Below are 281206 nucleotides of genomic sequence, written 5' to 3'. Positions count from 1 at the left end.
CAAATTACCCCTAAAGACCTCTGCCATTTTTAACACTAACTCTAAAGACAGAGGAGTTTTTGGAATCAGTTATGTAGCTTTTCCACCTCTGCCTACAAATTCTCTCAATTAGCATTGCTTTCTGCCCACTAAGGTAGCTAAAGTGATACCAAGAAAGAAATAAAAGCATAAGCCTTAGCACAGAAAGTGAAAAAGATTCCAAACACCACCAAATGCAAAAAAACAATGAGTTCTTCAAGAATTAAACTATGGCCTATTGTTTTAAAAGCAACTACACCCACCAGCATAACACCAATGCCAACCCTGACATTGCTTTCGTATTGGAGACTAACCCTACAAAGTATTTAATCAACAACTGAAAAGCAGAAGATCAGTTAGATGAGACAGTTGAAAAAAATCTAAGAAATATTCTCTTCAATTTTTTTCTCATTTTCGTGGTTGCTAAACTCTAAGAAAAAAGAAGAGCATGAGCCTTAACACGAAAAATTAAAACAGACTAAAAGCATCACCAAATGTGAAAAACAATTCATGCGTTGGCCAGGAATCGAACCCGGGTCAACAGCTTGGAAGGCAGCTATGCTCACCACTATAACACCAGCACTTACAGAAGCCATGTTTTTTTCTTACATTTTCTGCACTAACAATACGAAATTATTAGTAAAAAGTAAGACGTGCCAGGAAAAAAAAAACCCACGTAAGTATTGCATTGACCAGGAATCAATTGCAGGTCAACTGCTTGGAAGGCAGGTTTGCTCACCACTATACCAAAAATGCTTATGGTACCCAGCATTTTTTTCACATTTTCTGCACGAACCCTACATAATTGTTAGTAAAAATTATGACGTGCCTGAAAAAAAAACACACCCATGTTTTGCATTGGCCGGGAATCGAACTCGGGTCAACTGCTTGGAAGGCAGCTATGCTCACCACTATACCACCAATGCTTACAGGATCAGCTTTTTTTTTTACATTTTCTGCACTAACATTACAAAATAGTTTGTAAAATGTATGATATGCCAGAAATAAAACTACTTAAGTATTGCATTGGCCGGGAATCAAACCCAAGTCAACTGGTTAAGAAGCAGCTATGCTCACCACTATACCACCAATGCATGAACCCACTTGACTGGTTTGGGATTTTGGCTGTTAAATCTGCTAAAGTTTTACTTAAAAAAGGAGGACTGAATATGTCTTGAAAGAGCCAATTACTAAAAAGTTTAAAAACAAGGCAAAGCATTGTCCAAAACTCAAAGATGAATTCTTGTGAATCAGCTATGGAGCTTTTCCACCAATTCTTACATTTCTCTCAATTATTTTCACTTTTTTGCCAATAAGGTAACTAAACTCTTACCAAGAAAGAAAGTACACTATGAGCCTTAGCTCAAACAAATTACAAAGAGTCCACAGCAGCACCAAATTCCCCCTAAAGACCTCTGCCATTTTTGGCATTTTTAACACTAACTCTAAAGACAGAGGAGTTTTTGGAATCAGTTATGTAGCTTTTCCACCTCTGCCTACAAATTCTCTCAATTAGCTTTGCTTTCTGCCCACTAAGGTAGCTAAAGTGTTACCAAGAAAGAAATAAAAGCATAAGCCTTAGCACAGAAAGTGAAAAAGATTCCAAACACCACCAAATGGAAAAAAACAATGAGTTCTTCAAGAATTAAACTATGGCCTATTGTTTTAAAAGCAACTACACCCACCAGCATAACACCAATGCCAACCCTGACATTGCTTTCGTATTGGAGACTAACCCTACAAAGTATTTAATCAACAACTGAAGAGCAGAAGATCAGTTAGATGAGACAGTTGAAAAAAATCTAAGAAATATTCTCTTCAATTTTTTTCTCATTTTCGTGGTTGCTAAACTCTAAGAAGAAAGAAGAGCATGAGCCTTAACACGAAAAATTAAAACAGACTAAAAGCATCACCAAATGTGAAAAACAATTCATGCATTGGCCAGTAATAGAACCCGGGTCAACAGCTTGGAAGGCAGCTATGCTCACCACTATACCACCAACACTTACAGAAGCCATGTTTTTTTCTTACATTTTCTGCACTAACAATACAAAATTATTAGTAAAAAGTAAGACGTGCCAGGACAAAAAAACCCACATAAGTATTGCATTAACCAGGAATCAATCGCAGGTCAACTGCTTGGAAGGCAGGTTTGCTCACCACTATACCAAAAATGCTTAAGGTACCCAGCATTTTTTTCACATTTTCTGCACTAACCCTGCAAAATTGTTAGTAAAAATTATGACGTGCCTGAAAAAAAAACACACCTATGTTTTGCATTGGCCAGGAATCGAACCCGGTTCAACTGCTTGGAAGGCAGCTATGCTCACCACTATACCACCAATGCTTACAGGATCAGCTTTTTTTTTTACATTTTCTGCACTAACATTACAAAATAGTTTGTAAAATGTATGATATGCCAGAAATAAAACTACATAAGTATTGCATTGGCCGGGAATCGAACCCGGGTCAACTGCTTGGGAAGCAGCTATGCTCACCACTATACCACCAATGCATGAACCAACTTGACTGGTTTGGGATTATGGCCGTTAAATCTGCTAAAGTTTTACTTAGAAAAAGGAGGACTGAATATGTCTTGAAAGAGCCAATTACTAAAAAGTTTAAAAACAAGGCAAAGCATTGTCCAAAACTCAGAGATGAATTCTTGTGAATCAGCTATGGAGCTTTTCCACCAATTCTTACAATTCTCTCAATTAGTTTCACTTTTTTGACAATAAGGTAACTAAACTCTTACCAAGAAAGAAAGTACACTATGAGCCTTAGCTCAAACAGATTACAAAGAGTCAGCACCAGCACCAAATTCCCCCTAAAGAACTCTGCCATTTTTGGCATTTTTAACACTAACTCTAAAGACAGAGGAGTTTTTGGAATCAGTTATGTAGCTTTTCCACCTATGCCTACAAATTCTCTCAATTAGCTTTGCTTTTTGCCAACTAAGGTAGCTAAAGTGTTACCAAGAAAGAAATAAAAGCATAAGCCTTAGCACAAAAAGTGAAAAAGAGTCCAAACACCACCAAATGCAAAAAAACAATGAGTTCTTCAAGAATTAAACTATGGCCTATTGTTTTAAAAGCAACTACACCCACCAGCATAACACCAATGCCAACCCTGACATTGCTTTCATATTGGAGACTAACCCTACAAAGTGTTTAATCAACAACTGAAGAACAGAAGATCAGTTAGATGAGACAGTTGAAAAAAATCTAAGAAATATTCTCTTCAATTTTTTTCTCATTTTCGTGGTTGCTAAACTCAAAGAAGAAAGAAGAGCCTGAGACTTAACACGAATAATTAAAACAGACTAAAAGCATCACCAAATGTGAAAAACAATTCATGCGTTGGCCGGGAATCAAACGTGGGTTAACTACTTGGAAGGCAGCAATTCTCACCACTATACCACCAACACTTACAGAAGCCATGTTTTTTTCTTACATTTTCTGCACTAACAATGCGAAATTATTAGTAAAAAGTAAGACGTGCCAGGAAAAAAAAAAACACATAAGTATTGCATTGACCAGGAATCAATCGCAGGTCAACTGCTTGGAAGGCAGGTTTGCTCACCACTATACCAAAAATGCTTAAGGTACCGAGCATTTTTTTCACATTTTCTGCACTAACCCTACAAAATTGTTAGTAAAAAGTTTGACGTGCCTGAAAAAAAAAAAACACCGATGTTTTGTATTGGCCGGGAATTGAACCCGGGTCAACTGCTTGGAAGGCAGCTATGCTCACCACTATACCACCAATGCTTACAGGGTCAGCTTTTTTTTTTTACATTTTCTGCACTAACATTACAAAATAGTTTGTAAAATGTATGATATGCCAGAAATAAAACTACATAAGTATTGCATTGGCCGGGAATCAAACCCAGGTCAACTGGTTAGGAAGCAGCTATGCTCACCACTATACCACCAATGCATGAACCCACTTGACTGGTTTGGGATTTTGGCTGTTAAATCTGAGAAGTTTTACTTAAAAAAGGAGGACTGAATATGTCTTGAAAGAGCCAATTACTAAGAAGTTTAAAAACAAGGCAAAGCATTGTCCAAAACTCAAAGATGAATTCTTGTGAATCAGCTATGGAGCTTTTCCACCAATTCTTACATTTCTCTCAATTATTTTCACTTTTTTGCCAATAAGGTAACTAAGCTCTTACCAAGAAAGAAAGTACACTATGAGCCTTAGCTCAAACAAATTACAAAGAGTCAACAGCAGCACCAAATTCCCCCTAAAGACCTCTGCCATTTTTGGCATTTTTAACACTAACTCTAAAGACAGAGGAGTTTTTGGAATCAGTTATGTAGCTTTTCCACCTCTGCCTACAAATTCTCTCAATTAGCTTTGCTTTCTGCCCACTAAGGTAGCTAAAGTGTTACCAAGAAAGAAATAAAAGCATAAGCCTTAGCACAGAAAGTGAAAAAGATTCCAAACACCACCAAATGGAAAAAAACAATGAGTTCTTCAAGAATTAAACTATGGCCTATTGTTTTAAAAGCAACTACATCCACCAGCATAACACCAATGCCAACCCTGACATTGCTTTCGTATTGGAGACTAACCCTACAAAGTATTTAATCAACAACTGAAGAGCAGAAGATCAGTTAGATGAGACAGTTGAAAAAAATCTAAGAAATATTCTCTTCAATTTTTTTCTCATTTTCGTGGTTGCTAAACTCTAAGAAGAAAGAAGAGCATGAGCCTTAACACGAAAAATTAAAACAGACTAAAAGCATCACCAAATGTGAAAAACAATACATGCATTGGCCAGTAATCGAACCCGGGTCAACAGCTTGGGAGGCAGCTATGCTCACCACTATACCACCAACACTTACAGAAGCCATGTTTTTTTCTTACATTTTCTGCACTAACAATACAAAATTATTAGTAAAAAGTAAGACGTGCCAGGACAAAAAAACCCACATAAGTATTGCATTAACCAGGAATCAATCGCAGGTCAACTGCTTGGAAGGCAGGTTTGCTCACCACTATACCAAAAATGCTTAAGGTACCCAGCATTTTTTTCACATTTTCTGCACTAACCCTGCAAAATTGTTAGTAAAAATTATGACGTGCCTGAAAAAAAAAACACACCTATGTTTTGCATTGGCCAGGAATCGAACCCGGTTCAACTGCTTGGAAGGCAGCTATGCTCACCACTATACCACCAATGCTTACAGGATCAGCTTTTTTTTTTACATTTTCTGCACTAACATTACAAAATAGTTTGTAAAATGTATGATATGCCAGAAATAAAACTACATAAGTATTGCATTGGCCGGGAATCGAACCCGGGTCAACTGCTTGGGAAGCAGCTATGCTCACCACTATACCACCAATGCAGGAACCAACTTGACTGGTTTGGGATTATGGCCGTTAAATCTGCTAAAGTTTTACTTAGAAAAAGGAGGACTGAATATGTCTTGAAAGAGCCAATTACTAAAAAGTTTAAAAACAAGGCAAAGCATTGTCCAAAACTCAGAGATGAATTCTTGTGAATCAGCTATGGAGCTTTTCCACCAATTCTTACAATTCTCTCAATTAGTTTCACTTTTTTGACAATAAGGTAACTAAACTCTTACCAAGAAAGAAAGTACACTATGAGCCTTAGCTCAAACAGATTACAAAGAGTCAGCACCAGCACCAAATTCCCCCTAAAGAACTCTGCCATTTTTGGCATTTTTAACACTAACTCTAAAGACAGAGGAGTTTTTGGAATCAGTTATGTAGCTTTTCCACCTATGCCTACAAATTCTCTCAATTAGCTTTGCTTTTTGCCAACTAAGGTAGCTAAAGTGTTACCAAGAAAGAAATAAAAGCATAAGCCTTAGCACAAAAAGTGAAAAAGAGTCCAAACACCACCAAATGCAAAAAAACAATGAGTTCTTCAAGAATTAAACTATGGCCTATTGTTTTAAAAGCAACTACACCCACCAGCATAACACCAATGCCAACCCTGACATTGCTTTCATATTGGAGACTAACCCTACAAAGTATTTAATCAACAACTGAAGAACAGAAGATCAGTTAGATGAGACAGTTGAAAAAAATCTAAGAAATATTCTCTTCAATTTTTTTCTCATTTTCGTGGTTGCTAAACTCAAAGAAGAAAGAAGAGCCTGAGACTTAACACGAAAAATTAAAACAGACTAAAAGCATCACCAAATGTGAAAAACAATTCATGCGTTGGCCGGGAATCAAACGCGGGTCAACTACTTGGAAGGCAGCAATTCTCACCACTATACCACCAACACTTACAGAAGCCATGTTTTTTTCTTACATTTTCTGCACTAACAATGCGAAATTATTAGTAAAAAGTAAGACGTGCCAGGAAAAAAAAAAACACATAAGTATTGCATTGACCAGGAATCAATCGCAGGTCAACTGCTTGGAAGGCAGGTTTGCTCACCACTATACCAAAAATGCTTAAGGTACCGAGCATTTTTTTCACATTTTCTGCACTAACCCTACAAAATTGTTAGTAAAAAGTTTGACGTGCCTGAAAAAAAAAAAACACCGATGTTTTGTATTGGCCGGGAATTGAACCCGGGTCAACTGCTTGGAAGGCAGCTATGCTCACCACTATACCACCAATGCTTACAGGGTCAGCTTTTTTTTTTTACATTTTCTGCACTAACATTACAAAATAGTTTGTAAAATGTATGATATGCCAGAAATAAAACTACATAAGTATTGCATTGGCCGGGAATCAAACCCAGGTCAACTGGTTAGGAAGCAGTTATGCTCACCACTATACCACCAATGCATGAACCCACTTGACTGGTTTGGGATTTTGGCTGTTAAATCTGCTAAAGTTTTACTTAAAAAAGGAGGACTGAATATGTCTTGAAAGAGCCAATTACTAAAAAGTTTAAAAACAAGGCAAAGCATTGTCCAAAACTCAAAGATGAATTCTTGTGAATCAGCTATGGAGCTTTTCCACCAATTCTTACATTTCTCTCAATTATTTTCACTTTTTTGCCAATAAGGTAACTAAACTCTTACCAAGAAAGAAAGTACACTATGAGCCTTAGCTCAAACAGATTACAAAGAGTCAACAGCAGCACCAAATTCCCCCTAAAGACCTCTGCCATTTTTGGCATTTTTAACACTAACTCTAAAGACAGAGGAGTTTTTGGAATCAGTTATGTAGCTTTTCCACCTCTGCCTACAAATTCTCTCAATTAGCTTTGCTTTCTGCCCACTAAGGTAGCTAAAGTGTTACCAAGAAAGAAATAAAAGCATAAGCCTTAGCACAGAAAGTGAAAAAGATTCCAAACACCACCAAATGGAAAAAAACAATGAGTTCTTCAAGAATTAAACTATGGCCTATTGTTTTAAAAGCAACTACACCCACCAGCATAACACCAATGCCAACCCTGACATTGCTTTCGTATTGGAGACTAACCCTACAAAGTATTTAATCAACAACTGAAGAGCAGAAGATCAGTTAGATGAGACAGTTGAAAAAAATCTAAGAAATATTCTCTTCAATTTTTTTCTCATTTTCGTGGTTGCTAAACTCTAAGAAGAAAGAAGAGCATGAGCCTTAACACGAAAAATTAAAACAGACTAAAAGCATCACCAAATGTGAAAAACAATTCATGCATTGGCCAGGAATCGAACCCGGGTCAACAGCTTGGAAGGCAGCTATGCTCACCACTATACCACCAACACTTACAGAAGCCATGATTTTTTCTTACATTTTCTGCACTAACAATACAAAATTATTAGTAAAAAGTAAGACGTGCCAGGACAAAAAAACCCACATAAGTATTGCATTGACCAGGAATCAATCGCAGGTCAACTGCTTGGAAGGCAGGTTTGCTCACCACTATACCAAAAATGCTTAAGGTACCCAGCATTTTTTTCACATTTTCTGCACTAACCCTACAAAATTGTTAGTAAAAATTATGACGTGCCTGAAAAAAAAACACACCCATGTTTTGCATTGGCCGAGAATCGAACCCGGGTCAACTGCTTGGAAGGCAGCTATGCTCCCTACTATACCACCAATGCTTACAGGATCAGCTTTTTTTTTTACATTTTCTGCACTAACATTACAAAATAGTTTGTAAAATGTATGATATGCCAGAAATAAAACTACATAAGTATTGCATTGGCCGGGAATCGAACCCAGGTCAACTGCTTGGGAAGCAGCTATGCTCACCACTATACCACCAATGCAGGAACCAACGTGACTGGTTTGGGATTATGGCCGTTAAATCTGCTAAAGTTTTACTTAGAAAAAGGAGGACTAAATATGTCTTGAAAGAGCCAATTACTAAAAAGTTTAAAAACAAGGCAAAGCATTGTCCAAAACTCAAAGATGAATTCTTGTGAATCATCTATGGAGCTTTTCCACCAATTCTTACAATTCTCTCAATTAGTTTCACTTTTTTGACAATAAGGTAACTAAACTCTTACCAAGAAAGAAAGTACACTATGAGCCTTAGCTCAAACAGATTACAAAGAGTGAACAGCAGCACCAAATTCCCCCTAAAGACCTCTGCCATTTTTGGCATTTTTAACACTAACTCTAAAGACAGAGGAGTTTTTGGAATCAGTTATGTAGCTTTTCCACCTCTGCCTACAAATTCTCTCAATTAGCTTTGCTTTCTGCCCACTAAGGTAGCTAAAGTGTTACCAAGAAAGAAATAAAAGCATAAGCCTTAGCACAGAAAGTGAAAAAGATTCCAAACACCACCAAATGGAAAAAAATAATGAGTTCTTCAAGAATTAAACTATGGCCTATTGTTTTAAAAGCAACTACACCCACCAGCATAACACCAATGCCAACCCTGACATTGCTTTCGTATTGGAGACTAACCCTACAAAGTATTTAATCAACAACTGAAAAGCAGAAGATCAGTTAGATGAGACAGTTGAAAAAAATCTAAGAAATATTCTCTTCAATTTTTTTCTCATTTTCGTGGTTGCTAAACTCTAAGAAGAAAGAAGAGCATGAGCCTTAACACGAAAAATTAAAACAGACTAAAAGCATCACCAAATGTGAAAAACAATTCAGGCGTTGGCCAGGAATCGAACCCGGGCCAACAGCTTGGAAGGCAGCTATGCTCACCACTATACCACCAACACTTACAGAAGCCATGTTTTTTTCTTACATTTTCTGCACTAACAATACAAAATTATTAGTAAAAAGTAAGACATGCCAGGAAAAAAAAAACCCACATAAGTATTGCATTGACCAGGAATCAATTGCAGGTCAACTGCTTGGAAGGCAGGTTTGCTCACCACTATACCAAAAATGCTTAAGGTACCCAGCATTTTTTTCACATTTTCTGCACTAACCCTACAAAATTGTTAGTAAAAATTATGACGTGCCTGAAAAAAAAACACACCCATGTTTTGCATTGGCTGGGAATCGAACCCGGGTCAACTGCTTGGAAGGCAGCTATGCTCACCACTATACCACCAATGCTTACAGGATCAGCTTTTTTTTTTACATTTTCTGCACTATCATTACAAAATAGTTTGTAAAATGTATGATATGCCAGAAATAAAACTACATAAGTATTGCATTGGCCGGGAATAGAACCCGGGTCAACTGCTTGAGAAGCAGCTATGCTCACCACTATACCACCAATGCATCAACCAACTTGACTGGTTTGGGATTATGGCCGTTAAATCTGCTAAAGTTTTACTTAGAAAAAGGAGGACTGAATATGTCTTGAAAGAGCCAATTACTAAAAAGTTTAAAAACAAGGCAAAGCATTGTCCAAAACTCAAAGATGAATTCTTGTGAATCAGCTATGTAGCTTTTCCACCAATTCTTACAATTCTCTCAATTATTTTCACTTTTTTGCAATAAGGTAACTAAACTCTTACCAAGAAAGAAAGTACACTATGAGCCTTAGCTCAAACAGATTACAAAGAGTCAAAAGCAGCACCAAATTCCCCCTAAAGACCTCTGCCATTTTTGGCATTTTTAACACTAACTCTAAAGACAGAGGAGTTTTTGGAATCAGTTATGTAGCTTTTCCACCTCTGCCTACAAATTCTCTCAATTAGCTTTGCTTTCTGCCCACTAAGGTAGCTAAAGTGTTACCAAGAAAGAAATAAAAGCATAAGCCTTAGCACAGAAAGTGAAAAAGATTCCAAACACCACCAAATGCAAAAAAACAATGAGTTCTTCAAGAATTAAACTATGGCCTATTGTTTTAAAAGCAACTACACCCACCAGCATAACACCAATGCCAACCCTCACATTGCTTTCGTATTGGAGACTAACCCTACAAAGTATTTAATCAACAACTGAAGAGCAGAAGATCAGTTAGATGAGACAGTTGAAAAAAATCTAAGAAATATTCTCTTCAATTTTTTTCTCATTTTCGTGGTTTCTAAACTCTAAGAAGAAAGAAAAGCATGAGCCTTAACACGAAAAATTAAAACAGACTAAAAGCATCACCAAATGTGAAAAACAATTCATGCGTTGGCCAGGAATTGAACCCGGGTCAACTGTTTGGAAGGCAGCTATGCTCACCACTATACCAACAACACTTACAGAAGCCATGTTTTTTTCTTACATTTTCTGCACTAACAATACAAAATTATTAGTAAAAAGTAAGACGTGCCAGGAAAAAAAAAACCCACATAAGTATTGCATTGACCAGGAATCAATCGCAGGTCAACTGCTTGGAAGGCAGGTTTGCTCACCACTATACCAAAAATGCTTAAGGTACCCAGCATTTTTTTCACATTTTCTGCACTAAGCCTACAAAATTGTTAGTAAAAATTATGACGTGCCTGAAAAAAAAACACACCCATGTTTTGCATTGGCCGGGAATCGAACCCAGGTCAACTGCTTGGAAGGCAGCTATGCTCACCACTATACCACCAATGCTTACAGGATCAGCTTTTTTTTTTACATTTTCTGCACTAACATTACAAAATAGTTTGTAAAATGTATGATATGCCAGAAATAAAACTACATAAGTATTGCATTGGCCGGGAATCGAACCCGGGTCAAATGCTTGGGAAGCAGCTATGCTCACCACTATACCACCAATGCATGAACTAACTTGACTGGTTTGGGATTATGGCCGTTAAATCTGCTAAAGTTTTACTTAGAAAAAGGAGGACTGAATATGTCTTGAAAGAGCCAATTACTAAAAAGTTTAAAAACAAGGCAAAGCATTGTCCAAAACTCAAAGATGAATTCTTGTGAATCAGCTATGGAGCTTTTCCACCAATTCTTACAATTCTCTCAATTAGTTTCACTTTTTTGACAATAAGGTAACTAACCTCTTACCAAGAAAGAAAGTACACTATGAGCCTTAGCTCAAACAGATTACAAAGAGTCAACAGCAGCACCAAATTCCCCCTAAAGACCTCTGCCATTTTTGGCATTTTTAACACTAACTCTAAAGACAGAGGAGTTTTTGGAATCAGTTATGTAGCTTTTCCACCTCTGCCTACAAATTCTCTCAATTAGCTTTGCTTTCTGCCCACTAAGGTAGCTAAAGTGTTACCAAGAAAGAAATAAAAGCATAAGCCTTAGCACAGAAAGTGAAAAAGATTCCAAACACCACCAAATGCAAAAAAACAATGAGTTCTTCAAGAATTAAACTATAGCCTATTGTTTTAAAAGCAACTACACCCACCAGCATAACACCAATGCCCACCCTGACATTGCTTTCGTATTGGAGACTAACCCTACAAAGTATTTAATCAACAACTGAAGAGCAGAAGATCAGTTAGATGAGACAGTTGAAAAAAATCTAAGAAATATTCTCTTCAATTTTTTTCTCATTTTCGTGCTTGCTAAACTCTAAGAAGAAAGAAGAGCATGAGCCTTAACACGAAAAATTAAAACAGACTAAAAGCATCACCAAATGTGAAAAACAATTCATGCGTTGGCCAGGAATCGAACCTGGGTCAACAGCTTGGAAGGCAGCTATGCTCACCACTATACCACCAGCACTTACAGAAGCCATGTTTTTTTCTTACATTTTCTGCACTAACAATACAAAATTATTAGTAAAAAGTAAGACGTGCCAGGAAAAAAAAAACCCACATAAGTATTGCATTGACCAGGAATCAATCGCAGGTCAACTGCTTGGAAGGCAGGTTTGCTCACCACTATACCAAAAATGCTTAAGGTACCCAGCATTTTTTTCAAATTTTCTGCACTAACCCTACAAAATTGTTAGTAAAAATTATGACGTGCCTGAAAAAAAAACACACCCATGTTTTGCATTGGCCGGGAATCGAACCCGGGTCAACTGCTTGGAAGGCAGCTATGCTCACCACTATACCACCAATGCTTACAGGATCAGCTTTTTTTTTTACATTTTCTGCACTAACATTACAAAATAGTTTGTAAAATGTATGATATGCCAGAAATAAAACTACATAAGTATTGCATTGGCCGGGAATCGAACCTGGGTCAACTGCTTGGGAAGCAGCTATGCTCACCACTATACCACCAATGCATGAACCAACTTGAGTGGTTTGGGATTATGGCTGTTAAATCTGCTAAAGTTTTACTTAGAAAAAGGAGGACTGAATATGTCTTGAAAGAGCCAATTACTAAAAAGTTTAAAAACAAGGCAAAGCATTGTCCAAAACTCAAAGATGAATTCTTGTGAATCAGCTATGGAGCTTTTCCACCAATTCTTACAATTCTCTTAATTAGTTTCACTTTTTTGCAATAAGGTAACTAAACTCTTACCAAGAAAGAAAGTACACTATGAGCCTTAGCTCAAACAGATTACAAAGAGTCAACAGCAGCACCAAATTCCCCCTAAAGACCTCTGCCATTTTTGGCATTTTTAACACTAACTCTAAAGACAGAGGAGTTTTTGGAATCAGTTATGTAGCTTTTCCACCTCTGCCTACAAATTCTCTCAATTAGCTTTGCTTTCTGCCCACTAAGGTAGCTAAAGTGTTACCAAGAAAGAAATAAAAGCATAAGCCTTAGCACAAAAAGTGAAAAAGATTCCAAACACCACCAAATGGAAAAAAACAATGAGTTCTTCAAGAATTAAACTATGGCCTATTGTTTTAAAAGCAACTACACCCACCAGCATAACACCAATGCCAACCCTGACATTGCTTTCGTATTGGAGACTAACCCTACAAAGTATTTAATCAACAACTGAAGAGCAGAAGATCAGTTAGATGAGACAGTTGAAAAAAATCTAAGAAATATTCTCTTCAATATTTTTCTCATTTTCGTGGTTGCTAAACTCTAAGAAGAAAGAAGAGCATGAGCCTTAACACGAAAAATTAAAACAGACTAAAAGCATCACCAAATGTGAAAAACAATTCATGCGTTGGCCAGGAATTGAACTCGGGTCAACTGCTTGGAAGGCAGCTATGCTCACCACTATACCACCAACACTTACAGAAGCCATATTTTATTCTTACATTTTCTGCACTAACAATACAAAATTATTAGTAAAAAGTAAGACGTGCCAGGAAAAAATAAAAACTACATAAGTTTTGCATTGGCCGGGAATCGAACCTGGGTCAACTGCTTGGGAAGCAGCTATGCTCACCACTATACCACCAATGCATGAACCAACTTGACTGGTTTGGGATTATGGCCGTTAAATCTGCTAAAGTTTTACTTAGAAAAAGGAGGACTGAATATGTCTTGAAAGAGCCAATTACTAAAAAGTTTAAAAACAAGGCAAAGCATTGTCCAAAACTCAAAGATGAATTCTTGTGAATCAGCTATGGAGCTTTTCCACCAATTCTTACAATTCTCTCAATTAGTTTCACTTTTTTGACAATAAGGTAACTAAACTCTTACCAAGAAAGAAAGTACACTATGAGCCTTAGCTCAAACAGATTACAAAGAGTCAACAGCAGCACCAAATTCCCCCTAAAGACCTCTGCCATTTTTGGCATTTTTAACACTAACTCTAAAGACTGAGGAGTTTTTGGAATCAGTTATGTAGCTTTTCCACCTCTGCCTACAAATTCTCTCAATTAGCTTTGCTTTCTGCCCACTAAGGTAGCTAAAGTGTTACCAAGAAAGAAATAAAAGCATAAGCCTTAGCACAGAAAGTGAAAAAGATTCCAAACACCACCAAATGCAAAAAAACAATGAGTTCTTCAAGAATTAAACTATGGCCTATTGTTTTAAAAGCAACTACACCCACCAGCATAACACCAATGCCAACCCTGACATTGCTTTCGTATTGGAGACTAACCCTACAAAGTATTTAATCAACAACTGAAGAGCAGAAGATCAGTTAGATGAGACAGTTGAAAAAAATCTAAGAAATATTCTCTTCAATTTTTTTCTCATTTTCGTGGTTGCTAAACTCTAAGAAGAAAGAAGAGCATGAGCCTTAACACGAAAAATTAAAACAGACTAAAAGCATCACCAAATGTGAAAAACAATTCATGCATTGGCCGGGAATCAAACCCGGGTCAACAGCTTGGAAGGCAGCTATTCTCACCACTATACCACCAACACTTACAGAAGCCATGTTTTCTTCTTACATTTTCTGCACTAACAATGCAAAATTATTAGTAAAAAGTAAGACGTGCCAGGAAAAAAAAACCCACATAAGTATTGCATTGACCAGGAATCAATCGCAGGTCAACTGCTTGGAAGGCAGGTTTGCTCACCACTATACCAAAAATGCTTAAGGTACCCAGCATTTTTTTCACATTTTCTGCACTAACCCTACAAAATTGTTAGTAAAAATTATGACGTGCCTGAAAAAAAAACACACCCATGTTTTGCATTGGACGGGAATCGAACCCAGGTCAACTGCTTGGAAGGCAGCTATGCTCACCACTATACCACCAATGCTTACAGGATCAGCTTTTTTTTTACATTTTCTGCACTAACATTACAAAATAGTTTGTAAAATGTATGATATGCCAGAAATAAAACTACATAAGTATTGCATTGGCCGGGAATCAAACCGTGGTCAACTGCTTGGGAAGCAGCTATGCTCACCACTATACCACCAATGCATGAACCAACTTGACTGGTTTGGGATTATGGCCGTTAAATCTGCTAAAGTTTTACTTAGAAAAAGGAGGACTGAATATGTCTTGAAAGAGCCAATTACTAAAAAGTTTAAAAACAAGGCAAAGCATTGTCCAAAACTCAAAGATGAATTCTTGTGAATCAGCTATGGAGCTTTTCCACCAATTCTTACAATTCTCTCAATTATTTTCACTTTTTTGACAATAAGGTAACTAAACTCTTACCAAGAAAGAAAGTACACTATGAGCCTTAGCTCAAAATATTACAAAGAGTCAGCACCAGCACCAAATTCCCCCTAAAGACCTCTGCCATTTTTGGCATTTTTAACACTAACTCTAAAGACAGAGGAGTTTTTGGAATCAGTTATGTAGCTTTTCCACCTCTGCCTACAAATTCTCTCAATTAGCTTTGCTTTCTGCCCAGTAAGGTAGCTAAAGTGTTACCAAGAAAGAAATAAAAGCATAAGCCTTAGCACAGAAAGTGAAAAAGATTCCAAACACCACCAAATGGAAAAAAACAATGAGTTCTTCAAGAATCAAACTATGGCCTATTGTTTTAAAAGCAACTACACCCACCAGCATAACACCAATGCCAACCCTGACATTGCTTTCGTATTGGAGACTAACCCTACAAAGTATTTCATCAACAACTGAAGAGCAGAAGATCAGTTAGATGAGACAGTTGAAAAAAATCTAAGAAATATTCTCTTCAATTTTTTTCTCATTTTCGTGGTTGCTAAACTCTAAGAAGAAAGAAGAGCATGAGCCTTAACACGATAAATTAAAACAGACTAAAAGCATCACCAAATGTGAAAAACAATTCATGCATTGGCCGGGAATCAAACCCGGGTGAACAGCTTGGAAGGCAGCTATTCTAACCACTATACCACCAACACTTACAGAAGCCATATTTTCTTCTTACATTTTCTGCACTAACAATACAAAATTATTAGTAAAAAGTAAGACGTGCCAGGAAAAAAAAAACCCACATAAGTATTGCATTGACCAGGAATCAATCGCAGGTCAACTGCTTGGAAGGCAGGTTTGCTCACCACTATACCAAAAATGCTTAAGGTACCCAGCATTTCTTTCACATTTTCTGCACTAACCCTACAAAATTGTTAGTAAAAATTATGACGTGCCTGAAAAAAAAACACACTCATGTTTTGCATTGGCCAGGAATCGAACCCGGGTCAAGTGCTTGGAAGGCAGCTATGCTCAACACTATACCACCAATGATTACAGGATCAGCTTTTTTTTTGACATTTTCTGCACTAACATTACAAAATAGTTTGTAAAATGTATGATATGCCAGAAATAAAACTACATAGGTATTGCATTGGCCGGGAATCGAACCCAGGTCAACTGCTTGGGAAGCAGCTATGCTCACCACTATACCACCAATGCATGAACCAACTTGACTGGTTTGGGATTATGGCTGTTAAACTGCTAAAGTTTTACTTAAAAAAAGGAGGACTGAATATGTCTTGAAAGAGCCAATTACTAAAAAGTTTAAAAACAAGGCAAAGCATTGTCCAAAACTCAAAGATGAATTCTTGTGAATCAGCTATGGAGCTTTTCCACCAATTCTTACAATTCTCTCAATCATTTTCACTTTTTTGACAATAAGGTAACTAAACTCTTACCAAGAAAGAAAGTACACTATGAGCCTTAGCTCAAAAAGATTACAAAGAGTCAGCACCAGCACCAAATTACCCCTAAAGACCTCTGCCATTTTTGGCATTTTTAACACTAACTCTAAAGACAGAGGAGTTTTTGGAATCAGTTATGTAGCTTTTCCACCTCTGCCTACAAATTCTCTCAATTAGCTTTGCTTTTTGCCAACTAAGGTAGCTAAAGTGTTACCAAGAAAGAAATAAAAGCATAAGCCTTAGCACAGAAAGTGAAAAAGAGTCCAAACACCACCAAATGCAAAAAAACAATGAGTTCTTCAAGAATTAAACTATGGCCTATTGTTTTAAAAGCAACTACACCCACCAGCATAACACCAATGCCAACCCTGACATTGCTTTCTTATTGGAGACTAACCCTACAAAGTGTTTAATCAACAACTGAAGAGCAGAAGATCAGTTAGATGAGACAGTTGAAAAAAAGCTAAGAAATATTCTCTTCAATTTTTTTCTCATTTTCGTGGTTGCTAAACTCTAAGAATAAAGAAGAGCATGAGCCTTAACACAAAAAATTAAAACAGACTAAAAGCATCACCAAATGTGAAAAACAATTCATGCGTTGGCAGGGAATCGAACCCGGGTCAACTGCTTGGAAGGCAGCTATGCTCACCACTATACCACCAACACTTACAGAAGCCATGTTTTTTTCTTACATTTTCTGCACTAACAATACGAAATTATTAGTAAAAAGTAAGACGTGCCAGGAAAAAAACCCCCACATAAGTATTGCATTGACCAGGAATCAATCGCAGGTCAACTGCTTGGAAGGCAGGTTTGCTCACCACTATACCAAAAATGCTTAAGGTACCCAGCATTTTTTTCACATTTTCTGCACTAACCCTACAAAATTGTTAGTAAAAAGTATGACGTGCCTGAAAAAAAAACACACCCATGTTTTGCATTGGCCAGGAATCGAACCTGTGTCAACTGCTTGGAAGGCAGCTATGCTCACCTCTATACCACCAATGCTTACAGGATCAGAGTTTTTTTTTTAAATTTTCTGCACTAACATTACAAAATAGTTTGTAAAATGTATGATATGCCAGAAATAAAACTACATAAGTATTGCATTGGCTGGGAATCGAACCCGGGTCAATTGCTTGGGAAGCAGCTATGCTCACCACTATACCACCAATGCATGAACCAACTTGACTGGTTTGGGATTATGGCCGTTAAATCTGCTAAAGTTTTACTTAAAAAAAGGAGGACTGAATATGTCTTGAAAGAGCCAATTACTAAAAAGTTTAAAAACAAGGCAAAGCATTGTCCAAAACTCAGAGATGAATTCTTGTGAATCAGCTATGGAGCTTTTCCACCAATTCTTACAATTCTCTCAATTAGTTTCACTTTTTTGACAATAAGGTAACTAAACTCTTACCAAGAAAGAAAGTACACTATGAGCCTTAGCTCAAACAGATTACAAAGAGTCAGCACCAGCACCAAATTCCCCCTAAAGAACTCTGCCATTTTTGGCATTTTTAACACTAACTCTAAAGACAGAGGAGTTTTTGGAATCAGTTATGTAGCTTTTCCACCTATGCCTACAAATTCTCTCAATTAGCTTTGCTTTTTGCCAACTAAGGTAGCTAAAGTGTTACCAAGAAAGAAATAAAAGCATAAGCCTTAGCACAAAAAGTGAAAAAGAGTCCAAAAACCACCAAATGCAAAAAAACAATGAGTTCTTCAAGAATTAAACTATGGCCTATTGTTTTAAAAGCAACTACACCCACCAGCATAACACCAATGCCAACCCTGACATTGCTTTCATATTGGAGACTAACCCTACAAAGTGTTTAATCAACAACTGAAGAACAGAAGATCAGTTAGATGAGACAGTTGAAAAAAATCTAAGAAATATTCTCTTCAATTTTTTTCTCATTTTCGTGGTTGCTAAACTCAAAGAAGAAAGAAGAGCCTGAGACTTAACACGAAAAATTAAAACAGACTAAAAGCATCACCAAATGTGAAAAACAATTCATGCGTTGGCCGGGAATCAAACGCGGGTCAACTACTTGGAAGGCAGCAATTCTCACCACTATACCACCAACACTTACAGAAGCCATGTTTTTTTCTTACATTTTCTGCACTAACAATGCGAAATTATTAGTAAAAAGTAAGACGTGCCAGGAAAAAAAAAAACACATAAGTATTGCATTGACCAGGAATCAATCGCAGGTCAACTGCTTGGAAGGCAGGTTTGCTCACCACTAAACCAAAAATGCTTAAGGTACCGAGCATTTTTTTCACATTTTCTGCACTAACCCTACAAAATTGTTAGTAAAAAGTTTGACGTGCCTGAAAAAAAAAAAACACCGATGTTTTGTATTGGCCGGGAATTGAACCCGGGTCAACTGCTTGGAAGGCAGCTATGCTCACCACTATACCACCAATGCTTACAGGATCAGCTTTTTTTTTTTTACATTTTCTGCACTAACATTACAAAATAGTTTGTAAAATGTATGATATGCCAGAAATAAAACTACATAAGTATTGCATTGGCCGGGAATCAAACCCAGGTCAACTGGTTAGGAAGCAGTTATGCTCACCACTATACCACCAATGCATGAACCCACTTGACTGGTTTGGGATTTTGGCTGTTAAATCTGCTAAAGTTTTACTTAAAAAAGGAGGACTGAATATGTCTTGAAAGAGCCAATTACTAAAAAGTTTAAAAACAAGGCAAAGCATTGTCCAAAACTCAAAGATGAATTCTTGTGAATCAGCTATGGAGCTTTTCCACCAATTCTTACATTTCTCTCAATTATTTTCACTTTTTTGCCAATAAGGTAACTAAACTCTTACCAAGAAAGAAAGTACACTATGAGCCTTAGCTCAAACAGATTACAAAGAGTCAACAGCAGCACCAAATTCCCCCTAAAGACCTCTGCCATTTTTGGCATTTTTAACACTAACTCTAAAGACAGAGGAGTTTTTGGAATCAGTTATGTAGCTTTTCCACCTCTGCCTACAAATTCTCTCAATTAGCTTTGCTTTCTGCCCACTAAGGTAGCTAAAGTGTTACCAAGAAAGAAATAAAAGCATAAGCCTTAGCACAGAAAGTGAAAAAGATTCCAAACACCACCAAATGGAAAAAAACAATGAGTTCTTCAAGAATTAAACTATGGCCTATTGTTTTAAAAGCAACTACACCCACCAGCATAACACCAATGCCAACCCTGACATTGCTTTCGTATTGGAGACTAACCCTGCAAAGTATTTAATCAACAACTGAAAAGCAGAAGATCAGTTAGATGAGACAGTTGAAAAAAATCTAAGAAATATTCTCTTCAATTTTTTTCTCATTTTCGTGGTTACTAAACTCTAAGAAGAAAGAAGAGCATGAGCCTTAACACGAAAAATTAAAACAGACTAAAAGCATCACCAAATGTGAAAAACAATTCAGGCGTTGGCCAGGAATCGAACCCGGGCCAACAGCTTGGAAGGCAGCTATGCTCACCACTATACCACCAACACTTACAGAAGCCATGTTTTTTTCTTACATTTTCTGCACTAACAATACAAAATTATTAGTAAAAAGTAAGACATGCCAGGAAAAAAAAAACCCACATAAGTATTGCATTGACCAGGAATCAATTGCAGGTCAACTGCTTGGAAGGCAGGTTTGCTCACCACTATACCAAAAATGCTTAAGGTACCCAGCATTTTTTTCACATTTTCTGCACTAACCCTACAAAATTGTTAGTAAAAATTATGACGTGCCTGAAAAAAAAACACACCCATGTTTTGCATTGGCCGGGAATCGAACCCGGGTCAACTGCTTGGAAGGCAGCTATGCTCACCACTATACCACCAATGCTTACAGGATCAGCTTTTTTTTTTACATTTTCTGCACTATCATTACAAAATAGTTTGTAAAATGTATGATATGCCAGAAATAAAACTACATAAGTATTGCATTGGCCGGGAATAGAACCCGGGTCAACTGCTTGGGAAGCAGCTATGCTCACCACTATACCACCAATGCATGAACCAACTTGACTGGTTTGGGATTATGGCCGTTAAATCTGCTAAAGTTTTACTTAGAAAAAGGAGGACTGAATATGTCTTGAAAGAGCCAATTACTAAAAAGTTTAAAAACAAGGCAAAGCATTGTCCAAAACTCAAAGATGAATTCTTGTGAATCAGCTATGTAGCTTTTCCACCAATTCTTACAATTCTCTCAATTATTTTCACTTTTTTGCAATAAGGTAACTAAACTCTTACCAAGAAAGAAAGTACACTATGAGCCTTAGCTCAAACAGATTACAAAGAGTCAAAAGCAGCACCAAATTCCCCCTAAAGACCTCTGCCATTTTTGGCATTTTTAACACTAACTCTAAAGACAGAGGAGTTTTTGGAATCAGTTATGTAGCTTTTCCACCTCTGCCTGCAAATTCTCTCAATTAGCTTTGCTTTCTGCCCACTAAGGTAGCTAAAGTGTTACCAAGAAAGAAATAAAAGCATAAGCCTTAGCACAGAAAGTGAAAAAGATTCCAAACACCACCAAATGCAAAAAAACAATGAGTTCTTCAAGAATTAAACTATAGCCTATTGTTTTAAAAGCAACTACACCCACCAGCATAACACCAATGCCCACCCTGACATTGCTTTCGTATTGGAGACTAACCCTACAAAGTATTTAATCAACAACTGAAGAGCAGAAGATCAGTTAGATGAGACAGTTGAAAAAAATCTAAGAAATATTCTCTTCAATTTTTTTCTCATTTTCGTGCTTGCTAAACTCTAAGAAGAAAGAAGAGCATGAGCCTTAACACGAAAAATTAAAACAGACTAAAAGCATCACCAAATGTGAAAAACAATTCATGCGTTGGCCAGGAATCGAACCTGGGTCAACAGCTTGGAAGGCAGCTATGCTCACCACTATACCACCAGCACTTACAGAAGCCATGTTTTTTTCTTACATTTTCTGCACTAACAATACAAAATTATTAGTAAAAAGTAAGACGTGCCAGGAAAAAAAAAACCCACATAAGTATTGCATTGACCAGGAATCAATCGCAGGTCAACTGCTTGGAAGGCAGGTTTGCTCACCACTATACCAAAAATGCTTAAGGTACCCAGCATTTTTTTCACATTTTCTGCACTAACCCTACAAAATTGTTAGTAAAAATTATGACGTGCCTGAAAAAAAAACACACCCATGTTTTGCATTGGCCGGGAATCGAACCCGGGTCAACTGCTTGGAAGGCAGCTATGCTCACCACTATACCACCAACGCTTACAGGATCAACTTTTTTTTTTACATTTTCTGCACTAACATTACAAAATAGTTTGTAAAATGTATGATATGCCAGAAATAAAACTACATAAGTATTGCATTGGCCGGGAATCGAACCTGGGTCAACTGCTTGGGAAGCAGCTACGCTCACCACTATACCACCAATGCATGAACCAACTTGACTGGTTTGGGATTATGGCCGTTAAATCTGCTAAAGTTTTACTTAGAAAAAGGAGGACTGAATATGTCTTGAAAGAGCCAATTACTAAAAAGTTTAAAAACAAGGCAAAGCATTGTCCAAAACTCAAAGATGAATTCTTGTGAATCAGCTATGGAGCTTTTCCACCAATTCTTACAATTCTCTTAATTAGTTTCACTTTTTTGCAATAAGGTAACTAAACTCTTACCAAGAAAGAAAGTACACTATGAGCCTTAGCTCAAACAGATTACAAAGAGTCAACAGCAGCACCAAATTCCCCCTAAAGACCTCTGCCATTTTTGGCATTTTTAACACTAACTCTAAAGACAGAGGAGTTTTTGGAATCAGTTATGTAGCTTTTCCACCTCTGCCTACAAATTCTCTCAATTAGCTTTGCTTTCTGCCCACTAAGGTACCTAAAGTGTTACCAAGAAAGAAATAAAAGCATAAGCCTTAGCACAGAAAGTGAAAAAGATTCCAAACACCACCAAATGCAAAAAAACAATGAGTTCTTCAAGAATTAAACTATGGCCTATTGTTTTAAAAGCAACTACACCCACCAGCATAACACCAATGCCAACCCTCACATTGCTTTCGTATTGGAGACTAACCCTACAAAGTATTTAATCAACAACTGAAGAGCAGAAGATCAGTTAGATGAGACAGTTGAAAAAAATCTAAGAAATATTCTCTTCAATTTTTTTCTCATTTTCGTGGTTGCTAAACTCTAAGAAGAAAGAAGAGCATGAGCCTTAACACGAAAAATTAAAACAGACTAAAAGCATCACCAAATGTGAAAAACAATTCATGCGTTGGCCAGGAATTGAACCTGGGTCAACAGCTTGTAAGGCAGCTATGCTCACCACTATACCACCAACACTTACAGAAGCCATGTTTTTTTCTTACATTTTCTGCACTAACAATACAAAATTATTAGTAAAAAGTAAGACGTGCCAGGAAAAAAAAAACCCACATAAGTATTGCATTGACCAGGAATCAATCGCAGGTCAACTGCTTGGAAGGCAGGTTTGCTCACCACTATACCAAAAATGCTTAAGGTACCCAGCATTTTTTTCACATTTTCTGCACTAACCCTACAAAATTGTTAGTAAAAATAATGACGTGCCTGAAAAAAAAACACACCCATGTTTTGCATTGGCCGGCAATCGAACCCGGGTCAACTGCTTGGAAGGCAGCTATGCTCACCACTATACCACCAATGCTTACAGGATCAGCTTTTTTTTTTACATTTTCTGCACTAACATTACAAAATAGTTTGTAAAATGTATGATATGCCAGAAATAAAACTACATAAGTATTGCATTGGCCGGGAATCGAACCCGGGTCAACTGCTTGGGAAGCAGCTATGCTCTCCACTATACCACCAATGCATGAACCAACTTGAGTGATTTGGGATTATGGCTGTTAAATCTGCTAAAGTTTTACTTAGAAAAAGGAGGACTGAATATGTCTTGAAAGAGCCAATTACTAAAAAGTTTAAAAACAAGGAAAAGTTTTGTCCAAAACTCAAAGATGAATTCTTGTGAATCAGCTATGGAGCTTTTCCACCAATTCTTACAATTCTCTCAATTATTTTCACTTTTTTGCAATAAGGTAACTAAACTCTTACCAAGAAAGAAAGTACACTATGAGCCTTAGCTCAAACAGATTACAAAGAGTCAAAAGCAGCACCAAATTCCCCCTCAAGACCTCTGCCATATTTGGCATTTTTAACACGAACTCTAAAGACAGGGGAGTTTTTGGAATCAGTTATGTAGCTTTTCCACCTCTGCCTACAAATTCTCTCAATTAGCTTTGCTTTTTGCCAACTAAGGTAGCTAAAGTGTTACCAAGAAAGAAATAAAAGCATAAGCCTTAGCACAGAAAGTGAAAAAGAGTCCAAACACCACCAAATGCAAAAAAACAATGAGTTCTTCAAGAATTAAACTATGGCCTATTGTTTTAAAAGCAACTACACCCACCAGCATAACACCAATGCCAACCCTGACATTGCTTTCGTATTGGAGACTAACCCTACAAAGTATTTAATCAACAACTGAAGAGCAGAAGATCAGTTAGATGAGACAGTTGAAAAAAGGCGAAGAAATATTCTCTTCATTTCTTTTCTCATTTTCGTGGTTGCTAAACTCTAAGAAGAAAGAAGAGCCTGAGACTTAACACGAAAAATTAAAACAGACTAAAAGCATCACCAAATGTGAAAAACAATTCATACATTGGCTGAGAATCAAACTCAGGTCAACTACTTGGAAGGCAACGATTCTCACCACTATACCACCAACACTTACAGAAGCCATGTTTTTTTCTTACATTTTCTGCACTATCAATACGAAATTATTAGTAAAAAGTAAGACGTGCCAAGAAAAAACCCCCCACATAAGCATTGCATTGACCAGGAATCAATCGCAGGTCAACTGCTTGGAAGGCAGGTTTGCTCACCACTATACCAAAAATGCTTAAGGTACCCAGCGTTTTTTTCACATTTTCTGCACTAACCCTACAAAATTGTTAGTAAAAAGTATGACGTGCCTGAAAAAAAAAAACCCACATAAGTATTGCATTGACCAGGAATCAATCGCAGGTCAACTGCTTGGAAGGCAGGTTTGCTCACCACTATACCAAAAATGCTTAAGGTACCCAGCATTTTTTTCACATTTTCTGCACTAACCCTACAAAATTGTTAGTAAAAAGTATGACGTGCCTGAAAAAAAAAACACCAATGTTTAGTATTAGCCGGGAATTGAACCCAGGTCAACTGCTTGGAAGGCAGCTATGCTCACCACTATACCACCAATGCTTATAGGGTCAGCTTATTTTTTTACTTTTTCTGCATTAACATTACAAAATAGTTTGTAAAATGTATGATATGCCAGAAATAAAGCAACATAAGTATTGCATTGGCTGGAAATCAAACCCAGGTCAACTGCTTGGGAAGCAGCTTTGCTCACCACAATACCACCAAAGCATGAACCAACTTGACTGGTTTGGGATTATGGCTGTTAAATCTGCTAAAGTTTTACTTAAAAAAAGGAGGACTGAATATGTCTTGAAAGAGCCAATTACTGAAAAGTTTAAAAACAAGGCAAAGCATTGTCCAAAACTCAAAGATGAATTCTTGTGAATCAGCTATGGAGCTTTTCCACCAATTCTTGCAATTCTCTCAATTATTTTCACTTTTTTGCCAATAAGGTAACTAAACTCTTACCAAGAAAGAAAGTACACTATGAGCCTTAGCTCAAAAAGATTACAAAGAGTCAGAACCAGCACCAAATTACCCCTAAAGACCTCTGCCATTTTTGGCATTTTTAACACTAACTCTAAAGACAGAGGAGTTTTTGGAATCAGTTATGTAGCTTTTCCACCTCTGCCTACAAATTCTCTCAATTAGCTTTGCTTTTTGCCAACTAAGGTAGTTAAAGTGTTACCAAGAAAGAAATAAAAGCATAAGCCTTAGCACAGAAAGTGAAAAAGAGTCCAAACACCACCAAATGCAAAAAAACATTGAGTTCTTCAAGAATTAAACTATGGCCTATTGTTTTAAAAGCAACTACACCCACCAGCATAACACCAATGCCAACCCTGACATTGATTTCGTATTGGAGACTAACCCTACAAAGTGTTTAATCAACAACTGAAGAGCAGAAGATCAGTTAGATGAGACAGTTGAAAAAAATCTAAGAAATATTCTCTTCAATTTTTTCTCATTTTCGTGGTTGCTAAACTCCAAGAAGAAAGAAGAGCATGAGCCATAACACGAAAAATTAAAACAGACTAAAAGCATCACCAAATGTGAAAAACAATTCATACGTTGGCCGGGAATTGAACCCGGGTCAACTGCTTGGAAGGCAGCTATGCTCACCACTATACCACCAACACTTACAGAAGCCATGTTTTTTTCTTACATTTTCTGCACTAACAATACAAAATTATTAGTAAAAAGTAAGACGTGCCAGGAAAAAAAAACCCACATAAGTATTGCATTGACAAGGAATCAATCGCAGGTCAACTGCTTGGAAGGCAGGTTTGCTCACCACTATACCAAAAATGCTTAAGGTACCCAGCATTTTTTTCACATTTTCTGCACTAACCCTACAAAATTGTTAGTAAAAATTATGACGTGCCTGAAAAAAAAACACACCTATGTTTTGCATTGGCCAGGAATCGAACCTGGGTCAACTGCTTGGAAGGCAGCTATGCTCACCACTATACCACCAATACTTACAGGATCAGCTTTTTTTTTTACATTTTCTGCACTAACATTACAAAATAGTTTGTAAAATGTATGATATGCCAGAAATAAAACTACATAAGTATTCCATTGGCCGGGAATCGAACCCGGGTCAACTGCTTGGGAAGCAACTATGCTCACCACTATACCACCAATGCATGAACCAGCTTGACTGGTTTGGGATTATGGCTGTTAAATCTGCTAAAGTTTTACTTAAAAAAAGGAGGACTGAATATGTCTTGAAAGAGCCAATTACTAAAAAGTTTAAAAACAAGGCAAACCATTGTACAAAACTCAAAGATGAATTCTTGTGAATCAGCTATGGAGCTTTTCCACCAATTCTTACAATTCTCTCAATTATTTTCACTTTTTTGCCAATAAGGTAACTAAACTCTTACCAAGGAAGAAAGTACACTATGAGCCTTAGCTCAAAAAGATTACAAAGAGTCAGCACCAGCATCAAATTACCCCTAAAGACCTCAGCCATTTTTGGCATTTTTAACACTAACTCTAAAGACAGAGGAGTTTTTGGAATCAGTTATGTAGCTTTTCCATCTCTGCCTACAAATTCTCTCAATTAGCTTTGCTTTTTGCTAACTAAGGTAGCTAAAGTGTTACCAAGAAAGAAATAAAAGCATAAGCCTTAGCACAGAAAGTGAAAAAGAGTCCAAACACCACCAAATGCAAAAAAACAATGAGTTCTTCAAGAATTAAACTATGGCCTATTGTTTTAAAAGCAACTACACCCACCAACATAACACCAATGCCAACCCTGACATTGCTTTCATATTGGAGACTAACCCTACAAAGTATTTAATCAACAACTGAAGAGCAGAAGATCAGTTAGATGAGACAGTTGAAAATAATCTAAGAAATATTCTCTTCAATTTTTTTCTCATTTTCGTGGTTGCTAAACTCTAAGAAGAAAGAAGAGCATGAGCCTTAACACGAAAAATTAAAACAGACTAAAAGCATCAGCAAATGTGAAAAACAATTCATGCATTGGCTGAGAACTGAACCAGGGTCAACTGCTTGGAAGGCAGCTATGCTCACCACTATACCACCATCACTTACAGAAGCCATGTTTTTTTCTTACATTTTCTGCACTAACAATACAAAATTATTAGTAAAAATTATGACGTGCCTGAAAAAAAAACACACCCATGTTTTGCATTGACCAGGAATCGAACCCGGGTCAACTGCTTTGAAGGCAGCTATGCTCACCACTATACCACCAATGCTTACAGGATCAGCTTTTTTTTTTACATTTTCTGCACTAACATTACAAAATAGTTTGTAAAATGTATGATATGCCAGAAATAAAACTACATAAGTATTGCATTGGCCGGGAATCGAACACGGGTCAACTGCTTGTGAAGCAGCTATGCTCACCACTATACCACCAATGCATGAACCAAAATGACTGGTTTGGAATTATGGCAGTTAAATCTGCTAAAGTTTTACTTAAAAAAGGAGGACTGAATATGTCTTGAAAGAGCCAATTACTAAAAAGTTTAAAAACAAGGCAAAGCATTGTCCAAAACTCAAAGATGAATTCTTGTGAATCAGCTATGGAGCTTTTCCACCAATTCTTACAATTCTCTCAATTATTTTCACTTTTTTGCCAATATGGTAACTAAACTCTTACCAAGAAAGAAAGTACACTATGAGCCTTAGCTCAAAAAGATTACAAAGAGTCAGCACCAGCACCAAATTACCCATAAAGACCTCTGCCATTTTTCGCATTTTTAACACTAACTCTAAAGACAGAGGAGTTTTTGGAATCAGTTATGTAGCGTTTCCACCTCTGCCTACAAATTCTCTCAATTAGCTTTGCTTTCTGCCCACTAAGGTAGCTAAAGTGTTACCAAGAAAGAAATAAAAGCATAATCCTTAGCACAGAAAGTGAAAAAGATTCCAAACACCACCAAATGCAAAAAAACAATGAGTTCTTCAAGAATTAAACTATGGCCTATTGTTTTAAAAGCAACTACACCCACCAGCATAACACCAATGCCAACCCTGACATTGCTTTCGTATTGGAGACTAACCCTACAAAGTATTTAATCAACAACTGAAGAGCAGAAGATCAGTTAGATGAGACAGTTGAAAAAAATCTAAGAAATATTCTCTTCAATTTTTTTCTCATTTTCGTGGTTGCTAAACTCTAAGAAGAAAGAAGAGCATGTGCCTTAACACGAAAAATTAAAACAGACTAAAAGCATCACCAAATGTGAAAGACAATTCATGCGTTGGCTGAGAATCAAACTCGGGTCAACTACTTGAAAGGCAGCTATGCTCACCACTATACCACCAACACTTACAGAAGCCATGTGTTTTTCTTACATTTTCTGCACTAACAATACGAAATTATTAGTAAAAAGTAAGACGTGCCAGGAAAAAAACCCCCACATAAGTATTGCATTGACCAGGAATCAATCGCAGGTCAACTGCTTGGAAGGCAGGTTTGCTCACCACTATACCAAAAATGCTTAAGGTACCCAGCATTTTTTTCACATTTTCTGCACTAACCCTACAAAATTGTTAGTAAAAAGTATGACGTGCCTGAAAAAAAAAACCACCGATGTTTCGTATTGGCTGGGAATTGAACCCGGGTCAACTGCTTGGAAGGCAGCTATGCTCACCACTATACCACCAATGCTTACAGGATCAGCTTTTTTTTTACATTTTCTGCACTAACATTACAAAATAGTTTGTAAAATGTATGTTATGCCAGAAATAAAACTACATAAGTATTGCATTGGCCGGGAATCGAACCCGGGTCAACTGCTTGGGAAGCAGCTATGCTCACCACTATACCACCAATGCATGAACCAACTTGACTGGTTTGGGATTATGGCTGTTAAATCTGCTAAAGTTTTACTTAAAAAAAGGAGGACTGAATATGTCTTGAAAGAGCCAATTACTAAAAAGTTTAAAAACAAGGCAAAGCATTTTCCAAAACTCAAAGATGAATTCTTGTGAATCAGCTATGGAGCTTTTCCACCAATTCTTACAATTCTCTCAATTATTTTCACTTTTTTGCCAATAAGGTAACTAAACTCTTACCAAGAAAGAAAGTACACTATGAGCCTTAGCTCAAAAAGATTACAAAGAGTCAGCACCAGCACCAAATTACCCCTAAAGACCTCTGCCATTTTTGGCATTTTTAACACTAACTCTAAAGACAGAGGAGTTTTTGGAATCAGTTATGTAGCTTTTCCACCTCTGCCTACAAATTCTCTCAATTAGCTTTGCTTTCTGCCCACTAAGTTAGCTACAGTGTTACCAAGAAAGAAATCAAAGCATAAGCCTTAGCACAGAAAGTGAAAAAGATTCCAAACACCACCAAATGCAAAAAAACAATGAGTTCTTCAAGAATTAAACTATGGCCTATTGTTTTAAAAGCAACTACACCCACCAGCATAACACCAATGCCAACCCTGACATTGCTTTTATATTGGAGACTAACCTTACAAAGTATTTAATCAACAACTGAAGAGCAGAAGATCAGTTAGATGAGACAGTTGAAAAAAAGCTAAGAAATATTCTCTTCAATTTTTTTCTCATTTTCGTGGTTGCTAAACTCTAAGAAGAAAGAAGAGCCTGAGACTTAACACGAAAAATTAAAACAGACTAAAAGCATCACCAAATGTGAAAAACAATTCATGCATTGGCTGAGAATCAAACTTGGATCAACTACTTGGAAAGCAGCGATTCTCACCACTATACCACCAACACTTACAGAAGCCATGTTTTTTTCTTACATTTTCTGCACTAGCAATACGAAATTATTAGTAAAAAGTAAGACGTGCCAGGAAAAAAACCCCCACATAAGTATTGCATTGACCAGGAGTCAATCGCAGGTCAACTGCTTGGAGGGCAGGTTTGCTCACCACTATACCAAAAATGCTTAAGGTACCCAGCATTTTTTTCACATTTTCTGCACTAACCCTACAAAATTGTTAGTAAAAAGTATGACGTGCCTGAAAAAAAGAAACACAGATGTTTTGTATTGGCAGGGAATTGAACCCGGGTCAACTGCTTGGAAGGCAGCTATGCTCACCACTATACCACCAATGCTTACAAGACCAGCTTTTTTTTTTACATTTTCTGCACTAACATTACAAAATAGTTTGTAAAATGTATGATATGCCAGAAATAAATCTACATAAGTATTGCAATGGCCGGGAATCAAACCCGGGTCAATTGGTTAGGAAGCAGCTATGCTCACCACTATACCACCAATGCATGAATCCACTTGACTGGTTTGGGATTTTGGCTGTTAAATCTGCTAAAGTTTTACTTAAAAAAGGAGGACTGAATATGTCTTGAAAGAGCCAATTACTAAAAAGTTTAAAAACAAGGCAAAGCATTGTCCAAAACTCAAAGATGAATTCTTGTGAATCAGCTATGGAGCTTTTCCACCAATTCTTACATTTCTCTCAATTATTTTCACTTTTTTGCCAATAAGATAACTAAACTCTTACCAAGAAAGAAAGTACACTATGAGCCTTAGCTCAAACAGATTACAAAGAGTCAACAGCAGCACCAAATCCCCCCTAAAGACCTCTGCCATTTTTGGCATTTTTAACACTAACTCTAAAGACAGAGGAGTTTTTGGAATCAGTTATGTAGCTTTTCCACCTCTGCCTACAAATTCTCTCAATTAGCTTTGCTTTCTGCCCACTAAGGTAGCTAAAGTGTTACCAAGAAAGAAATTAAAGCATAAGCCTTAGCACAGAAAGTGAAAAAGATTCCAAACACCACCAAATGCAAAAAACAATGAGTTCTTCAAGAATTAAACTATGGCCTATTGTTTAAAAAGCAACTACTCCCACCAGCATAACACCAATGCCAACCCTGACATTGCTTTCGTATTGGAGACTAACCCTACAAAGTAATTAATCAACAACTGAAGAGCAGAAGATCAGTTAGATGAGACAGTTGAAAAAAATCTAAGAAATATTCTCTTCAATTTTTTTCTCATTTTCGTGGTTGCTAAACTCTAAGAAGAAAGAGGAGCATGAGCCTTAACACGAAAAATTAAAACAGACTAAAAGCATCACCAAATGTGAAAAACAATTCATGCGTTCGCAGGGAATTGAACCCGGGTCAAATGCTTGGAAAGCAGATATGCTGACCACTATACCACCAACACTTTCAGAAGTCATGTTTTTTTCTTACATTTTCTGCACTAACAATACAAAATTATTAGTAAAAAGTAAGACGTGCCAGGAAAAAAAAACCCACATAAGTATTGCATTGACCAGGAATCAATCGCAGGTCAACTGCTTGGAAGGCAGGTTTGCTCACCACTATACCAAAAATGCTTAAGGTACCCAGCATTTTTTTCACATTTTCTGCACTAACCCTACAAAATTGTTAGTAAAAATTATGACGTGCCTGAAAAAAAAACACACCCATGTTTTGCATTGGCCAGGAATCGAACCAGGGTCAACTGCTTGGAAGGCAGCTATGCTCACCACTATACCACCAATGCTTACAGGACCAGCTTTTTTTTTTACATTTTCTGCACTAACATTACAAAATAGTTTGTAAAATGTATGATATGCCAGAAATAAAACTACATATGTATTGCATTGGCCGGTAATCGAACCCAGGTTAACTGCTTGGGAAGCAACTATGCTCTCCACTATACCACCAATGCATGAACAAACTTGAGGGATTTGGGATTATGGCTGTTAAATCTACTAAAGTTTTACTTAAAAAAAGGAGGACTGAATATGTCTTGAAAGAGCCAATTACTAAAAAGTTCAAAAACAAGGCAAAGCATTGTCCAAAACTCAAAGATGAATTCTTGTGAATCAGCTATGGAGCTTTTCCACCAATTCTTACAATTCTCTCAATTATTTTCACTTTTTTACCAATAAGGTAACTAAACTCTTACCAAGAAAGAAAGTACACTATGATCCTTAGCTCAAAAAGATTACAAAGAGTCTGCACCAGCACCAAATTACCCCTAAAGACCTCTGCCATTTTTGGCATTTTTAACACTAACTCTAAAGACAGAGGAGTTTTTGGAATCAGTTATGTAGCTTTTCCACCTCTGCCTACAAATTCTCTCAATTAGCTTTGCTTTCTGCCCACTAAGGTAGCTAAAGTGTTACCAAGAAAGAAATAAAAGTATAAGCCTTAGCACAGAAAGTGAAAAAGAGTCCAAACACCACCAAATGCAAAAAAACAATGAGTTCTTCAAGAATTAAACTATGGCCTATTGTTTTAAAAGCAACTACACCCACCAGCATAACACCAATGCCAACCCTGACATTGCTTTTATATTGGAGACTAACCTTACAAAGTGTTTAATCAACAACTGAAGAGCAGAAGATCAGTTAGATGAGACAGTTGAAAAAAAGCTAAGAAATATTCTCTTCAATTTTTTTCTCATTTTCGTGGTTGCTAAACTCTAAGAAGAAAGAAGAGCCTGAGACTTAACACGAAAAATTAAAACAGACTAAAAGCATCACCAAATGTGAAAAACAATTCAAGCGTTGGCTGAGAATCAAACTTGGATCAACTACTTGGAAAGCAGCGATTCTCACCACTATACCACCAACACTTACAGAAGCCATGTTTTTTTCTTACATTTTCTGCACTAACAATACGAAATTATTAGTAAAAAGTAAGACGTGCCAGGAAAAAAACCCCCACATAAGTATTGCATTGACCAGGAATCAATCGCAGGTCAACTGCTTGGAAGGCAGGTTTGCTCACCACTATACCAAAAATGCTTAAGGTACCCAGCATTTTTTTCACATTTTCTGCACTAACCCTACAAAATTGTTAGTAAAAATTATGACGTGCCTGAAAAAAAAACACACCCATGTTTTGCATTGGCCGGGAATCGAACCCGGGTCAACTGCTTGGAAGGCAGCTATGCTCACCACTATACCACCAATGCTTACAGGATCAGCTTTTTTTTTTACATTTTCTGCACTAACATTACAAAATAGTTTGTAAAATGTATGATATGCCAGAAATAAAACTACATAAGTATTGCATTGGCCGGGAATCGAACCCGGGTCAACTGCTTGGGAAGCAGCTATGCTCACCACTATACCACCAATGTATGAACCAACTTGACTGGTTTGGGATTATGGCCGTTAAATCTGCTAAAGTTTTACTTAGAAAAAGGAGGACTGAATATGTCTTGAAAGAGCCAATTACTAAAAAGTTTAAAAACAAGGCAAAGCATTGTCCAAAACTCAAAGATGAATTCTTGTGAATCAGCTATGGAGCTTTTCCACCAATTCTTACAATTCTCTCAATTAGTTTCACATTTTTGACAATAAGGTAACTAAACTCTTACCAAGAAAGAAAGTAAACTATGAGCCTTAGCTCAAACAGATTACAAAGAGTAAACAGCAGCACCAAATTCCCCCTAAAGACCTCTGCCATTTTTGGCATTTTTAACACTAACTCTAAAGACAGAGGAGTTTTTGGAATCAGTTATGTAGCTTTTCCACCTCTGCCTACAAATTCTCTCAATTAGCTTTGCTTTCTGCCCACTAAGGTAGCTAAAGTGTTACCAAGAAAGAAATAAAAGCATAAGCCTTAGCACAGAAAGTGAAAAAGAGTCCAAACACCACCAAATGGAAAAAAACAATGAGTTCTTCAAGAATTAAACTACGGCCTATTGTTTTAAAAGCAACTACACCCACCAGCATAACACCAATGCCAACCCTGACATTGCTTTCGTATTGGAGACTAACCCTACAAAGTATTTCATCAACAACTGAAGAGCAGAAGATCAGTTAGATGAGACAGTTGAAAAAAATCTAAGAAATATTCTCTTCAATTTTTTTCTCATTTTCGTGGTTGCTAAACTCTAAGAAGAAAGAAGAGCATGAGCCTTAACACGAAAAATTAAAACAGACTAAAAGCATCACCAAATGTGAAAAACAACTCATGCATTGGCCGGGAATCAAACTCGGGTCAACAGCTTGGAAGGCAGCTATGCTCACCACTATACCACCAACACTTACAGAAGCCATGTTTTTTTCTTACATTTTCTGCACTAACAATACAAAATTATTAGTAAAAAGTAAGACGTGCCAGGAAAAAAAATCCCACATAAATATTGCATTGACCAGGAATCAATCGCAGGTCAACTGCTTGGAAGGCAGGTTTGCTCACCACTATACCAAAAATGCTTAAGGTACCCAGCATTTTTTTCACATTTTCTGCACTAACCCTACAAAATTGTTAGTAAAAATTATGACGTGCCTGAAAAAAAAACACACCCATGTTTTGCATTGGCCGGGAATTGAACCCGGGTCAACTGCTTGGAAGGCAGCTATGCTCACCACTCTACCACCAATGCTTACAGGATCAGCTTTTTTTACATTTTCTGCACTAACATTACAAAATAGTTTGTAAAATGTATGATATGCCAGAAATAAAACTACATAAGTATTGCATTGGCCGGGAATCGAACCCGGGTCAACTGCTTGGGAAGCAGCTATGCTCACCACTATACCACCAATGCATGAACGAACTTAACTGGTTTGGGATTATGGCCGTTAAATCTGCTAAAGTTTTACTTAGAAAAAGGAGGACTGAATATGTCTTGAAAGAGCCAATTACTAAAAAGTTTAAAAACAAGGCAAAGCATTGTCCAAAACTCAAAGATGAATTCTTGTGAATCAACTATGGAGCTTTTCCACCAATTCTTACAATTCTCTCAATTAGTTTCACTTTTTTGACAATAAGGTAACTAAACTCTTACCAAGAAAGAAAGTACACTATGAGCCTTAGCTCAAACAGATTACAAAGAGTCAACAGCAGCACCAAATTCCCCCTAAAGACCTCTGCCATTTTTGGCATTTTTAACACTAACTCTAAAGACAGAGGAGTTTTTGGAATCAGTTATGTAGCTTTTCCACCTCTGCCTACAAATTCTCTCAATTAGCTTTGCTTTCTGCCCACTAAGGTAGCTAAAGTGTTACCAAGAAAGAAATAAAAGCATAAGCCTTAGCACAGAAAGTGAAAAAGATTCCAAACACCACCAAATGGAAAAAAACAATGAGTTCTTCAAGAATTAAACTATGGCCTATTGTTTTAAAAGCAACTACACCCACCAGCATAACACCAATGCCAACCCTGACATTGCTTTCGTATTGGAGACTAACCCTACAAAGTATTTAATCAACAACTGAAGAGCAGAAGATCAGTTAGATGAGACAGTTGAAAAAAATCTAAGAAATATTCTCTTCAATTTTTTTCTCATTTTCGTGGTTGCTAAACTCTAAGAAGAAAGAAGAGCATGAGCCTTAACACGAAAAATTAAAACAGACTAAAAGCATCACCAAATGTGAAAAACAATTCATGCGTTGGCCAGGAATCGAACCTGGGTCAACAGCTTGGAAGGCAGCTTTGCTCACCACTATACCACCAACACTTACAGAAGCCATGTTTTTTTCTTACATTTTCTGCACTAACAATACAAAATTATTAGTAAAAAGTAAGACGTGCCAGGAAAAAAAAAACCCACATAAGTATTGCATTGGCCAGGAATCAATCGCAAGTCAACTGCTTGGAAGGCAGGTTTGCTCACCACTATACCAAAAATGCTTAAGGTACCCAGCATTTTTTTAACATTTTCTGCACTAACCCTACAAAATTGTTAGTAAAAATTATGACGTGCCTGAAAAAAAAACACACCCATGTTTTGCATTGGCCGGGAATCGAACCCGGGTCAACTGCTTGGAAGGCAGCTATGCTCACCACTATACCACCAATGCTTACAGGGTCAGCTTGTTTTTTACATTTTCTGCACTAACATTACAAAATAGTTTGTAAAATGTATGATATGCCAGAAATAAAACTACATAAGTATTGCATTGGCTGGAAATCAAACCCGGGTCAACTGCTTGGGAAGCAGTTATGCTCAACACTATACCACAAATGCATGAACCCACTTGACTGGTTTGGGATTTTGGCTGTTAAATCTGCTAAAGTTTTACTTAAAAAAGGAGGACTGAGTATGTCTTGAAAGAGCCAATTACTAAAAAGTTTAAAAACAAGGCAAAGCATTGTCCAAAACTCAAAGATGAATTCTTGTGAATCAGCTATGGAGCTTTTCCACCAATTCTTACAATTCTCTCAATTATTTTCACTTTTTTGCCAATAAGGTAACTAAACTCTTACCAAGAAAGAAAGTACACTATGAGCCTTAGCTCAAAAAGATTACAAAGAGTCAGCACCAGCACCAAATTACCCCTAAAGACCTCTGCCATTTTTGGCATTTTTAACACTAACTCTAAAGACAGAGGAGTTTTTGGAATCAGTTATGTAGCTTTTCCACTTCTGCCTACAAATTCTCTCAATTAACTTTGCTTTCTGCCAACTAAGGTAGCTAAAGTGTTACCAAGAAAGAAATAAAAGCATAAGCCTTAGCACAGAAAGTGAAAAAGAGTCCAAACACCACCAAATGCAAAAAAACAATGAGTTCTTCAAGAATTAAACTATGGCCTATTGTTTTAAAAGCAACTACACCCACCAGTATAACACCAATGCCAACCCTGACATTGCTTTCGTATTGGAGACTAACCCTACAAAGTGTTTAATCAACAACTGAAGAGCAGAAGATCAGTTAGATGAGACAGTTGAAAAAAAGCTAAGAAATATTCTCTTCAATTTTTTTCTCATTTTCATGGTTGCTAAACTCTAAGAAGAAAGAAGAGCCTGAGACTTAACACGAAAAATTAAAACAGACTAAAAGCATCACCAAATGTGAAAAACAATTCATGCGTTAGCTGAGAATCGAACTCGGGTCAACTACTTGGAAGGCAGCGATTCCCACCACTATACCACCAACACTTACAGAAGCCATGTTTTTTTCTTACATTTTCTGCACTAACAATACGAAATTATTAGTAAAAAGTAAGACGTGCCAGGAAAAAAAAACCCACATAAGTATTGTATTGACCAGGAATCAATCGCAGGTCAACTGCTTGGAAGGCAGGTTTGCTCACCACTATACCAAAAATGCATAAGGTACCCAGCATTTTTTTCACATTTTCTGCACTAACCCTACAAAATTGTTAGTAAAAAGTATGACGTGCCTGAAAAAAAAAAACACCGGTGTTTAGTATTGGCCGGGAATCGAACCTGGGTCAACTGCTTGGAAGGCAGCTATGCTCACCACTATACCACCAATGCTTACAGGGTCAGCTTTTTTTTTTACATTTTCTGCACTAACATTACAAAATAGTTTGTAAAATGTATGATATGCCAGAAATAAAACTACATAAGTATTGCATTGGCCGCGAATCGAACCCGGGTCAACTGCTTGGGAAGCAGCTATGCTCACCACTATACCACCAATGCATGAACCAACTTGACTGGTTTGGGATTATGGCTGTTAAATCTGCTAAACTTTTACTTAAAAACGTAGGACTGAATATGTCTTGAAAGAGCCAATTACTAAAAAGTTTAAAAACAAGGCAAAGCATTGTCCAAAACTCAAAGATGAATTCTTGTGAATCAGCTATGGAGCTTTTCCACCAATTCTTACAATTCTCTCAATTATTTTCACTTTTTTGCCAATAAGGTAACTAAACTCTTACCAAGAAAAAAAGTACACTATGAGCCTTAGCTCAAAAAGATTACAAAGAGTCAGCACCAGCACCATATTCCCCCTAAAGACCTCTGCCATTTTTGGCATTTTTAACACTAACTCTAAAGACAGAGGAGTTTTTGGAATCAGTTATGTAGCTTTTCCACCTCTGCCTACAAATTCTCTCAATTAGCTTTGCTTTTTGCCAACTAAGGTAGCTAAAGTGTTACCAAGAAAGAAATAAAAGCATAAGCCTTAGCACAGAAAGTGAAAAAGAGTCCAAACACCACCAAATGCAAAAAAACAATGAGTTCTTCAAGAATTAAACTATGGCCATTTGTTTTAAAAGCAACTACACCCACCAGCATAACACCAATGCCAACCCTGACATTGCTTTCATATTGGAGACTAACCCTACAAAGTTTTTAATCAACAACTGAAGAGCAGAAGATCAGTTAGATGAGACAGTTGAATATAAGCTAAGAAATATTCTCTTCAATTTTTTTCTCATTTTCGTGGTTGCTAAACTCTAAGAAGATAGAAGAGCCTGAGACTTAACATGAAAAATTAAAACAGACTAAAAGCATCACCAAATGTGAAAAACAATTCATGTGTTGGCTGAGAATTGAACTCGGGTCACACTACTTGGAAGGCAGTCATTCTCACCACTATACCACCAACACTTACAGAAGCCATAATTTTTTCTTACATTGTCTGCACTAACAATACGAAATTATTAGTAAAAAGTAAGACGTGCCAGGAAAAAAACCCCCACATAAGTATTGCATTGACCAGGAATCAATCGCAGGTCAACTGCTTGGAAGGCAGGTTTGCTCACCACTATACCAAAAATGCTTAAGGTACCCAGCATTTTTTTCACATTTTCTGCACTAACCCTACAAAATTGTTAGTAAAAAGTATGACGTGCCTGAAAAAAAAAAAACACCGGTGTTTTGTATTGGCCGGGAATGAAACCCAGGTCAACTGCTTGGAAGGCAGCTATGCTCACCACTATACCACCAATGCTTACAGGGTCAGCTTTTTTTTTTACATTTTCTGCACTAACATTACAAAATAGTTTGTAAAATGTATGATATGCCAGAAATAAAACTACATAAGTATTGCATTGGCCGGGAATCGAACCCGGGTCAACTGCTTGGGAAGCAGCTATGCTCACCACTATACCACCAATGCATGAACCAACTTGACTGGTTTGGGATTATGGCCGTTAAATCTGCTAAAGTTTTACTTAGAAAAAGGAGGACTGAATATGTCTTGAAAGAGCCAATTACTAAAAAGTTTAAAAACAAGGCAAAGCATTGTCCAAAACTCAAAGATGAATTCTTGTGAATCAGCTATGGAGCTTTTCCACCAATTCTTACAATTCTCTCAATTAGTTTCACTTTTTTGACAATAAGGTAACTAAACTCTTACCAAGAAAGAAAGTAAACTATGAGCCTTAGCTCAAACAGATTACAAAGAGTCAACAGTAGCACAAAATTCCCCCTAAAGACCTCTGCCATTTTTGGCATTTTTAACACTAACTCTAAAGACAGAGGAATTTTTGGAATCAGTTATGTAGCTTTTCCACCTCTGCCTACAAATTCTCTCAATTAGCTTTGCTTTCTGCCCACTAAGGTAGCTAAAGTGTTACCAAGAAAGAAATAAAAGCATAAGCCTTAGCACAGAAAGTGAAAAAGAGTCCAAACACCACCAAATGGAAAAAAAACAATGAGTTCTTCAAGAATTAAACTATGGCCTATTGTTTTAAAAGCAACTACACCCACCAGCATAACACCAATGCCAACCCTGACATTGCTTTCGTATTGGAGACTAACCCTACAAAGTATTTAATCAACAACTGAAGAGCAGAAGATCAGTTAGATGAGACAGTTGAAAAAAATCTAAGAAATATTCTCTTCAATTTTTTTCTCATTTTCGTGGTTGCTAAACTCTAAGAAGAAAGAAGAGCATGAGCCTTAACACGAAAAATTAAAACAGACTAAAAGCATCACCAAATGTGAAAAACAATTCATGCATTGGCCGGGAATCGAACCCGGGTCAACTGCTTGGAAAGCAGCTATGCTCACCACTATACCACCAACACTTACAGAAGCCATTTTGTTTTCTTACATTTTCTGCACTAACAATACAAAATTATTAGTAAAAAGTAAGACGTGCCAGGAAAAAAAAAACCCACATAAGTATTGCATTGACCAGGAATCAATCGCAGGTCAACTGCTTGGAAGGCAGGTTTGCTCACCACTATACCAAAAATGCTTAAGGTACCCAGCATTTTTTTCACATTTTCTGCACTAACCCTACAAAATTGTTAGTAAAAATTATGACGTGCCTGAAAAAAAAACACACCCATGTTTTGCATTGGCCGGGAATTGAACCCAGGTCAACTGCTTGGAAGGCAGCTATTCTCACCACTCTACCACCAATGCTTACAGGATCAGCTTTTTTTACATTTTCTGCACTAACATTACAAAATAGTTTGTAAAATGTATGATATGCCAGAAATAAAACTACATAAGTATTGCATTGGCCGGGAATCGAACCCGGGTCAACTGCTTGGGAAGCAGCTATGCTCACCACTATACCACCAATGCATGAACCAACTTAACTGGTTTGGGATTATGGCCGTTAAATCTGCTAAAGTTTTACTTAGAAAAAGGAGGACTGAATATGTCTTGAAAGAGCCAATTACTAAAAAGTTTAAAAACAAGGCAAAGCATTGTCCAAAACTCAAAGATGAATTCTTGTGAATCAACTATGGAGCTTTTCCACCAATTCTTACAATTCTCTCAATTAGTTTCACTTTTTTGACAATAAGGTAACTAAACTCTTACCAAGAAAGAAAGTACACTATGAGCCTTAGCTCAAACAGATTACAAAGAGTCAACAGCAGCACCAAATTCCCCCTAAAGACCTCTGCCATTTTTGGCATTTTTAACACTAACTCTAAAGACAGAGGAGTTTTTGGAATCAGTTATGTAGCTTTTCCACCTCTGCCTACAAATTCTCTCAATTAGCTTTGCTTTCTGCCCACTAAGGTAGCTAAAGTGTTACCAAGAAAGAAATAAAAGCATAAGCCTTAGCACAGAAAGTGAAAAAGATTCCAAACACCACCAAATGGAAAAAAACAATGAGTTCTTCAAGAATTAAACTATGGCCTATTGTTTTAAAAGCAACTACACCCACCAGCATAACACCAATGCCAACCCTGACATTGCTTTCGTATTGGAGACTAACCCTACAAAGTATTTAATCAACAACTGAAGAGCAGAAGATCAGTTAGATGAGACAGTTGAAAAAAATCTAAGAAATATTCTCTTCAATTTTTTTCTCATTTTCGTGGTTGCTAAACTCTAAGAAGAAAGATGAGCATGAGCCTTAACACGAAAAATTAAAACAGACTAAAAGCATCACCAAATGTGAAAAACAATTCATGCGTTGGCCAGGAATCGAACCTGAGTCAACAGCTTGGAAGGCAGCTTTGCTCACCACTATACCACCAACACTTACAGAAGCCATGTTTTTTTCTTACATTTTCTGCACTAACAATACGAAATTATTAGTAAAAAGTAAGACGTGCCAGGAAAAAAAAACCCACATAAGTATTGTATTGACCAGGAATCAATCGCAGGTCAACTGCTTGGAAGGCAAGTTTGCTCACCACTATACCAAAAATGCATAAGGTACCCAGCATTTTTTTCACATTTTCTGCACTAACCCTACAAAATTGTTAGTAAAAAGTATGACGTGCCTGAAAAAAAAAAACACCGGTGTTTAGTATTGGCCGGGAATCGAACCTGGGTCAACTGCTAGGAAGGCAGCTATGCTCACCACTATACCACCAATGCTTACAGGGTCAGCTTTTTTTTTTACATTTTCTGCACTAACATTACAAAATAGTTTGTAAAATGTATGATATGCCAGAAATAAAACTACATAAGTATTGCATTGGCCGCGAATCGAACCCGGGTCAACTGCTTGGGAAGCAGCTATGCTCACCACTATACCACCAATGCATGAACCAACTTGACTGGTTTGGGATTATGGCTGTTAAATCTGCTAAACTTTTACTTAAAAAAGTAGGACTGAATATGTCTTGAAAGAGCCAATTACTAAAAAGTTTAAAAACAAGGCAAAGCATTGTCCAAAACTCAAAGATGAATTCTTGTGAATCAGCTATGGAGCTTTTCCACCAATTCTTACAATTCTCTCAATTATTTTCACTTTTTTGCCAATAAGGTAACTAAACTCTTACCAAGAAAGAAAGTACACTATGAGCCTTAGCTCAAAAAGATTACAAAGAGTCAGCACCAGCACCATATTCCCCCTAAAGACCTCTGCCATTTTTGGCATTTTTAACACTAACTCTAAAGACAGAGGAGTTTTTGGAATCAGTTATGTAGCTTTTCCACCTCTGCCTACAAATTCTCTCAATTAGCTTTGCTTTTTGCCAACTAAGGTAGCTAAAGTGTTACCAAGAAAGAAATAAAAGCATAAGCCTTAGCACAGAAAGTGAAAAAGAGTCCAAACACCACCAAATGCAAAAAAACAATGAGTTCTTCAAGAATTAAACTATGGCCATTTGTTTTAAAAGCAACTACACCCACCAGCATAACACCAATGCCAACCCTGACATTGCTTTCATATTGGAGACTAACCCTACAAAGTTTTTAATCAACAACTGAAGAGCAGAAGATCAGTTAGATGAGACAGTTGAATATAAGCTAAGAAATATTCTCTTCAATTTTTTTCTCATTTTCGTGGTTGCTAAACTCTAAGAAGATAGAAGAGCCTGAGACTTAACATGAAAAATTAAAACAGACTAAAAGCATCACCAAATGTGAAAAACAATTCATGCGTTGGCTGAGAATTGAACTCGGGTCACACTACTTGGAAGGCAGTCATTCTCACCACTATACCACCAACACTTACAGAAGCCATAATTTTTTCTTACATTGTCTGCACTAACAATACGAAATTATTAGTAAAAAGTAAGACGTGCCAGGAAAAAAACCCCCACATAAGTATTGCATTGACCAGGAATCAATCGCAGGTCAACTGCTTGGAAGGCAGGTTTGCTCACCACTATACCAAAAATGCTTAAGGTACCCAGCATTTTTTTCACATTTTCTGCACTAACCCTACAAAATTGTTAGTAAAAAGTATGACGTGCCTGAAAAAAAAAAACACCGGTGTTTTGTATTGGCCGGGAATGAAACCCAGGTCAACTGCTTGGAAGGCAGCTATGCTCACCACTATACCACCAATGCTTACAGGGTCAGCTTTTTTTTTTACATTTTCTGCACTAACATTACAAAATAGTTTCTAAAATGTATGATATGCCAGAAATAAAACTACATAAGTATTGCACTGGCCGGGAAACGAACCAGGGTCAACTGCTTGGGAAGCAGCTATGCTCACCACTATACCACCAATGCATGAACCAACTTGACTGGTTTGGGATTATGGCTGTTAAATCTGCTAAACTTTTACTTAAAAAAGTAGGACTGAATATGTCTTGAAAGAGCCAATTACTAAAAAGTTTAAAAACAAGGCAAAGCATTGTCCAAAACTCAAAGATGAATTCTTGTGAATCAGCTATGTAGCTTTTACACCAATTCTTACATTTCTCTCAATTATTTTCACTTTTTTGCCAATAAGGTAACTAAACTCTTACCAAGAAAGAAAGTACACTATGAGCCTTAGCTCAAACAGATTACAAAGAGTCAACAGCAGCACCAAATTCCCCCTAAAGACCTCTGCCATTTTTGGCACTTTTAACACTAACTCTAAAGACAGAGGAGTTTTTGGAATCAGTTATGTAGCTTTTCCACCTCTGCCTACAAATTCTCTCAATTAGCTTTGCTTTTTGCCCACTAAGGTAGCTAAAGTGTTACCAAGAAAGAAATAAAAGCATAAGCCTTAGCACAGAAAGTGAAAAAGATTCCAAACACCACCAAATGGAAAAAAACAATGAGTTCTTCAAGAATTAAACTATGGCCTATTGTTTTAAAAGCAACTACACCCACCAGCATAACACCAATGCCAACCCTGACATTGCTTTCGTATTGGAGACTAACCCTACAAAGTATTTAATCAACAACTGAAGAGCAGAAGATCAGTTAGATGAGACAGTTGAAAAAAATCTAAGAAATATTCTCTTCAATTTTTTTCTCATTTTCGTGGTTGCTAAACTCTAAGAAGAAAGAAGAGCATGAGCCTTAACACGAAAAATTAAAACAGACTAAACGCATCACCAAATGTGAAAAACAATTCATGCATTGGCTGGGAATCGAACCGTGGTCAACTGCTTGGAAGGCAGCTATGCTCACCACTATACCACCAACACTTACAAAAGCCATGTTTTTTTCTTACATTTTCTGCACTAACAATACAAAATTATTAGTAAAAATTAAGACGTGCCAGGAAAAAAAAACCCACATAAGTATTGCATTGACCAGGAATCAATCGCAGGTCAACTGCTTGGAAGGCAGGTTTGCTCACCACTATACCAAAAATGCTTAAGGTACCCAGCATTTTTTTCACATTTTCTGCACTAACCCTACAAAATTGTTAGTAAAAAGTATGACGTGCCTGAAAAAAAAAAACACCGATGTTTAGCATTGGCTGGGAATTGAACCCAGGTCAACTGCTTGGAAGGCAGCTATGCTCACCCCTATACCACCCATGCTTACAGGGTCAGCTTTTTTTTTTACATTTTCTGCACTAATATTACAAAATAGTTTGTAAACTGTATGGTATGCCAGAAATAAAACTACATAAGTATTGCATTGGCTGGAAATCGAACCCTGGTCAACTGCTTGGGAAGCAGCTATGCTCACCACTATACCACCAATGCATGAACCCACTTGACTCGTTTGGGATTATGGCTGTTAAATGTGCTAAAGATTTACTTAAAAAAGGAGGACTTGAAAGAGCCAATTACTAAAAAGTTTAAAAACAAGACAAAGCATTGTCCAAAACTCAAAGATGAATTCTTGTGAATCAGCTATGTAGCTTTTCCACCAATTCTTACATTTCTCTCAATTATTTTCACTTTTTTGCCAATAAGGTAACTAAACTCTTACCAAGAAAGAAAGTACACTATGAGCCTTAGCTCAAACAGATTACAAAGAGTCAACCGCAGCACCAAATTCCCTCTAAAGACCTTTGCCATTTTTGGCATTTTTAACACTAACTCTAAAGACAGAGGAGTTTTTGGAATCAGTTATGTAGCTTTTCCACCTCTGCCTACAAATTCTCTCAATTAGCTTTGCTTTCTGCCCACTAAGGTAGCTAAAGTGTTACCAAGAAAGAAATAAAAGCATAAGCCTTAGCACAGAAAGTGAAAAAGATTCCAAACACCACCAAATGCAAAAAACAATGAGTTCTTCAAGAATTAAACTATGGCCTATTGTTTTAAAAGCAACTACACCCACCAGCATAACACCATTGCCAACCCTGACATTGCTTTCGTATTGGATACTAACCCTACAAAGTATTTAATCAACAACTGAAGAGCAGAAGATCAGTTAGATGAGACAGTTGAAAAAAATCTAAGATATATTCTCTTCAATTTTTTTCTCATTTTCGTGGTTGCTATACTCTAAGAAGAAAGAAGAGCATGAGCCTTAACAAGAAAAATTAAAACAGACTAAAAGCATCACCAAATGTGAAAAACAATTCATGCTTTGGCCGGGAAGCGAACCAGGATCAACTGCTTGGAAGGCAGCTATGCTCACCATGATAACACCAACACTTACAGAAGCCATGTTTTTTTCTTACATTTTCTGCACTAACAATACAAAATTATTAGTAAAAAGTAAGACGTGCCAGGGAAAAAAAACCCACATAAGTATTGCATTGACCAGGAATCAATCGCAGGTCAACTGCTTGGAAGGCAGGTTTGCTCACCACTATACCAAAAATGCATAAGGTACCCAGCATTTTTTTCACATTTTCTGCACTAACCCTACAAAATTGTTAGTAAAAAGTATGACGTGCCTGAAAAAAAAAAACACCGGTGTTTTGTATTGGCCGGGAATGAAACCCAGGTCAACTGCTTGGAAGGCAGCTATGCTCACCACTATACCACCAATGCTTACAGGGTCAGCTTTTTTTTTTACATTTTCTGCACTAACATTACAAAATAGTTTGTAAAATGTATGATATGCCAGAAATAAAACTACATAAGTATTGCATTGGCCGGGAATCGAACCCGGGTCAACTGCTTGGGAAGCAGCTATGCTCACCACTATACCACCAATGCATGAACCAACTTGACTGGTTTGGGATTATGGCCGTTAAATCTGCTAAAGTTTTACTTAGAAAAAGGAGGACTGAATATGTCTTGAAAGAGCCAATTACTAAAAAGTTTAAAAACAAGGCAAAGCATTGTCCAAAACTCAAAGATGAATTCTTGTGAATCAGCTATGGAGCTTTTCCACCAATTCTTACAATTCTCTCAATTAGTTTCACTTTTTTGACAATAAGGTAACTAAACTCTTACCAAGAAAGAAAGTAAACTATGAGCCTTAGCTCAAACAGATTACAAAGAGTCAACAGTAGCACAAAATTCCCCCTAAAGACCTCTGCCATTTTTGGCATTTTTAACACTAACTCTAAAGACAGAGGAATTTTTCGAATCAGTTATGTAGCTTTTCCACCTCTGCCTACAAATTCTCTCAATTAGCTTTGCTTTCTGCCCACTAAGGTAGCTAAAGTGTTACCAAGAAAGAAATAAAAGCATAAGCCTTAGCACAGAAAGTGAAAAAGAGTCCAAACACCACCAAATGGAAAAAAAACAATGAGTTCTTCAAGAATTAAACTATGGCCTATTGTTTTAAAAGCAACTACACCCACCAGCATAACACCAATGCCAACCCTGACATTGCTTTCGTATTGGAGACTAACCCTACAAAGTATTTAATCAACAACTGAAGAGCAGAAGATCAGTTAGATGAGACAGTTGAAAAAAATCTAAGAAATATTCTCTTCAATTTTTTTCTCATTTTCGTGGTTGCTAAACTCTAAGAAGAAAGAAGAGCATGAGCCTTAACACGAAAAATTAAAACAGACTAAAAGCATCACCAAATGTGAAAAACAATTCATGCATTGGCCGGGAATCGAACCCGAGTCAACTGCTTGGAAAGCAGCTATGCTCACCACTATACCACCAACACTTACAGAAGCCATTTTGTTTTCTTACATTTTCTGCACTAACAATACAAAATTATTAGTAAAAAGTAAGACGTGCCAGGAAAAAAAAAACCCACATAAGTATTGCATTGACCAGGAATCAATCGCAGGTCAACTGCTTGGAAGGCAGGTTTGCTCACCACTATACCAAAAATGCTTAAGGTACCCAGCATTTTTTTCACATTTTCTGCACTAACCCTACAAAATTGTTAGTAAAAATTATGACGTGCCTGAAAAAAAAACACACCCATGTTTTGCATTGGCCGGGAATTGAACCCAGGTCAACTGCTTGGAAGGCAGCTATGCTCACCACTCTACCACCAATGCTTACAGGATCAGCTTTTTTTACATTTTCTGCACTAACATTACAAAATAGTTTGTAAAATGTATGATATGCCAGAAATAAAACTACATAAGTATTGCATTGGCCGGGAATCGAACCCGGGTCAACTGCTTGGGAAGCAGCTATGCTCACCACTATACCACCAATGCATGAACCAACTTAACTGGTTTGGGATTATGGCCGTTAAATCTGCTAAAGTTTTACTTAGAAAAAGGAGGACTGAATATGTCTTGAAAGAGCCAATTACTAAAAAGTTTAAAAACAAGGCAAAGCATTGTCCAAAACTCAAAGATGAATTCTTGTGAATCAACTATGGAGCTTTTCCACCAATTCTTACAATTCTCTCAATTAGTTTCACTTTTTTGACAATAAGGTAACTAAACTCTTACCAAGAAAGAAAGTACACTATGAGCCTTAGCTCAAACAGATTACAAAGAGTCAACAGCAGCACCAAATTCCCCCTAAAGACCTCTGCCATTTTTGGCATTTTTAACACTAACTCTAAAGACAGAGGAGTTTTTGGAATCAGTTATGTAGCTTTTCCACCTCTGCCTACAAATTCTCTCAATTAGCTTTGCTTTCTGCCCACTAAGGTAGCTAAAGTGTTACCAAGAAAGAAATAAAAGCATAAGCCTTAGCACAGAAAGTGAAAAAGATTCCAAACACCACCAAATGGAAAAAAACAATGAGTTCTTCAAGAATTAAACTATGGCCTATTGTTTTAAAAGCAACTACACCCACCAGCATAACACCAATGCCAACCCTGACATTGCTTTCGTATTGGAGACTAACCCTACAAAGTATTTAATCAACAACTGAAGAGCAGAAGATCAGTTAGATGAGACAGTTGAAAAAAATCTAAGAAATATTCTCTTCAATTTTTTTCTCATTTTCGTGGTTGCTAAACTCTAAGAAGAAAGATGAGCATGAGCCTTAACACGAAAAATTAAAACAGACTAAAAGCATCACCAAATGTGAAAAACAATTCATGCGTTGGCCAGGAATCGAACCTGAGTCAACAGCTTGGAAGGCAGCTTTGCTCACCACTATACCACCAACACTTACAGAAGCCATGTTTTTTTCTTACATTTTCTGCACTAACAATACGAAATTATTAGTAAAAAGTAAGACGTGCCAGGAAAAAAAAACCCACATAAGTATTGTATTGACCAGGAATCAATCGCAGGTCAACTGCTTGGAAGGCAAGTTTGCTCACCACTATACCAAAAATGCATAAGGTACCCAGCATTTTTTTCACATTTTCTGCACTAACCCTACAAAATTGTTAGTAAAAAGTATGACGTGCCTGAAAAAAAAAAACACCGGTGTTTAGTATTGGCCGGGAATCGAACCTGGGTCAACTGCTAGGAAGGCAGCTATGCTCACCACTATACCACCAATGCTTACAGGGTCAGCTTTTTTTTTTACATTTTCTGCACTAACATTACAAAATAGTTTGTAAAATGTATGATATGCCAGAAATAAAACTACATAAGTATTGCATTGGCCGCGAATCGAACCCGGGTCAACTGCTTGGGAAGCAGCTATGCTCACCACTATACCACCAATGCATGAACCAACTTGACTGGTTTGGGATTATGGCTGTTAAATCTGCTAAACTTTTACTTAAAAAAGTAGGACTGAATATGTCTTGAAAGAGCCAATTACTAAAAAGTTTAAAAACAAGGCAAAGCATTGTCCAAAACTCAAAGATGAATTCTTGTGAATCAGCTATGGAGCTTTTCCACCAATTCTTACAATTCTCTCAATTATTTTCACTTTTTTGCCAATAAGGTAACTAAACTCTTACCAAGAAAGAAAGTACACTATGAGCCTTAGCTCAAAAAGATTACAAAGAGTCAGCACCAGCACCATATTCCCCCTAAAGACCTCTGCCATTTTTGGCATTTTTAACACTAACTCTAAAGACAGAGGAGTTTTTGGAATCAGTTATGTAGCTTTTCCACCTCTGCCTACAAATTCTCTCAATTAGCTTTGCTTTTTGCCAACTAAGGTAGCTAAAGTGTTACCAAGAAAGAAATAAAAGCATAAGCCTTAGCACAGAAAGTGAAAAAGAGTCCAAACACCACCAAATGCAAAAAAACAATGAGTTCTTCAAGAATTAAACTATGGCCATTTGTTTTAAAAGCAACTACACCCACCAGCATAACACCAATGCCAACCCTGACATTGCTTTCATATTGGAGACTAACCCTACAAAGTTTTTAATCAACAACTGAAGAGCAGAAGATCAGTTAGATGAGACAGTTGAATATAAGCTAAGAAATATTCTCTTCAATTTTTTTCTCATTTTCGTGGTTGCTAAACTCTAAGAAGATAGAAGAGCCTGAGACTTAACATGAAAAATTAAAACAGACTAAAAGCATCACCAAATGTGAAAAACAATTCATGCGTTGGCTGAGAATTGAACTCGGGTCACACTACTTGGAAGGCAGTCATTCTCACCACTATACCACCAACACTTACAGAAGCCATAATTTTTTCTTACATTGTCTGCACTAACAATACGAAATTATTAGTAAAAAGTAAGACGTGCCAGGAAAAAAACCCCCACATAAGTATTGCATTGACCAGGAATCAATCGCAGGTCAACTGCTTGGAAGGCAGGTTTGCTCACCACTATACCAAAAATGCTTAAGGTACCCAGCATTTTTTTCACATTTTCTGCACTAACCCTACAAAATTGTTAGTAAAAAGTATGACGTGCCTGAAAAAAAAAAACACCGGTGTTTTGTATTGGCCGGGAATGAAACCCAGGTCAACTGCTTGGAAGGCAGCTATGCTCACCACTATACCACCAATGCTTACAGGGTCAGCTTTTTTTTTTACATTTTCTGCACTAACATTACAAAATAGTTTCTAAAATGTATGATATGCCAGAAATAAAACTACATAAGTATTGCACTGGCCGGGAAACGAACCAGGGTCAACTGCTTGGGAAGCAGCTATGCTCACCACTATACCACCAATGCATGAACCAACTTGACTGGTTTGGGATTATGGCTGTTAAATCTGCTAAACTTTTACTTAAAAAAGTAGGACTGAATATGTCTTGAAAGAGCCAATTACTAAAAAGTTTAAAAACAAGGCAAAGCATTGTCCAAAACTCAAAGATGAATTCTTGTGAATCAGCTATGTAGCTTTTACACCAATTCTTACATTTCTCTCAATTATTTTCACTTTTTTGCCAATAAGGTAACTAAACTCTTACCAAGAAAGAAAGTACACTATGAGCCTTAGCTCAAACAGATTACAAAGAGTCAACAGCAGCACCAAATTCCCCCTAAAGACCTCTGCCATTTTTGGCACTTTTAACACTAACTCTAAAGACAGAGGAGTTTTTGGAATCAGTTATGTAGCTTTTCCACCTCTGCCTACAAATTCTCTCAATTAGCTTTGCTTTTTGCCACTAAGGTAGCTAAAGTGTTACCAAGAAAGAAATAAAAGCATAAGCCTTAGCACAGAAAGTGAAAAAGATTCCAAACACCACCAAATGGAAAAAAACAATGAGTTCTTCAAGAATTAAACTATGGCCTATTGTTTTAAAAGCAACTACACCCACCAGCATAACACCAATGCCAACCCTGACATTGCTTTCGTATTGGAGACTAACCCTACAAAGTATTTAATCAACAACTGAAGAGCAGAAGATCAGTTAGATGAGACAGTTGAAAAAAATCTAAGAAATATTCTCTTCAATTTTTTTCTCATTTTCGTGGTTGCTAAACTCTAAGAAGAAAGAAGAGCATGAGCCTTAACACGAAAAATTAAAACAGACTAAACGCATCACCAAATGTGAAAAACAATTCATGCATTGGCTGGGAATCGAACCGTGGTCAACTGCTTGGAAGGCAGCTATGCTCACCACTATACCACCAACACTTACAAAAGCCATGTTTTTTTCTTACATTTTCTGCACTAACAATACAAAATTATTAGTAAAAATTAAGACGTGCCAGGAAAAAAAAACCCACATAAGTATTGCATTGACCAGGAATCAATCGCAGGTCAACTGCTTGGAAGGCAGGTTTGCTCACCACTATACCAAAAATGCTTAAGGTACCCAGCATTTTTTTCACATTTTCTGCACTAACCCTACAAAATTGTTAGTAAAAAGTATGACGTGCCTGAAAAAAAAAAACACCGATGTTTAGCATTGGCTGGGAATTGAACCCAGGTCAACTGCTTGGAAGGCAGCTATGCTCACCCCTATACCACCCATGCTTACAGGGTCAGCTTTTTTTTTACATTTTCTGCACTAATATTACAAAATAGTTTGTAAACTGTATGGTATGCCAGAAATAAAACTACATAAGTATTGCATTGGCTGGAAATCGAACCCTGGTCAACTGCTTGGGAAGCAGCTATGCTCACCACTATACCACCAATGCATGAACCCACTTGACTCGTTTGGGATTATGGCTGTTAAATGTGCTAAAGATTTACTTAAAAAAGGAGGACTTGAAAGAGCCAATTACTAAAAAGTTTAAAAACAAGACAAAGCATTGTCCAAAACTCAAAGATGAATTCTTGTGAATCAGCTATGTAGCTTTTCCACCAATTCTTACATTTCTCTCAATTATTTTCACTTTTTTGCCAATAAGGTAACTAAACTCTTACCAAGAAAGAAAGTACACTATGAGCCTTAGCTCAAACAGATTACAAAGAGTCAACCGCAGCACCAAATTCCCTCTAAAGACCTTTGCCATTTTTGGCATTTTTAACACTAACTCTAAAGACAGAGGAGTTTTTGGAATCAGTTATGTAGCTTTTCCACCTCTGCCTACAAATTCTCTCAATTAGCTTTGCTTTCTGCCCACTAAGGTAGCTAAAGTGTTACCAAGAAAGAAATAAAAGCATAAGCCTTAGCACAGAAAGTGAAAAAGATTCCAAACACCACCAAATGCAAAAAACAATGAGTTCTTCAAGAATTAAACTATGGCCTATTGTTTTAAAAGCAACTACACCCACCAGCATAACACCATTGCCAACCCTGACATTGCTTTCGTATTGGATACTAACCCTACAAAGTATTTAATCAACAACTGAAGAGCAGAAGATCAGTTAGATGAGACAGTTGAAAAAAATCTAAGATATATTCTCTTCAATTTTTTTCTCATTTTCGTGGTTGCTATACTCTAAGAAGAAAGAAGAGCATGAGCCTTAACAAGAAAAATTAAAACAGACTAAAAGCATCACCAAATGTGAAAAACAATTCATGCTTTGGCCGGGAAGCGAACCAGGATCAACTGCTTGGAAGGCAGCTATGCTCACCATGATAACACCAACACTTACAGAAGCCATGTTTTTTTCTTACATTTTCTGCACTAACAATACAAAATTATTAGTAAAAAGTAAGACGTGCCAGGGAAAAAAAACCCACATAAGTATTGCATTGACCAGGAATCAATCGCAGGTCAACTGCTTGGAAGGCAGGTTTGCTCACCACTATACCAAAAATGCATAAGGTACCCAGCATTTTTTTCACATTTTCTGCACTAACCCTACAAAATTGTTAGTAAAAAGTATGACGTGCCTGAAAAAAAAAAACACCGGTGTTTTGTATTGGCCGGGAATGAAACCCAGGTCAACTGCTTGGAAGGCAGCTATGCTCACCACTATACCACCAATGCTTACAGGGTCAGCTTTTTTTTTTACATTTTCTGCACTAACATTACAAAATAGTTTGTAAAATGTATGATATGCCAGAAATAAAACTACATAAGTATTGCATTGGCCGGGAATCGAACCCGGGTCAACTGCTTGGGAAGCAGCTATGCTCACCACTATACCACCAATGCATGAACCAACTTGACTGGTTTGGGATTATGGCCGTTAAATCTGCTAAAGTTTTACTTAGAAAAAGGAGGACTGAATATGTCTTGAAAGAGCCAATTACTAAAAAGTTTAAAAACAAGGCAAAGCATTGTCCAAAACTCAAAGATGAATTCTTGTGAATCAGCTATGGAGCTTTTCCACCAATTCTTACAATTCTCTCAATTAGTTTCACTTTTTTGACAATAAGGTAACTAAACTCTTACCAAGAAAGAAAGTAAACTATGAGCCTTAGCTCAAACAGATTACAAAGAGTCAACAGTAGCACAAAATTCCCCCTAAAGACCTCTGCCATTTTTGGCATTTTTAACACTAACTCTAAAGACAGAGGAATTTTTGGAATCAGTTATGTAGCTTTTCCACCTCTGCCTACAAATTCTCTCAATTAGCTTTGCTTTCTGCCCACTAAGGTAGCTAAAGTGTTACCAAGAAAGAAATAAAAGCATAAGCCTTAGCACAGAAAGTGAAAAAGAGTCCAAACACCACCAAATGGAAAAAAAACAATGAGTTCTTCAAGAATTAAACTATGGCCTATTGTTTTAAAAGCAACTACACCCACCAGCATAACACCAATGCCAACCCTGACATTGCTTTCGTATTGGAGACTAACCCTACAAAGTATTTAATCAACAACTGAAGAGCAGAAGATCAGTTAGATGAGACAGTTGAAAAAAATCTAAGAAATATTCTCTTCAATTTTTTTCTCATTTTCGTGGTTGCTAAACTCTAAGAAGAAAGAAGAGCATGAGCCTTAACACGAAAAATTAAAACAGACTAAAAGCATCACCAAATGTGAAAAACAATTCATGCATTGGCCGGGAATCGAACCCGGGTCAACTGCTTGGAAAGCAGCTATGCTCACCACTATACCACCAACACTTACAGAAGCCATTTTGTTTTCTTACATTTTCTGCACTAACAATACAAAATTATTAGTAAAAAGTAAGACGTGCCAGGGAAAAAAAACCCACATAAGTATTGCATTGACCAGGAATCAATCGCAGGTCAACTGCTTGAAAGGCAGGTTTGCTCACCACTATACCAAAAATGCTTAAGGTACCCAGCATCTTTTTCACATTTTCTGCACTAACCCTACAAAATTGTTAGTAAAAATTATGACGTGCCTGAAAAAAAAACACACCCATGTTTTGCATTGGCCAGGAATCGAACCCTGGTCAACTGCTTGGAAAGCAGCTATGCTCACCACTATACCACCAATGCTTACAGGATCTGCTTTTTTTTTTTACATTTTCTGCACTAACATTACAAAATAGTTTGTAAAATGTATGATAAGCCAGAAATAAAACTACATAAGTATTGCATTGGCCGGGAATCAAACCCGGGTCAACTGCTTGGGAAGCAGCTATGCTCACCACTATACCACCAATGCATGAACCAACTTGAATGGTTTGGGATTATAGCTGTTAAATCTGCTAAAGTTTTACTTAAAAAATGGAGGACTGAATATGTCTTGAAAGAGCCAATTACTAAAAAGTTTAAAAACAAGGCAAACCATTGTCCAAAACTCAAAGATGAATTCTTGTGAATCAGCTATGGAGCTTTACCACCAATTCTTACAATTCTCTCAATTATTTTCACTTTTTTGCCAATAAGGTAACTAAACTCTTACCAAGAAAGAAAGTACACTATGAGCCTTAGTTCAAACAGATTACAAAGAGTCAGCACCCGCAACAAATTACCCGTAAAGACCTCTGCCATTTTTAACACTAACTCTAAAGACAGAGGAGTTTTTGGAATCAGTTATGTAGCTTTTCCACCTCTGCCTACAAATTCTCTCAATTAGCTTTGCTTTTTGCCAACTAAGGTAGCTAAAGTGTTACCAAGAAAGAAATAAAAGCATAAGCCTTAGCACAGAAAGTGAAAAAGAGTCCAAACACCACCAAATGCAAAAAAACAATGAGTTCTTCAAGAATTAAACTATGGCCTATTGTTTTAAAAGCAACTACACCCACCAGCATAACACCAATGCCAACCCTGACATTGCTTTTATATTGGAGACTAACCCTACAAAGTGTTTAATCAACAACTGAAGAGCAGAAGATCAGTTAGATGAGACAGTTGAAAAAAAGCTAAGAAATATTCTCTTCAATTTTTTTCTCATTTTCGTGGTTGCTAAACTCTAAGAAGAAAGAAGAGCCTGAGACTTAACACGAAAAATTTAAACAGACTAAAAGCATCACCAAACGTGAAAAACAATTCATGCGTTGGCTGAGAATCAAACTCGGGTCAACTACTTGGAAGGCAGCGATTCTCACCACTATACCACCAACACTTACAGAAACCATGTTTTTTTCTTACATTTTCTGCACTAACAATACAAAATTATTAGTAAAAAGTAAGACGTGCCAGGGAAAAAAAACCCACATAAGTATTGCATTGACCAGGAATCAATCGCAGGTCAACTGCTTGGAAGGCAGGTTTGCTCACCACTATACCAAAGATGCTTAAGGTACCCAGCATCTTTTTCACATTTTCTGCACTAACCCTACAAAATTGTTAGTAAAAATTATGACGTGCCTGAAAAAAAAACACACTCATGTTTTGCATTGGCCAGGAATCGAACCCGGGTCAACTGCTTGGAAAGCAGCTATGCTCACCACTATACCACCAATGCTTACAGGATCAGCTTTTTTTTTTTACATTTTCTGCACTAACATTACAAAATAGTTTGTAAAATGTATGATAAGCCAGAAATAAAACTACATAAGTATTGCATTGGCCGGGAATCAAACCCGGGTCAACTGCTTGGGAAGCAGCTATGCTCACCACTATACCACCAATGCATGAACCAACTTGAATGGTTTGGGATTATAGCTGTTAAATCTGCTAAAGTTTTACTTAAAAAATGGAGGACTGAATATGTCTTGAAAGAGCCAATTACTAAAAAGTTTAAAAACAAGGCAAACCATTGTCCAAAACTCAAAGATGAATTCTTGTGAATCAGCTATGGAGCTTTACCACCAATTCTTACAATTCTCTCAATTATTTTCACTTTTTTGCCAATAAGGTAACTAAACTCTTACCAAGAAAGAAAGTACACTATGAGCCTTAGTTCAAACAGATTACAAAGAGTCAGCACCCGCAACAAATTACCCGTAAAGACCTCTGCCATTTTTGGCATTTTTAACACTAACTCTAAAGACAGAGGAGTTTTTGGAATCAGTTATGTAGCTTTTCCACCTCTGCCTACAAATTCTCTCAATTAGCTTTGCTTTTTGCCAACTAAGGTAGCTAAAGTGTTACCAAGAAAGAAATAAAAGCATAAGCCTTAGCACAGAAAGTGAAAAAGAGTCCAAACACCACCAAATGCAAAAAAACAATGAGTTCTTCAAGAATTAAACTATGGCCTATTGTTTTAAAAGCAACTACACCCACCAGCATAACACCAATGCCAACCCTGACATTGCTTTTATATTGGAGACTAACCCTACAAAGTGTTTAATCAACAACTGAAGAGCAGAAGATCAGTTAGATGAGACAGTTGAAAAAAAGCTAAGAAATATTCTCTTCAATTTTTTTCTCATTTTCGTGGTTGCTAAACTCTAAGAAGAAAGAAGAGCCTGAGACTTAACACGAAAAATTAAAACAGACTAAAAGCATCACCAAATGTGAAAAACAATTCATGCGTTGGCTGAGAATCAAACTCGGGTCAACTACTTGGAAGGCAGCGATTCTCACCACTATACCACCAACACTTACAGAAACCATGTTTTTTTCTTACATTTTCTGCACTAACAATACGAAATTATTAGTAAAAATAAGACGTGCCAGGAAAAAAAAACCCACATAAGTATTGCATTGACCAGGAATCAATCGCAGGTCAACTGCTTGGAAGGCAGGTTTGCTCACCACTATACCAAAAATGCTTAAGGTACCCAGCATTTTTTTCACATTTTCTGCACTAACCCTACAAAATTGTTAGTAAAAAGTATGACGTGCCTGAAAAAAAAAAACACCACTGTTTTGTATTGGCCGGGAATTGAACCCGGGTCAACTGCATGGAAGGAAGCTATGCTCACCCCTATACCACCAATGCTTACAGGATCAGCTTTTTTTTTTACATTTTCTGCACTAACATTACAAAATAGTTTGTAAAATGTATGATATGCCAGAAATAAAACTACATCAGTATTGCATTGGCTGGAAATCGAACCCGGGTCAACTGCTTGGGTAACAGCTATGCTCACCACTATACCACCAATGCATATACCCGCTTGACTGGTTTGGGATTTTGGCTGTTAAATCTGCTAAAGTTTTACTTAAAAAAGGAGGACTGAATATGTCTTGAAAGAGCCAATTACTAAAAAGTTTAAAAACAAGGCAAAGCATTGTCCAAAACTCAAAGATGAATTCTTGTGAATCAGCTATGGAGCTTTTCCACCAATTCTTACATTTCTCTCAATTATTTTCACTTTTTTGCCAATAAGGTAACTAAACTCTTACCAAGAAAGAAAGTACACTATGAGCCTTAGCTCAAACAGATTACAAAGAGTCAACAGCAGCACCAAACTCCCCCTAAAGACCTCTGCCATTTTTGGCATTTTCAACACTAACTCTAAAGACAGAGGAGTTTTTGGAATCAGTTATGTAGATTTTCCACCTCTGCCTACAAATTCTCTCAATTAGCTTTGCTTTCTGCCCACTAAGGTAGCTAAAGTGTTACCAAGAAAGAAATAAAAGCATAATCCTTAGCACAGAAAGTGAAAAAGATTCCAAACACCACCAAATGCAAAAAAACAATGAGTTCTTCAAGAATTAAACTATGGCCTATTGTTTTAAAAGCAACTACACTTACCAGCATAACACCAATACCAACCCTGACATTGCTTTCGTATTGGAGACTAACCCTACAAAGTATTTAATCAACAACTGAAGAGCAGAAGATCAGTTAGATGAGACAGTTGAAAAAAATCTAAGAAATATTCTCTTCAATTTTTTTCTTATTTTTGTTGTTGCTAAACTCTAAGAAGAAAGAAGAGCATGAGCCTTAACATGAAAAATTAAAACAGACTAAAAGCATCACCAAATGTGAAAAACAATTCATGTGTTGGCCGGGAATCGAACCGGGGCCAACTGCTTGGAAGGCAGCTAAGCTCACCACTATACCACCAACACTTACAGAGGCCATGTTTTTTTCTTACATTTTCTGCACTAACAATACAAAATTATTAGTAAAAAGTAAGACGTGCCAGGAAAGAATACCCACATAAGTATTGCATTGACCAAGAATCAATCGCAGGTCAACTGCTTGGAAGGCAGGTTTGCTCACCACTATACCAAAAATGCTTAAGGTACCCAGCATTTTTTTCACATTTTCTGCACTAACCCTACAAAATTGTTAGTAAAAATTATGAAGTGCCTGAAAAAAAAACACACCCATGTTTTGCATTGGCCAGGAATCAAACCCGGGTCAACTGCTTGGAAGGCAGCTATGCTCACCACTATACCACCAATGCTTACAGGATCAGCTTTTTTTTTTACATTTTCTGCACTAACATTACAAAATAGTTTGTAAAATGTATGATATGCCAGAAATAAAACTACATAAGTATTGCATTGGCCGGGAATTGAACCTGGGTCAACTGCTTGGGAAGCAGCTATGCTCACCACTATACCACCAATGCATGAACGAACCTGACTGGTTTGGGATTTTGGCTGTTAAATCTGCTAAAGTTTTACTTAAAAAAGGAGGACTGAATATGTCTTGAAAGAGCCAATTACTAAAAAGTTTAAAAACAAGGCAAAGCATTGTTCAAAACTCAAAGATGAATTCTTGTGAATCAGCTATGTAGCTTTTCCACCAATTCTTACATTTCTCTCAATTATTTTCACTTTTTTGCCAATAAGGTAACTAAACTCTTACCAAGAAGGAAAGTACACTATGAGCCTTAGCTCAAACAGATTACAAAGAGTCAACAGCAGCACCAAACTCCCCCTAAAGACCTCTGCCATTTTTGGCATTTTTAACACTAACTCTAAAGACAGAGGAGTTTTTGGAATCAGTTATGTAGCTTTTCCACCTCTGCCTACAAATTCTCTCAATTAGCTTTGCTTTCTGCCCACTAAGGTAGCTAAAGTGTTACCAAGAAAGAAATAAAAGCATAATCCTTAGCACAGAAAGTGAAAAAGATTCCAAACACCACCAAATGCAAAAAAACAATGAGTTCTTCAAGAATTAAACTATGGCCTATTGTTTTAAAAGCAACTACACTTACCAGCATAACACCAATACCAACCCTGACATTGCTTTCGTATTGGAGACTAACCCTACAAAGTATTTAATCAACAACTGAAGAGCAGAAGATCAGTTAGATGAGACAGTTGAAAAAAATCTAAGAAATATTCTCTTCAATTTTTTTCTTATTTTTGTTGTTGCTAAACTCTAAGAAGAAAGAAGAGCATGAGCCTTAACACGAAAAATTAAAACAGACTAAAAGCATCACCAAATGTGAAAAACAATTCATGTGTTGGCCGGGAATCGAACCCGCGCCAACTGCTTGGAATGCAGCTAAGCTCACCACTATACCACCAACACTTACAGAGGCCATGTTTTTTTCTTACATTTTCTGCACTAACAATACAAAATTATTAGTAAAAAGTAAGACGTGCCAGGAAAAAATACCCACATAAGTATTGCATTGACCAGGAATCAATCGCAGGTCAGCTGCTTGGAAGGCAGGTTTGCTCACCACTATACCAAAAATGCTTAAGGTACCCAGCATTTTTTTCACATTTTCTGCACTAACCCTACAAAATTGTTAGTAAAAATTATGAAGTGCCTGAAAAAAAAACACACCCATGTTTTGCATTGGCCAGGAATCGAACCCGGGTCAACTGCTTGGAAGGCAGCTATGCTCACCACTATACCACCAATGCTTACAGGATCAGCTTTTTTTTTTACATTTTCTGCACTAACATTACAAAATAGTTTGTAAAATGTATGATATGCCAGAAATAAAACTACATAAGTATTGCATTAGCCGGGAATTGAACCTGGGTCAACTGCTTGGGAAGCAGCTATGCTCACCACTATACCACCAATGCATGAACCAACCTGACTGGTTTGGGATTTTGGCTGTTAAATCTGCTAAAGTTTTACTTAAAAAAGGAGGACTGAATATGTCTTGAAAGAGCCAATTACTAAAAAGTTTAAAAACAAGGCAAAGCATTGTTCAAAACTCAAAGATGAATTCTTGTGAATCAGCTATGTAGCTTTTCCACCAATTCTTACATTTCTCTCAATTATTTTCACTTTTTTGCCAATAAGGTAACTAAACTCTTACCAAGAAGGAAAGTACACTATGAGCCTTAGCTCAAACAGATTACAAAGAGTCAACAGCAGCACCAAGTTCCCCCTAAAGACCTCTGACATTTTTGGCATTTTTAACACTAACTCTAAAGACAGAGGAGTTTTTGGAATCAGTTTTGTAGCTTTTCCACCTCTGCCTACAAATTCTCTCTATTAGCTTTGCTTTCTGCCCACTAAGGTAGCTGAAGTGTTACCAAGAAAGAAATAAAAGCATAAGCCTTAGCACAGAAAGTGAAAAAGATTCCAAACACCACCTAATGCAAAAAACAATGAGTTCTTCAAGAATTAAACTATGGCCTATTGTTTTAAAAGCAACTACACCCACCAGCATAACACCAATGCCAAACCTGACATTGCTTTCGTATTGGAGACTAACCCTACAAAGTATTTAATCAACAACTGAAGAGCAGAAGATCAGTTAGATGAGACAGTTGAAAAAAATCTAAGAAATATTCTCTTCAATTTTTTTCTCATTTTAGTTGTTGCTAAACTCTAAGAAGAAAGAAGAGCATGGGCCTTAACACGAAAAATTAAAACAGACTAAAAGCATCACTAAATATGAAAAACAATCCATGCGTTGGCTGTGATTCAAACCTGGGTCAACTGCTTGGAAGGGAGCAATTCTCACCACTATACCACCAACACTTACAGAAGCCATGTTTTTTTCTTACATTTTCTGCACTAACAATACGAAATTATTAGTAAAAAGTAAGATGTGCCAGGAAAAAAAAACCCACATAAGTATTGCATTGACCAGGAATCAATCGCAGGTCAACTGCTTGGAAGGCAGGTTTGCTCACCACTATACCAAAAATGCTTAAGGTACCCAGCATTTTTTTCACATTTTCTGCACTAACCCTACAAAATTGTTAGTAAAAAGTATGACGTGCCTGAAAAAAAAACCCACCAATGTTTTGTATTGGCCGGGAATTGAACCCGGGTCAACTGCTTGGAAGGCAGCTATGCTCACCACTATACCACCAATGCTTACAGGGTCAGCTTTTTTTTTTACATTTTCTGCACTAACATTACAAAATAGTTTTAAAATGTATGATATGCCAGAAATAAAACTACATAAGTATTGCATTGGCTGGAAATTGAACCCGGGTCAACTGCTTGGGAAGCAGCTATGCTCGCCACTATATCACCAATGCATGTAACCGCTTGACTGGTTTGGGATTTTGGCTGTTAAATCTGCTAAAGTTTTACTTAAAAAAGGAGGACTGAATATGTCTTGAAAGAGCCAATTACTAAAAAGTTTAAAAACTAGGCAAAGCATTGTCCAAAACTCAAAGATGAATTCTTGTGAATCAGCTATGTAGCTTTTCCACCAATTCTTACATTTCTCTCAATTATTTTCACTTTTTTGCCAATAAGGTAACTAAACTCTTACCAAGAAAGAAAGTACACTATGAGCCTTAGATCAAACAGATTACAAAGAGTCAACAGCAGCACCAATTTCCCCCTAAAGACCTCTGCCATTTTTGGCATTTTTAACATTAACTCTAAAGACAGAGGAGTTTTTGGAATCAGTTATGTAGCTTTTCCACCTCTGCCTACAAATTCTCTCAAATAGCTTTGCTTTCCGCCCACTAAGGTAGCTAAAGTGTTACCAAGAAAGAAATAAAAGCATAAGCCTTAGCACAGAAAGTGAAAAAGAGTCCAAACACCACCAAATGCAAAAAAACAATGAGTACTTCAAGAATTAAACTATGGCCTATTGTTTTAAAAGCAACTACACCCACCAGCATAACACCAATGCCAACCCTGAAATTACTTTCGTATTGGAGACTAACCCTACAAAGTATTTAATCAACAACTGAAGAGCAGAAGATCAGTTAGATGAGACAGTTGAAAAAAATCTAAGAAATATTCTCTTCAATTTTTTTCTCATTTTCGTGGTTGATAAACTCTAAGAAGAAAGAAGAGCATGAACCTTAACATGAAAAATTAAAACAGACTAAAAGCATCACCAAATGTGAAAAACAATTCATGCATTGGCCGGGAATCAAACCCGGGTCAACTGCTTGGAAGGCAGCTATGCTCACCACTATACCACCAACACTTACAGAAGCCATGTTTTTTTCTTACATTTTCTGCACTAACAATACAAAATTATTAGTAAAAAGTAAGACGTGCCAGGAAAAAAAACCCCACATAAGTATTGCATTGACCAGGAATCAATCGCAGGTCAACTGCTTGGAAGGCAGGTTTGCTCACCACTATACCAAAAATGATTAAGGTACCCAGCATTTTTTTCACATTTTCTGCACTAACCCTACAAAATTGTTAGTAAAAATTATGACGTGCCTGAAAAAAAAACACTCCTCTGTTTTGCATTTGCCAGGAATCGAACCCAGGTCAACTGCTTGGAAGGCAGCTATGCTCACCACCAGACCATCAATGCTTACAGGATCAGCTTTTTTTTTTTACATTTTCTGCACTAACATTACAAAATAGTTTGTAAAATGTATGATATGCCAGAAATAAAACTACATAAGTATTGCATTGGCCGGGAATCGAACCCAGGTCAACTGCTTGGCAAACAGCTATGCTCACCACTATACCACCAATGCATGAACCAACTTGACTGGTTTGGGATTATGGCTGTTAAATCTGCTAAAGTTTTACTTAAAAAAAGGAGGACTGAATATGTCTTGAAAGAGCCAATTACTAAAAAGTTTAAAAACAAGGCAATGCATTGTCCAAAACTCAAAGATGAATTCTTGTGAATCAGCTATGGAGCTTTTCCACCAATTCTTACAATTCTCTCAATTATTTTCACTTTTTTGCCAATAAGGTAACTAAACTCTTACCAAGAAGGAAAGTACACTATGAGCCTTAGCTCAAAAAGATTACAAAGAGTCAGCACCAGCACCAAATTACCCCTAAAGACCTCTGCCATTTTTGGCATTGTTAACACTAACTCTAAAGACAGAGGAGTTTTTGGAATCAGTTATGTAGCTTTTCCACCTCTGCCTACAAATTCTCTCAATTAGCTTTGCTTTTTGCCAACTAAGGTAGCTAAAGTGTTACCAAGAAAGAAATAAAAGCATAAGCCTTAGCACAGAAAGTGAAAAAGATTCCAAACACCACCAAATGCAAAAAAACAATGAGTTCTTCTAGAATTAAACTATGGCCTATTGTTTTAAAAGCAACTACACCCACCAGCATAACACCAATGCCAACCCTGACATTGCTTTCGTATTGGAGACAAACCCTACAAAGTGTTTAATCAACAACTGAAGAGCAGAAGATCAGTTAGATGAGACAGTTGAAAAAAATCTAAGAAATATTCTCTTCAATTTTTTTCTCATTTTCGTGGTTGCTAAACTCTAAGAAGAAAGAAGAGCCTGAGACTTAACACGAAAAATTAAAACAGACTAAAAGCATCACCAAATGTGAAAAACAATTCATGCGCTGGCTGAGAATCGAACTCAGGTTAACTACTTGGAATGCAGCGATTCTCACCACTATGCCACCAACACTTACAGAAGCCATGTTTTTTTCTTACATTTTCTGCACTAACAATACGAAATTATTAGTAAAAAGTAAGACATGCCAGGGAAAAAAAACCCACATAAGTATTGCATTGACCAGGAATCAATCGCAGGTCAACTGCTTGGAAGGCAGGTTTGCTCACCACTATACCAAAAATGCTTAAGGTACCCAGCATTTTTTTCACATTTTCTGCACTAACCCTACAAAATTGTTAGTAAAAAGTATGATGTGCCTGAAAAAAAAAACCACCAATGTTTTGTATTGGCCGGGAATTGTACCCGGGTCAACTGTTTGGAAAGCAGCTATGGTCACCAATGCTTACAGGGTCAGCTTTTTTTTTTACATTTTCTGCACTAACATTACAAAATAGTTTGTAAAATGTATGATATGCCAGAAATAAAACTACATAAGTTTTGCATTGGCTGGAAATCGAACCCGGGTCAACTGCTTGGGAAGCAGCTATGCTCACCACTATACCACCAATGCATGAATCCACTTAACTGGTTTGGGATTTTGGCTGTTAAATCTGCTAAAGTTTTCCTAAAAAAGGAGGACTGAATATGTCTTGAAAGAGCCAATTACTAAAAAGTTTAAAAACAAGGCAAAGCATTGTCCAAAACTCAAAGATGAATTCTTGTGAATCAGCTATGTAGCTTTTCCACCAATTCTTACATTTCTCTCAATTATTTTCACTTTTTTGCCAATAAGGTAACTAAACTCTTACCAAGAAAGAAAGTACACTATGAGCCTTAGCTCCAACAGATTTCAAAGAGTCTACAGCAGCACCAAATTCCCCCTAAAGACCTCTGCCATTTTTGGCATTTTTAACACTAACTCTAAAGACAGAGGAGTTTTTGGAATCAGTTATGTAGCTTTTCCACCTCTGCCTACAAATTCTCTCAATTACCTTTGCTTTCTGCCCACTAAGGTAGCTAAAGTGTTACCAAGAAAGAAATAAAAGCATAAGCCTTAGCACAGAAAGTGAAAAAGATTCCAAACACCACCAAATGCAAAAAAACAATGAGTTCTTCAAGAATTAAACTATGGCCTATTGTTTTAAAAGCAACTACACCCACCAGCATAACACCAATGCCAACCCTGACATTGCTTTCATATTGGAGACTAACCCTACAAAGTGTTTAATCAACAACTGAAGAGTAGTGTTGAGCCACCCCCGTAGTATTCGAGTTCGGTTCGGTTCGTCGAACACCCGTGTGTTCGCCGAACTGTTCGTCGAACACCTTCGAACACCATTAAAACCAATGGCAGGCAAACAAAAACACATAGAAACACATAGAAAACACCTTCAAAGGTGTCCAAAAGCTGACAAACTGCTCAGAAGACATAACAAACACATGGAAAAGTGACAAGTACATATAGTCATGCGAAAATACAAGAGGTGGAGGAGTAAAAGGAGGGGGAGACACAGATATAGGCATGTCATGCCCTTCTAAAATCCAAAAAGTGAGAAGCCGACACGGCCAGTCCGCTCCTGCCCGTGCCACCTCCGTGTCGCCAGGTTTGTGCCAGAGCCGCGGTGAACCCTGATGGCCAGCCCCCCTCTCCCAATACTGGTGCCTGTCTGCTGGTGGGTCGAGCGAGCCCCCCTGTGGTGGAGGCAGCTCTAAGCTTTTTAATTTAAATTGTCTCTCTAATTTGAATGAATACACTTTAAATCCATTTACCAGGATCTATTGGAGGGCAAGTCTCATGCCAGCAGCCGCGTAATTCCAGCTCCAGTAGCGTCCACTAAAGCTGCTGCAGTTAAAAAGCTTTTATAAGGATCGAGCTCGGCTGTCCACCGCAAGGCATCCTACTGCCAGTCCCAGCCCCTATGCCTTGGGGTGCCTCCTGATGCTCTTCACTGAGTATCCCATGGTCCCGAAGCATTTCCTTTGAAAAAATTAAGTGTCCAAACTACAGGTGGTGTAGCTTGCTTAACAGCCGGGATAATCCGCTGACTAGCAGACACTGCTACTAGTCACAAAGTATTTCCTGGGCTAGATGCAGTTAAAATTTGTAATTAGATACTCTCGTTGGATGCTGAGAAAGCATTCCATAGAGTCTCCTGGCACGCCATATATGATTCTCTTAAAAAGCTTGGGGTAGGGGTCTAGGGGACCCTTTTATTGCCAAAATCACGGCCCTATATCACAATACGTCACCTAGGCTGAAGATAAATGGAACTGTAGCACCCTGAGGGCTCGGTTGCTACAGAGGTATTGCACCTCACCCAGAGGTGTGATATCTCACTCTCAGGTAAGGATGGAGTGTGGATCAGGACCCGACACCTGCATGCATTACACCACATTGCCGTGGGGCAGGGCGACCAATATGCCCCTGAGATGGGCACGACAGTCCCTGTCCCTGGCTGGAGTGGGGGGAGGGAACACTGAGGAAGGGGAACCCTGTAGTGCAGGAGCAGGGAGGAAGCAGTTCCTGGGTGCATTGAGAAGGGAGTATAAAAGGTGGGCACCATCTTAGTTCAGTGCAGAGAAGTCTGAGCAGAAGTGGCAGGGAGCAGGGGCTCTGCATGAGCTCTGCTCCGGAGGCGGGCCTAGTAACAGAGGCCCAGGCCTGGAAGAGGGAGAAGGAAGGAGGAGGAGCGGAGAAGGCTCCAGGAACGAGGAATGAAGGGATCCCAGTGGTGCGGATGGGCGAGTCGCCACCGCACGCCCGAATCCACCTGCGTGGAGGGGTCAGGCCAAAGGGGGAGACCGGTCCCCGAACTAGTGGAGGCAGGAAACGACCCTCAGCTAGAAACCGGAGGCTCTGACATTTTATGTGGCGCAGCCCCTCGCTACACCCGCTAGGAAGGCACCACATAGGGTCAGGGAAACTGGCGCCAAGTTTACCAAGAGGAGGCCCGAGGCAGCCAGACAGAAGTGTTGGTAAGAAAGGCCAGACAAAGGACACACAAAGGGGGTCCTGTGAAGCGCTCCAAAGTTATCTGGGAGTTGTCTGAGCTCCTCACCTGGTGAGCACGGTACGACGTGGGCAGCCGTTACCTGCAGACGTGGTCTGGATAATAAGAACTGTGAGTAAAGGCCCTGAACTGCATCACTGACTCCGTGTCGTTACTGCTGCTGCCCTGCACCATCACCCCCATCCTCCGCATACACTGCCCTGAGGCTATACTCCTCCCGTGGGGAGTTATGCTACGCTCTGCTGCACCCACAACACCAGCCTCAGCAGTCTGCCCTGTAGCGGCAGTTCACTCTGACCGCAATCCACGGGTGGCGTAGTCGGACATTTAAACATCAAAACCACATAAATAGTTCCGCCACTGGTTTGACCACCCTGAGCCACGGAACCGGGTCGCCGCCACGAAGACTACAACCACCAGCATCCACCAAAAAGGGTCCGGCTTCGGGTGTCCCAAGGCCCAGGGGGTGCATCAGAACATTTTCATCACCTTTCACAATCACCAATGGGACAAGGCAGGGATGTCCTCTGTCCCCTCTCTTATACATCCTAGTGACGGAGCACCTGCTCTCATCAATTCGCCATAACCCCAATATTAGGTGGATTGAGGTGGGAGGCACCGAGTACAAGTGCTCTCTATTTGCTGATGATGTCCTAGCATATATCACTCAATCACATATATCCATCCATGCTGTTATGGCTGAAATAGATCACTTTGTTACATGGTCAAATTTTAAAATCAATGCAGCGAAGTCTGAGGCCCTCGATGTCTCCCTCCCCAAATCCATATAGGATTCCATCCAGTCCAACTTTCCCTTTGCATGGCCCTCACAGGGTATCAAATACTTAGGAATTCCTATTCATAGAGACCTCTCCCATCTATGTTATCTTAATTTTGGGCCCTTTATTGAACAACTCCATACAGACCACGGTTGGCAAGTTAGAACTGTAAGATTCACTACGTGAACCACTGGTGTTTTGTGGAAAAGCACATGTACACTGTGTTCCAAATTATTATGCAAAAAGTGTTTAGGAGTGATAAGGGAAGAATTTGTTTGTTTGTCAGTTAAACTCATTGATGGTGATGCGTGTCAGGGCTCTTTATATCACTGTAAGCAATTGCAGACACCTGTGCTAATTAGTTTGGCAGGTGTGTCCAATGAAAGGCAAGACTACTTAAGAAGGCTCTCTCACATTATTAAGCAGCCTACATTTTCTGCCAAAATGGGTAAGAAAAAGGATGTGTCGGCTGCTGAGAAGCAACAAATTGTGGAGTGTTTAGGTCAAGGCATGACTACAATCAACATTGTGCGATGATCAGGATGAAGTGTCTTGGCAATCAAGAAGTATGTAGCTGATTCACAGTACACACGTGTGCGTGCTGATAAGGGCAAATTGAGGACTCTTTCCTACAGGCAATTACGTCAGGTTGAAAGAGCAGCGGCAAAAAAGCCTTGTCATAGCAGCAGACAAGTTTTTGAAGCTGCTTGTGCCTCCAACGTCCCCAGAACAACAAGATGCAGGGTCCTTCAGAGGTTTGCAGCTGTGCATACGCCATCCTGTCGACCTCCTCTATCCACTTCACACAAGCAGAAACGGCTCCAGTGGGCCAAACATTACATGAAGACTGATTTCAAAACTGTTTTGTTCACGGATGAGTGCCGTGCAGCGCTCGATGGTCCAGATGGATGGAGTGGAGGATGGCTGGTTGATGGACACCCCACGCAAACACGGCTACAGCGCCAACAAGGAGGAGGTGGAGTAATGTTTTGGGCTGGAATCATGGGGAGAGAGATTGTCGGCCCCTTTAGGATCCCTGAAGGCGCTAAAGATGAACTCCATAATGTATGTGGATTTTCTCAAACAGCACTTCCTGCCATGGTTCAAGAAGAAGAACCGTGTATTTCACAGCAAGATCATTTTTCTGCATGATAATGCACCATCTCATGCTGCACATAAAACAGCTGCATCTCTGGCTGATATGGGCATAAAAGGGGACAAACTTATGGTGTGACCCCCATGCTCCCCTGACCTCTACCCCATTCAGAACCTTTGGAGCATCATTAAAAGGAGTGTCTATGATGGCGGGAGGCAGTTCACATCTAAGCAACAGCTCTGGGAGGGTATTCTGTCCTCATGCAAAACAATTGAAGCAGAAACCATCCAAAACCTGACAAATTCAATGGACGAGAGAGTTCAGAAGCTCCTTTCGAACAAGGGGTCCTATGTGAAAATGTAACATCACCTAGAATAAAGTTTTGAGTTGAAAACTGTTTGATTTCAGTTTCTAACAACCTGCTAATGCTTATAATTTCAAAAATGACCATTTTTTTGGTCTTTATTAAAATGAAAAGGTTGATCGAAAAGTTTGGGGGATCTAAGAGTGTGGCAACCCAGTAGTCATGATTACTTCGAATTCTGACAATATGAGGGTCATGCTGCAGATAGTGCAGCAAGAAGGCACTTATGTGTCTTGCGCATCTCGGAGCCCCAAAATTATTTTCCGGGCTAGATGCAGCTAAAAATTATTATTAATTTTAAATCTGGTGAAGCTTTAGTATAGATGGCCTAATAGGATCAGTGCTGCACACTGCTACAAAGCCCAAATTATTTTCCAGCCAAGATACAGATAAACATGATTAGTAATTTGAAAGCTTAAAACGGTTGGTAGGGTGATTTTAACCAATCATCAAGCTTTTACTCTCCCCAGGATGACACAGGGGTAGAAAAGTCGTTTCGGATCCATGATTTGTTCATCTTTATGAACGTGAGTCTGTCTACATTATCAGTGGAGAGCCGCGTGCGCTTATCTGTCAGCACACCACCAGCAGCGCTGAACACACGTTCAGACAGAACGCTGGCTGCGGGGCATGACAAGATCTCCAAGGCGTAAGTGGCTAGCTCCGGCCATTTATCCAGATTGGAAGCCCAAAAAGAGCCAGGGTCCAGTGACACAGTCGTGGCTTCAATGTTTACTTGGAGATACTCCTGTACCATCGTCTCTAGGCGTTGACTATGTGTCAGACTTCTTGTCTCCTGTGGCCTTGCAAAGGATGGGCTAAAAAAGTGGTGAAATGATTCCGCAAAATTGATGTTACCAGCAGATACTGTGGTTCTGTTACGGTTTGAGTGCTGAACACTTGACGGTCCCACGGTTGGCAAGTTGGAACTGTGAGATTCACTATGTGCACCACTGGTATTTTGTGGAAAAGCACATGTAAGATTCTGCAACAGTCTCTGCTGATACTCCTGCATGCGTGCATCCCTTTCTATGGCAGGAATAATTTCTGCAAATTTACTTTTGTACCGGGGATCTAACAGTGTGGCAACCCAGTAGTCAGGATTATTTCTAATTCTCACAATTCGAGGGTCATGTTGCAGGTAGTGCAGCAAGAAGGCACTCATGTGTGTTGCGCATCCAGGAGCACCAAGTCCCTGTTGTGTTGGTGGCGAGGTAACAATCATGCTTCCTTCCTCTGTCCTCTCCCCCCAACCTCGCACAACAAAAATGTGATCAAGTGTCTCCCTCATCTGATGAGTCTTCCATCAGTTCGTCCTCCACTTCTTCCTGGGCTCCTGCACCTTCCTCACTAGTTTGGCTGCTACCATGCGCCCTGGTAAAACCATCTCCCCCACCCTCACATGCCTGCCGCCTTGGTGCTGCCGACCGTCTGGACCTTGCAGATGTTAGCCCTTCCGCATACAACTCCTCCTCCTCTACTTCCTCCACCTCCTCTTGTGCCACCACCTGACTCCGAATTCTGTTTAACATGTGCTCCAGCATGTAAATCACCGGAATAGTCATGCTGATAATGGCATCGTCAGCACTAAACATCTTCGTCGCCATTTCAAAACTGTGCAGAAGGGTGCATAGGTCCCTGATCTGAGACCACTCCTCCAGCGTGATTTGCCCCACCTCTGGATCTCGTTGGCCCAGGCTATACGTCAGAACGTATTGCACCAGGGCTTGTCGGTGCTGCCACAGTCGCTGCAACATGTGCAGAGTTGAATTCCACCGGGTAGGCACATCGCATTTTAGCCGGTGAAGTGGCAGGCCCAACGACTTCTGTAGAGATGTAAGTCGCTGAGCTGCGGGCTGAGAATGGCGAAAGTGAGCACACAGCGACCGTGCCCTCTGCAGAAGGCCATCTAGTCTGGGATAGTGGGCTAAAAATTGCTGGACAACCAGGTTCAACACGTGAGCCATACAAGGCACGTGTGTGACATTGCCCAGACGAAGGGCCGCACCCAGGTTTGCAGCATTGTCGCACACGGCCTTCCCTTGTTTCAGGTCCAGTGGAGACAACCATTCATGAAATTGGTTCTCCAGAGCTGACCACAACTCCTCAGCTGTGTGACTCAAATTTCCCAGACATTTCAATGTAAAAACCGCCTGATGACGTTGAGCCCTACTGCCAGCATAGTAAGGAGGTGTGCAGGATCCCTTCTGCGCAGTTAGAAAGCTTGTGGCATGACCAGACAGGCTTTGGGTGCAGGTGGAAGACCGAGAGGAGGTTGAGGAGGCAGAAGCAGTGGAGGAACTTTGACATAAAGAGGATTGACGCACAACTCGTGGGGACGGCAAGACTTGGACAGCAGCCCCTTGTCCTGCTGTCACCATAGTTACCCAGTGCCCAGTCAGCGACATGTAACGCTCCTGTCCATGCCTACTCGTCCAAGTGTCTGTGGTGAAATGCACCCTGTCACACACAGAGTTTCTCAAAGAAGCGGTGATGTTGTGTGTGACATGCTGGTGGAGCGCAGGCACACCTTTCTTTGAGAAGTAGTGCCGACTGGGCATCTGGTACTGGGGCACTGCGACGGACATAAGGTCTCGAAAATCCTCTGTGTCCACCAGGCGGAAAGGCAGCATTTCTGTAGCCAAGAGCTTGCAGATGGTGAAATTCAACCTCTTAGCTTTCTCATGGCTAGGAGGAAATGGTCTTTTACTTGTCCACATCTGAGGGACCGAGGGCTGGCTATTGTGCTTAGACGGGGTTGATAAGGGTGTTCCCGGCAAACTGCCGGTCTGTGAGGAAGATGCAGGCGGACATGTTAGGTTGCCTTGATCCAAAGGTGGTGCTATCGATGTCGGACAGCGCTCAACACCAGCTGGTGTTACCACCTCCAAAGAAAATGATGACCTGCCAATCACGCTGGCTGTTGCGGGTAAAGAGGTGGCAGGTGTGCGCCCCAAAACAGGTGTGACTGCTGTCCCCCCAGTCACAGAGGATGAAGAGGCCGCGGATGCACAAGATATGGGAGACGGTGGTTGGCCCGGCCGGCTAGGCCGCATTGTAGCACACTGAGCTTCCCACTGCAACTTATGCTTCATGTCCATGTGCCGGTTCATGCATGAAGTACTCAAACTATGTATTTTTTGGCCTCTACTTAGCTTTTGCTGACAAATGTTACAGATAACACGAGTTGGGTCATCTTTATCGATCTGAAAAAATGCCCAGGCTATGCAAGGCTTAGCACCCATGCGACCTGAAGAGCCACCACGACTTGTGGTGAGAGGCAGAGTTGTGTTTGAGGATGTGTTATGTTCTGCTACCAAAGCTAAGGAAAGAGAGGAGATCTGTCCCTACTATAAGACTCAGCTGAATCCCTACGATGTAACAGGGAACCTGATCCTGCGATCAGACCTGCTAAAGTCCTAATCTAGTCTGTACGGAGACCTATAGATTTGGGGAGGGAATCCCTACAAGTACTAAGGACTGGGAGGAATATGGGACACCTCCTAACAGAAATAGTAGCAGACAGACGAACAAACAAAATAGATAGAACATAGAGGTCCGTAGACCAAGCAAACTAACAGAGTTAGATACAGAGCACAGGCTAGCTAGAAAGTAGATATACAATGAAGTCCAGCAAAGCCAGAAGGGCGGAGCAGGATTAAATAGGCCAACAAGGTCATGTGACCAGCAAAGGAAAAAAAACCTAACAGCAAGGTTCTAACAGTACCCCCCCTTCTAAGAGGATCCTCCGGATCCCCTAGGACCAGGCTTATCAGGAAATCTCCTGTGAAACGCTCTGATAAGTCTGGACGCGGAAACATCATCCGACCTCACCCAAGAGTTATCCTCGGGTCCGAAACCTTTCCAGGCCACAAGATACTGCAAACTACCTCTATACCGTCTAGAGTCAAGGATGCGAGAAATTTCATATTCCCCGTCCTCCACCACCGGAGGAACAGAGGCAGAGGCGTCACCATCCGACACAACAGCTTTTTTTAACAGAGAGACATGAAAGACCGGATTAATTCTCCAGGAGGTAGGAACCTCCAACCTAACAGCAGATTGGTTGACAACCTGAAGCACCTTAAAGGGCCCTACAAACTTGGGACCCAATTTCTTAGAAGGAATCCTCAACCGCAGATTCCTAGAGGACAACCAAACCATGTCACCAACAGCGAACAAAACCTCCTGTCGTTTCCTATCAAAGTAGTCTTTAGATTTTCTGTTGGCCTCCTGAAGATTACCACGCACATCCGTCCAAACTCTTTCCAAATCACCGGAAAAATTCTCCTCCTCAGGCACGGCAGATCCCAACTTGGAGAACGACCCAAACGACGGATGTCTCCCAGAACAACAAAAAAAAGGCGAACAACCAGCAGAAGAAGATGTATGATTGTTCAGAGCAAATTCGGCAAGTGGCAGAAACTCAGACCACCCCTCTTGATTGTCTGTCACAAAACAACGCAAGAACTGCTCAACATCCTGGTTTTTCCTTTCTGTCTGGCCATTAGATTCAGGATGATATCCGGACGAAAACGACAAATGAATTCCCAACCTGTCACAAAAGGCACGCCAAAAACGAGCCACGAACTGAGGACCCCTATCAGAAACAATGTCAGTAGGAACGCCATGAAGTCTGACAATTTCCTTGACAAAGGCCTTAGCGAGAGTTTTAGCGCAGGGCAGTTTGACGAAGGGAACCAAGTGACACATCTTGCTAAAACGGTCCACGACCACCCAGATGACAGTAAAACCCTCAGAGGGGGGAAGGTCAGTTATAAAGTCCATAGCCAAATGTGTCCAAGGAGCACTGGGGACCTCCAAAGGACAAAGCAACCCCGCAGCAGGAGTATGTGAGGACTTAGATCTAGCACATATAGTACATTGGCGCACCCACTTAATGACTTCCTTCTGCCATCCAGGCCACCAAAAACTGCGACCCACCAGTCTCTTGGTCTCAGAGATTCCGGGATGACCTGCCAACCGAGATTCGTGACACTCAACAAACAAATCTCTCCTAAAGGTCCCAGGCACAAACAACCTCCCATGAGGAGTGTTAGATGGGGCATTCTCCTGAGCTTTAAGAATCTCATCTTCCAAAACGGAGTCTAAAGCAGCTATCACAACACCTTCTTGTAAAATGTTTTCCTCTTTCTCAGCACCGACTATGGGAGAAAAACTGCGAGACAAGGCATCCGCCTTAACATTCTTAGTACCAGGGATGTAAGTAACGGAGAAATTAAACCGCGAGAAAAACAGTGCCCACCTAGCCTGACGGGCATTCAGGCGCTTGGCAGCGTCAAGATATATCAGATTTTTATGATCCGTAAGAACCTGAACGGGAAATTCCGCACCTTCCAAGAAGTGGCGCCAGTGTTCAAATGCGAGTTTAATAGCCAATAATTCCCGATTACCAATATCGTAATTCAATTCAGTCTCCGAAAATTTTTTTGAAAAAAATGCACAGGGATGTAATCCATCCCCGTTATCCTGAGACAATACTGCGCCAACCCCCACAGAGGAAGCATCAACCTCAACCAAAAACGGCCTAGTAACATCAGGCTGCATAAGGATGGGAGCAGAGGTGAACCTCTCCTTGAGATACACAAAAGCTTCAATGGCCTCAGAAGACCACTGAACCGCATCAGCACCTTTCCTGGTGAGATCAGTCAGAGGTTTGACAATACTAGAAAAATTTTTTATGAATTTTCTATAGTAATTGGCGAAACCCAAAAACCTCTGTATCGATTTCAAACCAATAGGCCTAGGCCATTCCTGCACAGCCTGAACCTTAACCGGATCCATCTCAAAACCTTTGCTGGAGATAATGTAGCCCAAAAAACTAATTCTCTGTACAGCGAACTCACATTTCTCCAGCTTAGCAAAAAGCGAATTGTCCATTAATAACTGTAATACCTCACGCACGCTCCGCCAATGAGACTCCAGATCTGGCGAATAAATCAAAATGTCATCCAAATACACAACCACATTTTTACCGATCAAAGGTCTAAGGATGTCATTAATCAGATTCTGAAAAAATGCAGGAGCATTAGTAAGACCAAAAGGCATAACCAGATTCTCAAAATGACCCACAGGAGTGTTAAAAGCAGTCTTCCATTCATCACCCTCCTTCATGCGCAACAGATTGTATGCCCCCTTAAGGTCAATTTTAGAGAACCACTTGGCCCCCAATAACTGGTTAAACAGATCAGGAATCAATGGCAGTGGGTAAGGATTGCGTACCGTAATTTTGTTAATCTCACGAAAATCCAGACAAGGACGTAAACCGCCGTCCTTTTTTTTTACAAAAAAAAATCCAACCGCCACAGGAGACTTAGAGGGCCTAATGTGACCGGCGGCCAAGCTTGTCTGTATGTATTCCTCCAAAGCCTTCCTCTCAGGAATAGTAAGGTTAAATAAACGACTTTTAGGAAGAGTCGCTCCAGGGACAAATTCAATAGAACAATCATAGTCTCTATGGGGAGGCAAAACCTGCGATTCTTTCTCAGAAAAAACTCTCCAAAAATCCTGAATAGGAACAGGCAATTCTCCCCTATCCAAAGCTGCAATATGCCCGTTACAACACTTGTCATAACATTTATGGCTCCAGGATTTAATTTCACTGGTAGACCAATCCAGTACAGGATTGTGAAATTTTAACCAGGGCAAACCCAATATTACTGGAGAAGGCAAGTTATTCAAAACTACCAAATCCAATTTCTCATGGTGAACACCATTAATAGTGAGAGGAAATTCACAGACCTTGAGAGTAATATCTTTCAAAGGGGAGCCATCCACAGAAACCACAGCAATGGGGAATGATAAAGGTTCAGGTTTTAAATTGAGTTTTTCCACGAATCCCCCATCAATAACATTCAGTGTAGACCCGCAATCAACAAACACCCGAAATTCCATTAACTTTTCCTGAGCAATCGTGGAAGCAGCTAAAAATATACCCTTGGAATTTAAACAGGCAATACGGGCGTGACTGACCATTTTTTTTTCTTTCTTCATACGAAGCTCACAGCCTTTAATCAAATGACCAGATTTCCCGCAATAGAAACACAAGCCTTCTGAAAAACGACGGTGTTTTTCTTGAGAGCGAGGTGCCACCGATCCAATCTCCATCGGTTCACCACTGTTAGTACACACATTATCATAACCAGAAACTGACATAGCAGAGGATTTGCTCTCATTAACCCTAGCACGCAGTCTTCTATCCACCCGTATAGCTAATTGCATAGCCTGTTGCAAATCCTCAGGTGTAGGATAAGCAATTAGCAGGTCTTTAACCTTTTCACTGAGCCCAGCAAGAAATAGACTTTTCAGAGCAGAATCGTTCCACCCTGTTTGAGTGGACCAACGACGAAAATGTGTACAATATTTTTCCATATTACCTGATCCTTGTTTTAAACGTCTCAACTCAGTCTCAGCTGATGCCACACGGTCAGGATCATCATATAATAGTCCTAAAGCAGAAAAAAAACTATCCACTGATCTGAAGCATGTATCACTAGGTTGCAAAGAAAAGGCCCACTCCTGAGGCTCTTTGCGCAAAAGTGACATAATGAACCCTACGCGCTGGGATTCATCCCCAGAGGACTTGGGTCTCAAACGAAAATACAATAAGCAAGCATTTTTAAATGAAAAAAATTCTCGATGTTCACCAAAAAATAAATCCGGCAAACATACCTTAGGCTCCAAGAAATATGCTCCAGGACAGTTACTCACGTGCTGACGGAGCTCGGCCACTTCCAGAGAGAGTCCCTGCAGGTGTTTAGCCAAATCCTGAACCGACACCATGATGGAACAAAAAAAAAAAAAATCTTTCCTTAGAGAATTTACGGGCTGGACTTACTGTTATGTTCTGCTACCAAAGCTAAGGAAAGAGAGGAGATCTGTCCCTACTATAAGACTCAGCTGAATCCCTACGATGTAACAGGGAACCTGATCCTGCGATCAGACCTGCTAAAGTCCTAATCTAGTCTGTACGGAGACCTATAGATTTGGGGAGGGAATCCCTACAAGTACTAAGGACTGGGAGGAATATGGGACACCTCCTAACAGAAATAGTAGCAGACAGACGAACAAACAAAATAGATAGAACATAGAGGTCCGTAGACCAAGCAAACTAACAGAGTTAGATACAGAGCACAGGCTAGCTAGAAAGTAGATATACAATGAAGTCCAGCAAAGCCAGAAGGGCGGAGCAGGATTAAATAGGCCAACAAGGTCATGTGACCAGCAAAGGAAAAAAAACCTAACAGCAAGGTTCTAACAGGATGCAGTTGTTGACGTGCTTCCAGTACTACGTCTCTGTCCAGGAAGGCGCAACCTGACCTCGTCGTCACTAGCATCTTCCTCCACCTCCTCTGCTGACCTCATCTCTTGGCTGACTGTGGGTTGACAGTAAGTGGGATCTCCAATCTCATCATCATCACCCTGTGCGTTATCACACCCGTCGTCCTCAGAGCCAACCTGTTCCTGCCCTGACAAAAAACTAAAGTTGTCGCTCCAATCAGGTATTTGAGTCTTATCATCGTCTTCCTCATTGTCTCCACCAACAGGAGTTACAGTTTGGGAATGAGGGTCTACATTATGGTCAGAACCTTCTGCGTCTGGTCCTGGATCCGACTCATAAAGATTCTGGGCATCAGTGCAGATCATTTCCTCGTCTGGATTCACAGAAGCGCTGGAGTCGACCTCTGATTCCCAGGCTATAGTATGAGTAAACAGCTCTGCAGACTCAACCATCTGTTCTACCTCATACTCAGACGGGCAGCTGGAGATTTGGGAGCTGTGAGGAAGCAAGTGCGATTGGGGTGACACCTTTGAGGACTGGAGTATTTGTGATGTTGAAGTTGATGTGGAGGAGAGCCCACTTAAAGGAGCACTTGATATCCGTTGAAGCACCTGCTGTTTTTGTGCCTCATCTGGAATTTGTAGCAATTGGCGTGGCCGTAAGAAAGGGATCTTATCACATTGTCCGCTAAAAGAAGTAGACATTTTAGTTTGGCTGGAAGATGGTCTTTCTTCTGCAGATGTTACTGTTGCTTTAACACCTACCCCACGGACACAACCTTTTTTCCCCTTCCCAACACGCCTATTCCCCTTTCCACCAGCAGCAGGCCTTTTTCCACTCATTTTGGTGGTTAACTAATTCACAACTCTGGAGTTGTTTGCACAAAAAAACAATGGATGGAAACCGAGCAGAGCTGAGTGGCCAAACTGTGGTATTAGGCCAAAACTATTGGCTGGGTTAGATGCAGAAAAAAAATTATATTCAATTTGCAACCTGATGGAGGTCAGTATAGATGGACTAATAGGGAAAGTCCCACACACTGCTAGAAGGCCAAATATTTTTTCAGAGCTAGATGCAGATAAAAATTATTTTTAATTTGCAACCTGATGGAGGTCAGTATAGATGGACTAATAGAGAAAGTCCCACACACAGCTAGAAGCCCAATATTTTTTCAGAGGTAGATGCAGAAAAAAATTATTTTTAATTTGCAACCTGATGGAGATCAGTAAAGATGGACTAATAGAGAAAGTCCCACACACAGCTAGAAGCCCAATATTTTTTCAGAGGTAGATGCAGAAAAAAATATATTCAGTTTGCAACCTGATGAAGGTCTGTATAGATGGATTAATAGAACAAGTCCCACACACAGCTAGAAGCCCAATATTTTTTCAGAGGTAGATGCAGAAAAAAATATATTCAGTTTGCAACCTGATGGAGGTCTGTATAGATGGATTAATAGAACAAGTCCCACACACAGCTAGAAGCCCAATATTTTTTCAGAGGTAGATGCAGAAAAAAATATATTCAGTTTGCAACCTGATGGAGGTCTGTATAGATGGATTAATAGAACAAGTCCCACACACAGCTAGAAGCCCAATATTTTTTCAGAGGTAGATGCAGAAAAAAATATATTCAGTTTGCAACCTGATGGAGGTCTGTATAGATGGATTAATAGAACAAGTCCCACACACAGCTAGAAGCCCAATATTTTTTCAGAGGTAGATGCAGAAAAAAAAATATTCAGTTTGCAACCTGATGGAGGTCTGTATAGATGGATTAATAGAACAAGTCCCACACACAGCTAGAAGCCCAATATTTTTTCAGAGGTAGATGCAGAAAAAAATATATTCAGTTTGCAACCTGACGGAGGTCTGTATAGATGGATTAATAGAACAAGTCCCACACACAGCTAGAAGCCCAATATTTTTTCAGAGGTAGATGCAGAAAAAAATATATTCAGTTTGCAACCTGATGGAGGTCAGTATAGATGGACTAATACAACAAGTCCCACACACAGCTAGAAGAACAATATTTTTTCAGAGGTAGATGCAGAAAAAAATATATTCAGTTTGCAACCTGATGGAGGTCTGTATAGATGGATTAATAGAACAAGTCCCACACACAGCTAGAAGCCCAATATTTTTTCAGAGGTAGATGCAGAAAAAAATATATTCAGTTTGCAACCTGATGGAGGTCTGTATAGATGGATTAATAGAACAAGTCCCACACACAGCTAGAAGCCCAATATTTTTTCAGAGGTAGATGCAGAAAAAAATATATTCAGTTTGCAACCTGATGGAGGTCTGTATAGATGGATTAATAGAACAAGTCCCACACACAGCTAGAAGCCCAATATTTTTTCAGAGGTAGATGCAGAAAAAAATATATTCAGTTTGCAACCTGATGGAGGTCTGTATAGATGGATTAATAGAACAAGTCCCACACACAGCTAGAAGCCCAATATTTTTTCAGAGGTAGATGCAGAAAAAAATATATTCAGTTTGCAACCTGATGGAGGTCAGTATAGATGGACTAATACAACAAGTCCCACACACAGCTAGAAGCCCAATATTTTTTCAGAGGTAGATGCAGAAAAAAATATATTCAGTTTGCAACCTGATGGAGGTCTGTATAGATGGTTTAATAGAACAAGTCCCACACACAGCTAGAAGCCCAATATTTTTTCAGAGGTAGATGCAGAAAAAAATATATTCAGTTTGCAACCTGATGGAGGTCTGTATAGATGGATTAATAGAACAAGTCCCACACACAGCTAGAAGCCCAATATTTTTTCAGAGGTAGATGCAGAAAAAAATATATTCAGTTTGCAACCTGATGGAAGTCTGTATAGATGGATTAATAGAACAAGTCCCACACACAGCTAGAAGCCCAATATTTTTTCAGAGGTAGATGCAGAAAAAAATATATTCAGTTTGCAACCTGATGGAGGTCTGTATAGATGGATTAATAGAACAAGTCCCACACACAGCTAGAAGCCCAATATTTTTTCAGAGGTAGATGCAGAAAAAATATATTCAGTTTGCAACCTGATGGAGGTCTGTATAGATGGATTAATAGAACAAGTCCCACACACAGCTAGAAGCCCAATATTTTTTCAGAGGTAGATGAAGAAAAAAATATATGCAGTTTGCAACCTGATGGAGGTCAGTATAGATGGACTAATACAACAAGTCCCACACACAGCTAGAAGCCCAAAATTTTTTCAGAGCTAGATGCAGAAAAAAATTATATTCAATTTGCAACCTGATGGAGGTCAGTATAGATGGACTAATAGAATGATGCTATGCCCAAAAGATTTTACTTCACTAGGTGCAGTAAAAAAATTGGTATTCTATACACAGGTGGTATATCTTGCAACACAGATAGGCTACTCCACTGACTAACACACTCTGCAATAGGCCAAGAAGGATTAGCTTTGCTAGATTCAGCCAAATGCTGTGAAAAAAACTTGCACAGCACTGGCACAGACCTGCCTGGCAAAAACTGATAGGAACTGATGTAACCTAGTCCTGAAAAGGACTCCAATTACAATTAGTCTTTACTCCCACAATCTATCTATTTAAGAGCACAGACCTGCCTGATAAAAGTCGTAGGAAATGCTGTAACCTAGTCCTTAAAAGGACTGCAATCACAACTATTCCCTACTCCCAAGCTATCTGTATATTTGTGCGAAAATTGGCTTGAAATTAACAAGGTATAGTGCACACAGCAACAGCGGTGCCGTCTAACACGCAGCTGCAGCAGTGAGAAAATGGTGGCGACGGGGAAAATGGCTTGGTCTTATAGGGCAAGGACATGTGACATACACTGCCAATGACACATGCCCTTGCTTGTGTGAAAAAAAGCACTTCGCTCCGTGTGTGCGCTGCTGATGGGCTGACAGATTGCACCTCCCCACTGCAAATGCGGGAAAGAGAAAAAAAAATGGAGATCTTCATTGTTCCTGCAGAGATCCATCCCCTGCCCCTCCCCCCACCCCGCTGTACACTCAAACTGCGTATTAACATTAATTTTCATCATTACTGAGAAAAAATCCAGTTATGATTTTGGTGCACGAACAGTTATCGAACATAACCTCGAACAGCCGAATTTTTCTCAAATTGTTCGTGTTCGCCGAACGGCTCGAACACCGCCCAAAACAGCTCGAATTTGAGATTGGCGAACAGTTCGAGTAGAACAACGCTCATCTCTACTGAAGAGCAGAAGATCAGTTAGATGAGACAGTTGAAAAAAATCTAATAAATATTCTCTTCAATTTTTTTCTCATTTTCGTGGTTGCTAAACTCTAAGAAGAAAGAAGAGCCTGACACTTAACACGAATAATTAAAACAGACTAAAAGCATCACCAAATGTGAAAAACAATTCATGCGTTGGCCAGGAATCAAACCCGGGTCAATTACTTGGAAGGCAGCGATTCTCACCACTATACCACCAACACTTACAGAAGCCATGTTTTTTTCTTACATTTTCTGCACTAACAATACGAAATTATTAGTAAAAAGTAAGACGTGCCAGGAAAAAAAAACCCATATAAGTATTGCATTGACCAGGAATTAATCGCAGGTCAACTGCTTGGAAGGCAGGTTTGCTCACCACTATACCAAAAATGCTTAAGGTACCCAGCATTTTTTTCACATTTTCTGCACTAACCCTTCAAAATTGTTAGTAAAAATTATGACGTGCCTGAAAAAAAAACACACCCATGTTTTGCATTGGCCAGGAATCAAACCCGGGTCAACTGCTTGGAAGGCAGCTATGCTCACCACTATACTACCAATGCTTACAGGATCAGCTTTTTTTTTTACATTTTCTGCACTAACATTACAAAATAGTTTGTAAAATGTATGATATGCCAGAAATAAAACTACATAAGTATTGCATTGGCTGGGAATCGAACCCGGGCCAACTGCTTGGGAAGCAGATATGCTCACCACTATACCACCAATGCATGAACCAACTTGACTGGTTTGGGATTATGGCTGTTAAATCTGCTAAAGTTTTACTTAAAAAAAGGAGGACTGAATATGTCTTGAAAGAGCCAAATACTAAAAAGTTTAAAAACAAGGCAAAGCATTGTCCAAAACTCAAAGATGAATTCTTGTGAATCAGCTATGGAGCTTTTCCGCCAATTCTTACAATTCTCTCAATTATTTTCACTTTTTTGCCAATAAGGTAACTAAACTCTTACCAAGAAAGAAAGTACACTATGAGCCTTAGCTCAAAAAGATTACAAAGAGTCAGCACCAGCGCCAAATTACCCCTAAAGACCTCTGCCATTTTTAACACTAACTCTAAAGACAGAGGAGTTTTTGGAATCAGTTATGTAGCTTTTCCACCTCTGCTTACAAATTCTCTCAATTAGCTTGGCTTTTTGCCAACTAAGGTAGCTAACGTGTTACCAAGAAAGAAATAAAAGCATAAGCCTTAGCACAGAAAGTGAAAAAGAGTCCAAACACCACCAAATGCAAAAAAACAATGAGTTCTTCAAGAATTAAACTATAGCCTATTGTTTTAAAAGCAACTACACCCACCAGCATAACACCAATGCCAACCCTGACAATGCTTTCATATGGGAGACTAACCCTACAAAGTGTTTAATCAACAACTGAAGAGCAGAAGATCAGTTAGATGAGACAGTTGAAAAAAAGCTAAGAAATATTCTCTTCAATTTTTTTCTCATTTTCGTGGTTGCTAAACTCTAAGAAGAAAGAAGAACCTGAGACTTAACACGAAAAATTAAAACAGACTAAAAGCATCACCAAATGTGAAAATCAATTCATGCGTTGGCTGAGAATCAAACTCGGGTCAACTACTTGGAAAGCAACGATTCTCACCACTATACCACCAACACTTACAGAAGCCATGTTTTTTTCTTACATTTTCTGCACTAACAATACGAAATTATTAGTAAAAAGTAAGACGTGCCAGGAAAAAAAAACCCACATAATTATTGCATTGACCAGGAATCAATCGCAGGTCAACTGCTTGGAATGCAGGTTTGCTCACCACTATACCAAAAATGCTTAAGGTACCCAGCATTTTTTTCACATTTTCTGCACTAACCCTACAAAATTGTTAGTAAAAAGTATGACGTGCCTGAAAAAAAAAAACACCGATGTTTTGTATTGGCTGGGAATTGAACCCAGGTCAACTGCTTGGAAGGCAGCTATGCTCACCACTATACCACCAATGCTTACAGGGTCAGCTTTTTTTTTTACATTTTCTGCACTAACATTACAAAATAGTTTGTAAAATGTATGATATGCCAGAAATAAAACTACATAAGTATTGCATTGGCTGGGAATCGAACCCGGGTCAACTGCTTGGGAAGCAGCTATGCTCACCACTATACCACCAATGCATGAACCAACTTGACTGGTTTGGGATTATGGCTGTTAAATCTGCTAAAGTTTTACTTAAAAAAAGGAGGACTGAATATGCCTTGAAGGAGCCAAATACTAAAAAGTTTAAAAACAAGGCAAAGCATTGTCCAAAACTCAAAGATGAATTCTTGTGAATCAGCTATGGAGCTTTTCCACCAATTCTTACAATTCTCTCAATTATTTTCACTTTTTTGCCAATAAGGTAACTAAACTCTTACCAAGAAAGAAAGTACACTATGAGCCTTAGCTCAAAAAGATTACAAAGAGTCAGCACCAGCACCAAATTCCCCCTAAAGACCTCTGCCATTTTTGGCATTTTTAACACTAACTCTAAAGACAGAGGAGTTTTTGGAATCAGTTATGTATCTTTTCCACCTCTGCCTACAAATTCTCTCAATAAGCTTTGATTTCTGCCCACTAAGGTAGCTAAAGTGTTACCAAGAAAGAAATAAAAGCATAAGCCTTAGCACAGAAAGTGAAAAAGATTCCAAACACCACCAAATGCAAAAAAACAATGAGTTCTTCAATGAATTAATCTATGGCCTATTGTTTTAAAAGCAACTACACCCACCAGCATAACACCTATGGCAACCCTGACATTGCTTTCGTATTGGAGACTAACCCTACAAAGTGTTTAATCAACAACTGAAGAGCAGAAGATCAGTTAGATGAGACAGTTGAAAAAAAGCTAAGAAATATTCTCTTCAATTTTTTTCTCATTTTCGTGGTTGCTAAACTCTAAGAAGAAAGAAGAGCATGAGCCTTAACACGAAAAATTAAAACAGACTAAAAGCATCACCAAATGTGAAAAACAATTCATGCGTTGGCCAGAAATCGAACCCGGGTCAACTGCTTGGAAGGCAGCGATTCTCACCACTATACCACCAACACTTACAGAAGCCATGTTTTTTTCTTACATTTTCTGCACTAACAATACGAAATTATTAGTAAAAAGTAAGACGTGCCAGGAAAAAAAACCCCGCATAAGTATTGCATTGACCAGGAATCAATCGCAGGTCAACTGCTTGGAAGGCAGGTTTGCTCACCACTATACCAAAAATGCTTAAGGTACCCAGCATTTTTTTCACATTTTCTGCACTAACCCTACAAAATTGTTAGTAAAAAGTATGACGTGCCTGAAAAAAAAAAACACCGATGTTTTGTATTGGCTGGGAATTGAACCCAGGTCAATTGCTTGGAAGGCAGCTATGCTCACCACTATACCACCATTGCTTACAGGGTCAGCTTTTTTTTTTACATTTTCTGCACTAACATAACAAAATAGTTTGTAAAATGTATGATATGCCAGAAATAAAACTACATAAGTATTGCATTGGCTGGGAATCGAACCCGAGTCAACTGCTTGGGAAGCAGCTATGCTCACCACTATACCACCAATGCATGAACCAACTTGACTGGTTTGGAACTATGGCTGTTAAATCTGCTAAAGTTTCACTTAAAAAAGGAGGACTGAATATGTCTTGAAAGAGCCAATTACTAAAAAGTTTAAAAACAAGGCAAGCATTGTCCAAAACTCAAAGATGAATTCTTGTGAATCAGCTATGTAGCTTTTCCACCAATTCTTACATTTCTCTCAATTATTTTCACTTTTTTGCCAATAAGGTATCTAAACTCTTACCAAGAAAGAAAGTACACTATGAGCCTTAGTTCAAACAGATTACAAAGAGTCAGCACCAGCACCAAATTACCCCTAAAGACCTCTGCCATTTTTGGCATTTTTAACACTAACTCTAAAGACAGAGGAGTTTTTGGAATCAGTTATGTAGCTTTTCCACCTCTGCCTACAAATTCTCTCAATTAGCTTTGCTTTTTGCCAACTAAGGTAGCTAAAGTCTTACCAAGAAAGAAATAAAAGCATAAGCTTTAGCACAGAAAGTGAAAAAGATTCCAAACACCACCAAATGCAAAAAAACTATGAGTTCTTCAAGAATTAAACTATGGCCTATTGTTTTAAAAGCAACTACACCCACCAGCATAACACCAATGCCAACCCTGACATTGCTTTCGTTTTGGAGACTAACCCTACAAAGTGTTTAATCAACAACTGAAGAGCAGAAGATCAGTTAGATGAGACAGTTGAAAAAAAGTTAAGAAATATTCTCTTCAATTTTTTTCTCATTTTCGTGGTTGCTAAACTCTAAGAAGAAAGAAGAGCCTGAGACTTAACACGAAAAATTAAAACAGACTAAAAGCATCACCAAATGTGAAAAACAATTCATGCGTTGGCTGAGAATCAAACTCGTGTCAAATATTTGGAAGGCAGCGATCCTCACCACGATACCACCAACACTTACAGAAGCCATGTTTTTTTCTTACATTTTCTGCACTAACAATACGAAATTATTAGTAAAACGTAAGACGTGCCAGGAAAAAAAAACCCACATAAGTATTGCATTGACCAGGAATCAATCGCAGGTCAACTGCTTGGAAGGCAGGTTTGCTCACCACTATACCAAAAATGCTTAAGGTACCCAGCATTTTTTTCACATTTTCTGCACTAACCCTACAAAATTGTTAGTAAAAAGTATGACGTGCCTGAAAAAAAAAAAACACCGATGTTTTATATTGGCCAGGAATTGAACCCGGGTCAACTGCTTGGAAGACAGCTATGCTCACCACTATACCACCAATGCTTACAGGGTCAGCTTTTTTTTTTACATTTTCTGCACTAACATTACAAAATAGTTTGTAAAATGTATGATATGCCAGAAATAAAACTACATAAGTATTGCATTGGCTGGAAATTGAACCCGGATCAACTGCTTGGGAAGCAGCTATGCTCACCACTATACCACCAATGCATGAACCAACTTGACTGGTTTGGGATTTTGGCTGTTAAATCTGCCAAAGTTTTACTAAAAAAAGGAGGACTGAATATGTCTTGAAAGAGCCAATTACTAAAAAGTTTAAAAACAAGGCAAAGCATTGTCCAAAACTCAAAGATGAATTCTTGTGAATCAGCTACGGAGCTTTTCCAACAATTCTTACAATTCTCTCAATTATTTTCACTTTTTTGCCAATAAGGTAACTAAACTCTTACCAAGAAAGAAAGTACACTATGAGCCTTAGCTCAAAAAGATTACAAAGAGTCAGCACCAGCACCAAATTACCCCTAAAGACCTCTGCCACTTTTGGCATTTTTAACACTAACTCTAAAGACAGAGGAGTTTTTGGAATCAGTTATGTAGCTTTTCCACCTCTGCCTACAAATTCTCTCAATTAGCTTTGCTTTCTGCCCACTAAGGTAGCTAAAGTGTTACCAAGAAAGAAATAAAAGCATAAGCCTTAGCACAGAAAGTGAAAAAGATTCCAAACACCACCAAATGCAAAAAAACAATGAGTTCTTCAAGAATTAAACTATAGCCTATTGTTTTAAAAGCAACTACACCCACCAGCATAACACCAATGCCCACCCTGACATTGCTTTCGTATTGGAGACTAACCCTACAAAGTATTTAATCAACAACTGAAGAGCAGAAGATCAGTTAGATGAGACAGTTGAAAAAAATCTAAGAAATATTCTCTTCAATTTTTTTCTCATTTTCGTGGTTGCTAAACTCTAAGAAGAAAGAAGAGCATGAGCCTTAACACGAAAAATTAAAACAGACTAAAAGCATCACCAAATGTCAAAAACAATTCATGCGTTGGCCAGGAATCGAACCTGGGTCAACAGCTTGGAAGGCAGCTATGCTCACCACTATACCACCAACACTTACAGAAGCCATGTTTTTTTCTTACATTTTCTGCACTAACAATACAAAATTATTAGTAAAAAGTAAGACGTGCCAGGAAAAAAAAAACCCACATAAGTATTGCATTGACCAGGAATCAATCGCAGGTCAACTGCTTGGAAGGCAGGTTTGCTCACCACTATACCAAAAATGCTTAAGGTACCCAGCATTTTTTTCACATTTTCTGCACTAACCCTACAAAATTGTTAGTAAAAATTATGACGTGCCTGAATAAAAAACACACCCATGTTTTGCATTGGCCGGGAATCGAACCCGGGTCAACTGCTTGGAAGGCAGATATGCTCACCACTATACCACCAATGTTTACAGGATCAGCTTTTTTTTTATACATTTTCTGCACTAACATTACAAAATAGTTTGTAAAATGTATGATATGCCAGAAATAAAACTACATAAGTATTGCATTGGCCGGGAATAGAATCAGGGTCAACTGCTTGGGAAGCAGCTATGCTCACCACTATACCACCAATGCATGAACCAACTTGACTGGTTTGGGATTATGGCTGTTAAATCTGCTAAAGTTTTACTTAAAAAAAGGAGGACTGAATATGTCTTGAAAGAGCCAATTACTAAAAAGTTTAAAAACAAGGAAAAGCTTTGTCCAAAACTCAAAGATGAATTCTTGTGAATCAGCTATGGAGCTTTTCCACCAATTCTTACAATTCTCTCAATTATTTTCACTTTTTTGCAATAAGGTAACTAAACTCTTACCAAGAAAGAAAGTACACTATGAGCCTTAGCTCAAACAGATTACAAAGAGTCAAAAGCAGCACCAAATTCCCCCTAAAGACCTCTGCCATTTTTGGCATTTTTAACACTAACTCTAAAGACAGAGGAGTTTTTGGAATCAGTTATGTAGCTTTTCCACCTCTGCCTACAAATTCTCTCAATTAGCTTTGCTTTCTGCCCACTAAGGTAGCTAAAGTGTTACCAAGAAAGAAATAAAAGCATAAGCCTTAGCACAGAAAGTGAAAAAGATTCCAAACACCACCAAATGCAAAAAAACAATGAGTTCTTCAAGAATTAAACTATGGCCTATTGTTTTAAAAGCAACTACACCCACCAGCATAACACCAATGCCAACCCTCACATTGCTTTCGTATTGGAGACTAACCCTACAAAGTATTTAATCAACAACTGAAGAGCAGAAGATCAGTTAGATGAGACAGTTGAAAAAATCTAAGAAATATTCTCTTCAATTTTTTTCTCATTTTCGTGTTTGCTAAACTCTAAGAAGAAAGAAGAGCATGAGCCTTAACACGAAAAATTAAAACAGACTAAAAGCATCACCAAATGTGAAAAACAATTCATGCGTTGGCCAGGAATTGAACCCGGGTCAACTGTTTGGAAGGCAGCTATGCTCACCACTATACCACCAACACTTACAGAAGCCATGTTTTTTTCTTACATTTTTGCACTAACAATACGAAATTATTAGTAAAAAGTAAGACGTGCCAGGAAAAAAAACCCCGCATAAGTATTGCATTGACCAGGAATCAATCGCAGGTCAACTGCTTGGAAGGCAGGTTTGCTCACCACTATACCAAAAATGCTTAAGGTACCCAGCATTTTTTTCACATTTTCTGCACTAACCCTACAAAATTGTTAGTAAAAAGTATGACGTGCCTGAAAAAAAAAAACACCGATGTTTTGTATTGGCTGGGAATTGAACACGGGTCAACTGCTTGGAATGCAGCTATGCTCACCACTATACCACCAATGCTTACAGGTTCAGCTTTTTTTTTTACATTTTCTGCACTAACATTACAAAATAGTTTGTAAAATGTATGATATGCCAGAAATAAAACTACATAAGTATTGCATTGGCCGGGATTCGAATCCAGGTCAACTGCTTGGGAAGCAGCTATGCTCACCACTATACCACCAATGCATGAACCAACTTGACTGGTTTGGAATTATGGCTGTTAAATCTGCTAAAGTTTTACTTAAAAAAAGGAGGACTGAATATGTCTTGAAAGAGCCAATTACTAAAAAGTTTAGAAACAAGGAAAAGCATTGTCCAAAACTCAAAGATAAATTCTTGTGAATCAGCTATGGAGCTTTTCCACCAATTATTACAATTCTCTCAATTATTTTCACTTTTTTGCTAATAAGGTAACTAAACTCTTACCAAGAAAGAAAGTACACTATGAGCCTTAGCTCAAAAAGATTACAAACAGTCAGCACCAGCACCAAATTACCCCTAAAGACCTCTGCCATTTTTGGCATTTTTAACACTAACTCTAAAGACAGAGGAGTTTTTGGAATCAGTTATGTAGCTTTTCCACCTCTGCCTACAAATTCTCTCAATTAGCTTTGCTTTTTGCCAACTAAGGTAGCTAAAGTGTTACCAAGAAAGAAATAAAAGCATAAGCCTTAGCACAGAAAGTGAAAAAGAGTCCAAACACCACCAAATGCAAAAAAACAATGAGTTCTTCAAGAATTAAACTATGGCCTATTGTTTTAAAAGCAACTACACCCACCAGCATAACACCAATGCCAACCCTGACATTGCTTTCGTATTGGAGACTAACCCTACAAAGTGTTTAATCAACAACTGAAGAGCAGAAGATCAGTTAGATGAGACAGTTGAAAAAAAGCTAAGAAATATTCTCTTCAATTTTTTTCTCATTTTCGTGGTTGCTAAACTCTAAGAAGAAGAGCCTGAGACTTAACACGAAAAATTAAAACAGACTAAAAGCATCACCAAATGTGAAAAACAATTCATGCGTTGGCTGAGAATCGAACTCGGGTCAACTACTTGGAAGGCAGCGATTCTCACCACTATACCACCAACACTTACAGAAGCCATGTTTTTTTCTTACATTTTCTGCACTAACAATACGAAATTATTAGTAAAAAGTAAGACGTGCCAGGAAAAAAAACCCCACATAAGTATTGCATTGACCAGGAATCAATCGCAGGTCAACTGCTTGGAAGGCAGGTTTGCTCACCACTATACCAAAAATGCTTAAGGTATCCAGCATTTTTTTCACATTTTCTGCACTAACTCTACAAAATTGTTAGTAAAATGTATGACGTGCCTGAAAAAAAAAAACACTGATGTTTTGTATTGGCCGGGAATTGAACCTGGGTCAACTGCTTGGAAGGCAGCTATGCTCACCACTATACCACCAATGCTTACAGGGTCAGCTTTTTTTTTTACATTTTCTGCACTAACATTACAAAATAGTTTGTAAAATGTATGATATGCCAGAAATAAAACTACATAAGTATTGCATTGGCTGGAAATTGAACCTGGGTCAACTGCTTGGGAAGCAGCTATGCTCACCACTATACCACCAATACATGAACCCACTTGACTGGTTTGGGATTTTGGCTGTTAAATCTGCTAAAGTTTCACTTAAAAAAGGAGGACTGAATATGTCTTGAAAGAGCCAATTACTAAAAAGTTTAAAAACAAGGCAAAGCATTGTCCAAAACTCAAAGATGAATTCTTGTGAATCAGCTATGAAGCTTTTCCACCAATTCTTACATTTCTCTCAATTATTTTCACTTTTTTGCCAATAAGGTAACTAAACTCTTACCAAGAAAGAAAGTGCACTATGAGCCTTAGCTCAAACAGATTACAAAGAGTCAACAGCAGCACCAAATTCCCCCTAAAGACCTCTGCCATTTTTGGCATTTTAAACACTAACTCTAAAGACAGAGGAGTTTTTGGAATCAGTTATGTAGCTTTTCCACCTCTGCCTACAAATTCTCTCAATTAGCTTTGCTTTCTGCCGACTAAGGTAGCTAAAGTGTTACCAAGAAAGAAATAAAAGCATAAGCCTTAGCACAGAAAGTGAAAAAGATTCCAAACACTACCAAATGCAAAAAAACAATGAGTTCTTCAAGAATTAAACTATGGCCTATTGTTTTAAAAGCAACTACACCAAACAGCATAACACCAATGCCAACCCTGACATTGTTTTCGTATTGGAGACTAACCCTATAAAGTATTTAATCAACAACTGAAGAGCAGAAGATCAGTTAGATGAGACAGTTGAAAAAAAGCTAAGAAATATTCTCTTCAATTTTTTTCTCATTTTCGTGGTTGCTAAACTCTAAGAAGAAAGAAGAGCATGAGCCTTAACACGAAAAATTAAAACAGACTAAAAGCATCACCAAATGTTAAAAACAATTCATGCGTTGGCCAGGAATCGAACCCTGGTCAACTGCTTGGAAGGCAGCTGTGCTCACCACTATACAAAAATGCTTAAGGTACCCAGCATTTTTTTCACATTTACTGCACTAACCCTACAAAATTGTTAGTAAAAAGTATGACGTGCCTGAAAAAAAAAAACACCGATGTTTTGTATTGCCCAGGAATCGAACCCGGGTCAACTGCTTGGAAGGCAGCTATGCTCACTACTATACCACCAATGCTTACAGGATCAGCTTTTTTTTTTACATTTTCTGCACTAACATTACAAAATAGTTTGTAAAATGTATGATATGCCAGAAATAAAACTACATAAGTATTGCATTGGCCAGGAATCGAGCCCAGGTCAACTGCTTGGGAAGCAGCTATAACTCATCACTATACCACCAATGCATGAACCAACTTGACTGGTTTGGAACTATGGCTGTTAAATCTGCTAAAGTTTCACTTAAAAAAGGAGGACTGAATATGTCTTGAAAGAGCCAATTACTAAAAAGTTTAAAAACAAGGCAAGCATTGTCCAAAACTCAAAGATGAATTCTTGTGAATCAGCTATGGAGCTTTTCCACCAATTCTTACAATTCTCTCAATTATTTTCACTTTTTTGCCAATAAGGTAACTAAACTCTTACCAAGAAAGAAAGTACACTATGAGCCTTAGCTCAAAAAGATTACAAAGAGTCAGCACCAGCACCAAATTACCCCTAAAGACCTCTGCCATTTTTGGCATTTTTAACACTAACTCTAAAGACAGAGGAGTTTTTGGAATCGGTTATGTAGCTTTTCCACCTCTGCCTACAAATTCTCTCAATTAGCTTTGCTTTTTGCCAACTAAGGTAGCTAAAGTGTTACCAAGAAAGAAATAAAAGCATAAGCCTTAGCACAGAAAGTGAAAAAGAGTCCAAACACCACCAAATGCAAAAAAACAATGAGTTCTTCAAGAATTAAACTATGGCCTATTGTTTTAAAAGCAACTACACCCACCAGCATAACACCAATGCCAACCCTGACATTGCTTTCATATTGGAGACTAACCCTACAAAGTGTTTAATCAACAACTGAAGAGCAGAAGATCAGTTAGATGAGACAGTTGAAAAAAAGCTAAGAAATATTCTCTTCAATTTTTTTCTCATTTTCGTGGTTGCTAAACTCTAAGAAGAAAGAAGAGCCTGAGACTTAACACGAAAAATTAAAACAGACTAAAAGCATCACCAAATGTGAAAAACAATTCATGCGTTGGCTGAGAATCAAACTCGGGTCAACTACTTGGAAGGCAGCGATTCTCACCACTATACCACCAACACTTACAGAATCCATCTTTTTTTCTTACATTTTCTGCACTAACAATACGAAATTATTAGTAAAAAGTAAGACGTGCCAGTAAAAAAAATCCCACATAAGTATTGCATTGACCAGGAATCAATCGCAGGTCAACTGCTTGGAAGGCAGGTTTGCTCACCACTATACCAAAAATGCTTAAGGTACCCAGCATTTTTTTTCACATTTTCTGCACTAACCCTACAAAATTGTTAGTAAAAAGTATGACGTGCCTGAAAAAAAGAATACACCCATGTTTTGTATTGGCCGGGAATTGAACCCGGGTCAACTGCTTGGAAGGAAGCTTTGCTCACCACTATACCACCAATGCTTACAGGGTCAGCTTTTTTTTTTACATTTTCTGCACTAACATTACAAAATAGTTTGTAAAATGTATGATATGCCAGAAATAAAACTACATAAGTATTGCATTGGCCGGGAATCTAACCGGGGTCAACTGCTTGGGAAGCAGCTATGCTCACCACTATACTACCAATGCATGAACCAACTTGACTGGTTTGGGATTATGGCTGTTAAATCTGCTAAAGTTTTACTTAAAAAAAGGAGGACTGAATATGTCTTGAAAGAGCCAATTACTAAAAAGTTTAAAAACAAGGCAAAGCATTGTCCAAAACTCAAAGATGAATTCTTGTGAATCAGCTAGGGAGCTTTTCCACCAATTCTTACAATTCTCTCAATTATTTTCACTTTTTTGCCAATAACGTAACTAAACTCTTACCAAGAAAGAAAGTACACTATGAGCCTTAGCTTAAAAAGATTACAAAGAGTCAGCACCAGCACCAAATTACCCCTAAAGACCTCTGCCATTTTTGGCATTTTTAACACTAACTCTAAAGACAGAGGAGTTTTTGGAATCAGTTATGTAGCTTTTCCACCTCTGCCTACAAATTCTCTCAATTAGCTTTGCTTTTTGCCAACTAAGGTAGCTAAAGTGTTACCAAGAAAGAAATAAAAGCATAAGCCTTAGCACAGAAAGTGAAAAAGAGTCCAAACACCACCAAATGCAAAAAAACAATGAGTTCTTCAAGAATTAAACTATGGCCTATTGTTTTAAAAGCAACTACACCCACCAGCATAACACCAATGCCAACCCTGACATTGCTTTCATATTGGAGACTAACCCTACAAAGTGTTTAATCAACAACTGAAGAGCAGAAGATCAGTTAGATGAGACAGTTGAAAAAAAGCTAAGAAATATTCTCTTCAATTTTTTTCTCATTTTCGTGGTTGCTAAACTCTAAGAAGAAAGAAGAGCCTGAGACTTAACATGAAAAATTAAAACAGACTAAAAGCATCACCAAATGTGAAAAACAATTCATGCGTTGGCTGAGAATCAAATTCGGGTCAACTACTTGGAAGGCAGAGATTCTCACCACTATACCACCAACACTTACAGTAGCCATCTTTTTTTCTTACATTTTCTGCACTAACAATACGAAATTATTAGTAAAAAGTAAGACGTGCCAGGAAAAAAAACCCCACATAAGTATTGCATTGACCAGGAATCAATCGCAGGTCAACTGCTTGGAAGGCAGGTTTGCTCACCACTATACCAAAAATGCTTAAGGTACCCAGCATTTTTTTCACATTTTCTGCACTAACCCTACAAAATTGTTAGTAAAAAGTATGACGTGCCTGAAAAAAAAACACACAAATGTTTTGTATTGGCCAGGAATTGAACCAGGGTCAACTGCTTGGAAGGCAGCTATGCTCACCACTATACCACCAATGCTTACAGGGTCAGCTTTTTTTTTTACATTTTCTGCACTAACATTACAAAATAGTTTGTAAAATGTATGATATGCCAGAAATAAAACTACATAAGTATTGCATTGGCTGGAAATTGAACCCGGGTCAACTGCTTGGGAAGCAGCTATGCTCACCACTATACCACCAATGCATGAACCCACTTGACTGGTTTGGGATTTTGGCTGTTAAATCTGCTAAAGTTTTACTTAAAAAAGGAGGACTGAATATGTCTTGAAAGAGCCAATTACTAAAAAGTTTAAAAACAAGGCAAAGCATTGTCCAAAACTCAAAGATGAATTCTTGTGAATCAGCTATGTAGCTTTTCCACCAATTCTTACATTTCTCTCATAGAATCATAGAATCATAGAATCATAGAATGGTAGAGTTGGAAGGGACCTCCTGGGTCATCTGGTCCAACCCCCTGCTCAAAGCAGGATTCACTAGATCATCTCAGACAGATGTCTGTCCAGCCTCTGTTTGAAGACGTCCATTGAAGGGGAACTCACCACCTCTCGTGGCAGCCTGTTCCACTCATTAATCACCCTAACTGTCAAAAAGTTTTTTCTAATATCTAATCTGTGTCTCCTCCCATTTAGTTTCATCCCATTGCTTCTAGTCTTTCCTTGTGCAAATGAGAATAAAGATGATCCTTCTACAATGTGACAGCCCTTGACATATTTGTAGACAGCTATTAAGTCTCCTCTCAGTCTTCTCTTTTGCAAGCTAAACATTCCCAAATCCTGCAACCGTTCCTCATAGGACATGGTTTGCAGACCAGTCACCATTCTGGTCGCTCTTCTCTGAACTTGCTCCAGTTTGTCTATGTCTTTTTTAAAATGTGGTGCCCAAAACTGTACACAGTATTCCAGATGAGGTCTGACCAAAGAGGAGTAAAGACCGATAATGACTTCACGTGATCTAGACTGTATGCTTCTGTTAATACATCCCAGAATTGTATTTGCCTTTTTTGCTGCTGCATCACACTGTTGACTCATGTTCAGTCTATGATCTATTAGTATACCTAAGTCTTTTTCACATGTACTGTTGCTTAGCTCTATTCCTCCCATTCTGTATATGCTTTTTTCATTTTTATTGCCCAGATGTAGTACTTTGCATTTTTCCCTGTTAAAAACCATTCTGTTGGTTGCTGCCCACTGCTCCAGTTTATTTAGGTCTTTTTGAATCCTCTCTCTCTCTTCTCTAGTATTAGCTATCCCTCCTAGCTTTGTGTCATCAGCAAATTTAATCAGTTTACCCTCAATTCCTTCATCTAAATCATTGATAAAGATGTTGAACAATACAGGTCCCAGGACGGAGCCCTGTGGTACCCCACTTGAGACATTCATCCAGCTGGATGTGAAGCCATTTACAACCACCCTTTGAGTCCGATCACTAAGCCAGTTATGAATCCACCTAACAGTTGCCTGGTCCATTGCATACTTGGTCATTTTTTCAATAAGGATGACGTGAGATACTTTGTCAAATGCTTTGCTTAAGTCAAGATATACTATATCTACAGCATTTCCCTGATCCACCCAGTCAGTGATTCTGTCATAGAAGGAAATTAAGTTAGTCTGACATGACTTGTTAGTTACAAACCCATGCTGACTCTGGTTAATCACTTCATTCTTATCCATGTACTTACATACATGTTGTTTAATAATTTGTTCAAAGATCTTTCCTGGTATAGAAGTCAGACTCACCGGCCTATAGTTCCCTGGGTCCACCTTCTTCCCCTTTTTGAAGATAGGAACAACATTTGCTCTTCTCCAGTCTTCTGGGACTTCTCCTGTTCTCCAAGAATTTTCAAAGATTATGGAGAGTGGTTCTAAAATTTCTTCTACAATCTCCTTCAGTACTCTGGGGTGTAAATCATCTGGACCTGGAGACTTGAACTCATTTATGTTAGCTAAATATTCCCTCACAATCTTTCTGTTTACTGATAACTTGGATTCCTCTATTCCTTTAAAAGGACAGTGAAGATCAGTTGATGTTACATTTTCTTTCTGAGAGAAAACAGATGCAAAATAGGAATTAAAAAGTTCGGCCTTCTCAACATCCTCTCTTACCATTTCTCCATTTTCATCCTGTAAAAATCCTATAGCATCTTTGACTTTTCTTTTACTTTTGACATACCCCCAAAATCCTTTTTTATTGCTTTTGACATCTCTTGCAAGCCTTAATTCATTGTCAGCTTTAGCTAACCTGATACGTGCCCTGCAGGATCTGCAGACTGCATTATAATCTTCTTTAGATATGCCTCCCTCTTTCCATTTAATAAACATTTCTTTCTTTCTTTTTAGCATGTGTTTAAGTTCTGTGTTCATCCATCCTGGTTTCCTTAAATGCTTCCCATTCTTCCTACTTTTCGGGATTGTTAACGATTGTGCTTTGAGAATCTCATTTTTAAAAATTTCCCATCCTTCCTGGACATTTTTGTCCTTAAGGACATCCAGCCATTGGATCCCTCCTATTCTCTTTCTGAGTCTCTTAAAATCTGCCTTTCTAAAATCTAACCTTGAAGTTTGAGTCTTCACATGTCTTCCTCCTCTAGTTATCCAAAATTCTATAATAGCATGATCGCTGCCTCCTAGGGTCCCAGCCACCTTTACCTCCTCAACCATTTCCTCCCTGTTTATAAGAATTAGATCCAAAGTAGCAGATCCCCTTGTTTTCTCCCCTACCTTTTGAAAGATAAAGTTGTCAGCAAGATAGGATAAGAATTTGCTTGACCTGTTAGTTTTACTTGAGAGAGATTCCCAACAAATGTCTGGATAGTTGAAGTCTCCAATGACCACTACGTCATATTTTTTGGAGAACTTGGTCATTTGATACATAAAGAGTTCATCCATATCTTCAGCTTGCCCAGGTGGCCTGTAGTAAATGCCTACAATGGTGTCCTTCCCGTTGTTCTCTCCTTGTATTCTTACCCAAACAGTTTCCACAGAACTCCCAGTCTCTGAAGCTTCAATCTCTGTGCAGATATACGCTTTTCTAACATACAATGCAACACCTCCTCCTCGTTTATCAAGTCTGTTTCTTGCAAATAAGTTGTATCCTTTTAGCCTTTTATTCCAATCATGTGTATCGTCCCACCAAGTTTCAGTGATTCCAATGACATCATATTCCTTTTCCTGCATTAGTAGTTCCAATTCTCCTTGTTTGTTGCCCATGCTTTGTGCATTTGTATAAAAACATTTTAGTTTGTGATTGGTTTCTCTTCCTCCCATATTTTTATTATTTAGATTTTTTTGTCTTTGTTCTTCTTTTCCACTTCCAGTAGCAGAGATCTCAATAGTATTTGTCAGCTGTATGGCTTTTTCTGGCCTTTTGCTTCCCTTCCCACATTGTTCTAGTTTAAAGCTCTTCTGATGAGTGTAGCAAGGCGACTTCCAAATACATGTTTTCCAGTCTTCGTAAGGTGCACCCCATCTCTAGCAAGTAGTCCATCGTATAGGTAATTCATTCCGTGATCCAGAAATCCAAATCCTTGTTGACGGCACCATCGACGTAGCCAGTTGTTCACCTGTAGAATCTTATTCCACCTCATTGTTCCATGGCCATCCACTGGGAGGATGGATGAGAAGACCACCTGCGCTCCCAATTCTTTCACTTTCTTGCCTAAGTCTTCAAAGTCACTGCAGATGGTTTCCAGGTCCTTTCTTGAGGTGTCATTTGTCCCCACATGTATTAGCAGGAATGGGTAGTGATCTGTAGGTCTGAAGAGTCTTGATATCCTGTCAGACACATCTTTAATTTTTGCTCCTGGAAGACAGCACATTTCTCTTGAGGTTATGTCTGGTCTGCAGATAGCGGCCTCTGTTCCTCTTAACAGGGAATCCCCCATGACCACCACTCTCCGTTTTTTCTTCACAACATTCTTCTTTCTCCATCCAGGAGGATTCTGAGGGCTTACAAGGTTATTCATTGCTGGCAAAGTCTTATCTTGCTGTATTTCTTCATGGTTCTCCTGTGTGAGAGCCTGGTACTGGTTCCTGAGCAGTATGGGTGCTGACTGCCTCTCGATCCTCCTGCTTCTGTGGGTCACATGCTTCCATTCCTCTGTTTCGTCAGGTGCAGTTCGAATTTCTTCTCTTTCTGAATCATGAAGAGATAATTCTGCTCTGTCTAAGAACTCTTCACCTTCCTTAATGATTTTCAAGGTAGTTAACCTCTCTTCTAGATTTCGCAACTTTTCCTCCAACAGGGACACAAGCTTGCATTTCTGGCATGTGAAGTCTGGCTTTTCCACTGGCAAATCTGTGAACATGTAGCAGGATATGCAGCTCACCAAATGGCTCCTGGACTCTTCCATGTTCTTATTGTTAATGTTCTGAAAACAGTGAAAAAAGCTTAAAAAAAAAGCTTCAAAATGCGCGCGCCGGTAGGCGCGCGGTTTACCGATGTCCTCTTTTCAGCTCCAACAGCCAAAATCCAATGTTCTTTGAGCTCGCAGAGACTCTTCACTTACCCCAAAATGCAGTGGGAATATGCAAATTATCTCCTCAGGACTCCTCCCCTGGTTTACCGATGTCCTCTTTTCAGCTCCAACAGCCAAAATCCAATGTTCTTTGAGCTCGCGGAGACTCTTCACTTACCCCAAAATGCAGTGGGAATATGCAAATTATCTCCTCAGGACTCCTCCCCTGGTTTACCGATGTCCTCTTTTCAGCTCCAACAGCCAAAATCCAATGTTCTTTGAGCTCGCGGAGACTTCACTTACCCCAAAATGCAGTGGGAATATGCAAATTATCTCCTCAGGACTCCTCCCCTGGTTTACCGATGTCCTCTTTTCAGCTCCAACAGCCAAAATCCAATGTTCTTTGAGCTCGCGGAGACTTCACTTACCCCAAAATGCAGTGGGAATATGCAAATTATCTCCTCAGGACTCCTCCCCTGGTTCAATTATTTTCACTTTTTTGCCAATAAGGTATCTAAACTCTTACCAAGAAAGAAAGTACACTATGAGCCTTAGCTCAAACAGATTACAAAGAGTCAGCACCAGCACCAAATTACCCCTAAAGACCTCTGCCATTTTTGGCATTTTTAACACTAACTCTAAAGACAGAGGAGTTTTTGGAATCAGTTATGTAGCTTTTCCACCTCTGCCTACAAATTCTCTCAATTAGCTTTGCTTTTTGCCAACTAAGGTAGCTAAAGTCTTACCAAGAAAGAAATAAAAGCATAAGCTTTAGCACAGAAAGTGAAAAAGATTCCAAACACCATCAAATGCAAAAAAACTATGAGTTCTTCAAGAATTAAACTATGGCCTATTGTTTTAAAAGCAACTACACCCACCAGCATAACACCAATGCCAACCCTGACATTGCTTTCGTTTTGGAGACTAACCCTACAAAGTGTTTAATCAACAACTGAAGAGCAGAAGATCAGTTAGATGAGACAGTTGAAAAAAAGCTAAGAAATATTCTCTTCAATTTTTTTCTCATTTTCGTGGTTGCTAAACTCTAAGAAGAAAGAAGAGCCTGAGACTTAACACGAAAAATTAAAACAGACTAAAAGCATCACCAAATGTGAAAAACAATTCATGCGTTGGCTGAGAATCAAACTCGTGTCAAATATTTGGAAGGCAGCGATTCTCACCACTATACCACCAACACTTACAGAAGCCATGTTTTTTTCTTACATTTTCTGCACTAACAATACGAAATTATTAGTAAAACGTAAGACGTGCCAGGAAAAAAAAACCCACATAAGTATTGCATTGACCAGGAATCAATCGCAGGTCAACTGCTTGGAAGGCAGATTTGCTCACCACTATAGCAAAAATGCTTAAGGTACCCAGCATTTTTTTCACATTTTCTGCACTAACCCTACAAAATTGTTAGCAAAAATTATGACGTGCCTGAAAAAAAAACACAACCATGTTTTGCATTGGCCGGGAATCGAACCTGGGTCAACTGCTTGGAAGGCAGCTATGTTCATCACTATACCACCAATACTTACAGGATCAGCTTTTTTTTTTACATTTTCTGCACTAACATTACAAAATAGTTTGTAAAATGTATGATATGCCAGAAATAAAACTACGTAAGTATTGCATTGGCCGGGAATAGAATCCGGGTCAACTGCTTGGGAAGCAGCTATGCTCACCACTTTACCACCAATGCATGAACCAACTTGACTGGTTTGGGATTATGGCTGTTAAATCTGCTAAAGTTTTACTTAGAAAAAGGAGGACTGAATATGTCTTGAAAGAGCCAATTACTAAAAGTTTAAAAAGAAGGAAAAGCTTTGTCCAAAACTCAAAGATGAAATCTTGTGAATCAGCTATGGAGATTTTCCACCAATTCTTACAATTCTCTCAATTATTTTCACTTTTTTGCAATAAGGTAACTAAACTCTTACCAAGAAAGAAAGTACACTATGAGCCTTAGCTCAAACAGATTACAAAGAGTCAAAAGCAGCACCAAATTCCCCCTAAAGACCTCTGCCATTTTTGGCATTTTTAACACTAACTCTAAAGACAGAGGAGTTTTTGGAATCAGTTATGTAGCTTTTCCACCTATGCCTACAAATTCTCTCAATTAGCTTTGCTTTCTGCCCACTAAGGTAGCTAAAGTGTTACCAAGAAAGAAATAAAAGCATAAGCCTTAGCACAGAAAGTGAAAAAGATTCCAAACACCACCAAATGGAAAAAAACAATGAGTTCTTCAAGAATTAAACTATGGCCTATTGTTTTAAAAGCAACTACACCCACCAGCATAACACCAATGCCAACCCTGACATTGCTTTCATATTGGAGACTAACCCTACAAAGTATTTAATCAACAACTGAAGAGCAGAAGATCAGTTAGATGAGACAGTTGAAAAAAATCTAAGAAATATTCTCTTCAATTTTTTTCTCATTTTCGTGGTTGCTAAACTCTAAGAAGAAAGAAGAGCATGAGCCTTAACACGAAAAATTAAAACAGAATAAAAGCATCACCAAATGTGAAAAACAATTCATGCATTGGCCAGGAATCGAACCCAGGTCAACTGCTTGGAAGGCAGCTATGCTCACCACTATACCACCAACACTTACAGAAGCCATTTTTTTTTCTTACATTTTCTGCACTAACAATACAAAATTATTAGTAAAAAGTAAGACGTGCCAGGAAAAAAAAAACCCACATAAGTATTGCATTGACCAGGAATCAATCGCAGGTCAACTGCTTGGAAGGCAGGTTTGCTCACCACTATACCAAAAATGCTTAAGGTACCCAGCATTTTTTTCACATTTTCTGCACTAACCCTACAAAATTGTTAGTAAAAAGTATGACGTGCCTGAAAAAAAAAAACACCAGTGTTTTGTATTGGCCGGGAATGAAACCCAGGTCAACTGCTTGGAAGGCAGCTATGCTCACCACTAGACCACCAATGCTTACAGGGTCAGCTTTTTTTTTTACATTTTCTGCACTAACATTACAAAATAGTTTCTAAAATGTATGATATGCCAGAAATAAAACTACATGAGTATTGCACTGGCCGGGAATCGAACACGGGTCAACTGCTTGGAAGGCAGCGATTCTCACCACTATACCACCAACACTTACAGAAGCCATGTTTTTTTCTTTCATTTTCTGCACTAACAATACAAAATTATTAGTAAAAAGTAAGACGTGCCAGGAAAAAAAACCCCACATAAGTATTGCATTGACCAGGAATCAATCGCAGGTCAACTGCTTGGAAGGCAGGTTTGCTCACCATTATACCAAAAATGCTTAAGGTACCCAGCATTTTTTTCACATTTTCTGCACTAACCCTACAAAATTGTTAGTAAAAAGTATGACGTGCCTGAAAAAAAAAAAACACCGATGTTTTGTATTGGCTGGGAAATGAACCCGGGTCAACTGCTTGGAAGGCAGCTATGCTCACCACTATACCACCAATGCTTACAGGGTCAACTTTTTTTTTTTACATTTTCTGCACTAACATTACAAAATAGTTTGTAAATGTATGATATGCCAGAAATAAAACTACATAATTATTGCAATGGCTGGAAATCGAACCTGGGTCAACTGCTTGGGAAGCAGCTATGCTCACCACTATACCACCAATGCATGAACCCACTTGACTGGTTTGGGATTTTGGCTGTTAAATATGCTAAAGTTTTACTTAAAAATGGAGGACTGAATATGTCTTGAAAGAGCCAATTACTAAAAAGTTTAAAAACAAGGCAAAGCATTGTCCAAAACTCAAAGATGAATTCTTGTGAATCAGCTATGGAGCTTTTCCACCAATTCTTACATTTCTCTCAATTATTTTCACTTTTTTGCCAATAAGGTAACTAAACTCTTACCAAGAAAGAAAGTACACTATGAGCCTTAGCTCAAACAGATTACAAAGAGTCAGCAACAGCACCAAATTACCCCTAAAGACCTCTGCCATTTTTGGCATTTTTAACACTAACTCTAAAGACAGAGGAGTTTTTGGAATCAGTTATGTAGCTTTTCCACCTCTGCCTACAAATTCTCTCAATTAGCTTTGCTTTTTGCCAACTAAGGTACCTAAAGTGTTACCAAGAAAGAAATAAAAGCATAAGCCTTAGCACAGAAAGTGAAAAAGATTCCAAACACCACCAAATGCAAAAAAACAATGAGTTCTTCAAGAATTAAACTATGGCCTATTGTTTTAAAAGCAACTACTCCCACCAGCATAACACCAATGCCAACCCTGACATTGCTTTCGTATTGGAGACTAACCCTACAAAGTATTTAATCAACAAGTGAAGAGCAGAAGATCAGTTAGATGAGACAGTTGAAAAAAATCTAAGAAATATTCTCTTCAATTTTTTTCGCATTTTCGTGGTTGCTAAACACTAAGAAGAAAGAAAAGCATGAGCCTTAACACGGAAAATTAAAACAGACTAAAAGCATCACCAAATGTGAAAAACAATTCATGCGTTGGCCAGGAATCGAACCCGTGTCAACTGCTTGGAAGGCAGCTATGCTCACCACCATACCACCAACACTTACAGAAGCCATGTTTTTTTCTTACTTTTTCTGCACTAACAATAAAAAATTATTAGTAAAAAGTAAGACGTGCCAGGAAAAAAAAACCCACATAAGTATTGCATTGACCAGGAATCAATCGCAGGTCAACTGCTTGGAAGGCAGGTTTGCTCACCACTATATCAAAAATGCTTAAGGTACCCAGCATTTTTTTCACATTTTCTGCACTAACCCTACAAAATTGTTAGTAAAAATTATGACGTGCCTGAAAAAAAAACACACCGATGTTTTGTATTGGCTGGGAATCGAACCTGGGTCAACTGCTTGGAAGGCAGCTATGCTCATCTCTATACCACCAATGCTTACAGGGCCAGCTTTTTTTTTTACATTTTCTGCACTAACATTACAAAATAGTTTGTAAAATGTATGATATGCCAGAAATAAAACTACATAAGTATTGCTTTGGCTGGAAATCGAACCCGGGTCAACTGCTTGGGAAGCAGCTATGCTCACCACTATACCACCAATGCATGAACCCACTTGACTGGTTTGGGATTTTGGCTGTAAAATCTGCTAAAGTTTTACTTAAAAAAGGAGGACTGAATATGTCTTGAAAGAGCCAATTACTAAAAAGTTTAAAAACAAGGCAAAGCATTGTCCAAAACTCAAAGATGAATTCTTGTGAATCAGCTATGTAGCTTTTCCACCAATTCTTACATTTCTCTCAATTATTTTCACTTTTTTGCCAATAAGGTAACTAAACTCTTACCAAGAAAGAAAGTACACTATGAGCCTTAGCTCAAACAGATTACAAAGAGTCAACAGCAGCACCAAATTCCCCCTAAAGATCTCTGCCATTTTTGGCATTTTTAACACTAACTCTAAAGACAGAGGAGTTTTTGGAATCAGTTATGTAGCTTTTCCACCTCTGCCTACAAATTCTCTCAATTAGCTTTGCTTTTTGCCAACTAAGGTAGCTAAAGTGTTACCAAGAAAGAAATAAAAGCATAAGCCTTAGCACAGAAAGTGAAAAAGAGTCCAAACACCACCAAATGCAAAAAAACAATGAGTTCTTCAAGAATTACACTATGGCCTATTGTTTTAAAAGCAACTACACCCACCAGCATAACACCAATGCCAACCCTGACATTGCTTTCATATTGGAGACTAACCCTACAAAGTGTTTAATCAACAACTGAAGAGCAGAAGATCAGTTAGATGAGACAGTTGAAAAAAATCTAAGAAATATTCTCTTCAATTTTTTTCTCATTTTCGTGGTTGCTAAACTCTAAGAAGAAAGAAGAGCATGAGCCTTAACACGAAAAATTAAAACAGACTAAAAGCATCACCAAATGTGAAAAACAATTCATGTGTTGGCTGAGAATCAAACTCGGGTCAACTACTTGGAAGGCAGCGATTCCCACCACTATACCACCAACACTTACAGAAGCCACGTTTTTTTCTTACATTTTCTGCACTAACAATACGAAATTATTAGTAAAAAGTAAGACGTGCCAGGAAAAAAAACCCACATAAGTATTGCATTGACCAAGAATCAATCGCAGGTCAACTGCTTGGAAGGCAGGTTTGCTCACCACTATACCAAAAATGCTTAAGGTACCCAGCATTTTTTTCACATTTTCTGCACTAACCCTACAAAATTGTTAGTAAAAATTATGACGTGCCTGAAAAAAAAACACACCCATATTTTGCATTGGCCAGGAAGGGAACCCTGGTCAACTGCTTGGAAGGCAGCTATGCTCACCACTATACCACCAATGCTTACAGGATCAGCTTTTTTTTTACATTTTCTGCACTAACATTACAAAATAGTTTGTAAAATGTATGATATGCCAGAAATAAAACTACATAAGTATTGCATTGGCCGGGAATCGAACCCGGGTCAACTGCTTGGGAAGCAGCTATGCTCACCACTATACTACCAATGCAAGAACCAACTTGACTGGCTTGGGATTATGGCTGTTAAATCTGCTAAAGTTTTACTTAAAAAAAGGAGGACTGAATATGTCTTGAAAGAGCCAATTACTAAAAAGTTTAAAAACAAGGCAAAGCATTGTCCAAAACTCAAAGATGATTTCTTGTGAATCAGCTATGGAGCTTTTCCAACAATTCTTACAATTCTCTCAATTATTTTCACTTTTTTGCCAATAAGGTAACTAAACTCTTACCAAGAAAGAAAGTACACTATGAGCCTTAGCTCAAAAAGATTACAAAGAGTCAGCACCAGCAACAAATTCCCCCTAAAGACCTCTGCCATTTTTGGCATTTTTAACACTAACTCTAAAGACAGAGGAGTTTTTGGAATCAGTTATGTAGCTTTTCCACCTCTGCCTACAAATTCTCTCAATTAGCTTTGCTTTTTGCCAACTAAGGTACCTAAAGTGTTACCAAGAAAGAAATAAAAGCATAAGCCTTAGCACAGAAAGTGAAAAAGATTCCAAACACCACCAAATGCAAAAAAACAATGAGTTCTTCAAGAATTAAACTATGGCCTATTGTTTTAAAAGCAACTACTCCCACCAGCATAACACCAATGCCAACCCTGACATTGCTTTCGTATTGGAGACTAACCCTACAAAGTATTTAATCAACAAGTGAAGAGCAGAAGATCAGTTAGATGAGACAGTTGAAAAAAATCTAAGAAATATTCTCTTCAATTTTTTTCGCATTTTCGTGGTTGCTAAACACTAAGAAGAAAGAAAAGCATGAGCCTTAACACGGAAAATTAAAACAGACTAAAAGCATCACCAAATGTGAAAAACAATTCATGCGTTGGCCAGGAATCGAACCCGTGTCAACTGCTTGGAAGGCAGCTATGCTCACCACCATACCACCAACACTTACAGAAGCCATGTTTTTTTCTTACTTTTTCTGCACTAACAATAAAAAATTATTAGTAAAAAGTAAGACGTGCCAGGAAAAAAAAACCCACATAAGTATTGCATTGACCAGGAATCAATCGCAGGTCAACTGCTTGGAAGGCAGGTTTGCTCACCACTATATCAAAAATGCTTAAGGTACCCAGCATTTTTTTCACATTTTCTGCACTAACCCTACAAAATTGTTAGTAAAAATTATGACGTGCCTGAAAAAAAAACACACCGATGTTTTGTATTGGCTGGGAATCGAACCTGGGTCAACTGCTTGGAAGGCAGCTATGCTCATCTCTATACCACCAATGCTTACAGGGCCAGCTTTTTTTTTTACATTTTCTGCACTAACATTACAAAATAGTTTGTAAAATGTATGATATGCCAGAAATAAAACTACATAAGTATTGCTTTGGCTGGAAATCGAACCCGGGTCAACTGCTTGGGAAGCAGCTATGCTCACCACTATACCACCAATGCATGAACCCACTTGACTGGTTTGGGATTTTGGCTGTAAAATCTGCTAAAGTTTTACTTAAAAAAGGAGGACTGAATATGTCTTGAAAGAGCCAATTACTAAAAAGTTTAAAAACAAGGCAAAGCATTGTCCAAAACTCAAAGATGAATTCTTGTGAATCAGCTATGTAGCTTTTCCACCAATTCTTACATTTCTCTCAATTATTTTCACTTTTTTGCCAATAAGGTAACTAAACTCTTACCAAGAAAGAAAGTACACTATGAGCCTTAGCTCAAACAGATTACAAAGAGTCAACAGCAGCACCAAATTCCCCCTAAAGATCTCTGCCATTTTTGGCATTTTTAACACTAACTCTAAAGACAGAGGAGTTTTTGGAATCAGTTATGTAGCTTTTCCACCTCTGCCTACAAATTCTCTCAATTAGCTTTGCTTTTTGCCAACTAAGGTAGCTAAAGTGTTACCAAGAAAGAAATAAAAGCATAAGCCTTAGCACAGAAAGTGAAAAAGAGTCCAAACACCACCAAATGCAAAAAAACAATGAGTTCTTCAAGAATTACACTATGGCCTATTGTTTTAAAAGCAACTACACCCACCAGCATAACACCAATGCCAACCCTGACATTGCTTTCATATTGGAGACTAACCCTACAAAGTGTTTAATCAACAACTGAAGAGCAGAAGATCAGTTAGATGAGACAGTTGAAAAAAATCTAAGAAATATTCTCTTCAATTTTTTTCTCATTTTCGTGGTTGCTAAACTCTAAGAAGAAAGAAGAGCATGAGCCTTAACACGAAAAATTAAAACAGACTAAAAGCATCACCAAATGTGAAAAACAATTCATGTGTTGGCTGAGAATCAAACTCGGGTCAACTACTTGGAAGGCAGCGATTCCCACCACTATACCACCAACACTTACAGAAGCCACGTTTTTTTCTTACATTTTCTGCACTAACAATACGAAATTATTAGTAAAAAGTAAGACGTGCCAGGAAAAAAAACCCACATAAGTATTGCATTGACCAAGAATCAATCGCAGGTCAACTGCTTGGAAGGCAGGTTTGCTCACCACTATACCAAAAATGCTTAAGGTACCCAGCATTTTTTTCACATTTTCTGCACTAACCCTACAAAATTGTTAGTAAAAATTATGACGTGCCTGAAAAAAAAACACACCCATATTTTGCATTGGCCAGGAAGGGAACCCTGGTCAACTGCTTGGAAGGCAGCTATGCTCACCACTATACCACCAATGCTTACAGGATCAGCTTTTTTTTTACATTTTCTGCACTAACATTACAAAATAGTTTGTAAAATGTATGATATGCCAGAAATAAAACTACATAAGTATTGCATTGGCCGGGAATCGAACCCGGGTCAACTGCTTGGGAAGCAGCTATGCTCACCACTATACTACCAATGCAAGAACCAACTTGACTGGCTTGGGATTATGGCTGTTAAATCTGCTAAAGTTTTACTTAAAAAAAGGAGGACTGAATATGTCTTGAAAGAGCCAATTACTAAAAAGTTTAAAAACAAGGCAAAGCATTGTCCAAAACTCAAAGATGATTTCTTGTGAATCAGCTATGGAGCTTTTCCAACAATTCTTACAATTCTCTCAATTATTTTCACTTTTTTGCCAATAAGGTAACTAAACTCTTACCAAGAAAGAAAGTACACTATGAGCCTTAGCTCAAAAAGATTACAAAGAGTCAGCACCAGCAACAAATTCCCCCTAAAGACCTCTGCCATTTTTGGCATTTTTAACACTAACTCTAAAGACAGAGGAGTTTTTGGAATCAGTTATGTAGCTTTTCCACCTCTGCCTACAAATTCTCTCGATTAGCTTTGCTTTTTGCCAACTAAGGAAGCTAAAGTGTTAACAAGAAAGATATAAAAGCATAAGCCTTAGCACAGAAAGTGAAAAAGAGTCCAAACACCACCAAATGCAAAAAAACAATGAGTTCTTCAAGAATTAAACTATGGCCTATTGTTTTAAAAGCAACTACACCCACCAGCATAACACCAATGCCAACCCTGACATTGCTTTCATATTGGAGACTAACCCTACAAAGTGTTTAATCAACAACTGAAGAGCAGAAGATCAGTTAGATGAGACAGTTGAAAAAAAGCTAAGAAATATTCTCTTCAATTTTTTTCTCATTTTCGTGGTTGCTAAACTCTAAGAAGAAAGAAGAGCCTGAGACTTAACACGAAAAATTAAAACAGACTAAAAGCATCACCAAATGTGAAAAACAATTCATGCGTTGGCTGAGAATCGAACTCGGGTGAACTACTTGGAAAGCAGCGATTCTCACCACTATACCACCAGCACTTACAGAAACCATGTTTTTTTCTTACATTTTCTGCACTAACAATACGAAATTATTAGTAAAAAGTAAGACGTGCCAGGAAAAAAAAACCCACATAAGTATTGCATTGACCAGGAATCAATCGCAGGTCAACTGCTTGGAAGGCAGGTTTGCTCACCACTATACCAAAAATACTTAACGTACCCAGCATTTTTTTCACATTTTCTGCACTAACCCTACAAATTTGTTAGTAAAAAGTATGGCGTGACCGAAAAAAAAAAACACCAATGTTTGGTATTGGCCGGGAATTGAACCCGAGTCAACTGCTTGGAAGGCAGCTATGCTCACCACTATACCATCAATGCTTACAGGGTCAGCTTTTTTTTTTACATTTTCTGCACTAGCATTACAAAATAGTTTGTAAAATGTATGATATGCCAGAAATAAAGCTACAAAAGTATTGCATTGGCTGGAAATCGAACCCGGGTCAACTGCTTGGGAAGCAGCAATGCTCACCACTATACCACCAATGCATGAACCCACTTCACTGGTTTGGGATTTTGGCTGTTAAATCTGCTAAAGTTTTACTTAAAAAAGGAGGACTGAATATGTCTTGAAAGAGCCAATTACTAAAAAGTTTAAAAACAAGGCAAAGCATTGTCCAAAACTCAAAGATGAATTCTTGTGAATCAGCTATGTAGCTTTTCCACCAATTCTTACATTTCTCTCAATTATTTTCACTTTTTTGCCAATAAGGTAACTAAACTCTTACCAAGAAAGAAAGTACACTATGAGCCTTAGCTCAAACAGATTACAAAGAGTCAACAGCAGCACCAAATTCCCCCTAAAGACCTCTGCCATTTTTGGCAGTTTTAACACTAACTCTAAAGACAGAGGAGTTTTTGGAATCAGTTATGTAGCTTTTCCACCTCTGCCTACAAATTCTCTCAATTAGCTTTGCTTTTTGCCCACTAAGGTAGCTAAAGTGTTACCAAGAAAGAAATAAAAGCATAAGCCTTAGCACAGAAAGTGAAAAAGATTCCAAACACCACCAAATGGAAAAAAACAATGAGTTCTTCAAGAATTAAACTATGGCCTATTGTTTTAAAAGCAACTACACCCACCAGCATAACACCAATGCCAACCCTGACATTGCTTTCATATTGGAGACTAACCCTACAAAGTGTTTAATCAACAACTGAAGAGTAGTGTTGAGCCACCCCCATAGTGTTCGAGTTCGGTTCGGTTCGTCGAACACCCGTGTGTTCGCCGAACTGTTCGTCGAACACTTTAGAACACCGTCGAACACCGTTAAAACCAATGGCAGGCAAACAAAAACACATAGAAACACATAGAAAACACCTTCAAAGGTGTCCAAAAGCTGACAAACTGCTCAGAAGACATAACTAACACATGGAAAAGTGACAAGTACATATAGTCATGCGAAAATAAAAGAGGTGGAGGAGTAAAAGGAGGGGGAGACACAGATATAGGCATGTCATGCCCTTCTAAAATCCAAAAAGTGAGAAGCCGACACGGCCAGTCCGCTCCTGCCCGTGCCACCTCCGTGTCGCCGGGTTTGTGCCAGAGCCGTGGTGAACCCTGATGGCCAGCCCCCCTCTCCCAATACTGGTGCCTGTCCGCTGGTGGGTCGAGCGAGCCCCCCTGTGGTGGAGGCAGCTCTAAGCTTTTTAATTTTAATTGTCTCTCTAATTTGAATGAATACACTTTAAATCCATTTACAAGGATCTATTGGAGGGCAAGTCTAATGCCAGCAGCCGCGTAATTCCAGCTCCAGTAGCGTCCACTAAAGCTGCTGCAGTTAAAAAGCTTTTATAAGGATCGAGCTCGGCTGTCCACCGCAAGGCACCCTACTGCCAGTCCCATCCCCTATGCCTTGGGGTGCCTCCTGATGCTCTTCACTGAGTATCCCGTGGTCCCGAAGCATTTCCTTTGAAAAAATTAAGTGTCCAAACTACAGGTGGTGTAGCTTGCTTAACAGCCGGGATAATCCGCTGACTAGCAGACACTGCTACTAGGCACAAAGTATTTCCTGGGCTAGATGCAGTTAAAAATTTGTAATTAGATACTCTCGTTGGATGCTGAGAAAGCATTCCATAGAGTCTCCTGGCACGCCATATATGATTCTCTTAAAAAGCTTGGGGTAGGGGTCTAGGGGACCATTTTATAGCCAAAATCACGGCCCTGTATCACAATACGTCACCTAGGCTGAAGATAAATGGAACTGTAGCACCCTGAGGGCTCGGTTGCTACAGAGGTATTGCACCTCACCCAGAGGTGTGATATCTCACTCTCAGGTAAGGATGGAGTGTGGATCAGGACCCGACACCTGCATGCATTACACCACATTGCCGTGGGGCAGGGCGACCAATATGCCCCTGAGATGGGCACGACAGTCCCTGTCCCTGGCTGGAGTGGGGGGAGGGAGCACTGAGGAAGGGGAACCCTGTAGTGCAGGAGCAGGGAGGAAGCAGTTCCTGGGTGCATTGAGAAGGGAGTATAAAAGGTGGGCACCATCTTAGTTCAGTGCAGAGAAGTCTGAGCAGAAGTGGCAGGGAGCAGGGGCTCTGCATGAGTAACAGAGGCCCAGGCCTGGAAGAGGGAGAAGGAAGGAAGAGGAGCGGAGAAGGCTCCAGGAACGAGGAATGAAGGGATCCCAGGGGTGCGCCACCTCACGCCCGAATCCACCTGCATGGAGGGGTCAGGCCAAAGGGGGAGACCGGTCCCCGAACTAGTGGAGGCAGGAAACGACCCTCAGCTAGAAACCGGAGGCTCTGACATTTTATGTGGCGCAGCCCCTCGCTACACCCGCTAGGAAGGCACCACATAGGGTCAGGGAAACTGGCGCCAAGTTTACCAAGAGGAGGCCCGAGGCAGCCGGACAGAAGTGTTGGTAAGAAAGGCCAGACAAAGGACACACAAAGGGGGTCCTGTGAAGTGCTCCAAAGTTATCTGGGAGTTGTCTGAGCCCCTCACCTGGTGAGCACAGTACGACGTGGGCAGCCGTTACCTGCAGACGTGGTCTGGATAATAAGAACTGTGAGTAAAGGCCCTGAACTGCATCACTGACTCCGTGTCGTTACTGCTGCTGCCCTGCCCTGCACCATCACCCCCATCCTCCGCATACACTGCCCTGAGGCTATACTCCTCCCGTGGGGAGTTATGCTACGCTCTGCTGCACCCACAACACCAGCCTCAGCGGTCTGCCCTGTAGCGGCAGTTCACTCTGACCGCAATCCACGGGTGGCGTAGTCGGACATTTAAACATCAAAACCACATAAATAGTTCCGCCACTGGTTTGACCACCCTGAGCCACGGAACCGGGTCGCCGCCACGAAGACTACAACCACCAGCATCCACCAAAAAGGGTCCGGCTTCGGGTGTCCCAAGGCCCAGGGGGTGCATCAGAACATTTTCATCACCTTTCACAATCACCAATGGGACAAGGCAGGGATGTCCTCTGTCCCCTCTCTTATAGATCCTAGTGACGGAGCACCTGCTCTCATCAATTCGCCATAACCCCAATATTAGGTGGATTGAGGTGGGAGGCACCGAGTACAAGTGCTCTCTATTTGCTGATGATGTCCTAGTATATATCACTCAATCACATATATCCATCCATGCTGCTATGGCTGAAATAGATCACTTTGTTACATGGTCAAATTTTAAAATCAATGCAGCGAAGTCTGAGGCCCTCGATGTCTCCCTCCCCAAATCCATATAGGATTCCATATAGGATTCCATCCAGTCCAACTTTCCCTTTGCCTGGCCCTCACAGGGTATCAAATACTTAGGAATTCCTATTCATAGAGACCTCTCCCATCTATGTTATCTTAATTTTGGGCCCTTTATTGAACAACTCCATACAGACCACGGTTGGCAAGTTAGAACTGTAAGATTCACTACGTGAACCACTGGTGTTTTGTGGAAAAGCACATGTACACTGTGTTCCAAATTATTATGCAAAAAGTGTTTAGGAGTGATAAGGGAAGAATTTGTTTGTTTGTCAGTTAAACTCATTGATGGTGATGTGTGTCAGGGCTCTTTATATCACTGTAAGCAATTGCAGACACCTGTGCTAATTAGTTTGGCAGGTGTGTCCAATGAAAGGCAAGACTACTTAAGAAGGCTCTCTCACATTATTAAGCAGCCTACATTTTCTGCCAAAATGGGAAAGAAAAAGGATGTGTCGGCTGCTGAGAAGCAACAAATTGTGGAGTGTTTAGGTCAAGGCATGACTACAATCAACATTGTGCGATGATCAGGATGAAGTGTCTTGGCAATCAAGAAGTATGTAGCTGATTCACAGTACACATGTGTGCGTGCTGATAAGGGCAAATTGAGGACTCTTTCCTACAGGCAATTACGTCAGGTTGAAAGAGCAGCGGCAAAAAAGCCTTGTCATAGCAGCAGACAAGTTTTTGAAGCTGCTTGTGCCTCCAACGTCCCCCGAACAACAAGATGCAGGGTCCTTCAGAGGTTTGCAGCTGTGCATACGCCATCCTGTCGATCTCCTCTATCCACTTCACACAAGCAGAAACGGCTCCAGTGGGCCAAACATTACATGAAGACTGATTTCAAAACTGTTTTGTTCACGGATGAGTGCCGTGCAGCGCTCGATGGTCCAGATGGATGGAGTGGAGGATGGCTGGTTGATGGACACCCCACGCAAACACGGCTACAGCGCCAACAAGGAGGAGGTGGAGTAATGTTTTGGGCTGGAATCATGGGGAGAGAGATTGTCGGCCCCTTTAGGATCCCTGAAGGCGCTAAAGATGAACTCCATAATGTATGTGGATTTTCTCAAACAGCACTTCCTGCCATGGTTCAAGAAGAAGAACCGTGTATTTCACAGCAAGATCATTTTTCTGCATGATAATGCACCATCTCATGCTGCACATAAAACATCTGCATCTCTGGCTGATATGGGCATAAAAGGGGACAAACTTATGGTGTGACCCCCATGCTCCCCTGACCTCTACCCCATTCAGAACCTTTGGAGCATCATTAAAAGGAGTGTCTATGATGGCGGGAGGCAGTTCACATCTAAGCAACAGCTCTGGGAGGGTATTCTGTCCTCATGCAAAACAATTGAAGCAGAAACCATCCAAAACCTGACAAATTCAATGGACGAGAGAGTTCAGAAGCTCCTTTCGAACAAGGGGTCCTATGTGAAAATGTAACATCACCTAGAATAAAGTTTTGAGTTGAAAACTGTTTGATTTCAGTTTCTAACAACCTGCTAATGCTTATAATTTCAAAAATGACCATTTTTTTGGTCTTTATTAAAATGAAAAGGTTGATCGAAAAGTTTGGGGGATCTAAGAGTGTGGCAACCCAGTAGTCATGATTACTTCGAATTCTGACAATATGAGGGTCATGCTGCAGGTAGTGCAGCAAGAAGGCACTTATGTGTCTTGCGCATCTCGGAGCCCCAAAATTATTTTCCGGGCTAGATGCAGCTAAAAATTATTATTAATTTTAAATCTGGTGAAGCTTTAGTATAGATGGCCTAATAGGATCAGTGCTGCACACTGCTACAAAGCCCAAATTATTTTCCAGCCAAGATACAGATAAACATGATTAGTAATTTGAAAGCTTAAAACGGTTGGTAGGGTGATTTTAACCAATCATCAAGCTTTTACTCTCCCCAGGATGACACAGGGGTAGAAAAGTCGTTTCGGATCCATGATTTGTTCATCTTTATGAACGTGAGTCTGTCTACATTATCAGTGGAGAGCCGCGTGCGCTTATCTGTCAGCACACCACCAGCAGCGCTGAACACACGTTCAGACAGAACGCTGGCTGCGGGGCATGACAAGATCTCCAAGGCGTAAGTGGCTAGCTCCGGCCATTTATCCAGATTGGAAGCCCAAAAAGAGCCAGGGTCCAGTGACACAGTCGTGGCTTCAATGTTTACTTGGAGATACTCCTGTACCATCGTCTCTAGGCGTTGACTATGTGTCAGACTTCTTGTCTCCTGTGGCCTTGCAAAGGATGGGCTAAAAAAGTGGTGAAATGATTCCGCAAAATTGATGTTACCAGCAGATACTGTGGTTCTGTTACGGTTTGAGTGCTGAACACTTGACGGTCCCACGGTTGGCAAGTTGGAACTGTGAGATTCACTACGTGCACCACTGGTATTTTGTGGAAAAGCACATGTAAGATTCTGCAACAGTCTCTGCTGATACTCCTGCATGCGTGCATCCCTTTCTATGGCAGGAATAATTTCTGCAAATTTACTTTTGTACCGGGGATCTAACAGTGTGGCAACCCAGTAGTCAGGATTATTTCTAATTCTCACAATTCGAGGGTCATGTTGCAGGTAGTGCAGCAAGAAGGCACTCATGTGTGTTGCGCATCCAGGAGCACCAAGTCCCTGTTGTGTTGGTGGCGAGGTAACAATCATGCTTCCTTCCTCTGTCCTCTCCCCCCAACCTCGCACAACAAAAATGTGATCAAGGTCTCCCTCATCTGATGAGTCTTCCATCAGTTCGTCCTCCACTTCTTCCTGGGCTCCTGCACCTTCCTCACTAGTTTGGCTGCTACCATGCGCCCTGGTAAAACCATCTCCCCCACCCTCACATGCCTGCCGCCTTGGTGCTGCCGACCGTCTGGACCTTGCAGATGTTAGCCCTTCCGCATACAACTCCTCCTCCTCTACTTCCTCCACCTCCTCTTGTGCCACCACCTGACTCCGAATTCTGTTTAACATGTGCTCCAGCATGTAAATCACCGGAATAGTCATGCTGATAATGGCATCGTCAGCACTAAACATCTTCGTCGCCATTTCAAAACTGTGCAGAAGGGTGCATAGGTCCCTGATCTGAGACCACTCCTCCAGCGTGATTTCCCCCACCTCTGGATCTCGTTGGCCCAGGCTATACGTCAGAACGTATTGCACCAGGGCTTGTCGGTGCTGCCACAGTCGCTGCAACATGTGCAGAGTTGAATTCCACCGGGTAGGCACATCGCATTTTAGCCGGTGAAGTGGCAGGCCCAACGACTTCTGTATTGATGTAAGTCGCTGAGCTGCGGGCTGCGAACGGCGAAAGTGAGCACACAGCGACCGTGCCCTCTGCAGAAGGCCATCTAGTCTGGGATAGTGGGCTAAAAATTGCTGGACAACCAGGTTCAACACGTGAGCCATACAAGGCACGTGTGTGACATTGCCCAGACGAAGGGCCGCACCCAGGTTTGCAGCATTGTCGCACACGGCCTTCCCTTGTTTCAGGTCCAGTGGAGACAACCATTCATGAAATTGGTTCTCCAGAGCTGACCACAACTCCTCAGCTGTGTGACTCAAATTTCCCAGACATTTCAATGTAAAAACCGCCTGATGACGTTGAGCCCTACTGCCAGCATAGTAAGGAGGTGTGCAGGATCCCTTCTGCGCAGTTAGAAAGCTTGTGGCATGACCAGACAGGCTTTGGGTGCAGGTGGAAGACCGAGAGGAGGTTGAGGAGGCAGAAGCAGTGGAGGAACTTTGACATAAAGAGGATTGACGCACAACTCGTGGGGACGGCAAGACTTGGACAGCAGCCCCTTGTCCTGCTGTCACCATAGTTACCCAGTGACCAGTCAGCGACATGTAACGCTCCTGTCCATGCCTACTCGTCCAAGTGTCTGTGGTGAAATGCACCCTGTCACACACAGAGTTTCTCAAAGAAGCGGTGATGTTGTGTGCGACATGCTGGTGGAGCGCAGGCACACCTTTCTTTGAGAAGTAGTGCCGACTGGGCATCTGGTACTGGGGCACTGCGACGGACATAAGGTCTCGAAAATCCTCTGTGTCCACCAGGCGGAAAGGCAGCATTTCTGTAGCCAAGAGCTTGCAGATGGTGAAATTCAACCTCTTAGCTTTCTCATGGCTAGGAGGAAATGGTCTTTTACTTGTCCACATCTGAGGGACCGAGGGCTGGCTATTGTGCTTAGACGGGGTTGATAAGGGTGTCCCCGGCAAACTGCCGGTCTGTGAGGAAGATGCAGGCGGACATGTTAGGTTGCCTTGATCCAAAGGTGGTGCTATCGATGTCGGACAGCGCTCAACACCAGCTGGTGTTACCACCTCCAAAGAAAATGATGACCTGCCAATCACGCTGGCTGTTGCGGGTAAAGAGGTGGCAGGTGTGCGCCCCAAAACAGGTGTGACTGCTGTCCCCCCAGTCACAGAGGATGAAGAGGCCGCGGATGCACAAGATATGGGAGACGGTGGTTGGCCCGGCCGGCTAGGCCGCATTGTAGCACACTGAGCTTCCCACTGCAACTTATGCTTCATGTCCATGTGCCGGTTCATGCATGAAGTACTCAAACTATGTATTTTTTGGCCTCTACTTAGCTTTTGCTGACAAATGTTACAGATAACACGAGTTGGGTCATCTTTATCGATCTGAAAAAATGCCCAGGCTATGCAAGGCTTAGCACCCATGCGACCTGAAGAGCCACCACGACTTGTGGTGAGAGGCAGAGTTGTGTTTGAGGATGCAGTTGTTGACGTGCTTCCAGTACTACGTCTCTGTATAGGAAGGCGCAACCTGACCTCGTCGTCACTAGCATCTTCCTCCACCTCCTCTGCTGACCTCATCTCTTGGCTGACTGTGGGTTGACAGTAAGTGGGATCTCCAACCTCATCATCATCACCCTGTGCGTTATCACACCCGTCGTCCTCAGAGCCAACCTGTTCCTGCCCTGACAAAAAACTAAAGTTGTCGCTCCAATCAGGTATTTGAGTCTTATCATCGTCTTCCTCATTGTCTCCACCAACAGGAGTTACAGTTTGGGAATGAGGGTCTACATTAGGGTCAGAACCTTCTGCGTCTGGTCCTGGATCCGACTCATAAAGATTCTGGGCATCAGTGCAGATCATTTCCTCGTCTGGATTCACAGAAGCGCTGGAGTCGACCTCTGATTCCCAGGCTATAGTATGAGTAAACAGCTCTGCAGACTCAACCATCTGTTCTACCTCATACTCAGACGGGCAGCTGGAGATTTGGGAGCTGTGAGGAAGCAAGTGCGATTGGGGTGACACCTTTGAGGACTGGAGTATTTGTGATGTTGAAGTTGATGTGGAGGAGAGCCCACTTAAAGGAGCACTTGATATCCGTTGAAGCACCTGCTGTTTTTGTGCCTCATCTGGAATTTGTAGCAATTGGCGTGGCCGTAAGAAAGGGATCTTATCACATTGTCCGCTAAAAGAAGTAGACATTTTAGTTTGGCTGGAAGATGGTCTTTCTTCTGCAGATGTTACTGTTGCTTTAACACCTACCCCACGGACACAACCTTTTTTCCCCTTCCCAACACGCCTATTCCCCTTTCCACCAGCAGCAGGCCTTTTTCCACTCATTTTGGTGGTTAACTAATTCACAACTCTGGAGTTGTTTGCACAAAAAAACAATGGATGGGAACCGAGCAGAGCTGAGTGGCCAAACTGTGGTATTAGGCCAAAACTATTGGCTGGGTTAGATGCAGAAAAAAATTATATTCAATTTGCAACCTGATGGAGGTCAGTATAGATGGACTAATAGAGAAAGTCCCACACACTGCTAGAAGGCCAAATATTTTTTCAGAGCTAGATGCAGATAAAAATTATTTTTAATTTGCAACCTGATGGAGGTCAGTATAGATGGACTAATAGAGAAAGTCCCACACACAGCTAGAAGCCCAATATTTTTTCAGAGGTAGATGCAGAAAAAAATATATTCAGTTTGCAACCTGATGGAGGTCTGTATAGATGGATTAATAGAACAAGTCCCACACACAGCTAGAAGCCCAATATTTTTTCAGAGGTAGATGCAGAAAAAAATATATTCAGTTTGCAACCTGATGGAGGTCTGTATAGATGCATTAATAGAACAAGTCCCACACACAGCTAGAAGCCCAATATTTTTTCAGAGGTAGATGCAGAAAAAAATATATTCAGTTTGCAACCTGATGGAGGTCTGTATAGATGGATTAATAGAACAAGTCCCACACACAGCTAGAAGCCCAATATTTTTTCAGAGGTAGATGCAGAAAAAAATATATTCAGTTTGCAACCTGATGGAGGTCTGTATAGATGGATTAATAGAACAAGTCCCACACACAGCTAGAAGCCCAATATTTTTTCAGAGGTAGATGCAGAAAAAAAAATATTCAGTTTGCAACCTGATGGAGGTCTGTATAGATGGATTAATAGAACAAGTCCCACACACAGCTAGAAGCCCAATATTTTTTCAGAGGTAGATGCAGAAAAAAATATATTCAGTTTGCAACCTGATGGAGGTCTGTATAGATGGATTAATAGAACAAGTCCCACACACAGCTAGAAGCCCAATATTTTTTCAGAGGTAGATGCAGAAAAAAATATATTCAGTTTGCAACCTGATGGAGGTCTGTATAGATGGATTAATAGAACAAGTCCCACACACAGCTAGAAGCCCAATATTTTTTCAGAGGTAGATGCAGAAAAAAATATATTCAGTTTGCAACCTGATGGAGGTCAGTATAGATGGACTAATACAACAAGTCCCACACACAGCTAGAAGCCCAATATTTTTTCAGAGGTAGATGCAGAAAAAAATATATTCAGTTTGCAACCTGATGGAGGTCTGTATAGATGGATTAATAGAACAAGTCCCACACACAGCTAGAAGCCCAATATTTTTTCAGAGGTAGATGCAGAAAAAAATATATTCAGTTTGCAACCTGATGGAGGTCTGTATAGATGGATTAATAGAACAAGTCCCACACACAGCTAGAAGCCAAATATTTTTTCAGAGGTAGATGCAGAAAAAAATATATTCAGTTTGCAACCTGATGGAGGTCTGTATAGATGGATTAATAGAACAAGTCCCACACACAGCTAGAAGCCCAATATTTTTTCAGAGGTAGATGCAGAAAAAAATATATTCAGTTTGCAACCTGATGAAGGTCTGTATAGATGGATTAATAGAACAAGTCCCACACACAGCTAGAAGCCCAATATTTTTTCAGAGGTAGATGCAGAAAAAAATATATTCAGTTTGCAACCTGATGGAGGTCAGTATAGATGGACTAATACAACAAGTCCCACACACAGCTAGAAGAACAATATTTTTTCAGAGGTAGATGCAGAAAAAAATATATTCAGTTTGCAACCTGATGGAGGTCTGTATAGATGGATTAATAGAACAAGTCTCACACACAGCTAGAAGCCCAATATTTTTTCAGAGGTAGATGCAGAAAAAAATATATTCAGTTTGCAACCTGATGGAGGTCTGTATAGATGGATTAATAGAACAAGTCCCACACACAGCTAGAAGCCCAATATTTTTTCAGAGGTAGATGCAGAAAAAAATATATTCAGTTTGCAACCTGGTGGTGGTCAGTATAGATGGACTAATACAACAAGTCCCACACACAGCTAGAAGCCCAATATTTTTTCAGAGGTAGATGCAGAAAAAATATATTCAGTTTGCAACCTGATGGAGGTCTGTATAGATGGATTAATAGAACAAGTCCCACACACAGCTAGAAGCCCAATATTTTTTCAGAGGTAGATGCAGAAAAAAATATATTCAGTTTGCAACCTGATGGAGGTCTGTATAGATGGATTAATAGAACAAGTCCCACACACAGCTAGAAGCCCAATATTTTTTCAGAGGTAGGTGCAGAAAAAAATATATTCAGTTTGCAACCTGATGGAAGTCTGTATAGATGGATTAATAGAACAAGTCCCACACACAGCTAGAAGCCCAATATTTTTTCAGAGGTAGATGCAGAAAAAAATATATTCAGTTTGCAACCTGATGGAGGTCTGTATAGATGGATTAATAGAACAAGTCCCACACACAGCTAGAAGCCCAATATTTTTTCAGAGATAGATGCAGAAAAAAATATATTCAGTTTGCAACCTGATGGAGGTCTGTATAGATGGATTAATAGAACAAGTCCCACACACAGCTAGAAGCCCAAATTTTTTCAGAGGTAGATGAAGAAAAAAATATATGCAGTTTGCAACCTGATGGAGGTCAGTATAGATGGACTAATACAACAAGTCCCACACACAGTTAGAAGCCCAATATTTTTTCAGAGCTAGATGCAGAAAAAAATTATATTCAATTTGCAACCTGATGGAGGTCAGTATAGATGGACTAATAGAATGATGCTATGCCCAAAAGATTTTACTTCACTAGGTGCAGTAAAAAAATTGGTATTCTATACACAGTTGGTATATCTTGCAACACAGATAGGCTACTCCACTGACTAACACACTCTGCAATAGGCCAAGAAGGATTAGCTTTGCTAGATTCAGCCAAATGCTGTGAAAAAAACTTGCACAGCACTGGCACAGACCTGCCTGGCAAAAACTGATAGGAACTGATGTAACCTAGTCCTGAAAAGGACTCCAATTACAATTAGTCTTTACTCCCACAATCTATCTATTTAAGAGCACAGACCTGCCTGATAAAAGTCGTAGGAAATGCTGTAACCTAGTCCTTAAAAGGACTGCAATCACAACTATTCCCTACTCCCAAGCTATCTGTATATTTGTGCGAAAATTGGCTTGAAATTAACAAGGTATAGTGCACACAGCAACAGCGGTGCCGTCTAACACGCAGCTGCAGCAGTGAGAAAATGGTGGCGACGGGGAAAATGGCTTGGTCTTATAGGGCAAGGACATGTGACATACACTGCCAATGACACATGCCCTTGCTTGTGTGAAAAAAAGCACTTCGCTCCGTGTGTGCGCTGCTGATGGGCTGACAGATTGCACCTCCCCACTGCAAATGCGGGAAAGAGAAAAAAAAATGGAGATCTTCATTGTTCCTGCAGAGATCCATCCCCTGCCCCTCCCCCCACCCCGCTGTACACTCAAACTGCGTATTAACATTAATTTTCATCATTACTGAGAAAAAATCCAGTTATGATTTTGGTGCACGAACAGTTATCGAACATAACCTCGAACAGCCGAATTTTTCTCAAATTGTTCGTGTTCGCCGAACGGCTCGAACACCGCCCAAAACAGCTCGAATTTGAGATTGGCGAACAGTTCGAGTAGAACAACGCTCATCTCTACTGAAGAGCAGAAGATCAGTTAGATGAGACAGTTGAAAAAAATCTAATAAATATTCTCTTCAATTTTTTTCTCATTTTCGTGGTTGCTAAACTCTAAGAAGAAAGAAGAGCCTGAGACTTAACACGAATAATTAAAACAGACTAAAAGCATCACCAAATGTGAAAAACAACTCATGCGTTGGTCAGGAATCAAACCCGGGTCAATTACTTGGAAGGCAGCGATTCTCACCACTATACCACCAACACTTACAGAAGCCATGTTTTTTTCGTACATTTTCTGCACTAACAATACGAAATTATTAGTAAAAAGTAAGACGTGCCAGGAAAAAAAAACCCATATAAGTATTGCATTGACCAGGAATTAATCGCAGGTCAACTGCTTGGAAGGCAGGTTTGCTCACCACTATACCAAAAATGCTTAAGGTACCCAGCATTTTTTTCACATTTTCTGCACTAACCCTTCAAAATTGTTAGTAAAAATTATGACGTGCCTGAAAAAAAAACACACCCATGTTTAGCATTGGCCAGGAATCAAACCGGGTCAACTGCTTGGAAGGCAGCTATGCTCACCACTATACCACCAATGCTTACAGGATCAGCTTTTTTTTTTACATTTTCTGCACTAACATTACAAAATAGTTTGTAAAATGTATGATATGCCAGAAATAAAACTACATAAGTATTGCATTGGCTGGGAATCGACCCCTGGCCAACTGCTTGGGAAGCAGCTATGCTCACCACTATACCACCAATGCATGAACCAACTTGACTGGTTTGGGATTATGGCTGTTAACTCTGCTAAAGTTTTACTTAAAAAAAGGAGGACTGAATATGTCTTGAAAGAGCCAAATACTAAAAAGTTTAAAAACAAGGCAAAGCATTGTCCAAAACTCAAAGATGAATTTTTGTGAATCAGCTATGGAGCTTTTCCGCCAATTCTTACAATTCTCTCAATTATTTTCACTTTTTTGCCAATAAGGTAACTAAACTCTTACCAAGAAAGAAAGTACACTATGAGCCTTAGCTCAAAAAGATTACAAAGAGTCAGCACCAGCACCAAATTACCCCTAAAGACCTCTGCCATTTTTAACACTAACTCTAAAGACAGAGGAGTTTTTGGAATCAGTTATGTAGCTTTTCCACCTCTGCCTACAAATTCTCTCAATTAGCTTTGCTTTTTGCCAACTAAGGTAGCTAAAGTGTTACCAAGAAAGAAATAAAAGCATAAGCCTTAGCACAGAAAGTGAAAAAGATTCCAAACACCACCAAATGCAAAAAAACAATGAGTTCTTCAAGAATTAAACTATGGCCTATTGTTTTAAAAGCAACTACACCCACCAGCATAACACCAATGCCAACCCTGACAATGCTTTCATATGGGAGACTAACCCTACAAAGTGTTTAATCAACAACTGAAGAGCAGAACATCAGTTAGATGAGACAGTTGAAAAAAAGCTACGAAATATTCTCTTCAATTTTTTTCTCATTTTCGTGGTTGCTAAACTCTAAGAAGAAAGAAGAACCTGAGACTTAACACGAAAAATTAAAGCAGACTAAAAGCATCACCAAATGTGAAAATCAATTCATGCCTTGGCTGAGAATCAAACTCGGGTCAACTACTTGGAAAGCAACGATTCTCACCACTATACCACCAACACTTACAGAAGCCATGTTTTTTTCTTACATTTTCTGTACTAACAATACGAAATTATTAGTAAAAAGTAAGACGTGCCAGGAAAAAAAAACCCACATAAGTATTGCATTGACCAGGAATCAATCGCAGGTCAACTGCTTGGAAGGCAGGTTTGCTCACCACTATACCAAAAATGCTTAAGGTACCCAGCATTTTTTTCACATTTTCTGCACTAACCCTACAAAATTGTTAGTAAAAAGTATGACGTGCCTGAAAAAAAAAAACACCGATGTTTTGTATTGGCTGGGAATTCAACCCAGGTCAACTGCTTGGAAAGCAGCTATGCTCACCACTATACCACCAATGCTTACAGGGTCAGCTTTTTTTTTTACATTTTCTGCACTAACATTACAAAATAGTTTGTAAAATGTATGATATGCCAGAAATAAAACTACATAAGTATTGCATTGGCCGGGAATCGAACCCGGGTCAACTGCTTGGGAAGCAGCTATGCTCACCACTATACCACCAATGCATGAACCCACTTGACTGGTTTGGGATTTTGGCTGTTAAATCTGCTAAAGTTTTACTTAAAAAAGGAGGACTGAATATGTCTTGAAAGAGCCAATTACTAAAAAGTTTAAAAACAAGGCAAAGCATTGTCCAAAACTCAAAGATGAATTCTTGTGAATCAGCTATGGAGCTTTTCCACCAATTCTTACAATTCTCTCAATTATTTTCACTTTTTTGCCAATAAGGTAACTAAACTGTTACCAAGAAAGAAAGTACACTATGAGCCTTAGCTCAAAAAGATTACAAAGAGTCAGCACCAGCACCAAATTACCCCTAAAGACCTCTGCCATTTTTGGCATTTTTAACACTAACTCTAAAGACAGAGGAGTTTTTGGAATCAGTTATGTAGCTTTTCCACCTCTGCCTACAAATTCTCTCAATTAGCTTTGCTTTCTGCCAACTAAGGTAGCTAAAGTGTTACCAAGAAAGAAATAAAAGCATAAGCCTTAGCACAGAAAGTGAAAAAGAGTCCAAACACCACCAAATGCAAAAAAACAATGAGTTCTTCAAGAATTAAACTATGGCCTATTGTTTTAAAAGCAACTACACCCACCAGCATAACACCAATGCCAACCCTGACATTGCTTTCATATTGGAGACTAACCCTACAAAGTGTTTAATCAACAACTGAAGAGCAGAAGATCAGTTAGATGAGACAGTTGAAAAAAAGCTAAGAAATATTCTCTTCAATTTTTTTCTCATTTTCGTGGTTGCTAAACTCTAAGAAGAAAGAAGAGCCTGAGACTTAACACGAAAAATTAAAACAGACTAAAAGCATCAGCAAATATGAAAAACAATTCATGCGTTGGCTGAGAATCAAACTCGAGTCAACTACTTGGAAGGCAGCGATTCTCACCACTATACCACCAACACTTACAGAAGCCATGTTTTTTTCTTACATTTTCTGCACTAACAATACAAAATTATTAGTAAAAAGTAAGACGTGCCAGGAAAAAAAAACCCACATAAGTATTGCATTGACCAGGAATCAATCGCAGGTCAACTGCTTGGAAGGCAGGTTTGCTCACCACTATACCAAAAATGCTTAAGGTACCCAGCATTTTTTTCACATTTTCTGCACTAACCCTACAAAATTGTTAGTAAAAATTATTACTTGCCTGAAAAAAAAACACACCCATGTTTTGCATTGGCCAAGAATCGAACCCGGGTCAACTGCTTGGAAGGCAGCTATGCTCACCACTATACCACCAATGCTTACAGGGTCAGCTTTTTTTTTTACATTTTCTGCACTAACATTACAAAATAGTTTGTAAAATGTATGATATGCCAGAAATAAAACTACATAAGCATTGCATTGGCTGGAAATCGAACCCGGGTCAACTGCTTGGGAAGCAGCTATGCTCACCACTATACCACCAATGCATGAACCCACTTGACTGGCTTGAGATTTTGGCTGTTAAATCTGCTAAAGTTTTACTTAAAAAAAGGAGGACTGAATATGTCTTGAAAGAGCCAATTACTAATAAGTTTAAAAACAAGGCAAAGCATTGTCCAAAACTCAAAGATGAATTCTTGTGAATCAGCTATGTAGCTTTTCCAACAATTCTTACATTTTTCTCAATTATTTTCACTTTTTTGCCAATAAGGTAACTAAACTCTTACCAAGAAAGAAAGTACACTATGAGCCTTAGCTCAAACAGATTACAAAAAGTCAACAGCAGCACCAAATTCCCCCTAAAGACCTCTGCCATTTTTGGCATTTTTAACACTAACTCTAAAGACAGAGGAGTTTTTGGAATCAGTTATGTAGCTTTTCCACCTCTGCCTACAAATTCTCTCAATTAGCTTTGCTTTTTGCCAACTAAGGTAGCTAAAGTGTTACCAAGAAAGAAATAAAAGCATAAGCCTTAGCACAGAAAGTGAAAAAGATTCCAAACACCACCAAATGCAAAAAAACAATGAGTTCTTCAAGAATTAAACTATGGCCTATTGTTTTAAAAGCAACTACACCCACCAGCATAACACCAATGCCAACCCTGACATTGCTTTCGTATTGGAGACTAAATCTACAAAGTGTTTAATCAACAACTGAAGAGCAGAAGATCAGTTAGATGAGACAGTTGAAAAAAATCTAAGAAATATTCTCTTAAATTTTTTTCTTATTTTCGTGGTTGCTAAACTCTAAGAAGAAAGAAGAGCCTGAGACTTAACACGAAAAATTAAAACAGACTAAAAGCATCAGCAAATATGAAAAACAATTCATGCGTTGGCTGAGAATTGAACTCAGGTCAAACTACTTGGAAGGCAGTGATTCTCACCACTACATCACCAACACTTACAGAAGCCATAATTTTTTCTTACATTTTCTGCACTAACAATACGAAATTATTAGTAAAACGTAAGACGTGCCAGGAAAAAAAAACCCACATAAGTATTGCATTGACCAGGAATCAATCGCAGGTCAACTGCTTGGAAGGCAGGTTTGCTCACCACTATACCAAAAATGCTTAAGGTACCCAGCATTTTTTTCACATTTTCTGCACTAACCCTACAAAATTGTTAGTAAAAATTATGACTTGCCTGAAAAAAAAACACACCGATGTTCTGTATTGGCCGGGAATTGAACCTGGGTCAACTGCTTGGAAGGCAGCTATGCTCACCACTATACCACCAATGCTTACAGGGTCAGCTTTTTTTTTTACATTTTCTGCACTAACATTACAAAATAGTTTGTAAAATGTATGATATGCCAGAAATAAAACTACATAAGTATTGCATTGGCTGGAAATCGAACCCGGGTCAACTGCTTGGGAAGCAGCTATGCTCACCACTATACCACCAATGCATGAACCAACTTGACTGGTTTGAGATTATGGCTGTTAAATCTGCTAAAGTTTTACTTAAAAAAGGAGGACTGAATATGTCTTGAAAGAGCCAATTACTAAAAATTTTAAAAACAAGGAAAAGCATTGTCCAAAACTCAAAGATGAATTCTTGTGAATCAGCTATGTAGCTTTTCCACCAATTCTTACATTTCTCTCAATTATTTTCACTTTTTTGCCAATAAGGTAACTAAACTCTTACCAAGAAAGAAAGTACACTATGAGCCTTAGCTCAAAAAATTACAAAGAGTCAGCACCAGCACCAAATTACCCCTAAAGACCTCTGCCATTTTTGGCATTTTTAACACTAACTCTAAAGACAGAGGAGTTTTTGGAATCAGTTATGTAGCTTTTCCACCTCTGCCTACAAATTCTCTCAATTAGCTTTGCTTTCTGCCAACTAAGGTAGCTAAAGTGTTACCAAGAAAGAAATAAAAGCATAAGCCTTAGCACAGAAAGTGAAAAAGAGTCCAAACACCACCAAATGCAAAAAAACAATGAGTTCTTCAAGAATTAAACTATGGCCTATTGTTTTAAAAGCAACTACACCCACCAGCATAACACCAATGCCAACCCTGACATTGCTTTCATATTGGAGACTAACCCTACAAAGTGTTTAATCAACAACTGAAGAGCAGAAGATCAGTTAGATGAGACAGTTGAAAAAAAGCTAAGAAATATTCTCTTCAATTTTTTTCTCATTTTCGTGGTTGCTAAACTCTAAGAAGAAAGAAGAGCCTGAGACTTAACACGAAAAATTAAAACAGACTAAAAGCATCACTAAATGTGAAAAACAATTCATGCGTTGGCTGAGAATCAAACTCGGGTCAACTACTTGGAAGGCAGCGATTCTCACCACTATACCACCAACACTTACAGAAGCCATGTTTTTTTCTTACATTTTCTGCACTAACAATACAAAATTATTAGTAAAAAGTAAGACGTGCCAGGAAAAAAAAACCCACATAAGTATTGCATTGACCAGAAATCAATCGCAGGTCAACTGCTTGGAAGGCAGGTTTGCTCACCACTATACCAAAAATGCTTAAGGTACCCAGCATTTTTTTCACATTTTCTGCACTAACCCTACAAAATTGTTAGTAAAAATTATGACTTGCCTGAAAAAAAAACACACCCATGTTTTGCATTGGCCAAGAATCGAACCCGGGTCAACTGCTTGGAAGGCAGCTATGCTCACCACTATACCACCAATGCTTACAGGGTCAGCTTTTTTTTTTACATTTTCTGCACTAACATTACAAAATAGTTTGTAAAATGTATGATATGCCAGAAAAAAAACTACATAAGTATTGCATTGGCTGGAAATCGAACCTGGGTCAACTGCTTGGGAAGCAGCTATGCTCACCACTATACCACCAATGCATGAACCCACTTAACTGGCTTGAGATTTTGGCTGTTAAATCTGCTAAAGTTTTACTTAAAAAAAGGAGGACTGAATATGTCTTGAAAGAGCCAATTACTAAAAAGTTTAAAAACAAGGCAAAGCATTGTCCAAAACTCAAAGATGAATCCTTGTGAATCAGCTATGTAGCTTTTCCAACAATTCTTACATTTTTCTCAATTATTTTCACTTTTTTGCCAATAAGGTAACTAAACTCTTACCAAGAAAGAAAGTACACTATGAGCCTTAGCTCAAACAGATTACAAAAAGTCAGCACCAGCACCAAATTCCCCCTAAAGACCTCTGCCATTTTTGGCATTTTTAACACTAACTCTAAAGACAGAGGAGTTTTTGGAATCAGTTATGTAGCTTTTCCACCTCTGCCTACAAATTCTCTCAATTAGCTTTGCTTTTTGCCAACTAAGGTAGCTAAAGTGTTACCAAGAAAGAAATAAAAGCATAAGCCTTAGCACAGAATGTGAAAAAGAGTCCAAACACCACCAAATGCAAAAAAACAATGAGTTCTTCAAGAATTAAACTATGGCCTATTGTTTTAAAAGCAACTACACCCACCAGCATAACACCAATGCCAACCCTGACATTGCTTTCATACTGGAGACTAACCCTACAAACTGTTTAATCAACAACTGAAGAGCAGAAGATCAGTTAGATAAGACAGTTGAAAAAAAGCTAAGAAATATTCTCTTCAATTTTTTTCTCATTTTCGTGGTTGCTAAACTCTAAGAAGAAAGAAGAGCCTGAGACTTAACACGAAAAATTAAAACAGACTAAAAGCATCACCAAATGTGATAAACAATTCATGCGTTGGCTGAGAATCGAGCTCGGGTCAATTACTTGGAAGGCAGCGATTCTCACCACTATACCACCAACACTTACAGAAGCCATGTTTTTTTCTTACATTTTCTGCACTAACAATACGAAATTATTAGTAAAAAGTAAGACGTGCCAGGAAAAAAAAAACCCACATAAGTATTGCATTGACCAGGAATCAATCGCAGGTCAACTGCTTGGAAGGCAGGTTTGCTCACCACTATACCAAAAATGCTTAAGGTACCCAGCATTTTTTTCACATTTTCTGCACTAACCCTACAAAATTGTTAGTAAAAATTATGACGTGCCTGAATAAAAAACACACCCCTGTTTTGCATTGGCCGGGAATCGAACCCGGGTCAACTGCTTGGAAGGCAGCTATGCTCACAACTATACCACCAATGCTTACAGGATCAGCTTTTTTTTTACATTTTCTGCACTAACATTACAAAATAGTTTGTAAAATGTATGATATGCCAGAAATAAAACTACATAAGTATTGCATTAGCCGGGAATAGAATCCGGGTCAACTGCTTGGGAAGCAGCTATGCTCACCACTATACCACCAATGCATGAACCAACTTGACTGGTTTGGGATTATGGCTGTTAAATCTGCTAAAGTTTTACTTAAAGAAAGGAGGACTGAATATGTCTTGAAAGAGCCAATTACTAAAAAGTTTAAAAACAAGGAAAAGCTTTGTCCAAAACTCAAAGATGAATTCTTGTGAATCAGCTATGGAGCTTTTCCACCAATTCTTACAATTCTCTCAATTAGTTTCACTTTTTTGACAATAAGGTAACTAAACTCTTACCAAGAAAGAAAGTACACTATGAGCCTTAGCTAAAAACGATTACAAAGAGTCAGCACCAGCACCAAATTACCCCTAAAGAACTCTGCCATTTTTGGCATTTTTAACACTAACTCTAAAAACAGAGGAGTTTTTGGAATCAGTTATGTAGCTTTTCCACCTATGCCTACAAATTCTCTCAATTAGCTTTGCTTTTTGCCAACTAAGGTAGCTAAAGTGTTACCAAGAAAGAAATAAAAGCATAAGCCTTAGCACAAAAAGTGAAAAAGAGTCCAAACACCACCAAATGCAAAAAAACAATGAGTTCTTCAAGAATTAAACTATGGCCTATTGTTTTAAAAGCAACTACACCCACCAGCATAACACCAATGCCAACCCTGACATTGCTTTCATATTGGAGACTAACCATACAAAGTGTTTAATCAACAACTGAAGAACAGAAGATCAGTTAGATGAGACAGTTGAAAAAAATCTAAGAAATATTCTCTTCAATTTTTTTCTCATTTTCGTGGTTGCTAAACTCAAAGAAGAAAGAAGAGCCTGAGACTTAACACGAAAAATTAAAACAGACTAAAAGCATCACCAAATGTGAAAAACAACTCATGCGTTGGCCGGGAATCAAACGCGGGTCAATTACTTGGAAGGCAGCGATTCTCACCACTATACCACCAACACCTACAGAAGCCATGTTTTTTTCTTACATTTTCTGCACTAACAATGCGAAATTATTAGTAAAAAGTAAGACGTGCCAGGAAAAAAAAAACCACATAAGTATTGCATTGACCAGGAATCAATCGCAGGTCAACTGCTTGGAAGGCAGGTTTGCTCACCACTATACCAAAAATGCTTAAGGTACCGAGCATTTTTTTCACATTTTCTGCACTAACCCTACAAAATTGTTAGTAAAAAGTATGACGTGCCTGAAAAAAAAAAAACACCAATGTTTTGTATTGGCCGGGAATTGAACCCGGGTCAACTGCTTGGAAGGCAGCTATGCTCACCACTATACCACCAATGCTTACAGAGTCAGCTTTTTTTTTTTACATTTTCTGCACTAACATTACAAAATAGTTTGTAAAATGTATGATATGCCAGAAATAAAACTACATAAGTATTGCATTGGCAGGGAATCAAACCCGGGTCAACTGGTTAGGAAGCAGCTATGCTCACCACTATACCACCAAAGCATGAACCCACTTGACTGGTTTGGGATTATGGCCGTTAAATCTGCTAAAGTTTTACTTAAAAAAGGAGGACTGAATATGTCTTGAAAGAGCCAATTACTAAAAAGTTTAAAAACAAGGCAAAACATTGTCCAAAACTCAGAGATGAATTCTTGTGAATCAGCTATGGAGCTTTTCCACCAATTCTTACAATTCTCTCAATTATTTTCACTTTTTTGCAATAAGGTAACTAAACTCTTACCAAGAAAGAAAGTACACTATGAGCCTTAGCTCAAACAGATTACAAAGAGTCAAAAGCAGCACCAAATTCCCCCTAAAGACCTCTGCCATTTTTGGCATTTTTAACACTAACTCTAAAGACAGAGGAGTTTTTGGAATCAGTTATGTAGCTTTTCCACCTCTGCCTACAAATTCTCTCAATTAGCTTTGCTTTCTGCCCACTAAGGTAGCTAAAGTGTTACCAAGAAAGAAATAAAAGCATAAACCTTAGCACAGAAAGTGAAAAAGATTCCAAACACCACCAAATGCAAAAAAACAATGAGTTCTTCAAGAATTAAACTATGGCCTATTGTTTTAAAAGCAACTACACCCACCAGCATAACACCAATGCCAACCCTCACATTGATTTCGTATTGGAGACTAACCCTACAAAGTATTTAATCAACAACTGAAGAACAGAAGATCAGTTAGATGAGACAGTTGAAAAAAATCTAACAAATATTCTCTTCAATTTTTTTCTCATTTTCGTGGTTGCTAAACTCTAAGAAGAAAGAAGAGCATGAGCCTTAACACGAAAAATTAAAACAGACTAAAAGCATCACTAAATGTGAAAAACAATTCATGCGTTGGCCAGGAATCGAACCCGGGTCAACAGCTTGGAAGGCAGCTATGCTCACCACTATACCACCAACACTTACAGAAGCCATGTTTTTTTCTTACATTTTCTGCACTAACAATGCGAAATTATTAGTAAAAAGTAAGACGTGCCAGGAAAAAAAAAACCACATAAGTATTGCATTGACCAGGAATCAATCGCAGGTCAACTGCTTGGAAGGCAGGTTTGCTCACCACTATACCAAAAATGCTTAAGGTACCGAGCATTTTTTTCACATTTTCTGCACTAACCCTACAAAATTGTTAGTAAAAAGTTTGACGTGCCTGAAAAAAAAAAAACACCGATGTTTTATATTGGCTGGGAATTGAACCCGGGTCAACTGCTTGGAAGGCAGCTATGCTCACCACTATACCACCAATGCTTACAGGATCAGCTTTTTTTTTTTACATTTTCTGCACTAACATTACAAAATAGTTTGTAAAATGTATGATATGCCAGAAATAAAACTACATAAGTATTGCATTGGCCGGGAATCAAACCCGGGTCAACTGGTTAAGAAGCAGCTATGCTCACCACTATACCACCAATGCATGAACCCACTTGACTGGTTTGGGATTTTGGCTGTTAAATCTGCTAAAGTTTTACTTAAAAAAGGAGGACTGAATATGTCTTGAAAGAGCCAATTACTAAAAAGTTTAAAAACAAGGCAAAGCATTGTCCAAAACTCAAAGATGAATTCTTGTGAATCAGCTATGGAGCTTTTCCACCAATTCTTACATTTCTCTCAATTATTTTCACTTTTTTGCCAATAAGGTCACTAAACTCTTACCAAGAAAGAAAGTACACTATGAGCCTTAGCTCAAACAAATTACAAAGAGTCAACAGCAGCACCAAATTCCCCCTAAAGACCTCTGCCATTTTTGGCATTTTTAACACTAACTCTAAAGACAAAGGAGTTTTTGGAATCAGTTATGCAGCTTTTCCACCTCTGCCTACAAATTCTCTCAATTAGCTTTGCTTTCTGCCCACTAAGGTAGCTAAAGTGTTACCAAGAAAGAAATAAAAGCATAAGCCTTAGCACAGAAAGTGAAAAAGATTCCAAACACCACCAAATGGAAAAAAACAATGAGTTCTTCAAGAATTAAACTATGGCCTATTGTTTTAAAAGCAACTACACCCACTAGCATAACACCAATGCCAACCCTGACATTGCTTTCGTATTGGAGACTAACCCTACAAAGTATTTAATCAACAACTGAAGAGCAGAAGATCAGTTAGATGAGACAGTTGAAAAAAATCTAAGAAATATTCTCTTCAATTTTTTTCTCATTTTCGTGGTTGCTAAACTCTAAGAAGAAAGAAGAGCATGAGCCTTAACACGAAAAATTAAAACAGACTAAAAGCATCACCAAATGTGAAAAACAATTCATGCATTGGCCAGTTATCGAACCTGGGTCAACAGCTTGGAAGGCAGCTATGCTCACCACTATACCACCAATGCTTACAGGATCAGCTTTTTTTTTACATTTTCTGCACTAACATTACAAAATAGTTTGTAAAATGTATGATATGCCAGAAATAAAACTACATAAGTATTGCATTGGCCGGGAATCGAACCCGGGTCAACTGCTTGGGAAGTAGATATGCTCACCACTATACCACCAATGCATGAACCAACTTGACTGGTTTGGGATTATGGCTGTTAAATCTGCTAAAGTTTTACTTAAAAAAGGAGAACTGAATATGTCTTGAAAGAGCCAATTACTAAAAAGTTTAAAAACAAGGAAAAGCATTGTCCAAAACTCAAAGATGAATTCTTGTGAATCAGCTATGGAGCTTTTCCACCAATTCTTACATTTCTCTCAATTATTTTCACTTTTTTGCCAATAAGGTAACTAAACTCTTACCAAGAAAGAAAGTACACTATGAGCCTTAGCTCAAACAGATTACAAAGAGTCAACAGCAGCACCAAATTCCCCCTAAAGACCTCTGCCATTTTTGGCATTTTTAACACTAACTCTAAAGACAGAGGAGTTTTTGGAATCAGTTATGTAGCTTTTCCACCTCTGCCTACAAATTCTCTCAATTAGCTTTGCTTTCTGCCCACTAAGGTAGCTAAAGTGTTACCAAGAAAGAAATAAAAGCATAAGCCTTAGCACAGAAAGTGAAAAAGATTCCAAACACCACCAAATGGAAAAAAACAATGAGTTCTTCAAGAATTAAACTATGGCCTATTGTTTTAAAAGCAACTACACCCACCAGCATAACACCAATGCCAACCCTGACATTGCTTTCGTATTGGAGACTAACCCTACAAAGTATTTAATCAACAACTGAAGAGCAGAAGATCAGTTAGATGAGACAGTTGGAAAAAATCTAAGAAATATTCTCTTCAATTTTTTTCTCATTTTCGTGGTTGCTAAACTCTAAGAAGAAAGAAGAGCATGAGCCTTAACACGAAAAATTAAAACAGACTAAAAGCATCACCAAATGTGAAAAACAATTCATGCATTGGCCAGGAATCGAACCCGGGTCAACAGCTTGGAAGGCAGCTATGCTCACCACTATACCACCAACACTTACAGAAGCCATGTTTTTTTCTTACATTTTCTGCACTAACAATACAAAATTATTAGTAAAAAGTAAGACGTGCCAGGACAAAAAAACCCACATAAGTATTGCATTGACCAGGAATCAATCGCAGGTCAACTGCTTGGAAGGCAGGTTTGCTCACCACTATACCAAAAATGCTTAAGGTACCCAGCATTTTTTTCACATTTTCTGCACTAACCCTGCAAAATTGTTAGTAAAAATTATGACGTGCCTGAAAAAAAAACACACCTATGTTTTGCATTGGCCAGGAATCGAAACCGGGTCAACTGCTTGGAAGGCAGCTATGCTCACCACTATACCACCAATGCTTACAGGATGAGATTTTTTTTTTACATTTTCTGCACTAACATTACAAAATAGTTTGTAAAATGTATGATATGCCAGAAATAAAACTACATAAGTATTGCATTGGCCGGGAATCAAACCCGGATCAACTGCTTGGGAAGCAGCTATGCTCACCACTATACCACAAATGCATGAACCAACTTGACTGGTTTGGGATTATGGCCGTTAAATCTGCTAAAGTTTTACTTAGAAAAAGGAGGACTGAATATGTCTTGAAAGAGCCAATTACTAAAAAGTTTAAAAACAAGGCAAAACATTGTCCAAAACTCAGAGATGAATTCTTATGAATCAGCTATGGAGCTTTTCCACCAATTCTTACAATTCTCTCAATTATTTTCACTTTTTTGCAATAAGGTAACTAAACTCTTACCAAGAAAGAAAGTACACTATGAGCCTTAGCTCAAACAGATTACAAAGAGTCAAAAGCAGCACCAAATTCCCCCTAAAGACCTCTGCCATTTTTGGCATTTTTAACACTAACTCTAAAGACAGAGGAGTTTTTGGAATCAGTTATGTAGCTTTTCCACCTCTGCCTACAAATTCTCTCAATTAGCTTTGCTTTCTGCCCACTAAGGTAGCTAAAGTGTTACCAAGAAAGAAATAAAAGCATAAACCTTAGCACAGAAAGTGAAAAAGATTCCAAACACCACCAAATGCAAAAAAACAATGAGTTCTTCAAGAATTAAACTATGGCCTATTGTTTTAAAAGCAACTACACCCACCAGCATAACACCAATGCCAACCCTCACATTGATTTCGTATTGGAGACTAACCCTACAAAGTATTTAATCAACAACTGAAGAACAGAAGATCAGTTAGATGAGACAGTTGAAAAAAATCTAAGAAATATTCTCTTCAATTTTTTTCTCATTTTCGTGGTTGCTAAACTCTAAGAAGAAAGAAGAGCATGAGCCTTAACACGAAAAATTAAAACAGACTAAAAGCATCACTAAATGTGAAAAACAATTCATGCGTTGGCCAGGAATCGAACCCGGGTCAACAGCTTGGAAGGCAGCTATGCTCACCACTATACCACCAACACTTACAGAAGCCATGTTTTTTTCTTACATTTTCTGCACTAACAATGCGAAATTATTAGTAAAAAGTAAGACGTGCCAGGAAAAAAAAAACCACATAAGTATTGCATTGACCAGGAATCAATCGCAGGTCAACTGCTTGGAAGGCAGGTTTGCTCACCACTATACCAAAAATGCTTAAGGTACCGAGCATTTTTTTCACATTTTCTGCACTAACCCTACAAAATTGTTAGTAAAAAGTTTGACGTGCCTGAAAAAAAAAAAACACCGATGTTTTATATTGGCTGGGAATTGAACCCGGGTCAACTGCTTGGAAGGCAGCTATGCTCACCACTATACCACCAATGCTTACAGGGTCAGCTTTTTTTTTTTACATTTTCTGCACTAACATTACAAAATAGTTTGTAAAATGTATGATATGCCAGAAATAAAACTACATAAGTATTGCATTGGCCGGGAATCAAACCCGGGTCAACTGGTTAAGAAGCAGCTATGCTCACCACTATACCACCAATGCATGAACCCACTTGACTGGTTTGGGATTTTGGCTGTTAAATCTGCTAAAGTTTTATTTAAAAAAGGAGGACTGAATATGTCTTGAAAGAGCCAATTACTAAAAAGTTTAAAAACAAGGCAAAGCATTGTCCAAAACTCAAAGATGAATTCTTGTGAATCAGCTATGGAGCTTTTCCACCAATTCTTACATTTCTCTCAATTATTTTCACTTTTTTGCCAATAAGGTCACTAAACTCTTACCAAGAAAGAAAGTACACTATGAGCCTTAGCTCAAACAAATTACAAAGAGTCAACAGCAGCACCAAATTCCCCCTAAAGACCTCTGCCATTTTTGGCATTTTTAACACTAACTCTAAAGACAAAGGAGTTTTTGGAATCAGTTATGCAGCTTTTCCACCTCTGCCTACAAATTCTCTCAATTAGCTTTGCTTTCTGCCCACTAAGGTAGCTAAAGTGTTACCAAGAAAGAAATAAAAGCATAAGCCTTAGCACAGAAAGTGAAAAAGATTCCAAACACCACCAAATGGAAAAAAACAATGAGTTCTTCAAGAATTAAACTATGGCCTATTGTTTTAAAAGCAACTACACCCACCAGCATAACACCAATGCCAACCCTGACATTGCTTTCGTATTGGAGACTAACCCTACAAAGTATTTAATCAACAACTGAAGAGCAGAAGATCAGTTAGATGAGACAGTTGAAAAAAATCTAAGAAATATTCTCTTCAATTTTTTTCTCATTTTCGTGGTTGCTAAACTCTAAGAAGAAAGAAGAGCATGAACCTTAACACGAAAAATTAAAACAGACTAAAAGCATCACCAAATGTGAAAAACAATTCATGCATTGGCCAGTTATCAAACCTGGGTCAACAGCTTGGAAGGCAGCTATGCTCACCACTATACCACCAATGCTTACAGGATCAGCTTTTTTTTTACATTTTCTGCACTAACATTACAAAATAGTTTGTAAAATGTATGATATGCCAGAAATAAAACTACATAAGTATTGCATTGGCCGGGAATCGAACCCGGGTCAACTGCTTGGGAAGCAGCTATGCTCACCACTATACCACCAATGCAGGAACCAACTTGACTGGTTTGGGATTATGGCCGTTAAATCTGCTAAAGTTTTACTTAGAAAAAGGAGGACTGAATATGTCTTGAAAGAGCCAATTACTAAAAAGTTTAAAAACAAGGCAAAACATTGTCCAAAACTCAGAGATGAATTCTTATGAATCAGCTATGGAGCTTTTCCACCAATTCTTACAATTCTCTCAATTATTTTCACTTTTTTGCAATAAGGTAACTAAACTCTTACCAAGAAAGAAAGTACACTATGAGCCTTAGCTCAAACAGATTACAAAGAGTCAAAAGCAGCACCAAATTCCCCCTAAAGACCTCTGCCATTTTTGGCATTTTTAACACTAACTCTAAAGACAGAGGAGTTTTTGGAATCAGTTATGTAGCTTTTCCACCTCTGCCTACAAATTCTCTCAATTAGCTTTGCTTTCTGCCCACTAAGGTAGCTAAAGTGTTACCAAGAAAGAAATAAAAGCATAAACCTTAGCACAGAAAGTGAAAAAGATTCCAAACACCACCAAATGCAAAAAAACAATGAGTTCTTCAAGAATTAAACTATGGCCTATTGTTTTAAAAGCAACTACACCCACCAGCATAACACCAATGCCAACCCTCACATTGATTTCGTATTGGAGACTAACCCTACAAAGTATTTAATCAACAACTGAAGAACAGAAGATCAGTTAGATGAGACAGTTGAAAAAAATCTAAGAAATATTCTCTTCAATTTTTTTCTCATTTTCGTGGTTGCTAAACTCTAAGAAGAAAGAAGAGCATGAGCCTTAACACGAAAAATTAAAACAGACTAAAAGCATCACTAAATGTGAAAAACAATTCATGCGTTGGCCAGGAATCGAACCCGGGTCAACAGCTTGGAAGGCAGCTATGCTCACCACTATACCACCAACACTTACAGAAGCCATGTTTTTTTCTTACATTTTCTGCACTAACAATGCGAAATTATTAGTAAAAAGTAAGACGTGCCAGGAAAAAAAAAACCACATAAGTATTGCATTGACCAGGAATCAATCGCAGGTCAACTGCTTGGAAGGCAGGTTTGCTCACCACTATACCAAAAATGCTTAAGGTACCGAGCATTTTTTTCACATTTTCTGCACTAACCCTACAAAATTGTTAGTAAAAAGTTTGACGTGCCTGAAAAAAAAAAAACACCGATGTTTTATATTGGCTGGGAATTGAACCCGGGTCAACTGCTTGGAAGGCAGCTATGCTCACCACTATACCACCAATGCTTACAGGGTCAGCTTTTTTTTTTTACATTTTCTGCACTAACATTACAAAATAGTTTGTAAAATGTATGATATGCCAGAAATAAAACTACATAAGTATTGCATTGGCCGGGAATCAAACCCGGGTCAACTGGTTAAGAAGCAGCTATGCTCACCACTATACCACCAATGCATGAACCCACTTGACTGGTTTGGGATTTTGGCTGTTAAATCTGCTAAAGTTTTATTTAAAAAAGGAGGACTGAATATGTCTTGAAAGAGCCAATTACTAAAAAGTTTAAAAACAAGGCAAAGCATTGTCCAAAACTCAAAGATGAATTCTTGTGAATCAGCTATGGAGCTTTTCCACCAATTCTTACATTTCTCTCAATTATTTTCACTTTTTTGCCAATAAGGTCACTAAACTCTTACCAAGAAAGAAAGTACACTATGAGCCTTAGCTCAAACAAATTACAAAGAGTCAACAGCAGCACCAAATTCCCCCTAAAGACCTCTGCCATTTTTGGCATTTTTAACACTAACTCTAAAGACAAAGGAGTTTTTGGAATCAGTTATGCAGCTTTTCCACCTCTGCCTACAAATTCTCTCAATTAGCTTTGCTTTCTGCCCACTAAGGTAGCTAAAGTGTTACCAAGAAAGAAATAAAAGCATAAGCCTTAGCACAGAAAGTGAAAAAGATTCCAAACACCACCAAATGGAAAAAAACAATGAGTTCTTCAAGAATTAAACTATGGCCTATTGTTTTAAAAGCAACTACACCCACCAGCATAACACCAATGCCAACCCTGACATTGCTTTCGTATTGGAGACTAACCCTACAAAGTATTTAATCAACAACTGAAGAGCAGAAGATCAGTTAGATGAGACAGTTGAAAAAAATCTAAGAAATATTCTCTTCAATTTTTTTCTCATTTTCGTGGTTGCTAAACTCTAAGAAGAAAGAAGAGCATGAACCTTAACACGAAAAATTAAAACAGACTAAAAGCATCACCAAATGTGAAAAACAATTCATGCATTGGCCAGTTATCAAACCTGGGTCAACAGCTTGGAAGGCAGCTATGCTCACCACTATACCACCAATGCTTACAGGATCAGCTTTTTTTTTACATTTTCTGCACTAACATTACAAAATAGTTTGTAAAATGTATGATATGCCAGAAATAAAACTACATAAGTATTGCATTGGCCGGGAATCAAACCCGGGTCAACTGCTTGGGAAGCAGATATGCTCACCACTATACCACCAATGCATGAACCAACTTGACTGGTTTGGGATTATGGCCGTTAAATCTGCTAACGTTTTACTTAGAAAAAGGAGGACTGAATATGTCTTGAAAGAGCCAATTACTAAAAAGTTTAAAAACAAGGCAAAGCATTGTCCAAAACTCAGAGATGAATTCTTGTGAATCAGCTATGGAGCTTTTCCACCAATTCTTACAATTCTCTCAATTAGTTTCACTTTTTTGACAATAAGGTAACTAAACTCTTACCAAGAAAGAAAGTACACTATGAGCCTTAGCTCAAACAGATTACAAAGAGTCAGCACCAGCACCAAATTCCCCCTAAAGAACTCTGCCATTTTTGGCATTTTTAACACTAACTCTAAAGACAGAGGAGTTTTTGGAATCAGTTATGTAGCTTTTCCACCTATGCCTACAAATTCTCTCAATTAGCTTTGCTTTTTGCCAACTAAGGTAGCTAAAGTGTTACCAAGAAAGAAATAAAAGCATAAGCCTTAGCACAAAAAGTGAAAAAGAGTCCAAACACCACCAAATGCAAAAAAACAATGAGTTCTTCAAGAATTAAACTATGGCCTATTGTTTTAAAAGCAACTACACCCACCAGCATAACACCAATGCCAACCCTGACATTGCTTTCATATTGGAGACTAACCCTACAAAGTGTTTAATCAACAACTGAAGAACAGAAGATCAGTTAGATGAGACAGTTGAAAAAAATCTAAGAAATATTCTCTTCAATTTTTTTCTCATTTTCGTGGTTGCTAAACTCAAAGAAGAGAGAAGAGCCTGAGACTTAACACGAAAAATTAAAACAGACTAAAAGCATCACCAAATGTGAAAAACAATTCATGCGTTGGCCGGGAATCAAACGCGGGTCAACTACTTGGAAGGCAGCGATTCTCACCACTATACCACCAACACTTACAGAAGCCATGTTTTTTTCTTACATTTTCTGCACTAACAATGCGAAATTATTAGTAAAAAGTAAGACGTGCCAGGAAAAAAAAAAACACATAAGTATTGCATTGACCAGGAATCAATCGCAGGTCAACTGCTTGGAAGGCAGGTTTGCTCACCACTATACCAAAAATGCTTAAGGTACCGAGCATTTTTTTCACATTTTCTGCACTAACCCTACAAAATTGTTAGTAAAAAGTTTGACGTGCCTGAAAAAAAAAAAACACCGATGTTTTGTATTGGCCGGGAATTGAACCCGGGTCAACTGCTTGGAAGGCAGCTATGCTCACCACTATACCACCAATGCTTACAGGGTCAGCTTTTTTTTTTTACATTTTCTGCACTAACATTACAAAATAGTTTGTAAAATGTATGATATGCCAGAAATAAAACTACATAAGTATTGCATTGGCCGGGAATCAAACCCGGGTCAACTGGTTAGGAAGCAGCTATGCTCACCACTATACCACCAATGCATGAACCCACTTGACTGGTTTGGGATTTTGGCTGTTAAATCTGCTAAAGTTTTACTTAAAAAAGGAGGACTGAATATGTCTTGAAAGAGCCAATTACTGAAAAGTTTAAAAACAAGGCAAAGCATTGTCCAAAACTCAAAGATGAATTCTTGTGAATCAGCTATGGAGCTTTTCCACCAATTCTTACATTTCTCTCAATTATTTTCACTTTTTTGCCAATAAGGTAACTAAACTCTTACCAAGAAAGAAAGTACACTATGAGCCTTAGCTCAAACAGATTACAAAGAGTCAACAGCAGCACCAAATTCCCCCTAAAGACCTCTGCCATTTTTGGCATTTTTAACACTAACTCTAAAGACAGAGGAGTTTTTGGAATCAGTTATGTAGCTTTTCCACCTCTGCCTACAAATTCTCTCAATTAGCTTTGCTTTCTGCCCACTAAGGTAGCTAAAGTGTTACCAAGAAAGAAATAAAAGCATAAGCCTTAGCACAGAAAGTGAAAAAGATTCCAAACACCACCAAATGGAAAAAAACAATGAGTTCTTCAAGAATTAAACTATGGCCTATTGTTTTAAAAGCAACTACACCCACCAGCATAACACCAATGCCAACCCTGACATTGCTTTCGTATTGGAGACTAACCCTACAAAGTATTTAATCAACAACTGAAGAGCAGAAGATCAGTTAGATGAGACAGTTGAAAAAAATCTAAGAAATATTCTCTCCAATTTTTTTCTCATTTTCGTGGTTGCTAAACTCTAAGAAGAAAGAAGAGCATGAGCCTTAACACGAAAAATTAAAACAGACTAAAAGCATCACCAAATGTGAAAAACAATTCATGCATTGGCCAGGAATCGAACCCGGGTCAACAGCTTGGAAGGCAGCTATGCTCACCACTATACCACCAACACTTACAGAAGCCATGTTTTTTTCTTACATTTTCTGCACTAACAATACAAAATTATTAGTAAAAAGTAAGACGTGCCAGGACAAAAAAACCCACATAAGTATTGCATTGACCAGGAATCAATCGCAGGTCAACTGCTTGGAAGGCAGGTTTGCTCACCACTATACCAAAAATGCTTAAGGTACCCAGCATTTTTTTCACATTTTCTGCACTAACCCTACAAAATTGTTAGTAAAAATTATGACGTGCCTGAAAAAAAAACACACCCATGTTTTGCATTGGCCGGGAATCGAACCCGGGTCAACTGCTTGGAAGGCAGCTATGCTCACCACTGTACCACCAATGCTTACAGGATCAGCTTTTTTTTTTACATTTTCTGCACTAACATTACAAAATAGTTTGTAAAATGTATGATATGCCAGAAATAAAACTACATAAGTATTGCATTGGCCGGGAATCGAACCCGGGTCAACTGCTTGGGAAGCAGCAATGCTCACCACTATACCACCAATGCAGGAACCAACTCGACTGGTTTGGGATTATGGCCGTTAAATCTGCTAAAGTTTTACTTAGAAAAAGGAGGACTAAATATGTCTTGAAAGAGCCAATTACTAAAAAGTTTAAAAACAAGGCAAAGCATTGTCCAAAACTCAAAGATGAATTCTTGTGAATCAGCTATGGAGCTTTTCCACGAATTCTTACAATTCTCTCAATTATTTTCACTTTTTTGCAATAAGGTAACTAAACTCTTACCAAGAAAGAAAGTACACTATGAGCCTTAGCTCAAACAGATTACAAAGAGTCAAAAGCAGCACCAAATTCCCCCTAAAGACCTCTGCCATTTTTGGCATTTTTAACACTAACTCTAAAGACAGAGGAGTTTTTGGAATCAGTTATGTAGCTTTTCCACCTCTGCCTACAAATTCTCTCAATTAGCTTTGCTTTCTGCCCACTAAGGTAGCTAAAGTGTTACCAAGAAAGAAATAAAAGCATAAGCCTTAGCACAAAAAGTGAAAAAGAGTCCAAACACCACCAAATGCAAAAAAACAATGAGTTCTTCAAGAATTAAACTATGGCCTATTGTTTTAAAAGCAACTACACCCACCAGCATAACACCAATGCCAACCCTGACATTGCTTTCATATTGGAGACTAACCCTACAAAGTGTTTAATCAACAACTGAAGAACAGAAGATCAGTTAGATGAGACAGTTGAAAAAAATCTAAGAAATATTCTCTTCAATTTTTTTCTCATTTTCGTGGTTGCTAAACTCAAAGAAGAGAGAAGAGCCTGAGACTTAACACGAAAAATTAAAACAGACTAAAAGCATCACCAAATGTGAAAAACAATTCATGCGTTGGCCGGGAATCAAACGCGGGTCAACTACTTGGAAGGCAGCGATTCTCACCACTATACCACCAACACTTACAGAAGCCATGTTTTTTTCTTACATTTTCTGCACTAACAATGCGAAATTATTAGTAAAAAGTAAGACGTGCCAGGAAAAAAAAAAACACATAAGTATTGCATTGACCAGGAATCAATCGCAGGTCAACTGCTTGGAAGGCAGGTTTGCTCACCACTATACCAAAAATGCTTAAGGTACCGAGCATTTTTTTCACATTTTCTGCACTAACCCTACAAAATTGTTAGTAAAAAGTTTGACGTGCCTGAAAAAAAAAAAACACCGATGTTCTAAACTCTAAGAAGAAAGAAGAGCATGAGCCTTAACACGAAAAATTAAAACAGACTAAAAGCATCACCAAATGTGAAAAAAAATTCATGCATTGGCCAGTTATCGAACCTGGGTCAACAGCTTGGAAGGCAGCTATGCTCACCACTATACCACCAATGCTTACAGGATCAGCTTTTTTTTTACATTTTCTGCACTAACATTACAAAATAGTTTGTAAAATGTATGATATGCCAGAAATAAAACTACATAAGTATTGCATTGGCCGGGAATCGAACCCGGGTCAACTGCTTGGGAAGCAGATATGCTCACCACTATACCACCAATGCATGAACCAACTTGACTGGTTTGGGATTATGGCCGTTAAATCTGCTAAAGTTTTACTTAGAAAAAGGAGGACTGAATATGTCTTGAAAGAGCCAATTACTAAAAAGTTTAAAAACAAGGCAAAGCATTGTCCAAAACTCAGAGATGAATTCTTGTGAATCAGCTATGGAGCTTTTCCACCAATTCTTACAATTCTCTCAATTAGTTTCACTTTTTTGACAATAAGGTAACTAAACTCTTACCAAGAAAGAAAGTACACTATGAGCCTTAGCTCAAACAGATTACAAAGAGTCAGCACCAGCACCAAATTCCCCCTAAAGAACTCTGCCATTTTTGGCATTTTTAACACTAACTCTAAAGACAGAGGAGTTTTTGGAATCAGTTATGTAGCTTTTCCACCTATGCCTACAAATTCTCTCAATTAGCTTTGCTTTTTGCCAACTAAGGTAGCTAAAGTGTTACCAAGAAAGAAATAAAAGCATAAGCCTTAGCACAAAAAGTGAAAAAGAGTCCAAACACCACCAAATGCAAAAAAACAATGAGTTCTTCAAGAATTAAACTATGGCCTATTGTTTTAAAAGCAACTACACCCACCAGCATAACACCAATGCCAACCCTGACATTGCTTTCATATTGGAGACTAACCCTACAAAGTGTTTAATCAACAACTGAAGAACAGAAGATCAGTTAGATGAGACAGTTGAAAAAAATCTAAGAAATATTCTCTTCAATTTTTTTCTCATTTTCGTGGTTGCTAAACTCTAAGAAGAAAGAAGAGCATGAGCCTTAACACGAAAAATTAAAACAGACTAAAAGCATCACCAAATGTGAAAAACAATTCATGCATTGGCCAGGAATCGAACCCGGGTCAACAGCTTGGAAGGCAGCTATGCTCACCACTATACCACCAACACTTACAGAAGCCATGTTTTTTTCTTACATTTTCTGCACTAACAATACAAAATTATTAGTAAAAAGTAAGACGTGCCAGGACAAAAAAACCCACATAAGTATTGCATTGACCAGGAATCAATCGCAGGTCAACTGCTTGGAAGGCAGGTTTGCTCACCACTATACCAAAAATGCTTAAGGTACCCAGCATTTTTTTCACATTTTCTGCACTAACCCTACAAAATTGTTAGTAAAAATTATGACGTGCCTGAAAAAAAAACACACCCATGTTTTGCATTGGCCGGGAATCGAACCCGGGTCAACTGCTTGGAAGGCAGCTATGCTCACCACTATACCACCAATGCTTACAGGATCAGCTTTTTTTTTTACATTTTCTGCACTAACATTACAAAATAGTTTGTAAAATGTATGATATGCCAGAAATAAAACTACATAAGTATTGCATTGGCCGGGAATCGAACCCGGGTCAACTGCTTGGGAAGCAGCTATGCTCACCACTATACCACCAATGCAGGAACCAACTTGACTGGTTTGGGATTATGGCCGTTAAATCTGCTAAAGTTTTACTTAGAAAAAGGAGGACTAAATATGTCTTGAAAGAGCCAATTACTAAAAAGTTTAAAAACAAGGCAAAGCATTGTCCAAAACTCAAAGATGAATTCTTGTGAATCAGCTATGGAGCTTTTCCACGAATTCTTACAATTCTCTCAATTATTTTCACTTTTTTGCAATAAGGTAACTAAACTCTTACCAAGAAAGAAAGTACACTATGAGCCTTAGCTCAAACAGATTACAAAGAGTCAAAAGCAGCACCAAATTCCCCCTAAAGACCTCTGCCATTTTTGGCATTTTTAACACTAACTCTAAAGACAGAGGAGTTTTTGGAATCAGTTATGTAGCTTTTCCACCTCTGCCTACAAATTCTCTCAATTAGCTTTGCTTTCTGCCCACTAAGGTAGCTAAAGTGTTACCAAGAAAGAAATAAAAGCATAAGCCTTAGCACAGAAAGTGAAAAAGATTCCAAACACCACCAAATGCAAAAAAACAATGAGTTCTTCAAGAATTAAACTATGGCCTATTGTTTTAAAAGCAACTACACCCACCAGCATAACACCAATGCCAACCCTCACATTGCTTTCGTATTGGAGACTAACCCTACAAAGTATTTAATCAACAACTGAAGAGCAGAAGATCAGTTAGATGAGACAGTTGAAAAAAATCTAAGAAATATTCTCTTCAATTTTTTTCTCATTTTCGTGGTTGCTAAACTCTAAGAAGAAAGAAGAGCATGAGCCTTAACACGAAAAATTAAAACAGACTAAAAGCATCACTAAATGTGAAAAACAATTCATGCGTTGGCCAGGAATCGTACCCGGGTCAACAGCTTGGAAGGCAGCTATGCTCACCACTATACCACCAACACTTACAGAAGCCATGTTTTTTTCTTACATTTTCTGCACTAACAATACAAAATTATTAGTAAAAAGTAAGACGTGCCAGGAAAAAAAAACCCACATAAGTATTGCATTGACCAGGAATCAATCGCAGGTCAACTGCTTGGAAGGCAGGTTTGCTCACCACTATACCAAAAATGCTTAAGGTACCCAGCATTTTTTTCACATTTTCTGCACTAACCCTGCAAAATTGTTAGTAAAAATTATGACGTGCCTGAAAAAAAAACACACCTATGTTTTGCATTGGCCAGGAATCGAACCCGGGTCAACTGCTTGGAAGGCAGACATGCTCACCACTATACCACCAATGCTTACAGGATCAGCTTTTTTTTTTACATTTTCTGCACTAACATTACAAAATAGTTTGTAAAATGTATGATATGCCAGAAATAAAACTTCTTAAGTATTGCATTGGCCGGGAATCGAACCCGGGTCAACTGCTTGGGAAGCAGCTATGCTCACCACTATACCACCAATGCATGAACCAACTTGACTGGTTTGGGATTATGGCCGTTAAATCTGCTAAAGTTTTACTTAGAAAAAGGAGGACTGAATATGTCTTGAAAGAGCCAATTACTAAAAAGTTTAAAAACAAGGCAAAGCATTGTCCAAAACTCAGAGATGAATTCTTGTGAATCAGCTATGGAGCTTTTCCACCAATTCTTACAATTCTCTCAATTAGTTTCACTTTTTTGACAATAAGGTAACTAAACTCTTACCAAGAAAGAAAGTACACTATGAGCCTTAGCTCAAACAGATTACAAAGAGTGAACAGCAGCACCAAATTCCCCCTAAACACCTCTGCCATTTTTGGCATTTTTAACACTAACTCTAAAGACAGAGGAGTTTTTGGAATCAGTTATGTAGCTTTTCCACCTCTGCCTACAAATTCTCTCAATTAGCTTTGCTTTCTGCCCACTAAGGTAGCTAAAGTGTTACCAAGAAAGAAATAAAAGCATAAGCCTTAGCACAGAAAGTGAAAAAGATTCCAAACACCACCAAATGGAAAAAAACAATGAGTTCTTCAAGAATTAAACTATGGCCTATTGTTTTAAAAGCAACTACACCCACCAGCATAACACCAATGCCAACCCTGACATTGCTTTCGTATTGGAGACTAACCCTACAAAGTATTTAATCAACAACTGAAAAGCAGAAGATCAGTTAGATGAGACAGTTGAAAAAAATCTAAGAAATATTCTCTTCAATTTTTTTCTCATTTTCGTGGTTGCTAAACTCTAAGAAGAAAGAAGAGCATGAGCCTTAACACGAAAAATTAAAACAGACTAAAAGCATCACCAAATGTGAAAAACAATTCAGGCGTTGGCCAGGAATCGAACCCGGGCCAACAGCTTGGAAGGCAGCTATGCTCACCACTATACCACCAACACTTACAGAAGCCATGTTTTTTTCTTACATTTTCTGCACTAACAATACAAAATTATTAGTAAAAAGTAAGACATGCCAGGAAAAAAAAAACCCACATAAGTATTGCATTGACCAGGAATCAATTGCAGGTCAACTGCTTGGAAGGCAGGTTTGCTCACCACTATACCAAAAATGCTTAAGGTACCCAGCATTTTTTTCACATTTTCTGCACTAACCCTACAAAATTGTTAGTAAAAATTATGACGTGCCTGAAAAAAAAACACACCCATGTTTTGCATTGGCCGGGAATCGAACCCGGGTCAACTGCTTGGAAGGCAGCTATGCTCACCACTATACCACCAATGCTTACAGGATCAGCTTTTTTTTTTACATTTTCTGCACTATCATTACAAAATAGTTTGTAAAATGTATGATATGCCAGAAATAAAACTACATAAGTATTGCATTGGCCGGGAATAGAACCCGGGTCAACTGCTTGGGAAGCAGCTATGCTCACCACTATACCACCAATTCATGAACCAACTTGACTGGTTTGGGATTATGGCCGTTAAATCTGCTAAAGTTTTACTTAGAAAAAGGAGGACTGAATATGTCTTGAAAGAGCCAATTACTAAAAAGTTTAAAAACAAGGCAAAGCATTGTCCAAAACTCAAAGATGAATTCTTGTGAATCAGCTATGGAGCTTTTCCACCAATTCTTACAATTCTCTCAATTATTTTCACTTTTTTGCAATAAGGTAACTAAACTCTTACGAAGAAAGAAAGTACACTATGAGCCTTAGCTCAAACAGATTACAAAGAGTCAAAAGCAGCACCAAATTCCCCCTAAAGACCTCTGCCATTTTTGGCATTTTTAACACTAACTCTAAAGACAGAGGAGTTTTTGGAATCAGTTATGTAGCTTTTCCACCTCTGCCTACAAATTCTCTCAATTAGCTTTGCTTTCTGCCCACTAAGGTAGCTAAAGTGTTACCAAGATAGAAATAAAAGCATAAGCCTTAGCACAGAAAGTGAAAAAGATTCCAAACACCACCAAATGCAAAAAAACAATGAGTTCTTCAAGAATTAAACTATGGCCTATTGTTTTAAAAGCAACTACACCCACCAGCATAACACCAATGCCAACCCTCACATTGCTTTCGTATTGGAGACTAACCCTACAAAGTATTTAATCAACAACTGAAGAGCAGAAGATCAGTTAGATGAGACAGTTGAAAAAAATCTAAGAAATATTCTCTTCAATTTTTTTCTCATTTTCGTGGTTGCTAAACTCTAAGAAGAAAGAAGAGCATGAGCCTTAACACGAAAAATTAAAACAGACTAAAAGCATCACTAAATATGAAAAAGAATTCATGCGTTGGCTGAGAATCGAACTCAGTTCAACTACTTGGAAGGCAGCTATGCTCACCACTATACCACCAACACTTACAGAAGCCATGTTTTTTTCTTACATTTTCTGCACTAACAATACAAAATTATTAGTAAAAAGTAAGACGTGCCAGGAAAAAAAAAACCCACATAAGTATTGCATTGACCAGGAATCAATCGCAGGTCAACTGCTTGGAAGGCAGGTTTGCTCACCACTATACCAAAAATGCTTAAGGTACCCAGCATTTTTTTCACATTTTCTGCACTAACCCTACAAAATTGTTAGTAAAAATTATGACGTGCCTGAATAAAAAACACACCCATGTTTTGCATTGGCCGGGAATCGAACCCGGGTCAACTGCTTGGAAGGCAGATATGCTCACCACTATACCACCAATGCTTACAGGATCAGCTTTTTTTATACATTTTCTGCACTAACATTACAAAATAGTTTGTAAAATGTATGATATGCCAGAGATAAAATTACATAAGTATTGCATTGGCCGGGAATAGAATCCGGGTCAACTGCTTGGGAAGCAGCTATGCTCACCACTATACCACCAATGCATGAACCAACTTGACTGGTTTGGGATTATGGCTGTTAAATCTGCTAAAGTTTAACTTAAAAAAAAGGAGGACTGAATATGTCTTGAAAGAGCCAATTACTAAAAAGTTTAAAAACAAGGAAAAGCTTTGTCCAAAACTCAAAGATGAATTCTTGTGAATCATCTATGGAGCTTTTCCACCAATTCTTACAATTCTCTCAATTAGTTTCACTTTTTTGACAATAAGGTAACTAAACTCTTACCAAGAAAGAAAGTACACTATGAGCCTTAGCTCAAACAGATTACAATGAGTCAACAGCAGCACCAAATTCCCCCTAAAGACCTCTGCCATTTTTGGCAATTTTAACACTAACTCTAAAGACAGAGGAGTTTTTGGAATCAGTTATGTAGCTTTTCCACCTCTGCCTACAAATTCTCTCAATTAGCTTTGCTTTCTGCCCACTAAGGTAGCTAAAGTGTTACCAAGAAAGAAATAAAAGCATAAGCCTTAGCACAGAAAGTGAAAAAGATTCCAAACACCACCAAATGGAAAAAAACAATGAGTTCTTCAAGAATTAAACTATGGCCTATTGTTTTAAAAGCAACTACACCCACCAGCATAACACCAATGCCAACCCTGACATTGCTTTCGTATTGGAGACTAACCCTACAAAGTATTTAATCAACAACTGAAAAGCAGAAGATCAGTTAGATGAGACAGTTGAAAAAAATCTAAGAAATATTCTCTTCAATTTTTTTCTCATTTTCGTGGTTGCTAAACTCTAAGAAGAAAGAAGAGCATGAGCCTTAACCCGAAAAATTAAAACAGACTAAAAGCATCACCAAATGTGAAAAACAATTCATGCGTTGGCCAGGATTTGAACCCGGGTCAACTGTTTGGAAGGCAGCTATGCTCACCACTATACCACCAACACTTACAGAAGCCATGTTTTTTTCTTACATTTTCTGCACTAACAATACAAAATTATTAGTAAAAAGTAAGACGTGCCAGGAAAAAAAAACCCACATAAGTATTGCATTGACCAGGAATCAATCGCAGGTCAACTGCTTGGAAGGCAGGTTTGCTCACCACTATACCAAAAATGCTTAAGGTACCCAGCATTTTTTTCACATTTTCTGCACTAACCCTACAAAATTGTTAGTAAAAATTATGACGTGCCTGAAAAAAAAACACACCCATGTTTTGCATTGGCCGGGAATAGAACCCAGGTCAACTGCTTGGAAGGCAGCTATGCTCACCACTATACCACCAATGCTTACAGGATCAGCTTTTTTTTTTACATTTTCTGCACTAACATTACAAAATAGTTTGTAAAATGTATGATATGCCAGAAATAAAACTACATAAGTATTGCATTGGCCGGGAATCGAACCCGGGTCAACTGCTTGGGAAGCAGCTATGCTCACCACTATACCACCAATGCATGAACCAACTTGACTGGTTTGGGATTATGGCCGTTAAATCTGCTAAAGTTTTACTTAGAAAAAGGAGGACTGAATATGTCTTGAAAGAGCCAATTACTAAAAAGTTTAAAAACAAGGCAAAGCATTGTCCAAAACTCAAAGATGAATTCTTGTGAATCAGCTATGGAGCTTTTCCACCAATTCTTACAATTCTCTCAATTAGTTTCACTTTTTTGACAATAAGGTAACTAAACTCTTACCAAGAAAGAAAGTACACTATGAGCCTCAGCTCAAACAGATTACAAAGAGTCAACAGCAGCACCAAATTCCCCCTAAACACCTCTGCCATTTTTGGCATTTTTAACACTAACTCTAAAGACAGAGGAGTTTTTGGAATCAGTTATGTAGCTTTTCCACCTCTGCCTACAAATTCTCTCAATTAGCTTTGCTTTCTGCCCACTAAGGTAGCTAAAGTGTTACCAAGAAAGAAATAAAAGCATAAGCCTTAGCACAGAAAGTGAAAAAGATTCCAAACACCACCAAATGCAAAAAAACAATGAGTTCTTCAAGAATTAAACTATAGCCTATTGTTTTAAAAGCAACTACACCCACCAGCATAACACCAATGCCCACCCTGACATTGCTTTCGTATTGGAGACTAACCCTACAAAGTATTTAAACAACAACTGAAGAGCAGAAGATCAGTTAGATGAGACAGTTGAAAAAAATCTAAGAAATATTCTCTTCAATTTTTTTCTCATTTTCGTGGTTGCTAAACTCTAAGAAGAAAGAAGAGCATGAGCCTTAACATGAAAAATTAAAACAGACTAAAAGCATCACCAAATGTGAAAAACAATTCATGCGTTGGCCAGGAATCGAACCTGGGTCAACAGCTTGGAAGGCAGCTATGCTCACCACTATACCACCAACACTTACAGAAGCCATGTTTTTTTCTTACATTTTCTGCACTAACAATACAAAATTATTAGTAAAAAGTAAGACGTGCCAGGAAAAAAAAAACCCACATAAGTATTGCATTGACCAGGAATCAATCGCAGGTCAACTGCTTGGAAGGCAGGTTTGCTCACCACTATACCAAAAATGCTTAAGGTACCCAGCATTTTTTTCACATTTTTTGCACTAACCCTACAAAATTGTTAGTAAAAATTATGATGTGCCTGAAAAAAAAAACACACCCATGTTTTGCATTGGCCGGGAATCGAACCCGGGTCAACTGCTTGGAAGGCAGCTATGCTCACCACTATACCACCAATGCTTACAGGATCAGCTTTTTTTTTTACATTTTCTGCACTAACATTACAAAATAGTTTGTAAAATGTATGATATGCCAGAAATAAAACTACATAAGTATTGCATTGGCCGGGAATCGAACCCGGGTCAACTGCTTGGGAAGCAGCTATGCTCACCACTATACCACCAATGCATGAACCAATTTGACTGGTTTGGGATTATGGCCGTTAAATCTGCTAAAGTTTTACTTAGAAAAAGGAGGACTGAATATGTCTTGAAAGAGCCAATTACTAAAAAGTTTAAAAACAAGGCAAAGCATTGTCCAAAACTCAAAGATGAATTCTTGTGAATCAGCTATGGAGCTTTTCCACCAATTCTTACAATTCTCTTAATTAGTTTCACTTTTTTGCAATAAGGTAACTAAACTCTTACCAAGAAAGAAAGTACACTATGAGCCTTAGCTCAAACAGATTACAAAGAGTCAACAGCAGCACCAAATTCCCCCTAAAGACCTCTGCCATTTTTGGCATTTTTAACACTAACTCTAAAGACAGAGGAGTTTTTGGAATCAGTTATGTAGCTTTTCCACCTCTGCCTACAAATTCTCTCAATTAGCTTTGCTTTCTGCCCACTAAGGTAGCTAAAGTGTTACCAAGAAAGAAATAAAAGCATAAGCCTTAGCACAGAAAGTGAAAAAGATTCCAAACACCACCAAATGGAAAAAAACAATGAGTTCTTCAAGAATTAAACTATGGCCTACTGTTTTAAAAGCAACTACACCCACCAGCATAACAACAATGCAAACCCTGACATTGCTTTCGTATTGGAAACTAACCCTACAAAGTATTTAATCAACAACTGAAGAGCAGAAGATCAGTTAGATGAGACAGTTGAAAAAAATCTAAGAAATATTCTCTTCAATTTTTTTCTCATTTTCGTGGTTGCTAAACTCTAAGAAGAAAGAAGAGCATGAGCCTTAACACGAAAAATTAAAACAGACTAAAAGCATCACCAAATGTGAAAAACAATTCATGCGTTGGCCAGGAATTGAACCCGGGTCAACTGTTTGGAAGGCAGCTATGCTCACCACTATACCAACAACACTTACAGAAGCCATGTTTTTTTCTTACATTTTCTGCACTAACAATACAAAATTATTAGTAAAAAGTAAGACGTACCAGGAAAAAAAAAACCCACATAAGTATTGCATTGACCAGGAATCACTCGCAGGTCAACTGCTTGGAAGGCAGGTTTGCTCACCACTATACCAAAAATGCTTAAGGTACCCAGCATTTTTTTCACATTTTCTGCACTAACCCTACAAAATTGTTAGTAAAAATTATGACGTGCCTGAATAAAAAACACACCCATGTTTTGCATTGGCCGGGAATCGAACCCGGGTCAACTGCTTGGAAGGCAGATATGCTCACCACTATACCACCAATGCTTACAGGATCAGCTTTTTTTATACATTTTCTGCACTAACATTACAAAATAGTTTGTAAAATGTATGATATGCCAGAAATAAAATTACATAAGTATTGCATTGGCCGGGAATAGAATCCGGGTCAACTGCTTGGGAAGCAGCTATGCTCACCACTATACCACCAATGCATGAACCAACTTGACTGGTTTGGGATTATGGCTGTTAAATCTGCTAAAGTTTAACTTAAAAAAAAGGAGGACTGAATATGTCTTGAAAGAGCCAATTACTAAAAAGTTTAAAAACAAGGAAAAGCTTTGTCCAAAACTCAAAGATGAATTCTTGTGAATCATCTATGGAGCTTTTCCACCAATTCTTACAATTCTCTCAATTAGTTTCACTTTTATGACAATAAGGTAACTAAACTCTTACCAAGAAAGAAAGTACACTATGAGCCTTAGCTCAAACAGATTACAATGAGTCAACAGCAGCACCAAATTCCCCCTAAAGACCTCTGCCATTTTTGGCAATTTTAACACTAACTCTAAAGACAGAGGAGTTTTTGGAATCAGTTATGTAGCTTTTCCACCTCTGCCTACAAATTCTCTCAATTAGCTTTGCTTTCTGCCCACTAAGGTAGCTAAAGTGTTACCAAGAAAGAAATAAAAGCATAAGCCTTAGCACAGAAAGTGAAAAAGATTCCAAACACCACCAAATGGAAAAAAACAATGAGTTCTTCAAGAATTAAACTATGGCCTATTGTTTTAAAAGCAACTACACCCACCAGCATAACACCAATGCCAACCCTGACATTGCTTTCGTATTGGAGACTAACCCTACAAAGTATTTAATCAACAACTCAAAAGCAGAAGATCAGTTAAATGAGACAGTTGAAAAAAATCTAAGAAATATTCTCTTCAATTTTTTTCTAATTTTCGTGGTTGCTAAACTCTAAGAAGAAAGAAGAGCATGAGCCTTAACACGAAAAATTAAAACAGACTAAAAGCATCACCAAATGTGAAAAACAATTCATGCGTTGGCCAGAAATTGAACCCGGGTCAACTGTTTGGAAGGCAGCTATGCTCACCACTATACCAACAACACTTACAGAAGCCATGTTTTTTTCTTACATTTTCTGCACTAACAATACAAAATTATTAGTAAAAAGTAAGACGTACCAGGAAAAAAAAAACCCACATAAGTATTGCATTGACCAGGAATCAATCGCAGGTCAACTGCTTGGAAGGCAGGTTTGCTCACCACTATACCAAAAATGCTTAAGGTACCCAGCATTTTTTTCACATTTTCTGCACTAACCCTACAGAATTGTTAGTAAAAATTATGACGTGCCTGAAAAAAAAACACACCCATGTTTTGCATTGGCCGGGAATCGAACCCGAGTCAACTGCTTGGAAGGCAGCTATGCTCACCACTATACCACCAATGCTTACAGGATCAGCTTTTTTTTTTACATTTTCTGCACTAACATTACAAAATAGTTTGTAAAATGTATGATATGCCAGAAATAAAACTACATAAGTATTGCATTGGCCGGGAATCGAACCCGGGTCAAATGCTTGGGAAGCAGCTATGCTCACCACTATACCACCAATGCATGAACCAACTTGACTGGTTTGGGATTATGGCCGTTAAATCTGCTAAAGTTTTACTTAGAAAAAGGAGGACTGAATATGTCTTGAAAGAGCCAATTACTAAAAAGTTTAAAAACAAGGCAAAGCATTGTCCAAAACTCAAAGATGAATTCTTGTGAATCAGCTATGGAGCTTTTCCACCAATTCTTACAATTCTCTCAATTAGTTTCACTTTTTTGACAATAAGGTAACTAACCTCTTACCAAGAAAGAAAGTACACTATGAGCCTTAGCTCAAACAGATTACAAAGAGTCAACAGCAGCACCAAATTCCCCCTAAACACCTCTGCCATTTTTGGCATTTTTAACACTAACTCTAAAGACAGAGGAGTTTTTGGAATCAGTTATGTAGCTTTTCCACCTCTGCCTACAAATTCTCTCAATTAGCTTTGCTTTCTGCCCACTAAGGTAGCTAAAGTGTTACCAAGAAAGAAATAAAAGCATAAGCCTTAGCACAGAAAGTGAAAAAGATTCCAAACACCACCAAATGCAAAAAAACAATGAGTTCTTCAAGAATTAAACTATAGCCTATTGTTTTAAAAGCAACTACACCCACCAGCATAACACCAATGCCCACCCTGACATTGCTTTCGTATTGGAGACTAACCCTACAAAGTATTTAATCAACAACTGAAGAGCAGAAGATCAGTTAGATGAGACAGTTGAAAAAAATCTAAGAAATATTCTCTTCAATTTTTTTCTCATTTTCGTGGTTGCTAAACTCTAAGAAGAAAGAAGAGCATGAGCCTTAACACGAAAAATTAAAACAGACTAAAAGCATCACCAAATGTGAAAAACAATTCATGCGTTGGCCAGGAATCGAACCTGGGTCAACAGCTTGGAAGGCAGCTATGCTCACCACTATACCACCAACACTTACAGAAGCCATGTTTTTTTCTTACATTTTCTGCACTAACAATACAAAATTATTAGTAAAAAGTAAGACGTGCCAGGAAAAAAAAAACCCACATAAGTATTGCATTGACCAGGAATCAATCGCAGGTCAACTGCTTGGAAGGCAGGTTTGCTCACCACTATACCAAAAATGCTTAAGGTACCCAGCATTTTTTTCACATTTTCTGCACTAACCCTACAAAATTGTTAGTAAAAATTATGACGTGCCTGAAAAAAAAACACACCCATGTTTTGCATTGGCCGGGAATCGAACCCGGGTCAACTGCTTGGAAGGCAGCTATGCTCACCACTATACCACCAATGCTTACAGGATCAGCTTTTTTTTTTACATTTTCTGCACTAACATTACAAAATAGTTTGTAAAATGTATGATATGCCAGAAATAAAACTACATAAGTATTGCATTGGCCGGGAATCGAACCTGGGTCAACTGCTTGGGAAGCAGCTATGCTCACCACTATACCACCAATGCATGAACCAACTTAACTGGTTTGGGATTATGGCTGTTAAATCTGCTAAAGTTTTACTTAGAAAAAGGAGGACTGAATATGTCTTGAAAGAGCCAATTACTAAAAAGTTTAAAAACAAGGCAAAGCATTGTCCAAAACTCAAAGATGAAATCTTGTGAATCAGCTATGGAGCTTTTCCACCAATTCTTACAATTCTCTTAATTAGTTTCACTTTTTTGCAATAAGGTAACTAAACTCTTACCAAGAAAGAAAGTACACTATGAGCCTTAGCTCAAACAGATTACAAAGAGTCAACAGCAGCACCAAATTCCCCCTAAAGACCTCTGCCATTTTTGGCATTTTTAACACTAACTCTAAAGACAGAGGAGTTTTTGGAATCAGTTATGTAGCTTTTCCACCTCTGCCTACAAATTCTCTCAATTAGCTTTGCTTTCTGCCCACTAAGGTAGCTAAAGTGTTACCAAGAAAGAAATAAAAGCATAAGCCTTAGCACAGAAAGTGAAAAAGATTCCAAACACCACCAAATGGAAAAAAACAATGAGTTCTTCAAGAATTAAACTATGGCCTATTGTTTTAAAAGCAACTACACCCACCAGCATAACAACAATGCCAACCCTGACATTGCTTTCGTATTGGAGACTAACCCTACAAAGTATTTAATCAACAACTGAAGAGCAGAAGATCAGTTACATGAGACAGTTGAAAAAAATCTAAGAAATATTCTCTTCAATTTTTTTCTCATTTTCGTGGTTGCTAAACTCTAAGAAGAAAGAAGAGCATGAGCCTTAACACGAAAAATTAAAACAGACTAAAAGCATCACCAAATGTGAAAAACAATTCATGCATTGGCCGGGAATCAAACCCGGGTCAACAGCTTGGAAGGCAGCTATTCTCACCACCATACCACCAACACTTACAGAAGCCATGTTTTTTTCTTACATTTTCTGCACTAACAATACAAAATTATTAGTAAAAAGTAAGACGTGCCAGGAAAAAAAAAACCCACATAAGTATTGCATTGACCAGGAATCAATCGCAGGTCAACTGCTTGGAAGGCAGGTTTGCTCACCACTATACCAAAAATGCTTAAGGTACCCAACATTTTTTTCACATTTTCTGCACTAACCCTACAAAATTGTTAGTAAACATTATGACGTGCCTGAATAAAAAACACACCCATGTTTTGCATTGGCTGGGAATCGAACCCGGGTCAACTGCTTGGAAGGCAGCTATGCTCACCACTATACCACCAAAGCTTACAGGATCAGCTTTTTTTTTACATTTTCTGCACTAACATTACAAAATAGTTTGCAAAATGTATGATATGCCAGAAATAAAACTACATAAGTATTGCATTGGCCGGGAATAGAATCCGGGTCAACTGCTTGGGAAGCAGCTATGCTCACCACTTTACCACCAATGCATGAACCAACTTGACTGGTTTGGGATTATGGCTGTTAAATCTGCTAAAGTTTTACTTAAAAAAAGGAGGACTGAATATGTCTTGAAAAAGCCAATTACTAAAAGTTTAAAAAGAAGGAAAAGCTTTGTCCAAAACTCAAAGATTAATTCTTGTGAATCAGCTATGGAGCTTTTCCACCAATTCTTACAATTCTCTCAATTAGTTTCACTTTTTTGACAATAAGGTAACTAAACTCTTACCAAGAAAGAAAGTACACTATGAGCCTTAGCTCAAACAGATTACAAAGAGTCAACAGCAGCACCAAATTCCCCCTAAAGACCTCTGCCATTTTTGGCATTTTTAACACTAACTCTAAAGACAGAGGAGTTTTTGGAATCAGTTATGTAGCTTTTCCACCTCTGCCTACAAATTCTCTCAATTAGCTTTGCTTTCTGCCCACTAAGGTAGCTAAAGTGTTACCAAGAAAGAAATAAAAGCATAAGCCTTAGCACAGAAAGTGAAAAAGATTCCAAACACCACCAAATGGAAAAAAAACAATGAGTTCTTCAAGAATTAAACTATGGCCTATTGTTTTAAAAGCAACTACACCCACCAGCATAACACCAATGCCAACCCTGACATTGCTTTCGTATTGGAGACTAACCCTACAAAGTATTTAATCAACAACTGAAGAGCAGAAGATCAGTTAGATGAGACAGTTGAAAAAAATCTAAGAAATATTCTCTTCAATTTTTTTCTCATTTTCGTGGTTGCTAAACTCTAAGAAGAAAGAAGAGCATGAGCCTTAACACGAAAAATTAAAACAGACTAAAAGCATCACCAAATGTGAAAAACAATTCATGCGTTGGCCAGGAATTGAACCTGGGTCAACAGCTTGGAAGGCAGCTATGCTCACCACTATACCACCAACACTTACAGAAGCCATGTTTTTTTCTTACATTTTCTGCACTAACAATACAAAATTATTAGTAAAAAGTAAGACGTGCCAGGAAAAAAAAAATCCACATAAGTATTGCATTGGCCAGGAATCAATCGCAGGTCAACTGCTTGGAAGGCAGGTTTGCTCACCACTATACCAAAAATGCTTAAGGTACCCAGCATTTTTTTCACATTTTCTGCACTAACCCTACAAAATTGTTAGTAAAAATTATGACGTGCCTGAAAAAAAAAAAACAACCATGTTATGTATTGGCCGGGAATTGAACCCAGATCAACTGCTTGGAAGGCAGCTATGCTCACCACTATACCACCAATGCTTACAGGGTCAGCTTTTTCTTTTACATTTTCTGCACTAACATTACAAAATAGTTTGTAAAATGTATGATATGCCAGAAATAAAACTACATAAGTATTGCATTGGCTGGAAATCAAACCCGGGTCAACTGCTTGGGAAGCAGTTATGCTCACCACTATACCACCAATGCATGAACCCACTTGACTGGTTTGGGATTTTGGCTGTTAAATCTGCTAAAGTTTTACTTAAAAAAGGAGGACTGAGTATGTCTTGAAAGAGCCAATTACTAAAAAGTTTAAAAACAAGGCAAAGCATTGTCCAAAACTCAAAGATGAATTCTTGTGAATCAGCTATGGAGCTTTTCCACCAATTCTTACAATTCTCTCAATTATTTTCACTTTTTTGCCAATAAGGTAACTAAACTCTTACCAAGAAAGAAAGTACACTATGAGCCTTAGCTCAAAAAGATTACAAAGTGTCAGCACCAGCACCAAATTACCCCTAAAGACCTCTGCCATTTTTGGCATTTTTAACACTAACTCTAAAGACAGAGGAGTTTTTGGAATCAGTTATGTAGCTTTTCCACTTCTGCCTACAAATTCTCTCAATTAGCTTTGCTTTCTGCCAACTAAGGTAGCAAAAGTGTTACCAAGAAAGAAATAAAAGCATAAGCCTTAGCACAGAAAGTGAAAAAGAGTCCAAACACCACCAAATGCAAAAAAACAATGAGTTCTTCAAGAATTAAACTATGGCCTATTGTTTTAAAAGCAACTACACCCACCAGTATAACACCAATGCCAACCCTGACATTGCTTTTGTATTGGAGACTAACCCTACAAAGTGTTTAATCAACAACTGAAGAGCAGAAGATCAGTTAGATGAGACAGTTGAAAAAAAACTAAGAAATATTCTCTTCAATTTTTTTCTCATTTTCGTGGTTGCTAAACTCTAAGAAGAAAGAAGAGCCTGAGACTTAACACGAAAAATTAAAACAGACTAAAAGCATCACTAAATGTGAAAAACAATTCATGCGTTAGCTGAGAATCGAACTCGGGTCAACTACTTGGAAGGCAGCGATTCCCACCACTATACCACCAACACTTACAGAAGCCATGTTTTTTTCTTGCATTTTCTGCACTAACAATACGAAATTATTAGTAAAAAGTAAGACGTGCCAGGAAAAAAAAACCCACATAAGTATTGTATTGACCAGGAATCAATCGCAGGTCAACTGCTTGGAAGGCAGGTTTGCTCACCACTATACCAAAAATGCATAAGGTACCCAGCATTTTTTTCACATTTTCTGCACTAACCCTACAAAATTGTTAGTAAAAAGTATGACGTGCCTGAAAAAAAAAAACACCCATGTTTAGTATTGGCTGGGAATTGAACCCAGGTCAACTGCTTGGAAGGCAGCTATGCTCACCACTATACCACCAATGCTTACAGGGTCAGCTTTTTTTTTTACTTTTTCTGCATTAACATTACAAAATAGTTTGTAAAATGTATGATATGCCAGAAATAAAGCTACATAAGTATTGCATTGGCTGGAAATCAAACCCAGGTCAACTGCTTGGGAAGCAGCTTTGCTCACCACAATACCACCAAAGCATGAACCAACTTGACTGGTTTGGGATTATGGCTGTTAAATCTGCTAAAGTTTTACTTAAAAAAAGGGAGGACTGAATATGTCTTGAAAGAGCCAATTACTGAAAAGTTTAAAAACAAGGCAAAGCATTGTCCAAAACTCAAAGATGAATTCTTGTGAATCAGCTATGGAGCTTTTCCACCAATTCATGCAATTCTCTCAATTATTTTCACTTTTTTGCCAATAAGGTAACTAAACTCTTACCAAGAAAGAAAGTACACTATGAGCCTTAGCTCAAAAAGATTACAAAGAGTCAGAACCAGCACCAAATTACCCCTAAAGACCTCAGCCATTTTTGGCATTTTTAACACTAACTCTAAAGACAGGGGAGTTTTTGGAATCAGTTATGTAGCTTTTCCACCTCTGCCTACAAATTCTCTCAATTAGCTTTGCTTTTTGCCAACTAAGGTAGCTAAAGTGTTACCAAGAAAGAAATAAAAGCATAAGCCTTAGCACAGAAAGTGAAAAAGAGTCCAAACACCACCAAATGCAAAAAAACAATGAGTTCTTCAAGAATTAAACTATGGCCTATTGTTTTAAAAGCAACTACACCCACCAGCATAACACCAATGCCAACCCTGACATTGCTTTCATATTGGAGACTAACCCTACAAAGTGTTTAATCAACAACTGAAGAGCAGAAGATCAGTTAGATGAGACAGTTGAAAAAAAGCTAAGAAATATTCTCTTCATTTTTTTTCTCATTTTCGTGGTTTCTAAACTCTAAGAAGAAAGAAGAGCCTGAGACTTATCACGAAAAATTAAAACAGACTAAAAGCATCACCAAATGTGAAAAACAATTCATACATTCGCTGAGAATCAAACTCAGGTCAACTACTTGGAAGGCAGCGATTCTCACCACTATACCACCAACACTTACAGAAGCCATGTTTTTTTCTTACATTTTCTGCACTATCAATACAAAATTATTAGTAAAAAGTAAGACGTGCCAAGAAAAAACCCCCCACATAAGTATTGCATTGACCAGGAATCAATCGCAGGTCAACTGCTTGGAAGGCAGGTTTGCTCACCACTATACAAAAAATGCTTAAGGTACCCAGCATTTTTTTCACATTTTCTGCACTAACCCTACAAAATTGTTAGTAAAAAGTATGACGTGCCTGAAAAAAAAAACACCAATGTTTAGTATTGGCCGGGAATTGAACCCAGGTCAACTGCTTGGAAGGCAGCTATGCTCACCACTATACCACCAATGCTTACAGGGTCAGCTTTTTTTTTTACTTTTTCTGCATTAACATTACAAAATAGTTTGTAAAATGTATGATATGCCAGAAATAAAGCTACATAAGTATTGCATTGGCTGGAAATCAAACCCAGGTCAACTGCTTGGGAAGCAGCTTTGCTCACCACAATACCACCAAAGCATGAACCAACTTGACTGGTTTGGGATTATGGCTGTTAAATCTGCTAAAGTTTTACTTAAAAAAAGGGAGGACTGAATATGTCTTGAAAGAGCCAATTACTGAAAAGTTTAAAAACAAGGCAAAGCATTGTCCAAAACTCAAAGATGAATTCTTGTGAATCAGCTATGGAGCTTTTCCACCAATTCATGCAATTCTCTCAATTATTTTCACTTTTTTGCCAATAAGGTAACTAAACTCTTACCAAGAAAGAAAGTACACTATGAGCCTTAGCTCAAAAAGATTACAAAGAGTCAGAACCAGCACCAAATTACCCCTAAAGACCTCAGCCATTTTTGGCATTTTTAACACTAACTCTAAAGACAGAGGAGTTTTTGGAATCAGTTATGTAGCTTTTCCATCTCTGCCTACAAATTCTCTCAATTAGCTTTGCTTTTTGCTAACTAAGGTAGCTAAAGTGTTACCAAGAAAGAAATAAAAGCATAAGCCTTAGCACAGAAAGTGAAAAAGAGTCCAAACACCACCAAATGCAAAAAAACAATGAGTTCTTCAAGAATTAAACTATGGCCTATTGTTTTAAAAGCAACTACACCCACCAGCATAACAACAATGCCAACCCTGACATTGCTTTCGTATTGGAGACTAACCCTACAAAGTATTTAATCAACAACTGAAGAGCAGAAGATCAGTTACATGAGACAGTTGAAAAAAATCTAAGAAATATTCTCTTCAATTTTTTTCTCATTTTCGTGGTTGCTAAACTCTAAGAAGAAAGAAGAGCATGAGCCTTAACACGAAAAATTAAAACAGACTAAAAGCATCACCAAATGTGAAAAACAATTCATGCATTGGCCGGGAATCAAACCCGGGTCAACAGCTTGGAAGGCAGCTATTCTCACCACCATACCACCAACACTTACAGAAGCCATGTTTTTTTCTTACATTTTCTGCACTAACAATACAAAATTATTAGTAAAAAGTAAGACGTGCCAGGAAAAAAAAAACCCACATAAGTATTGCATTGACCAGGAATCAATCGCAGGTCAACTGCTTGGAAGGCAGGTTTGCTCACCACTATACCAAAAATGCTTAAGGTACCCAACATTTTTTTCACATTTTCTGCACTAACCCTACAAAATTGTTAGTAAACATTATGACGTGCCTGAATAAAAAACACACCCATGTTTTGCATTGGCTGGGAATCGAACCCGGGTCAACTGCTTGGAAGGCAGCTATGCTCACCACTATACCACCAAAGCTTACAGGATCAGCTTTTTTTTTACATTTTCTGCACTAACATTACAAAATAGTTTGCAAAATGTATGATATGCCAGAAATAAAACTACATAAGTATTGCATTGGCCGGGAATAGAATCCGGGTCAACTGCTTGGGAAGCAGCTATGCTCACCACTTTACCACCAATGCATGAACCAACTTGACTGGTTTGGGATTATGGCTGTTAAATCTGCTAAAGTTTTACTTAAAAAAAGGAGGACTGAATATGTCTTGAAAAAGCCAATTACTAAAAGTTTAAAAAGAAGGAAAAGCTTTGTCCAAAACTCAAAGATTAATTCTTGTGAATCAGCTATGGAGCTTTTCCACCAATTCTTACAATTCTCTCAATTAGTTTCACTTTTTTGACAATAAGGTAACTAAACTCTTACCAAGAAAGAAAGTACACTATGAGCCTTAGCTCAAACAGATTACAAAGAGTCAACAGCAGCACCAAATTCCCCCTAAAGACCTCTGCCATTTTTGGCATTTTTAACACTAACTCTAAAGACAGAGGAGTTTTTGGAATCAGTTATGTAGCTTTTCCACCTCTGCCTACAAATTCTCTCAATTAGCTTTGCTTTCTGCCCACTAAGGTAGCTAAAGTGTTACCAAGAAAGAAATAAAAGCATAAGCCTTAGCACAGAAAGTGAAAAAGATTCCAAACACCACCAAATGGAAAAAAAACAATGAGTTCTTCAAGAATTAAACTATGGCCTATTGTTTTAAAAGCAACTACACCCACCAGCATAACACCAATGCCAACCCTGACATTGCTTTCGTATTGGAGACTAACCCTACAAAGTATTTAATCAACAACTGAAGAGCAGAAGATCAGTTAGATGAGACAGTTGAAAAAAATCTAAGAAATATTCTCTTCAATTTTTTTCTCATTTTCGTGGTTGCTAAACTCTAAGAAGAAAGAAGAGCATGAGCCTTAACACGAAAAATTAAAACAGACTAAAAGCATCACCAAATGTGAAAAACAATTCATGCGTTGGCCAGGAATTGAACCTGGGTCAACAGCTTGGAAGGCAGCTATGCTCACCACTATACCACCAACACTTACAGAAGCCATGTTTTTTTCTTACATTTTCTGCACTAACAATACAAAATTATTAGTAAAAAGTAAGACGTGCCAGGAAAAAAAAAATCCACATAAGTATTGCATTGGCCAGGAATCAATCGCAGGTCAACTGCTTGGAAGGCAGGTTTGCTCACCACTATACCAAAAATGCTTAAGGTACCCAGCATTTTTTTCACATTTTCTGCACTAACCCTACAAAATTGTTAGTAAAAATTATGACGTGCCTGAAAAAAAAAAAACAACCATGTTATGTATTGGCCGGGAATTGAACCCAGATCAACTGCTTGGAAGGCAGCTATGCTCACCACTATACCACCAATGCTTACAGGGTCAGCTTTTTCTTTTACATTTTCTGCACTAACATTACAAAATAGTTTGTAAAATGTATGATATGCCAGAAATAAAACTACATAAGTATTGCATTGGCTGGAAATCAAACCCGGGTCAACTGCTTGGGAAGCAGTTATGCTCACCACTATACCACCAATGCATGAACCCACTTGACTGGTTTGGGATTTTGGCTGTTAAATCTGCTAAAGTTTTACTTAAAAAAGGAGGACTGAGTATGTCTTGAAAGAGCCAATTACTAAAAAGTTTAAAAACAAGGCAAAGCATTGTCCAAAACTCAAAGATGAATTCTTGTGAATCAGCTATGGAGCTTTTCCACCAATTCTTACAATTCTCTCAATTATTTTCACTTTTTTGCCAATAAGGTAACTAAACTCTTACCAAGAAAGAAAGTACACTATGAGCCTTAGCTCAAAAAGATTACAAAGTGTCAGCACCAGCACCAAATTACCCCTAAAGACCTCTGCCATTTTTGGCATTTTTAACACTAACTCTAAAGACAGAGGAGTTTTTGGAATCAGTTATGTAGCTTTTCCACTTCTGCCTACAAATTCTCTCAATTAGCTTTGCTTTCTGCCAACTAAGGTAGCAAAAGTGTTACCAAGAAAGAAATAAAAGCATAAGCCTTAGCACAGAAAGTGAAAAAGAGTCCAAACACCACCAAATGCAAAAAAACAATGAGTTCTTCAAGAATTAAACTATGGCCTATTGTTTTAAAAGCAACTACACCCACCAGTATAACACCAATGCCAACCCTGACATTGCTTTTGTATTGGAGACTAACCCTACAAAGTGTTTAATCAACAACTGAAGAGCAGAAGATCAGTTAGATGAGACAGTTGAAAAAAAACTAAGAAATATTCTCTTCAATTTTTTTCTCATTTTCGTGGTTGCTAAACTCTAAGAAGAAAGAAGAGCCTGAGACTTAACACGAAAAATTAAAACAGACTAAAAGCATCACTAAATGTGAAAAACAATTCATGCGTTAGCTGAGAATCGAACTCGGGTCAACTACTTGGAAGGCAGCGATTCCCACCACTATACCACCAACACTTACAGAAGCCATGTTTTTTTCTTGCATTTTCTGCACTAACAATACGAAATTATTAGTAAAAAGTAAGACGTGCCAGGAAAAAAAAACCCACATAAGTATTGTATTGACCAGGAATCAATCGCAGGTCAACTGCTTGGAAGGCAGGTTTGCTCACCACTATACCAAAAATGCATAAGGTACCCAGCATTTTTTTCACATTTTCTGCACTAACCCTACAAAATTGTTAGTAAAAAGTATGACGTGCCTGAAAAAAAAAAACACCCATGTTTAGTATTGGCTGGGAATTGAACCCAGGTCAACTGCTTGGAAGGCAGCTATGCTCACCACTATACCACCAATGCTTACAGGGTCAGCTTTTTTTTTTACTTTTTCTGCATTAACATTACAAAATAGTTTGTAAAATGTATGATATGCCAGAAATAAAGCTACATAAGTATTGCATTGGCTGGAAATCAAACCCAGGTCAACTGCTTGGGAAGCAGCTTTGCTCACCACAATACCACCAAAGCATGAACCAACTTGACTGGTTTGGGATTATGGCTGTTAAATCTGCTAAAGTTTTACTTAAAAAAAGGGAGGACTGAATATGTCTTGAAAGAGCCAATTACTGAAAAGTTTAAAAACAAGGCAAAGCATTGTCCAAAACTCAAAGATGAATTCTTGTGAATCAGCTATGGAGCTTTTCCACCAATTCATGCAATTCTCTCAATTATTTTCACTTTTTTGCCAATAAGGTAACTAAACTCTTACCAAGAAAGAAAGTACACTATGAGCCTTAGCTCAAAAAGATTACAAAGAGTCAGAACCAGCACCAAATTACCCCTAAAGACCTCAGCCATTTTTGGCATTTTTAACACTAACTCTAAAGACAGGGGAGTTTTTGGAATCAGTTATGTAGCTTTTCCACCTCTGCCTACAAATTCTCTCAATTAGCTTTGCTTTTTGCCAACTAAGGTAGCTAAAGTGTTACCAAGAAAGAAATAAAAGCATAAGCCTTAGCACAGAAAGTGAAAAAGAGTCCAAACACCACCAAATGCAAAAAAACAATGAGTTCTTCAAGAATTAAACTATGGCCTATTGTTTTAAAAGCAACTACACCCACCAGCATAACACCAATGCCAACCCTGACATTGCTTTCATATTGGAGACTAACCCTACAAAGTGTTTAATCAACAACTGAAGAGCAGAAGATCAGTTAGATGAGACAGTTGAAAAAAAGCTAAGAAATATTCTCTTCATTTTTTTTCTCATTTTCGTGGTTTCTAAACTCTAAGAAGAAAGAAGAGCCTGAGACTTATCACGAAAAATTAAAACAGACTAAAAGCATCACCAAATGTGAAAAACAATTCATACATTCGCTGAGAATCAAACTCAGGTCAACTACTTGGAAGGCAGCGATTCTCACCACTATACCACCAACACTTACAGAAGCCATGTTTTTTTCTTACATTTTCTGCACTATCAATACAAAATTATTAGTAAAAAGTAAGACGTGCCAAGAAAAAACCCCCCACATAAGTATTGCATTGACCAGGAATCAATCGCAGGTCAACTGCTTGGAAGGCAGGTTTGCTCACCACTATACAAAAAATGCTTAAGGTACCCAGCATTTTTTTCACATTTTCTGCACTAACCCTACAAAATTGTTAGTAAAAAGTATGACGTGCCTGAAAAAAAAAACACCAATGTTTAGTATTGGCCGGGAATTGAACCCAGGTCAACTGCTTGGAAGGCAGCTATGCTCACCACTATACCACCAATGCTTACAGGGTCAGCTTTTTTTTTTACTTTTTCTGCATTAACATTACAAAATAGTTTGTAAAATGTATGATATGCCAGAAATAAAGCTACATAAGTATTGCATTGGCTGGAAATCAAACCCAGGTCAACTGCTTGGGAAGCAGCTTTGCTCACCACAATACCACCAAAGCATGAACCAACTTGACTGGTTTGGGATTATGGCTGTTAAATCTGCTAAAGTTTTACTTAAAAAAAGGGAGGACTGAATATGTCTTGAAAGAGCCAATTACTGAAAAGTTTAAAAACAAGGCAAAGCATTGTCCAAAACTCAAAGATGAATTCTTGTGAATCAGCTATGGAGCTTTTCCACCAATTCATGCAATTCTCTCAATTATTTTCACTTTTTTGCCAATAAGGTAACTAAACTCTTACCAAGAAAGAAAGTACACTATGAGCCTTAGCTCAAAAAGATTACAAAGAGTCAGAACCAGCACCAAATTACCCCTAAAGACCTCAGCCATTTTTGGCATTTTTAACACTAACTCTAAAGACAGAGGAGTTTTTGGAATCAGTTATGTAGCTTTTCCATCTCTGCCTACAAATTCTCTCAATTAGCTTTGCTTTTTGCTAACTAAGGTAGCTAAAGTGTTACCAAGAAAGAAATAAAAGCATAAGCCTTAGCACAGAAAGTGAAAAAGAGTCCAAACACCACCAAATGCAAAAAAACAATGAGTTCTTCAAGAATTAAACTATGGCCTATTGTTTTAAAAGCAACTACACCCACCAGCATAACACCAATGCCAACCCTGACATTGCTTTCATATTGGAGACTAACCCTACAAAGTGTTTAATCAACAACTGAAGAGCAGAAGATCAGTTAGATGAGACAGTTGAAAAAAAGCTAAGAAATATTCTCTTCATTTTTTTTCTCATTTTCGTGGTTGCTAAACTCTAAGAAGAAAGAAGAGCCTGAGACTTAACACGAAAAATTAAAACAGACTAAAAGCATCACCAAATGTGAAAAACAATTCATACATTGGCTGAGAATCAAACTCGGGTCAACTACTTGGAAGGCAGCGATTCTCACCACTATACCACCAACACTTACAGAAGCCATTTTTTTTTCTTACATTTTCTGCACTATCAATATGAAATTATTAGTAAAAAGTAAGACGTGCCAAGAAAAAACCCCCCACATAAGTATTGCATTGACCAAGAATCAATCGCAGGTCAACTGCTTGGAAGGCAGGTTTGCTCACCACTATACCAAAAATGCTTAAGGTACCCAGCATTTTTTTCACATTTTTTGCACTAACCCTACAAAATTGTTAGTAAAAAGTATGACGTGCCTGAAAAAAAAAACACCAATGTTTAGTATTGGCCGGGAATTGAACCCAGGTCAACTGCTTGGAAGGCAGCTATGCTCACCACTATACCACCAATGCTTATAGGGTCAGCTTTTTTTTTTACATTTTCTGCATTACCATTACAAAATAGTTTGTAAAATGTATGATATGCCAGAAATAAAGCTACATAAGTATTGCATTGGCTGGAAATCAAACCCAGGTCAACTGCTTGGGAAGCAGCTATGCTCACCACAATACCACCAAAGCATGAACCAACTTGACTGGTTTGGGATTATGGCTGTTAAATCTGCTAAAGTTTTACTTAAAAAATGGAGGACTGAATATGTCTTGAAAGAGCCAATTGCTGAAAAGTTTAAAAACAAGGCAAAGCATTGTCCAAAACTCAAAGATGAATTCTTGTGAATCAGCTATGGAGCTTTTCCACCAATTCTTGCAATTCTCTCAATTATTTTCACTTTTTTGCCAATAAGGTAACTAAACTCTTACCAAGAAAGAAAGTACACTATGAGCCTTAGCTCAAAAAGATTACAAAGAGTCAGAACCAGCACCAAATTACCCCTAAAGACCTCTGCCATTTTTGGCATTTTTAACACTAACTCTAAAGACAGAGGAGTTTTTGGAATCAGTTATGTAGCTTTTCCACCTCTGCCTACAAATTCTCTCAATTAGCTTTGCTTTTTGCCAACTAAGGTAGTTAAAGTGTTACCAAGAAAGAAATAAAAGCATAAGCCTTAGCACAGAAAGTGAAAAAGAGTCCAAACACCACCAAATGCAAAAAAACATTGAGTTCTTCAAGAATTAAACTATGGCCTATTGTTTTAAAAGCAACTACACCCACCAGCATAACACCAATGCCAACCCTGACATTGATTTCGTATTGGAGACTAACCCTACAAAGTGTTTAATCAACAACTGAAGAGCAGAAGATCAGTTAGATGAGACAGTTGAAAAAAAGCTAAGAAATATTCTCTTCAATTTTTTCTCATTTTCGTGGTTGCTAAACTCCAAGAAGAAAGAAGAGCATGAGCCATAACACGAAAAATTAACACAGACTAAAAGCATCACCAAATGTGAAAAACAATTCATACGTTGGCCGGGAATTGAACCCGGGTCCACTGCTTGGAAGGCAGCTATGCTCACCACTATACCACCAACACTTACAGAAGCCATGTTTTTTTCTTACATTTTCTGCACTAACAATACAAAATTATTAGTAAAAAGTAAGACGTGCCAGGAAAAAAAAACCCACATAAGTATTGCATTGACAAGGAATCAATCGCAGGTCAACTGCTTGGAAGGCAGGTTTGCTCACCACTATACCAAAAATGCTTAAGGTACCCAGCATTTTTTTCACATTTTCTGCACTAACCCTACAAAATTGTTAGTAAAAATTATGACGTGCCTGAAAAAAAAACACACCTATGTTTTGCATTGGCCAGGAATCGAACCTGGGTCAACTGCTTGGAAGGCAGCTATGCTCACCACTATACCACCAATACTTACAGGATCAGCTTTTTTTTTTACATTTTCTGCACTAACATTACAAAATAGTTTGTAAAATGTATGATATGCCAGAAATAAAACTACATAAGTATTCCATTGGCCGGGAATCGAACCCGGGTCAACTGCTTGGGAAGCAACTATGCTCACCACTATACCACCAATGCATGAACCAGCTTGACTGGTTTGGGATTATGGTTGTTAAATCTGCTAAAGTTTTACTTAAAAAAAGGAGGACTGAATATGTCTTGAAAGAGCCAATTACTAAAAAGTTTAAAAACAAGGCAAACCATTGTCCAAAACTCAAAGATGAATTCTTGTGAATCAGCTATGGAGCTTTTCCACCAATTCTTACAATTCTCTCAATTATTTTCACTTTTTTGCCAATAAGGTAACTAAACTCTTACCAAGGAAGAAAGTACACTATGAGCCTTAGCTCAAAAAGATTACAAAGAGTCAGCACCAGCATCAAATTACCCCTAAAGACCTCAGCCATTTTTGGCATTTTTAACACTAACTCTAAAGACAGAGGAGTTTTTGGAATCAGTTATGTAGCTTTTCCATCTCTGCCTACAAATTCTCTCAATTAGCTTTGCTTTTTGCTAACTAAGGTAGCTAAAGTGTTACCAAGAAAGAAATAAAAGCATAAGCCTTAGCACAGAAAGTGAAAAAGAGTCCAAACACCACCAAATGCAAAAAAACAATGAGTTCTTCAAGAATTAAACTATGGCCTATTGTTTTAAAAGCAACTACACCCACCAGCATAACACCAATGCCAACCCTGACATTGCTTTCATATTGGAGACTAACCCTACAAAGTGTTTAATCAACAACTGAAGAGCAGAAGATCAGTTAGATGAGACAGTTGAAAAAAAGCTAAGAAATATTCTCTTCATTTTTTTTCTCATTTTCGTGGTTGCTAAACTCTAAGAAGAAAGAAGAGCCTGAGACTTAACACGAAAAATTAAAACAGACTAAAAGCATCACCAAATGTGAAAAACAATTCATACATTGGCTGAGAATCAAACTCGGGTCAACTACTTAGAAGGCAGCGATTCTCACCACTATACCACCAACACTTACAGAAGCCATGTTTTTTTCTTACATTTTCTGCACTATCAATACGAAATTATTAGTAAAAAGTAAGACGTGCCAGGAAAAAAAAACCCACATAAGTATTGCATTGACCAAGAATCAATCGCAGGTCAACTGCTTGGAAGGCAGGTTTGCTCACCACTATACCAAAAATGCTTAAGGTACCCAGCATTTTTTTCACATTTTCTGCACTAACCCTACAAAATTGTTAGTAAAAAGTATGACGTGCCTGAAAAAAAAAACACCAATGTTTAGTATTGGCCGGGAATTGAACCCAGGTCAACTGCTTGGAAGGCAGCTATGCTCACCACTATACCACCAATGCTTATAGGGTCAGCTTTTTTTTTTACATTTTCTGCATTAACATTACAAAATGGTTTGTAAAATGTATGATATGCCAGAAATAAAGCTACATAAGTATTGCATTGGCTGGAAATCAAACCCAGGTCAACTGCTTGGGAAGCAGCTATGCTCACCACAATACCACCAAAGCATGAACCAACTTGACTGGTTTGGGATTATGGCTGTTAAATCTGCTAAAGTTTTACTTAAAAAAAGGAGGACTGAATATGTCTTGAAAGAGCCAATTACTGAAAAGTTTAAAAACAAGGCAAAGCATTGTCCAAAACTCAAAGATGAATTCTTGTGAATCAGCTATGGAGCTTTTCCACCAATTCTTGCAATTCTCTCAATTATTTTCACTTTTTTGCCAATAAGGTAACTAAACTCTTACCAAGAAAGAAAGTACACTATGAGCCTTAGCTCAAAAAGATTACAAAGAGTCAGCACCAGCACCAAATTACCCCTAAAGACCTCTGCCATTTTTGGCATTTTTAACACTAACTCTAAAGACAGAGGAGTTTTTGGAATCAGTTATGTAGCTTTTCCACCTCTGCCTACAAATTCTCTCAATTAGCTTTGCTTTTTGCCAACTAAGGTAGCTAAAGTGTTACCAAGAAAGAAATAAAAGCATAAGCCTTAACACAGAAAGTGAAAAAGAGTCCAAACACCACCAAATGCAAAAAAACAATGAGTTCTTCAAGAATTAAACTATTGCCTATTGTTTTAAAAGCAACTACACCCACCAGCATAACACCAATGCCAACCCTGACATTGCTTTCATATTGGAGACTAACCCTACCAAGTGTTTAATCAACAACTGAAGAGCAGAAGATCAGTTAGATGAGACAGTTGAAAAAAAGCTAAGAAATATTCTCTTCAATTTTTTTCTCATTTTCGTGGTTGCTAAACTCTAAGAAGAAAGAAGAGCCTGAGACTTAACACGAAAAATTAAAACAGACTAAAAGCATCACCAAATGTGAAAAACAATCCATGCGTTGGCTGAGAATCGAACTCGGGTCAACTACTTGGAAGGCAGCGATTCTCACCACTATACCACCAACTCTTACAGAAGCCATCTTTTTTTCTTACATTTTCTGCACTAACAATACGAAATTATTAGTAAAAAGTAAGACGTGCCAGTAAAAAAAACCCACATAAGTATTGCATTGACCAGGAATCAATCGCAGGTCAACTGCTTGGAAGGCAGGTTTGCTCACCACTATACCAAAAATGCTTAAGGTACCCAGCATTTTTTTCACATTTTCTGCACTAACCCTACAAAATTGTTAGTAAAAAGTATGACGTGCCTGAAAAGTAAAAACACCGATGTTTTGTATTGGCCGGGAATTGAACCCAGGTCAACTGCTTGGAAGGTAGCTAAGCTCACCACTATACCACCAACGCTTACTGAGTCAGCTTTTTTTTTTACATTTTCTGCACTAACATTACAAAATAGTTTGTAAAATGAATGATATGCCAGAAATAAAACTACATAAGTATTGCATTGGCTGGAAATCGAACCCGGGTCAACTGCTTGGGAAGCAGCTATGCTCACCACTACACCACCAATGCATGAACCCACTTGACTGGTTTGGGATTTTGGCTGTTAAATCTGCTAAAGTTTTACTTAAAAAAGGAGGACTGAATATGTCTTGAAAGAGCCAATTACTAAAAAGTTTAAAAACAAGGCAAAGCATTGTCCAAAACTCAAAGATGAATTCTTGTGAATCAGCTATGTAGCTTTTCCACCAATTCTTACATTTCTCTCAATTATTTTCACTTTTTTGCCAATAAGGTAACTAAACTCTTACCAAGAAAGAAAGTACACTATGAGCCTTAGCTCAAACAGATTACAAAGAGTCAACAGCAGTACCAAATTCCCCCTAAAAACCTCTGTCATTTTTGGCATTTTTAACACTAATTCTAAAGACAGAGGAGTTTTTGGAATCAGTTATGTAGCTTTTCCACCTCTGCCTACAAATTCTCTCAATTAGCTTTGCTTTCTGCCCACTAAGGTACCTAAAGTGTTACCAAGAAAGAAATAAAAGCATAAGCCTTAGCACAGAAAGTGAAAAAGATTCCAAATACCACCAAATGCAAAAAAACAATGAGTTCATCAAGAATTAAACTATGGCCTATTGTTTTAAAAGCAACTACACCCACCAGCATAACACCAATGCCAACCCTGACATTGCTTTCATATTGGAGACTAACCCTACAAAGTATTTAATCAACAACTGAAGAGCAGAAGATCAGTTAGATGAGACAGTTGAAAATAATCTAAGAAATATTCTCTTCAATTTTTTTCTCATTTTCGTGGTTGCTAAACTCTAAGAAGAAAGAAGAGCATGAGCCTTAACACGAAAAATTAAAACAGACTAAAAGCATCAGCAAATGTGAAAAACAATTCATGCGTTGGCTGAGAATCGAACCAGGGTCAACTGCTTGGAAGGCAGCTATGCTCACCACTATACCACCATCACTTACAGAAGCCATGTTTTTTTCTTACATTTTCTGCACTAACAATACAAAATTATTAGTAAAAATTATGACGTGCCTGAAAAAAAAACACACCCATGTTTTGCATTGACCAGGAATCGAACCCGGGTCAACTGCTTTGAAGGCAGCTATGCTCACCACTATACCACCAATGCTTACAGGATCAGCTTTTTTTTTTACATTTTCTGCACTAACATTACAAAATAGTTTGTAAAATGTATGATATGCCAGAAATAAAACTACATAAGTATTGCATTGGCCGGGAATCGAAAACGGGTCAACTGCTTGTGAAGCAGCTATACTCACCACTATACCACCAATGCATGAACCAAAATGACTGGTTTGGAATTATGGCTGTTAAATCTGCTAAAGTTTTACTTAAAAAAGGAGGACTGAATATGTCTTGAAAGAGACAATTACTAAAAAGTTTAAAAACAAGGCAAAGCATTGTCCAAAACTCAAAGATGAATTCTTGTGAATCAGCTATGGAGCTTTTCCACCAATTCTTACAATTCTCTCAATTATTTTCACTTTTTTGCCAATATGGTAACTAAACTCTTACCAAGAAAGAAAGTACACTATGAGCCTTAGCTCAAAAAGATTACAAAGAGTCAGCACCAGCACCAAATTACCCCTAAAGACCTCTGCCATTTTTCGCATTTTTAACACTAACTCTAAAGACAGAGGAGTTTTTGGAATCAGTTATGTAGCGTTTCCACCTCTGCCTACAAATTCTCTCAATTAGCTTTGCTTTCTGCCCACTAAGGTAGCTAAAGTGTTACCAAGAAAGAAATAAAAGCATAATCCTTAGCACAGAAAGTGAAAAAGATTCTAAACACCACCAAATGCAAAAAAACAATGAGTTCTTCAAGAATTAAACTATGGCCTATTGTTTTAAAAGCAACTACACCCACCAGCATAACACCAATGCCAACCCTGACATTGCTTTCGTATTGGAGACTAACCCTACAAAGTATTTAATCAACAACTGAAGAGCAGAAGATCAGTTAGATGAGACAGTTGAAAAAAATCTAAGAAATATTCTCTTCAATTTTTTTCTCATTTTCGTGGTTGCTAAACTCTAAGAAGAAAGAAGAGCATGTGCCTTAACACGAAAAATTAAAACAGACTAAAAGCATCACCAAATGTGAAAGACAATTCATGCGTTGGCTGAGAATCAAACTCGGGTCAACTACTTGGAAGGCAGCTATGCTCACCACTATACCACCAACACTTACAGAAGCCATGTTTTTTTCTTACATTTTCTGCACTAACAATACGAAATTATTAGTAAAAAGTAAGACGTGCCAGGAAAAAAACCCCCACATAAGTATTGCATTGACCAGGAATCAATCGCAGGTCAACTGCTTGGAAGGCAGGTTTGCTCACCACTATACCAAAAATGCTTAAGGTACCCAGCATTTTTTTCACATTTTCTGCACTAACCCTACAAAATTGTTAGTAAAAAGTATGACGTGCCTGAAAAAAAAAACCACCGATGTTTCGTATTGGCTGGGAATTGAACCCGGGTCAACTGCTTGGAAGGCAGCTATGCTCACCACTATACCACCAATGCTTACAGGATCAGCTTTTTTTTTACATTTTCTGCACTAACATTACAAAATAGTTTGTAAAATGTATGTTATGCCAGAAATAAAACTACATAAGTATTGCATTGGCCGGGAATCGAACCCAGGTCAACTGCTTGGGAAGCAGCTATGCTCACCACTATACCACCAATGCATGAACCAACTTGACTGGTTTGGGATTATGGCTGTTAAATCTGCTAAAGTTTTACTTAAAAAAAGGAGGACTGAATATGTCTTGAAAGAGCCAATTACTAAAAAGTTTAAAAACAAGGCAAAGCATTTTCCAAAACTCAAAGATGAATTCTTGTGAATCAGCTATGGAGCTTTTCCACCAATTCTTACAATTCTCTCAATTATTTTCACTTTTTTGCCAATAAGGTAACTAAACTCTTACCAAGAAAGAAAGTACACTATGAGCCTTAGCTCAAAAAGATTACAAAGAGTCAGCACCAGCACCAAATTACCCCTAAAGACCTCTGCCATTTTTGGCATTTTTAACACTAACTCTAAAGACAGAGTAGTTTTTGGAATCAGTTATGTAGCTTTTCCACCTCTGCCTACAAATTCTCTCAATTAGCTTTGCTTTCTGCCCACTAAGTTAGCTAAAGTGTTACCAAGAAAGAAATCAAAGCATAAGCCTTAGCACAGAAAGTGAAAAAGATTCCAAACACCACCAAATGCAAAAAAACAATGAGTTCTTCAAGAATTAAACTATGGCCTATTGTTTTAAAAGCAACTACACCCACCAGCATAACACCAATGCCAACCCTGACATTGCTTTTATATTGGAGACTAACCTTACAAAGTGTTTAATCAACAACTGAAGAGCAGAAGATCAGTTAGATGAGACAGTTGAAAAAAAGCTAAGAAATATTCTCTTCAAATTTTTTCTCATTTTCGTGGTTGCTAAACTCTAAGAAGAAAGAAGAGCCTGAGACTTAACACGAAAAATTAAAACAGACTAAAAGCATCACCAAATGTGAAAAACAATTCATGCGTTGGCTGAGAATCGAACTTGAATCAACTACTTGGAAAGCAGCGATTCTCACCACTATACCACCAACACTTACAGAAGCCATGTTTTTTTCTTACATTTTCTGCACTAGCAATACGAAATTATTAGTAAAAAGTAAGACGTGCCAGGAAAAAAACCCCCACATAAGTATTGCATTGACCAGGAATCAATCGCAGGTCAACTGCTTGGAAGGCAGGTTTGCTCACCACTATACCAAAAATGCTTAAGGTACCCAGCATTTTTTTCACATTTTCTGCACTAACCCTACAAAATTGTTAGTAAAAAGTATGACGTGCCTGAAAAAAAAAACACAGATGTTTTGTATTGGCAGGGAATTAAACCCGAGTCAACTGCTTGGAAGGCAGCTATGCTCACCACTATACCACCAATGCTTACAAGACCAGCTTTTTTTTTTACATTTTCTGCACTAACATTACAAAATAGTTTGTAAAATGTATGATATGCCAGAAATAAATCTACATAAGTATTGCAATGGCCGGGAATCAAACCCGGGTCAACTGGTTAGGAAGCAGCTATGCTCACCACTATACCACCAATGCATGAACCCACTTGACTGGTTTGGGATTTTGGCTGTTAAATCTGCTAAAGTTTTACTTAAAAAAGGAGGACTGAATATGTCTTGAAAGAGCCAATTACTAAAAAGTTTAAAAACAAGGCAAAGCATTGTCCAAAACTCAAAGATGAATTCTTGTGAATCAGCTATGGAGCTTTTCCACCAATTCTTACATTTCTCTCAATTATTTTCACTTTTTTGCCAATAAGATAACTAAACTCTTACCAAGAAAGAAAGTACACTATGAGCCTTAGCTCAAACAGATTACAAAGAGTCAACAGCAGCACCAAATTCCCCCTAAAGACCTCTGCCATTTTTGGCATTTTTAACACTAACTCTAAAGACAGAGGAGTTTTTGGAATCAGTTATGTAGCTTTTCCACCTCTGCCTACAAATTCTCTCAATTAGCTTTGCTTTCTGCCCACTAAGGTAGCTAAAGTGTTACCAAGAAAGAAATTAAAGCATAAGCCTTAGCACAGAAAGTGAAAAAGATTCCAAACACCACCAAATGCAAAAAACAATGAGTTCTTCAAGAATTAAACTATGGCCTATTGTTTAAAAAGCAACTACACCCACCAGCATAACACCAATGCCAACCCTGACATTGCTTTCGTATTGGAGACTAACCCTACAAAGTATTTAATCAACAACTGAAGAGCAGAAGATCAGTTAGATGAGACAGTTGAAAAAAATCTAAGAAATATTCTCTTCAATTTTTTTCTCATTTTCGTGGTTGCTAAACTCTAAGAAGAAAGAGGAGCATGAGCCTTAACACGAAAAATTAAAACAGACTAAAAGCATCACCAAATGTGAAAAACAATTCATGTGTTGGCAGGGAATTGAACCCGGGTCAAATGCTTGCAAGGCAGATATGCTGACCACTATACCACCAACACTTTCAGAAGTCATGTTTTTTTCTTACATTTTCTGCACTAACAATACAAAATTATTAGTAAAAAGTAAGACGTGCCAGGAAAAAAAAACCCACATAAGTATTGCATTGACCAGGAATCAATCGCAGGTCAACTGCTTGGAAGGCAGGTTTGCTCACCACTATACCAAAAATGCTTAAGGTACCCAGCATTTTTTTCACATTTTCTGCACTAACCCTACAAAATTGTTAGTAAAAATTATGACGTGCCTGAAAAAAAAACACACCCATGTTTTGCATTGGCCAGGAATCGAACCCGGGTCAACTGCTTGGAAGGCAGCTATGCTCACCACTATACCACCAATGCTTACAGGATCAGCTTTTTCTTTTACATTTTCTGCACTAACATTACAAAATAGTTTGTAAAATGTATGATATGCCAGAAATAAAACTACATATGTATTGCATTGGCCGGGAATCGAACCCAGGTTAACTGCTTGGGAAGCAACTATGCTCTCCACTATACCACCAATGCATGAACAAACTTGAGGGATTTGGGATTATGGCTGTTAAATCTACTAAAGTTTTACTTAAAAAAAGGAGAACTGAATATGTCTTGAAAGAGCCAATTACTAAAAAGTTTAAAAACAAGGCAAAGCATTGTCCAAAACTCAGAGATGAATTCTTGTGAATCAGCTATGGAGCTTTTCCACCAATTCTTACAATTCTCTCAATTATTTTCACTTTTTTACCAATAAGGTAACTAAACTCTTACCAAGAAAGAAAGTACACTATGATCCTTAGCTCAAAAAGATTACAAAGAGTCTGCACCAGCACCAAATTACCCCTAAAGACCTCTGCCATTTTTGGCATTTTTAACACTAACTCTAAAGACAGAGGAGTTTTTGGAATCAGTTATGTAGCTTTTCCACCTCTGCCTACAAATTCTCTCAATTAGCTTTGCTTTCTGCCCACTAAGGTAGCTAAAGTGTTACCAAGAAAGAAATAAAAGTATAAGCCTTAGCACAGAAAGTGAAAAAGAGTCCAAACACCACCAAATGCAAAAAAACAATGAGTTCTTCAAGAATTAAACTATGGCCTATTGTTTTAAAAGCAACTACACCCACCAGCATAACACCAATGCCAACCCTGACATTGCTTTTATATTGGAGACTAACCTTACAAAGTGTTTAATCAACAACTGAAGAGCAGAAGATCAGTTAGATGAGACAGTTGAAAAAAAGCTAAGAAATATTCTCTTCAATTTTTTTCTCATTTTCGTGGTTGCTAAACTCTAAGAAGAAAGAAGAGCCTGAGACTTAACACGAAAAATTAAAACAGACTAAAAGCATCACCAAATGTGAAAAACAATTCAAGCGTTGGCTGAGAATCAAACTTGGATCAACTACTTGGAAGGCAGCTATGCTCACCACTATACCACCAACACTTACAGAAGCCATGTTTTTTTCTTACATTTTCTGCACTAACAATACGAAATTATTAGTAAAAAGTAAGACGTGCCAGGAAAAAAACCCCCACATAAGTATTGCATTGACCAGGAATCAATCGCAGGTCAACTGCTTGGAGGGAAGGTTTGCTCACCACTATACCAAAAATGCTTAAGGTACCCAGCATTTTTTTCACATTTTTTGCACTAACCCTACAAAATTGTTAGTAAAAAGTATGACGTGCCTGAAAAAAAAAAACACACATGTTTTTTATAGGCAGGGAATTGAACCCGGGTCAACTGCTTGGAAGGCAGCTATGCTCACCACTATACCACCAATGCTTACATGGTCAGCTTTTTTTTTTACATTTTCTGCACTAACATTACAAAATAGTTTGTAAAATGTATGATATGCCAGAAATAAAACTACATAAGTATTGCGTTGGCTGGAAATCGAACCCGGGTCAACTGCTTGGGAAGCAGCTATGCTCACCACTATACCACCAATGCTTACAGGATCAGCTTTTTTTTTACATTTTCTGCACTAACATTACAAAATAGTTTGTAAAATGTATGATATGCCAGAAATAAAACTACATAAGTATTGCATTGGCCGGGAATAGAATCCGGGTCAACTGCTTGGGAAGCAGCTATGCTCACCACTATACCACCAATGCAAGAACCAACTTGACTGGTTTGGGATTATGGCTGTTAAATCTGCTAAAGTTTTACTTAGAAAAAGGAGGACTGAATATGTCTTGAAAGAGCCAATTACGAAAAAGTTTAAAAACAAGGCAAAGCATTGTCCAAAACTCAAAGATGAATTCTTGTGAATCAGCTATGTAGCTTTTCCACCAATTCTTACAATTCTCTCAGTTATTTTCACTTTTTTGCAATAAGGTATCTAAACTCTTACCAAGAAAGAAAGTACACTATGAGCCTTAGCTCAAACAGATTACAAAGAGTCAAAAGCAGCACCAAATTCCCCCTAAAGACCTCTGCCATTTTTGGCATTTTTAACACAAACTCTAAAGACAGAGGAGTTTTTGGAATCAGTTATGTAGCTTTTCCACCGCTGCCTACAAATTCTCTCAATTAGCTTTGCTTTCTGCCCACTAAGGTAGCTAAAGTGTTACCAAGAAAGAAATAAAAGCATATGCCTTAGCACAGAAAGTGAAAAAGATTCCAAACACCACCAAATGCAAAAAAACAATGAGTTCTTCAAGAATTAAACTATGGCCTATTGTTTTAAAAGCAACTACACCCACCAGCATAACACCAATGCCAACCCTGACATTGCTTTCGTATTGGAGACTAACCCTACAAAGTATTTAATCAACAACTGAAGAGCAGAAGATCAGTTAGATGAGACAGTTGAAAAAAATCTAAGAAATATTCTCTTCAATTTTTTTCTCATTTTCGTGGTTGCTAAACTCTAAGAAGAAAGAAGAGCATGAGCCTTAACACGAAAAATTAAAACAGACTAAAAGCATCACTAAATATGAAAAATAATTCATGCGTTGGCTGAGAATCGAACTCGGTTCAACTACTTGGAAGGCAGCTATGCTCACCACTATACCACCAACACTTACAGAAGCCATGTTTTTTTCTTACATTTTCTGCACTAACAATACAAAATTATTAGTAAAAAGTAAGACGTGCCAGGAAAAAAAAAACCCACATAAGTATTGCATTGACCAGGAATCAATCGCAGGTCAACTGCTTGGAAGGCAGGTTTGCTCACCACTATACCAAAAATGCTTAAGGTACCCAGCATTTTTTTCACATTTTCTGCACTAACCCTACAAAATTGTTAGTAAAAATTATGACGTGCCTGAAAAAAAAACACACCCATGTTTTGCATTGGCCGGGAATCGAACCCGGGTCAACTGCTTGGAAGGCAGCTATGCTCACCACTACACCACCAATGCTTACAGGATCAGCTTTTTTTTTTACATTTTCTGCACTAACATTACAAAATAGTTTGTAAAATGTATGATATGCCAGAAATAAAACTACATAAGTATTGCATTGGCCGGGAATCGAACCCGGGTCAACTGCTTGGGAAGCAGCTATGACTCACCACTATACCACCAATGCATGAACCAACTTGACTGGTTTGGGATTATGGCCGTTAAATCTGCTAAAGTTTTACTTAGAAAAAGGAGGACTGAATATGTCTTGAAAGAGCAAATTACTAAAAAGTTTAAAAACAAGGCAAAGCATTGTCCAAAACTCAAAGATGAATTCTTGTGAATCAGCTATGGAGCTTTTCCACCAATTCTTACAATTCTCTCAATTAGTTTCACTTTTTTGACAATAAGGTAACTAAACTCTTACCAAGAAAGAAAGTACACTATGAGCCTTAGCTCAAACAGATTACAAAGAGTCAACAGCAGCACCAAATTCCCCCTAAAGACCTCTGCCATTTTTGGCATTTTTAACACTAACTCTAAAGACAGAGGAGTTTTTGGAATCAGTTATGTAGCTTTTCCACCTCTGCCTACAAATTCTCTCAATTAGCTTTGCTTTCTGCCCACTAAGGTAGCTAAAGTGTTACCAAGAAAGAAATAAAAGCATAAGCCTTAGCACAGAAAGTGAAAAAGATTCCAAACACCACCAAATGGAAAAAAACAATGAGTTCTTCAAGAATTAAACTATGGCCTATTGTTTTAAAAGCAACTACACCCACCAGCATAACACCAATGCCAACCCTGACATTGCTTTCGTATTGGAGACTAACCCTACAAAGTATTTAATCAACAACTGAAGAGCAGAAGATCAGTTAGATGAGACAGTTGAAAAAAATCTAAGAAATATTCTCTTCAATTTTTTTCTCATTTTCGTGGTTGCTAAACTCTAAGAAGAAAGAAGAGCATGAGCCTTAACACGAAAAATTAAAACAGACTAAAAGCATCACCAAATGTGAAAAACAATTCATGCATTGGCCAGGAATTGAACCCTGGTCAACTGCTTGGAAGGCAGCTATGCTCATCACTATACCACCAACACTTACAGAAGCCATGTTTTTTTCTTACATTTTCTGCACTAACAATACAAAATTATTAGTCAAAAGTAAGACGTGCCAGGAAAAAAAAAACCCACATAAGTATTGCATTGACCAGGAATCAATCGCAGGTCAACTGCTTGGAAGGCAGGTTTGCTCACCACTATACCAAAAATGGTTAAGGTACCCAGCATTTTTTTCACATTTTCTGCACTAACCCTACAAAATTGTTAGTAAAAATTATGACGTGCCTGAAAAAAAAACACACCCACGTTTTGCATTGGCCGGGAATCGAACCCGGGTCAACTGCTTGGAAGGCAGCTATGCTCACCACTATACCACCAATGCTTACAGGATCAGCTTTTTTTTTTACATTTTCTGCACTAACATTACAAAATAGTTTGTAAAATGTATGATATGCCAGAAATAAAACTACATAATTATTGCATTGGCCGGGAATCAAACCCAGGTTAACTGCTTGGGAAGCAGCTATGCTCACCACTATACCACCAATGCATGAACCAACTTGACTGGTTTGGGATTATGGCCGTTAAATCTGCTAAAGTTTTACTTAGAAAAAGGAGGACTGAATATGTCTTGAAAGAGCCAATTACTAAAAAGTTTAAAAACAAGGCAAAGCATTGTCCAAAACTCAAAGATGAATTCTTGTGAATCAGCTATGGAGCTTTTCCACCAATTCTTACAATTCTCTCAATTATTTTCACTTTTTTGCAATAAGGTAACTAAACTCTTACCAAGAAAGAAAGTACACTATGAGCCTTAGCTCAAACAGATTACAAAGAGTCAAAAGCAGCACCAAATTCCCCCTAAAGACCTCTGCCATTTTTGGCATTTTTAACACTAACTCTAAAGACAGAGGAGTTTTTGGAATCAGTTATGTAGCTTTTCCACCGCTGCCTACAAATTCTCTCAATTAGCTTTGCTTTCTGCCCACTAAGGTAGCTAAAGTGTTACCAAGAAAGAAATAAAAGCATATGCCTTAGCACAGAAAGTGAAAAAGATTCCAAACACCACCAAATGCAAAAAAACAATGAGTTCTTCAAGAATTAAACTATGGCCTATTGTTTTAAAAGCAACTACACCCACCAGCATAACACCAATGCCAACCCTGACATTGCTTTCGTATTGGAGACTAACCCTACAAAGTATTTAATCAACAACTGAAGAGCAGAAGATCAGTTAGATGAGACAGTTGAAAAAAATCTAAGAAATATTCTCTTCAATTTTTTTCTCATTTTCGTGGTTGCTAAACTCTAAGAAGAAAGAAGAGCATGAGCCTTAACACGAAAAATTAAAACAGACTAAAAGCATCACTAAATATGAAAAATAATTCATGCGTTGGCTGAGAATCGAACTCGGTTCAACTACTTGGAAGGCAGCTATGCTCACCACTATACCACCAACACTTACAGAAGCCATGTTTTTTTCTTACATTTTCTGCACTAACAATACAAAATTATTAGTAAAAAGTAAGACGTGCCAGGAAAAAAAAAACCCACATAAGTATTGCATTGACCAGGAATCAATCGCAGGTCAACTGCTTGGAAGGCAGGTTTGCTCACCACTATACCAAAAATGCTTAAGGTACCCAGCATTTTTTTCACATTTTCTGCACTAACCCTACAAAATTGTTAGTAAAAATTATGACGTGCCTGAAAAAAAAACACACCCATGTTTTGCATTGGCCGGGAATCGAACCCGGGTCAACTGCTTGGAAGGCAGCTATGCTCACCACTACACCACCAATGCTTACAGGATCAGCTTTTTTTTTTACATTTTCTGCACTAACATTACAAAATAGTTTGTAAAATGTATGATATGCCAGAAATAAAACTACATAAGTATTGCATTGGCTGGGAATCGAACCCGGGTCAACTGCTTGGGAAGCAGCTATGACTCACCACTATACCACCAATGCATGAACCAACTTGACTGGTTTGGGATTATGGCCGTTAAATCTGCTAAAGTTTTACTTAGAAAAAGGAGGACTGAATATGTCTTGAAAGAGCAAATTACTAAAAAGTTTAAAAACAAGGCAAAGCATTGTCCAAAACTCAAAGATGAATTCTTGTGAATCAGCTATGGAGCTTTTCCACCAATTCTTACAATTCTCTCAATTAGTTTCACTTTTTTGACAATAAGGTAACTAAACTCTTACCAAGAAAGAAAGTACACTATGAGCCTTAGCTCAAACAGATTACAAAGAGTCAACAGCAGCACCAAATTCCCCCTAAAGACCTCTGCCATTTTTGGCATTTTTAACACTAACTCTAAAGACAGAGGAGTTTTTGGAATCAGTTATGTAGCTTTTCCACCTCTGCCTACAAATTCTCTCAATTAGCTTTGCTTTCTGCCCACTAAGGTAGCTAAAGTGTTACCAAGAAAGAAATAAAAGCATAAGCCTTAGCACAGAAAGTGAAAAAGATTCCAAACACCACCAAATGGAAAAAAACAATGAGTTCTTCAAGAATTAAACTATGGCCTATTGTTTTAAAAGCAACTACACCCACCAGCATAACACCAATGCCAACCCTGACATTGCTTTCGTATTGGAGACTAACCCTACAAAGTATTTAATCAACAACTGAAGAGCAGAAGATCAGTTAGATGAGACAGTTGAAAAAAATCTAAGAAATATTCTCTTCAATTTTTTTCTCATTTTCGTGGTTGCTAAACTCTAAGAAGAAAGAAGAGCATGAGCCTTAACACGAAAAATTAAAACAGACTAAAAGCATCACCAAATGTGAAAAACAATCCATGCATTGGCCAGGAATTGAACCCTGGTCAACTGCTTGGAAGGCAGCTATGCTCATCACTATACCACCAACACTTACAGAAGCCATGTTTTTTTCTTACATTTTCTGCACTAACAATACAAAATTATTAGTCAAAAGTAAGACGTGCCAGGAAAAAAAAAACCCACATAAGTATTGCATTGACCAGGAATCAATCGCAGGTCAACTGCTTGGAAGGCAGGTTTGCTCACCACTATACCAAAAATGGTTAAGGTACCCAGCATTTTTTTCACATTTTCTGCACTAACCCTACAAAATTGTTAGTAAAAATTATGACGTGCCTGAAAAAAAAACACACCCACGTTTTGCATTGGCCGGGAATCGAACCCGGGTCAACTGCTTGGAAGGCAGCTATGCTCACCACTATACCACCAATGCTTACAGGATCAGCTTTTTTTTTTACATTTTCTGCACTAACATTACAAAATAGTTTGTAAAATGTATGATATGCCAGAAATAAAACTACATAATTATTGCATTGGCCGGGAATCAAACCCAGGTTAACTGCTTGGGAAGCAGCTATGCTCACCACTATACCACCAATGCATGAACCAACTTGACTGGTTTGGGATTATGGCCGTTAAATCTGCTAAAGTTTTACTTAGAAAAAGGAGGACTGAATATGTCTTGAAAGAGCCAATTACTAAAAAGTTTAAAAACAAGGCAAAGCATTGTCCAAAACTCAAAGATGAATTCTTGTGAATCAGCTATGGAGCTTTTCCACCAATTCTTACAATTCTCTCAATTATTTTCACTTTTTTGCAATAAGGTAACTAAACTCTTACCAAGAAAGAAAGTACACTATGAGCCTTAGCTCAAACAGATTACAAAGAGTCAAAAGCAGCACCAAATTCCCCCTAAAGACCTCTGCCATTTTTGGCATTTTTAACACTAACTCTAAAGACAGAGGAGTTTTTGGAATCAGTTATGTAGCTTTTCCACCTCTGCCTACAAATTCTCTCAATTAGCTTTGCTTTCTGCCCACTAAGGTAGCTAAAGTGTTACCAAGAAAGAAATAAAAGCATAAGCCTTAGCACAGAAAGTGAAAAAGATTCCAAACACCACCAAATGGAAAAAAACAATGAGTTCTTCAAGAATTAAACTATGGCCTATTGTTTTAAAAGCAACTACACCCACCAGCATAACACCAATGCCAACCCTCACATTGCTTTCGTATTGGAGACTAACCCTACAAAGTATTTAATCAACAACTGAAGAGCAGAAGATCAGTTAGATGAGACAGTTGAAAAAAATCTAAGAAATATTCTCTTCAATATTTTTCTCATTTTCGTGGTTGCTAAACTCTAAGAAGAAAGAAGAGCATGAGCCTTAACACGAAAAATTAAAACAGACTAAAAGCATCACCAAATGTGAAAAACAATTCATGCGTTGGCCAGGAATTGAACCCGGGTCAACTGCTTGGAAGGCAGCTATGCTCACCACTATACCACCATCACTTACAGAAGCCATGTTTTTTTCTTACATTTTCTGCACTAACAATACAAAATTATTAGTAAAAAGTAAGACGTGCCAGGAAAAAATAAAAACTACATAAGTATTGCATTGGCCGGGAATCGAACCTGGGTCAACTGCTTGGGAAGCAGCTATGCTCACCACTATACCACCAATGCATGAACCAACTTGACTGGTTTGGGATTATGGCCGTTAAATCTGCTAAAGTTTTACTTAGAAAAAGGAGGACTGAATATGTCTTGAAAGAGCCAATTACTAAAAAGTTTAAAAACAAGGCAAAGCATTGTCCAAAACTCAAAGATGAATTCTTGTGAATCAGCTATGGAGCTTTTCCACCAATTCTTACAATTCTCTCAATTAGTTTCACTTTTTTGACAATAAGGTAACTAAACTCTTACCAAGAAAGAAAGTACACTATGAGCCTTAGCTCAAAAAGATTACAAAGAGTCAGCACCAGCACCAAATTCCCCCTAAAGACCTCTGCCATTTTTGGCATTTTTAACACTAACTCTAAAGACAGAGGAGTTTTTGGAATCAGTTATGTAGCTTTTCCACCTCTGCCTACAAATTCTCTCAATTAGCTTTGCTTTCTGCCCACTAAGGTAGCTAAAGTGTTACCAAGAAAGAAATAAAAGTATAAGCCTTAGCACAGAAAGTGAAAAAGATTCCAAACACCACCAAATGGAAAAAAACAATGAGTTCTTCAAGAATTAAACTATGGCCTATTGTTTTAAAAGCAACTACACCCACCAGCATAACACCAATGCCAACCCTGACATTGCTTTCGTATTGGAGACTAACCCTACAAAGTATTTAATCAACAACTGAAGAGCAGAAGATCAGTTAGATGAGACAGTTGAAAAAAATCTAAGAAATATTCTCTTCAATTTTTTTCTCATTTTCGTGGTTGCTAAACTCTAAGAAGAAAGAAGAGCATGAGCCTTAACACGAAAAATTAAAACAGACTAAAAGCATCACCAAATGTGAAAAACAATTCATGCATTGGCCGGGAATCGAACCCGGGTCAACTGCTTGGAAAGCAGCTATGCTCACCACTATACCACCAACACTTACAGAAGCCAATTTTTTTTCTTACATTTTCTGCACTAACAATACGAAATTATTAGTAAAAAGTAAGACGTGCCAGGAAAAAAAAAACCCACATAAGTATTGCATTGACCAGGAATCAATCGCAGGTCAACTGCTTGGAAGGCAGGTTTGCTCACCACTATACCAAAAATGCTTAAGGTACCCAGCATTTTTTTCACATTTTCTGCACTGACCCTACAAAATTGTTAATAAAAATTATGACGTGCCTGAAAAAAAAACACACCCATGTTTTGCATTGGCCGGGAATCGAACCCGGGTCAACTGCTTGGAAGGCAGCTATGCTCACCACTATACCACCAATGCTTACAGGATCAGCTTTTTTTTTTACATTTTCTGCACTAACATTACAAAATAGTTTGTAAAATGTATGATATGCCAGAAATAAAACTACATAAGTATTGCATTGGCCGGGAATCGAACCCGGGTCAACTGCTTGGGAAGCAGCTATGCTCACCACTATACCACCAATGCATGAACCAACTTGACTGGTTTGGGATTATGGCCGTTAAATCTGCTAAAGTTTTACTTAGAAAAAGGAGGACTGAATATGTCTTGAAAGAGCCAATTACTAAAAAGTTTAAAAACAAGGCAAAGCATTGTCCAAAACTCAAAGATGAATTCTTGTGAATCAGCTATGGAGCTTTTCCACCAATTCTTACAATTCTCTCAATTAGTTTCACTTTTTTGACAATAAGGTAACTAAACTCTTACCAAGAAAGAAAGTAAACTATGAGCCTTAGCTCAAACAGATTACAAAGAGTCAACAGTAGCACAAAATTCCCCCTAAAGACCTCTGCCATTTTTGGCATTTTTAACACTAACTCTAAAGACAGAGGAGTTTTTGGAATCAGTTATGTAGCTTTTCCACCTCTGCCTACAAATTCTCTCAATTAGCTTTGCTTTCTGCCCACTAAGGTAGCTAAAGTGTTACCAAGAAAGAAATAAAAGCATAAGCCTTAGCACAGAAAGTGAAAAAGAGTCCAAACACCACCAAATGGAAAAAAAACAATGAGTTCTTCAAGAATTAAACTACGGCCTTTTGTTTTAAAAGCAACTACACCCACCAGCATAACACCAATGCCAACCCTGACATTGCTTTCGTATTGGAGACTAACCCTACAAAGTATTTCATCAACAACTGAAGAGCAGAAGATCAGTTAGATGAGACAGTTGAAAAAAATCTAAGAAATATTCTCTTCAATTTTTTTCTCATTTTCGTGGTTGCTAAACTCTAAGAAGAAAGAAGAGCATGAGCCTTAACACGAAAAATTAAAACAGACTAAAAGCATCACCAAATGTGAAAAACAATTCATGCATTGGCTGGGAATCAAACCCGGGTCAACAGTTGGAAGGCAGCTATGCTCACCACTATACCACCAACACTTACAGAAGCCATGTTTTTTTCTTACATTTTCTGCACTAACAATACAAAATTATTAGTAAAAAGTAAGACGTGCCAGGAAAAAAAACCCACATAAGTATTGCATTGACCAGGAATCAATCGCAGGTCAACTGCTTGGAAGGCAGGTTTGCTCACCACTATACCAAAAATGCTTAAGGTACAAAGCATTTTTTTCACATTTTCTGCACTAACCCTACAAAATTGTTAGTAAAAATTATGACGTGCCTGAAAAAAAAACACACCCATGTTTTGCATTGGCCGGGAATCGAACCCGGGTCAACTGCTTGGAAGGCAGCTATGCTCACCACTATACCACCAATGCTTACAGGATCAGCTTTTTTTACATTTTCTGCACTAACATTACAAAATAGTTTGTAAAATGTATGATATGCCAGAAATAAAACTACATAAGTATTGCATTGGCCGGGAATCGAACCCGGGTCAACTGCTTGGGAAGCAGCTATGCTCACCACTATACCACCAATGCATGAACCAACTTGACTGGTTTGGGATTATGGCCGTTAAATCTGCTAAAGTTTTACTTAGAAAAAGGAGGACTGAATATGTCTTGAAAGAGCCAATTACTAAAAAGTTTAAAAACAAGGCAAAGCATTGTCCAAAACTCAAAGATGAATTCTTGTGAATCAACTATGGAGCTTTTCCACCAATTCTTACAATTCTCTCAATTAGTTTCACTTTTTTGACAATAAGGTAACTAAACTCTTACCAAGAAAGAAAGTACACTATGAGCCTTAGCTCAAACAGATTACAAAGAGTCAACAGCAGCACCAAATTCCCCCTAAAGACCTCTGCCATTTTTGGCATTTTTAACACTAACTCTAAAGACAGAGGAGTTTTTGGAATCAGTTATGTAGCTTTTCCACCTCTGCCTACAAATTCTCTCAATTAGCTTTGCTTTCTGCCCACTAAGGTAGCTAAAGTGTTACCAAGAAAGAAATAAAAGCATAAGCCTTAGCACAGAAAGTGAAAAAGAGTCCAAACACCACCAAATGGAAAAAAAACAATGAGTTCTTCAAGAATTAAACTACGGCCTATTGTTTTAAAAGCAACTACACCCACCAGCATAACACCAATGCCAACCCTGACATTGCTTTCGTATTGGAGACTAACCCTACAAAGTATTTCATCAACAACTGAAGAGCAGAAGATCAGTTAGATGAGACAGTTGAAAAAAATCTAAGAAATATTCTCTTCAATTTTTTTCTCATTTTCGTGGTTGCTAAACTCTAAGAAGAAAGAAGAGCATGAGCCTTAACACGAAAAATTAAAACAGACTAAAAGCATCACCAAATGTGAAAAACAATTCATGCATTGGCCAGGAATCAAACCCGGGTCAACAGTTGGAAGGCAGCTATGCTCACCACTATACCACCAACACTTACAGAAGCCATGTTTTTTTCTTACATTTTCTGCACTAACAATACAAAATTATTAGTAAAAAGTAAGACGTGCCAGGAAAAAAAAACCCACATAAGTATTGCATTGACCAGGAATCAATCGCAGGTCAACTGCTTGGAAGGCAGGTTTGCTCACCACTATACCAAAAATGCTTAAGGTACCCAGCATTTTTTTCACATTTTCTGCACTAACCCTACAAAATTGTTAGTAAAAATTATGACGTGCCTGAAAAAAAAACACACCCATGTTTTGCATTGGCCGGGAATCGAACCCAGGTCAACTGCTTGGAAGGCAGCTATGCTCACCACTATACCACCAATGCTTACAGGATCAGCTTTTTTTACATTTTCTGCACTAACATTACAAAATAGTTTGTAAAATGTATGATATGCCAGAAATAAAACTACATAAGTATTGCATTGGCCGGGAATCGAACCCGGGTCAACTGCTTGGGAAGCAGCTATGCTCACCACTATACCACCAATGCATGAACCAACTTGACTGGTTTGGGATTATGGCCGTTAAATCTGCTAAAGTTTTACTTAGAAAAAGGAGGACTGAATATGTCTTGAAAGAGCCAATTACTAAAAAGTTTAAAAACAAGGCAAAGCATTGTCCAAAACTCAAAGATGAATTCTTGTGAATCAACTATGGAGCTTTTCCACCAATTCTTACAATTCTCTCAATTAGTTTCACTTTTTTGACAATAAGGTAACTAAACTCTTACCAAGAAAGAAAGTACACTATGAGCCTTAGCTCAAACAGATTACAAAGAGTCAACAGCAGCACCAAATTCCCCCTAAAGACCTCTGCCATTTTTGGCATTTTTAACACTAACTCTAAAGACAGAGGAGTTTTTGGAATCAGTTATGTAGCTTTTCCACCTCTGCCTACAAATTCTCTCAATTAGCTTTGCTTTCTGCCCACTAAGGTAGCTAAAGTGTTACCAAGAAAGAAATAAAAGCATAAGCCTTAGCACAGAAAGTGAAAAAGATTCCAAACACCACCAAATGGAAAAAAACAATGAGTTCTTCAAGAATTAAACTATGGCCTATTGTTTTAAAAGCAACTACACCCACCAGCATAACACCAATGCCAACCCTGACATTGCTTTCATATTGGAGACTAACCCTACAAAGTGTTTAATCAACAACTGAAGAGTAGTGTTGAGCCACCCCCATAGTGTTCGAGTTCGGTTCGGTTCGTCGAACACCCGTGTGTTCGCCGAACTGTTCGTCGAACACTTTAGAACACCGTCGAACACCGTTAAAACCAATGGCAGGCAAACAAAAACACATAGAAACACATAGAAAACACCTTCAAAGGTGTCCAAAAGCTGACAAACTGCTCAGAAGACATAACTAACACATGGAAAAGTGACAAGTACATATAGTCATGCGAAAATAAAAGAGGTGGAGGAGTAAAAGGAGGGGGAGACACAGATATAGGCATGTCATGCCCTTCTAAAATCCAAAAAGTGAGAAGCCGACACGGCCAGTCCGCTCCTGCCCGTGCCACCTCCGTGTCGCCGGGTTTGTGCCAGAGCCGCGGTGAACCCTGATGGCCAGCCCCCCTCTCCCAATACTGGTGCCTGTCCGCTGGTGGGTCGAGCGAGCCCCCCTGTGGTGGAGGCAGCTCTAAGCTTTTTAATTTAAATTGTCTCTCTAATTTGAATGAATACACTTTAAATCCATTTACAAGGATCTATTGGAGGGCAAGTCTAATGCCAGCAGCCGCGTAATTCCAGCTCCAGTAGCGTCCACTAAAGCTGCTGCAGTTAAAAAGCTTTTATAAGGATCGAGCTCGGCTGTCCACCGCAAGGCACCCTACTGCCAGTCCCATCCCCTATGCCTTGGGGTGCCTCCTGATGCTCTTCACTGAGTATCCCGTGGTCCCGAAGCATTTCCTTTGAAAAAATTAAGTGTCCAAACTACAGGTGGTGTAGCTTGCTTAACAGCCGGGATAATCTGCTGACTAGCAGACACTGCTACTAGGCACAAAGTATTTCCTGGGCTAGATGCAGTTAAAAATTTGTAATTAGATACTCTCGTTGGATGCTGAGAAAGCATTCCATAGAGTCTCCTGGCACGCCATATATGATTCTCTTAAAAAGCTTGGGGTAGGGGTCTAGGGGACCATTTTATAGCCAAAATCACGGCCCTGTATCACAATACGTCACCTAGGCTGAAGATAAATGGAACTGTAGCACCCTGAGGGCTCGGTTGCTACAGAGGTATTGCACCTCACCCAGAGGTGTGATATCTCACTCTCAGGTAAGGATGGAGTGTGGATCAGGACCCGACACCTGCATGCATTACACCACATTGCCGTGGGGCAGGGCGACCAATATGCCCCTGAGATGGGCACGACAGTCCCTGTCCCTGGCTGGAGTGGGGGGAGGGAGCACTGAGGAAGGGGAACCCTGTAGTGCAGGAGCAGGGAGGAAGCAGTTCCTGGGTGCATTGAGAAGGGAGTATAAAAGGTGGGCACCATCTTAGTTCAGTGCAGAGAAGTCTGAGCAGAAGTGGCAGGGAGCAGGGGCTCTGCATGAGTAACAGAGGCCCAGGCCTGGAAGAGGGAGAAGGAAGGAAGAGGAGCGGAGAAGGCTCCAGGAACGAGGAATGAAGGGATCCCAGGGGTGCGGACGGGCGAGTCGCCACCTCACGCCCGAATCCACCTGCATGGAGGGGTCAGGCCAAAGGGGGAAACCGGTCCACGAACTAGTGGAGGCAGGAAACGACCCTCAGCTAGAAACCGGAGGCTCTGACATTTTATGTGGCGCAGCCCCTCTCTACACCCGCTAGGAAGGCACCACATAGGGTCAGGGAAACTGGCGCCAAGTTTACCAAGAGGAGGCCCGAGGCAGCCGGACAGAAGTGTTGGTAAGAAAGGCCAGACAAAGGACACACAAAGGGGGTCCTGTGAAGTGCTCCAAAGTTATCTGGGAGTTGTCTGAGCCCCTCACCTGGTGAGCACAGTACGACGTGGGCAGCCGTTACCTGCAGACGTGGTCTGGATAATAAGAACTGTGAGTAAAGGCCCTGAACTGCATCACTGACTCCGTGTCGTTACTGCTGCTGCCCTGCACCATCACCCCCATCCTCCGCATACACTGCCCTGAGGCTATACTCCTCCCGTGGGGAGTTATGCTACGCTCTGCTGCACCCACAACACCAGCCTCAGTGGTCTGCCCTGTAGCGGCAGTTCACTCTGACCGCAATCCACGGGTGGCGTAGTCGGACATTTAAACATCAAAACCACATAAATAGTTCCGCCACTGGTTTGACCACCCTGAGCCACGGAACCGGGTCGCCGCCACGAAGACTACAACCACCAGCATCCACCAAAAAGGGTCCGGCTTCGGGTGTCCCAAGGCCCAGGGGGTGCATCAGAACATTTTCATCACCTTTCACAATCACCAATGGGACAAGGCAGGGATGTCCTCTGTCCCCTCTCTTATAGATCCTAGTGACGGAGCACCTGCTCTCATCAATTCGCCATAACCCCAATATTAGGTGGATTGAGGTGGGAGGCACCGAGTACAAGTGCTCTCTATTTGCTGATGATGTCCTAGTATATATCACTCAATCACATATATCCATCCATGCTGCTATGGCTGAAATAGATCACTTTGTTACATGGTCAAATTTTAAAATCAATGCAGCGAAGTCTGAGGCCCTCGATGTCTCCCTCCCCAAATCCATATAGGATTCCATATAGGATTCCATCCAGTCCAACTTTCCCTTTGCCTGGCCCTCACAGGGTATCAAATACTTAGGAATTCCTATTCATAGAGACCTCTCCCATCTATGTTATCTTAATTTTGGGCCCTTTATTGAACAACTCCATACAGACCACGGTTGGCAAGTTAGAACTGTAAGATTCACTACGTGAACCACTGGTGTTTTGTGGAAAAGCACATGTACACTGTGTTCCAAATTATTATGCAAAAAGTGTTTAGGAGTGATAAGGGAAGAATTTGTTTGTTTGTCAGTTAAACTCATTGATGGTGATGTGTGTCAGGGCTCTTTATATCACTGTAAGCAATTGCAGACACCTGTGCTAATTAGTTTGGCAGGTGTGTCCAATGAAAGGCAAGACTACTTAAGAAGGCTCTCTTACATTATTAAGCAGCCTACATTTTCTGCCAAAATGGAAAAGAAAAAGGATGTGTCGGCTGCTGAGAAGCAACAAATTGTGGAGTGTTTAGGTCAAGGCATGACTACAATCAACATTGTGCGATGATCAGGATGAAGTGTCTTGGCAATCAAGAAGTATGTAGCTGATTCACAGTACACATGTGTGCGTGCTGATAAGGGCAAATTGAGGACTCTTTCCTACAGGCAATTACATCAGGTTGAAAGAGCAGCGGCAAAAATGCCTTGTCATAGCAGCAGACAAGTTTTTGAAGCTGCTTGTGCCTCCAACGTCCCCCGAACAACAAGATGCAGGGTCCTTCAGAGGTTTGCAGCTGTGCATACGCCATCCTGTCGACCTCCTCTATCCACTTCACACAAGCAGAAACGGCTCCAGTGGGCCAAACATTACATGAAGACTGATTTCAAAACTGTTTTGTTCACGGATGAGTGCCGTGCAGCGCTCGATGGTCCAGATGGATGGAGTGGAGGATGGCTGGTTGATGGACACCCCACGCAAACACGGCTACAGCGCCAACAAGGAGGAGGTGGAGTAATGTTTTGGGCTGGAATCATGGGGAGAGAGATTGTCGGCCCCTTTAGGATCCCTGAAGGCGCTAAAGATGAACTCCATAATGTATGTGGATTTTCTCAAACAGCACTTCCTGTCATGGTTCAAGAAGAAGAACCGTGTATTTCACAGCAAGATCATTTTTCTGCATGATAATGCACCATCTCATGCTGCACATAAAACATCTGCATCTCTGGCTGATATGGGCATAAAAGGGGACAAACTTATGGTGTGACCCCCATGCTCCCCTGACCTCTACCCCATTCAGAACCTTTGGAGCATCATTAAAAGGAGTGTCTATGATGGCGGGAGGCAGTTCACATCTAAGCAACAGCTCTGGGAGGGTATTCTGTCCTCATGCAAAACAATTGAAGCAGAAACCATCCAAAACCTGACAAATTCAATGGACGAGAGAGTTCAGAAGCTCCTTTCGAACAAGGGGTCCTATGTGAAAATGTAACATCACCTAGAATAAAGTTTTGAGTTGAAAACTGTTTGATTTCAGTTTCTAACAACCTGCTAATGCTTATAATTTCAAAAATGACCATTTTTTTGGTCTTTATTAAAATGAAAAGGTTGATCGAAAAGTTTGGGGGATCTAAGAGTGTGGCAACCCAGTAGTCATGATTACTTCGAATTCTGACAATATGAGGGTCATGCTGCAGGTAGTGCAGCAAGAAGGCACTTATGTGTCTTGCGCATCTCGGAGCCCCAAAATTATTTTCCAGGCTAGATGCAGCTAAAAATTATTATTAATTTTAAATCTGGTGAAGCTTTAGTATAGATGGCCTAATAGGATCAGTGCTGCACACTGCTACAAAGCCCAAATTATTTTCCAGCCAAGATACAGATAAACATGATTAGTAATTTGAAAGCTTAAAACGGTTGGTAGGGTGATTTTAACCAATCATCAAGCTTTTACTCTCCCCAGGATGACACAGGGGTAGAAAAGTCGTTTCGGATCCATGATTTGTTCATCTTTATGAACGTGAGTCTGTCTACATTATCAGTGGAGAGCCGCGTGCGCTTATCTGTCAGCACACCACCAGCAGCGCTGAACACACGTTCAGACAGAACGCTGGCTGCGGGGCATGACAAGATCTCCAAGGCGTAAGTGGCTAGCTCCGGCCATTTATCCAGATTGGAAGCCCAAAAAGAGCCAGGGTCCAGTGACACAGTCGTGGCTTCAATGTTTACTTGGAGATACTCCTGTACCATCGTCTCTAGGCGTTGACTATGTGTCAGACTTCTTGTCTCCTGTGGCCTTGCAAAGGATGGGCTAAAAAAGTGGTGAAATGATTCCGCAAAATTGATGTTACCAGCAGATACTGTGGTTCTGTTACAGTTTGAGTGCTGAACACTTGACGGTCCCACGGTTGGCAAGTTGGAACTGTGAGATTCACTACGTGCACCACTGGTATTTTGTGGAAAAGCACATGTAAGATTCTGCAACAGTCTCTGCTGATACTCCTGCATGCGTGCATCCCTTTCTATGGCAGGAATAATTTCTGCAAATTTACTTTTGTACCGGGGATCTAACAGTGTGGCAACCCAGTAGTCAGGATTATTTCTAATTCTCACAATTTGAGGGTCATGTTGCAGGTAGTGCAGCAAGAAGGCACTCATGTGTGTTGCGCATCCAGGAGCACCAAGTCCCTGTTGTGTTGGTGGCGAGGTAACAATCATGCTTCCTTCCTCTGTCCTCTCCCCCCAACCTCGCACAACAAAAATGTGATCAAGTGTCTCCCTCATCTGATGAGTCTTCCATCAGTTCGTCCTCCACTTCTTCCTGGGCTCCTGCACCTTCCTCACTAGTTTGGCTGCTACTATTCGCCCTGGTAAAACCATCTCCCCCACCCTCACATGCCTGCCGCCTTGGTGCTGCCGACCGTCTGGACCTTGCAGATGTTAGCCCTTCCGCATACAACTCCTCCTCCTCTACTTCCTCCACCTCCTCTTGTGCCACCACCTGACTCCGAATTCTGTTTAACATGTGCTCCAGCATGTAAATCACCGGAATAGTCATGCTGATAATGGCATCGTCAGCACTAAACATCTTCGTCGCCATTTCAAAACTGTGCAGAAGGGTGCATAGGTCCCTGATCTGAGACCACTCCTCCAGCGTGATTTGCCCCACCTCTGGATCTCGTTGGCCCAGGCTATACGTCAGAACGTATTGCACCAGGGCTTGTCGGTGCTGCCACAGTCGCTGCAACATGTGCAGAGTTGAATTCCACCGGGTAGGCACATCGCATTTTAGCCGGTGAAGTGGCAGGCCCAACGACTTCTGTAGAGATGTAAGTCGCTGAGCTGCGGGCTGCGAACGGCGAAAGTGAGCACACAGCGACCGTGCCCTCTGCAGAAGGCCATCTAGTGTGGGATAGTGGGCTAAAAATTGCTGGACAACCAGGTTCAACACGTGAGCCATACAAGGCACGTGTGTGACATTGCCCAGACGAAGGGCCGCACCCAGGTTTGCAGCATTGTCGCACACGGCCTTCCCTTTTTTCAGGTTCAGTGGAGACAACCATTCATGAAATTGGTTCTCCAGAGCTGACCACAACTCCTCAGCTGTGTGACTCAAATTTCCCAGACATTTCAATGTAAAAACCGCCTGATGACGTTGAGCCCTACTGCCAGCATAGTAAGGAGGTGTGCAGGATCCCTTCTGCGCAGTTAGAAAGCTTGTGGCATGACCAGACAGGCTTTGGGTGCAGGTGGAAGACCGAGAGGAGGTTGAGGAGGCAGAAGCAGTGGAGGAACTTCGACATAAAGAGGATTGACGCACAACTCGTGGGGACGGCAAGACTTGGACAGCAGCCCCTTGTCCTGCTGTCACCATAGTTACCCAGTGCCCAGTCAGCGACATGTAACGCTCCTGTCCATGCCTACTCGTCCAAGTGTCTGTGGTGAAATGCACCCTGTCACACACAGAGTTTCTCAAAGAAGCGGTGATGTTGTGTGCGACATGCTGGTGGAGCGCAGGCACACCTTTCTTTGAGAAGTAGTGCCGACTGGGCATCTGGTACTGGGGCACTGCGACGGACATAAGGTCTCGAAAATCCTCTGTGTCCACCAGGCGGAAAGGCAGCATTTCTGTAGCCAAGAGCTTGCAGATGGTGAAATTCAACCTCTTAGCTTTCTCATGGCTAGGAGGAAATGGTCTTTTACTTGTCCACATCTGAGGGACCGAGGGCTGGCTATTGTGCTTAGACGGGGTTGATAAGGGTGTCCCCGGCAAACTGCCGGTCTGTGAGGAAGATGCAGGCGGACATGTTAGGTTGCCTTGATCCAAAGGTGGTGCTATCGATGTCGGACAGCGCTCAACACCAGCTGGTGTTACCACCTCCAAAGAAAATGATGACCTGCCAATCACGCTGGCTGTTGCGGGTAAAGAGGTGGCAGGTGTGCGCCCCAAAACAGGTGTGACTGCTGTCCCCCCAGTCACAGAGGATGAAGAGGCCGCGGATGCACAAGATATGGGAGACGGTGGTTGGCCCGGCCGGCTAGGCCGCATTGTAGCACACTGAGCTTCCCACTGCAACTTATGCTTCATGTCCATGTGCCGGTTCATGCATGAAGTACTCAAACTATGTATTTTTTGGCCTCTACTTAGCTTTTGCTGACAAATGTTACAGATAACACGAGTTGGGTCATCTTTATCGATCTGAAAAAATGCCCAGGCTATGCAAGGCTTAGCACCCATGCGACCTGAAGAGCCACCACGACTTGTGGTGAGAGGCAGAGTTGTGTTTGAGGATGCAGTTGTTGACGTGCTTCCAGTACTACGTCTCTGTCCAGGAAGGCGCAACCTGACCTCGTCGTCACTAGCATCTTCCTCCACCTCCTCTGCTGACCTCATCTCTTGGCTGACTGTGGGTTGACAGTAAGTGGGATCTCCAACCTCATCATCATCACCCTGTGCGTTATCACACCCGTCGTCCTCAGAGCCAACCTGTTCCTGCCCTGACAAAAAACTAAAGTTGTCGCTCCAATCAGGTATTTGAGTCTTATCATCGTCTTCCTCATTGTCTCCACCAACAGGAGTTACAGTTTGGGAATGAGGGTCTACATTATGGTCAGAACCTTCTGCGTCTGGTCCTGGATCCGACTCATAAAGATTCTGGGCATCAGTGCAGATCATTTCCTCGTCTGGATTCACAGAAGCGCTGGAGTCGACCTCTGATTCCCAGGCTATAGTATGAGTAAACAGCTCTGCAGACTCAACCATCTGTTCTACCTCATACTCAGACGGGCAGCTGGAGATTTGGGAGCTGTGAGGAAGCAAGTGCGATTGGGGTGACACCTTTGAGGACTGGAGTATTTGTGATGTTGAAGTTGATGTGGAGGAGAGCCCACTTAAAGGAGCACTTGATATCCGTTGAAGCACCTGCTGTTTTTGTGCCTCATCTGGAATTTGTAGCAATTGGCGTGGCCGTAAGAAAGGGATCTTATCACATTGTCCGCTAAAAGAAGTAGACATTTTAGTTTGGCTGGAAGATGGTCTTTCTTCTGCAGATGTTACTGTTGCTTTAACACCTACCCCACGGACACAACCTTTTTTCCCCTTCCCAACACGCCTATTCCCCTTTCCACCAGCAGCAGGCCTTTTTCCACTCATTTTGGTGGTTAACTAATTCACAACTCTGGAGTTGTTTGCACAAAAAAACAATGGATGGGAACCGAGCAGAGCTGAGTGGCCAAACTGTGGTATTAGGCCAAAACTATTGGCTGGGTTAGATGCAGAAAAAAATTATATTCAATTTGCAACCTGATGGAGGTCAGTATAGATGGACTAATAGAGAAAGTCCCACACACAGCTAGAAGCCCAATATTTTTTCAGAGGTAGATGCAGAAAAAAATTATTTTTAATTTGCAACCTGATGGAGATCAGTATAGATGGACTAATAGAGAAAGTCCCACACACTGCTAGAAGGCCAAATATTTTTTCAGAGCTAGATGCAGATAAAAATTATTTTTAATTTGCAACCTGATGGAGGTCAGTATAGATGGACTAATAGAGAAAGTCCCACACACAGCTAGAAGCCCAATATTTTTTCAGAGGTAGATGCAGAAAAAAATTATTTTTAATTTGCAACCTGATGGAGATCAGTATAGATGGACTAATAGAGAAAGTCCCACAAACAGCTAGAAGCCCAATATTTTTTCAGAGGTAGATGCAGAAAAAAATATATTCAGTTTGCAACCTGATGGAGGTCTGTATAGATGGATTAATAGAACAAGTCCCACACACAGCTAGAAGCCCAATATTTTTTCAGAGGTAGATGCAGAAAAAAATATATTCAGTTTGCAACCTGATGGAGGTCTGTATAGATGGATCAATAGAACAAGTCCCACACACAGCTAGAAGCCCAATATTTTTTCAGAGGTAGATGCAGAAAAAAATATATTCAGTTTGCAACCTGATGGAGGTCTGTATAGATGGATTAATAGAACAAGTCCCACACACAGCTAGAAGCCCAATATTTTTTCAGAGGTAGATGCAGAAAAAAATATATTCAGTTTGCAACCTGATGGAGGTCTGTATAGATGGATTAATAGAACAAGTCCCACACACAGCTAGAAGCCCAATATTTTTTCAGAGGTAGATGCAGAAAAAAAAATATTCAGTTTGCAACCTGATGGAGGTCTGTATAGATGGATTAATAGAACAAGTCCCACACACAGCTAGAAGCTCAATATTTTTTCAGAGGTAGATGCAGAAAAAAATATATTCAGTTTGCAACCTGACGGAGGTCTGTATAGATGGATTAATAGAACAAGTCCCACACACAGCTAGAAGCCCAATATTTTTTCAGAGGTAGATGCAGAAAAAAATATATTCAGTTTGCAACCTGATGGAGGTCAGTATAGATGGACTAATACAACAAGTCCCACACACAGCTAGAAGAACAATATTTTTTCAGAGGTAGATGCAGAAAAAAATATATTCAGTTTGCAACCTGATGGAGGTCTGTATAGATGGATTAATAGAACAAGTCCCACACACAGCTAGAAGCCCAATATTTTTTCAGAGGTAGATGCAGAAAAAAATATATTCAGTTTGCAACCTGATGGAGGTCTGTATAGATGGATTAATAGAACAAGTCCCACACACAGCTAGAAGCCCAATATTTTTTCAGAGGTAGATGCAGAAAAAAATATATTCAGTTTGCAACCTGATGGAGGTCTGTATAGATGGATTAATAGAACAAGTCCCACACACAGCTAGAAGCCCAATATTTTTTCAGAGGTAGATGCAGAAAAAAATATATTCAGTTTGCAACCTGATGGAGGTCTGTATAGATGGATTAATAGAACAAGTCCCACACACAGCTAGAAGCCCAATATTTTTTCAGAGGTAGATGCAGAAAAAAATATATTCAGTTTGCAACCTGATGGAGGTTAGTATAGATGGACTAATACAACAAGTCCCACACACAGCTAGAAGCCCAATATTTTTTCAGAGGTAGATGCAGAAAAAATATATTCAGTTTGCAACCTGATGGAGGTCTGTATAGATGGTTTAATAGAACAAGTCCCACACACAGCTAGAAGCCCAATATTTTTTCAGAGGTAGATGCAGAAAAAAATATATTCAGTTTGCAACCTGATGGAGGTCTGTATAGATGGATTAATAGAACAAGTCCCACACACAGCTAGAAGCCCAATATTTTTTCAGAGGTAGATGCAGAAAAAAATATATTCAGTTTGCAACCTGATGGAAGTCTGTATAGATGGATTAATAGAACAAGTCCCACACACAGCTAGAAGCCCAATATTTTTTCAGAGGTAGATGCAGAAAAAAATATATTCAGTTTGCAACCTGATGGAGGTCTGTATAGATGGATTAATAGAACAAGTCCCACACACAGCTAGAAGCCCAATATTTTTTCAGAGGTAGATGCAGAAAAAATATATTCAGTTTGCAACCTGATGGAGGTCTGTATAGATGGATTAATAGAACAAGTCCCACACACAGCTAGAAGCCCAATATTTTTTCAGAGGTAGATGAAGAAAAAAATATATGCAGTTTGCAACCTGATGGAGGTCAGTATAGATGGACTAATACAACAAGTCCCACACACAGCTAGAAGCCCAAAATTTTTTCAGAGCTAGATGCAGAAAAAAATTATATTCAATTTGCAACCTGATGGAGGTCAGTATAGATGGACTAATAGAATGATGCTATGCCCAAAAGATTTTACTTCACTAGGTGCAGTAAAAAAATTGGTATTCTATACACAGGTGGTATATCTTGCAACACAGATAGGCTACTCCACTGACTAACACACTCTGCAATAGGCCAAGAAGGATTAGCTTTGCTAGATTCAGCCAAATGCTGTGAAAAAAACTTGCACAGCACTGGCACAGACCTGCCTGGCAAAAACTGATAGGAACTGATGTAACCTAGTCCTGAAAAGGACTCCAATTACAATTAGTCTTTACTCCCACAATCTATCTATTTAAGAGCACAGACCTGCCTGATAAAAGTCGTTAAAAGGACTGCAATCACAACTATTCCCTACTCCCAAGCTATCTGTATATTTGTGCGAAAATTGGCTTGAAATTAACAAGGTATAGTGCACACAGCAACAGCGGTGCCGTCTAACACGCAGCTGCAGCAGTGAGAAAATGGTGGCGACGGGGAAAATGGCTTGGTCTTATAGGGCAAGGACATGTGACATACACTGCCAATGACACATGCCCTTGCTTGTGTGAAAAAAAGCACTTCGCTCCGTGTGTGCGCTGCTGATGGGCTGACAGATTGCACCTCCCCACTGCAAATGCGGGAAAGAGAAAAAAAAATGGAGATCTTCATTGTTCCTGCAGAGATCCATCCCCTGCCCCTCCCCCCACCCCGCTGTACACTCAAACTGCGTATTAACATTAATTTTCATCATTACTGAGAAAAAATCCAGTTATGATTTTGGTGCACGAACAGTTATCGAACATAACCTCGAACAGCCGAATTTTTCTCAAATTGTTCGTGTTCGCCGAACGGCTCGAACACCGCCCAAAACAGCTCGAATTTGAGATTGGCGAACAGTTCGAGTAGAACAACGCTCATCTCTACTGAAGAGCAGAAGATCAGTTAGATGAGACAGTTGAAAAAAATCTAATAAATATTCTCTTCAATTTTTTTCTCATTTTCGTGGTTGCTAAACTCTAAGAAGAAAGAAGAGCCTGACACTTAACACGAATAATTAAAACAGACTAAAAGCATCACCAAATGTGAAAAACAATTCATGCGTTGGCCAGGAATCAAACCCGGGTCAATTACTTGGAAGGCAGCGATTCTCACCACTATACCACCAACACTTACAGAAGCCATGTTTTTTTCTTACATTTTCTGCACTAACAATACGAAATGATTAGTAAAAAGTAAGACGTGCCAGGAAAAAAAAACCCATATAAGTATTGCATTGACCAGGAATTAATCGCAGGTCAACTGCTTGGAAGGCAGGTTTGCTCACCACTATACCAAAAATGCTTAAGGTACCCAGCATTTTTTTCACATTTTCTGCACTAACCCTTCAAAATTGTTAGTAAAAATTATGACGTGCCTGAAAAAAAAACACACTCATGTTTTGCATTGGCCAGGAATCAAACCCGGGTCAACTGCTTGGAAGGCAGCTATGCTCACCACTATACCACCAATGCTTACAGGATCAGCTTTTTTTTTTACATTTTCTGCACTAACATTACAAAATAGTTTGTAAAATGTATGATATGCCAGAAATAAAACTACATAAGTATTGCATTGGCTGGGAATCGAACCCGGGCCAACTGCTTGGGAAGCAGCTATGCTCACCACTATACCACCAATGCATGAACCAACTTGACTGGTTTGGGATTATGGCTGTTAAATCTGCTAAAGTTTTACTTAAAAAAAGGAGGACTGAATATGTCTTGAAAGAGCCAAATACTAAAAAGTTTAAAAACAAGGCAAAGCATTGTCCAAAACTCAAAGATGAATTCTTGTGAATCAGCTATGGAGCTTTTCCGCCAATTCTTACAATTCTCTCAATTATTTTCACTTTTTTGCCAATAAGGTAACTAAACTCTTACCAAGAAAGAAAGTACACTATGAGCCTTAGCTCAAAAAGATTACAAAGAGTCAGCACCAGCGCCAAATTACCCCTAAAGACCTCTGCCATTTTTAACACTAACTCTAAAGACAGAGGAGTTTTTGGAATCAGTTATGTAGCTTTTAAACCTCTGCCTACAAATTCTCTCAATTAGCTTGGCTTTTTGCCAACTAAGGTAGCTAACGTGTTACCAAGAAAGAAATAAAAGCATAAGCCTTAGCACAGAAAGTGAAAAAGAGTCCAAACACCACCAAATGCAAAAAAACAATGAGCTCTTCAAGAATTAAACTATGGCCTATTGTTTTAAAAGCAACTACACCCACCAGCATAACACCAATGCCAACCCTGACAATGCTTTCATATGGGAGACTAACCCTACAAAGTGTTTAATCAACAACTGAAGAGCAGAAGATCAGTTAGATGAGACAGTTGAAAAAAAGCTAAGAAATATTCTCTTCAATTTTTTTCTCATTTTCGTGGTTGCTAAACTCTAAGAAGAAAGAAGAACCTGAGACTTAACATGAAAAATTAAAACAGACTAAAAGCATCACCAAATGTGAAAATCAATTCATGCGTTGGCTGAGAATCAAACTCGGGTCAACTACTTGGAAAGCAACGATTCTCACCACTATACCACCAACACTTACAGAAGCCATGTTTTTTTCTTACATTTTCTGCACTAACAATACGAAATTATTAGTAAAAAGTAAGACGTGCCAGGAAAAAAAAACCCACATAAGTATTGCATTGACCAGGAATCAATCGCAGGTCAACTGCTTGGAAGGCAGGTTTGCTCACCACTATACCAAAAATGCTTAAGGTACCCAGCATTTTTTTCACATTTTCTGCACTAACCCTACAAAATTGTTAGTAAAAAGTATGACGTGCCTGAAAAAAAAAAACACCGATGTTTTGTATTGGCTGGGAATTGAACCCAGGTCAACTGCTTGGAAGGCAGCTATGCTCACCACTATACCACCAATGCTTACAGGGTCAGCTTTTTTTTTTACATTTTCTGCACTAACATTACAAAATCGTTTGTAAAATGTATGATATGCCAGAAATAAAACTACATAAGTATTGCATTGGCTGGGAATCGAACCCGGGTCAACTGCTTGGGAAGCAGCTATGCTCACCACTATACCACCAATGCATGAACCAACTTGACTGGTTTGGGATTATGGCTGTTAAATCTGCTAAAGTTTTACTTAAAAAAAGGAGGACTGAATATGCCTTTAAGGAGCCAAATACTAAAAAGTTTAAAAACAAGGCAAAGCATTGTCCAAAACTCAAAGATGAATTCTTGTGAATCAGCTATGGAGCTTTTCCACCAATTCTTACAATTCTCTCAATTATTTTCACTTTTTTTTTGCAATAAGGTAACTAAACTCTTACCAAGAAAGAAAGTACACTATGAGCCTTAGCTCAAAAAGATTACAAAGAGTCAGCACCAGCACCAAATTACCCCTAAAGACCTCTGCCATTTTTAGCATTTTTAACACTAACTCTAAAGACAGAGGAGTTTTTGGAATCAGTTATGTAGCTTTTCCACCTCTGCCTACAAATTCTCTCAATTAGCTTTGCTTTTTGCCAACTAAGGTAGCTAAAGTGTTACCAAGAAAGAAATAAAAGCATAAGCCTTAGCACAGAAAGTGAAAAAGAGTCCAAACACCACCAAATGCAAAAAAACAATGAGTTCTTCAAGAATTAAACTAAGGCCTATTGTTTTAAAAGCAACTACACCCACCAGCATGACACCAATGCCAACCTTGACATTGCTTTCATATTGGAGACTAACCCTACAAACTGTTTAATCAACAACTGAAGAGCAGAAGATCAGTTAGATGAGACAGTTGAAAAAAAGCTAAGAAATATTCTCTTCAATTTTTTTCTCATTTTCGTGGTTGCTAAACTCTAAGAAGAAAGAAGAGCCTGAGACTTAAAACGAAAAATTAAAACAGACTAAAAGCATCACCAAATGTGATAAAATATTCATGCGCTGGCTGAGAATCGAATTCGGGTCAACTACTTGGAAGGCAGCGATTCTCACCACTATACCACCAACACTTACAGAAGGCATGTTTTTTTCTTACATTTTCTGCACTAACAACACGAAATTATTAGTAAAAAGTAAGACGTGCCAGGAAAAAAAACCCCGCATAAGTATTGCATTGACCAGGAATCAATCGCAGGTCAACTGCTTGGAAGGCAGGTTTGCTCACCACTATACCAAAAATGCTTAAGATACCCAGCATTTTTTTCACATTTTCTGCACTAACCCTACAAAATTGTTAGTAAAAAGTATGACGTGCCTGAAAAAAAAAAACACCGATGTTTTGTATTGGCTGGGAATTGAACACGGGTCAACTGCTTGGAAGGCAGCTATGCTCACCACTATACCACCAATGCTTACAGGTTCAGCTTTTTTTTTTACATTTTCTGCACTAACATTACAAAATAGTTTGTAAAATGTATGATATGCCAGAAATAAAACTACATAAGTACTGCATTGGCCGGGATTCGAATCCAGGTCAACTGCTTGGGAAGCAGCTATGCTCACCACTATACCACCAATGCATGAACCAACTTGACTGGTTTGGAATTATGGCTGTTAAATCTGCTAAAGTTTTACTTAAAAAAAGGAGGACTGAATATGTCTTGAAAGAGCCAATTACTAAAAAGTTTAGAAACAAGGAAAAGCATTGTCCAAAACTCAAAGATAAATTCTTGTGAATCAGCTATGGAGCTTTTCCACCAATTATTACAATTCTCTCAATTATTTTCACTTTTTTGCTAATAAGGTAACTAAACTCTTACCAAGAAAGAAAGTACACTATGAGCCTTAGCTCAAAAAGATTACAAACAGTCAGCACCAGCACCAAATTACCCCTAAAGACCTCTGCCATTTTTGGCATTTTTAACACTAACTCTAAAGACAGAGGAGTTTTTGGAATCAGTTATGTAGCTTTTCCACCTCTGCCTACAAATTCTCTCAATTAGCTTTGCTTTTTGCCAACTAAGGTAGCTAAAGTGTTACCAAGAAAGAAATAAAAGCATAAGCCTTAGCACAGAAAGTGAAAAAGAGTCCAAACACCACCAAATGCAAAAAAACAATGAGTTCTTCAAGAATTAAACTATGGCCTATTGTTTTAAAAGCAACTACACCCACCAGCATAACACCAATGCCAACCCTGACATTGCTTTCGTATTGGAGACTAACCCTACAAAGTGTTTAATCAACAACTGAAGAGCAGAAGATCAGTTAGATGAGACAGTTGAAAAAAAGCTAAGAAATATTCTCTTCAATTTTTTTCTCATTTTCGTGGTTGCTAAACTCTAAGAAGAAAGAAGAGCCTGAGACTTAACACGAAAAATTAAAACAGACTAAAAGCATCACCAAATGTGAAAAACAATTCATGCGTTGGCTGAGAATCGAACTCGGGTCAACTACTTGGAAGACAGCGATTCTCACCACTATACCACCAACACTTACAGAAGCCATGTTTTTTTCTTACATTTTCTGCACTTACAATACGAAATTATTAGTAAAAAGTAAGACGTGCCAGGAAAAAAAACCCCACATAAGTATTGCATTGACCAGGAATCAATCGCAGGTCAACTGCTTGGAAGGCAGGTTTGCTCACCACTATACCAAAAATGCTTAAGGTACCCAGCATTTTTTTCACATTTTCTGCACTAACCCTACAAAATTGTTAGTAAAAAGTATGATGTGCCTGAAAAAAAAAAACACTGATGTTTTGTATTGGCCAGGAATTGAACCCAGGTCAACTGCTTGGAAGGCAGCTATGCTCACCACTATACCACCAATGCTTATAGTGTCAGCTTTTTTTTTACATTTTCTGCACTAACATTACAAAATAGTTTGTAAAATGTATGATATGCCAGAAATAAAACTACATAAGTATTGCATTGGCTGGAAATTGAACCTGGGTCAACTGTTTGGGAAACAGCAATGCTCACCACTATACCACCAATGCATGAACCCACTTGACTGGTTTGGGATTTTGGCTGTTAAATCTGCTAAAGTTTTACTTAAAAAAGGAGGACTGAATATGTCTTGAAAGAGCCAATTACTAAAAAGTTTAAAAACAAGGCAAAGCATTGTCCAAAACTCAAAGATGAATTCTTGTGAATCAGCTATGGAGCTTTTCCACCAATTCTTACAATTCTCTCAATTATTTTCACTTTTTTTTTGCAATAAGGTAACTAAACTCTTACCAAGAAAGAAAGTACACTATGAGCCTTAGCTCAAAAAGATTACAAAGAGTCAGCACCAGCACCAAATTACCCCTAAAGACCTCTGCCATTTTTAGCATTTTTAACACTAACTCTAAAGACAGAGGAGTTTTTGGAATCAGTTATGTAGCTTTTCCACCTCTGCCTACAAATTCTCTCAATTAGCTTTGCTTTTTGCCAACTAAGGTAGCTAAAGTGTTACCAAGAAAGAAATAAAAGCATAAGCCTTAGCACAGAAAGTGAAAAAGAGTCCAAACACCACCAAATGCAAAAAAACAATGAGTTCTTCAAGAATTAAACTAAGGCCTATTGTTTTAAAAGCAACTACACCCACCAGCATGACACCAATGCCAACCTTGACATTGCTTTCATATTGGAGACTAACCCTACAAACTGTTTAATCAACAACTGAAGAGCAGAAGATCAGTTAGATGAGACAGTTGAAAAAAAGCTAAGAAATATTCTCTTCAATTTTTTTCTCATTTTCGTGGTTGCTAAACTCTAAGAAGAAAGAAGAGCCTGAGACTTAACACGAAAAATTAAAACAGACTAAAAGCATCACCAAATGTGATAAAATATTCATGCGTTGGCTGAGAATCGAATTCGGGTCAACTACTTGGAAGGCAGCGATTCTCACCACTATACCACCAACACTTACAGAAGCCATGTTTTTTTCTTACATTTTCTGCACTAACAATACGAAATTATTAGTAAAAAGTAAGACGTGCCAGGAAAAAAAACCCCGCATAAGTATTGCATTGACCAGGAATCAATCGCAGGTCAACTGCTTGGAAGGCAGGTTTGCTCACCACTATACCAAAAATGCTTAAGGTACCCAGCATTTTTTTCACATTTTCTGCACTAACCCTACAAAATTGTTAGTAAAAAGTATGACGTGCCTGAAAAAAAAAAACACCGATGTTTTGTATTGGCTGGGAATTGAACACGGGTCAATTGCTTAGAAGGCAGCTATGCTCACCACTATACCACCAATGCTTACAGGTTCAGCTTTTTTTTTTACATTTTCTGCACTAACATTACAAAATAGTTTGTAAAATGTATGATATGCCAGAAATAAAACTACATAAGTATTGCATTGGCCGGGATTCGAATCCAGGTCAACTGCTTGGGAAGCAGCTATGCTCACCACTATACCACCAATGCATGAACCAACTTGACTGGTTTGGAATTATGGCTGTTAAATCTGCTAAAGTTTTACTTAAAAAAAGGAGGACTGAATATGTCTTGAAAGAGCCAATTACTAAAAAGTTTAGAAACAAGGAAAAGCATTGTCCAAAACTCAAAGATAAATTCTTGTGAATCAGCTATGGAGCTTTTCCACCAATTCTTACAATTCTCTCAATTATTTTCACTTTTTTGCTAATAAGGTAACTAAACTCTTACCAAGAAAGAAAGTACACTATGAGCCTTAGCTCAAAAAGATTACAAACAGTCAGCACCAGCACCAAATTACCCCTAAAGACCTCTGCCATTTTTGGCATTTTTAACACTAACTCTAAAGACAGAGGAGTTTTTGGAATCAGTTATGTAGCTTTTCCACCTCTGCCTACAAATTCTCTCAATTAGCTTTGCTTTTTGCCAACTAAGGTAGCTAAAGTGTTACCAAGAAAGAAATAAAAGCATAAGCCTTAGCACAGAAAGTGAAAAAGAGTCCAAACACCACCAAATGCAAAAAAACAATGAGTTCTTCAAGAATTAAACTATGGCCTATTGTTTTAAAAGCAACTACACCCACCAGCATAACACCAATGCCAACCCTGACATTGCTTTCGTATTGGAGACTAACCCTACAAAGTGTTTAATCAACAACTGAAGAGCAGAAGATCAGTTAGATGAGACAGTTGAAAAAAAGCTAAGAAATATTCTCTTCAATTTTTTTCTCATTTTCGTGGTTGCTAAACTCTAAGAAGAAAGAACAGCCTGAGACTTAACACGAAAAATTAAAACAGACTAAAAGCATCACCAAATGTGAAAAACAATTCATGCGTTGGCTGAGAATCGAACTCGGGTCAACTACTTGGAAGACAGCGATTCTCACCACTATACCACCAACACTTACAGAAGCCATGTTTTTTTCTTACATTTTCTGCACTAACAATACGAAATTATTAGTAAAAAGTAAGACGTGCCAGGAAAAAAAACCCCACATAAGTATTGCATTGACCAGGAATCAATCGCAGGTCAACTGCTTGGAAGGCAGGTTTGCTCACCACTATACCAAAAATGCTTAAGGTACCCAGCATTTTTTTCACATTTTCTGCACTAACCCTACAAAATTGTTAGTAAAAAGTATGATGTGCCAGAAAAAAAAAAACACTGATGTTTTGTATTGGCCAGGAATTGAACCCAGGTCAACTGCTTGGAAGGCAGCTATGCTCACCACTATACCACCAATGCTTATAGTGTCAGCTTTTTTTTTACATTTTCTGCACTAACATTACAAAATAGTTTGTAAAATGTATGATATGCCAGAAATAAAACTACATAAGTATTGCATTGGCTGGAAATCGAACCTGGGTCAACTGTTTGGGAAGCAGCAATGCTCACCACTATACCACCAATGCATGAACCCACTTGACTGGTTTGGGATTTTGGCTGTTAAATCTGCTAAAGTTTTACTTAAAAAAGGAGGACTGAATATGTCTTGAAAGAGCCAATTACTAAAAAGTTTAAAAACAAGGCAAAGCATTGTCCAAAACTCAAAGATGAATTCTTGTGAATCAGCTATGGAGCTTTTCCACCAATTCTTACAATTCTCTCAATTATTTTCACTTTTTTTTGCAATAAGGTAACTAAACTCTTACCAAGAAAGAAAGTACACTATGAGCCTTAGCTCAAAAAGATTACAAAGAGTCAGCACCAGCACCAAATTACCCCTAAAGACCTCTGCCATTTTTAGCATTTTTAACACTAACTCTAAAGACAGAGGAGTTTTTGGAATCAGTTATGTAGCTTTTCCACCTCTGCCTACAAATTCTCTCAATTAGCTTTGCTTTTTGCCAACTAAGGTAGCTAAAGTGTTACCAAGAAAGAAATAAAAGCATAAGCCTTAGCACAGAAAGTGAAAAAGAGTCCAAACACCACCAAATGCAAAAAAACAATGAGTTCTTCAAGAATTAAACTAAGGCCTATTGTTTTAAAAGCAACTACACCCACCAGCATGACACCAATGCCAACCTTGACATTGCTTTCATATTGGAGACTAACCCTACAAACTGTTTAATCAACAACTGAAGAGCAGAAGATCAGTTAGATGAGACAGTTGAAAAAAAGCTAAGAAATATTCTCTTCAATTTTTTTCTCATTTTCGTGGTTGCTAAACTCTAAGAAGAAAGAAGAGCCTGAGACTTAACACGAAAAATTAAAACAGACTAAAAGCATCACCAAATGTGATAAAATATTCATGCGTTGGCTGAGAATCGAATTCGGGTCAACTACTTGGAAGGCAGCGATTCTCACCACTATACCACCAACACTTACAGAAGCCATGTTTTTTTCTTACATTTTCTGCACTAACAATACGAAATTATTAGTAAAAAGTAAGACGTGCCAGGAAAAAAAACCCCGCATAAGTATTGCATTGACCAGGAATCAATCGCAGGTCAACTGCTTGGAAGGCAGGTTTGCTCACCACTATACCAAAAATGCTTAAGGTACCCAGCATTTTTTTCACATTTTCTGCACTAACCCTACAAAATTGTTAGTAAAAAGTATGACGTGCCTGAAAAAAAAAAACACCGATGTTTTGTATTGGCTGGGAATTGAACACGGGTCAACTGCTTAGAAGGCAGCTATGCTCACCACTATACCACCAATGCTTACAGGTTCAGCTTTTTTTTTTACATTTTCTGCACTAACATTACAAAATAGTTTGTAAAATGTATGATATGCCAGAAATAAAACTACATAAGTATTGCATTGGCCGGGATTCGAATCCAGGTCAACTGCTTGGGAAGCAGCTATGCTCACCACTATACCACCAATGCATGAACCAACTTGACTGGTTTGGAATTATGGCTGTTAAATCTGCTAAAGTTTTACTTAAAAAAAGGAGGACTGAATATGTCTTGAAAGAGCCAATTACTAAAAAGTTTAGAAACAAGGAAAAGCATTGTCCAAAACTCAAAGATAAATTCTTGTGAATCAGCTATGGAGCTTTTCCACTAATTCTTACAATTCTCTCAATTATTTTCACTTTTTTGCTAATAAGGTAACTAAACTCTTACCAAGAAAGAAAGTACACTATGAGCCTTAGCTCAAAAAGATTACAAACAGTCAGCACCAGCACCAAATTACCCCTAAAGACCTCTGCCATTTTTGGCATTTTTAACACTAACTCTAAAGACAGAGGAGTTTTTGGAATCAGTTATGTAGCTTTTCCACCTCTGCCTACAAATTCTCTCAATTAGCTTTGCTTTTTGCCAACTAAGGTAGCTAAAGTGTTACCAAGAAAGAAATAAAAGCATAAGCCTTAGCACAGAAAGTGAAAAAGAGTCCAAACACCACCAAATGCAAAAAAACAATGAGTTCTTCAAGAATTAAACTATGGCCTATTGTTTTAAAAGCAACTACACCCACCAGCATAACACCAATGCCAACCCTGACATTGCTTTCGTATTGGAGACTAACCCTACAAGGTGTTTAATCAACAACTGAAGAGCAGAAGATCAGTTAGATGAGACAGTTGAAAAAAAGCTAAGAAATATTCTCTTCAATTTTTTTCTCATTTTCGTGGTTGCTAAACTCTAAGAAGAAAGAACAGCCTGAGACTTAACACGAAAAATTAAAACAGACTAAAAGCATCACCAAATGTGAAAAACAATTCATGCGTTGGCTGAGAATCGAACTCGGGTCAACTACTTGGAAGACAGCGATTCTCACCACTATACCACCAACACTTACAGAAGCCATGTTTTTTTCTTACATTTTCTGCACTAACAATACGAAATTATTAGTAAAAAGTAAGACGTGCCAGGAAAAAAAACCCCACATAAGTATTGCATTGACCAGGAATCAATCGCAGGTCAACTGCTTGGAAGGCAGGTTTGCTCACCACTATACCAAAAATGCTTAAGGTACCCAGCATTTTTTTCACATTTTCTGCACTAACCCTACAAAATTGTTAGTAAAAAGTATGATGTGCCAGAAAAAAAAAAACACTGATGTTTTGTATTGGCCAGGAATTGAACCCAGGTCAACTGCTTGGAAGGCAGCTATGCTCACCACTATACCACCAATGCTTATAGTGTCAGCTTTTTTTTTACATTTTCTGCACTAACATTACAAAATAGTTTGTAAAATGTATGATATGCCAGAAATAAAACTACATAAGTATTGCATTGGCTGGAAATCGAACCTGGGTCAACTGTTTGGGAAGCAGCAATGCTCACCACTATACCACCAATGCATGAACCCACTTGACTGGTTTGGGATTTTGGCTGTTAAATCTGCTAAAGTTTTACTTAAAAAAGGAGGACTGAATATGTCTTGAAAGAGCCAATTACTAAAAAGTTTAAAAACAAGGCAAAGCATTGTCCAAAACTCAAAGATGAATTCTTGTGAATCAGCTATGGAGCTTTTCCACCAATTCTTACAATTCTCTCAATTATTTTCACTTTTTTTTGCAATAAGGTAACTAAACTCTTACCAAGAAAGAAAGTACACTATGAGCCTTAGCTCAAAAAGATTACAAAGAGTCAGCACCAGCACCAAATTACCCCTAAAGACCTCTGCCATTTTTAGCATTTTTAACACTAACTCTAAAGACAGAGGAGTTTTTGGAATCAGTTATGTAGCTTTTCCACCTCTGCCTACAAATTCTCTCAATTAGCTTTGCTTTTTGCCAACTAAGGTAGCTAAAGTGTTACCAAGAAAGAAATAAAAGCATAAGCCTTAGCACAGAAAGTGAAAAAGAGTCCAAACACCACCAAATGCAAAAAAACAATGAGTTCTTCAAGAATTAAACTAAGGCCTATTGTTTTAAAAGCAACTACACCCACCAGCATGACACCAATGCCAACCTTGACATTGCTTTCATATTGGAGACTAACCCTACAAACTGTTTAATCAACAACTGAAGAGCAGAAGATCAGTTAGATGAGACAGTTGAAAAAAAGCTAAGAAATATTCTCTTCAATTTTTTTCTCATTTTCGTGGTTGCTAAACTCTAAGAAGAAAGAAGAGCCTGAGACTTAACACGAAAAATTAAAACAGACTAAAAGCATCACCAAATGTGATAAAATATTCATGCGTTGGCTGAGAATCGAATTCGGGTCAACTACTTGGAAGGCAGCGATTCTCACCACTATACCACCAACACTTACAGAAGCCATGTTTTTTTCTTACATTTTCTGCACTAACAATACGAAATTATTAGTAAAAAGTAAGACGTGCCAGGAAAAAAAACCCCGCATAAGTATTGCATTGACCAGGAATCAATCGCAGGTCAACTGCTTGGAAGGCAGGTTTGCTCACCACTATACCAAAAATGCTTAAGGTACCCAGCATTTTTTTCACATTTTCTGCACTAACCCTACAAAATTGTTAGTAAAAAGTATGACGTGCCTGAAAAAAAAAAACACCGATGTTTTGTATTGGCTGGGAATTGAACACGGGTCAACTGCTTAGAAGGCAGCTATGCTCACCACTATACCACCAATGCTTACAGGTTCAGCTTTTTTTTTTACATTTTCTGCACTAACATTACAAAATAGTTTGTAAAATGTATGATATGCCAGAAATAAAACTACATAAGTATTGCATTGGCCGGGATTCGAATCCAGGTCAACTGCTTGGGAAGCAGCTATGCTCACCACTATACCACCAATGCATGAACCAACTTGACTGGTTTGGAATTATGGCTGTTAAATCTGCTAAAGTTTTACTTAAAAAAAGGAGGACTGAATATGTCTTGAAAGAGCCAATTACTAAAAAGTTTAGAAACAAGGAAAAGCATTGTCCAAAACTCAAAGATAAATTCTTGTGAATCAGCTATGGAGCTTTTCCACTAATTCTTACAATTCTCTCAATTATTTTCACTTTTTTGCTAATAAGGTAACTAAACTCTTACCAAGAAAGAAAGTACACTATGAGCCTTAGCTCAAAAAGATTACAAACAGTCAGCACCAGCACCAAATTACCCCTAAAGACCTCTGCCATTTTTGGCATTTTTAACACTAACTCTAAAGACAGAGGAGTTTTTGGAATCAGTTATGTAGCTTTTCCACCTCTGCCTACAAATTCTCTCAATTAGCTTTGCTTTTTGCCAACTAAGGTAGCTAAAGTGTTACCAAGAAAGAAATAAAAGCATAAGCCTTAGCACAGAAAGTGAAAAAGAGTCCAAACACCACCAAATGCAAAAAAACAATGAGTTCTTCAAGAATTAAACTATGGCCTATTGTTTTAAAAGCAACTACACCCACCAGCATAACACCAATGCCAACCCTGACATTGCTTTCGTATTGGAGACTAACCCTACAAGGTGTTTAATCAACAACTGAAGAGCAGAAGATCAGTTAGATGAGACAGTTGAAAAAAAGCTAAGAAATATTCTCTTCAATTTTTTTCTCATTTTCGTGGTTGCTAAACTCTAAGAAGAAAGAAGAGCCTGAGACTTAACACGAAAAATTAAAACAGACTAAAAGCATCACCAAATGTGAAAAACAATTCATGCGTTGGCTGAGAATCGAACTCGGGTCAACTACTTGGAAGACAGCGATTCTCACCACTATACCACCAACACTTACAGAAGCCATGTTTTTTTCTTACATTTTCTGCACTAACAATACGAAATTATTAGTAAAAAGTAAGACGTGCCAGGAAAAAAAACCCCACATAAGTATTGCATTGACCAGGAATCAATCGCAGGTCAACTGCTTGGAAGGCAGGTTTGCTCACCACTATACCAAAAATGCTTAAGGTACCCAGCATTTTTTTCACATTTTCTGCACTAACCCTACAAAATTGTTAGTAAAAAGTATGATGTGCCTGAAAAAAAAAAACACTGATGTTTTGTATTGGCCAGGAATTGAACCCAGGTCAACTGCTTGGAAGGCAGCTATGCTCACCACTATACCACCAATGCTTATAGTGTCAGCTTTTTTTTTACATTTTCTGCACTAACATTACAAAATAGTTTGTAAAATGTATGATATGCCAGAAATAAAACTACATAAGTATTGCATTGGCTGGAAATCGAACCTGGGTCAACTGTTTGGGAAGCAGCAATGCTCACCACTATACCACCAATGCATGAACCCACTTGACTGGTTTGGGATTTTGGCTGTTAAATCTGCTAAAGTTTTACTTAAAAAAGGAGGACTGAATATGTCTTGAAAGAGCCAATTACTAAAAAGTTTAAAAACAAGGCAAAGCATTGTCCAAAACTCAAAGATGAATTCTTGTGAATCAGCTATGGAGCTTTTCCACCAATTCTTACAATTCTCTCAATTATTTTCACTTTTTTTTTGCAATAAGGTAACTAAACTCTTACCAAGAAAGAAAGTACTCTATGAGCCTTAGCTCAAAAAGATTACAAAGAGTCAGCACCAGCACCAAATTACCCCTAAAGACCTCTGCCATTTTTAGCATTTTTAACACTAACTCTAAAGACAGAGGAGTTTTTGGAATCAGTTATGTAGCTTTTCCACCTCTGCCTACAAATTCTCTCAATTAGCTTTGCTTTTTGCCAACTAAGGTAGCTAAAGTGTTACCAAGAAAGAAATAAAAGCATAAGCCTTAGCACAGAAAGTGAAAAAGAGTCCAAACACCACCAAATGCAAAAAAACAATGAGTTCTTCAAGAATTAAACTAAGGCCTATTGTTTTAAAAGCAACTACACCCACCAGCATGACACCAATGCCAACCTTGACATTGCTTTCATATTGGAGACTAACCCTACAAACTGTTTAATCAACAACTGAAGAGCAGAAGATCAGTTAGATGAGACAGTTGAAAAAAAGCTAAGAAATATTCTCTTCAATTTTTTTCTCATTTTCGTGGTTGCTAAACTCTAAGAAGAAAGAAGAGCCTGAGACTTAACACGAAAAATTAAAACAGACTAAAAGCATCACCAAATGTAATAAAATATTCATGCGTTGGCTGAGAATCGAATTCGGGTCAACTACTTGGAAGGCAGCGATTCTCACCACTATACCACCAACACTTACAGAAGCCATGTTTTTTTCTTACATTTTCTGCACTAACAATACGAAATTATTAGTAAAAAGTAAGACGTGCCAGGAAAAAAAACCCCGCATAAGTATTGCATTGACCAGGAATCAATCGCAGGTCAACTGCTTGGAAGGCAGGTTTGCTCACCACTATACCAAAAATGCTTAAGGTACCCAGCATTTTTTTCACATTTTCTGCACTAACCCTACAAAATTGTTAGTAAAAAGTATGACGTGCCTGAAAAAAAAAAACACCGATGTTTTGTATTGGCTGGGAATTGAACACGGGTCAACTGCTTAGAAGGCAGCTATGCTCACCACTATACCACCAATGCTTACAGGTTCAGCTTTTTTTTTTACATTTTCTGCACTAACATTACAAAATAGTTTGTAAAATGTATGATATGCCAGAAATAAAACTACATAAGTATTGCATTGGCCGGGATTCGAATCCAGGTCAACTGCTTGGGAAGCAGCTATGCTCACCACTATACCACCAATGCATGAACCAACTTGACTGGTTTGGAATTATGGCTGTTAAATCTGCTAAAGTTTTACTTAAAAAAAGGAGGACTGAATATGTCTTGAAAGAGCCAATTACTAAAAAGTTTAGAAACAAGGAAAAGCATTGTCCAAAACTCAAAGATAAATTCTTGTGAATCAGCTATGGAGCTTTTCCACCAATTCTTACAATTCTCTCAATTATTTTCACTTTTTTGCTAATAAGGTAACTAAACTCTTACCAAGAAAGAAAGTACACTATGAGCCTTAGCTCAAAAAGATTACAAACAGTCAGCACCAGCACCAAATTACCCCTAAAGACCTCTGCCATTTTTGGCATTTTTAACACTAACTCTAAAGACAGAGGAGTTTTTGGAATCAGTTATGTAGCTTTTCCACCTCTGCCTACAAATTCTCTCAATTAGCTTTGCTTTTTGCCAACTAAGGTAGCTAAAGTGTTACCAAGAAAGAAATAAAAGCATAAGCCTTAGCACAGAAAGTGAAAAAGAGTCCAAACACCACCAAATGCAAAAAAACAATGAGTTCTTCAAGAATTAAACTATGGCCTATTGTTTTAAAAGCAACTACACCCACCAGCATAACACCAATGCCAACCCTGACATTGCTTTCGTATTGGAGACTAACCCTACAAAGTGTTTAATCAACAACTGAAGAGCAGAAGATCAGTTAGATGAGACAGTTGAAAAAAAGCTAAGAAATATTCTCTTCAATTTTTTTCTCATTTTCGTGGTTGCTAAACTCTAAGAAGAAAGAAGAGCCTGAGACTTAACACGAAAAATTAAAACAGACTAAAAGCATCACCAAATGTGAAAAACAATTCATGCGTTGGCTGAGAATCGAACTCGGGTCAACTACTTGGAAGACAGCGATTCTCACCACTATACCACCAACACTTACAGAAGCCATGTTTTTTTCTTACATTTTCTGCACTAACAATACGAAATTATTAGTAAAAAGTAAGACGTGCCAGGAAAAAAAACCCCACATAAGTATTGCATTGACCAGGAATCAATCGCAGGTCAACTGCTTGGAAGGCAGGTTTGCTCACCACTATACCAAAAATGCTTAAGGTACCCAGCATTTTTTTCACATTTTCTGCACTAACCCTACAAAATTGTTAGTAAAAAGTATGATGTGCCTGAAAAAAAAAAACACTGATGTTTTGTATTGGCCAGGAATTGAACCCAGGTCAACTGCTTGGAAGGCAGCTATGCTCACCACTATACCACCAATGCTTATAGTGTCAGCTTTTTTTTTACATTTTCTGCACTAACATTACAAAATAGTTTGTAAAATGTATGATATGCCAGAAATAAAACTACATAAGTATTGCATTGGCTGGAAATCGAACCTGGGTCAACTGTTTGGGAAGCAGCAATGCTCACCACTATACCACCAATGCATGAACCCACTTGACTGGTTTGGGATTTTGGCTGTTAAATCTGCTAAAGTTTTACTTAAAAAAGGAGGACTGAATATGTCTTGAAAGAGCCAATTACTAAAAAGTTTAAAAACAAGGCAAAGCATTGTCCAAAACTCAAAGATGAATTCTTGTGAATCAGCTATGGAGCTTTTCCACCAATTCTTACAATTCTCTCAATTATTTTCACTTTTTTTTTGCAATAAGGTAACTAAACTCTTACCAAGAAAGAAAGTACTCTATGAGCCTTAGCTCAAAAAGATTACAAAGAGTCAGCACCAGCACCAAATTACCCCTAAAGACCTCTGCCATTTTTAGCATTTTTAACACTAACTCTAAAGACAGAGGAGTTTTTGGAATCAGTTATGTAGCTTTTCCACCTCTGCCTACAAATTCTCTCAATTAGCTTTGCTTTTTGCCAACTAAGGTAGCTAAAGTGTTACCAAGAAAGAAATAAAAGCATAAGCCTTAGCACAGAAAGTGAAAAAGAGTCCAAACACCACCAAATGCAAAAAAACAATGAGTTCTTCAAGAATTAAACTAAGGCCTATTGTTTTAAAAGCAACTACACCCACCAGCATGACACCAATGCCAACCTTGACATTGCTTTCATATTGGAGACTAACCCTACAAACTGTTTAATCAACAACTGAAGAGCAGAAGATCAGTTAGATGAGACAGTTGAAAAAAAGCTAAGAAATATTCTCTTCAATTTTTTTCTCATTTTCGTGGTTGCTAAACTCTAAGAAGAAAGAAGAGCCTGAGACTTAACACGAAAAATTAAAACAGACTAAAAGCATCACCAAATGTGATAAAATATTCATGCGTTGGCTGAGAATCGAATTCGGGTCAGCTACTTGGAAGGCAGCGATTCTCACCACTATACCACCAACACTTACAGAAGCCATGTTTTTTTCTTACATTTTCTGCACTAACAATACGAAATTATTAGTAAAAAGTAAGACGTGCCAGGAAAAAAAACCCCGCATAAGTATTGCATTGACCAGGAATCAATCGCAGGTCAACTGCTTGGAAGGCAGGTTTGCTCACCACTATAACAAAAATGCTTAAGGTACCCAGCATTTTTTTCACATTTTCTGCACTAACCCTACAAAATTGTTAGTAAAAAGTATGACGTGCCTGAAAAAAAAAAACACCGTTGTTTTGTATTGGCTGGGAATTGAACACGGGTCAACTGCATGGAAGGCAGCTATGCTCACCTCTATACCACCAATGCTTACAGGTTCAGCTTTTTTTTTTACATTTTCTGCACTAACATTACAAAATAGTTTGTAAAATGTATGATATGCCAGAAATAAAACTACATAAGTATTGCATTGGCCGGGATTCGAATCCAGGTCAACTGCTTGGGAAGCAGCTATGCTCACCACTATACCACCAATGCATGAACCAACTTGACTGGTTTGGAATTATGGCTGTTAAATCTGCTAAAGTTTTACTTAAAAAAAGGAGGACTGAATATGTCTTGAAAGAGCCAATTACTAAAAAGTTTAGAAACAAGGAAAAGCATTGTCCAAAACTCAAAGATAAATTCTTGTGAATGAGCTATGGAGCTTTTCCACCAATTATTACAATTCTCTCAATTATTTTCACTTTTTTGCTAATAAGGTAACTAAACTCTTACCAAGAAAGAAAGTACACTATGAGCCTTAGCTCAAAAAGATTACAAACAGTCAGCACCAGCACCAAATTACCCCTAAAGACCTCTGCCATTTTTGGCATTTTTAACACTAACTCTAAAGACAGAGGAGTTTTTGGAATCAGTTATGTAGCTTTTCCACCTCTGCCTACAAATTCTCTCAATTAGCTTTGCTTTCTGCCCACTAAGGTAGCTAAAGTGTTACCAAGAAAGAAATAAAAGCATAAGCCTTAGCACAGAAAGTGAAAAAGATTCCAAACACCACCAAATGCAAAAAAACAATGAGTTCTTCAAGAATTAAACTATGGCCTATTGTTTTAAAAGCAACTACACCAAACAGCATAACACCAATGCCAACCCTGACATTGTTTTCGTATTGGAGACTAACCCTATAAAGTATTTAATCAACAACTGAAGAGCAGAAGATCAGTTAGATGAGACAGTTGAAAAAAAGCTAAGAAATATTCTCTTCAATTTTTTTCTCATTTTCGTGGTTGCTAAACTCTAAGAAGAAAGAAGAGCATGAGCCTTAACACGAAAAATTAAAACAGACTAAAAGCATCACCAAATGTTAAAAACAATTCATGCGTTGGCCAGGAATCGAACCCTGGTCAACTGCTTGGAAGGCAGCTATGCTCACCACTATACAAAAATGCTTAAGGTACCCAGCATTTTTTTCACATTTACTGCACTAACCCTACAAAATTGTTAGTAAAAAGTATGACGTGCCTGAAAAAAAAAAACACCGATGTTTTGTATTGCCCAGGAATCGAACCCGGGTCAACTGCTTGGAAGGCAGCTATGCTCACTACTATACCACCAATGCTTACAGGATCAGCTTTTTTTTTTACATTTTCTGCACTAACATTACAAAATAGTTTGTAAAATGTATGATATGCCAGAAATAAAACTACATAAGTATTGCATTGGCCGGGAATCGAGCCCAGGTCAACTGCTTGGGAAGCAGCTATAACTCACCACTATACCACCAATGCATGAACCAACTTGACTGGTTTGGAACTATGGCTGTTAAATCTGCTAAAGTTTCACTTAAAAAAGGAGGACTGAATATGTCTTGAAAGAGCCAATTACTAAAAAGTTTAAAAACAAGGCAAGCATTGTCCAAAACTCAAAGATGAATTCTTGTGAATCAGCTATGGAGCTTTTCCACCAATTCTTACAATTCTCTCAATTATTTTCACTTTTTTGCCAATAAGGTAACTAAACTCTTACCAAGAAAGAAAGTACACTATGAGCCTTAGCTCAAAAAGATTACAAAGAGTCAGCACCAGCACCAAATTACCCCTAAAGACCTCTGCCATTTTTGGCATTTTTAACACTAACTCTAAAGACAGAGGAGTTTTTGGAATCGGTTATGTAGCTTTTCCACCTCTGCCTACAAATTCTCTCAATTAGCTTTGCTTTTTGCCAACTAAGGTAGCTAAAGTGTTACCAAGAAAGAAATAAAAGCATAAGCCTTAGCAGAGAAAGTGAACAAGAGTCCAAACACCACCAAATGCAAAAAAACAATGAGTTCTTCAAGAATTAAACTATGGCCTATTGTTTTAAAAGCAACTACACCCACCAGCATAACACCAATGCCAACCCTGACATTGCTTTCATATTGGAGACTAACCCTACAAAGTGTTTAATCAACAACTGAAGAGCAGAAGATCAGTTAGATGAGACAGTTGAAAAAAAGCTAAGAAATATTCTCTTCAATTTTTTTCTCATTTTCGTGGTTGCTAAACTCTAAGAAGAAAGAAGAGCCTGAGACTTAACACGAAAAATTAAAACAGACTAAAAGCATCACCAAATGTGAAAAACAATTCATGCGTTGGCTGAGAATCGAACTCGGGTCAACTACTTGGAAGGCAGCGATTCTCACCACTATACCACCAACACTTACAGAATCCATCTTTTTTTCTTACATTTTCTGCACTAACAATACGAAATTATTAGTAAAAAGTAAGACGTGCCAGTAAAAAAAAAACCACATAAGTATTGCATTGACCAGGAATCAATCGCAGGTCAACTGCTTGGAAGGCAGGTTTGCTCACCACTATACCAAAAATGCTTAAGGTACCCAGCATTTTTTTTCACATTTTCTGCACTAACCCTACAAAATTGTTAGTAAAAAGTATGACGTGCCTGAAAAAAAAATACACCCATGTTTTGTGTTGGCCGGGAATTGAACCCGGGTCAACTGCTTGGAAGGAAGCTTTGCTCACCACTATACCACCAATGCTTACAGGGTCAGCTTTTTTTTTTACATTTTCTGCACTAACATTACAAAATAGTTTGTAAAATGTATGATATGCCAGAAATAAAACTACTTAAGTATTGCATTGGCCGGGAATCTAACCGGGGTCAACTGCTTGGGAAGCAGCTATGCTCACCACTATACCACCAATGCATGAACCAACTTGACTGGTTTGGGATTATGGCTGTTAAATCTGCTAAAGTTTTATTTAAAAAAAGGAGGACTGAATATGTCTTGAAAGAGCCAATTACTAAAAAGTTTAAAAACAAGGCAAAGCATTGTCCAAAACTCAAAGATGAATTCTTGTGAATCAGCTAGGGAGCTTTTCCACCAATTCTTACAATTCTCTCAATTATTTTCACTTTTTTGCCAATAAGGTAACTAAACTCTTACCAAGAAAGAAAGTACACTATGAGCCTTAGCTCAAAAAGATTACAAAGAGTCAGCACCAGCACCAAATTCCCCCTAAAGACCTCTGCCATTTTTGGCATTTTTAACACTAACTCTAAAGACAGAGGAGTTTTTGGAATCAGTTATGTAGCTTTTCCACCTCTGCCTACAAATTCTCTCAATTAGCTTTGCTTTTTGCCAACTAAGGTAGCTAAAGTGTTACCAAGAAAGAAATAAAAGCATAAGCCTTAGCACAGAAAGTGAAAAAGAGTCCAAACACCACCAAATGCAAAAAAACAATGAGTTCTTCAAGAATTAAACTATGGCCTATTGTTTTAAAAGCAACTACACCCACCAGCATAACACCAATGCCAACCCTGACATTGCTTTCATATTGGAGACTAACCCTACAAAGTGTTTAATCAACAACTGAAGAGCAGAAGATCAGTTAGATGAGACAGTTGAAAAAAAGCTAAGAAATATTCTCTTCAATTTTTTTCTCATTTTCGTGGTTGCTACACTCGAAGAAGAAAGAAGAGCCTGAGACTTAACATGAAAAATTAAAACAGACTAAAAGCATCACTAAATGTGAAAAACAATTCATGCGTTGGCTGAGAATCAAATTCGGGTCAACTACTTGGAAGGCAGAGATTCTCACCACTATACCACCAACACTTACAGTAGCCATGTTTTTTTCTTACATTTTCTGCACTAACAATACGAAATTATTAGTAAAAAGTAAGACGTGCCAGTAAAAAAACCCCACATAAGTATTGCATTGACCAGGAATCAATCGCAGGTCAACTGCTTGGAAGGCAGGTTTGCTCACCACTATACCAAAAATGCTTAAGGTACCCAGCATTTTTTTCACATTTTCTGCACTAACCCTACAAAATTGTTAGTAAAAAGTATGACGTGCCTGAAAAAAAAACACACAAATGTTTTGTATTGGCCAGGAATTGAACCAGGGTCAACTGCTTGGAAGGCAGCTATGCTCACCACTATACCACCAATGCTTACAGGGTCAGCTTTTTTTTTTACATTTTCTGCACTAACATTACAAAATAGTTTGTAAAATGTATGATATGCCAGAAATAAAACTACATAAGTATTGCATTGGCTGGAAATTGAACCCGGGTCAACTGCTTGGGAAGCAGCTATGCTCACCACTATACCACCAATGCATGAACCCACTTGACTGGTTTGGGATTTTGGCTGTTAAATCTGCTAAAGTTTTACTTAAAAAAGGAGGACTGAATATGTCTTGAAAGAGCCAATTACTAAAAAGTTTAAAAACAAGGCAAAGCATTGTCCAAAACTCAAAGATGAATTCTTGTGAATCAGCTATGTAGCTTTTCCACCAATTCTTACATTTCTCTCAATTATTTTCACTTTTTTGCCAATAAGGTATCTAAACTCTTACCAAGAAAGAAAGTACACTATGAGCCTTAGCTCAAACAGATTACAAAGAGTCAGCACCAGCACCAAATTACCCCTAAAGACCTCTGCTATTTTTGGCATTTTTAACACTAACTCTAAAGACAGAGGAGTTTTTGGAATCAGTTATGTAGCTTTTCCACCTCTGCCTACAAATTCTCTCAATTAGCTTTGCTTTTTGCCAACTAAGGTAGCTAAAGTCTTACCAAGAAAGAAATAAAAGCATAAGCTTTAGCACAGAAAGTGAAAAAGATTCCAAACACCACCAAATGCAAAAAAACTATGAGTTCTTCAAGAATTAAACTATGGCCTATTGTTTTAAAAGCAACTACACCCACCAGCATAACACCAATGCCAACCCTGACATTGCTTTCGTTTTGGAGACTAACCCTACAAAGTGTTTAATCAACAACTGAAGAGCAGAAGATCAGTTAGATGAGACAGTTGAAAAAAAGCTAAGAAATATTCTCTTCAATTTTTTTCTCATTTTCGTGGTTGCTAAACTCTAAGAAGAAAGAAGAGCCTGAGACTTAACACGAAAAATTAAAACAGACTAAAAGCATCACCAAATGTGAAAAACAATTCATGCGTTGGCTGAGAATCAAACTCGTGTCAAATATTTGGAAGGCAGCGATTCTCACCACTATACCACCAACACTTACAGAAGCCATGTTTTTTTCTTACATTTTCTGCACTAACAATACGAAATTATTAGTAAAACGTAAGACGTGCCAGTAAAAAAAAACCCACATAAGTATTGCATTGACCAGGAATCAATCGCAGGTCAACTGCTTGGAAGGCAGGTTTGCTCACCACTATACCAAAAATGCTTAAGGTACCCAGCATTTTTTTCACATTTTCTGCACTAACCCTACAAAATTGTTAGTAAAAAGTATGACGTGCCTGAAAAAAAAAAAACACCGATGTTTTGTATTGGCCAGTAATTGAACCCGGGTCAACTGCTTGGAAGACAGCTATGTTCATCACTATACCACCAATACTTACAGGATCAGCTTTTTTTTTTACATTTTCTGCACTAACATTACAAAATAGTTTGTAAAATGTATGATATGCCAGAAATAAAACTACATAAGTATTGCATTGGCTGGGAATCGAACCTGGGTCAACTGCTTGGGAAACAGCTATGCTCACCACTATACCACCAATGCATGAACCAACTTGACTGGTTTGGGATTATGGCTGTTAAATCTGCTAAAGTTTTACTTAAAAAAAGGAGGACTGAATATGTCTTGAAAGAGCCAATTACTAAAAAGTTTAAAAACAAGGCAAAGCATTGTCCAAAACTCAAAGATGAATTCTTGTGAATCAGCTATGGAGCTTTTCCACCAATTCTTACAATTCTCTCAATTATTTTCAATTTTTTGCCAATAAGGTAACTAAACTCTTACCAAGAACGAAAGTACACTATGAGCCTTAGCTCAAAAAGATTACAAAGAGTCAGCACCATCACCAAATTACCCCTAAAGATCTCTGCCATTTTTGGCATTTTTAACACTAACTCTAAAGACAGAGGAGTTTTTGAAATCAGTTATGTAGCTTTTCCACCTCTGCCTACAAATTCTCTCAATTAGCTTTGCTTTTTGCCAACTAAGGTAGCTAAAGTGTTACCAAGAAAGAAATAAAAGCATAAGCCTTAGCACAGAAAGTGAAAAAGAGTCCAAACACCACCAAATGCAAAAAACAATGAGTTCTTCAAGAATTAAACTATGGCCTATTGTTTTAAAAGCAATTACACCCACCAGCATAACACCAATGCCAACCCTGACATTGCTTTCATATTGGAGACTAACCCTACAAAGTGTTTAATCAACAACTGAAGAGCAGAAGATCAGTTAGATGAGACAGTTGAAAAAAAGCTACGAAATATTCTCTTCAATTTTTTTCTCATTTTCGTGGTTGCTAAACTCTAAGAAGAAAGAAGGGCCTGAGACTTAACGCGAAAAATTAAAACAGACTAAAAGCATCACCAAATGTGTAAAACAATTTATGCGTTGGCTGAGAATCGAACTCGCGTCAAGTACTTGGAAGGCAGCGACTCTCACCACTATACCACCAACACTTACAGAAGCCATGGTTTTTTCTTACATTTTCTGCACTAACAATACAAAATTATTAGTAAAAAGTAAGACGTGCCAGGAAAAAAAACCCCACATAGGAATTGCATTGACCAGAAATCAATCGCAGGTCAACTGCTTGGAAGGCAGGTTTGCTCACCACTATACCAAAAATGCTTAAGGTACCCAGCATTTTTTTCACATTTTCTGCACTAACCCTACAAAATTGTTAGTAAAAAGTATGACGTGCCTGAAAAAAAAACACACCCATGTTTTGCATTGGCCAGGAATCGAACCCGGGTCAAATGCCTGGAAGACAGCTATGCTCACCACTATACCACCAATGCTTACAGGATCAGCTTTTTTTTTTACATTTTCTGCACTAATATTACAAAATAGTTTGTAAAATGTATGATATGCCAGAAATAAAACTACATAAGTATTGCATTGGCTGAGAATCGAACCCGGGTCAACTGCTTGGAAAGCAGCTATGCTCACCACTATACCACCAATGCATGAACCCACTTGACTGGTTTGGGATTATGGCTGTTAAATCTGCTAAAGTTTTACTTAAAAAAAGGAGGACTGAATATGTCTTGAAAGAGCCAATTACTAAAAAGTTTAAAAACAAGGCAAAGCATTGTCCAAAACTCAAAGATGAATTCTTGTGAATCAGCTATGGAGCTTTTCCACCAATTCTTACAATTCTCTCAATTATTTTCACTTTTTTGCCAATAAGGTAACTAAACTCTTACCAAGAAAGAAAGTACACTATGAGCCTTACCTCAAAAAGATTACAAAGAGTCAGCACCAGCACCAAATTACACCTAAAGACCTCTGCCATTTTTGGCATTTCTAACACTAACTCTGAAGACAGAGGAGTTTTTGGAATCAGTTATGTAGCTTTTCCACCTCTGCCTACAAATTCTCTCAATTAGCTTTGCTTTTTGCCAACTAAGGTAGCTAAAGTGTTACCAAGAAAGAAATAAAAGCATAAGCCTTAGCACAGAAAGTGAAAAAGAGTCCAAACACCACCAAATGCAAAAAAACAATGAGTTCTTCAAGAATTAAACTATGGCCTATTGTTTTAAAAGCAACTACACCCACCAGCATAACACCAAAGCCAACCCTGACATTGCTTTCATATTGGAGACTAACCCTACAAAGTGTTTAATCAACAACTGAAGAGCAGAAGATCAGTTAGATGAGACAGTTGAAAAAAGATAAGAAATATTCTCTTCAATTTTTTTCTCATTTTCGTGGTTGCTAAACTCTAAGAAGAAAGAAGAGCATGAGCTTTAACACGAAAAATTAAAACAGACTAAAACATCACCAAATGTGAAAAACAATTCATGCGTTGGCCGGGAATCGAACCCGGGTCAACTGCTTTGAAGGCAGCTATGCTCACCACTATACCACCAACACTTAAAGAAACCTTGTTTTTTTCTTACATTTTCTGCACTAACAATACAAAATTATTAGTAAAAAGTAAGACGTGCCAGGAAAAAAAACCCCACATAAGTATTGCATTGACCAGGAATCAATCGCAGGTCAACTGCTTGGAAGGCAGGTTTGCTCACCACTATACCAAAAATGCTTAAGGTACCCAGCATTTTTTTCACATTTTCTGCACTAACCCTACAAAATTGTTAGTAAAAAGTATGACGTGCCTGAAAAAAAAACACACCCATGTTTTGCATTGGCCAGGAATCATACCCGGGTCAACTGCTTGGAAGGCAGCTATGCTCACCACTATAACACCAATGCTTACAGGGTCAGCTTTTTTTTTTACATTTTCTGCACTAACATTACAAAATAGTTTGTAAAATGTATGATATGCCAGAAATAAACTACATAAGTATTGCATTGGCTGGAAATCGAACCCGGGTCACCTGCTTAGGAAGCAGCTATGCTCACCACTATACCACCAATGCATGAACCCACTTGACTGGTTTGGGATTTTGGCTGTTAAATCTGCTAAAGTTTTACTTAAAAAAGGAGGACTGAATATGTTTTGAAAGAGCCAATTACTAAAAAGTTTAAAAACAAGGCAAAGCATTGTCCAAAACTCAAAGATGAATGCTTGTGAATCATCTATGTAGGTTTTACACCAATTCTTACATTTCTCTCAATTATTTTCACTTTTTTGCCAATAAGGTAACTAAACTCTTACCAAGAAAGAAAGTACACTATGAGCCTTAGCTCAAACAGATTACAAAGAGTCAACAGCAGCACCAAATTCCCCCTAAAGACCTCTGCCATTTTTGGCATTTTTAACACTAACTCTAAAGACAGAGGAGTTTTTGGAGTCAGTTATGTAGCTTTTCCACCTCTGCCTACAAATTTTCTCAATTAGCTTTGCTTTCTGCCCACTAAGGTAGCTAAAGTGTTACCAAGAAAGAAATAAAGCATAAGCCTTAGCACAGAAAGTGAAAAAGATTCCAAACACCACCAAATGCAAAAAAACAATGAGTTCTTCAAGAATTAAACTATGGCCTATTGTTTTAAAAGCAACTACACCCACCAGCATAACACCAATGCCAACCCTGACATTGCTTTCATATTGGAGACTAACCCTACAAAGTGTTTAATCAACAACTGAAGAGCAGAAGATCAGTTAGATGAGACAGTTGAAAAAAATTTAAGAAATATTCTCTTCAATTTTTTTCTCATTTTCGTGGTTGCTAAACTCTAAGAAGAAAGAAGAGCATGAGCCTTAACACGAAAAATTAAAACAGACTAAAAGCATCACCAAATGTGAGAAACAATTCATGCGTTGGCCGGGAATCGAACCCGGGTCAACTGCTTGGAGGTCAGCTATGCTCACCACTATACCACCCACACTTACAGTAACCATGTTTTTTTCTTACATTTTCTGCACTAACAATACAAAATTATTAGTAAAAAGTAAGACGTGCCAGGAAAAAAACCCCCACATAAGTATTGCCTTGACCAGGAATCAATCGCAGGTCAACTGCTTGGAAGGCAGGTTTGCTCACCACTATACCAAAAATGCTTAAGGTACCCAGCATTTTTTTCACATTTTCTGCACTAACCCTACAAAATTGTTAGTAAAAATTATAACGTGCCTGAAAAAAAAACACACCTATGTTTTGCATTGGCCAGGAATCAAACCCGGGTCAACTGCTTGGAAGGCAGCTATGCTCACCACTATACCACCAATGCATACCGGATCAGCTTTTTTTTTTACATTTTCTGCACTAACATTACAAAATAGTTTGTAAAATGTATGATATGCCAGAAATAAAACTACTTAAGTATTGCATTGGCCGGGAATTGAACCCAGGTCAACTGCTTGTGAAGCAGCTATGCTCACCACTATACCACCAATGCATGAACCAATTTAACAGGTTTGGGATTATGGCTGTTAAATCTGCTAAAGTTTTACTTAAAAAAAGGAGGACTGAATATGTCTTGAAAGAGCCAATTACTAAAAAGTTTAAAAACAAGGCAAAGCATTGTCCAAAACTCAAAGATGAATTCTTGTGAATCAGCTATGTAGCTTTTCCACCAATTCTTACATTTCTCTCAATTATTTTCACTTTTTTGCCAATAAGGTAACTAAACTCTTACCAAGAAAGAAAGTACACTATGAGCCTTAGCTCAAACAGATTACAAAGAGTCAACAGCAGCACCAAATTCCTCCTAAAGACCTCTGCCATTTTTGGCATTTTTAACACTAACTCTAAAGACAGAGGAGTTTTTGGAATCAGTTATGTAGCTTTTCCACCTCTGCCTACAAATTCTCTCAATTAGCTTTGCTTTCTGCCCACTAAGGTAGCTAAAGTGTTACCAAGAAAGAAATAAAAGCATAAGCCTTAGCACAGAAAGTGAAAAAGATTCCAAACACCACCAAATGCAAAAAAACTATGAGTTCTTCAAGAATTAAACTATGGCCTATTGTTTTAAAAGCAACTACACCCACCAGCATAACACCAATGCCAACCCTGACATTGCTTTCGTATTGGAGACTAACCCTACAAAGTATTTAATCAACAACTGAAGAGCAGAAGATCAGTTAGATGAGACAGTTGAAAAAAATCTAAGAAATATTCTCTTCAATTTTTTTCTCATTTTCGTGGTTGCTAAACTCTAAGATGACAGAAGAGCATGAGCCTTAATACGAAAAATTAAAACAGACTAAAAGCATCACCAAATGTGAAAAACAATTCATGCGTTGGCTGGGAATCAAACCCAGGTCAACTACTTAGAAGGCAGCTATGCTCACCACTATACCACCAACACTTACAGTAGCCATGTTTTTTTCTTACATTTTCTGCACTAACAATACAAAATTATTAGTAAAAAGTAAGACGTGCCAGGAAAAAAAAACCCACAGAAGTATTGCATTGACCAGGAATCAATCGCAGGTTAACTGCTTGGAAGGCAGGTTTGCTCACCACTATACCAAAAATGCTTAAGGTACCCAGCATTTTTTTCACATTTTCTGCACTAACCCATCAAAATTGTTAGTAAAAATTATGACGTGCCTGAAAGAAAATCACACCCAAGTTTTGCATTGGCCAGGAATCGAACCCGGGTCAACTGCTTGGAAGGCAGCTATGCTCACCACTATACCACCAATACTTACAGGATCAGTTTTTTTCTTACATTTTCTGCACTAACATTACAAAATAGTTTGTAAAATGTATGATATGCCAGAAATAAAGCTACATAAGTATTGCATTGGCCGGGAATTGAACCCGGGTCAACTGGTTGGAAAGCAGCTATGCTCACCACTACACAACCAATGGATGAACCAACTTGACTGGTTTGGGATTATGGCTGTTAAATCTGCTAAAGTTTTACTTAAAAAAAGAAGGACTGAATATGTCTTGAAAGAGCCAATTACTAAAAAGTTTAAAAACAAGGCAAAGCATTGTCCAAAACTCAAAGATGAATTCTTGTGAATCAGCTATGGAGCTTTTCCACCAATTCTTACAATTCTCTCAATTATTTTCACTTTTTTGCCAATAAGGTAACTAAACTCTTACCAAGAAAGAAAGTACACTATGAGCCTTAGCTCAAAAAGATTACAAAGAGTCAGCACCAGCACCAAATTCCCCCTAAAGACCTCTGCCATTTTTTGGCATTTTTAACACTAACTCTAAAGACAGAGGAGTTTTTGGAATCAGTTATGTAGCTTTTCCACCTCTGCCTACAAATTCTCTCAATTAGCTTTGCTTTTTGCCAACTAAGGAAGCTAAAGTGTTACCAAGAAAGATATAAAAGCATAAGCCTTAGCACAGAAAGTGAAAAAGAGTACAAACACCACCAAATGCAAAAAAACAATGAGTTCTTCAAGAATTAAACTACGGCCTATTGTTTTAAAAGCAACTACACCCACCAGCATAACACCAATGCCAACCCTGACATTGCTTTCGTATTGGAGACTAACCCTACAAAGTATTTAATCAACAACTGAAGAGCAGAAGATCAGTTAGATGAGACAGTTGAAAAAAATCTAAGAAATATTCTCTTCAATTTTTTTCTCATTTTCGTGGTTGCTAAACTCTAAGAAGAAAGAAGAGCATGAGCCTTAACACGAAAAATTAAAACAGACTAAAAGCATCACCACATGTGAAAAACGATTCATGCGTTGGCCGGGAATCGAACCCGGATCAACTGCTTGGAAGGCAGCTATGCTCACCACTATACCACCAACACTAACAGAAGCCATGTTTTTTTCTTACATTTTCTGCACTAACAATACAAAATTATTAGTAAAACGTAAGAGGTGCCAGGAAAAAAAAACCCACATAAGTATTGCATTGACCAGGAATCAATCGCAGGTCAACTGCTTGGAAGGCAGGTTTGCTCACCACTATACCAAAAATGCTTAAGGTACCCAGCATTTTTTTCACATTTTCTGCACTAACCCTGCAAAATTGTTAGTAAAAATTATGACGTGCCTAAAAAAAAAACACACCTATGTTTTGCACTGGCCAGGAATCGAACCCAGGTCAACTGCTTGGAAGGCAGCTATGCTCACCATTATACCACCAATGCTTACAGTATCAGCTTTTTTTTTTACATTTTCTGCACTAACATTACAAAATAGTTTGTAAAATGTATGATATGCCAGAAATAAAACTACGTAAGTATTGCATTGGCCGGGAATCGAACCCGGGTCAACTGCTTGGGAAGTAGCTATGCTCACCACTATACCACCAATACATGAACCCAATTGACTGGTTTGGGATTATGGCTGTTAAATCTGCTAAAGTGTTACTTAAAAAAAGGAGGACTGAATATGTCTTGAAAGAGCCAATTACTAAAAACTTTAAAAACAAGGCAAAGCATTGTCCAAAACTCAAAGATGAATTCTTGTGAATCAGCTATGGAGCTTTTCCACCAATTCTTACAATTCTCTCAATTATTTTCACTTTTTTGCCAATAAGGTAACTAAACTCTTACAAAGAAAGAAAGTACACTATGAGCCTTAGCTCCAACAGATTACAAAGAGTCTACAGCAGCACCAAATTACCCCTAAAGATCTCTGCCATTTTTGGCATTTTTAACACTTACTCTAAAGACAGAGGAGTTTTTGGAATCAGTTATGTAGCTTTTCCACCTCTGCCTACAAATTCTCTCAATTACCTTTGCTTTCTGCCCACTAAGGTAGCTAAAGTGTTACCAAGAAAGAAATAAAAGCATAAGCCTTAGCACAGAAAGTGAAAAAGATTCCAAACACCACCAAATGCAAAAAAACAATGAGTTCTTCAAGAATTAAACTATGGCCTATTGTTTTAAAAGCAACTACACCCACCAGCATAACACCAATGCCAACCCTGACATTGCTTTCGTATTGGAGACTAACCCTACAAAGTTTTTAATCAACAACTGAAGAGCAGAAGATCAGTTAGATGAGACAGTTGAAAAAAATCTAAGAAATATTCTCTTCAATTTTTTTCTCATTTTCGTGGTTGCTAAACTCTAAGAAGAAAGAAGAGCATGAGCCTTAACACGAAAAATTAAAACAGACTAAAAGCATCACCAAATGTGAAAAACAATTCATGCGTTGGCCGGGAATCGAACTCGGGTCAACTGCTTGGAAGGCAGCTATACTCACCATTATACCACCAACACTTACAGAAGCCATGTTTTTTTCTTACATTTTCTGCACTAACAATATGAAATTATTAGTAAAAAGTAACACGTGCCAGGAAAAAAAACCCCACATAAGTATTGCATTGACCAGGAATCAATCGCAGGTCAACTGCTTGGACGGCAGGTTTGCTCACCACTATACCAAAAATGCTTAAGGTACCCAGCATTTTTTTCACATTTTCTGCACTAACCCTACAAAATTGTTAGTAAAAATTATGACGTGCCTGAAAAAAAAAACACACCCATGTTTTGCATTGGCCAGGAATCGAACCCTGGTCAATTGCTTGGAAGGCAGCTATGCTCACCACTATACCACCAATGCTTACAGGATCAGCTTTTTTTTTTTAAATTTTCTGCACTAACATTACAAAATAGTTTGTAAAATGTATGATATGCCAGAAATAAAACTACATAAGTATTGCATTGGCCGGGAATAGAATCCGGGTCAACTGCTTGGGAAGCAGCTATGCTCACCACTATACCACCAATGGATGAAACAACTTGACTGGTTTGGGATTATGGCTGTTAAATCTGCTAAAGTTTTACTTAAAAAAAGGAGGACTGAATATGTCTTGAAAGAGCCAATTACTAAAAACTTTAAAAACAAGGCAAAGCATTGTCCAAAACTCAAAGATGAATTCTTGTGAATCAGCTATGGAGCTTTTCCACCAATTCTTACAATTCTCTCAATTATTTTCACTTTTTTGCCAATAAGGTAACTAAACTCTTACCAAGAAAGAAAGTACACTATGAGCCTTAGCTCCAACAGATTACAAAGAGTCTACAGCAGCACCAAATTACCCCTAAAGATCTCTGCCATTTTTGGCATTTTTAACACTAACTCTAAAGACAGAGGAGTTTTTGGAATCAGTTATGTAGCTTTTCCACCTCTGCCTACAAATTCTCTCAATTACCTTTGCTTTCTGCCCACTAAGGTAGCTAAAGTGTTACCAAGAAAGAAATAAAAGCATAAGCCTTAGCACAGAAAGTGAAAAAGATTCCAAACACCACCAAATGCAAAAAAACAATGAGTTCTTCAAGAATTAAACTATGGCCTATTGTTTTAAAAGCAACTACACCCACCAGCATAACACCAATGCCAACCCTGACATTGCTTTCGTATTGGAGTCTAACCCTACAAAGTTTTTAATCAACAACTGAAGAGCAGAAGATCAGTTAGATGAGACAGTTGAAAAAAATCTAAGAAATATTCTCTTCAATTTTTTTCTCATTTTCGTGGTTGCTAAACTCTAAGAAGAAAGAAGAGCATGAGCCTTAACACGAAAAATTAAAACAGACTAAAAGCATCACCAAATGTGAAAAACAATTCATGCGTTGGCCAGGAATCAAACTCGGGTCAACTGCTTGGAAGGCAGCTATACTCACCATTATACCACCAACACTTACAGAAGACATGTTTTTTTCTTACATTTTCTGCACTAACAATACGAAATTATTAGTAAAAAGTAACACGTGCCAGGAAAAAAAACCCCACATAAGTATTGCATTGACCAGGAATCAATCGCAGGTCAACTGCTTGGAAGGCAGGTTTGCTCACCACTATACCAAAAATGCTTAAGGTACCCAGCATTTTTTTCACATTTTCTGCACTAACCCTACAAAATTGTTAGTAAAAATTATGACGTGCCTGAAAAAAAAACACACCCATGTTTTGCATTGGCCAGGAATCGAACCCTGGTCAATTGCTTGGAAGGCAGCTATGCTCACCACTATACCACCAATGCTTACAGGATCAGCTTTTTTTTTTTAAATTTTCTGCACTAACATTACAAAATAGTTTGTAAAATGTATGATATGCCAGAAATAAAACTACATAAGTATTGCATTGGCCGGGAATCGAACCCGGGTCAACTGCTTGGGAAGCAGCTATGCTCACCACTATACCACCAATGGATGAAACAACTTGACTGGTTTGGGATTATGGCTGTTAAATCTGCTAAAGTTTTACTTAAAAAAAGGAGGACTGAATATGTCTTGAAAGAGACAATTACTAAAAAGTTTAAAAACAAGGCAAAGCATTGTCCAAAACTCAAAGATGAATTCTTGTGAATCAGCTATGGAGCTTTTCCACCAATTCTTACAATTCTCTCAATTATTTTCACTTTTTTGCCAATAAGGTAACTAAACTCTTACCAAGAAAGAAAGTACACTATGAGCCTTAGCTCAAAAAGATTACAAAGAGTCAGCACCAGCACCAAATTACCCCTAAAGACCTCTGCCATTTTTGGCATTTTTAACACTAACTCTAAATACAGAGGAGTTTTTGGAATCAGTTATGTAGCTTTTCCACCTCTGCCTACAAATTCTCTCAATTAGCTTTGCTTTTTGCCAACTAAGGTAGCTAAAGTGTTACCAAGAAAGAAATAAAAGCATAAGCCTTAGCACAGAAAGTGAAAAAGATTCCAAACACCACCAAATGCAAAAAAACAATGAGTTCTTCAAGAATTAAACTATGGCCATTTGTTTTAAAAGCAACTACACCCACCAGCATAACACCAATGCCAACCCTGACATTGCTTTCGTATTGGAGTCTAACCCTACAAAGTTTTTAATCAACAACTGAAGAGCAGAAGATCAGTTAGATGAGACAGTTGAATAAAAGCTAAGAAATATTCTCTTCAATTTTTTTCTCATTTTCGTGGTTGCTAAACTCTAAGAAGAAAGACGAGCCTGAGACTTAACACGAAAAATTAAAACAGACTAAAAGCATCACCAAATCTGAAAAAAAAATTCATGCGTTGGCTGAGAATCGAACTCGGGTCAAGTACTTTTAAGGCAGCGATTCTCACCACTATACCACCAACACTTACAGAAGCCATGTTTTTTTCTTACATTTTCTGCACTAACAATACGAAATTATTAGTAAAACGTAAGACGTGCCAGGAAAAAAAACCCCACATAAGTATTGCATTGACCAGGAATCAATCGCAGGTCAACTGCTTGGAAGGCAGGTTTGCTCACCACTATACCAAAAATGCTTAAGGTACCCAGCATTTTTTTCACATTTTCTGCACTAACCCTACAAAATTGTTAGTAAAAAGTAGAACGTGCCTGAAAAAAAAAAACACCGATGTTTTGTATTGGCCGGGAAATGAACCCAGGTCAACTATTTGGAAGGCAGCTATGCTCACCACTATACCACCAATGCTTACAGGGTCAGCTTTTTTTTTTACATTTTCTGCACTAACATTACAAAATAGCTTGTAAAATGTATGATATGCCAGAAATAAAGCTACATAATTATTGCATTGGCCGGGAATCGAACCCAGGTCAACTGCTTGGGAAGCAGCTATGCTCACCACTATACCACCAATGCATGAACCCACTTGACTGGCTTGAGATTTTGGCTGTTAAATCTGCTAAAGTTTTACTTAAAAAAAGGAGGACTGAATATGTCTTGAAAGAGCCAATTACTAAAAAGTTTAAAAACAAGGCAAAGCATTGTCCAAAACTCAAAGATGAATTCTTGTGAATCAGCTATGTAGCTTTTCCAACAATTCTTACATTTTTCTCAATTATTTTCACTTTTTTGCCAATAAGGTAACTAAACTCTTACCAAGAAAGAAATAAAAGCATAAGCCTTAGCACAGAAAGTGAAAAAGAGTCCAAACACCACCAAATGCAAAAAAACAATGAGTTCTTCAAGAATTAAACTATGGCCTATTGTTTTAAAAGCAACTACACCCACCAACATAACACCAATGCCAACCCTGACTTTGCTTTCGTATTGGAGACTAACCCTACAAAGTGTTTAATCAACAACTGAAGAGCAGAAGATCAGTTAGATGAGACAGTTGAAATAAAGCTAAGAAATATTCTCTTCAATTTTTTTCTCATTTTCGTGGTTGCTAAACTCTAAGAAGAAAGAAGAGCCTGAGACTTAACACGAAAAATTAAAACAGACTAAAAGCATCACCAAATGTGATAAACAATTCATGCATTGGCTGAGAATCGAGCTCGAGTCAACTACTTGGAAGGCAGCGATTCTCACCACTATACCACCAACAATTACAGAAGCCATGATTTTTCTTACATTTTCTGCACTAACAATACGAAATTATTAGTAAAAAGTAAGACGTGCCAGGAAAAAAACCCCCACATAAGTATTGCATTGACCAGGAATCAATCGCAGGTCAACTGCTTGGAAGGCAGGTTTGCTCACCACTATACCAAAAATGCTTAAGGTACCCAGCATTTTTTTCACATTTTCTGCACTAAACCTACAAAATTGTTAGTAAAAAGTATGACGTGCCTGAAAAAAAAAAACACCGATGTTTTGTATTGGCCGGGAATTGAACCCGGGTCAACTGCTTGGAAGGCAGCTATGCTCACCACTATACCACCAATGCTTACAGGGTCAGCTTTTTTTTTTTACATTTTCTGCACTAACATTACAAAATAGTTTGTAAAATGTATGATATGCCAGAAATAAAACTGCATAAGTATTGCATTGGCTGGAAATTGAACCTGGGTCAACTGCTTGGGAAGCAGCAATGCTCACCACTATACCACCAATGCATGAACCCACTTGACTGGTTTGGGATTTTGGCTGTTAAATCTGCTAAAGTTTTACTTAAAAAAAGGAGGACTGAATATGTCTTGAAAGAGCCAATTACTAAAAAGTTTAAAAACAAGGCAAAGCATTGTCCAAAACTCAAAGATGAATTCTTGTGAATCAGCTATGCAGCTTTTCCACCAATTCTTACATTTCTCTCAATTATTTTCACTTTTTTGCCAATAAGGTAACTAAACTCTTACCAAGAAAGAAAGTACACTATGAGCCTTAGCTCAAACAGATTACAAAGAGTCAACAGCAGCACCAAATTCCCCCTAAAAACCTCTGCCATTTTTGGCATTTTTAACACTAACTCTAAAGACAGAGGAGTTTTTGGAATCAGTTATGTAGCTTTTCCACCTCTGCCTACAAATTCTCTCAATTAGCTTTGCTTTCTGCCCACTAAGGTAGCTAAAGTGTTACCAAGAAAGAAATAAAAGCATAAGCCTTAGCACAGAAAGTGAAAAAGATTCCAAACACCACCAAATGGAAAAAAACAATGAGTTCTTCAAGAATTAAACTATGGCCTATTGTTTTAAAAGCAACTACACCCACCAGCATAACACCAATGCCAACCCTGACATTGCTTTCGTATTGGAGACTAACCCTACAAAGTATTTAATCAACAACTGAAGAGCAGAAGATCAGTTAGATGAGACAATTGAAAAAAAATCTAAGAAATATTCTCTTCAATTTTTTTCTCATTTTCGTGGTTGCTAAACTCTAAGAAGAAAGAAGAGCATGAGCCTTAACACGAAAAATTAAAACAGACTAAAAGCATCACCAAATGTGAAAAACAATTCATGCGTTGGCCGGGAATCGAACCCAGGTCAACTGCTTGGAAGGCAGCTATGCTCACCACTATACCACCAACACTTACAGAAGCCATGTTTTTTTCTTACATTTTCTGCACTAACAATACAAAATTATTAGTAAAAAGTAAGACGTGCCAGGAAAAAAAAACCCACATAAGTATTGCATTGACCAGGAATCTATCGCAGGTCAACTGTTGGAAGGCAGGTTTGCTCACCACTATACCAAAAATGCTTAAGGTACCCAGCATTTTTTTCAGATTTTCTGCACTAACCCTACAAAATTGTTAGTAAAAAGTATGACGTGCCTGAAAAAAAAAAAACATCGATGTTTTGTATTGGCCGGGAATTGAACCCGGGTCAACTGCTTGGAAGGCTGCTATGCTCACCACTATACCACCAATGCTTACAGGGTCAGCTTTTTTTTTTACATTTTCTGCACTAACATTACAAAATAGTTTGTAAAATGTATGATATGCCAGAAATAAAACCACATAAGTACTGCATTGGCCGGGAATCGAACCCGGGTCATCTGCTTGGGAAGCAGCTATGCTCACCACTATACCACCAATGCATGAACCCACTTGACTAGTTTGGGATTATGGCTGTTAAATCTGCTAAAGTTTTACTTAAAAAAAGGAGGACTGAATATGTCTTGAAAGAGCCAATTACTAAAAAGTTTAAAAACAAGGCAAAGCATTGTCCAAAACTCAAAAATGAATTCTTGTGAATCAGCTATGGAGCTTTTCCACCAATTCTTACAATTCTCTCAATTATTTTCACTTTTTTGCCAATAAGGTAACTAAACTCTTACCAAGAAAGAAAGTACACTATGAGCCTTAGCTCAAAAAGATTACAAAGAGTCAGCACCAGCACCAAATTACCCCTAAAGACCTCTGCCATTTTTAGCATTTTTAACACTAACTCTAAAGACAGAGGAGTTTTTGGAATCAGTTATGTAGCTTTTCCACCTCTGCCTACAAATTCTCTCAATTAGCTTTGCTTTTTGCCAACTAAGGTAGCTAAAGTGTTAGCAAGAAAGAAATAAAAGCATAAGCCTTAGCACAGAAAGTGAAAAAGAGTCCAAACACCACCAAATGCAAAAAAACAATGAGTTCTTCAAGAATTAAACTATGGCCTATTGTTTTAAAAGCAACTACACCCACCACCATAACACCAATGCCAACCCTGACATTGCTTTCATACTGGAGACTAACCCTACAAACTGTTTAATCAACAACTGAAGAGCAGAAGATCAGTTAGATAAGACAGTTGAAAAAAAGCTAAGAAATATTCTCTTCAATTTTTTTCTCATTTTCGTGGTTGCTAAACTCTAAGAAGAAAGAAGAGCCTGAGACTTAACACGAAAAATTAAAACAGACTAAAAGCATCACCAAATGTGATAAACAATTCATGCGTTGGCTGAGAATCGAGCTCGGGTCAACTACTTGGAAGGCAGCGATTCTCACCACTATACCACCAACACTTACAGAAGCCATGTTTTTTTCTTACATTTTCTGCACTAACAATACGAAATTATTAGTAAAAAGTAAGACGTGCCAGGAAAAAAAACCCCACATAAGTATTGCATTGACCAGGAATCAATCGCAGGTCAACTGCTTGGAAGGCAGGTTTGCTCACCACTATACCAAAAATGCTTAAGGTACCCAACATTTTTTTCACATTTTCTGCACTAACCCTACAAAATTGTTAGTAAAAATTATGACGTGCCTGAAAAAAAAACACACCTATGTTTTGCATTGGCCAGGAATCGAACCCGGGTCAACTGCTTGAAAGGCAGCTATGCTCACCACTATACCACCAATGCTTACAGGATCAGCTTTTTTTTTTACATTTTCTGCACTAACATTACAAAATAGTTTGTAAAATATATGATATGCCAGAAATAAAACTACATAAGTATTGCATTGGCCAGGAATCGAACCCGGGTCAACTGCTTGGGAAGCAGCTATGCTCACCACTATACCACCAATGCATGAACCAACTTGACTGGTTTGGGATTATGGCCGTTAAATCTGCTAAAGTTTTACTTAGAAAAAGGAGGACTGAATATGTCTTGAAAGAGCCAATTACTAAAAAGTTTAAAAACAAGGCAAAGCATTGTCCAAAACTCAAAGATGAATTCTTGTGAATCAGCTATGGAGCTTTTCCACCAATTCTTACAATTCTCTCAATTATTTTCACTTTTTTGCCAATAAGGTAACTAAACTCTTACCAAGAAAGAAAGTACACTATGAGCCTTAGCTCAAACAGATTACAAAGAGTCAACAGCAGCACCAAATTCCCCCTAAAGACCTCTGCCATTTTTGGCATTTTTAACACTAACTCTAAAGACAGAGGAGTTTTTGGAATCAGTTATGTAGCTTTTCCACCTCTGCCTACAAATTCTCTCAATTAGCTTTGCTTTCTGCCCACTAAGGTAGCTAAAGTGTTACCAAGAAAGAAATAAAAGCATAAGCCTTAGCACAGAAAGTGAAAAAGATTCCAAACACCACCAAATGCAAAAAAACAATGAGTTCTTCAAGAATTAAACTATGGCCTATTGTTTTAAAAGCAACTACACCCACCAGCATAACACCAATGCCAACCCTGACATTGCTTTCATATTGGAGACTAACCCTACAAAGTATTTAATCAACAACTGAAGAGCAGAAGATCAGTTAGATGAGACAGTTGAAAAAAATCGAAGAAATATTCTCTTCAATTTTTTTCTCATTTTCGTGGTTGCTAAACTCTAAGAAGAAAGAAGAGCATGAGCCTTAACACGAAAAATTAAAACAGACTAAAAGCATCACCAAATGTGAAAAACAATTCATGCGTTGGCCAGGAATCGAACCCGAGTCAACTGCTTGGAAGGCAGCTATGCTCACCACTATACCACCAACACTTACAGAAGCCATGTTTTTTTCTTACATTTTCTGCACTAACAATACAAAATTATTAGTAAAAAGTAAGACGTGCCAGGAAAAAAAAACCCACATAAGTATTGCATTGACCAGGAATCAATCGCAGGTCAACTGCTTGGAAGGCAGGTTTGCTCACCACTATACCAAAAATGCTTAAGGTACCCAACATTTTTTTCACATTTTCTGCACTAACCCTGCAAAATTGTTAGTAAAAATTATGACGTGCCTGAAAAAAAAACACACCTATGTTTTGCATTGGCCAGGAATCGAACCCGGGTCAACTGCTTGGAAGGCAGCTATGCTCACCACTATACCACCAATGCTTACAGGATCAGCTTTTTTTTTTACATTTTCTGCACTAACATTACAAAATAGTTTGTAAAATATATGATATGCCAGAAATAAAACTACATAAGTATTGCATTGGCCAGGAATCAAACCCGGGTCAACTGCTTGGGAAGCAGATATGCTCACCACTATACCACCAATGCATGAACCAACTTGACTGGTTTGGGATTATGGCCGTTAAATCTGCTAAAGTTTTACTTAGAACAAGGAGGACTGAATATGTCTTGAAAGAGCCAATTACTAAAAAGTTTAAAAACAAGGCAAAGCATTGTCCAAAACTCAAAGATGAATTCTTGTGAATCAGCTATGTAGCTTTTCCACCAATTCTTACAATTCTCTCAATTATTTTCACTTTTTTGCCAATAAGGTAACTAAACTCTTACCAAGAAAGAAAGTACACTATGAGCCTTAGCTCCAACAGATTACAAAGAGTCAACAGCAGCACCAAATTCCGCCTAAAGACCTCTGCTATTTTTGGCATTTTTAACACTAACTCTAAAGACAGAGGAGTTTTTGGAATCAGTTATGTAGCTTTTCCACCTCTGCCTACAAATTCTCTCAATTAGCTTTGCTTTCTGCCCACTAAGGTAGCTAAAGTGTTACCAAGAAAGAAATAAAAGCATAAGCCTTAGCACAGAAAGTGAAAAAGATTCCAAACACCACCAAATGCAAAAAAACAATGAGTTCTTCAAGAATTAAACTATGGCCTATTGTTTTAAAAGCAACTACACCCACCAGCATAACACCAATGCCAACCCTGACATTGCTTTCGTATTGGATACTAACCCTACAAAGTATTTAATAAACAACTGAAGAGCAGAAGATCAGTTAGATGAGACAGTTGAAAAAAATCTAAGAAATATTCTCTTCAATTTTTTTCTCATTTTCGTGGTTGCTAAACTCTAAGAAGAAAGAAGAGCATGAGACTTAACACGAAAAATTAAAACAGACTAAAAGCATCACCAAATGTGAAAAACAATTCATGCGTTGGCCAGGAATCGAACCCTGGTCAAATGCTTGGAAGGCAGCTATGCTCACCACTATACCACCAACACTTACAGAAGCCATGTTTTTTTCTTACATTTTCTGCACTAACAATACAAAATTATTAGTAAAAAGTAAGACGTGCCAGGAAAAAAACTCGCGCATAAGTATTGCATTGACCAGGAATCAATCGCAGGTCAACTGCTTGGAAGGCAGGTTTGCTCACCACTACACCAAAAATGCTTAAGGTACCCAGCATTTTTTTCACATTTTCTGCACTAACCCTACTAAATTGTTAGTAAAAAGTATGATGTGCCTGAAAAAATAAAACACCGATGTTTTGTATTGGCCGGGAATTGAAACCGGGTCAACTGCTTGGAAGGCAGCTATGCTCACCATTATACCACCAATGCTTACAAGGTCAGCTTTTTTTTTTTACATTTTCTGCACTAACATTACAAAATAGTTTGTAAAAGGTATGATATGCCAGAAATAAAACTACATAAGTATTGCATTGGCTGGAAATCGAACCCGGGTCGACTGCTTGGGAAGCAGCTATGCTCACCACTATACCACCAATGCATGAACCCACTTAACTGGTTTGGGATTTTGGCGGTTAAATCTGCTAAAGTTTTACTTAAAAAAGGAGGATTGAATATGTCTTGAAAGAGCCAATTACTAAAAAGTTTAAAAACAAGGCAAAGCATTGTCCAAAACTCAAAGATGAATTCTTGTGAATCAGCTATATAGCTTTTCCCCCAATTCTTACAATTCTCTCAATTATTTTCACTTTTTTGCCAATAAGGTAACTAAACTCTTACCAAGAAAGAAAGTACACTATGAGCCTTAGCTCAAACAGATTACAAACATCAGCACCAGCACCAAATTACCCCTAAAGACCTTTGCCATTTTTGGCATTTTTAACACTAACTCTAAAGACAGAGGAGTTTTTGGAATCAGTTATGTAGCTTTTCCACCTCTGCCTACAAATTCTCTCAATTAGCTTTGCTTTTTGCCAACTAAGGTAGCTAAAGTGTTACCAAGAAAGAAATAAAAGCATAAGCCTAAGCACAGAACGTGAAAAAGAGTCCAAACACCACCAAATGCAAAAAAACAATGAGTTCTTCAAGAATTAAACTATTGCCTATTGTTTTAAAAGAAACTACACCCACCAGCATAACACCAATGCCAACCCTGACATTGCTTTCATATTGGAGACTAACCCTACAAAGTGTTTAATCAACAACTGAAGAGCAGAAGATCTGTTAGATGAGACAGTTGAAAAAAAGCTAAGAAATATTCTCTTCAATTTTTTTCTCATTTTCGTGGTTGCTAAACTCTAAGAAGAAAGAAGAGCCTGAGACTGAACACGAAAAACTAAAACAGACTAAAAGCATCACCAAATGTGAAAAGCAATTCATGCGTTGGCTGAGAATCGAACTCGGGTCAACTACTTGGAAGGCAGCGATTCTCACCACTATACCACCAACACTTACAGAAGCCATGTTTTTTTCTTACATTTTATGCACTAACAATACAAAATTATTAGTAAAAAGTAAGACTTGCCAGGAAAAAAAAACCCACAAAAGTATTGCATTGACCAGGAATCAATCGCAGGTCAACTGCTTGGAAGGCAGGTTTGCTCACCACTATACCAAAAATGCTTAAGGTACCCAGCATTTTTATCACATTTTCTGCACTAACCCTACAAAATTGTTAGTAAAAAGTATGACGTGCCTGAAAAAAAAAACACCAATGTTTTATATTGGCCGGGAATAGAACCTGGGTCAACTGCTTGGAAGGCAGCTATGCTCACCACTATACCACCACTATACCACCAATGCTTACAGGGTCAGCTTTTTTTTTTTACATTTTCTGCACTAACATTACAAAATAGTTTGTAAAATGTATGATATGCCAGAAATAAAACTACATAAGTATAGCATTGGCTGGAATTCGAACCCGGGTCAACTGCTTGGGAAGTAGCTATGCTCACCACTATACCACCAATGCATGAACCCACTTGACTGGTTTGGGATTTTGGCTGTTAAATCTGCTAAAGTTTTACTTAAAAAAGGAGGACTGAATATGTCTTGAAAGAGCCAATTACTAAAAATTTTAAAAACAAGGCAAAGCATTGTCCAAAACTCAAAGATGAATTCTTGTGAATCAGCTATGTAGCTTTTCCACCAATTCTTACATTTCTCTCAATTATTTTCACTTTTTTGCCAATAAGGTAACTAAACTCTTACCAAGAAAGAAAGTACACTATGAGCCTTAGCTCAAACAGATTACAAAGAGACAACAGCAGCACCAAATTCCCCCTAAAGACCTCTGCCATTTTTGGCATTTTTAACACTAACTCTAAAGACAGAGGAGTTTTTGGAATCAGTTATGTAGCTTTTCCACCTCTGCCTACAAATTCTCTCAATTAGCTTTGCTTTCTGCCCACTAAGGTAGCTAAAGTGTTACCAAGAAAGAAATAAAAGCATAAGCCTTAGCACAGAAAGTGAAAAAGATTCCAAACACCACCAAATGCAAAAAAACAATGAGTTCTTCAAGAATTAAACTATGGCCTATTGTTTTAAAAGCACGTACACCCACCACCATAACACCAATGCCAACCCTGACATTGCTTTCGTATTGGAGACTAACCCTACAAAGTATTTAATCAACAACTGAAGAGCAGAAGATCAGTTAGATGAGACAGTTGAAAAAAATCTAAGAAATATTCTCTTCAATTTTTTTCTCATTTTCGTGGTTGCTAAACTCTAAGGAGAAAGAAGAGCATGAGCCTTAACACGAAAAATTAAAACAGACTAAAAGCATCACCAAATGTGAAAAACAATTCATGCGTTGGCCGGGAATCAAACCCGGGTCAACTGCTTGGAAGGCAGCTATGCTCACCACTATACCACCAACACTTACAGAAACCATGTTTTTTTCTTACATTTTCTGCACTAACAATACAAAATTATTAGTAAAATGTAAAACGTGCCAGGAAAAAAAAACCCACATAAGTATTGCATTGACCAGGAATCAATCGCAGGTCAACTGCTTGGAAGGCAGGTTTGCTCACCACTATACCAAAAATGCTTAAGGTACCCAGCATTTTTTTCACATTTTCTGCACTAAGCCTACAAAATTGTTAGTAAAAATTATGACGTGCCTGAAAAAAAATCACACTCATGTTTTGCATTGGCCAGGAATCGAACCCGGGTCAACTGCTTGGAAGGCAGCTATGCTCACCACTATACCACCAATGCTTACAGGATCAGCTTTTTTTTTTACATTTTCTGCACTAACATTACAAAATAGTTTGTAAAATGTATGATATGCCAGAAATAAAACTACATAAGTATTGCATTGGCTGGAAATCGAACCCGGGTCAACTGCTTGGGAAGCAGCTATGCTCACCACTATACCACCAATGCATGAACCCACTTTACTGGCTTGGGATTTTGGCTGTTAAATCTGCTAATGTTTAACTTAAAAAAAGGAGGACTGAATATGTCTTGAAAGAGCCAATTACTAAAAAGTTTAAAAACAAGGCAAAGCATTGTCCAAAACTCAAAGATGAATTCTTGTGAATCAGCTATGTAGCTTTTCCACCAATTGTTACATTTCTCTCAATTATTTTCACTTTTTTGCCAATAAGGTAACTAAACTCTTACCAAGAAAGAAAGTACACTATGAGCCTTAGCTCAAAGAGATTACAAAAAGTCAACAGCAGCACCAAATTACCCCTAAAGACCTCTGCCATTTTTGGCATTTTTAACACTAACTCTAAAGACAGAGGAGTTTTTGGAATCAGTTATGTAGCTTTTCCACCTCTGCCTACAAATTCTCTCAATTAGCTTTGCTTTTTGCCCACTAAGGTAGCTAAAGTGTTACCAAGAAAGAAATAAAAGCATAAGCCTTAGCACAGAAAGTGAAAAAGAGTCCAAACACCACCAAATGCAAAAAAACAATGAGTTCTTCAAGAATTAAACTATGGCCTATTGTTTTAAAAGCAACTACACCCACCAGCATAACACCAATGCCAACCCTGACATTGCTTTCATATTGGAGACTAACCCTACAAAGTGTTTAATCAACAACTGAAGAGCAGAAGATCAGTTAGATGAGACAGTTGAAAAAAAGCTAAGAAATATTCTCTTCAATTTTTTTCTCATTTTCGTGGTTGCTAAACTCTAAGAAGAAAGAAGAGCCTGAGACTTAACACGAAAAATTAAAACAGACTAAAAGCATCACCAAATGTGAAAAACAATTCATGTGTTGGCTGAGAATCGAACTCGGGTCAACTACTTGGAAGGCAGCGATTCTCACCACTATACCACCAACACTTACAGAAGCCATGTTTTTTTCTTACATTTTCTGCACTAACAATACAAAATTATTAGTAAAAAGTAAGACGTGCCAGGAAAAAAATACCCACATAAGTATTGCATTAACCAGGAATCAATCGCAGGTCAACTGCTTGGAAGGCAGGTTTGCTCACCACTATACCAAAAATGCTTAAGGTACCCAGCATTTTTTTCACATTTTCTGCACTAACCCTACAAAATTGTTAGTAAAAATTATGACGTGCCTGAAAAAAAAACACACCCATGTTTTGCATTGGCCAGGAATCGAACTCGGGTCAACTGCTTGGAAGGCAGCTATGCTCACCACTATACCACCAATACTTACAGGGTCAGCTTTTTTTTTTACATTTTCTGTACTAACATTACAAAATAGTTTGTAAAATGTGTGATATGCCAGAAATAAAACTACATAAGTACTGCATTGGCTGGAAATCAAACCCGGGTCAACTGCTTGGGAAGCAGCTATGCTCACCACTATACCACCAATGCATGAACCCACTTGACTGGTTTGGGATTTTGGCTGTTAAATCTGCTAAAGTTTTACTTAAAAAAGGAGGACTGAATAGGTCTTGAAAGAGCCAATTACTAAAAAGTTTAAAAACAAGGCAAAGCATTGTCCAAAACTCAAAGATGAATTCTGGTGAATCAGCTATGTAGCTATTCCACCAATTCTTACATTTCTCTCAATTATTTTCAATTTTTTTCCAATAAGGTAACTAAACTCTTACCAAGAAAGAAAGTACACTATGAGCCTTAGCTCAAACAGATTACAAAGAGTCAACAGCAGCACCAAATTCCCCCTAAAGACCTCTGCCATTTTTGGCATTTTTAACACTAACTCTAAAGACAGAGGAGTTTTTGGAATCAGTTATGTAGCTTTTCCACCTCTGCCTACAAATTCTCTCAATTAGCTTTGCTTTTTGCCAACTAAGGTAGCTAAAGTGTTACCAAGAAAGAAATAAAAGCATAAGCCTTAGCACAGAAAGTGAAAAAGAGTCCAAACACCACCAAATGCAAAAAAACAATGAGTTCTTCAAGAATTAAACTATGGCCTATTGTTTTAAAAGCAACTACACCCACCAGCATAACACCAATGCCAACCCTGACATTGCTTTCATATTGGAGACTAACCCTACAAAGTGTTTAATCAACAACTGAAGAGCAGAAGATCAGTTAGATGAGACAGTTGAAAAAAAGCTAAGAAATATTCTCTTCAATTTTTTTCTCATTTTCGTGGTTGCTAAACTCTAAGAAGAAAGAAGAGCCTGAGACTTAACACGAAAATTAAAACAGACTAAAAGCATCACCAAATGTGAAAAACAATTCATGCGTTGGCTGAGAATCGAACTCGGGTCAACTACTTGGAAGGCAGCGATTCTCACCACTATACCACCAACACTTACAGCAGCCATGTTTTTTTCTTACTTTTTCTGCACTAACAATACGAAATTATTAGTAAAAAGTAACACGTACCAGGAAAAAAAACCCCCACATAAGTATTGCATTGACCAGGAATCAATCACAGGTCAACTGCTTGGAAGGCAGGTTTGCTCACCACTATACCAAAAATGCTTAAGGTACCCAGCATTTTTTTCACATTTTCTGCACTAACCCTACAAAATTGTTAGTAAAAAGTATGGCGTGACCGAAAAAAAAAAACACCGATGTTTGGTATTGGCTGGGAATTGAACCCAGGTCAACTGCTTGGAAGGCAGCTATGCTCACCACTATACCACCAATGCTTACAGGGTCAGCTTTTTTTTTTACATTTTCTGCACTAACATTACAAAATAGTTTGTAAAATGTATGATATGACAGAAATAAAGCTACATAAGTATTGCATTGGCTGGAAATCGAACACGGGTCAACTGCTTGGGAAGCAGCTATGCTCACCACTATACCACCAATGCATGAACCCACTTGACTGGATCGGAATTTTGGCTGTTAAATCTGCTAAAGTTTTACTTAAAAAAGGAGGACTGAATATGTCTTGAAAGAGCCAATTACTAAAAAGTTTGAAAACAAGGCAAAGCATTGTCCAAAACTCAAAGATGAATTCTTGTGAATCAGCTATATAGCTTTTCCACCAATTCTTACATTTCTCTCAATTATTTTCACTTTTTTGCCAATAAGGTAGCTAAACTCTTACCAAGAAAGAAAGTACACTATGAGCCTTAGCTCAAACAGATTACAAAGAGTCAACAGCAGCACCAAATTCCCCCTAAAGACCTCTGCCATTTTTGGCATTTTTAACACTAACTCTAAAGACAGAGGAGTTTTTGGAATGAGTTATGTAGCTTTTCCACCTCTGCCTACAAATTCTCTCAATTAGCTTTGCTTTCTGCCCACTAAGGTAGCTAAAGTGTTACCAAGAAAGAAATAAAAGCATAAGCCTTAGCACAGAAAGTGAAAAAGAGTCCAAACACCACCAAATACAAATAAACAATGAGTTCTTCAAGAATTAAACTATGGCCTATTGTTTTAAAAGCAACTACACCCACCAGCATAACACCAATGCCAACCCTGACAATACTTTCGTATTGAAGACTAACCCTACAAAGTATTTAATCAACAACTGAAGAGCAGAAGATCAGTTAGATGAGACAGTTGAAAAAAAGCTGAGAAATATACTCTTCAATTTTTTTCTCATTTTCGTGGTTGCTAAACTCTAAGATGACAGAAGAGCATGATCCTTAACACGAAAAATTAAAACAGACTAAACGCATCACCAAATGTGAAAAACAATTCATGCATTGGCTGGGAATTGAACCCAGGTCAACTGCTTGGAAGGCAGCTATGCTCACCACTATACCACCAACACTTACAGAAGCCATGTTTTTTTCTTACATTTTCTGCACTAACAATACAAAATTATTAGTAAAAAGTAAGACGTGCCAGGAAAAAAAAACCCACATAAGTATTGCATTGACCAGGAATCAATCGCAGGTCAACTGCTTGGAAGGCAGGTTTGCTCACCACTATACCAAAAATGCTTAAGGTACCCAGCATTTTTTTCACATTTTCTGCACTAACCCTACAAAATTGTTAGTAAAAAGTATGACGTGCCTGAAAAAAAAAAACACCGATGTTTAGCATTGGCTGGGAATTGAACCCAGGTCAACTGCTTGGAAGGCAGCTATGCTCACCCTTATACCACCAATGCTTACAAGGTCAGCTTTTTTTTTACATTTTCTGCACTAACATTACAAAATAGTTTGTAAAATGTATGATATGCCAGAAATAAAACTACATAAGTATTGCATTGGCCAGGAATCGAACCCGGGTCAACTGCTTGGGAAGCAGCTATGCTCACCACTATACCACCAATGCATGAACCAACTTAACTGGTTTGGGATTATGGCTGTTAAATCTGCTAAAGTTTTACTTAAAAAAGGAGGACTGAATATGTCTTGAAAGAGCCAATTACTAAAAAGTTTAAAAACAAGGCAAAGCATTGTCCAAAACTCAAAGATGAATTCTTGTGAATCAGCTATGGAGCTTTTCCACCAATTCTTACAATTCTCTCAATTATTTTCACTTTTTTTGCCAATAAGGTAACTAAACTCTTACCAAGAAAGAAAGTACACTATGAACCTTAGCTCAAAAAGATTACAAAGAGTCAGCACCAGCACCAAATTCCCCCTAAAGACCTCTGCCATTTTTGGCATTTTTAACACTAACTCTAAAGACAGAGGAGTTTTTGGAATCAGTTATGTAGCTTTTCCACCTCTGCCTACAAATTCTCTCAATTAGCTTTGCTTTTTGCCAACTAAGGTAGCTAAAGTGTTACCAAGAAAGAAATAAAAGCATAAGCCTTAGCACAGAAAGTGAAAAAGAGTCCAAACACCACCAAATGCAAAAAAACAATGAGTTCTTCAGGAATTAAACTATGGCCTATTGTTTTAAAAGCAACTACACCCACCAGCATAACACCAATGCCAACCCTGACATTTCTTTCATATTGGAGACTAACCCTAGAAAGTGCTTAAACAACAACTGAAGAGCAGAAGATCAGTTAGATGAGACAGTTGAAAAAAAGCTAAGAAATATTCTCTTCAATTTTTTTCTCATTTTCGTGGTTGCTAAACTCTAAGAAGAAAGAAGAGCCTGAGACTTAACACGAAAAATTAAAACAGACTAAAAGCTTCACCAAATGTGAAAAACAATTCATGCGTTGGCTGAGAATCAAACTCAGGTCAACTACTTGAAAGGCAGCGATTCTCACCACTATACCACCAACACTTACAGAAGCCATGTTTTTTTCTTACATTTTCTGCACTAACAATACAAAATTATTAGTAAAAAGTAAGACGTGCCAGGAAAAAAAAACCCACATAAGTGTTGCATTGACCAGGAATCAATCGCAGGTCAACTGCTTGGAAGGCAGGTTTGCTCACCACTATACCAAAAATGCTTAAGGTACCCAGCATTTTTTTCACATTTTCTGTACTAACCCTACAAAATTGTTAGTAAAAAGTATGACGTACCTGAAAAAAAAATACACCGATGTTTTGTATTGGCCGAGAATTGAACCCGGATCAACTGCTTGGAAGGCAGCTATGCTCACCACTATACCACCAATGCTTAAAGGGTCAGCTTTTTTTTTACATTTTCTGCACTAACATTACAAAATAGTTTGTAAAATGTATGGTATGCCAGAAATAAAACTACATAAGTATTGCATTGGCTGGAAATCGAACCCAGGTCAACTGCTTGGGAAGCAGCTATGCTCACCACTATACCACCAATGCATGAACCCACTTGACTAGTTTGGGATTATGGCTGTTAAATGTGCTAAAGATTTACTTAAAAAAGGAGGACTTGAAAGAGCCAATTACTAAAAAGTTTAAAAACAAGACAAAGCATTGTCCAAAACTCAAAGATGAATTCTTGTGAATCAGCTATGTAGCTTTTCCACCAATTCTTACATTTCTCTCAATTATTTTCACTTTTTTGCCAATAAGGTAACTAAACTCTTACCAAGAAAGAAAGTACACTATGAGCCTTAGCTCAAACATATTACAAAGAGTCAACAGCAGCACCAAATTCCCCCTAAAGACCTTTGCCATTTTTGGCATTTTTAACACTAACTCTAAAGACAGAGGAGTTTTTGGAATCAGTTATGTAGCTTTTCCACCTCTGCCTACAAATTCTCTCAATTAGCTTTGCTTTCTGCCCACTAAGGTAGCTAAAGTGTTACCAAGAAAGAAATAAAAGCATAAGCCTTAGCACAGAAAGTGAAAAAGATTCCAAACACCACCAAATGCAAAAAACAATGAGTTCTTCAAGAATTAAACTATGGCCTATAGTTTTAAAAGCAACTACACCCACCAGCATAACACCATTGCCAACCCTGACATTGCTTTCATATTGGAGACTAACCCTACAAAGTATTTAATCAACAACTGAAGAACAGAAGATCAGTTAGATGAGACAGTTGAAAAAAATCTAAGAAATATTCTCTTCAATTTTTTTCTCATTTTCGTGGTTGCTAAACTCTAAGAAGAAAGAAGAGCATGAGCCTTAACAAGAAAAATTAAAACAGACTAAAAGCATCACCAAATGTGAAAAACAATTCATGCTTTGGCCGGGAAGCGAACCAGGGTCAACTGCTTGGAAGGCAGCTATGCTCACCACGATAACACCAACACTTACAGAAGCCATGTTTTTTTCTTACATTTTCTGCACTAACAATACAAAATTATTAGTAAAAAGTAAGACGTGCCAGGGAAAAAAAACCCACATAAGTATTGCATTGACCAGGAATCAATCGCAGGTCAACTGCTTGGAAGGCAGGTTTGCTCACCACTATACCAAAAATGCTTAAGGTACCCAGCATTTTTTTCACATTTTCTGCACTAACCCTACAAAATTGTTAGTAAAAATTATGACGTGCCTGAAAAAAAAACACACCCATGTTTTGCATTGGCCAGGAATCGAACCCGGGTCAACTGCTTGGAAAGCAGCTATGCTCACCACTATACCACCAATGCTTACAGGATCAGCTTTTTTTTTTTACATTTTCTGCACTAACATTACAAAATAGTTTGTAAAATGTATGATAAGCCAGAAATAAAACTACATAAGTATTGCATTGGCCGGGAATCAAACCCGGGTCTACTGTTTGGGAAGCAGCTATGCTCACCACTATACCACCAATGCATGAACCAACTTGAATGGTTTGGGATTATAGCTGTTAAATCTGCTAAAGTTTTACTTAAAAAATGGAGGACTGAATATGTCTTGAAAGAGCCAATTACTAAAAAGTTTAAAAACAAGGCAAACCATTGTCCAAAACTCAAAGATGAATTCTTGTGAATCAGCTATGGAGCTTTTCCACCAATTCTTACAATTCTCTCAATTATTTTCACTTTTTTGCCAATAAGGTAGCTAAACTCTTACCAAGAAAGAAAGTACACTATGAGCCTTAGCTCAAAAAGATTACAAAGAGTCAGCACCCGCAACAAATTACCCGTAAAGACCTCTGCCATTTTTGGCATTTTTAACACTAACTCTAAAGACAGAGGAGTTTTTGGAATCAGTTATGTAGCTTTTCCACCTCTGCCTACAAATTCTCTCAATTAGCTTTGCTTTTTGCCAACTAAGGTAGCTAAAGTGTTACCAAGAAAGAAATAAAAGCATAAGCCTTAGCACAGAAAGTGAAAAAGAGTCCAAACACCACCAAATGCAAAAAAACAATGAGTTCTTCAAGAATTAAACTATGGCCTATTGTTTTAAAAGCAACTACACCCACCAGCATAACACCAATGCCAACCCTGACATTGCTTTCATATTGGAGACTAACCCTACAAAGTGTTTAATCAACAACTGAAGAGCAGAAGATCAGTTAGATGAGACAGTTGAAAAAAAGCTAAGAAATATTCTCTTCAATTTTTTTCTCATTTTCGTGGTTGCTAAACTCTAAGAAGAAAGAAGAGCCTGAGACTTAACACGAAAAATTAAAACAGACTAAAAGCATCACCAAATGTGAAAAACAATTCATGCGTTGGCTGAGAATCAAACTCGGGTCAACTACTTGGAAGGCAGCGATTCTCATCACTATACCACCAACACTTACAGAAACCATGTTTTTTTCTTACATTTTCTGCACTAACAATACGAAATTATTAGTAAAAATAAGACGTGCCAGGAAAAAAAAACCCACATAAGTATTGCATTGACCAGGAATCAATCGCAGGTCAACTGCTTGGAAGGGAGGTTTGCTCACCACTATACCAAAAATACTTAAGGTACCCAGCATTTTTTTCACATTTTCTGCACTAACCCTACAAAATTGTTAGTAAAAAGTATGACATGCCTGAAAAAAAAAAACACCAATGTTATGCATTGGCTGGGAATTGAACCCAGGTCAACTGCTTGGAAGGCAGCTATGCTCAACACTATACCACCAATGCTTACAGGGTCAGCTTTTTTTTTTACATTTTCTGCACTAACATTACAAAATAGTTTGTAAAATGTATGATATGCCAGAAATAAAACTACATAAGTATTGCATTGGCTGGAAATCAAACCTGGGTCTACTGCTTGGGAAGCAGCTATGCTCACCACTATACCACCAATGCATGAACCCACTTGACTGGTTTGGGATTTTGGCTGTTAAATCTGCTAAAGTTTTACTTAAAAAAGGAGGACTGAATATGTCTTGAAAGAGCCAATTACTAAAAAGTTTAAAAACAAGGCAAACCATTGTCCAAAACTCAAAGATGAATTCTTGTGAATCAGCTATGTAGCTTTTCCACCAATTCTTACATTTCTCTCAATTATTTTCACTTTTTTGCCAATAAGGTAACTAAACTCTTACCAAGAAAGAAAGTACACTATGAGCCTTAGCTCCAACAGATTTCAAAGAGTCTACAGCAGCACCAAATTCCCCCTAAAGACCTCTGCCATTTTTGGCATTTTTAACACTAACTCTAAAGACAGAGGAGTTTTTGGAATCAGTTATGTAGCTTTTCCACCTCTGCCTACAAATTCTCTCAATTACCTTTGCTTTCTGCCCACTAAGGTAGCTAAAGTGTTACCAAGAAAGAAATAAAAGCATAAGCCTTAGCACAGAAAGTGAAAAAGATTCCAAACACCACCAAATGCAAAAAAACAATGAGTTCTTCAAGAATTAAACTATGGCCTATTGTTTTAAAAGCAACTACACCCACCAGCATAACACCAATGCCAACCCTGACATTGCTTTCATATTGGAGACTAACCCTACAAAGTGTTTAATCAACAACTGAAGAGTAGTGTTGAGCCACCCCCGTAGTGTTCGAGTTCGGTTCGGTTCGTCGAACACCCGTGTGTTCGTCGAACACCTTCGAACACCATTAAAACCAATGGCAGGCAAACAAAAACACATAGAAACACATAGAAAACACCTTCAAAGGTGTCCAAAAGCTGACAAACTGCTCAGAAGACATAACAAACACATGGAAAAGTGACAAGTACATATAGTCATGCGAAAATACAAGAGGTGGAGGAGTAAAAGGAGGGGGAGACACAGATATAGGCATGTCATGCCCTTTTAAAATCCAAAAAGTGAGAAGCCGACACGGCCAGTCCGCTCCTGCCCGTGCCACCTCCGTGTCGCCGGGTTTGTGCCAGAGCCGCGGTGAACCCTGATGGCCAGCCCCCCTCTCCCAATACTGGTGCCTGTCTGCTGGTGGGTCGAGCGAGCCCCCCTGTGGTGGAGGCAGCTCTAAGCTTTTTAATTTAAATTGTCTCTCTAATTTGAATGAATACACTTTAAATCCAATTACCAGGATCTATTGGAGGGCAAGTCTCATGCCAGCAGCCGCGTAATTCCAGCTCCAGTAGCGTCCACTAAAGCTGCTGCAATTAAAAAGCTTTTATAAGGATCGAGCTCGGCTGTCCACCGCAAGGCATCCTACTGCCAGTCCCAGCCCCTATGCCTTGGGGTGCCTCCTGATGCTCTTCACTGAGTATCCCGTGGTCCCGAAGCATTTCCTTTGAAAAAATTAAGTGTCCAAACTACAGGTGGTGTAGCTTGCTTAACAGCCGGGATAATCCGCTGACTAGCAGACACTGCTACTAGGCACAAAGTATTTCCTGGGCTAGATGCAGTTAAAAATTTGTAATTAGATACTCTTGTTGGATGCTGAGAAAGCATTCCATAGAGTCTCCTGGCACGCCATATATGATTCTCTTAAAAAGCTTGGGGTAGGGGTCTAGGGGACCCTTTTATAGCCAAAATCACGGCCCTGTATCACAATACGTCACCTAGGCTGAAGATAAATGGAACTGTAGCACCCTGAGGGCTCGGTTGCTACAGAGGTATTGCACCTCACCCAGAGGTGTGATATCTCACTCTCAGGTAAGGATGGAGTGTGGATCAGGACCCGACACCTGCATGCATTACACCACATTGCCGTGGGGCAGGGCGACCAATATGCCCCTGAGATGGGCACGACAGTCCCTGTCCCTGGCTGGAGTGGGGGGAGGGAACACTGAGGAAGGGGAACCCTGTAGTGCAGGAGCAGGGAGGAAGCAGTTCCTGGGTGCATTGAGAAGGGAGTATAAAAGGTGGGCACCATCTTAGTTCAGTGCAGAGAAGTCTGAGCAGAAGTGGAAGGGAGCAGGGGCTCTGCATGAGCTCTGCTCCGGAGGCAGGCCTAGTAACAGAGGCCCAGGCCTGGAAGAGGGAGAAGGAAGGAGGAGGAGCGGAGAAGGCTCCAGGAACGAGGAATGAAGGGATCCCAGTGGTGCGGACGGGCGAGTCGCCACCGCACGCCCGAATCCACCTGCGTGGAGGGGTCAGGCCAAAGGGGGAGACCGGTCCCCGAACTAGTGGAGGCAGGAAACGACCCTCAGCTAGAAACCGGAGGCTCTGACATTTTATGTGGCGCAGCCCCTCGCTACACCCGCTAGGAAGGCACCACATAGGGTCAGGGAAACTGGCGCCAAGTTTACCAAGAGGAGGCCCGAGGCAGCCGGACAGAAGTGTTGGTAAGAAAGGCCAGACAAAGGACACACAAAGGGGGTCCTGTGAAGCACTCCAAAGTTATCTGGGAGTTGTCTGAGCCCCTCACCTGGTGAGCACAGTACGACGTGGGCAGCCGTTACCTGCAGACGTGGTCTGGATAATAAGAACTGTGAGTAAAGGCCCTGAACTGCATCACTGACTCCGTGTCGTTACTGCTGCTGCCCTGCACCATCACCCCCATCCTCCGCATACACTGCCCTGAGGCTATACTCCTCCCATGGGGAGTTATGCTACGCTCTGCTGCACCCACAACACCAGCCTCAGCAGTCTGCCCTGTAGCGGCAGTTCACTCTGACCGCAATCCACGGGTGGCGTAGTCGGACATTTAAACATCAAAACCACATAAATAGTTCCGCCACTGGTTTGACCACCCTGAGCCACGGAACCGGGTCGCCGCCACGAAGACTACAACCACCAGCATACACCAAAAAGGGTCCGGCTTCGGGTGTCCCAAGGCCCAGGGGGTGCATCAGAACATTTTCATCACCTTTCACAATCACCAATGGGACAAGGCAGGGATGTCCTCTGTCCCCTCTCTTATACATCCTAGTGACGGAGCACCTGCTCTCATCAATTCGCCATAACCCCAATATTAGGTGGATTGAGGTGGGAGGCACCGAGTACAAGTGCTCTCTATTTGCTGATTTGCTGATGATGTCCTAGTATATATCACTCAATCACATATATCCATCCATGCTGTTATGGCTGAAATAGATCACTTTGTTACATGGTCAAATTTTAAAATCAATGCAGCGAAGTCTGAGGCCCTCGATGTCTCCCTCCCCAAATCCATATAGGATTCCATCCAGTCCAACTTTCCCTTTGCCTGGCCCTCACAGGGTATCAAATACTTAGGAATTCCTATTCATAGAGACCTCTCCCATCTATGTTATCTTAATTTTGGGCCCTTTATTGAACAACTCCATACAGACAACGGTTGGCAAGTTAGAACTGTAAGATTCACTACGTGAACCACTGGTGTTTTGTGGAAAAGCACATGTACACTGTGTTCCAAATTATTATGCAAAAAGTGTTTAGGAGTGATAAGGGAAGAATTTGTTTGTTTGTCAGTTAAACTCATTGATGGTGATGCGTGTCAGGGCTCTTTATATCACTGTAAGCAATTGCAGACACCTGTGCTAATTAGTTTGGCAGGTGTGTCCAATGAAAGGCAAGACTACTTAAGAAGGCTCTCTCACATTATTAAGCAGCCTACATTTTCTGCCAAAATGGGAAAGAAAAAGGATGTGTCGGCTGCTGAGAAGCAACAAATTGTGGAGTGTTTAGGTCAAGGCATGACTACAATCAACATTGTGCGATGATCAGGATGAAGTGTCTTGGCAATCAAGAAGTATGTAGCTGATTCACAGTACACACGTGTGCGTGCTGATAAGGGCAAATTGAGGACTCTTTCCTACAGGCAATTACGTCAGGTTGAAAGAGCAGCGGCAAAAAAGCCTTGTCATAGCAGAAGACAAGTTTTTGAAGCTGCTTGTGCCTCCAACGTCCCCAGAACAACAAGATGCAGGGTCCTTCAGAGGTTTGCAGCTGTGCATACGCCATCCTGTCGACCTCCTCTATCCACTTCACACAAGCAGAAACGGCTCCAGTGGGCCAAACATTACATGAAGACTGATTTCAAAACTGTTTTGTTCACGGATGAGTGCCGTGCAGCGCTCGATGGTCCAGATGGATGGAGTGGAGGATGGCTGGTTGATGGACACCCCACGCAAACACGGCTACAGCGCCAACAAGGAGGAGGTGGAGTAATGTTTTGGGCTGGAATCATGGGGAGAGAGATTGTCGGCCCCTTTAGGATCCCTGAAGGCGCTAAAGATGAACTCCATAATGTATGTGGATTTTTCTCAAACAGCACTTCCTGCCATGGTTCAAGAAGAAGAACCGTGTATTTCACAGCAAGATCATTTTTCTGCATGATAATGCACCATCTCATGCTGCACATAAAACATCTGCATCTCTGGCTGATATGGGCATAAAAGGGGACAAACTTATGGTGTGACCCCCATGCTCCCCTGACCTCTACCCCATTCAGAACCTTTGGAGCATCATTAAAAGGAGTGTCTATGATGGCGGGAGGCAGTTCACATCTAAGCAACAGCTCTGGGAGGGTATTCTGTCCTCATGCAAAACAATTGAAGCAGAAACCATCCAAAACCTGACAAATTCAATGGACGAGAGAGTTCAGAAGCTCCTTTCGAACAAGGGGTCCTATGTGAAAATGTAACATCACCTAGAATAAAGTTTTGAGTTGAAAACTGTTTGATTTCAGTTTCTAACAACCTGCTAATGCTTATAATTTCAAAAATGACCATTTTTTTGGTCTTTATTAAAATGAAAAGGTTGATCGAAAAGTTTGGGGGATCTAAGAGTGTGGCAACCCAGTAGTCATGATTACTTCGAATTCTGACAATATGAGGGTCATGCTGCAGGTAGTGCAGCAAGAAGGCACTTATGTGTCTTGCGCATCTCGGAGCCCCAAAATTATTTTCCGGGCTAGATGCAGCTAAAAATTATTATTAATTTTAAATCTGGTGAAGCTTTAGTATAGATGGCCTAATAGGATCAGTGCTGCACACTGCTACAAAGCCCAAATTATTTTCCAGCCAAGATACAGATAAACATGATTAGTAATTTGAAAGCTTAAAACGGTTGGTAGGGTGATTTTAACCAATCATCAAGCTTTTACTCTCCCCAGGATGACACAGGGGTAGAAAAGTCGTTTCGGATCCATGATTTGTTCATCTTTATGAACGTGAGTCTGTCTACATTATCAGTGGAGAGCCGCGTGCACTTATCTGTCAGCACACCACCAGCAGCGCTGAACACACGTTCAGACAGAACGCTGGCTGCGGGGCATGACAAGATCTCCAAGGCGTAAGTGGCTAGCTCCGGCCATTTATCCAGATTGGAAGCCCAAAAAGAGCAAGGGTCCAGTGACACAGTCGTGGCTTCAATGTTTACTTGGAGATACTCCTGTACCATCGTCTCTAGGCGTTGACTATGTGTCAGACTTCTTGTCTCCTGTGGCCTTGCAAAGGATGGGCTAAAAAAGTGGTGAAATGATTCCGCAAAATTGATGTTACCAGCAGATACTGTGGTTCTGTTACGGTTTGAGTGCTGAACACTTGACGGTCCCACGGTTGGCAAGTTGGAACTGTGAGATTCACTATGTGCACCACTGGTATTTTGTGGAAAAGCACATGTAAGATTCTGCAACAGTCTCTGCTGATACTCCTGCATGCGTGCATCCCTTTCTATGGCAGGAATAATTTCTGCAAATTTACTTTTGTACCGGGGATCTAACAGTGTGGCAACCCAGTAGTCAGGATTATTTCTAATTCTCACAATTCGAGGGTCATGTTGCAGGTAGTGCAGCAAGAAGGCACTCATGTGTGTTGCGCATCCAGGAGCACCAAGTCCCTGTTGTGTTGGTGGCGAGGTAACAATCATGCTTCCTTCCTCTGTCCTCTCCCCCCAACCTCGCACAACAAAAATGTGATCAAGGTCTCCCTCATCTGATGAGTCTTCCATCAGTTCGTTCTCCACTTCTTCCTGGGCTCCTGCACCTTCCTCACTAGTTTGGCTGCTACCATGCGCCCTGGTAAAACCATCTCCCCCACCCTCACATGCCTGCCGCCTCGGTGCTGCCGACCGTCTGGACCTTGCAGATGTTAGCCCTTCCGCATACAACTCCTCCTCCTCTACTTCCTCCACCTCCTCTTTTGCCACCACCTGTCTCCGAATTCTGTTTAACATGTGCTCCAGCATGTAAATCACCGGAATAGTCATGCTGATAATGGCATCGTCAGCACTAAACATCTTCGTCGCCATTTCAAAACTGTGCAGAAGGGTGCATAGGTCCCTGATCTGAGACCACTCCTCCAGCGTGATTTGCCCCACCTCTGGATCTCGTTGGCCCAGGCTATACGTCAGAACGTATTGCACCAGGGCTTGTCGGTGCTGCCACAGTCGCTGCAACATGTGCAGAGTTGAATTCCACCGGGTAGGCACATCGCATTTTAGCCGGTGAAGTGGCAGGCCCAATGACTTCTGTAGAGATGTAAGTCGCTGAGCTGCGGGATGCGAATGGCGGAAGTGAGCACACAGCGACCGTGCCCTCTGCAGAAGGCCATCTTGTCTGGGATAGTGGGCTAAAAATTGCTGGACAACCAGGTTCAACACGTGAGCCATACAAGGCACGTGTGTGACATTGCCCCGGCGAAGGGCCGCACCCAGGTTTGCAGCATTGTCGCACACGGCCTTCCCTGGTTTCAGGTCCAGTGGAGACAACCATTCATGAAATTGGTTCTCCAGAGCTGACCACAACTCCTCAGCTGTGTGACTCACATTTCCCAGACATTTCAATGTAAAAACCGCCTGATGACGTTGAGCCCTACTGCCAGCATAGTAAGGAGGTGTGCAGGATCCCTTCTGCGCAGTTAGAAAGCTTGTGGCATGACCAGACAGGCTTTGGGTGCAGGTGGAAGACCGAGAGGAGGTTGAGGAGGCAGAAGCAGTGGAGGAACTTTGACATAAAGAGGATTGACGCACAACTCGTGGGGACGGCAAGACTTGGACAGCAGCCCCTTGTCCTGCTGTCACCATAGTTACCCAGTGCCCAGTCAGCGACATGTAACGCCCCTGTCCATGCCCACTCGTCCAAGTGTCTGTGGTGAAATGCACCCTGTCACACACAGAGTTTCTCAAAGAAGCGGTGATGTTGTGTGCGACATGCTGGTGGAGCGCAGGCACACCTTTCTTTGAGAAGTAGTGCCGACTGGGCATCTGGTATTGGGGCACTGCGACGGACATAAGGTCTCGAAAATCCTCTGTGTCCACCAGGCGGAAAGGCAGCATTTCTGTAGCCAAGAGCTTGCAGATGGTGAAATTCAACCTCTTAGCTTTCTCATGGCTAGGAGGAAATGGTCTTTTACTTGTCCACATCTGAGGGACCGAGGGCTGGCTATTGTGCTTAGACGGGGTTGATAAGGGTGTCCCCGGCAAACTGCCGGTCTGTGAGGAAGATGCAGGCGGACATGTTAGGTTGCCTTGATACAAAGGTGGTGCTATCGATGTCGGACAGCGCTCAACACCAGCTGGTGTTACCACCTCCAAAGAAAATGATGACCTGCCAATCACGCCGGCTGTTGCGGGTAAAGAGGTGGCAGGTGTGCGCCCCAAAATAGGTGTGACTGCTGTCCCCCCAGTCACAGAGGATGAAGAGGCCGCGGATGCACAAGATATGGCAGACGGTGGTTGGCCCGGCCGGCTAGGCCGCATTGTAGCACACTGAGCTTCCCACTGCAACTTATGCTTCATGTCCATGTGCCGGTTCATGCATGAAGTACTCAAACTATGTATTTTTTGGCCTCTACTTAGCTTTTGCTGACAAATGTTACAGATAACACGAGTTGGGTCATCTTTATCGATCTGAAAAAATGCCCAGGGTATGCAAGGCTTAGCACCCATGCGACCTGAAGAGCCACCACGACTTGTGGTGAGAGGCAGAGTTGTGTTTGAGGATGCAGTTGTTGACGTGCTTCCAGTACTACGTCTCTGTCCAGGAAGGCGCAACCTGACCTCGTCGTCACTAGCATTTTCCTCCACCTCCTCTGCTGACCTCATCTCTTGGCTGACTGTGGGTTCACAGTAAGTGGGATCTCCAACCTCATCATCATCTGTGCGTTATCACACCCGTCGTCCTCAGAGCCAACCTGTTCCTGCCCTGACAAAAAACTAAAGTTGTCGCTCCAATCAGGTATTTGAGTCTTATCATCGTCTTCCTCATTGTCTCCACCAACAGGAGTTACAGTTTGGGAATGAGGGTCTACATTATGGTCAGAACCTTCTGCGTCTGGTCCTGGATCCGACTCATAAAGATTCTGGGCATCAGTGCAGATCATTTCCTCGTCTGGATTCACAGAAGCGCTGGAGTCGACCTCTGATTCCCAGGCTATAGTATGAGTAAACAGCTCTGCAGACTCAACCATCTGTTCTACCTCATACTCAGACGGGCAGCTGGAGATTTGGGAGCTGTGAGGAAGCAAGTGCGATTGGGGTGACACCTTTGAGGACTGGAGTATTTGTGATGTTGAAGTTGATGTGGAGGAGAGCCCACTTAAAGGAGCAATTGATATCCGTTGAAGCACCTGCTGTTTTTGTGCCTCATCTGGAATTTGTAGCAATTGGCGTGGCCGTAAGAAAGGGATCTTATCACATTGTCCGCTAAAAGAAGTAGACATTTTAGTTTGGCTGGAAGATGGTCTTTCTTCTGCAGATGTTACTGTTGCTTTAACACCTACCCCACGGACACAACCTTTTTTCCCCTTCCCAACACGCCTATTCCCCTTTCCACCAGCAGCAGGCCTTTTTCCACTCATTTTGGTGGTTAACTAATTAACAACTCTGGAGTTGTTTGCACAAAAAAACAATGGATGGGAACCGAGCAGAGCTGAGTGGCCAAACTGTGGTATTAGGCCAAAACTATTGGCTGGGTTAGATGCAGAAAAAAATTATATTCAATTTGCAACCTGATGGAGGTCAGTATAGATGGACTAATAGAGAAAGTCCCACATACTGCTAGAAGGCCAAATATTTTTTCAGAGCTAGATGCAGATAAAAATTATTTTTAATTTGCAACCTGATGGAGGTCAGTATAGATGGACTAATAGAGAAAGTCCCACACACAGCTAGAAGCCCAATATTTTTTCAGAGGTAGATGCAGAAAAAAATTATTTTTAATTTGCAACCTGATGGAGATCAGTATAGATGGACTAATAGAGAAAGTCCCACACACTGCTAGAAGGCCAAATATTTTTTCAGAGCTAGATGCAGATAAAAATTATTTTTAATTTGCAACCAGATGGAGGTCAGTATAGATGGACTAATAGAGAAAGTCCCACACACAGCTAGAAGCCCAATATTTTTTCAGAGGTAGATGCAGAAAAAAATTATTTTTAATTTGCAACCTGATGGAGGTCAGTATAGATGGACTAATAGAGAAAGTCCCACACACAGCTAGAAGCCCAATATTTTTTCAGAGGTAGATGCAGAAAAAAATATATTCAGTTTGCAACCTGATGGAGGTCTGTATAGATGGATTAATAGAACAAGTCCCACACACAGCTAGAAGCCCAATATTTTTTCAGAGGTAGATGCAGAAAAAAATATATTCAGTTTGCAACCTGATGGAGGTCTGTATACATGGATTAATAGAACAAGTCCCACACACAGCTAGAAGCCCAATATTTTTTCAGAGGTAGATGCAGAAAAAAATATATTCAGTTTGCAACCTGATGGAGGTCTGTATAGATGGATTAATAGAACAAGTCCCACACACAGCTAGAAGCCCAATATTTTTTCCGAGGTAGATGCAGAAAAAAATATATTCAGTTTGCAACCTGATGGAGGTCAGTATAGATGAACTAATACAACAAGTCCCACACACAGCTAGAAGCCCAATATTTTTTCAGAGGTAGATGCAGAAAAAAATATATTCAGTTTGCAACCTGATGGAGGTCAGTATAGATGGACTAATACAACAAGTCCCACACACAGCTAGAAGCCCAATATTTTTTCAGAGGTAGATGCAGAAAAAAATATATTCAGTTTGCAACCTGATGGAGGTCTGTATAGATGGATTAATAGAACAAGTCCCACACACAGCTAGAAGCCCAATATTTTTTCAGAGGTAGATGCAGAAAAAAATATATTCAGTTTGCAACCTGATGGAGGTCTGTATAGATGGATTAATAGAACAAGTCCCACACACAGCTAGAAGCCCAATATTTTTTCAGAGGTAGATGCAGAAAAAAATATATTCAGTTTGCAACCTGATGGAGGTCTGTATAGATGGATTAATAGAACAAGTCCCACACACAGCTAGAAGCCCAATATTTTTTCAGAGGTAGATGCAGAAAAAAATATATTCAGTTTGCAACCTGATGGAGGTCTGTATAGATGGATTAATAGAACAAGTCCCACACACAGCTAGAAGCCCAATATTTTTTCAGAGGTAGATGCAGAAAAAAATATATTCAGTTTGCAACCTGATGGAGGTCTGTATAGATGGATTAATAGAACAAGTCCCACACACAGCTAGAAGCCCAATATTTTTTCAGAGGTAGATGCAGAAAAAAATATATTCAGTTTGCAACCTGATGGAGGTCTGTATAGATGGATTAATAGAACAAGTCCCACACACAGCTAGAAGCCCAATATTTTTTCAGAGGTAGATGAAGAAAAAAATATATGCAGTTTGCAACCTGATGGAGGTCAGTATAGATGGACTAATACAACAAGTCCCACACACAGCTAGAAGCCCAATATTTTTTCAGAGCTAGATGCAGAAAAAAATTATATTCAATTTGCAACCTGATGGAGGTCAGTATAGATGGACTAATAGAATGATGCTATGCCCAAAAGATTTTACTTCACTAGGTGCAGTAAAAAAATTGGTATTCTATACACAGGTGGTATATCTTGCAACACAGATAGGCTACTCCACTGACTAACACACTCTGCAATAGGCCAAAAAGGATTAGCTTTGCTAGATTCAGCCAAATGCTGTGAAAAAAACTTGCACAGCACTGGCACAGACCTGCCTGGCAAAAACTGATAGGAACTGATGTAACCTAGTCCTGAAAAGGACTCCAATTACAATTAGTCTTTACTCCCACAATCTATCTATTTAAGAGCACAGACCTGCCTGATAAAAGTCGTAGGAAATGCTGTAACCTAGTCCTTACAAGGACTGCAATCACAACTATTCCCTACTCCCAAGCTATCTGTAGATTTGTGTGAAAATTGGCTTGAAATTAACAAGGTATAGCGCACACAGCAAGAGCGGTGCCGTCTAACACGCAGCTGCAGCAGTGAGAAAATGGTGGCGACGGGGAAAATGGCTTGGTCTTATAGGGCAAGGACATGTGACATACACTGCCAATGACACATGCCCTTGCTTGTGTGAAAAAAAGCACTTCGCTCCGTGTGTGCGCTGCTGATGGGCTGACAGATTGCACCTCCCCACTGCAAATGCGGGAAAGAGAAAAAAAAATGGAGATCTTCATTGTTCCTGCAGAGATCCATCCCCTGCCCCTCCCCCCACCCCGCTGTACACTCAAACTGCGTATTAACATTAATTTTCATCATTACTGAGAAAAAATCCAGTTATGATTTTGGTGCACGAACAGTTATCGAACATAACCTCGAACAGCCGAATTTTTCTCAAATTGTTCGTGTTCGCCGAACGGCTCAAACACTGCCCAAAACAGCTCGAATTTGAGATTGGCGAACAGTTAAAGTAGAACAACGCTCATCTCTACTGAAGAGCAGAAGATCAGTTAGATGAGACAGTTGAAAAAAATCTAAGAAATATTCTCTTCAATTTTTTTCTCATTTTCGTGGTTGCTAAACTCTAAGAAGAAAGAAGAGCCTGAGACTTAACACGAAAAATTAAAAGAGACTAAAAGCATCACCAAATGTGAAAAACAATTCATGCGTTTTCATGCGTTGGCCAGGAATCGAACCCGGGTCAACTACTTGGAAGGAAGCGATTCTCACCACTATACCACCAACACTTACAGAAGCCATGTTTTTTTCTTACATTTTCTGCACTAACAATACGAAATTATTAGTAAAAAGTAAGACGTGCCAGGAAAAAAAAACCCACATAAGTATTGCATTGACCAGGAATTAATCGCAGGTCAACTGCTTGGAAGGCAGGTTTGCTCACCACTATACCAAAAATGCTTAAGGTACCCAGCATTTTTTTCACATTTTCTGCACTAACTCTTCAAAATTGTTAGTAAAAATTATGACGTGCCTGAAAAAAAAACACACCCATGTTTTACATTGGCCAGTAATCAAACCCGGGTCAACTGCTTGGAAGGCAGCTATGCTCACCACTATACCACCAATGCTTACAGGATCAGCTTTTTTTTTTACATTTTCTGCACTAACATTACAAAATAGTTTGTAAAATGTATGATATGCCAGAAATAAAACTACATAAGTATTGCATTGGCTGGGAATCAAACCCGGGTCAACTGCTTGGGAAGCAGCTATGCTCACCACTATACCACCAATGCATGAACCAACTTGACTGGTTTGGGACTATGTCTGTTAAATCTGCTAAAGTTTTACTTAAAAAAAAGGAGGACTGAATATGTCTTGAGAGAGCCAAATACTAAAAAGTTTAAAAACAAGGCAAAGCATTGTCCAAAACTCAAAGATGAATTCTTGTGAATCAGCTATGGAGCTTTTCCGCCAATTCTTACAATTCTCTCAATTATTTTCACTTTTTTGCCAATAAGGTAACTAAACTCTTACCAAGAAAGAAAGTACACTATGAGCCTTAGGTCAAACAGATTACAAAGAGTGAACAGCAGCACCAAATTCCCCCTAAAGATCTCTGCCATTTTTGGCATTTTTAACACTAACGCTAAAGACAGAGGAGTTTTTGGAATCAGTTATGTAGCTTTTCCACCTCTGCCTACAAATTCTCTCAATTAGCTTTGCTTTTTGCCCACTAAGGTAGCTAAAGTGTTACCAAGAAAGAAATAAAAGCATAAGCCTTAGCACAGAAAGTGAAAAAGAGTCCAAACACCACCAAATGCAAAAAAACAATGAGTTCTTCAAGAATTAAACTATGGCCTATTGTTTTAAAAGCAACTACACCCACCAGAATAACACCAATGCCAACCCTGACATTGCTTTCATATTGGAGACAAACCCTACAAAGTATTTAATCAACAACTGAAGAGCAGAAGATCAGTTAGATGAGACAGTTGAAAAAAAGCTAAGAAATATTCTCTTCAATTTTTTTCTCATTTTCGTGGTTGCTAAACTCTAAGAAGAAAGAAGAGCCTGAGACTTAACACGAAAAATTAAAAGAGACTAAAAGCATCACCAAATGTGAAAAACATTTCATGCGTTGGCTGAGAATCGAACTCGGGTCAATTACTTGGAAGGCAGCGATTCTCACCACTATACCACCAACACTTACAGAAGTCATGTTTTTTTCTTACATTTTCTGCACTAACAATACGAAATTATTAGTAAAAAGTAAGACGAGCCAGGAAAAAAAAACCCACTTAAGTATTGCATTGACCAGGAATCAATCGCAGGTCAACTGCTTGGAAGGCAGGTTTGCTCACCACTATACCAAAAATGCTTAAGGTACCCAGCATTTTTTTCACATTTTCTGCACTAACCCTACAAAATTGTTAGTAAAAAGTATGACATGCCTGAAAAAAAAAAACACCAATGTTCTGTATTGCCCGGGAATTGAACGAGGGTCAACTGCTTGGAAGGCAGCAATGCTTACCACTATACCACCAATGCTTACAGGGTCAGCTTTTTTTTTTACATTTTCTGCACTAACATTACAAAATAGTTTGTAAAATGTATGATATGCCAGAAATAAAACTACATAAGTATTGCATTGGCTGGAAATTGAACCCGGGTCAACTGCTTGGGAAGCAGCTATGCTCACCACTATACCACCAATGAATGAACCCACTTGACTGGTTTGGGATTTTGGCTGTTAAATCTGCTAAAGTTTTACTTAAAAAAGGAGGACTGAATATGTCTTGAAAGAGCCAATTACTAAAAAGTTTAAAAACAAGGCAAAGCATTGTCCAAACCTCAAAGATGAATTCTTGTGAATCAGCTATGGAGCTTTTCCACCAATTCTTACAATTCTCTCAATTATTTTCACTTTTTTGCCAATAAGGTAACTAAACTCTTACCAAGAAAGAAAGTACACTATGAGTCTTAGCTCAAAAAGATTACAAAGAGTCAGCACCAGCACCAAATTACCCCTTAATGCCATTTTTGGCATTTTTAACACTAACTCTAAAGACAGAGGAGTTTTTGGAATCAGTTATGTAGCTGTTCCACCTCTGCCTACAAATTCTCTCAATTAGCTTTGCTTTCTGCCCACTAAGGTAGCTAAAGTGTTACCAAGAAAGAAATAAAAGCATAAGCCTTAGCACAGAAAGTGAAAAAGATTCCAAACACCACCAAATGCAAAAAAACAATGAGTTCTTTAAGAATTAAACTATGGCCTATTGTTTTAAAAGCAACTACACCCACCAGCATAACACCAATGCCAACCCTGACATTGCTTTCATATTGGAGACTTACCCTACAAAGTATTTAATCAACAACTGAAGAGCAGAAGATCAGTTAAATGAGACAGTTGAAAAAAATCTAAGAAATATTCTCTTCAATGTTTTTCTCATTTTCGTGGTTGCTAAACTCTAAGAAGAAAGAAGAGCATGAGACTTAACACAAAAAATTAAAGCAGACTAAAAGCATCACCAAATGTGAAAAACAATTCATGCGTTGGCTGAGAATCAAACTCAGGTCAACTACTTGGAAGGCAGCGATTCTCACCACTATACCACCAACACTTACAGAAGCCATGTTTTTTTCTTACATTTTCTGCACTAACAATACGAAATTATTAGTAAAAAGTAAGACGTGCCAGGAAAAAACCCCCCACATAAGTATTGCATTGAACAGGAATCAATCGCAGGTCAACTGCTTGGAAGGCAGGTTTACTCAACACTATACCAAAAATGCTTAAGGTACCCAGCATTTTTTTCACATTTTCTGCACTAACCCTACAAAATTGTTAGTAAAAATTATGATGTGCCTGAAAAAAAAACACACCAATGTTTTGCATTAGCCAGAAATCGAACCTGGGTCAACTGCTTGGAAGGCAGCTATGCTCACCACTATACCACCAATGCTTACAGGGTCAGCTTTTTTTTTTACATTTTCTGCACTAACATTACAAAATAGTTTGTAAAATGTATGATATGCCAGAAATAAAACTACATAAGTATTGCATTGGCCGGGAATCGAACCCGGGTCAACTGCTTGGGAAACAGCTATGCTCACCACTATAACCACCACTATACCACCAATGCATGAACCAACTTGTCTGGTTTGGGATTATGGCTGTTAAATCTGCTAAAGTTTTACTTAAAAAAAGGAGGACTGAATATGTCTTGAAAGAGCCAATTACTAAAAAGTTTAAAAACAAGGCAAAGCATTGTCCAAAACTCAAAGATGAATTCTTGTGAATCAGCTATGGAGCTTTTCCACCAATTCTTACAATTCTCTCAATTATTTTCACTTTTTTGCCAATAAGGTAACTAAACTCTTACCAAGAAAGAAAGTACACTATGAGCCTTAGCTCAAACAGATTACAAAGAGTCAACAGCAGCACCAAATTACCCCTAAAGACCTCTGCCATTTTTGGCATTTTTAACACTAACTCTAAAGACAGAGGAGTTTTTGGAATCAGTTATGTAGCTTTTCCACCTCTGCCTACAAATTCTCTCAATTAGCTTTGCTTTCTGCCCACCAAGGTAGCTAAAGTGTTACCAAGAAAGAAATAAAAGCATAAGCCTTAGCACAGAAAGTGAAAAAGAGTCCAAACACCACCAAATGCAAAAAAACAATGAGTACTTCAAGAATTAAACTATGGCCTATTGTTTTAAAAGCAACTACACCCACCAGCATAACACCAATGCCAACCCTGACATTGCTTTCATATTGGAGACTAACCCTACAAAGTATTTAATCAACAACTGAAGAGCAGAAGATCAGTTAGATGAGACAGTTGAAAAAAAGCTAAGAAATATTCTCTTCAATTTTTTTCTCATTTTCGTGGTTGCTAAACTCTAAGAAGAAAGAAGAGCATGAGTCTTAACACGAAAAATTAAAACAGACTAAAAGCATCACCAAATGTTAAAAACAATTCCAGCGTTGGCCAGGAATCGAACCTGGGTCAACTGCTTGGAAGGCAGCTATGCTCACCACTTCACCACCAACACTTACAGAAGCCATGTTTTTTTCTTACATTTTCTGCAGTAACAATACAAAATTATTAGTAAAAAGTAAGACGTGCCAGGAAAAAAAAACCCACAAAAGTATTGCATTGACCAGGAATCAATCGCAGGTCAACTGCTTGGAAGGCAGGTTTGCTCACCACTGTACCAAAAATGCTTAAGGTACCCAGCGTTTTTTTCACATTTTTTGCACTAACCCTTCAAAATTGTTAGTAAAAAGTATGACGTGACTGAAAAAAAAAAACACCGATGTTTTGTATTGGCCGGGAATTGAACCCGGGTCAACTGCTTGGAAGACAGCTATGCTCACCACTATACCACCAATGCTTACAGGGTCAGCTTTTTTTTTTACATTTTCTGCACTAACATTACAAAATAGTTTGTAAAATGTATGATATGCCAGAAATAAAACTACATAAGTATTGCATTGGCTGGGAATCGAAACCGTGTCAACTGCTTGGGAAGCTGCTATGCTCACCACTATACCACCAATGTATGAACCAACTTGACTGGTTTGGGATTATGGCTGTTAAATCTGCTAAAGTTTTACTTAAAAAAAGGAGGACTGAATATGTCTTGAAAGAGCCAATTACTAAAAAGTTTAAAAACAAGGCAAAGCATTGTCCAAAACTCAAAGATGAATTCTTGTGAATCAACTATGGAGCTTTTCCACCAATTCTTACAATTCTCTCAATCATCTTCACTTTTTTGCCAATAAGGTAACTAAACTCTTACCAAGAAAGAAAGTACACTATGAGCCTTAGCTCAAAAAGATTACAAAGAGTCAGCACCAGCACCAAATTACCCCTAAAGACCTCTGCCATTTTTGGCATTTTTAACACTAACTCTAAAGACAGGGGAGTTTTTGGAATCAGTTATGTAGCTTTTCCACCTCTGCCTACAAATTCTCTCAATTAGCTTTGCTTTTTGCCAACTAAGGTAGCTAAAGTGTTACCAAGAAAGAAATAAAAGCATAAGCCTTAGCACAGAAAGTGAAAAAGAGTCCAAACACCACCAAATGCAAAAAAACAATGAGTTCTTCAAGAATTAAACTATGGCCTATTGTTTTAAAAGCAACTACACCCACCAGCATAACACCAATGCGAACCCTGACATTGCTTTCATATTGGAGACTAACCCTACAAAGTGTTTAATCAACAACTGAAGAGCAGAAGATCAGTTAGATGAGACAGTTGAAAAAAAGCTAAGAAATATTCTCTTCATTTTTTTTCTCATTTTCGTGGTTTCTAAACTCTAAGAAGAAAGAAGAGCCTGAGACTTATCACGAAAAATTAAAACAGACTAAAAGCATCACCAAATGTGAAAAACAATTCATACATTGGCTGAGAATCAAACTCGGGTCAACTACTTGGAAGGCAGCGATTCTCACCACTATACCACCAACACTTACAGAAGCCATGTTTTTTTCTTACATTTTCTGCACTATCAATACGAAATTATTAGTAAAAAGTAAGACGTGCCAAGAAAAACCCCCCTACATAAGTATTGCATTGACCAGGAATCAATCGCAGGTCAACTGCTTGGAAGGCAGGTTTGCTCACCACTATACCAAAAATGCTTAAGGTACCCAGCATTTTTTTCACATTTTCTGCACTAACCCTACAAAATTGTTAGTAAAAAGTATGACGTGCCTGAAAAAAAAAACCCCACATAAGTATTGCATTGACCAGGAATCAATCGCAGGTCAACTGCTTGGAAGGCAGGTTTGCTCACCACTATACCAAAAATGCTTAAGGTACCCAGCATTTTTTTCAAATTTTCTGCACTAACCCTTCAAAATTGTTAGTAAAAAGTATGACGTGCCTGAAAAAAAAAACACCGATGTTTTGTATTGGCCGGGAATTGAACCCGGGTCAACAGCTTGGAAGGCAGCTATGCTCACCACTATACCACCAATGCTTACAGGGTCAGCTTTTTTTTTTACATTTTCTGCACTAACATTACAAAATAGTTTGTAAAATGTATGATATGCCAGAAATAAAACTACATAAGTACTGCATTGGCTGGGAATCGAAACCGTGTCAACTGCTTGGGAAGCTGCTATGCTCACCACTATACCACCAATGCATGAACCAGCTTGACTGGTTTGGGATTATGGCTGTTAAATCTGCTAAAGTTTTACTTAAAAAAAGGAGGACTGAATATGTCTTGAAAGAGCCAATTACTAAAAAGTTTAAAAACAAGGCAAAGCATTGTCCAAAACTCAAAGATGAATTCTTGTGAATCAGCTATGGAGCTTTTCCACCAATTCTTACAATTCTCTCAATCATCTTCACTTTTTTGCCAATAAGGTAACTAAACTCTTACCAAGAAAGAAAGTACACTATGAACCTTAGCTCAAAAAGATTACAAAGAGTCAGCACCAGCACCAAATTACCCCTAAAGACCTCTGCCATTTTTGGCATTTTTAACACTAACTCTAAAGACAGGGGAGTTTTTGGAATCAGTTATGTAGCTTTTCCACCTCTGCCTACAAATTCTCTCAATTAGCTTTGCTTTTTGCCAACTAAGGTAGCTAAAGTGTTACCAAGAAAGAAATAAAAGCATAAGCCTTAGCACAGAAAGTGAAAAAGAGTCCAAACACCACCAAATGCAAAAAAACAATGAGTTCTTCAAGAATTAAACTATGGCCTATTGTTTTAAAAGCAACTACACCCACCAGCATAACACCAATGCCAACCCTGACATTGCTTTCATATTGGAGACTAACCCTACAAAGTGTTTAATCAACAACTGAAGAGCAGAAGATCAGTTAGATGAGACAGTTGAAAAAAAGCTAAGAAATATTCTCTTCATTTTTTTTCTCATTTTCGTGGTTGCTAAACTCTAAGAAGAAAGAAGAGCCTGAGACTTAACACGAAAAATTAAAACAGACTAAAAGCATCACCAAATGTGAAAAACAATTCATACATTGGCTGAGAATCAAACTCGGGTCAACTACTTGGAAGGCAGCGATTCTCACCACTATACCACCAACACTTACAGAAGCCATGTTTTTTTCTTACATTTTCTGCACTATCAATACGAAATTATTAGTAAAAAGTAAGACGTGCCAAGAAAAAACCCCCCACATAAGTATTGCATTGACCAGGAATCAATCGCAGGTCAACTGCTTGGAAGGCAGGTTTGCTCACCACTATACCAAAAATGCTTAAGGTACCCAGCATTTTTTTCACATTTTCTGCACTAACCCTACAAAATTGTTAGTAAAAAGTATGACGTGCCTGAAAAAAAAAACCCACATAAGTATTGCATTGACCAGGAATTAATCGCAGGTCAACTGCTTGGAAGGCAGGTTTGCTCACCACTATACCAAAAATGCTTTAGGTACCCAGCATTTTTTTCACATTTTCTGCACTAACCCTACAAAATTGTTAGTAAAAAGTATGACGTGCCTGAAAAAAAAAACACCAATGTTTAGTATTGGCCGGGAATTGAACCCAGGTCAACTGTTTGGAAGGCAGCTATGCTCACCACTATACCACCAATGCTTATAGGGTCAGCTTTTTTTTTTACATTTTCTGCACTAACATTACAAAATAGTTTGTAAAATGTATGATATGCCAGAAATAAAACTACATAAGTATTGCATTGGCTGGAAATCGAACCCGGGTCAACTGCTTGGGAAGCAGCTATGCTCACCACTATACCACCAATGCATGAACAAACTTGACTGGTTTGGGATTATGGCTGTTAAATCTGCTAAAGTTTTACTTAAAAAAGGAGGACTGAATATGTCTTGAAAGAGCCAATTACTGAAAAGTTTAAAAACAAGGCAAAGCATTGTCCAAAACTCAAAGATGAATTCTTGTGAATCAGCTATGGAGCTTTTCCACCAATTCTTACAATTCTCTCAATTATTTTCACTTTTTTGCCAATAAGGTAACTAAACTCTTACCAAGAAAGAAAGTACACTATGAGCCTTAGCTCAAACAGATTACAAAGAGTCAACAGCAGCACCAAATTCCCCCTAAAGACCTCTGCCATTTTTGGCATTTTTAACACTAACTCTAAAGACAGAGGAGTTTTTGGAATCAGTTATGTAGCTTTTCCACCTCTGCCTACAAATTCTCTCAATTAGCTTTGCTTTTTGCCAACTAAGGTAGCTAAAGTGTTACCAAGAAAGAAATAAAAGCATAAGCCTTAGCACAGAAAGTGAAAAAGAGTCCAAACACCACCAAATGCAAAAAAACATTGCGTTCTTCAAGAATTAAACTATGGCCTATTGTTTTAAAAGCAACTACACCCACCAGCATAACACCAATGCCAACCCTGACATTGATTTCGTATTGGAGACTAACCCTACAAAGTGTTTAATCAACAACTGAAGAGCAGAAGATCAGTTAGATGAGACAGTTGAAAAAAAGCTAAGAAATATTCTCTTCAATTTTTTTCTCATTTTCGTGGTTGCTAAACTCTAAGAAGAAAGAAGAGCCTGAGACTTAACACGAAAAATTAAAACAGACTAAAAGCATCACCAAATGTGAAAAACAATTCACACGTTGGCTGAGAATCGAACTCGGGTCAAATACTTGGAAGGCAGCGATTCTCACCACTATACCACCAACACTTACAGAAGCCATGTTTTTTTCTTACATTTTCTGCACTAACAATACGAAATTATTAGTAAAACGTAAGACGTGCCAGGAAAAAAACCCCCACATAAGTATTGCATTGACCAGGAATCAATCGCAGGTCAACTGCTTGGAAGGCAGGTTTGCTCACCACTATACCAAAAATGCTTAAGGTACCCAGCATTTTTTTCACATTTTCTGCACTAACCCTACAAAATTGTTAGTAAAAATTATGACGTGCCTGAAAAAAAAACACACCCATGTTTTGCATTGGTCAGGAATCGAACCTGGGTCAACTGCTTGGAAGGCAGTTATGCTCACCACTATACCACCAATGCTTACAGGATCAGCTTTTTTTTTACATTTTCTGCACTAACATTACAAAATAGTTTGTAAAATGTATGATATGCCAGAAATAAAACTACATAAGTATTGCATTGGCCGGGAATCAAACCCGGGTCAACTGGTTAGAAAGCAGCTATGCTCACCACTATACCACCAATGCATGAACCCATCAAATATTCACCATCAAATACCGGGCAGGACGCTCCAATGCCAACGCGGATGCCCTGTCTTGAATGCCGAACTTACCGGACGTAGGGGAAGATCCAGAAGATCTGGAAGAAGTTGAGCTCCCTGCGTTCCACCGTCATTGGATTACCCTGTATTCCCACCGTGTGAAGGGCAGGCGCTCCGCGACGTTCAATCCCTTGCCCCACTACAACTGGGCGGAGACGCAAGACAGTGATCCCGCAGTCCGTCTGGTGAAGGAAATGCTGACCCAAGCCGATGCCAGTCTGGACCCAGACGCCCCAGAGGAGACTAAGCAACTGTGGAAGGAGAAAAGTAGGCTGTTCCTCTACAGGGAGAAGTTGTGCCGGAGAATGGTTAACTCTCGAACGCATGAGTTGACCTGGCAGGTAGTGGTCCCCAGACGAGACGCGGCTATGATTCTGGAGGCGTACCACAACGGAGCAGGACATTTCGGGTGGAAGAAGCTGGAGTTCTTATTGCGTGAACGGTTCTACTGGGTAGGCATGAGAGGAGCCATCGAGAGGTGGTGCAGAGACTGTGGACCGTGCCACCTAAGAAGGAAGGACCGTGCCAGCCAGAAGACTCCCTTGCAGCCCATCATCACCCGACAGCCACTGGAACTGGTAGCCCTGGACCATGTGAAACTGGCTCCAAGCAGATCTGGGTATGTCTACGCCCTCACAATCGTAGATCATTACTCCCGGTTCCTGGTGGTGGTCCCGGTCAAGGACTTAACGGCTCAAACAGCAGCTAGAGCCTTCCAGCAGCACTTCTGCCGTCCACACGGGTACCCGGACCAAGTGCTGACAGACCAAGGGCCAGCCTTTGAAGCGAAAGTCTTCCAGGAGTTCTGCAACCTGTATGGCTGCACGAAGATTAGAACAACGCCCTATCACCCACATACTAATGGACTCTGCGAGAAGATGAACCAGGTGGTGATAGACCTCCTGAAAACATTGCCCCTGGAAGAACGCAGTCTGTGGCCTGAGAAGCTGCCTGATCTGGTGGACCTATACAACCACATCCCTGTAGGTTCTACCAACTGTACCCCGGCTTACCTAATGAGAGCGAGGCCTGGTAAGCTGCCTATCGACCTGGATATGGGAGTCCTGACGCCCGAGGACACCTCGCCAGAGGCAGACTGGGA

General features: G+C 38.7%; 127 non-coding genes across 127 annotated transcripts; all 127 read right to left on the bottom strand.

Moving 5' to 3' along the window:
• Nucleotides 1-872: 872 nt before the first annotated feature.
• TRNAG-UCC (transfer RNA glycine (anticodon UCC)) lies at nt 873-944 on the bottom strand. Its single transcript has one exon. It is a non-coding gene; the product is annotated as a tRNA-Gly (tRNA).
• Nucleotides 945-2461: 1517 nt separating this feature from the next.
• Nucleotides 2462-2533, bottom strand: TRNAG-CCC (transfer RNA glycine (anticodon CCC)). Its single transcript has one exon. It is a non-coding gene; the product is annotated as a tRNA-Gly (tRNA).
• Nucleotides 2534-3716: 1183 nt separating this feature from the next.
• TRNAG-UCC (transfer RNA glycine (anticodon UCC)) lies at nt 3717-3788 on the bottom strand. Its single transcript has one exon. It is a non-coding gene; the product is annotated as a tRNA-Gly (tRNA).
• A 1518-nt stretch (nt 3789-5306) lies between these two features.
• TRNAG-CCC (transfer RNA glycine (anticodon CCC)) lies at nt 5307-5378 on the bottom strand. Its single transcript has one exon. It is a non-coding gene; the product is annotated as a tRNA-Gly (tRNA).
• A 1183-nt stretch (nt 5379-6561) lies between these two features.
• Nucleotides 6562-6633, bottom strand: TRNAG-UCC (transfer RNA glycine (anticodon UCC)). Its single transcript has one exon. It is a non-coding gene; the product is annotated as a tRNA-Gly (tRNA).
• Nucleotides 6634-8151: 1518 nt separating this feature from the next.
• On the bottom strand, nt 8152-8223 carry TRNAG-CCC (transfer RNA glycine (anticodon CCC)). The gene has a single exon. It is a non-coding gene; the product is annotated as a tRNA-Gly (tRNA).
• Nucleotides 8224-9406: 1183 nt separating this feature from the next.
• TRNAG-UCC (transfer RNA glycine (anticodon UCC)) lies at nt 9407-9478 on the bottom strand. The gene has a single exon. It is a non-coding gene; the product is annotated as a tRNA-Gly (tRNA).
• Nucleotides 9479-10828: 1350 nt separating this feature from the next.
• Nucleotides 10829-10900, bottom strand: TRNAG-UCC (transfer RNA glycine (anticodon UCC)). The gene has a single exon. It is a non-coding gene; the product is annotated as a tRNA-Gly (tRNA).
• A 96-nt stretch (nt 10901-10996) lies between these two features.
• TRNAG-CCC (transfer RNA glycine (anticodon CCC)) lies at nt 10997-11068 on the bottom strand. Its single transcript has one exon. It is a non-coding gene; the product is annotated as a tRNA-Gly (tRNA).
• Nucleotides 11069-12251: 1183 nt separating this feature from the next.
• On the bottom strand, nt 12252-12323 carry TRNAG-UCC (transfer RNA glycine (anticodon UCC)). The gene has a single exon. It is a non-coding gene; the product is annotated as a tRNA-Gly (tRNA).
• A 96-nt stretch (nt 12324-12419) lies between these two features.
• On the bottom strand, nt 12420-12491 carry TRNAG-CCC (transfer RNA glycine (anticodon CCC)). Its single transcript has one exon. It is a non-coding gene; the product is annotated as a tRNA-Gly (tRNA).
• A 1013-nt stretch (nt 12492-13504) lies between these two features.
• Nucleotides 13505-13576, bottom strand: TRNAG-CCC (transfer RNA glycine (anticodon CCC)). The gene has a single exon. It is a non-coding gene; the product is annotated as a tRNA-Gly (tRNA).
• A 2771-nt stretch (nt 13577-16347) lies between these two features.
• On the bottom strand, nt 16348-16419 carry TRNAG-CCC (transfer RNA glycine (anticodon CCC)). Its single transcript has one exon. It is a non-coding gene; the product is annotated as a tRNA-Gly (tRNA).
• Nucleotides 16420-19024: 2605 nt separating this feature from the next.
• TRNAG-UCC (transfer RNA glycine (anticodon UCC)) lies at nt 19025-19096 on the bottom strand. The gene has a single exon. It is a non-coding gene; the product is annotated as a tRNA-Gly (tRNA).
• A 1352-nt stretch (nt 19097-20448) lies between these two features.
• On the bottom strand, nt 20449-20520 carry TRNAG-UCC (transfer RNA glycine (anticodon UCC)). Its single transcript has one exon. It is a non-coding gene; the product is annotated as a tRNA-Gly (tRNA).
• Nucleotides 20521-20616: 96 nt separating this feature from the next.
• TRNAG-CCC (transfer RNA glycine (anticodon CCC)) lies at nt 20617-20688 on the bottom strand. Its single transcript has one exon. It is a non-coding gene; the product is annotated as a tRNA-Gly (tRNA).
• A 1182-nt stretch (nt 20689-21870) lies between these two features.
• TRNAG-UCC (transfer RNA glycine (anticodon UCC)) lies at nt 21871-21942 on the bottom strand. Its single transcript has one exon. It is a non-coding gene; the product is annotated as a tRNA-Gly (tRNA).
• A 96-nt stretch (nt 21943-22038) lies between these two features.
• On the bottom strand, nt 22039-22110 carry TRNAG-CCC (transfer RNA glycine (anticodon CCC)). The gene has a single exon. It is a non-coding gene; the product is annotated as a tRNA-Gly (tRNA).
• An 839-nt stretch (nt 22111-22949) lies between these two features.
• TRNAV-UAC (transfer RNA valine (anticodon UAC)) lies at nt 22950-23021 on the bottom strand. The gene has a single exon. It is a non-coding gene; the product is annotated as a tRNA-Val (tRNA).
• A 271-nt stretch (nt 23022-23292) lies between these two features.
• Nucleotides 23293-23364, bottom strand: TRNAG-UCC (transfer RNA glycine (anticodon UCC)). Its single transcript has one exon. It is a non-coding gene; the product is annotated as a tRNA-Gly (tRNA).
• A 96-nt stretch (nt 23365-23460) lies between these two features.
• Nucleotides 23461-23532, bottom strand: TRNAG-CCC (transfer RNA glycine (anticodon CCC)). The gene has a single exon. It is a non-coding gene; the product is annotated as a tRNA-Gly (tRNA).
• A 2773-nt stretch (nt 23533-26305) lies between these two features.
• On the bottom strand, nt 26306-26377 carry TRNAG-UCC (transfer RNA glycine (anticodon UCC)). Its single transcript has one exon. It is a non-coding gene; the product is annotated as a tRNA-Gly (tRNA).
• Nucleotides 26378-27724: 1347 nt separating this feature from the next.
• On the bottom strand, nt 27725-27796 carry TRNAV-CAC (transfer RNA valine (anticodon CAC)). Its single transcript has one exon. It is a non-coding gene; the product is annotated as a tRNA-Val (tRNA).
• Nucleotides 27797-29144: 1348 nt separating this feature from the next.
• TRNAG-CCC (transfer RNA glycine (anticodon CCC)) lies at nt 29145-29216 on the bottom strand. Its single transcript has one exon. It is a non-coding gene; the product is annotated as a tRNA-Gly (tRNA).
• Nucleotides 29217-31818: 2602 nt separating this feature from the next.
• Nucleotides 31819-31890, bottom strand: TRNAG-UCC (transfer RNA glycine (anticodon UCC)). The gene has a single exon. It is a non-coding gene; the product is annotated as a tRNA-Gly (tRNA).
• Nucleotides 31891-33240: 1350 nt separating this feature from the next.
• Nucleotides 33241-33312, bottom strand: TRNAG-UCC (transfer RNA glycine (anticodon UCC)). Its single transcript has one exon. It is a non-coding gene; the product is annotated as a tRNA-Gly (tRNA).
• Nucleotides 33313-33408: 96 nt separating this feature from the next.
• TRNAG-CCC (transfer RNA glycine (anticodon CCC)) lies at nt 33409-33480 on the bottom strand. Its single transcript has one exon. It is a non-coding gene; the product is annotated as a tRNA-Gly (tRNA).
• A 1182-nt stretch (nt 33481-34662) lies between these two features.
• Nucleotides 34663-34734, bottom strand: TRNAG-UCC (transfer RNA glycine (anticodon UCC)). Its single transcript has one exon. It is a non-coding gene; the product is annotated as a tRNA-Gly (tRNA).
• Nucleotides 34735-34827: 93 nt separating this feature from the next.
• TRNAG-CCC (transfer RNA glycine (anticodon CCC)) lies at nt 34828-34899 on the bottom strand. The gene has a single exon. It is a non-coding gene; the product is annotated as a tRNA-Gly (tRNA).
• Nucleotides 34900-36082: 1183 nt separating this feature from the next.
• On the bottom strand, nt 36083-36154 carry TRNAG-UCC (transfer RNA glycine (anticodon UCC)). The gene has a single exon. It is a non-coding gene; the product is annotated as a tRNA-Gly (tRNA).
• Nucleotides 36155-37670: 1516 nt separating this feature from the next.
• TRNAG-CCC (transfer RNA glycine (anticodon CCC)) lies at nt 37671-37742 on the bottom strand. Its single transcript has one exon. It is a non-coding gene; the product is annotated as a tRNA-Gly (tRNA).
• Nucleotides 37743-39093: 1351 nt separating this feature from the next.
• TRNAG-CCC (transfer RNA glycine (anticodon CCC)) lies at nt 39094-39165 on the bottom strand. Its single transcript has one exon. It is a non-coding gene; the product is annotated as a tRNA-Gly (tRNA).
• An 841-nt stretch (nt 39166-40006) lies between these two features.
• Nucleotides 40007-40078, bottom strand: TRNAG-UCC (transfer RNA glycine (anticodon UCC)). Its single transcript has one exon. It is a non-coding gene; the product is annotated as a tRNA-Gly (tRNA).
• A 436-nt stretch (nt 40079-40514) lies between these two features.
• TRNAG-CCC (transfer RNA glycine (anticodon CCC)) lies at nt 40515-40586 on the bottom strand. Its single transcript has one exon. It is a non-coding gene; the product is annotated as a tRNA-Gly (tRNA).
• Nucleotides 40587-41936: 1350 nt separating this feature from the next.
• TRNAG-CCC (transfer RNA glycine (anticodon CCC)) lies at nt 41937-42008 on the bottom strand. The gene has a single exon. It is a non-coding gene; the product is annotated as a tRNA-Gly (tRNA).
• A 4181-nt stretch (nt 42009-46189) lies between these two features.
• TRNAG-CCC (transfer RNA glycine (anticodon CCC)) lies at nt 46190-46261 on the bottom strand. The gene has a single exon. It is a non-coding gene; the product is annotated as a tRNA-Gly (tRNA).
• Nucleotides 46262-47610: 1349 nt separating this feature from the next.
• Nucleotides 47611-47682, bottom strand: TRNAG-CCC (transfer RNA glycine (anticodon CCC)). Its single transcript has one exon. It is a non-coding gene; the product is annotated as a tRNA-Gly (tRNA).
• A 1350-nt stretch (nt 47683-49032) lies between these two features.
• TRNAG-CCC (transfer RNA glycine (anticodon CCC)) lies at nt 49033-49104 on the bottom strand. Its single transcript has one exon. It is a non-coding gene; the product is annotated as a tRNA-Gly (tRNA).
• Nucleotides 49105-53283: 4179 nt separating this feature from the next.
• Nucleotides 53284-53355, bottom strand: TRNAG-CCC (transfer RNA glycine (anticodon CCC)). The gene has a single exon. It is a non-coding gene; the product is annotated as a tRNA-Gly (tRNA).
• Nucleotides 53356-54196: 841 nt separating this feature from the next.
• Nucleotides 54197-54268, bottom strand: TRNAG-UCC (transfer RNA glycine (anticodon UCC)). The gene has a single exon. It is a non-coding gene; the product is annotated as a tRNA-Gly (tRNA).
• Nucleotides 54269-54707: 439 nt separating this feature from the next.
• Nucleotides 54708-54779, bottom strand: TRNAG-CCC (transfer RNA glycine (anticodon CCC)). The gene has a single exon. It is a non-coding gene; the product is annotated as a tRNA-Gly (tRNA).
• Nucleotides 54780-55952: 1173 nt separating this feature from the next.
• TRNAG-UCC (transfer RNA glycine (anticodon UCC)) lies at nt 55953-56024 on the bottom strand. The gene has a single exon. It is a non-coding gene; the product is annotated as a tRNA-Gly (tRNA).
• A 97-nt stretch (nt 56025-56121) lies between these two features.
• On the bottom strand, nt 56122-56193 carry TRNAG-CCC (transfer RNA glycine (anticodon CCC)). Its single transcript has one exon. It is a non-coding gene; the product is annotated as a tRNA-Gly (tRNA).
• Nucleotides 56194-58962: 2769 nt separating this feature from the next.
• Nucleotides 58963-59034, bottom strand: TRNAG-CCC (transfer RNA glycine (anticodon CCC)). The gene has a single exon. It is a non-coding gene; the product is annotated as a tRNA-Gly (tRNA).
• Nucleotides 59035-60214: 1180 nt separating this feature from the next.
• Nucleotides 60215-60286, bottom strand: TRNAG-UCC (transfer RNA glycine (anticodon UCC)). Its single transcript has one exon. It is a non-coding gene; the product is annotated as a tRNA-Gly (tRNA).
• Nucleotides 60287-60382: 96 nt separating this feature from the next.
• On the bottom strand, nt 60383-60454 carry TRNAG-CCC (transfer RNA glycine (anticodon CCC)). The gene has a single exon. It is a non-coding gene; the product is annotated as a tRNA-Gly (tRNA).
• Nucleotides 60455-61634: 1180 nt separating this feature from the next.
• On the bottom strand, nt 61635-61706 carry TRNAG-UCC (transfer RNA glycine (anticodon UCC)). Its single transcript has one exon. It is a non-coding gene; the product is annotated as a tRNA-Gly (tRNA).
• Nucleotides 61707-63223: 1517 nt separating this feature from the next.
• TRNAG-GCC (transfer RNA glycine (anticodon GCC)) lies at nt 63224-63295 on the bottom strand. The gene has a single exon. It is a non-coding gene; the product is annotated as a tRNA-Gly (tRNA).
• Nucleotides 63296-82584: 19289 nt separating this feature from the next.
• On the bottom strand, nt 82585-82656 carry TRNAG-CCC (transfer RNA glycine (anticodon CCC)). The gene has a single exon. It is a non-coding gene; the product is annotated as a tRNA-Gly (tRNA).
• Nucleotides 82657-83829: 1173 nt separating this feature from the next.
• TRNAG-UCC (transfer RNA glycine (anticodon UCC)) lies at nt 83830-83901 on the bottom strand. Its single transcript has one exon. It is a non-coding gene; the product is annotated as a tRNA-Gly (tRNA).
• A 96-nt stretch (nt 83902-83997) lies between these two features.
• Nucleotides 83998-84069, bottom strand: TRNAG-CCC (transfer RNA glycine (anticodon CCC)). Its single transcript has one exon. It is a non-coding gene; the product is annotated as a tRNA-Gly (tRNA).
• A 5614-nt stretch (nt 84070-89683) lies between these two features.
• Nucleotides 89684-89755, bottom strand: TRNAG-CCC (transfer RNA glycine (anticodon CCC)). The gene has a single exon. It is a non-coding gene; the product is annotated as a tRNA-Gly (tRNA).
• A 16188-nt stretch (nt 89756-105943) lies between these two features.
• Nucleotides 105944-106015, bottom strand: TRNAG-CCC (transfer RNA glycine (anticodon CCC)). Its single transcript has one exon. It is a non-coding gene; the product is annotated as a tRNA-Gly (tRNA).
• Nucleotides 106016-108784: 2769 nt separating this feature from the next.
• TRNAG-CCC (transfer RNA glycine (anticodon CCC)) lies at nt 108785-108856 on the bottom strand. Its single transcript has one exon. It is a non-coding gene; the product is annotated as a tRNA-Gly (tRNA).
• Nucleotides 108857-124897: 16041 nt separating this feature from the next.
• TRNAG-CCC (transfer RNA glycine (anticodon CCC)) lies at nt 124898-124969 on the bottom strand. The gene has a single exon. It is a non-coding gene; the product is annotated as a tRNA-Gly (tRNA).
• Nucleotides 124970-130416: 5447 nt separating this feature from the next.
• On the bottom strand, nt 130417-130488 carry TRNAG-UCC (transfer RNA glycine (anticodon UCC)). The gene has a single exon. It is a non-coding gene; the product is annotated as a tRNA-Gly (tRNA).
• Nucleotides 130489-131838: 1350 nt separating this feature from the next.
• Nucleotides 131839-131910, bottom strand: TRNAG-UCC (transfer RNA glycine (anticodon UCC)). The gene has a single exon. It is a non-coding gene; the product is annotated as a tRNA-Gly (tRNA).
• A 2597-nt stretch (nt 131911-134507) lies between these two features.
• TRNAG-CCC (transfer RNA glycine (anticodon CCC)) lies at nt 134508-134579 on the bottom strand. The gene has a single exon. It is a non-coding gene; the product is annotated as a tRNA-Gly (tRNA).
• A 3850-nt stretch (nt 134580-138429) lies between these two features.
• TRNAG-CCC (transfer RNA glycine (anticodon CCC)) lies at nt 138430-138501 on the bottom strand. Its single transcript has one exon. It is a non-coding gene; the product is annotated as a tRNA-Gly (tRNA).
• Nucleotides 138502-140930: 2429 nt separating this feature from the next.
• On the bottom strand, nt 140931-141002 carry TRNAG-CCC (transfer RNA glycine (anticodon CCC)). The gene has a single exon. It is a non-coding gene; the product is annotated as a tRNA-Gly (tRNA).
• A 1183-nt stretch (nt 141003-142185) lies between these two features.
• TRNAG-UCC (transfer RNA glycine (anticodon UCC)) lies at nt 142186-142257 on the bottom strand. The gene has a single exon. It is a non-coding gene; the product is annotated as a tRNA-Gly (tRNA).
• A 97-nt stretch (nt 142258-142354) lies between these two features.
• TRNAR-CCU (transfer RNA arginine (anticodon CCU)) lies at nt 142355-142426 on the bottom strand. Its single transcript has one exon. It is a non-coding gene; the product is annotated as a tRNA-Arg (tRNA).
• Nucleotides 142427-143607: 1181 nt separating this feature from the next.
• TRNAG-UCC (transfer RNA glycine (anticodon UCC)) lies at nt 143608-143679 on the bottom strand. The gene has a single exon. It is a non-coding gene; the product is annotated as a tRNA-Gly (tRNA).
• Nucleotides 143680-143775: 96 nt separating this feature from the next.
• Nucleotides 143776-143847, bottom strand: TRNAG-CCC (transfer RNA glycine (anticodon CCC)). Its single transcript has one exon. It is a non-coding gene; the product is annotated as a tRNA-Gly (tRNA).
• A 1436-nt stretch (nt 143848-145283) lies between these two features.
• TRNAG-CCC (transfer RNA glycine (anticodon CCC)) lies at nt 145284-145355 on the bottom strand. The gene has a single exon. It is a non-coding gene; the product is annotated as a tRNA-Gly (tRNA).
• A 1182-nt stretch (nt 145356-146537) lies between these two features.
• On the bottom strand, nt 146538-146609 carry TRNAG-UCC (transfer RNA glycine (anticodon UCC)). The gene has a single exon. It is a non-coding gene; the product is annotated as a tRNA-Gly (tRNA).
• A 96-nt stretch (nt 146610-146705) lies between these two features.
• TRNAG-CCC (transfer RNA glycine (anticodon CCC)) lies at nt 146706-146777 on the bottom strand. Its single transcript has one exon. It is a non-coding gene; the product is annotated as a tRNA-Gly (tRNA).
• A 1349-nt stretch (nt 146778-148126) lies between these two features.
• On the bottom strand, nt 148127-148198 carry TRNAG-CCC (transfer RNA glycine (anticodon CCC)). The gene has a single exon. It is a non-coding gene; the product is annotated as a tRNA-Gly (tRNA).
• Nucleotides 148199-149381: 1183 nt separating this feature from the next.
• On the bottom strand, nt 149382-149453 carry TRNAG-UCC (transfer RNA glycine (anticodon UCC)). Its single transcript has one exon. It is a non-coding gene; the product is annotated as a tRNA-Gly (tRNA).
• A 1350-nt stretch (nt 149454-150803) lies between these two features.
• TRNAG-UCC (transfer RNA glycine (anticodon UCC)) lies at nt 150804-150875 on the bottom strand. Its single transcript has one exon. It is a non-coding gene; the product is annotated as a tRNA-Gly (tRNA).
• A 1518-nt stretch (nt 150876-152393) lies between these two features.
• On the bottom strand, nt 152394-152465 carry TRNAG-CCC (transfer RNA glycine (anticodon CCC)). Its single transcript has one exon. It is a non-coding gene; the product is annotated as a tRNA-Gly (tRNA).
• A 1184-nt stretch (nt 152466-153649) lies between these two features.
• TRNAG-UCC (transfer RNA glycine (anticodon UCC)) lies at nt 153650-153721 on the bottom strand. Its single transcript has one exon. It is a non-coding gene; the product is annotated as a tRNA-Gly (tRNA).
• Nucleotides 153722-153817: 96 nt separating this feature from the next.
• TRNAG-CCC (transfer RNA glycine (anticodon CCC)) lies at nt 153818-153889 on the bottom strand. Its single transcript has one exon. It is a non-coding gene; the product is annotated as a tRNA-Gly (tRNA).
• A 1182-nt stretch (nt 153890-155071) lies between these two features.
• Nucleotides 155072-155143, bottom strand: TRNAG-UCC (transfer RNA glycine (anticodon UCC)). Its single transcript has one exon. It is a non-coding gene; the product is annotated as a tRNA-Gly (tRNA).
• Nucleotides 155144-156494: 1351 nt separating this feature from the next.
• TRNAG-UCC (transfer RNA glycine (anticodon UCC)) lies at nt 156495-156566 on the bottom strand. Its single transcript has one exon. It is a non-coding gene; the product is annotated as a tRNA-Gly (tRNA).
• Nucleotides 156567-156662: 96 nt separating this feature from the next.
• Nucleotides 156663-156734, bottom strand: TRNAG-CCC (transfer RNA glycine (anticodon CCC)). The gene has a single exon. It is a non-coding gene; the product is annotated as a tRNA-Gly (tRNA).
• Nucleotides 156735-157917: 1183 nt separating this feature from the next.
• Nucleotides 157918-157989, bottom strand: TRNAG-UCC (transfer RNA glycine (anticodon UCC)). Its single transcript has one exon. It is a non-coding gene; the product is annotated as a tRNA-Gly (tRNA).
• A 96-nt stretch (nt 157990-158085) lies between these two features.
• TRNAG-CCC (transfer RNA glycine (anticodon CCC)) lies at nt 158086-158157 on the bottom strand. Its single transcript has one exon. It is a non-coding gene; the product is annotated as a tRNA-Gly (tRNA).
• A 4026-nt stretch (nt 158158-162183) lies between these two features.
• On the bottom strand, nt 162184-162255 carry TRNAG-UCC (transfer RNA glycine (anticodon UCC)). The gene has a single exon. It is a non-coding gene; the product is annotated as a tRNA-Gly (tRNA).
• Nucleotides 162256-167873: 5618 nt separating this feature from the next.
• On the bottom strand, nt 167874-167945 carry TRNAG-UCC (transfer RNA glycine (anticodon UCC)). Its single transcript has one exon. It is a non-coding gene; the product is annotated as a tRNA-Gly (tRNA).
• A 4193-nt stretch (nt 167946-172138) lies between these two features.
• On the bottom strand, nt 172139-172210 carry TRNAG-UCC (transfer RNA glycine (anticodon UCC)). Its single transcript has one exon. It is a non-coding gene; the product is annotated as a tRNA-Gly (tRNA).
• A 2938-nt stretch (nt 172211-175148) lies between these two features.
• On the bottom strand, nt 175149-175220 carry TRNAG-CCC (transfer RNA glycine (anticodon CCC)). The gene has a single exon. It is a non-coding gene; the product is annotated as a tRNA-Gly (tRNA).
• A 2598-nt stretch (nt 175221-177818) lies between these two features.
• Nucleotides 177819-177890, bottom strand: TRNAG-CCC (transfer RNA glycine (anticodon CCC)). Its single transcript has one exon. It is a non-coding gene; the product is annotated as a tRNA-Gly (tRNA).
• Nucleotides 177891-180491: 2601 nt separating this feature from the next.
• Nucleotides 180492-180563, bottom strand: TRNAG-UCC (transfer RNA glycine (anticodon UCC)). Its single transcript has one exon. It is a non-coding gene; the product is annotated as a tRNA-Gly (tRNA).
• Nucleotides 180564-183502: 2939 nt separating this feature from the next.
• TRNAG-UCC (transfer RNA glycine (anticodon UCC)) lies at nt 183503-183574 on the bottom strand. The gene has a single exon. It is a non-coding gene; the product is annotated as a tRNA-Gly (tRNA).
• Nucleotides 183575-183670: 96 nt separating this feature from the next.
• On the bottom strand, nt 183671-183743 carry TRNAG-CCC (transfer RNA glycine (anticodon CCC)). Its single transcript has one exon. It is a non-coding gene; the product is annotated as a tRNA-Gly (tRNA).
• A 1183-nt stretch (nt 183744-184926) lies between these two features.
• Nucleotides 184927-184998, bottom strand: TRNAG-UCC (transfer RNA glycine (anticodon UCC)). The gene has a single exon. It is a non-coding gene; the product is annotated as a tRNA-Gly (tRNA).
• A 96-nt stretch (nt 184999-185094) lies between these two features.
• Nucleotides 185095-185166, bottom strand: TRNAG-CCC (transfer RNA glycine (anticodon CCC)). The gene has a single exon. It is a non-coding gene; the product is annotated as a tRNA-Gly (tRNA).
• Nucleotides 185167-186348: 1182 nt separating this feature from the next.
• Nucleotides 186349-186420, bottom strand: TRNAG-UCC (transfer RNA glycine (anticodon UCC)). The gene has a single exon. It is a non-coding gene; the product is annotated as a tRNA-Gly (tRNA).
• A 1352-nt stretch (nt 186421-187772) lies between these two features.
• On the bottom strand, nt 187773-187844 carry TRNAG-UCC (transfer RNA glycine (anticodon UCC)). The gene has a single exon. It is a non-coding gene; the product is annotated as a tRNA-Gly (tRNA).
• Nucleotides 187845-187940: 96 nt separating this feature from the next.
• TRNAG-CCC (transfer RNA glycine (anticodon CCC)) lies at nt 187941-188012 on the bottom strand. Its single transcript has one exon. It is a non-coding gene; the product is annotated as a tRNA-Gly (tRNA).
• A 1013-nt stretch (nt 188013-189025) lies between these two features.
• TRNAG-CCC (transfer RNA glycine (anticodon CCC)) lies at nt 189026-189097 on the bottom strand. The gene has a single exon. It is a non-coding gene; the product is annotated as a tRNA-Gly (tRNA).
• An 840-nt stretch (nt 189098-189937) lies between these two features.
• TRNAG-UCC (transfer RNA glycine (anticodon UCC)) lies at nt 189938-190009 on the bottom strand. Its single transcript has one exon. It is a non-coding gene; the product is annotated as a tRNA-Gly (tRNA).
• Nucleotides 190010-190280: 271 nt separating this feature from the next.
• On the bottom strand, nt 190281-190352 carry TRNAG-UCC (transfer RNA glycine (anticodon UCC)). The gene has a single exon. It is a non-coding gene; the product is annotated as a tRNA-Gly (tRNA).
• A 96-nt stretch (nt 190353-190448) lies between these two features.
• Nucleotides 190449-190520, bottom strand: TRNAG-CCC (transfer RNA glycine (anticodon CCC)). Its single transcript has one exon. It is a non-coding gene; the product is annotated as a tRNA-Gly (tRNA).
• A 1181-nt stretch (nt 190521-191701) lies between these two features.
• Nucleotides 191702-191773, bottom strand: TRNAG-UCC (transfer RNA glycine (anticodon UCC)). The gene has a single exon. It is a non-coding gene; the product is annotated as a tRNA-Gly (tRNA).
• Nucleotides 191774-191866: 93 nt separating this feature from the next.
• TRNAG-CCC (transfer RNA glycine (anticodon CCC)) lies at nt 191867-191938 on the bottom strand. The gene has a single exon. It is a non-coding gene; the product is annotated as a tRNA-Gly (tRNA).
• Nucleotides 191939-193120: 1182 nt separating this feature from the next.
• On the bottom strand, nt 193121-193192 carry TRNAG-UCC (transfer RNA glycine (anticodon UCC)). The gene has a single exon. It is a non-coding gene; the product is annotated as a tRNA-Gly (tRNA).
• Nucleotides 193193-193285: 93 nt separating this feature from the next.
• TRNAG-CCC (transfer RNA glycine (anticodon CCC)) lies at nt 193286-193357 on the bottom strand. The gene has a single exon. It is a non-coding gene; the product is annotated as a tRNA-Gly (tRNA).
• A 12980-nt stretch (nt 193358-206337) lies between these two features.
• TRNAG-CCC (transfer RNA glycine (anticodon CCC)) lies at nt 206338-206409 on the bottom strand. Its single transcript has one exon. It is a non-coding gene; the product is annotated as a tRNA-Gly (tRNA).
• A 1173-nt stretch (nt 206410-207582) lies between these two features.
• TRNAG-UCC (transfer RNA glycine (anticodon UCC)) lies at nt 207583-207654 on the bottom strand. The gene has a single exon. It is a non-coding gene; the product is annotated as a tRNA-Gly (tRNA).
• A 96-nt stretch (nt 207655-207750) lies between these two features.
• TRNAG-CCC (transfer RNA glycine (anticodon CCC)) lies at nt 207751-207822 on the bottom strand. The gene has a single exon. It is a non-coding gene; the product is annotated as a tRNA-Gly (tRNA).
• A 1352-nt stretch (nt 207823-209174) lies between these two features.
• Nucleotides 209175-209246, bottom strand: TRNAG-CCC (transfer RNA glycine (anticodon CCC)). Its single transcript has one exon. It is a non-coding gene; the product is annotated as a tRNA-Gly (tRNA).
• Nucleotides 209247-212018: 2772 nt separating this feature from the next.
• On the bottom strand, nt 212019-212090 carry TRNAG-CCC (transfer RNA glycine (anticodon CCC)). Its single transcript has one exon. It is a non-coding gene; the product is annotated as a tRNA-Gly (tRNA).
• Nucleotides 212091-214861: 2771 nt separating this feature from the next.
• On the bottom strand, nt 214862-214933 carry TRNAG-CCC (transfer RNA glycine (anticodon CCC)). Its single transcript has one exon. It is a non-coding gene; the product is annotated as a tRNA-Gly (tRNA).
• Nucleotides 214934-217704: 2771 nt separating this feature from the next.
• Nucleotides 217705-217776, bottom strand: TRNAG-CCC (transfer RNA glycine (anticodon CCC)). Its single transcript has one exon. It is a non-coding gene; the product is annotated as a tRNA-Gly (tRNA).
• A 2772-nt stretch (nt 217777-220548) lies between these two features.
• Nucleotides 220549-220620, bottom strand: TRNAG-CCC (transfer RNA glycine (anticodon CCC)). Its single transcript has one exon. It is a non-coding gene; the product is annotated as a tRNA-Gly (tRNA).
• A 2772-nt stretch (nt 220621-223392) lies between these two features.
• TRNAG-CCC (transfer RNA glycine (anticodon CCC)) lies at nt 223393-223464 on the bottom strand. The gene has a single exon. It is a non-coding gene; the product is annotated as a tRNA-Gly (tRNA).
• A 9702-nt stretch (nt 223465-233166) lies between these two features.
• On the bottom strand, nt 233167-233238 carry TRNAV-CAC (transfer RNA valine (anticodon CAC)). The gene has a single exon. It is a non-coding gene; the product is annotated as a tRNA-Val (tRNA).
• An 840-nt stretch (nt 233239-234078) lies between these two features.
• TRNAR-UCU (transfer RNA arginine (anticodon UCU)) lies at nt 234079-234150 on the bottom strand. Its single transcript has one exon. It is a non-coding gene; the product is annotated as a tRNA-Arg (tRNA).
• Nucleotides 234151-235500: 1350 nt separating this feature from the next.
• TRNAG-UCC (transfer RNA glycine (anticodon UCC)) lies at nt 235501-235572 on the bottom strand. Its single transcript has one exon. It is a non-coding gene; the product is annotated as a tRNA-Gly (tRNA).
• A 438-nt stretch (nt 235573-236010) lies between these two features.
• TRNAG-CCC (transfer RNA glycine (anticodon CCC)) lies at nt 236011-236082 on the bottom strand. The gene has a single exon. It is a non-coding gene; the product is annotated as a tRNA-Gly (tRNA).
• Nucleotides 236083-238857: 2775 nt separating this feature from the next.
• TRNAG-CCC (transfer RNA glycine (anticodon CCC)) lies at nt 238858-238929 on the bottom strand. Its single transcript has one exon. It is a non-coding gene; the product is annotated as a tRNA-Gly (tRNA).
• Nucleotides 238930-240280: 1351 nt separating this feature from the next.
• Nucleotides 240281-240352, bottom strand: TRNAG-CCC (transfer RNA glycine (anticodon CCC)). Its single transcript has one exon. It is a non-coding gene; the product is annotated as a tRNA-Gly (tRNA).
• A 961-nt stretch (nt 240353-241313) lies between these two features.
• TRNAG-UCC (transfer RNA glycine (anticodon UCC)) lies at nt 241314-241385 on the bottom strand. The gene has a single exon. It is a non-coding gene; the product is annotated as a tRNA-Gly (tRNA).
• Nucleotides 241386-242395: 1010 nt separating this feature from the next.
• On the bottom strand, nt 242396-242467 carry TRNAG-UCC (transfer RNA glycine (anticodon UCC)). Its single transcript has one exon. It is a non-coding gene; the product is annotated as a tRNA-Gly (tRNA).
• Nucleotides 242468-242905: 438 nt separating this feature from the next.
• Nucleotides 242906-242977, bottom strand: TRNAG-CCC (transfer RNA glycine (anticodon CCC)). Its single transcript has one exon. It is a non-coding gene; the product is annotated as a tRNA-Gly (tRNA).
• Nucleotides 242978-244159: 1182 nt separating this feature from the next.
• Nucleotides 244160-244231, bottom strand: TRNAE-UUC (transfer RNA glutamic acid (anticodon UUC)). Its single transcript has one exon. It is a non-coding gene; the product is annotated as a tRNA-Glu (tRNA).
• Nucleotides 244232-244327: 96 nt separating this feature from the next.
• TRNAG-CCC (transfer RNA glycine (anticodon CCC)) lies at nt 244328-244399 on the bottom strand. The gene has a single exon. It is a non-coding gene; the product is annotated as a tRNA-Gly (tRNA).
• A 1182-nt stretch (nt 244400-245581) lies between these two features.
• On the bottom strand, nt 245582-245653 carry TRNAG-UCC (transfer RNA glycine (anticodon UCC)). The gene has a single exon. It is a non-coding gene; the product is annotated as a tRNA-Gly (tRNA).
• Nucleotides 245654-249856: 4203 nt separating this feature from the next.
• TRNAG-UCC (transfer RNA glycine (anticodon UCC)) lies at nt 249857-249928 on the bottom strand. Its single transcript has one exon. It is a non-coding gene; the product is annotated as a tRNA-Gly (tRNA).
• Nucleotides 249929-253778: 3850 nt separating this feature from the next.
• Nucleotides 253779-253850, bottom strand: TRNAG-UCC (transfer RNA glycine (anticodon UCC)). Its single transcript has one exon. It is a non-coding gene; the product is annotated as a tRNA-Gly (tRNA).
• A 437-nt stretch (nt 253851-254287) lies between these two features.
• Nucleotides 254288-254359, bottom strand: TRNAG-CCC (transfer RNA glycine (anticodon CCC)). The gene has a single exon. It is a non-coding gene; the product is annotated as a tRNA-Gly (tRNA).
• A 1349-nt stretch (nt 254360-255708) lies between these two features.
• TRNAG-CCC (transfer RNA glycine (anticodon CCC)) lies at nt 255709-255780 on the bottom strand. The gene has a single exon. It is a non-coding gene; the product is annotated as a tRNA-Gly (tRNA).
• A 1170-nt stretch (nt 255781-256950) lies between these two features.
• Nucleotides 256951-257022, bottom strand: TRNAG-UCC (transfer RNA glycine (anticodon UCC)). The gene has a single exon. It is a non-coding gene; the product is annotated as a tRNA-Gly (tRNA).
• A 97-nt stretch (nt 257023-257119) lies between these two features.
• TRNAG-CCC (transfer RNA glycine (anticodon CCC)) lies at nt 257120-257191 on the bottom strand. Its single transcript has one exon. It is a non-coding gene; the product is annotated as a tRNA-Gly (tRNA).
• Nucleotides 257192-279958: 22767 nt separating this feature from the next.
• TRNAR-UCU (transfer RNA arginine (anticodon UCU)) lies at nt 279959-280030 on the bottom strand. The gene has a single exon. It is a non-coding gene; the product is annotated as a tRNA-Arg (tRNA).
• Between the last annotated feature and the right edge of the window lie 1176 nt (nt 280031-281206).

Source organism: Phyllobates terribilis, unplaced genomic scaffold, assembly GCF_046119375.1.
Source record: "Phyllobates terribilis strain yellow unplaced genomic scaffold, ASM4611937v1 Scaffold_3__8_contigs__length_932513732, whole genome shotgun sequence".
NCBI classification, from domain to species: domain Eukaryota; kingdom Metazoa; phylum Chordata; class Amphibia; order Anura; family Dendrobatidae; genus Phyllobates; species Phyllobates terribilis.
The sequence above is the reverse complement of the archived record's forward strand: the minus strand, read 5'-3'. Positions and strand labels throughout refer to the sequence as shown.